The sequence below is a fragment of the Amblyraja radiata genome, chromosome 17 (genome assembly GCF_010909765.2).
Source record: "Amblyraja radiata isolate CabotCenter1 chromosome 17, sAmbRad1.1.pri, whole genome shotgun sequence".
NCBI lineage: Eukaryota > Metazoa > Chordata > Chondrichthyes > Rajiformes > Rajidae > Amblyraja > Amblyraja radiata.
Genome location: NC_045972.1, coordinates 9,981,102 through 10,190,071, shown reverse-complemented (window position 1 = coordinate 10,190,071; position 208,970 = coordinate 9,981,102). Strand labels below are relative to the sequence as shown.

The window sequence follows — 208,970 nt, the reverse complement described above, 5'->3', positions numbered from 1 at the left end:
GTACTGACAGCACCCGTAGTCGGGATCGAACCCGGGTCTCCGGCACTGCATTCGCCATAAGGCAGCAATTCTACTGCTGCGCCACCAGGTACTATAACAACATTTAAAAAACATTTGGACAGACACTTAGATAGAAATATATGGATATGGATTGGGGCATCTTCACAAGTTATAGGAGTAGAATTAGGCCATTTGGCCCATCAAAACCACTCCGCCATTCAATCTCTGCCTCCTAATCCCATTTTCCCACCTTCTCCCCATAACCCTTGACACCCATTCTAATCAAGAATTTGTCTATCTCTGCCTTAAAAAATATCCACTGACTTGGCCTCCACAGCCCTCTGTGGCAATGAGTTCCCCAGATTAACTGCCCTCTGACTAAAGAAGTTCCTCCTCACCTCCTTTCTAAAAGAGCATCCTTTAATTCAGAGGCTATGACCTTTGGTCCTAGACTCTCCCACCAGTGGAAACATCCTTTCCACATCCACTCTATCGATGCCTTTCATTATTCTGAAAGTTTCAGTGAGGTCCCCCCTCAACTATCTAAACTCCAGCGAGTAGAGGCCCAGTGCTTTCAAGCGCTCATCATATGCTAACCTACTCATTCCTGGAATCAATCTTGCAAACCTCCTCTGGACCCTCTCCAGAGCCAGCACATCCTTCCTCAGATAAGGGGCCCAAATTTTAGTTGACATGGACAAGTTTACCGAAGGGTCTCTCTCTATGCTGGATGATACAATGACAATGACTCCAAGTGTTCGGCGAATTAATTAGCTGGGTGGTGAATACCATGAGGATAAATATAAAAGTGTACTTTTATTCAAATGGGAAATAAATCACATTCATTTACAGAATTAAAGAAGTGCCAGACACTATCGGAACAGCATTTGCCACATACGGGTGAATTAATTTGAAAAATATTTATCCTTATGGGTTACATGAAACAATGTTTGCAAATCGTTTGTGGGTTTCATTTTTAAACAGCCCAGAACCTATTTTATGATTCTACTTCCTTCTTCACCAAAATATTATTATTCCCTTGCATCTACTTTATCAAATCATGAATAACCACAAAATACTGGAGTGACTCAGCGAGACAATTTATGCTATCATTCAAAAAAAGTCAATTAGATTACCTCTTCGGCATTTAAAGTCACACATGAGTGTTGTGGAATCTCTTTATATAATTCAATCATTTTAAGTACTAGTTTCACGTGGACTTAATAAACATAATTTAAAAAAAATTCTCTGGGTGCAATCAACAGCTGCCTGTTTATGTCAATTATAGCCGATGAAAGATTTGTCTATGTATTAATACCATTTTGAGCTTGTGCATTAACTTGTAATTGACTGGACATTTTTAGTTCACTGGTTTTTTTAATCCTAATCTATCATCGGCAAGAAAATAATTCTGTTCTTGCCATTGCGTCAGATCAAGGCTGATGAGTGGTAAGCCTCCAGGTACCATGTTTTACCAACCCCAATGTACATTTGACAAGTCACTCCTGAAAAGCTGCATTGATCTAATGTACCCAGCCACTTTTAGTAGCAGGAGACTTAATTTGGGGCTTAATATTTTCATGAAATTGAATAAGTACAGTATTTGAACTGTGCACCAAATGAGGCTGAAGTAAATCACACCCATCAAGGTTGTTCAGCATAATTTGTGAAAGGGAAATCATATTTAACTAAATGAGCTGAAGGTTTTGAGGATCAATATTTGTATATAAAGTAAAGCCAACAAATAAGATATAAATTGATTTGCAATTCCAAGACTGTCAATTTTTGCCACCGTAACACATCCATTCCTCAACTCACTTGCTGCCAAATTGTCCACTCTTTTGTTACCATGGAACATGGCTATTCTGATACTCTCCTAGCCTGCCTTCTACTCTGCACTTTAGCTCAACCAAAATACCACTGCCCAAATTCTAATTCACATCTTTCACCTTCTCTGGTTTAACGCGCAACAAAAGCTTTTCACTGTCCCTCGTACATGTGACAATAACCAATAAACTAAAAGCTCTGTGCTCTTCCAATTCTGGCTTCCTGCACATTCATGTATCTCTCTGTCCTCCAGTGATCGCAATATCCTGATGTGACTGAGCCCTCCAAACTTCCACCCCTCCCTAAACCTCTCAATGAAACCCACCACTTAACTTTGGCATGTGTTAATATCCACCCAAGTGGCTTCTGACACGTTATTTGATAATGCTCCTAAATGAACTGATGATGTAAATCCTAGATGCTGCTGGGACAAGATTAATTCCACCGTGAAGTGGTACATGTGGTACAGTCTCTTATTCAGACCAATAGATAGCTCTGGCCTCTTCAGACCTCATCAGTAACACTTAACAGCTGTTAAAGTGTTGAGAAGCATCATCAGCCTTCAATATTTGATGGAAAGAGAGAATCTACAATAAATCAATGTGCAGTGTTAATTGGTTCTAATAATTAGATACATGGCATCATTTGTACTTCTATGGAGAAATTTGATTTCCAGAACCTGACAAAAGAATTAAGAATGATGCTGATTCCTCACTTTAAAGAATTCATACTTTAAATTGTGTTGACTTTACCGTGTGAAGATCAGGCAGGTCCCATGGTTATCTGCCCCACCAATGGCCAAGTCTAAAATACACCCTTAAAATGGCAGAATATTAGCCTCCTCGGAAGATCAGCAGAAGAGACCACATGTTGGGAATATTGTTGTAAATCACTAGTTGAACATTTTTTCAAGCGGAAGAAGCAATTGTGGATTATTAAAGAGGCAGAAGAATGAGCTCCTGCAACTCTTGGGATATAATCCATGAAATAACAATCTAAACCTTCACTTCCTAATTGCATAACTCAGCAGTTATTTTCTTAAATAAAGCCAATCTTTGTTTTGGCACATTGGCCTTCAACAGTCAGGGAACTGAGTAAAGAAATTCCCTGACAAGGTCACACTTGTGGTATTGTTTTCAATTTTGGTCACTCTGCCGTAGCAAAGGTTGGCTAATCTGTCCATTATGCTGGACAGAGTGCAGGGAATATTTACAAGGATGCTGCCAGGACTCAAAGCCTGAACTGCAGGAAAAGGTTGGGCAGGCTAGGATTTTATTCCTTGCAAGGCAGAAGGCTGAAGAGTGATCTTACAGGTGTGTAACATCATGCAGAGTCTTTCTCCAGGGCTGGGAAATCAAGAACTAGTGGACAAGGGTTAAGGTGAGAGAGGAAAAAATTAATAGGAATCTAAGGGACAACTTTTAAACTGAGAGGATGGTGGGTGTATGGAATTAGTTGCCAGAGGAAATAGTTGAGGCAGGTACAATAACAAAGTTTAAAAACATTTAGAGAGGAATTTCCACTTGGACAGCAATGGTTAGAGGGATATCGGCCAAATGCTGGCAAATGGGGCTGGGATTGCTTGGCACGGGTGATTTGGGTGAAAGGACTTGTCTCCTTGCTGTATGACTCCACAACTCCATTCATGGGATTAGATAAAGATAGAATGCAAACCGATTGTAACAAATCATTATTTTATCCAATGTGTAATGCTAGTGATATGCCGAGAATAAGAGTCCTAAAAAAACTGCAGACATTGGAAATCTGAAATAAAAACAGAGAATGCTGGAAAAACTAGTCCAATCAAATAACCACTGTGGTAAGAGAAGCAGTTAACATTTTTGGTCTGATATCCTTCACAAGAATGGAGAGAACCAAATTAGTGTAGGTAGCCAAAAAGGTCGGAGAGGGAAATTGGAGAAAGTGAGCGTATTTAGAAACATAGAAATTAGGTGCAGGAGTAGGCCACTCGGCCCTTCGAGCCTGCACCGCCATTCAATATGATCATGGCTGATCATCCAACTCAGTATCCCGTACCTGCCTTCTCTCCATACCCTCTGATCCCCTTAGCCACAAGGGCCACATCTAACTCCCTCTTAAATATAGCCAACGAACTGGCCTCGACTACCCTCTGTGGCAGGGAGTTCCAGAGATTCACCACTCTCTGTGTGAAAAAAGTTCTTCTCATCTCGGTTTTAAAGGATTTCCCCCTTATCCTTAAGCTGTGACCCCTTGTCCTGGACTTCCCCAACATCGGGAGCAATCTTCCTGCATCTAGCCTGTCCAACCCCTTAAGAATTTTGTAAGTTTCTATAAGATCCCCTCTCAATCTCCTAAATTCTAGAGAGTATAAACCAAGTCTATCCAGTCTTTCTTCATAAGATAGTCCTGACATCCCAGGAATCAGTCTGGTGAACCTTCTCTGCACTCCCTCTATGGCAATAATGTCCTTCCTCAGATTTGGAGACCAAAACTGTACGCAATACTCCAGGTGTGGTCTCACCAAGACCCTGTACAACTGCAGTAGAACGTCCCTGCTCCTATACTCAAATCCTTTTGCTATGAAAGCTAACATACCATTCGCTTTCTTCACTGCCTGCTGCACCTGCATGCCCACTTTCAATGACTGGTGTACCATGACACCCAGGTCTCGCTGCATCTCCCCTTTTCCTAGTCGGCCACCATTTAGATAATAGTTTGCTTTCCTGTTTTTGCCACCAAAATGGAGAACCTCACATTTATCCACATTATACTGCATCTGCCAAACATTTGCCCACTCACCCAGCCTATCCAAGACACCTTGCAGTCTCCTAGCATCCTCCTCACAGCTAACACTGCCCCCCAGCTTAGTGTCATCCGCAAACGGAGATATTGCCTTCAATTCCCTCATCCAGATCATTAATATATATTGTAAATAGCTGGGGTCCCAGCAGTGAGCCTTGCGGTACCCCACTAGTCACTGCCTGCCATTGTGAAAAGGACCCGTTTACTCCTACTCTTTGCTTCCTGTTTGCCAGCCAGTTCTCTATCCACATCAATACTGAACCCCCAATGCCGTGTGCTTTAAGTTTGTAAACTAATCTCTTATGTGGGACCTTGTCGAAAGCCTTCTGGAAGTCCAGATACACCACATCCACTGGTTCTCCCCTATCCACGCTACTAGTTACATCCTCGAAAAATTCTATAAGATTCGTCAGACATGATTTACCTTTTGTAAATCCATGCTGACTTTGTCCAATGATTTCACCACTTTCCAAATGTGCTGCTATCCCATCTTTAATAACTGACTCTAGCAGTTTCCCCACTACCGATGTTAGACTAACTGGTCTGTAATTCCCCGTTTTCTCTCTCCCTCCCTTCTTAAAAAGTGGGGTTACGTTTGCTACCCGCCAATCCTCAGGAACTACTCCAGAATCTAAAGAGTTTTGAAAGATTATTACTAATGCATCCACTATTTCTGGAGCTACTTCCTTAAGTACTCTGGGATGCAGCCTATCTGGCCCTGGGGATTTATCGGCCTTTAATCCATTTAATTTACCCAACACCACTTCCCGGCTAACCTGGATTTCACTCAATTCCTCCAACTCCTTTGACCCGCGATCCCCTGCTATTTCCGGCAGATTATTTATGTCTTCCTTAGTGAAGACGGAACCAAAGTAGTTATTCAATTGGTCCGCCATATCCTTGTACCCCATGATCAACTCACCTGTTTCTGACTGCAAGGGACCTACATTTGTTTTAACTAATCTCTTTCTTTTCACATATCTATAAAAACTTTTGCAGTCAGTTTTTATGTTCCCTGCCAGTTTTCTTTCATAATCTATTTTTCCTTTCCTAATTAAGCCCTTTGTCCTCCTCTGCTGGTCTCTGAATTTCTCCCAGTCCTCCGGCATGCTGCTTTTTCTGGCTAATTTGTACGCATCATCCTTCGCTTTGATACTATCCCTGATTTCCCTTGTTATCCACGGATGCACTACCTTCCCTGATTTATCCTTTTGCCAAACTGGGATGAACAATTTTTGTAGTTCATCCATGCAGTCTTTAAATGTCTTCCATTGCATATCCACCGTCAACCCTTTTAGAATTAATTGCCAGTCAATCTTGGCCAATTCACGTCTCATACCCTCAGTTACCTTTCTTTAAGTTCAGAACCATTGTTTCTGAATTAACAATGTCACTCTCCATCCTAATGAAGAACTCAACCATATTATGGTCACTCTTGCCCGTACAAGGGGGCACGTACAACAAGACTGCTAACTAACCCTTCCTCATTACTCAATACCCAGTCTAAAATAGCCTGCTCTCTCGTTGGTTCCTCTACATGTTGATTTAGATAACTATCCCGCATACATTCCAAAAAAATCCTCTTCCTCAGCACCCCTGCCAATTTGATTCACCCAATCTATATGTAGATTGAAGTCACCCATTATAACGGTTTTGCCTTTGTCGCACGCATTTCTAATTTCCTGTTTGATACCATCTCCAACTTCACTACTACTGTTAGGTGGCCTGTACACAACACCCACCAGCGTTTTCTGCCCCTTAGTGTTTCGCAGCTCTACCCATACCGATTCCACATCCTGCAAACTAATGTCCTTCCTTTACCATTGCGTTAATCTCCTCTCTAATCAGCAACGCTACCCCACCTCCTTTTCCTTTCTCTCTATCCCTCCTGAATATTGAATATCCCTGGATGTTCAGCTCCCAGCCTTGGTCACCCTGGAGCCATGTCTCCATGATCCCAACTATATCATAGTCATTAATAGCTATCTGCACATTCAACTCATCCACCTTATTACGAATGCTCCTTGCATTGAGACACAAAGCCTTCAGGCTTGTTTTTACAACACTCTTACCCCTTATACAATTTTGTTGAAAAGTGGCCCTTTTTGATTTTTGCCCTGGATTTTCCGGCCTGCCACTTTTACTTTTCACCTTGCTACCTATTGCTTCTACCCTCATTTTACACCCCCTACAAAATTTCTTTGGTAGGGTGAAGTAATGAGGCCCCTGAGGATCAGATAGGCTCATTTGTCTGTATAAAGTGTTGCTAATGTTGCAAAGTGTGGAGTGCTGGTCCGGTCTGGTCTGGTCAGAGTACACATTGAAAGAAAGATTGCGAAGGCAGGCAAAAGTAACTGGTCTTAACAGAAAGAGCAAGTTATCTCAAACTGGAGAATTTGTTACAAAGTGAACAGACAAATGAGAATACAGAAACAAGGAACTGCTGATGCTGGTTTACAAAAAAAGACAAAGTGCTGGAGAATGTCAGCGGGTCAGGCAACAACCCTGTGGAACATGGCTAGGTGACGTTTTGGTTCGGGATCCTTCTTCAGATTAATTGTAGGGGGACGGACAGGGCTGGATTTAGATCAAGAGAGCCCCTAGGCTATTCCACTTGTGAGGCCCCTCCCAATCCCCCACCCCCACGACGAGAGGAAGATGGAAGAGTCCACCAGATTGACACCGATGTGCAGCCGGGCGTGGCTAATGAGATAAGGGCTGGAAAGCTGCACTTTTTATTTATTGCCAGTGCTAATGTTAAGTTATCGGCTTAAAACACTATTATTCGGAAATTGAGGGCAAGGAAAAAAATTACTGAAGTGTTGTTTAGAGACTACAGTGCGTTGTGACAGCATATGTGGGGCCAAGGAAAGAGCGTTCACGTCGCGGCCCTGTTTCAACCAATCTTTCCACCACCACGCACAAGAAGCACAAGAAGCGCAAGACAGACACCATTGTGCAGATGCCGAGAAGTGTGTTCAGCTCTGGCTGAACAACTTCTAATCTTGTGTGTGGACTCGATAAGAAGAAGAAGACAGCATATGTAAGAAAGGCCTATGACAGTGTCAAAAATATTATACACCCCATACGAAGCTTTTCAAAAAGGGGGGTGGCATGGTAGAATTACAAAAATGTTATGTGAAATAAGTGCACGCAGTGCATATCACAAGCGCGAGGCTCATAGACCCTTGCGGTCGGGGTCCAGGGCCCGCATAAACGCCCTGGAAGCTCTGGGGTTTTAGATGCTCTCTGGTGCATTCTGAGCCTTATTTTGGAGCATTTTTGCACCAAATTTATGACCAATACTTCAGAAATAATTTTGTTTGAGTCAAGAGTAATGTGTGGTTGGAATGGGATGATTTGGGTCATTGTTGTACACATTATTTTTAATCAAGAATTGAAGCTGCCCTTGTTTTAATAATCAAGTTGTACTGTAAAATGTTATGTAAAATGTTATAAAGGAGTTTGCAAACACTACAAATAAAATACTGTAAGTTTTTGTAATAAATAAAACCTTTTTTTAGAAAATGTTTTGTGTGTTGATTTGATTGCCTGTTACTGTTCGACTGTGTTAGTGTGCACATTAAAAATATGATGCAAAATGAAAGTCGCAAACTATAGAATACATATTTTTCAGTATTGTTATCAAGAAAAAGAAAGCAGTTCAAATTGTTTGATATTATTCATATGGAGGAGAAAATATAATTGCTCTAAAACCTACCTTAATTTTGCAATCTCACTAAAGATAATCCCCCTTTCCCTCTTCCCCTCCACCTTCCCCCTCCCTCCCTCCCCATCTCTCTCTTCCCCCCTTCCCCTCTATCTCTCCCCCCTCTGTCTCATCCCCCCCTCTCTCTCCCTCCCTCCTTCTCTCCCTCCCACGCAGACACAGCAGCCGCCCCCGCCCCCGCCTCCCCCCCGGCCCAGAGAACCGGGCGCTCCTGCAACGCAATATTCCACTACTTACCTGGAGTAGACACCTAGGATCTTTGGTAGACACAAGGCATCGAGGTGATTGTGTGGAGTGCAAATGGAGATCTGAACCCGCCCGGGCCCACTGCGCACACGCGGAGAGACAGTTTAGTTTGCGTCACTACCATGTCACCGGCTTCCCCCAACTGCGCAGGTGCAGATGGTCGCAATTTTTTTCCCCAAAACATCCAGCGGGTCGGAACCAGAATTTCGGGTAATTTCCGTCAAAGTGGATACGCTGATAGAGCTCCAATTTTTTTTTTCTCGTGATTTTTTTTACTCTGGGGAAAAAAACACCTTGGCCGAAAGCCCCCTTGATTTTGAGGCCGTAGGCTTCGGCCTATGAAGCCTATAGGTAAATCCGGTCCTGCCGAGGCCCCCCTAGATCTCGAGGCCCTAAGCTGAAGCTTGTGTTGCTTATACGTAAATCCGGCCCTGGGGACTGGGTAAAGAAAGCTGGAAGAGAGGCAGGGCAGGATAAAGCATGGCAGGTGGTTGGACAAAGGCCAGAGATGGGAAAACAGAAGGTGTGAGACAAAAGTGTGAGATATATGGTTTGTGCTCACAATCACTACTCAGAGACTAAATCATGGAAACAAGAAATGCTTTATTTGCGAGTCTGCAGAATCGGGTGCCTCTCCAAGTTGAGACACACCGAGCAAAGGAAAAACGTTTATTTTTATACAATTCAGTATAGTCTTTATTGATCGGACGCCTCCCCTTCTGACCCCTTCCAATCAGGGTACCGAGGTTCACAATCTTCCAACCCTCCCCTCCGTGCGTCATCAATCATTCCCTCTCCTCCCACATCATACATCGCATGTACATTTAAATTAGGTTCTTTGTCATGAGGGGCGTAAAGTTAATATTCATTTATTTTATTAAGCATGCTCAGTAGCTGTTGCCCTAACCTACTTAATTGCCTTTGACCTAAAGAATAGCTTCTGTGTTGTCAGCTACATTCCTTACCTCATCTTGTTATTCTACAATGTTATCAACAGCTCTGATGGTCTGACTGTTTGTTCGAATCACAAGGTTGGTGATTCCAACTCTCGGCCCATCACAAGGTCGGTGACTACAATCACTCGGCCCCTCACAATGACTACAATCACTCGGCCCCTCACAATGATGGTGGTTTAATCATCTTATCCCTCACAAAAGGATTGAAGAGTTGTGGATTGTGCAGCCAGGGGAAGGAATGTAGAGGGGGGGAAGGGAGAAATAGGAGGGGGTCCAGTTGGGCCTTAGGGGACGGGTGGGGGAGAAAAGGGAGGAGGGTTGTTAGAGATTACCTAAAATTGGTAAATTCAATGACCATACTGTTGGGTATCTTCAATTTAAACCAGCATCTGCAGTTCCTTTCTACACACTATTGGGTGGTAAACTACCCAAGTGGAATATGAGATGCTGATCCCCCAGTTTGTGTGTTGCCTCACTCTGGTAATGTAGGAGTGCCAGGATAGAATGGTCAGTATGGGAATGGAAAGGGAGATTAAATGGTTAGCAAGCGAGAGATTCAGTTAACCTTACTCCACCCATGTGCAAATCAAACCCCCCTCGCCTATATCCACCCATCACTTGTGTAGGAAGGAACTGCAGATGCTGGTTTAAAGCATGCATCCCCACCTCTTCTCCAGCTTTCTGCCTCTACTACAATAATAACAATAATAATAATAATAAATACTTTATTGATCCCCTCAGGGAAATTCAGATGTCCAGAAGCCCCCAACCAACAAACCCACAGATTCAAAACGAACGAAGACAAAAAATACATAGAATACAATGTGGACACTACCTGAGAGCAATAAATACTTAAAAAGACCAATAATTAACAATTAAAAATAAAAAATTGCAAAATGCATCCCCCTACAGCCTAGCGGTCCGAATTATAAAATCTAATGGCTGCAGGGGTGAAGGATCTCCTGAACCGCTCCGTTCTACAGGGCAGGGAGAGGAGCCGGTTGTTGTTCCGAGTGCTCTTTTGACTCTCCAGAATTACATGGAGGGGATGCCCGGGGTTTTTCAGGATGACCTGCACCTTGTGCCTCATACGCCTCTCAAGCACATCCATCCCAGAGTCTACTCTCCCCTCCAGCACTGAGCTAGCTCGTTTAACCAGTTTGACCAGCTTCTTGTTGTTTTTTGCACTAATGCTGTTGCCCCAGCAGACAACAGCGTAGAAAATAACACTTGCAACCACAGTGTTGTAAAACATGTGCAGCATCTCATTACACACATTGAAGGATTTGAGCCTTCTGAGGAAAAAGAGTCTGCTCTGGCCTTTTTTGTAGAGGGAGTCAGAGTTGACAGACCAGTCCAGTTTGTTATCGAGGTGCACTCCAAGGTATTTATATGTCTGCACCACCTCAATGTCAGCCCCTGCAGCGTTGACCGGTTGAAGGGGGAGCTTGGACCTGCCAAAGTTAACCACCATCTCTTTAGTCTTAGTTGTGTTCAGGATGAGACAGTTCTCTTCACTCCAGGCACAAAAGGAACTGGTCAAGTTCCTGTATTCCTCCTCCTGCCCGTTCCTTACACATGCCACAATCGATACATATGATACAAAATATTTAGTGAATGAGTCAATACCTACTGTTTAATTGAAATAATATTCCATAAATATTTACACTTGCAAGTCTAACGAGATTAGAAAAAAATAACCCAAATTAAAGAACAAACTAAAAGAATGACTGATATTTGAAGTTCAAAACTGTACCTTTTAAGGATTTTAATTGTAACATTGAAAATGAATCAGATTTCAAAAAATAGGAAAACTTACTATTGAGATATTTGATTTACTAATTTTTAATTTTGAAACCCTACCCATAGAGGAATTTGGTGATCAGAATGAATCAGATTAGTTGCACGAAAGATATTTCTCTCCATTACCTCATGGTTCACTTGCCACCTTATAATTTCCTACACCCTGGTTCAATCTCGGTTGGTAACTATGTGGAACTGCATCACCATTACTCAATGATTGATGGAACATGACATGTTCTTGCAACTGAGAACACACCCTAGGGTGTGATTCTCAAGCCACAATACAGAAGCCTTCTGTTCTTTCTGCAGCACAGCTACCAGCCAACCAAAATAGAAGCATTTTGAACTCCAGGGTAGAAAAGCTGATTTAAAAAATATATGAACGAGTTAGTCAAAATAAGCCAACCACGAAAAATGTGAGATATTCAAAACTGTGGACATGTGAGTTGTCAGTAAGATTATCTTATTTATGTTTTACTTGGGAGGACCAGCACAGCATACCCCAGGAATGTGATAGAAAGGAACACGCTTACAACTGGCTTACAGTATATGTGGGACCACATGAAATTATGCAATGTATAAAGTAAAGAAACCAAGGTGGCTGCAGAGAAACCCCTTCCATGTTATTGCTGAATTTCTTCTTCTACTGGAATTAATGGAATAATGAGTCCATTGAAAGGAATGACAGAAACAAAGATCTAAAATTAAGAGCATTAATTGTTCGGTAATGAAAATGGCAGCGATTCTAAATGCCGAGATGTAATGGTTTCTTGTTGACTCCCACAGATATTTAAACTTGAAAGAACTAAAAATAGGTGGCAGATAAAATTAAAAGCGTGTCAAAATCATTGGGGTCTCAGTCCCACTTCCGAATCCTCATCCATCCCACTTTACCTCATTCAATCAACATATTCCTTTCTTCCCTCAAGCCTTCATGTAGTATCCTTCAAATTCCATCTGGTCAATTTGCCTTGATACGCCATGTGGCACGATGTACAGTAAGTAGCACATTCTGTTTGGTTAATGATATTCCTCCAGAGTTATTTGCTGATTTTATTAGTTTTCCTATTTATATAATCTTTGGCTTTAGACTTCCCAACATGGGAATATCTTCTCCATGTCTACTTTGGCAAACCCCTTCACAGTTTTTGTCTTAAGAAGTACCCATTGTGTTACCCAGAGGTTAATTACATTAAAAAAACAGCTCTTCGCTTCTTTCTGATAACCTCTTGGCTCTGGTATATTTCAAATATGTTTTGCACCATCCAAAGATGTAATAGCATGCTTATAATAGAGACCAGATTTGCGCATAGTATTCCAAGTGTGGCGAAACAATGTTTTATAAACGTTAACTTTTATAAACATCTCTTCCTTCCATCTCTGTTTTTCTAATAATTAATCCAGTTTAAACTGCATTGCTACTTCCAATAATATGCGGCACGGCGGCATTGCAGTCGAGTTGTTGCCTTGCAGCGCCAGAGACCTGGGTTCGATCCTGATTATAGGTGTTATCTGTATGTAGATTGTACGTTCTCCCCGTGGCCTGCTTGGGTGTTACCCGGGAGCTTCAGTTTGCTCCCACACTCCAAAGACGTTCAGGTTTGTAGATTAATTGGTTTGCTAAAATTGCACACTGTCTCAAGTGTGTGTAAGATAGTGCTAATGAGGAGGAATCGCTGGTGGGCCGAAGGGCCTGATTCCGTGCCGTATCTCTAAACTAATAGTGAATTTGTAATCCATGGTCCCTTTGTCCCTCAACCTCATTCCCTAGATTCTACATTACTTAAAATCTTATTGCAAGTCTGTTCTGCAGTGTTGGATGGAAGGCATTTTGAAAGTCCAATAATGTTAGACCCTCTTTACTCCTCATTGGGTTTGCTACTTATCAAAGAGCGGTACAGTAGCGCAGTGGCAGAGACGCTGCCTTACGGCGCCAGAGACCCCGGTTCGATCTTGACCACCAGTGCTGTCTACGTTCTCCCTGTGATCACATGGGTTTGTTCCAGGAGTTCTGGTTTCCTCCCACATTCCAAAGACATGCAGGTTTGTAGGTTAACTGACTTCTGTAAATTGTCTCTAGTACATAGGATAAAACTAGTGTATGGGTTATAGCTGGTTGGCACAGACTCGATGGGCCGAAGGGGCTGTTTCCACATTATATCTCTAAACTAAAGGATTTAATACAGTAAGTCAAGCTACACCACTGCTTAAAACCAGTGCCCCATCTTTATGTAAGAAAGAACTGCAGATATTGGTATGAACCAAAGATAGACACAAAAAGCTGGAGTAACTCAGCGCGACAGGCAGCATATCTGGTGAGAAGGAATGTTTGACGTTTCAGGTCGAGAACCTTTTTCAGACTGGTTAGGGATAAGGGAAAAGAGAGATATAGACGGTAATGTGGAGAGATAAAGAACAATGAATGAAAGATATGCAAAAAAAAGGAATGATGATAAAGGAAACAGGCCATTGTAAGTCGTTTGTAAGGTGAAAATGAGAAGCTAGTGCGACTTGGGTGGGTGAGTGAGGGATAGAGAGAGAGGGAATGCTGGGGCTACGTGAAGTGAGAGAAATCAATATTCATACCACCGGGCTGAAAGCTACCCAAGCGAAATGTAAGATGCAGTACCTCCAATTTGCATTTAGCCTCACTGGACAATGGAGGAGATCGAGGACAGAAAGGTCTGTGTTGGAATGGGAAGGAGAATTAAATTAAAAACCGGTAGATCAGATTGGTTCACACGGGATGAGCGAAGGTGTTCCGCGAAACGATCGCCCAGTCTGCGTTTGGTCTCGCCATTGTACAAGAGTCCACATCTTGAACAACGGATACAGTAGATGAGGATGGAGGAGGTGCCATCTTTATGTTTTCCGTATGAGATACTTTCCTTCATCTTTGATTAAAAATATAATTCCCTTTCCTAAATTACGCTGAACCCTGAACTTGTTCAATCTACTTTGAAAGATAGGTATCACAAAGTTCCCCACCATACCACAGGAACTGTATCCTATATTGCTTCTTTTGTAAATGATTGCATAGTTACAGAAAATACAGCATACAAATGTAAGGACAAGATAGTGACATGAAAAATGTCATTGTTCTATAGCAGTTGAGGTTCAAGGATGACTTGCTTCATCTTTGGCTTTGTGGGTTCTGAGGTGCTCAAGAGGCCAATGTGGAACCCACTCTTCCACAGGTTGGGCAGGAGATGCCTGATGACGTGGACAGGTGAGTAGTTTGTGAAATATTGTGGCTCTTTCACCAGTACCATTTGTCCTCAAAGCATAGACCCAGGTTTCTCAATAGTATCCTGAATGCTTCTTCTCCAGAGATTTTCAGGAGTACATGGGGATTATCCATTGCTTTGAAGAGGCTTTGAATATATCCTTGAATCTTTACCTTCATCTGCCTGGTAATATCTTGACGGGAATTGGAATAGAGTTCCAGCTTCAGCAGTATGGAGTCAGGTGTGTGAGCAACAAGTGTAGTATAGGGGCTCGTTCCTCATTGTGTTTGTCTAGAAGGGAAGACTGATTTTAGTTTCCATATCCTTCCAATGCATTTGGAAAACTTTGTGTTACACAGAATTGGTAGTATCTTTCCAGTGCCTTATCTAAAGTAACATTGAAAACTAGCTAATTTTAATCGAGTCTGAAACTGGGAAAGATGAATGAGAAAAAAATGATTACAGAATGAGAACAGCAGTGAGAATTATAAGATTTATATTAACCAGAATGTAAACCATTTTATTATACTGAGCGAGGTGACGCGGAGTCATTGACACTTTGCATGGATACCATAAAATAAAATAAAACATATTTTCTGGATGCAATGTTAAAATCTTCATTTTTATTACACTAAACTGCAATTCATCCTCTAAAATTTATTTTACTTTTATTTATCTTCCAAATCAACAATTATTTATATTTTTAAAAAGCTTGAATTATTTATCAATGATCAATTCATTTTGACTCAAAAATAATCAGCGGTATTACATTTGGTTTAAAATTTCAAACATAATTCACAACAGAAATTCACAAGCTTAGAATATTGTGTGAACCTTTTATCAGAAATCATTGCCTCCTGAAAGTCAGAAATTAACTAATGTACAGTGTCAGCATAGCAACGCTTGCACCACACTTTGCATAGCTACAAAAGCACAAAACATTCATCACATATTTGGAACATACATCAACAATTACATTTATTTAAAACTTCCATAAAACTTATGATCTTTGCTATTATTCCAGGAAAACAAATATACACATTTTACACAATAGTTTCTCTATTTTGAAAAAAATAGTCGTTTACAAGAGATTTTGTTCTGCATTCTTTGATTATACAATAGATTTAATTAAAATACTGAATATTTCTTTACTACAGAGTGCAAAGTTAACAACCTAGCAGAGCTGAGCCAAAAGGTAAAACTAAGCCAGTCATTTATTGGCTAATTTTTTTAAAATATATTCATAAAACACAGTAAGTTTGCAGAAATCAGGAATAAAGTTTACTCAGAGTTACCTTTTGATGTTGCAGCCATCACTCGACATACAATTAGAAATGAAGACTAAACAGCAAGGGCTTTAATAAAATATGATTTGTCTTAAATTGATCTCAGTAATTTTGTTTTGCCACTGTATTTACTATTTCCAATAAAGTACAATTTTGAAAAGCCACTAATTCAAAATTTGATTGCCTGATAATGTTATGATGAGGTTTATTAAATTAATCGTCACCTCTAACAAAAGGATCACAACACATTACTGAAAATAAAAGTGATAAAGCATTTGAATCAATTAGTTGAATGTTAAGAGAAAATGTCTATTGAGTTCTACATGCTACTGCTACAATAAAATTTGAAATATATATATTTATATTTTAAAAGGCAACAATGTTGGATATTGTTAGTATGCTTAGTATGCTTTAGTATGCCTTAGTATGCTTTAGTATTGTTAGCATACTTTAGTATGTCATAAAACAACATTTCTAAGCACTGTGTCAGAAATATAATATTTGCTGCTGGTTTCCATGATTCATCTTTTAACATCAAAGCAAACTGCAAACCTGTAATTTATTTTGAGTATTGTCTCAGTTAAACATACGTTAACAAAATATTTACAACATGACTAAAACCTTTAGAAAAATCACAATTGCAATTATTATCTCTTCTCAAGAAATGCTTTACATTCATTTTGAGGTAAATTATATTTCTGTATATCCTGGTTAGTTTCAAATTCCTTTTTATAATGTGGACATTATCCAATTGGTCTCTATGGACTCGTTCTTGCTTAGAATGAAAACATAATTACAATATTATTGCAACAATATATATTATACCAACTAAAAGAGATAAAAAGTCATTTCTCGTGCCTGTGCCTTGCTATGGCAGGTCAGCTTGTGTATCCAACAAGAAACCATCTATAAAGTAACAATGCTCTAACAGTGGCAAACAGCATACATTAACAAATACACTCTTCTGCAATAAACAAGGCCATCTTGTGAGAATGCATTCTTAAAAATGGGAACGCTCCAGATAAAGATAATGACAGAATTGTTCAAAATAAATCCTGAGTAAGCATGATCTATACTGATCTCTCTATTTAAACATCAGTCTGGAAAAGGGAAAAGGTACCAGATAAGTGGAACAATGGGATTAAAGTGAAGATACTCAAAGAAAGAAGAATTTAATATTGGCATCAACTGACATGATCTTACACTTCCATCTGTGCCAAGCAAGTAATGTGCAAGATCCCAGTCCAGCACATCAGAAGCAGCTGGTCGCATTCCCAGAAAAGCATCTTTGGAAAGAGATGGCAGCACAGCCCAGATCTTTATGTACAAGATGTAATAGAACAATGCAGAGAATGGGACCAGCCTCTCTACATACATTTCACAGACATTGGGAAAACCTCTAACATCATTCATAGGATTAGACCATGGAATACTCTGCGAGAATAAGGAATCCTTCGTTGTACAATCAATATCAAATGTATCTAAGCCAACTTTACACGAATCGTTGATCTGCTTTGAAGACAAAACTACAGCATATCAAGGGAATGACGTCTGCAATTCTCTTCAATTTTGCTTGTGGGAAACATGGTGTACGACAGAAGATACCCCAAGAGACAGATAGACACCCTACAAAATCATCTCACACACCCATTAACACATGAAAGAACAAAGCAATTACTCAATATTCATCCAACAAATCACACCAAAAATTAACTGAGTAACAGATATTATAACCTTTCATCTTGATTCACCATCATCAGTATTGACATAAAATCAAGTTACCTCTAATGCTGAAACATTCACACACTTGAACAGTGCCATCAGTCAGGATGGCGGAACAGGCCAAGACATCAAGAACAAAATCAAGTCAAGAATACCTTCAGGAGCTTACATGTAGTCGGAAGAACATCAAACTATAACACCCAGACAGAACCTGAGATCTATCGACACTTCTCTACCAGAACGCTGAGGAATAGCAGAACTTCACATGCCCAGACTTCACTTTATACAGCCTGCCTCTGTATCTCTTGGCCCAAAACAATCCCAAACTGAGACCAGATTCTACTGTGCAGTCAAGACGAAATAAGCACCATAAACATCAAGAGCACTGGAAATGGATGAGCCATGTGCTTCAGGTGGAAGGTGATTCCACACGAGAACAGCTAAAGATGGATACCTGAAGTGAAAATGAAGGACAGCATTGTGCGGGATTGTGGAAATTCTCTGAAATACATGAAACAAAGCTTGGGAAACCTTGAATGGTTTGCCAGAACCAGAGATGAGTGGAAGAGAAAAAAAAGACACAGTGCTCAGGAGTAACTCAGGCAGATCAGGCAGAATCTCTAAAGAATATGGCAAGGTGACATTTCAGATCGTGACTCTTCATCAGATTGATGTTTCGGGTCAGGACTCTTCTTCAGATTGACATTTCGGGTCAGGGTACCTTCTTCTCTTTGTATCTTTTCTTGTAAACCAGCAACTGGTTTCCCATTTCTACATGGGTGGAAGAACCTGAACGCTACAGGAGATTCTTCTTCCCTGTGGCTATCAAACTTTACAACTCCTCCCCCTTCTGTCGTGGGGTAGACTGAGACTGACTCCCCTCCCCCTAGCACCTCCTCAATCTTTGCACATCCTAAAAGCCTTTTCACTTCTCACTTTAATTTCATGTTTCATGTATTTTGTGTTTTCTATGACTGTTGGCAAATTAATTTCTCTCCTGGGATAAATAAAGTTTTATCGTATCGAGCTTTGTCGCTAAGTGACACTAAGTGTCGAAAGTGTAATGGGTAATAAGTCAGTAGCAGTTCATTTAAAATAAACCTATGACGGATTCAGAGAAAGGAACATGTATCTCAGTCATGAAAATAATGTTATATTATTATTAATTAACCAGTTAAATCCTAAAAACAAACAGAATATATTATACAGAGATGAATTAAAGGGACATATGGAAGCAAACTTAAGCTAGAAGTTCTTCATAGTAGCCACTGTCTTCTGAATGTTTAATAAGGTTTCCTTATTCGATGTTTCTTCCCTGCAGCTGAATGAACCTATTATTCTTGACCAAAGCCTTCTGTTTCTTCAATGGCAAACATTAACTTCTCCTTTAGTTGCTCATAACTTTTGTAAGGGGGGAGGTCCAGGCGATTGAAGCTGCAAAAAATATCACAACAACAATCACTTATTTCAATCATACTTTATATCTTAATTATTTTAAAATAATTGTAATTATTTGTAAGTAATTAATGTCCTATTTCAAACTGCAATTCCCTATTTCAAACAAGATGGAGACACAAGAGACTGCAGAAGCTGAAATTTGGAGCAACAACCTGCTAAAGTAACTAATCGGATTGATCAGCACCTGTGGGGAGGAAAGGAATTGTCCATGTTCCGACAGAATGGGGAAGGAAGATAACCAAGGAGAGGTGGAAGAGTAAGTTAAGGGCAGGAGCTGATATGTGGACTGAGGAGGGATGAAGGATGCTGGACAAATGGTCGGGTAGGGGAGCAGGAGTGGTAGAATTGGAAGAGAGGTAAATGGAGAGATATCATAGATGCAGGCAAAATAAAAGGTGAGGGGTGGGGGGAGGAGAGGGGTGTGGGGGGAGGGTGCGGGAGAGAGGGTGAAGGTGAAGACAGATGGATCCTGAAGATCCATTGAATGGATGTACAGGAGATGCTGCCTCAAAATGGCAGCCAATATCATGAAAGACCCACACCAGCCTGGCCACACTCTCATCTCGCCACGACCATTGGGAAGAAAGTGCAGGAGCCGGAAAACCAGGAACTGCAGGTTCAAGAACAGCTTCTTCCCAACAAGCTTCATAGTCTCAAACACTGCACAGCACTAACAACAACCCTATCTCAGCAATTATGATCTACTTTGTTTTTTGCCTTTGTTTGCACTACATACTTTGTTTTCTTTGCTCTATCATGATCTGGTTACCTAGTATAACTGCTTATCAATTTATTGTATTATGGATTATTGTACATTCATTGTATTCTATTGCATTAATGGGCCTGTAAAGCTGCAGTAAGTAAGAAATTGTTCGGTTGCGGGTACTTTGACAATTAACCACTTTCATGATCTTGTGAGCTAGGAGGGTGATAAGCTACCAATATGAAGGGAGATGGAACCAGAACCAGATGGGGAAGAGGTGGGGCGAGAATGATGGGTAAAATGTGTGGATAGTAGGTGGATAGAATTAGAGGGGGAGGAGGACAGTAATGGGTGATGGAGGGCTGGAGTGAGAAGAAGGGGTTATGGAAAAGGGGACAACACATAGCAGATAAGCATTACCTGAAATTGGAAAATTTAATGTTCGTACCATTAGGTTGTAGATTACTCAGGCGGAATATGTTATTCTTCTATTTTTAATTGGGCCATTAAATCAAATATTTTTCAATTCCATTACTGAGATAGCAAGAATAAAGGATAAAGAATAAAGTTGGGTCATTTGACTCAACTTGTCCATGCCGGACATTAGCTCAGTGGCTTGGAGTACTGAACCACAGACATGAATTGAAGTCCCAGCACAGCAACTGAGTAATTTAAATTCAGTTAAATGAATAAATCTGTAATAAAAACTAGTGCTAGGAAGTGTGAAACCACCTAGGTGTTGCAAAATAAGGCATCAGGGACGGAAATCTGGCACATATACATCTTTAGACTGACATTTCTGTTTGTCGTAAACCATCATATGACCATTCAGTTTAAGAGCAATTATGGATGTGGGGGCAATAAGCTGTCAGGCTTGCCATTTATACCCACCACACAAACAAATAAAACATAAGGATAGGGAAGAAAAGATGACCTGGACTTTCTAGGATTTGGTCCTAGATGATTGCCTGGAGATGATTTTAACAATTGGGTATTTTTGGCCATTCAAAGTTCTGAGACAGACTGTAATTGAAGCAATTTTATATTCTGGACATTAAGTTATGTCTTTGAAGCCAGCACTTATCCTGTCTAAACAGATTTTGACAGCTGTTTTCAGATACAAGTTGGCAAAAGCCAGAAGAAAAGGGGGGGAAAAAATGCAATTGGTAGCTATTCAATTATTTTCAGAAATTGGAAGAATAATAGTTAAAAATAAAGAGGGACTCAAGATTATGAGATGAATAGCAGGTGTTTATTTGTTAACTTTAAAAAATGTGTGAAGTGTTGGAGGGTGTTAACTTGAAATAAATAAAACTGCTTCTGACAGTTCACAGTTTTATTACATTAACATTAGTAGTTCTTTTGGCAATATGGTGAATAAATTGAAAGCTTGCAACTATCTTTCCAACGGGGGACATAAAAACTACTTTAGAGGTGAAGCCAGTAAAAACACTGAGGGAAATTTGGAGGGCGGTGAACAATCACAGCACCAAAGATTCCAGCTTTTATTCTTTCAAAACATTGTAATACCTAAAGTTAAAATCACCAATTATAACTCTCTTTGATCAAACATAGGATTCACTACCCTGACTTTGGATTTTAAAATTGTGTTAGTGATCAGATCACTGTAAAGGATTCCCATCCCTTGTGTTGGTTTATCTCTGATGGCAGTGGTATGGTATACAAACATACAAGTGACAAGCAAGAAAAGGCCACTCAGCCCTTCAAACCACATCTGGCTAATCTGACTGCAACTTCAAATCAGCATTCCTCTCTACTTGCAATAACCTTTCAGCCAGTAGACACAAAATGCTGCAGTAACTCAGTGGGACAGGCAGCATCTCTGGAGAGAAGAAATGGGTGACGTTTTCGGGTTGAGACCCGTCTTCAGACTTCAGACCTTTGATTTAAACCAGCATCTGCAGTTCTTTCCTACACATAACCTTTCAGCCCATTGCTTATCAAGTATCCACCAACATCTGCCTTGAAAATATTCTACGGACCAGCTTCCATCGCCCTTTAACGAACCGCTGTACAGCAAGACAGAACAAATGCATGCAAGGGTGTGTTACACAAAAATAGATTCATCTGAAATAATCAAACCTATATTCTAATGCAATCATCCAAATATATTCCAAAACATTGGAACTCTCTGACAGCTCCTTTTTTATTGACTGAAATGTTTGTTTTTAGTCTGTGCTCTGCTTTGAATGCTCATAACTAGGCTAGAAGCCAAAGTGCAAAAATTACCCTTGAGATTTCCTGAGATACAGAGTGGAAATAATCATTCCCACTCAGACTGTTTGCAACTTTATTGTGCTAAACTTATGGTTTCCATTCCGGTTTTTTTCCATCAAAAGAACTATCGACTTCCTTCTGTTAGTATTGGCTAACTCCTACTGAAACCCATCTTGCATCACTTGCCTCCACACAAGACTGGATCAATGCTCAACAGTTAGTTTTCCATACTCAACTCTCCATAGATTTCAGCTCATCCAAAACTCTGCCACTCATAACATAACTTGTATCAAATTCCTCTTAGTCTCTCAGCTTGCTGAACTACATTGGGTCATGTTCCCTCAATTCCTTTCCACCTGCTAAAACATTGGTGAACCTGTTGCAATCCATCAGTCGAAGTTACTTCCGCAATCCTGTTGGATAGGGAAGTCCAGGATTTAAACCCAGCAACGTTGAGAAAAGAAAATTGAAATTTTAATGGGGAACATGCAGATTGTGGTGTTCACATGCACCTAAACCCTTTGTTGCTCTTGGAGCTGGAGGTGACGGGTTTGGGAGTGTTGTTGGAATTGACTAGGTGAATAACTAGGCTTCATCTTATATACGGTACAAATTGCATTCACTGTGAGCTGGAGGTTGAGGGAATGAATGTTTAAAGGGGGTGCTAATCAAGCCTAATGATTTATCCTGGTTGAGCTGCTCGAGTGTTCTTGGAGCTACACAAAATCTTGTAAGTCGGTGTGTTGCATTACACTATAGTTTATGCCTAGTAGATGGTGGAACGGCTTCGCAATATTAGACGGTAATTCAAACGCTGACGGAGCTACAACATGTGGATGGTCAAGTTGAGTTTCCGGTCAATAGTGGCTCAAAAGAATGTTGCCAGTGGGGAACTCAACAATGGATTTATAATTGAGTAAGAAGCGGAGGTGGTTAGACTCTCTCACATTGGAGATGACCATTGATTGGAACTTTTGTGGGATCAATGCTATTTGCCACTTATTATCTAACACCAGAAAGTTGACTAGGTCTTGCTCATGCAGACAAATACTTTTTCATTTGTGGAGGAATTGTGAATGGAAATGAACATCTCCACTTCTGACCTTATTATTCAAAGATCATTGATGAAGCAGGTCAAGATAATTGGATTTTGAATCTTAGACATTGCCCCGAAGAACTCGTGCAACAATGTCGTGGGACTGGGAGATTGAGCTCCAACAGTGAAGAAAATTAGTTTGCTTCCTATCCAGACAAATCATACTAGACATGAGTACAATCAAGCCACACATAAAAATAACAAGTGCGAAAAGAAAAGTACCAGATTGCAGAATACATGCAGAATGGTTTTGCCGACCATTTCGCTGAACATTTGCATTCTGTCCGCCAAGGCTCGGGGAAACTCCCAATTGCTAACCATTTTAACTCCCCTTCTCATTCTCATACTGACCTTTCTGGCCTGGGCCTCCTACTTTGCATCTGTGTTCACCTATGGTCTCCCATGCTTTGCCTTGCCCCTCCACACTTCGAGCTTTCTTTCCTCACACTCCTGCCATCAGCCTGAAGAAGGGCCCCGACCCAAAACTTTACCCATCCGTGTTCTCCAGGGTTGCTGCCCAGCTTAGATCTCCACGGATGCTGCCCGGCTCCAGCATTTTGTGTCTTTCTTTGGTAAACCAGCATCTGCAGTTTCTTGTTTCTAGATCTAAGTCTCTATTATTTAACATGACTGCAGTATCATACAAAATAATGGGAATGTCCTCAGTTTTCTTTCCACAGAGACTGTGTGGCAGTTACTTCTACCACTCCAATCATGGCAAACTCGCCGCCTGACACAGACCTATTCTAGTTGCTCTGTCAGGACTCTACCAATTCAGTCGATGGAGGTAATTCCAAGGCAGTCACAGTGACAGATATTAACGTCGCCATCCACAGTTCACTCATGGATTTAATTGACAGAATATTACAGATGACCAAAAAAAAACCTGCAAATGTTTCAGAATGTACATCATTAAAGATTCTTTTCATGCATACAATTATGTTTCAATAACTTTTCAATGTTACTTACCAAGTGTGACTTCTTGGAAGCCAACTATCTTTTCCAACCTTATCGATGCAGAATTTTTGTGGCCCATTGCTCCCTGAAGTAAAATTTGTATTTTATGAATGTCATATAAATGATCTCAATTTATTTCAACATCAAATTATTAGGATTCCATTCTCTCCGTTTGACTCCCTAACTAAATATTACGGCATTAAATTCCAATCATTCAAATTTGAACATCTGAAGCCACATGAAATCTGAACAATAGACAATAGGTGCAGGAGTAGGCCATTCGGCCCTTCGAACCATTCAATGTGATCATGGCTGATCAAGCCAAATCAGTACCCCGTTCCTGCCTTCTCCCCATATCCCCTGACTCCGTTATCTTTAAGAGATCTGAACTAAAGGTAAATTCCTGAAATTCTTAAATTGTATTTGAATATTCAATGGAAAACAATTTCACAAATATTAAATAAATACAAATCTTATTGCAATTTAAAAAAATATTAAGGGCAGTACCGGGAATCATCTGCATGCAGAATGTTGGTATGAACTGTTGCCTCTTTAATTTCCATGCTGTCAGGTTCTTGTCCTCACCCTCATCATTGTGCATGAGGCAGAGTCCAGTTAATTTCCAGAGTAAGGGGTGTTTGTATGGAGATGACCTACAGGGAGACCTCTAAACAGGCTGTGCTTCATTTAGCAGCTACTTTTAAGGTGAAGTTGACTGGTCTAAGTTGATGTTTCAGCTTGCCTTTCAATTTGGAAAATGACCATTCAGCCCATTAAGTGAATGTCGACTCTAGATCAAACTCGTTTTCTACTTATTTCTCTGTCACCTATACCGTCTCACATGCCCATTCACTAACATCCCATAACCTCTGCCAATTCTCCTACTATCCACACCTCACCTAATTTTCAGTGGCCAATTATCTCATCAACTGGCACAGTTGTATAGGGCTCTGGTAAGATCACATCTGGCATAGTATGTACAGTTTTGGTCTCCTAATTTGAGGAAGGACATCTTTGTGATTGAGGCAGTGCAGCGTAGGTTCACGAGATTGATCCCTGGGATGGCGGGACTGTCATATGAGGAAAGATTGAAAAGACTAGGCTTGTATTCACTGGAGTTTAGAAGGATGAGGGGATACTTACAGAAACATATAAAATTATAAAAGGACTGGACAAGCTAGATGCAGGAAAAATTTTCCCAATGTTGAGCGGGTCCAGGACCAGGGGCCACAGTCTTAGAATAAAGGGGAGACTGAGTTGAGAAAAAACATTTTAACCCAGAGAGTTGTGAATTTGTGGAATTCCCTGCCACAGAGGATCACTGGATGGATTGAAGAGAGAGTTAGATAGAGCTCTAAGGGCTAGTGGAATCAAGGGATATGGGGAGAAGGCAGGCACGGGTTATTGATTGGGGACGATCAGCCATGATCACAATGAATGGCGGCGCTGGCTCGAAGGGCCGAATGGCCTCCTCCTGCACCTATTTTCTATGTTTCTATCCATAAGATGTGGGAGCAAACCAGGTCAACTGGGGGAATCCACATTGTCAAAGGGAGGGCATATTAACACCACTCAGACATCACCAGAGGCCAGAATCAAACCCGGGTCATTGGAGGATCAGGTATCAAATGAAATGAGAGGATTAAAAGTATTAATTAAAAAATAATTGCGATAACAAATCTGAAGATTATAATCTTAATTGGGGCTTAATTGAGAACAATGGTATGTGCAATTAAAAAATGTAGTCATATCGTAAAACTAAAAACTTTGAAATAAAAGCTCTCTGATGTAATTTCTTACCTATTAACTCTACAAAGCCCCCAACGGGCAGGCGACATGTGCCAGTGACAAACTGCAATAATCTGATCCGTTTCTCATTGTCCATTTCTTTTACAACCTGAAAACAGAGTTAAACAAAGGATGCTGGTAACCACACATATTCAATGAAGGCTTAGACAATAGACTATAGGTGCAGGAGTATGCCATTCGGCCCAGCACCGCCATTCAATGTGATCATGGCTCATCATCCCCAATCAGTACCCCGTTCCAGCCTTCTCCCCATATCCATTGGCTATCTTTAAGAGCTCTGTCTAGCTCTCTCTTGAAAGTATCCAGAGAAACGGCCTCCACCGCCCTCTGAGGCAGAGAATTCCACAGACTCACAACTCTCTGTGTGAAAAGTTTTTCCTCATCTCCATTGTAAATGGGTTACCCCTTATTCTTAAACTGTGACCCCTGGTTCTGGACTCCCCCAACATCGGGAACACGTTTCCTGCCTCTAGCGTGTCCAAACCCTTAATAATCCTATATGTTTCAATAAGATGCCCTCTCATCCTTCTAAATTCCAGAGTATACAAGCCCAGCCGCTCCAATCTATCAACATCTGACAGTCCCGCCATCCCGGGAATTAACCTGATGAATCTATGCTGCACTCCCTCAATAGCAAGAATGTCCTTCCTCAAATTGGGAGACAAAAACTGCACACAATACCCCAGGTGTGGTCTCACTAGGGCCCTGTACAACTGCAGAAGGACCTCTTTGCTCCTATGCTCAACTCCCCTTTGATATGACGGCCAATGTGTCATTTGCTTTCTTCACTGCCTGATGTACCTACATGCTTACTTTCATTGACTGATGAACAAGGACCCCCAGATCCTGTTGTACTTCCCCTTTTCCCAACTTGACACCTTTTAGATAATAATCTGCCTTCCTGTTTTTGCTACCAAAGTGGATAACCTCACATTTATCCACATTAAACTGCATCTGCCCACTCACCCTGCATTCTCATAGCATCCTCTTCACAGTTCACACTGCCACCCTGCCTTCTTATACATAGCAAGTATTATTATCATCACAAGTTAGGTGACCAGAATGAATGAAAGATCTGTTATCTTTACCAGATGATGGGGTCAGTTGAAGCCCCACTTGCTGATGTTTTAACTTGTGTGTCATTATAATGATGTTATTTAAATCAAAACCAATTACAAACAAAATTAGAAAATGCTGAAAAAAAACGTAGGTCAGGCAGCATCTGCGGAAAAACAACGTTAACATCAGAATTGTTTATTTTTCAACCAAGGTTGTCTAACCTGCTGAGCTTTTCCAGCATATTCTCCTTTCATTTCAGATTTCCAGCAGTTTAATTTATTTTCAAGCTTAATTATAAATCTGAGTTTATGTAGCTGAATGTTAATATCTGATTTAGGATAGTAAAATTAGGGTCAGTCTTAAGTCAGGATATGGTATTCAGTAGTAATTCCCTTTAACTAAACAGCAATAGAAAAATAAGTTCACAATCCTCTGAAGAAGGGTTTCGGCCCGAAACGTCGCCTATTTCCTTCGTTCTATAGATGCTGCTGCACCCGCTGAGTTTCCCCAGCAATTTTGTGTACCTTCACAATTCCTAAATGTTGATTTTCATTTTAATTTAGTTGTACCAAAGTGGATTAAAAATCTGTTCTAGTCAGAATTATGTTCCCAACCTTACGAATAACGCAGTAACACTTACATTACTGCATTCCAAAGGTAGTTCTTTGGTAGGAAGTGTTGAAATATCCTGGGGTTATGAAAATACCCAGGTAAATTTACAGAGCTATGAGACAAAGTTCGAAAGAAAAATAAAGAAATATTGCTATAAAAGAGTAATATCATTTTGTTCTGCTTTACAGAGATGCGGGTTCAATCCTGACTACGGGTGCTGTCTGTACGGAGTTTGTACGTTCTCCCCGTGAGTTTTCTCCAAGTTTCTTCCCACACTCCAAAGATGTACAGGTTTGTAGGTTAATTGGCTCGGTATAAATGTAAATTGTCCCTAGTGTGTTTAGGATAGTGTTAATGTGCAGACTCGGTGGGTCAAAGGGCCTGTTACGGCTCTGTATCTCTAAAACTAAAACTAAACCCTCAGGAAAAAAAAGATTTCTGTAGTGATTCCGTTTTTAGTATATACGGGGGTCAAATGGCAAAGCAAATCAATAACAGAATGGGAAAGGACTAAACTCAAATTCCACTAGACGATGTTGTGCATGGTAATTAAACAACAATTTTGACCTCCACCTGACAAATCCACACTGGCATCTTTAATTTGCTTAAATACAGTTTTCATAGTGCTTAATCTGTTAGTAATACTGATATGGTGACTGAGTGTAGTTTAAAAATAAAGCATGACATCCATTTATCTTTCTTTCTGGATAGTGCTTAGTTTGGCTGCACATTAGAAAACACTAAACAAACTGTTCAACATTACTCCTGTGACCTGGGAAATTGTGCAATCGCCAGTTTATGTACGAAGCAACCACTCTGTGCAAGGGCTTAAAAAAATGTAAGCTTCATTTATGTTTGCAGCCTGGGAAAATTAGTAAAATAGTTGAACAATTTAATTTTCCAATTTTCCCAATAACAAGAGATACAGACACATATTAATGGCATGGTAAGCTTGCTCTGGTGACCTTTAAATACAGATCACCAGCAGATGCTCTAACACTGACGTATCACATAACAAAATGAATTGTCAGTCCTTTTTACTGCTGCATAGGTTGGGATACACACCTGCCAGAACCACTGGATCGGCTTGCTGTTCTTCGTGTAATGGCGATAGATGGTATTCTTCTGCCAATCAGTCAGGTCAATTTCTTGCATTCCACATAGCATTAACTGTAAATGCAAAATCAATTGCCATCTCTGATTAAACGTGTTTGTAGAATAATTGACCATTGTTGTGGCACATGAGATTCTATGCATTTTATTGCTTTGAACGTTTTCTGTAGATTTTTTTTATTACAAAATGACAACGTTTTAGTATTATTTGTGCATAACTACATATAGAACTATTAAGTTTGCTGCAATTTATACATCAATCATTATCTATTTAGTTGAAAAGTGACATGGAAGGGATTTCATGACTAGTAGTGTTGGCTATTGAAATGAGACATGTTGATCTGGTGACATGGAACTTAAAAGCACAAGCAGAGGAAATACTGGGAAAATCCTCATTGATTAGCAATTAATCTTGAATGGTTAAAGATGAAAGAACAGGATTTCAAAGAACAAAAACATATTAAGATAGTTCAACCAGTGAAAAAATAGCAATATATTATTAGGAACTGATCTGCTGAGGGGTATTGACAATACATTAAAATACTTGCCGTTGGTTTGGAACAGAACATGAAAGTAAATAAAAATAATTACTTAGGTGTAAGTGGGAGAGGTAGAAGTGATGGGAAGTGGACCTACTTTATAAAAGCAATGTTTAATAATGTAGAACAAATGACGAGGGAATACCACTACTTTTACATTTTTACATTTACTTGTAAAAATCATTTTATGCAAATACATTAGTGAAAGAAACAGATGGATAAGGCCTATTTGTGCCATTAAAAGTGAAAAGAAGCACGGATGTTCACTGCTACTGAGGGTGGTGGGCTGAAATTCCCTGTGCATTTGCACATAGATATACATCATAATGGGAAAGCTGGACACATATCAATATTAAGTACTTCAAATTTCCACTTCAAATGGAAATTATGCATGCATTCAATGATTTTTTTAACGTACTATTTGTTTATGCTAATTATTCTGGTTTGCCGCTCTGCAGAAGATTCCAGCCTTGTTTATTCATTCTTAGGTACAATAATGTTGCACTGAAATGTTTTAAAATTGTACCATGTCTGTAAATTTTTTTACACTTTAGAAATGAAGCATTTAGAAATGAAACATCAATTTTAATCAGATTTACGTTTTTTTAAATGGTTGAAAATCTAATAGTGACAAGTTAATAACACATACCTAAATAACTGGTATATTAAATCATGTTATATAGTCATGCCTGTATCTTTCATTTTAATCAAAGCACTCCAATCTTTTTCTATGCAAAAGTTTGCCGTAGAGAGAAAAACAAAAATTACCAAAATGGAAAGATCCTTTATCTGTGGAATGCTGTTATTTCTTGGGTGTATATTTAAAATCGTGGATTTTTATTATTTACAAATTAAGATATCAATTATGCTTCATGTATTTATAGTGCAAGAATGCTACGCTGAATTCCAAAGAATTAGCAATTATTCCAAGCAAAGAGTCCCAGCTGAACTGAATTCAAGATCTGATGATACAACACAAATGCAGATCTAAATTGAAAGGTCATTGGGTAGTTTGTACTGTTGGTGAGTGAAAAACCAAGGAGGCAAAGGAAGCTAATCGTGTGATATATTTTAAACTAACCAGTATTACATTAAGACTTTCTAAAAGTTATAGTAGCTGTTGTCAACTTTCAATGCCCAACAAGTAGAAAGGTCTGATCTAATATGCAAAATGAAAAGCAAGAACAGGTCATCAAATAGTAATAAACAACACAAATTCATTGATTAGTGAAACCACCTTCACCAATAATAATTCCAGGTGGATGTAAATGACCCATGGGAGAATACTTCGTACTCCATCCAATATTCAAAGAGAATTAAACAGATTTCAAGAGAAGAAAATTGGCGATAGTATATCAGAGACTATCTTCACCCCTTTTCACCGGCCACCAAGAGCACTGTATATACAAACTGATAGTGTTGGTCCATTAGGCAGATGCCAAGGGCTACATATCACTTATTCTTTGGTGCAAGATGTTTTTCACTATCACTATTCATGTTTAATGATATTAATATACACAATTTTCTGACTCTCTTCTTGAACGTTTAACCACAGAAAATGATGAATAAGATATGTGTAAGATGGAACTGCAGATGCTGGTTTAAACCGAAGATAGACACGCTGTCCTGCTGAGTTACTCCAGCTTTTTGTGTCTATGAATAAGATATGGTTTGACACAAAATACTGGAGTAACTCAGCATGTGGTTGTTTTCTTCAGAATTGAAGAGATTGAGGGGAATCTTAATTAAGGAGTTTGAGGAGGCTGGATATCCACTTAACAAAATATCTTCTGCCTTTATTTCTAATAACTTACTCTGTGCTCATATTCCATATCAATGTTCATACCAATTGTTCTCTCCACTCAACAGTATAATAAAAAATAACAAATGTGGAAACACACAGCAGGTCAGACAACATCAGTGCAAAGAGAAATGGAGTTAACTTTCCAGCCTCAAAGATCCTTTGTCCGAACTGGGAAAGTGAAAACAATCATGTGCTAGGTTGCAGGGAACTTGTAAAGGGATGGATAGGATAAACGGAATATTTGTGATCGGATAAGGATAGGATTGTCATGGGTGATCCGCTCAATTGATTAATGGGGCAGTTAGAGAAGAAACATAAAAGGTAAAGGAGCAATTTACAAATGAAGGAACATAAATGTTGCAAAATGCAGGGCCGCAGAACATACCCAGCAAATCCATCACTTTTTCTCTATCTTTCCCTTTCAGCATTTTGCAGGGACCATTTCTGTCGTGTAGTCAGCTCTTCTGTCTCCACCACCTCCGCTTCTGATGGCATTTTCCCCATGTCTTTGCAGAAGAGATGCCACACCTCTCCACAACCAGGGCCCAAGCAATCCTTCCAGCTGAAGTAGGGATTCTCCTGCACCTGTTCCAAACAACGGTAGTGGATCTGGTATTCACATCTGGTCTCCACTGCAGAAACTACATTTCATGGGGTTCCTTTGTTTAGTCTGAAAGGGTATCCCTGACCTTCCTGTTGCCCCGCCCTTTGATTCTCCATCACACTCCCATGTTGGCCTGTCTGTGATCACCTGCACTGTTATAATGAGAGCCAACAGTATTTCATTTCTCACCTGTCTGGCCAAGTTGTGGCCTTTCTAGAATCTGCAGTATTTTTTTTAGTTTCAATAAATATTTTCCTTATATGAAAGGGACGGTTAATAATAAAAATTAAAGCAAAATAATAAAAATCTTAAATTTCATTTGCATTCCAATCGATAGATCTGAAATCACCAATGAAATCAATTACGTTTCAGATCTTGTATTCTAACTATGATGAGTCTTTGTCGGCACTGGGCCGGTATTTGCTGGAATTTAGAAGAATGAGGGGGGGGGGGGGGATTTAATTGAAACATACAGAATAGTGAAAGGCTTGGATAGAGTGGATGTGGAGAGGTTGTTTCCACTGACGGCCTCCACAGCCTTCTGTGGAGGCCAAGTCAGTGGATATTTTTAAGGCAGAGATCGACATATTCTTGATCAGTACAGGTATCAGAGGTTATGGGGAGAAGGCAGGAGAATGGGGTTAGGAGGGAGAGATAGATCAGGAGGGAGAGATGATTGAATGAGGGAGTAGACTTGATGGGCCGAATGTCCCAATTCTACTCCTCCTATTCCTATGTACGTCAAATTAGTTCCTGAAAATGCATTCATAAGAAATAAGTGCATTAGTCTTATTGGGTGCTTTCTTTAAAGCCTGTTTGCTATGGAAGCTATTAAAACAAATATTTGCGTTTGAGATGCGATCACTTGGTTTCCATTGCATTAACCTTACATTAGATGAGATAGGCAATGCTGTGGACTTTTACCTCAAGCTCTTTTTCATCAAAATACCGTAGCCATTCTAAAGGTACCACCTCGTTGAAACCATCTAAGAAAGCTTTGGTTTGTTCCTCAACTCCACGGGTGAATCTCCAGTCTGTCAGCAACCTAAGGAGCAAGAAAACATGAATTAATATTTATTTTTGTGAACATCTGATAGTGACTGAACCAAATGGCATTTGTATATTTTAAACTCTGACAACTAATGGGTCCTGGCGGCAATGGATTGAAAAAAATACTTCAATTCAACAAATTTTCCATTTTATAGTAATTTTTTATTAATGCATTTTAGGTGGGAATACAGGACAAGATTGACATGCAAAGACATTATAAATCATATAACCATATAACAATTACAGCACGGAAACAGGCCATCTCGACCCTTCTAGTCAGTGCCGAACACGTATTCTCCCCTAGTCCCATATACCTGCGCTCAGACCATAACCCTCCATTCCTTTCCCGTCCATATAACTATCCAATTTATTTTTAAATGATAAAAACGAACCTGCCTCCACCACCTTCACTGGAAGCTCATTCCACACAGCCACCACTCTCTGAGTAAAGAAGTTCCCCCTCATGTTACCCCTAAACTTCTGTCCCTTAATTCTCAAGTCATGTCCCCTTGTTTGAATCTTCCCTACTCTCAGTGGGAAAAGCTTATCCACGTCAACTCTGTCTATCCCTCTCATCATTTTAAAGACCTCTATCAAGTCCCCCATTAACCTTCTGCGCTCCAAAGAATAAAGCCCTAACTTGTTCAACCTTTCTCTGTAACTTAGTTGCTGAAACCCAGGCAACATTCTAGTAAATCTCCTCTGTACTCTCTCTATTTTGTTGACATCCTTCCTATAATTAGGCGACCAAAATTGTACACCATACTCCAGAATTGGCCTCACCAATGCCTTGTATAATTTTAACATTAACTTCTATACTCAATGTGGGTTTCGGCCCGAAACGTCACCTATTTCCTTCGCTCCACAGATGCTGCTGCACCCGCTGAGTTTCTCCAGCATTTTTGTGTACCTTCTATACTCAATGCTCTGATTTATAAAGGCCAGCACACCAAAAGCTTTCTTTACCACCCTATCTACATGAGATTCCACTTTCAGGGAACTGTGCACAGTTATTCCTAGATCCCTCTGTTCACCTGCATTCTTCAATTCCCTACCATTTACCATGTACATTCTATTTTGATTTGTCCTGCCAAGATGTAGCACCTCACACTTATCAGCATTAAACTCCATCTGCCATCTTTCAGCCCACTCTTCCAACTGGCATAAATCTCTCTGTAGACTTTGAAAATCTACTTCATTATCCACAACCCCACCTATCTTAGTATCATCTGCATACTTACTAATTCAATTTACCACACCATCATCCAGATCATTGAAGTACATGACAAACAACAGTGGACCCAACACAGATCCCTGTAGCACCCCACTAGTCACTGGCCTCCAACCTGACAAACAACCATCCACCATTACTCTCTGGCATCTCCCATTCAGCCACTGTTGAATCCATCTTGCTACTCCACCATTAATACCCAACAATTGAACCTTCTTAACCAACCTTCCGTGAGGAACCTTGTCAAAGGCCTTACTGAAGTCCATATATACAACATCCACTGCTTTACCCTCATCAATTTCCCGAGTAACCTCTTCAAAAAATTCAAGAAGATTAGTCAAACATGACCTTCCAGGCACAAATCCATGTTGACTGTTCCTAATCAGACCCTGTTTATCCAGATGCTTATATATATTATCTCTAAGTATCCTTTCCATTAATTTGCCCACCACTGACGTCAAACTAACAGGTCTATAATTGCTAGTTTACTCTTAGTTTACTCTTAGACCTCTTTTTAAACAATGGAACAACATGCGCAGTACGCCAATCCTCCGGCACTATTCCCGTTTCTAATGACATTTGAAATATTTCTGTCATAGCCCTGGCTATTTCTACACTAACTTCCCTCAATGTCCTAGGGAATATCCTGTCCGGACCTGGAGACTGATCCACTTTTATATTTCTCAAAAGTGTCAGTACTTCCTCTTCTTTGAATCTCATAGTTTTCATAGCTACTCTACTTGTTTCCCTTACCTCACATAATTCAATATCCTTCTCCTTGGTGAATACCGAAGAAAAGAAATTGTTCAATATCTCCCCCATCTCTTTTGGCTCTGCAGATAGCTGTCCACTCTGACTCTCTAATGGACCAATTTTATCCCTCGTTATCCTTTTGCTATTAATATAGCTGTAGAAACCCTTTGGATTTACTTTCACCTTACTTGCCAAAGCAATCTCATATCTTCTTTTAGCTTTTCTAATTTCTTTCTTAAGATTCTTTTTACATTCTTTATACTCCTCAAGCACCTCATTTACTCCATGCTGCCTATAATTATTGTAGATCTCTCTCTTTTTCCGAACCAAGTGTCCAATTTCCCTTGAAAACCATGATCGCAATGTTTTATTCTAATCTGTCAGAGGTAGGTATAGTAACCATGTTTATGAGAATGCAGGAGACGTAGGTGGTGGGTAGATGTCGGGACAGCATAACAGAAGAAACAACCACCAGGATGGACATGGCAGCCTGTGAGCAGTGCCGGATTTAGATGAAGAGAAGCCCTAGGCTATTCCACGTGAGGCCCCTCCCAAATCCCCCCCCCCCCCACAACTAGATGAAGATGGAAGAGTGTTTTAAGTAATTTGCGTAGTTCAAAACAACTTCCTAGTTCAAATATCTTTGCAGTTTCCAACTTACCCCTGAGTTTTGACTTTAGAAGCCTGCAAGTATCCAAAGATGTTCCCTGCACCTGCCATCGCTGCTTACTGGAGCACGTGTGAAAGATTGACGGACCCCGGTGCCACCAGATTGACACCGATGTGCAGCCGAGCGTGGCCAATGAGATAAGGGGCTGGAAAGCTGCACTTTTAAAAAATGTATTTATTGCCAGTGCTAGTGTCGAGTTATCGGCTTAAAACAGTATTATTCTGAAATGCAGGGCAAGGAAAATTACTGAAGGGTTGTTTAGAGACCACTATGCGTTGTGACAGCATATGTAAGAAAGGCCTATGACAGTCAAAAATATCATACACCTTGACCGGAGGCCCCCTAGATTTTGTGGCCCTAGGCTTGTGAACTGATCTGTGATGAGCGTGTGAGGCCAGCATCATCCATGAAAACCCTGCTAATTTACTATTTACATTATAATTTGGCAATTTGCGGGTGGTATAATTTTTAGCTCTTCCTAGCATCTCGTATTATTATTATAATGAATATATTTTTCTTTCAACATTTAATGAATAACTGATGGTTAACTAGAAAAGGTAACAGGTAATAAAGTTGTACATGGCATGGAGAAACTGATAAAAGTCTGATTTTGTGACTTTGGTATATAATATATATATATATATATATATATTTAAAAAAATTAAATTTTCCCTCAGTGCGCTAGAGAAATGTAAAATGCATAATTTCCAAACTAAAATTACAAAACATTAAAAAGACAGTTAACCTCATATATTCCTCCTTATTCTCTTCAATGACCAAAATATCTTCTCCATCTTTCTTCAGCTCATGGGTTGTTACTTTCCCCAATATTTCCATATCCTGTGCAAAATAGAGTTCCAAGCCACATTCTTCTATATTGTTCTCCCTGAAAGAGAATAATAATAAAAATAATGGAAAGCAAGTAGCATGATGATTTATCTACTGTCTTCCTCAATACTGTGATGTTCTTGCTTCCTGAAACAATTACAAATTTATGTATCACCGTAAAATTATCTCCAAATACTTTTTCTCCGTAACAGCAAAATACAGACAGAAACACAAAATTATAACAATTTCAGTAATTTTAATGCTAGATTAATCAATTTATAAATAATTTTACAATCAACGAGACTGTTTGTTCAAATAATAGTTTTGAATGAACAAATAATTACTTGATCCACAGCAGTGAATTGTAGAATTCTGGGTCAATGGATTCCAAGTCTTTCATTGTGGGATTTTTATTCAACATTCGTTTATAAAATGGCAGTGTGAATCCTGTATCAATAAATTTACCATGGTAAAGTGCCTAAGACAAAACAAAACAAAAACTTTCAAAATGTTTCATAATACTGCTCATAGAAAGTTCTGAAAAGACCTAAAGTGGTGTCCACAGGACCGATAAAGAATAACTGCAAAGAAGATCCCAAGTGTTTTAATAATCCTTGAAATTCCCTCATGCAACAATCAAAGCACACTATCTTAACCCTTATTATCCAAGGTAAACAGATCATCAGAAACTTGTGATGGAATATCATATCCAACAACTTCAGTTTAATACTCTGAAGATGTGGAATTGCAAAATGCATTTGATGAGGATCCTCGTAAGAAATAACAAAAATTAAGGAGCACGGAATACTGACAATGTAGAGACAGTGGTGTGATCGAAATGGCAATAGTTAGATAGAGTTGAATGTCAGCTAGTGATTACTGATGAAATAATTGAATGGAGGAGACCAAAGAGATGTTATTAAAATACACCAGAGGTAACTGTAGAGTCAGTAATAAAAGTAATTGTAGGTCGTTGTCTGAATAAAATTAAATAGATAAGGAATTGAGATCTCCGTAAAAATTATCTTTGTATATGTATTGCCAAGAGCAGTCTTATACGATCACAATGATCATAAATGCTACATTAATAACATACACATGACATATACTTTAATTTATATTTCAAAATACATGGTATGGGAGATTAAATGAGTACATGAGTTAGGTATGTTGCAAAGCCTACCTGAAGCGTCGCTGAAAATCTGTCGCTGCGGGTGTGCACGATTTTGGCGCCGTTTAGAGGGGGGCGGGTTTAAAACGCGATTTTCTCTAGGCTGTTCCAATCGAAGATGTTCAGCCTAGATAATTATTAACGAAAAATCGCTGGAAGACCCCGTCGCAAAAGCTATTATTAGTTTTAAAGGCCTTGTATAATAGTTATAATAGTTTAAAAATCAATCTCTAAACCCGCGACCACCGGCAGCTGTCAGGGTCTCATAGAGCAAACAACTGAAGGTAGGCTGCTTATTTTTACATTAAAAAGGGCTTCTTAAGATCCCTTTATACAAAGTTTAATATTGCGAGTAGCTCATTTTGGGGCCCATTATATCCCGCAGTATTTTTCTGGGCATTTGGGGGCACAAATCTACCGCAATGTGAACGTTCTAAACCAGCGCGTTCACAGGAACCCACTAGAAAGCTGATTTAAAATGGACTTTAATTTGCAGTAATTGAACACTAAATTCCTTCCATTTGGCCTATAAATTAATGTAAATGAGATTTTAAAATCATGTTTTATTGTGAATTATTTATGAATATTATTTGGACACTTAGGCTATTTAAAAATGTTAATCATTTATTAAGAAATGGATAGATGTTTAGATCTAGTAATTGAAGTTTGAAATTAGCTACACTTGGGTAACTAACTAATTATATGCTTTAATTTCAGGTCATCCAAATAAGATTATTTTATATTTGTTTCAGAATGGTTCAATCTACGATAACTGAAAATTTATTTCAGTTCTCTTAATTTCTAAGAAGGTTATGGGCTTTTGACTGCACACGATCACAGCTTTTTTGTTATGTCCATAGAAAATCAATAGGGAACAAGATGCTAATTTCCGAGTATGAAAATGGCCATAACTTTTTAAATACTTGAGATATGAAAGTGAATTAGGTGTCAAATTAAACTCCTTTTTATGCTTTATCTGATGGGATAAATTACAGACTTGATTTTTTAAATCTCAAAATTTTGTACATTGCTACATGAGTAAGTGAGATCAACCATAATAATAAATAGTCAGATGTATATGTGGGAAGGAACTGCAGATGCTGGCTTACACTGAAATGCTGAAGTAACTCAGCAGGTCAGGCAGCATCTCAGTCACAAGTCAAAGTCACATCATAGTCACAGATCGATGAGGGTTGGCAAAATAAATATCCAGTCCTCTTTCAGTGCAATTATAGTGAGCATGCTGCACGTTACTTTTGCGTAAGTGATGGCTCAATAGTATTATCTCACCTTATGTCAAAGGGTGTGGGTTCAAACCACGCTCAAGATCTTGATAAATAATCTATTCTGGCTCTTCAATGCAATAAGGTGTGAATGTAATTTTGCTAACTCACTTTGTGAACCAAAATAATTCATGGCTTTATCTGAAGAAGAGCCAAAGGATAATCGCATGGTCCTATGTTAAGTCATTCAAACTATTTAATTACTAACAAAATCAATATTACTGTAGCACTTTGCAGAGCAAAAAATCATTTCCAAACATTACAACAGTGCTGCAAAAGTCTGATTGATTGCAAAATACCATGGGGTGTTTCTTAAGTCATAAAAGGCACTACATAGGGTCTTCATTCCTGGAGTGTCTAAGAGGTCCATTTTATAGTAAAGCAACCTTTCTGTTACAAATCTATCAAAATGTGCAAGTTGTACTTTAAAAAAAGAAATTCCATACACAGTGTTTAAAGTATAGACATGTATGAGCACCAGATATTAGATACTTAATTCACTCGACTTACCATTGCTATGAACCTTCCAATAAAACGGAAATAGGTCAAGTGATCCGGATTGATTGATGAAGCAGGGTTTATCTGCAAACAGTAGTTGTTCTTTCCAGCGTATTCAAACAAGCAGTACATTGGATTGAGAACCTCATGGGATAGCAGGAAAAACCACTCCCTACGGAACAATGATAAACTCCAAAAATGAATGTTCAACCAACCAAAAACGTGTTAAAATAGAACACACTTTAATATTTAAAATTTACAATTCATAATTTGCATTAATAGATTTTTTACCACCCCAATTATTCATTCTACATGCAAGAAATAACAGCTCTCTATTATTTTGTATACATACAGTTGGAGGCAAAGCTTCATTTCACCTTGTCTGACTCTTTACTCAGAACTAATGACTTGTTGATATGGCAGCAATTCTAATACATTTCTCCAGTAATTGCTGCAACTCAGGTGTAATTACACAATATAGTAAAGACATTTTGAAAACAATGTTAATTTTTCCAATACAACTAAATTATTCACATAAACTATTTTCTGTAATAATTAAAAATAAAAGCTCATAACATCTTTCCATGCTCCCATAAGTAAAACCAATTTCACACCTGCCAGTGAATAGCAAGCTCCAAAGATTACCAAATCAGGCGCAAATATTTAAATGCTCGGCAAAATTTCTCGTCTGCATTAAGCCCAGATCTGTCTTTAGCATAGAAGAATACTCATATTCAACTCATGGAGTCAGAGAGAGATGCAGCATGCAATCATTCCTTCAACCCACCAAGCCTGTACCATCAATCACCCATGTACACTAATTCTTCATAACCACCTTCTCTTTATATTGTACCAAATCCCAATATGAAACTTTGGGGCATCCTTCAGTTAAATATGATTTAATAAATAAGATACGATGAGTTTGTGCTATGGCTCCACACTCAAAGGGATCGGGTGTTTTAAGTAATCCTATGTAGAACCAACAAACCGATTCTCATGGGAACAGTGTGGCCTGGTAGTCACTTTAGAACTCAGAATCTTCTACTTGCTTGTGAATTAATTACCATTGCATATATTTTATTTAAATCGATGCATGTTTAAAATAGATGATTAACTTAATTGCTATGCCTAAATATCTGTTTATTTGTGTGGGAATCTCTAACAATTGCCCAAAATGGTCACATTCCCAATCTCAAACAAATTATTGGATGGAATGTGCCCCTTTCTCCAAGGAAAAGAAAGAACAGAGATTAGACTGAAGATAGACACAAAATGCTGGAGTAACTCAGCGGGACAGGCAGTATCACTGGAGAGAAGGAATGGATAATGTTTTGGATCGAAACCCTTCTTCAGACTGTCAGGGGAGGGGGAGGTGGAGATACAGAGATAAGACAGTTTAAGATGTGAGAAGGAGACAACAAAGCGGTGGAGATCAAGGAAAATGTAGAATAGATCATTGTTAGCAAGGAGAAGGTAACAACAAAGCAAACAGATAAAATGTAATCAGGGATAGTCAGACTGGTCGGAGAACTGGGAAGAGGGCAGGGATGGAGTGAGAGGGAGGGCAAGATTAGACTGCTCTGTAGATGCTGTAAGAATGTCAATATCGTGGCACAAACTGAGATATAGAAGTCGTCACCTTACAGGCTGTGATAGGCAAATAATCTGATTAAGGCAAAATGCAAAGCTACAAGGGGAGAACATGATTACTTTCCATTTTCCAGGGGATTAGCAAATGAATAGAAACTGGTTTGTTTGTAACAATAATTGTTTTTACTCGTTAATTTGATATTATTGTTAAATATTAAATGTTCCATCCTGATGATTTCCTGTAAGGATCAATACTTCACATTACTGTCAATAAAACACAGTCACAACTAATATGTGGAGTACAGTTACTTCAAAGGAACAATGAAACAACAGCAAAAATACAAGTGAGTTCCACGGATGAGGGAAGATTCTCAGCAACCTGTCCGTGGTTCTACCCTGTGGTAGAACAGCATGACGTAACCTACCATAGGGTAAAACCACTGGTAGGTCACAGAGAAAAGAGGCTTCAAGAAGAGATGACGGAGGCTCAAAATAGTACAGGCACCAAGAAAATTAGCAACTTTGAAAATCAAATTAAATAAAAAAGCAATCCCAGAAATGTGCCCAACAGTTCACATTAGAAGCTGCACATGTTATAGAAAACATATATAGAAAACAATATTTATTCAAAATATTAAATTCACCACAACAATTCGCTTTTGATGGCTACTTCATTTCAGTCAAAAATATTTATTTTTAATTATTAACTGCAGCTTCTAATTAAGATTTAATTAGTGTTTCATGCAACAAACCACCATATATTCAGTGTGCACTGTTGTATTTTAAAACTAATACAATGTTTATATATAGTGTTCACAAATTAAAAATGAGATCAAATCAATCAACAGATTGAAATTTGGAGGTCAAAACTAATATAATGTTTTACTGTATATATAGCATTCAAAAATAAAAAATGAGGTCAAATCAATTAATATATATTGAAATTTGGAAACTTTTTTCCCATCAATTAGTATTTTGTATGTTTTTCAAAAAATCCTTGAAAATTAAGTGTTCTTTCATCAAATTGAAATATCTTATCAGGCCCAAATGTTCCAAATTTTCTTGCATCATATTTGGACCTGGTGTTCATCAGGCTTTCAGAGAGAAAAATAATTCCAAACAACTGCTTTTACTCTTTCAATGATTAGTCCGGTAGAGTTATGCATTGATAAGAAAATGTAATGGAAAACTGCCCAACACTGAATGCACAGGGGAAAACAAATAGAAAATAAATCCAGGTGAAGAAAAATGATGCAACATTCATAATGGAATAACAAAGTATTTAATTAGAATCAAGGAGCCAATATACTCACAAAATAATCATATATAAATGATATATTCTTAAAATAAGGACTGTGGTTTTATTTTCAGAAATCTTAAAATATTTATATGAATATGAATACACAATATGTAAACATTACACATCTCATTTTTTTTTCTAATTTCATTTACAATAAAGTAGAAATTAAATTATTTGTCCATTGGCATGCAATTCATAATCTAAAATTAATTCAGATGGTAAAGTGCATGAACTCACTTGCTTACCTTCTTGGTTCAAGCTATACCTACTTGGGTTACCCTTGCTGGTAAAGAGAGGAATTTACAGACGAACAATATAATGTTTAAAACACATCTATGTTCAATATTAAGGACACTTCCAGCAGAACAGAAGAAAGTGGCACACTTCTTTTAAGCTAATCTTCTTTAAGTAGGGATTTGTGACCTGCACTATTTTGGCCAGTCTTTTTAAATCGGAGGCACATCAACAGTTGCCAACACAATGAAAAAAATTCTAAAACTGAACTGCAATATGAATCACTAGTTTACAACTGTGGCATTTTTAGTTGACCAGAATATTGCTTTAATTTGTTTTAATGTTCAATACCATTTGCCAATGGATGATCACAATGTTTAACTGGATATCATTTGTTTGCTAATGTACAAGAGCATTTAACCTTAGTTTCATGCACCAGAAGACTTCCGAATTGACCGAATAGTGTGGATTTTATTGAGGATTATGTGCTACCTCCACTGGACACTGACTAGTGAAATGTCTGCACTGTCAAAGGCATAGCCAGAAAGAAGAACTTTCTGAATTAAAGTTTCCTTCACTTAAACAGTGACACCAGAGCTTGATGCAAACTAATTAGATTGCATTGATGGGTCAAGAGCCCTATAATGAAAAAAAAAGAGTTTTTTTTCATTGATAACACAATCATCTGTCATTTTTACGATGCTTCTGAATGTCCACAACGTTGTTGTTCTTTCTCATTTCTAAACACAAAAATGCTCTAACCTGTTGTGACTCAAAAGGGAAAGTGATGCCACTGAACTCAGTGAGGCATAAAATATGTTACCAAACTAATTGTCTGAGTTACTCACCTTGCTATACCTCCATAATCCAAACCCTCCTCTCCACGCATTATTATGTACAATCGACGGCGCAAGTCATATGGCTTCATATTCATTATCTGTATTGTATATGATAGAAAATATTTTATAGAAAAGTTGCGAAGAAAAAAAATTCAGGACCCTTTTACAGTTACTTTACAAACAAAGAATATGCAAAAATTAGTGGCAGTTTCATTTCGAATTTTTCTTTAATCTACATCAAAGAATTCAATTTTCCAATCAGGACCTAACGATACATTTACAATTTTGTATGTCCATACATTACAAAATGTCCATACATTTACAAGATTGTGGTATAAGGAATTATAATAATGAATCATATTATTTTGATTCCACTGATCCACACAATAATGGTGAAATGCCTTATATTAAGAAAACGTCATGCTCAGTTATGCAGCTAATGAACACACTTTCCAATTAAACAATGTATGCATTACAGAGAAAGATGGGCTAAATACAAAAAGGGAATGAAGGCCAAAGTTAGTGGTGGAATGTCTCCCATTCTATGGCTGTTTTTAGTATTGTTATACTGTTATCAAAACAGCTCAGTTAAGAAAATGTGCACAGATTGAGCCTCAAGAGATGTAGTCAAAGTCATAAACAGACAGTGTAGGGAATCAACTTGTACCTTTCACATAATAAAATTGAGGGAAAATAGCACTTCTGCTCGAGAAAAGCAGAAGCAGCAGCTAATAAAATGTTCAATAAAGGCATCGAAAAATATCTGAGACACAAGAGACTGCAAATGTTGGAATCTGGAGCATTGTTGGAGTAAAATGCTGATAGCAAAAAATGTGATGAGAGGCATGAAACAGGTTAAGAACTGCTATGGCATAAACGTACAACTTAAAATGTGGATTATAAACGGAAAATTAATTAGTTTGGCAAGAAGTACTAAAATTTTCAGGCAATTTTCACTAGTTGAGAAGCCATGGCCTGAAGCGGAAAGAGATTTCCGATAAGACAACTTGAACCAGATGTGAGGAAAAGAAAACAGTACAAGTTATTTCTCTCAAAGTAAACTGTTAGAGGAACAAGTTTGGGACATTTTACCTTAAAATGCAAATGCAATTCCTATCAGTGCTTGATTGACTCCTCGAGTACATGTGCAATCTGCTTAGTTCCAAGGGTGAGCAAGACAATATTTTGTTGCAATCTCATAATAGTAGTGCTCACCAGATTAGGAGGAGATGAAGTAAGATGAGGCTGGTTAAAACTCATTTCCTATTCTACTCAAAAGTGTACCTTTGTACCTTCAAATGCGCAACACAAAAAACTGTTAATTTCAACGTGCTTGTAAAGAAAAAGCATAGATTGAGTTCATATTTGATTTTGTGTGCCGCCTTTATTATTAACATGACACCTAAAATATTTTGTTACCTGTTGAAAGGAATCCTCAAATAACGTCTGTCTGGAGACACTGATTTTGACATGACTCGGTAATGCATTAGACTGAAATAACAAATAATAGCAATTAAATATTAGAAAATATTCGTTAAATCAGAAAAAATTCGATGCTGATAAAGCACAACATACTATTCAAAACAAGCACATATCAAATGTAATCAAACTATTAAAAATGTTTTTAAGTTTAAAAAAACTAAAGGAAATTTTAGGAAATACAGAAACAATTATTGAAGACTTCAGATGTCAGATATCTAAAATGAAAACTAAAATTGCAGATCAGGCAGTATCTCTGGAGGGTGAAACAAAGTTAACGTTTCAGATTAATGATCACTCAGCAAAACTGAAGAAGAGTCATTCACTCGAAACAAAAACATGTGCATATAAATAAATTACTCAAACAATTTTAACAAATGTCTTGAAACTTCCTATTTCTTTACATCATTCTTCTTCATCGAAATAACTGGACTTGCTGAATTTGCAACAGGTCTAACATAGTACAGATTCAGCCTGCAGATTTCCCAAAACAGTTATGGAAAGTTGACGGTCTGCCAGTGGCTCCAGAAAGTATCCAACGTCAAAGTGCAGTAAAATTGACAGCAGTATGGATTGCTAGGAAGCCTGGGATTTGTATATTTGCATGAGTGATCCTTCATTGTTCCAGAGTATCAATATAACACTCCCGCACCGGATAATGCTGAAATCTTTGACAGCTGAATATTTCTATCTCCGGGTTGAATTGACATGGTACAACGTAACTCTAAACATTTTCTTTAGGAGAAATGCACTTTAAAAAAATAGGTGCTGGATTGCCAGCTTTAACATGGTAAAAGCTCTTGTTCAGCCATTTTACAAATGTTTCATTCTCCTCATAAAGAGATGGAAAACGTAACTATTGCATGGAAACTTTATTTAAACATTTTGGATATGTTTAAAACACCATGTAAACCTAATATGACATATTTTCAAATTACACTAATATATTTATTTGTGGTTTCAGTCCCAAAGGTAATCATTTAAGTTCATGCGTCGCAGCTGGAAATTAGTTCTTGGCTAAACTACTTAATGAAGCAAGCTCATCCCATTACTTAAAAACAAACATTTATTTACAAAGTTAAAAGGAACTGCGTATTAAAACCTCAAATTCCCTTTGCATCCAAGTTAAATAATTTGATCTTATAGTTGTGTATAAAATAATGAGGGTTGAATGCACATCTTTTTGTACCCAGGGGTAGAGAATTAAAAAACCAGAGGACAGAGGTTTAAGGTGAGAGGGGCAAGATTTAATACGAAACCAAGGGGCAACTCTTTCACACAGAGGGTGGTGGGTATATGGAACAAGCTGCCTGAGGAGATAGTTGAGGAAGGTACTATAACAGTATTTAAAGAAACTCAGACAGGTACATGGATAGGAAAGGTTTAGAGGTTTGCGGGACTAGCTTAGATGGGTATCTTGGTCGGCATGGGTGAGTTGGGCTGAAGGGTCTGTTTCTGTGCTGTATGACTCTATATGCTGTTACTATAGCTCCTAGCTCAAATAATGCATTAGAAGAGGTTGGTATCATCAGAGGCTAAGGGGCAATCTGATTAAAGTTCATAAAATTATGAGGGGCGTGTGGTCCCTTTAGATGAAGGGATTCAAAGTAACATTAACAAATTTGCAGATGACACAAAGTTGGGTGGCAGTGTGAACTGTGAGGAGGATGCTATGAGAATGCAGGGTGACTTGGACAGGTTGGGTGAGTGGGCAGATGCAGTTTAATGTGGATAAATGTGAGGTTATCCACTTTGGTAGCAAAAACAGGAAGGCAGATTATTATCTAAATGGTATCAAGTTAAGAAAAGGGGAAGAACAACAGGATCTGCGGGTCCTTATTCATCAGCCAATGAAAGTAAGCATGCAGGTACAGCAGGCAGTGAAGAAAGCGAATGGCATGTTAGCCTTCATAACAAGAGGAGTTGAGTATAGGAGCAAAGAGGTCCTTCTGCAGTTGTACAGGACCCGAGTGAGACCACACCTGGAGTATTGTGTGCAGTTTTGGTCCCCTAATTTGAGGAAGGACATTCTTGCTATTGAGGGAGTGCAGCGTAGGTTTATAAGGTTAATTCCCGGGATGGCGGGACTGTCAAATGCTGAGAGAATGGAGCAGCTGGGATTGTATACTCTGGAATTTAGGAGGATGAAAGGGTATCTTATTGAAACATATAAGATTATAAAGGGTTTGGCCACACCAGAGGCAGGAAACATGTTCCCGATGTTGGGGGACTCCAGAACCAGGGGCCACAGTTTAAGAATAAGGGTTAAGCGATTTAGAACAGAGATGAGGAAAAACCTTTTCACACAGAGTTGTGAGTCTGTGGAATTCTCTGTCTCAGAGGGCGGTGGAGGCCGGTTCTCTGAATACTTTCAAGAGAGAGCTAGATAAGGCTCTTAAAGATAGCGGAATCAGGGGATGATCAGCCATGATGGCAGTGCTAGCTCAAAGGGCTGAATGGCCTACTCCTGCACCTATTGTCTATTGATCTATGTTCTATGTTCATACTCTGTAATTCACTGTAAGAAAAAAGTGGTGCGCACTGACTTGGGTGCAAAGACCTCAAAGGCTGTTTAACCTTTGTACACATTTACACCAATAGATTAAGAGAAATAGAAATAAAATTTAGGATTATTTTAAAAGTCAAAGCCCATTCTCAATCACCAAATTCTAGAGCTGATAGCCCTGTATATTTTCTCATAGTAACATTATTTTGACATTATTTACCCTTGCCAACATCTTTGTTTGTAGACTCACTGTTCTTTAACACAATCCTATCATTCTTTTACTTAGTTTGAGCTCAATGACCTGGTAAGGGTATAGCTACAGCACCTGTCTGCAGAAAAACTAAGAGCAGTGTGAGGTCTAAAATTGTATTACTAACTATATACTTGCAATAATCTACTTTACATTAACTTGTATGTCACATTTTAATCTCTATTTAACCAAAATTTAAATTTGTTTATCATCTCTCATTATAAAATTATACTCACATGGCAGAGGAAACGGAATTGGTGATATTTCCATCGAAAGCTTCGATCATACGCTGCTGGAGACCCATTTCTTGCACTGTAAAGTCATTAAAATGATTATGTTTGTGTTGAGATCAACTTAATCTAGCCATCTGCCGCATCTTGCATGTGGTCTCAGTGGACTATTTCTGGACACTTTGCTAATCGGGAATTGTGCATATGGTTTGGCAATACTTTACTGAACTTTACTTTTAAGAATAAGGAGTAAGCCATTTAGAACGGAGACGAGGAAACACTTTTTCTCACAGAGAGTGGTGAGTCTGTGGAATTCTCTGCCTCAGAGGGCGGCGGAGGCAGGTTCTCTGGATGCTTTCAAGAGAGAGCTAGATAGGGCTCTTAAAAATAGCGGAGTCGGGGGATATGGGGAGAAGGCAGGAACGGGGTACTGATTGGGGATGATCAGCCATGATCACATTGAATGGCGGTGCTGGCTCGAAGGGCCGAATGGCCTACTCCTGCACCTATTGTCTATTGTCTATTGAACTGTATGTAAAAAAAGTATTTCACGGTGCGTTTGCACATGTGACAATAAAGGCACCATTGGCCATAACAAAACTGGATGACAAGCTGACTTGTAAACAACAATGCATTCATTATCCAGAGATTTATTTAACAGTATAATATCTAATTTCTAACTATTTCCAGTGATGAGAAACACATGATCCGTTTAGGTAAATACATTCTTTATGAAGTAATGGAAGTATGAAATGTTAAAAATAAGTGATGAATTTGTTTAGAATGAAAGCAAATTGGGTGTTTATTTCGTCTTTTTGCCTTGATGATCAGTTTTCGAGCAACAGGAACTTGAATAATGGAGTGCAACAGTTTGCAACTTTATTAATGAGTTTAGAGTTATAAATACAAATCATTCCTGCTTCTGTTTTCCATCTTGTCAAAAACCAATTGGTAACACCACATTAGAGGATTCATTCAGGATTAGAGGATGGTATCCTTGTTACTCAACAGCTGAGAGCCTCAATTACAGATACTTTATTACTGAACTTGAATCACCTTCAGTAGACTCACTGGATAATTGTATACAACTTCTAAAATGCATTATCCCATCATGATTAAAAATATATACTTTTGGAGGCCAGTCTCCAAGACTGTAATGCTAACACTAGTAAATGTGCATGTATTGTGTTTGACAATGCACATGAGGGAACTTAATGAAGAATTAAGGACTATCCATTGCAGAAGAGGCAGAAAATGTGCAATTGCTATTGCAATTTTATTCCGGATATGTGATAACAATAAAGTAGACAAAAAATGCTGCAGAAACTCAGCGGGTGAGGCAGCATCTATGGAGAAAAAGAGCAGGCAACGTTTCGGGTCGAGACCCTTCTTCAGACAATAAAGGGTCACTTTCAGATATTTTTAAAGCAAAAATATTACAATGGTATGCAATTTGTGGGTAGTATTTTAATATTTTTCTCTCAAAATTAAAACAATTGTTAGAATTGCACAATGCACATTTAGGCATCAGAATCATTAGTTAGTAAAATATAAAATGGTGGATTTTGTGAGTTTAGCATGTTTTAGAGTTTATTCTCTGACATAACTTTGATACATAAGATGAAGATTACAAAAAGCTATGTTTTTCATTTTAATTCAATAAAAGGTGGACCATATAGCTATTCCAAAATCGAACTGCTGGAGGAACTCAGTGTACAAGGCAGCATTTGTGGAACCAAAAGGACAATCAGCATAAAAGATAAGACACAAAATGCTGGAGTAACTCAGCGGAACAGGCAGCATCTCTGGAGAGAAGGAATGGGTGACGTTTCGGGTTGAGAACTTTCTTCAGACTAATCAGCAAAATCAGGATAATCAGCATATTGGATCGAAATATATATATCAGCAATTCCTCCAACAGATTGTTTTTTGTTCTAGATCACAGCTTCTGCAATCTCTTATATAAACGATATATCTCAATGCTTTCAAATTTGGTGATCTTTTTAATTCAGCAAGGAAAATTCATAAAATCTGAAGGTGCAGCCGGGGCATAGAACATGAGTAAATAATCTGATGATCAGGATACATTTTTCATTAAAGGAGCTATTCTCTAAAATTGAATATTCTTCACACAATATGACAGTAGATACCCATCACAATATTATTAGCTTTTTGCTGCTTTAAACACAATTATGTTGATACAATCAAACCTCAATCACGTCCCACGTACTGATTTTAATATTATTTGATGATTATCATCAGTTCGTCAATTGAAATAAACAAACACAAATAGTAATAATAAAACATTAGAATTGGTGCTACGCAAATATGTGGAAAATAACTTGCCACAACTTGGGCAAAATGTAAAATAATGAAAAACTCCTAAAGAGAAAACATATTTACCTAGAGGTGGAATCAAATCCAGTGCGAGGATCTTTAAAGGTGGTGGAACGAGAGTTATGGTCCACAAAATATCGAACACCTTCATTTGTGTATTTCATCTCCCAGCCAGGAGGCAGTGGGGATTCTTGAATCATCCTATGAAAACCCAATTTTAGCTCATGTTACAGGAATACCTCATATGATAGATAGATGGACAAAATAGTCACAGTGAATATCAATTAGCTTCATATTTTACGAATATGCACTGCAGTACTACAAGCTGCTTTTTTCTTGAATGGCTCAATAACGCCATTTTTTTCTCAGCAAGAACTATTGTCCACTATACCAAGTTTTAAAAGTAATTGAGTTTTCAGAAGATGCAGATTCAGAAATGCTGTAAGTACTCCACATTTTTAACTTACAGCACTTTGTATCAAAATGTGAGGAAAATAATTTGAAATGTTAATATTCTGGAAGCAAACAACTCATAAAAGAAAAAAATATTATAGGGTGATTGGGATAATGTTAGGATAATGAGAAGAGAAGATAAGAAACTTCTAAACTGTGCAGGGGTCTGCATGCTTTTGCCCCAGGGAGGAGGGGAATATTACTAGTTCCAGTTCTAGGTTATGAAATGGGCCAAGTGGACCAAATGTCAGTGCAGAACACCAGGGAAAAACTGGACATTATATTTTAAGGTTCAGATTTTTAATGGAAAAAAGGCTGAGAGAGCGCTAACTTCAAGAAGAGAATGTCTGAGAATATAAAAATCAAAGATCAGAAACTAAAACTGCTGCACTGCTATGTTTTAAGGAGGAAATCCAAAAGCAAAATATTAATGGTACACAAAAATGCTGGAGAAACTCAGTGGGTGCAGCAGCATCTATGGAGCGAAGGAAATTTCCTTCTTAAACAAAATATTAATGGTGCTATGTTTGTAAAAAAGCCCAAAATGTGCTGAAAATATTCACTAGGTCAGAAGAGTGAAACGACAAAACATTTCAAGATAATGATTTTTCATCACAAAAGTTAGAAATAGCAACTTTGAAGTTGCAGTGAAAGCAGAAATGGACACAAGAACAAAAGGGGATATCTGTGGTAGAATGGAGCATGAGCGATTAAATGGCAAAACTGGCAGGATCAATGGTTAGAAAGAGGATAACAAAGGTAACTAAACATGTCCAGGGTAGGTGCAAACAGGAGGAAGTAAATAAGATCTAAAATTATCAGGATAAAATAAATTAAAAACATAATCCTGGAAATGTACAAGGCTGGAATGGCTGAATTTGGAAAATTGCTTCATTCATAATTGATTAAAAAAAGTTTCACGTGTAATCGTACACTCAATTTATTCAACCCATAATTAATTAAACGTACAAAATTCTTTAGGGTCTTAATAGGGTAACCGCGGAACTAGTGTCTCCAGTCTCAAGAACCACGGCAATCTCTATTGAGATTGTCCTGTAACAGGGCATTCAGGACTAAGGTGAGAAATAATGAATTTATTCTGAAAGACTGTCACCTTATTTTGAGGGTGAAATTCTTCACCCAATCCACTCAAAATGCCGGTTAATTAATATGTTGGATAGCACGCAACTAAAGCTTTTCACTGTACCTCTGTACACATAACAACAAACTAAACTGAGTCTAATATATATAATTTTTTTAAGGTTTTGTTAGTTATTTACCTAAACAGTAACATTTTTTTAATCTACAAATGCTGCCTGAGCTACTGGGTATTCCTAGCATGTAAAAATATATTTCAGGTACAGGCTTGTATATTCTCATAATGAATACTTTGCTTCAGTGTTTCCGAAGGAAACATTCTGCCAAAATCACAGCAGGAAGGCGATAGTCTTAAGGCCATGGTAAAAATTGATTTGGTGGTACGTTACAGGCTGGTACCGAAGGTAAATAAGTTTCTCGGTCGGCATTTTTTAGGTTTCTGAGGGAAGAGGGGAAGAATTTACAAAATGGCTTTCCATCATTTTCTTATATCCCTGCTCGGAGAGGAAGTGCCAGAAAATGGAAACCGGCACAAATGACACTCTTGTTCAAAACTTAGTGCTGGGGTATGCCAGAAAACTACAGACTAGCCAGTTTAAATATGGCGTGGAAAATCTTTTACAAACAATAATCATGGAAAATTAGACATGGAAAAGTTGAAGGGACCAAGACCTAAAAACATTAACCGTTTCAAGACCAACACAAAGTGCTGGAGGAATTCAGCAGGTCAGGCAGCTTCTATGGAGGGAAATGGACAATGATGTTGGGTCAGGACCTTTCTTCAGACTCCATCACAGGGAACGTCAGTAAAAAGAAGGATCCCAGGCCAAAATAATTTCTTCATTTCCCTCCAAAGATGCTGCCTGAATTGCTGAGTTCTTCCAGCTCTTTCTTGCTCAAGATTCCAGCATCTGGACTCGAGTCTACATTAACTATTTCTCTTTTCACAGACAGTGCCTGACTGGCTAACAGGCTTCTTGCTGTTTTTATTTTTATTGCTGAAGTTAGACATTTGAAGAAGTCTGAGTTATTTGAGAAAACCCAGCACAGATTTGTGAAACTCTAATTACATTGGACAACCTTGATTATTTTTTGATGAGGAAACAATGAAGGGTGCTGAAGGAAAGGCATCAGATGTCATAAATGTGTAATTCCAGAAGGTATTTGGCCGGTAAGCAGAAGTGAGGCCCATGGAATAAAGGGTGTGTTGCATGGATAAGGAACTGGCCCATTAACAAAAAAACAAACCCATGGTAAAAGAACATGTTTTTTTTAGATGATTGGCCCTGAGGGAAACTGACTAGCAGTTAGCATATATGTATCGACGGTCTAGACAAGGGTGCACAGAGTCCACAGATCTGCAATGGCACCAATCTTGGAGATGACAAATATAGTGATAAAATGCAAAAAAACACAGATAAGCTGACAGAATGAGTGTCTGCAGCAGATGACATTAAATATAGAGAAATGTGAAGTACAGTTTTTGTATAGAACAAGTAAGTTTGCCTAAATAGCACAGTGATAAAGGGTGTGTAGCAACATAGATACTGTGTGCATGTGTGTATAAACCTAGTAAGTCATTTTGAGAGCAGTTAAAAGATTAATACTAGACTGTGTAAATAATTTTTAGAGGCATTGAATAATAAAGCATGGAGATAATCTGAAAACCGAATTTAAAAAAACTTGGCCACAATTGGGATATTGCATCCAATTACAGTCACTATGCATAATGGAAAAATGGAGACTGTACAGAAACGATTTACTAGAAATTGCTCCAGGGATGAGGCTTTTCAGTTACAAAGAAGATGTAGTTGTTATTCATGAAACATTGGGTATACAGAGAGAAGGTATTTCCCGTAGCATGCGCTTCATGGATCAGGAGACAAGAGATTTATTGTGAATGGCAGAAGATACTTTAGTGGTAGGGGACGGCTGGGATACAAGGAACATTTTTTTTTGTGCATAAAGTAGTTCTGATATAGAATTCACTGCCTGTATGGATCGTGTAACTGGGGTGAACCCCAGCATTTTAGAGAATGTCATTTGCAGTTACTGGGAAACAGTTAAGGAACAGTAACTGAATTGTGTCACAAATGATCTACATGGTCTCAATGAGCAGATAACCTCTTACCTAGATTTAACAATTCCATGATTTAATGCATGAAATAGGATGCGTGTTGTAAAGGATTAGAAAGCCAAAGAGTTACTTTTTGTGGAACCATATTATATACAATTAAAATAATACAGTCTATAATATTAATAGTTACTATATTTGCAAAATATAAATTGTAAGTTAAAAGAAAATTTTGCATCCTGTATTTACGTCCATAGGTTCCTAAAACTAGATGCATCTTTTTTCAATTTTACGGAAGTTATTTCCATATTTTTACTGAATCCTTTTGCAAATAGCATAATTGAATTCAGTCGTGTTTTGACAGTCTATGCGTTAATGTATTTATTAACTCTCACCATTTTGATGGTTGCCTTTTTTTCCACATGTTCTGGATTACACTTTAGTGAGATATTGCCTACTATTGCTTTCTAAATACTAATTTGTAACCCATGAGGGCTCAAGAAAGACAAAATAAACAAGTGGAAGTATGAATACACAGAACTAATCATTCTCATTGAATGTATACATTGAAATCAGCAAGACAAGAAAATTGAAATTTTCATTTGTATCAACACTTTTGTGACTTCAGGGTGTTCCAAGGCATTTTACAGCCAATATAGTACTTTCAAAATATAATCATTAATGTAGGGTGGAAATCTTGTCACCAATGTCCAACAACAAGCTCACACAAGCAGGACAGTGATATGGATCAGATATCTATTTTTGATTAATGCGAAATATGGAAAAATATTTGTTAGAAAACCTAGATAACTCCCTATACTTCCTCAAAATTGCAAAATGACATCTTCCATATTCACCTGAAAGAGTAGACAGGGTGCGGATAAACATCTCAAAGACAGGTCCTTCAACACTGCAGCACTACCTAAGTATACTCAATCCCTTCAGAACTTTGTACTGAATGCAAAATCATATAAGGTGATAAAATAGTGACAGAAACATTAAAAGTAAAGACGGGGTAAGGCTGAAAGCTGAATATTTCCATGACAGTGAAACAAATCTGTAAGTGATATTTGGAAAATCCTGATAAGAGACATTGCTTCTCAGGAACATTGTGAAGCACAATTGAATAACCGGAGACTTACTCTATCAAATGAAAAAATATATAATAGGGTGTGCAACAGTGGTTAGAGGGAATATATCCAATTCTTTTTCTTGAAATCAGCACCAAATTAAACACCAGGCTGATTAAAACTCATTTGTTTGCCAATTTTATTTTGTTTGAGAATATTGATTTATAATGTTAATTATTCTCAAAGCCAAATTAATTTATTTTGGAAAAAGAACTCCATTCAGCAGCATTTTCTATGGACTAATAAATCACCCACGGTTCGGAATGACTCAGGATGACTTCATTGCAAAGCTTCTCAGCCAATCATTACTTTTTGACTCCTTCCGTTATAATACTCAATGGATGATTTGCACAATGAAGCACCTGCATGTCAAATAGCTAATGGACTGCACAGGGTTCTTGACTCGAGCCAATTTCATATTTACCCATATTCACTATCTTGTCGGGGATCTGTAGTTAAATTATCACTCTAACATCAAAATGATCAAGAGGCAATTATTTGGTTCATAACCATTTTGAAGGTGTGTACTCTGATCAGAAGTTTCAGTTTGACACAAGATCATTAATCATTTTTTTTTCTAGATTTATAATGCCCACGTAAGAAAAAAACTTCAGGAGACGCAAATGTCATTCTTGATTTTGTTAGCCCAAAGTATTATTGTTTGGCCAATTGTAAATGAGTGGCAATGGCTATGAAATACTTCTGCCATGCTGTCATAACTGCTGTTTCTGATCATGCTGATCCCTGACAGGCAAATTAAGATAACCATGTATTTTTTGTTCATAATTACAGCAAATGGCTGGCTGTCAAATTCAAGGCTTAAACTGACCGACTCGCATAAAGACCGTACAGTTAGTTAACCAAGACACTGATCCCATTTATACAACTATTTGCTCTGATTGGTTCAGCTTGTCACTAAAATAATTAAAACTAAGGAGTATCTGACAATATATTTTTTAAATTTCATTTCTCAATAAGCGTTTTGTCTTCCTCCTGAGAAAGATTGACATCACCCACAGCAAACAAGAGTGCCATTTTCTATCCACGCAGAATTGCTTTAGTTTTTCTCCTCTTTCACCGTCATGTTACCTCACAACTAATAACCAGAGGAAATGCCTGAAGAATGTACTTATTCAACTTCGCCAAATTCACCAGGATTCAAACCCTAGTTAGATATTCAATTGCAACGCAACAAATGTTAGTTTTGTACTCCTATTTCCAATTTCCTTCACCCATTAAAGGCACTGAATCAAACTGGGGAACAGACGCAAAGGTGATGTTACAACTGAAGCTCCACATTCCTGTGTCCATTTGCATCAATCAATATTATAAATGTTCATACGCCACCGAATATATGGAACATTAAGGCAGGGCTGAATCCTAATTTCTTCTGTGACAAACATTTCATGATTTTTTCTTCAAGAAAATGATCAAATACATATCTCAGAAGAAATCAAGAATAGGACAGCACAATGCAAAAATAACTTTCAGAACTAACCCAATGACTGAATAAATTAAGTAAATTTTGCAACTTAAACGAATATTTTCAAAGCTGTCCAGGTGTAATTAGAGTACAAAAGGAATTGTAAAAACTGTGAAATGGGGGTCAGATTTGTGAGCAGAGAACAGAAATGGTGAAAAAACTCAATCAGAAGGTTTGGAGCTCCCATGCTTACGGCAATGTTCTGGTGCTTGGACTTTGCCACCAGTTTCCAGTCTGCACGCTGATATGCAACTCCACATGGTGCCCAGCAGAGAGCATACCCCAAGTGCGCTCTTCAACATTTACGTCACTTTTATCTATATCTGGCACAGGAACAACAGCTCTTTCATTTAATAAAAACAGAAAACGCCAGAAACACTCGACAAGTCAGGCAGTGTCTGCAGAGAGAGAAGCCGAGTCAATGGGAAAGAAGGAAAAGTTAGAAATAAAGCATGTTTTCAGTTGCAGAAAAAAGGAAGGGGTTTGAAAATCAACGGTTGTTTGTCCTCTGGGGTGCAGATCAAACATTAGTGAATAACACTCAGTGGTGGTGATGGCTGAGACAGAGAGTGATCAAAGCTCCTTATCCATACCAGATCTGTGTACAGAAGGAGATGAATGAGAATCAATGAGAGATAAGCAGCAAATCACTGAATCTTTTTTTTTTAACATCAGTGTACTACATTTGGTGTTCGCAATATGATCATCTCTACATTGGAGAAACTAAAACCAAATATACCATAACCACAATGGAGCACACCACCAATTTTTCTCTTTCTATGGTTTCTGTCTGAAATGCTGAGTGTTTCTAGCATTCATTTTTATTTTATATTCCCAGCAACTGCAATGTTTTATATCTCACAATTCCAGCATTGTTCGCTTTTCTCTCTTCTCTGTTATAATTTACCTCCTTCAATTTGTATCTCGTCCAGGTTGTTCAGCAATGATTAATAACCCTTCACCACCTTCTCTCTGCCAGCACCAACACATGTGTCATTCAATCTCGCTCAATCTCTGTTACATATATTCACATTTTTTCTCCACACCTTTGTTTAATTTCTAACTTTTTGTAGTTCTGATGAAAGATCATCAACGTGAAACGTAACTCTATTTCTCTTCCACTCTAACCAGATGCTGCCTGACCTGCAGGGTAATTCCAGCATTTTTTGTTGTTATGTTAAATTTTAGAAATATTATTTTTCTTTTTGCATTTTGCAAACCAAATCATTGGAATGGACAGGTACAGCTGTGAAAGGGGGGGGGGGGGGGGGTACTTTAAACTGTTTTTAATTAATTGAGTTTGCTTTAATGTTATTAATTATGCTTTAAGTGGCATTTAAAAAAAAGAAATGTACCTATTAATAATTGTTAAAATGTTCAAAGTTCTTTTTTCTCATTTGTTATTAAATGCTATTGAACAGGGTCCTTTAAAATCAATATGTCTTTGACAGCAAGCAACGCTAGGTGTGCAGCTTTGCTGGCTCTCAGTTATTCCACCGTCACAAGAGTATTGCTGGATTTGACTGACCCACATGATGTGATTACATTGCTAAGGCCCAAAATTAGGATCCAGACAAGCAAACTGATATTTGGAGAAAATGCAAAGTTTTTTATTAATAAGAAATGATCAAAAGCAGTCAACATCAGCAACAGATTTTAGTCGACTGCATTTTGCTCTAATAGTGTTTGGTGCAGATAATTAGAAGGCTTAACTTAAGAGTAAATTAAATGCATCTTGTATGATTTTCAAGTGTCATGAACGTGAGGAATGAAAATGCTGGAACATTGTCAAAATCATGGACAAATTCAGATTAACAGTAAAAAGGCAAAATATGAGCATGATTTAAATATCTGCGTGAAATTGGAAACTCCATTTTACTGTACTTTCCTTATGAATTCATTGTTGATTCTCAAAAAAACTTAAGTGAACATGGCTAATTAGCAAAGGCCCTATCAATCTACCATCTTGCTCGCTAAGATTAGGCTACAGATCAAAGTCTGCACACTTTTATTTACTCTGGTTTAGTCTCACAAGTGCACTCACTCCCTGTGGTTGTTAAGGATGGAACTTGTAACCAGTCACCTCCAATGCTGTTTGAGGCCATGTGCCAGGAGGTGCTCAGGAACAGTCTGGTGGAGACTATCCATTTGATTTTTCCCTGCCAGAAGGTATTTGGCTTAATCATAGTAGCTCTCTGTGCACAAGTCACTAAAGTTACCAAATCAGTAAAGCGAATGAATGGTTATGATTCTGAATTAAATTAAGTTAGTAAAAAATGCAACAACCTGAATCATTATTGCTGCTCGTTTACATTTCTTCTTGGTTTGCTCCAATGCTCCACTCCAAGATCAAGTGTTAACCAGGAAAGCCCAACCAAAACTAAAATACCTAATTGTTCCTAAATCAGAGGAATGGGAAGAGCTACTGAAAAGTCTAGACTTATAGAAACAAAATCTCCCAAATACGCATGTAAAAAGTATTGATGTTAAGTTTGGTGGGTTACCCGAGTATTTTTACAACTGTACAATAAGAAATAATGCGAAAAGTCTTGATGAACAACACCAGTTTAAAATGTATTTTAAACAGGGGGGAGTGCCTGTTTGATCCAATGAGAAATCATCAGATTTTCCCAAAATATACCTCTCCAGTTGTTATTTATTAAGATTAGCTGCACTTACCCTTGAGTTCTTGGATCCTCCCACTGGGTCGTACGTGTATTGTGGTTAACAAAATAGACTCGTCCATTATCCTGGCGCTTCTCTGAGGAGAGTAGAAGAATGTTTTTTCAGACATTTATATTGACCCAAAATCACATTTCAAATTTCACTTTTTAAAAATCTGTTCTTTGTAGATTATAAATTTGTCAATTAGACATTGTGACGTTTTCCGTATATTAAAAATGAAAGGGACATACTGTAGTCATCTAAATGTCAAATCAGGCAAGTAAATAGATCATTTTCACCATAACGGAGATTTGTAGAAATATACTATTAGTGTTAGGAATTCACATTCAATACATGTCCCTTACTGTATGATCCTGTGTCACAAATGAACTGCAAGTTTGTATGCATCACCTTGATAAACATCTGTCTGTCTCAGTCCATGAGAAACCAAAGGTTTTCCAGCTGCGTTGCTGAACACTAAAGGCCTTTAAATTCACTAAGGGTTCATAGCTGTGTTATTTGTGGCCCCTTTCAACATCATCACCTCAAAAACCTTACAAAAGGTGCATTTGTTCTGTTAACGTCGTTTTGCTCAGCTAACAATTAAATAAATTGTGTTGATAGAATTTCAACGAGGCAAACATACTCTTGATCAATGTGAGGAAACAAACATTTTAGCAGGTTAAAAAAAAACCTTTCTTTTCGGAAAATAATTGAAACATCATTAAAATAAAACAACAGCTCTTTATAATCCCAAGGCAATGAATGGATTATTGTATGTGCAAAAAATCTGCTTCTTGCCACCCACTCTGTGGTTTGTCAGCCTCATGGAACAGGTATGTTATTTGTCACTATGAAAACACTATAGAACTAAATAAATAACACAGCCTTAGTTACTAGTTTAAAAATGACATATTTTAACATGCTGTGCAGTGTGAATGTACATATATATATATTATATATATATATATACACACACACATATAATATATATATATATATATATATACACATACATATATACACACAGACACACACACACACATATACACACACACACACACATATATATATATATATTTATATAAAAGTTTTACATTCTAGCTTCTATATTTTTAATTAAAACAAATCAACTCCAGATGAAAACTAGTACAATTATTAGTAGTGCATTCCCTTCAATTGACAGCAAACGTTTTTTAATAACTGTAGTTATGAAGAAAGCCAGCTTTAAAAAAAATATATAAACATAAAGACTTTTCAATAAGTCATGACTTGTGAAATCCTGTTAACTAGCTTGGATTTGGTTAAGTAGATTAGTCCCAGCTTTCAACAGAATTGCTGCATGAGGCAGTTAAGGCACCATTGATTTAAGGAAGAGTTGAGGGGACACATGCCCTGCCATGCCATGTCATCCCCCCCCTCCCGTACAAAACTCCTGCTGCTGATTCACAAATTGACAGACGGTGATCACCCATCTGACCCACAGAACAGCTGTAGCTGTGGATTAAGGTTAAATAATTAACTTCCTTTGAAAACTAAACAATGCTTTCTGATTCATTGACAAAAAGTCGTGTATAAAATTTACATAACAATTCAACTTTTTTTACTTTAAAAAAAAGCTTTTTTTTTAAAAGTGTGATGAGAGACCCAATTTACACATTGGGGGGAAATTAAATGTTTGTTAATATGGCAGCATCGAGAAATTAGGATGATTGGGAGATACACTCTAAGGATAAATAATCGCTCCATTATATCAGAATAATAATTGCAAGTTGCCAACAACTGTAGATCACTTCATCAAGATAAGCCTTCATGTACAAAAATTCCTGTGTCATGATATTAGATAGATGCACACTCATGATTCCCACACACAAAGATCACTTGCTTATCACTGGTTTAAAAAAAAACTTTCGACTTGAAACTAGGTTCTTCACCAAAGGTTGGAAATATTTGAACGCAAACCTTCCCAAAATGCTGCATCTTTTGAAATTTCAAAGCTAAACAATTAGTGGATGGAAGCTCAGATTTAAAAACTACCAATCAGGCACTGAAGGCTTTCGATCTGCTTCAATCTCTCATGCCATTATCTCTGGATCAAAGATACAAGCTTTACACTGGACATTCAAATTCACCTATTGTCCTATAATACAAAATTATGAAGGAAAAAAAACTATAATGGGTAAACAGTGTTGAAACATTAATTCTTCTTTTGGAAAATATTGATCTCCACCATATTATGAGCAACAATTTCCAACAAAAGTTCAAGCTCTGTGGTGCCTGACAATTACAATGGTCCTGCTTCATCTTCTCCCCACACCACCCATCCCCATTAGTACACAAGGTAAAGTGGCATTGATGGTTATAAAAATAAATGCAATCTTTTTTTTCGCTGGGGTACATTTAACATTTTTTTTCGAATGTTATTATTCTACTGGTAAAACATATTTAACCCATCTTTAATACTACATTTCAAACTTTGCCAAGCTATTTCAATTTATCCTCAAAATCTCATATAGAACAAGAAAGCAAAGACGTAGCAGTAAAATTCATTAAATAAACCACATTCACTTGTCTTACTTACACTAAATTAGAATTAGAATTAGATCCTTTATTTGTCATTCAGACCTCACAGTCTGAACGAAATACCTACGGTATTGAAAATCATTGCACTTTACCGACAATTTAATGATAAGAAAATTATTCTTGCTTACGACTTGCTCACGGCATGAATTGTACTTAGGATTGAGAATCTTCTCAAATTATTAAATAATAAATTTCTTCTTACCCCAGCCAGCAAGCAAAGGACCGAGGGCATCATTGTCAGTCGAGATTCCAGATGGCTAAAGCAAAACAAAAAATAGTAATCAAGCACATTGTTACTTGAGAGAATGTTTAAGATACGTAAGATAACTATATCGCAACCTACTATAGTATTTTGTAGATCTCCCAACTGGTTTCTTCCTTCTCGGTTAATACAGCAAACTTATCAGCATCAGAAATCTGCATCTTTCAAATATACGTTATGAAAGTTGAGTTTTTCTCAAGCAATTATGCCACAGCAAGCAGTACAGGCTCCGCAGCCAGAGAATTTAAAACTTTTTCACAGATCAATTATAAAACACTAACTGTACCAATGCTAGACTGACACTGTTGGCTCAGGCAGCTGAAATTGCACCAGTGCTGCTGTGCGTCCCTCTCTCTCTCTCCAAGTTCTACACACAGAAATCACAGGCTGTTCTAATGAAATCATTACCGCATGGTGTGTACGCCCAAGCTTCCTGCCTGCAGTGTGTGTTCAACCTTTCTCAATGTGGTGTTAATGTAAGCAGTATTCTGCTATGTAAATTAAAACTGAGGGGACATTCATGTTATTTCCAGACAGACGCCCTTCCCTACTATGAATGTTTTATTCATACTCACAAAAGCACCTTTATTCTGAATGTAAATGAATGGCAATGAAGTGGCTGCTCTGCCCCAACCAAGCTCTGCAGCTCAGAGTAAAGGAAACTGATCATGACTAATGTTTGGGTATTTACATTACTTGCACAGTGTTGTGCCAAAAGAACTTGGCATATTGTCTGGGATGAGCCATTTTGCACTGCTTTTACAAAATCTTTGTAGAAATTGTGAATTCTCCTCCATTAATTAGCTATTAATTCCATTGCATAAGATTAAAGTTTTTAATAATATATTAAACTACCAATTTTATCACTGCTTTTTGCTTATGACCTTAAAGAATGAATCAATGGCACAGATTTTATTAATCAAATGTTTGAATGCTTGCCTGCCATCCAAATTTCCAATTTTGATTTCAAGGAAAGGACAGACGTACTTATGAAGCACATTTTGTGTTTCTTTCAGGATATTCCAAAGAACGTTATGGCCAAATAACTAATACTGAGACAAAATCTCCATTGTAATGTAGGAAAGGGAAGATATTTAACTTTTTTTCACCTTCCATCACAGTGAGGAATGTGGAGGAGTCACTGTGATGGATGTTTATGTTAAAATGTGTTTTGTGTGTTCAGTTGCTTTTTATTTGTATGACTGACTTGGCAAATGAAATTCCACGTATGTTGAACAACATATTTGGCTGATAAAGTATTATTGTGAGTGTAATTGATTGAGAAAGGTGGCAGCCAATTTTCAAACAACAACAATGTGATGATGTCCAGAATAACTTTTAGTGAGGCTAGTTAAATATTGGCCAAAATACATGGGATAATTTCCTTTGCTCTACTTTGAAATTGTGCCCTTTACAACAACCTATGGGGGGGGGGGGGGGGGAACAACTCATTTAAAAGACGACACTTCCAGACTTGCATGGAAGTGTCAGCCTGTTTTTGTACTCAAACCTCTGCAGTGGTACTTGAACCCACCACATTAGAGGCTATCCCAGTGGTGTTGCATTCGTAGAACATGGTCTATATTGAGATTTTCTATAGTGTGTAGCCACGTCATCTGAGCTTGTATTCAGAAATGCAGCAAAAGGATTGTTTATTAATTTCCCGCTGAGTTACTCCCAGCATTTTGTGTCTACCCGATTTGAACCAGCATCTACAGTTCTTTCCTACACATATACAATTAGTCAGAGATGACTGAACAATAAGTGGGATCCACCTGATATCTATATTCAATCAAGTTTGTACATTCATACATAGAGGGAAATGCAGTGCCAATCCAAGTGGTAGAAATAATTCCTAACTCAACCCCTAGTATTCAGCTAAATTATGCTTTTGTAAATTAAAGGGTTTTACAAACAGATATTTATTCTTTCATCACATCTTTTATCTAGAATTTTATGGCAATCCCACAACTAAGCATGACTAAAGGGTTGGACATTTTTTTTACATAGTTTTATATATTTAGAGGAAAGCTGCTGAATTAATGAGATGAATGAAAAGATTAAAATGTCAACATTCATGAAACTTGATCATGGACAGATAAGATCTTGGTCTATAAATTCAAATAAAAAACCATTGCAATGGTTATGCCAATGCTATTATGATGTTTGCGTTAAACACAAATTGCTGGAGGAACTCAGCAGGTCAGGCAGCATCTATGGAGGTAATGGACAGGCGACGTTTTGGGTCGGGACCGTTCTTCAGACTATTTGTGTTGTTTTGTCTTAAAGGAACTTCCAAAGTACTGGAACATACTCTGCCTGTAAATGCGTCTCATGGAATATTTAATTTCTGAGTCAGTGTTTAGTTTAGAGAAACAGGCCTGTCGGTTCACCGAGTCCACACCAACCCGCAATCACCTGTACATTAGCATTTTTTAATGGAAGCTAATTAACCTACAAGCCTGCACTTCCTTGGAATGTGAGAAAAAACCACAGCACCCAGAGAAAACCCATGCAGTCACAGGAAGAAAGCGCAAACTCCGTAAAGACAGCAACTCTACCGCTGCGCCACGATGTGCCAGTGTTTTTTTTAAACAAATATTACGTTAACTAATATGCCCTTCAATATCAAGCATCAATAAAATTGAATTTGCTGTTTTAAATTAAAATTCTAACTATAATACCATCATATGTTAAGAAAAAGATGTTTTGCATTAATTGAATCACAATTTTGTTATCCTGGAAGTTCATCACTTTAAATGCTGATAATTTGGAAAGATTATTCAGGGTAATATCACATTCGCTCTTGCTTTTTATTACTTCTGAAGCCATGTTAGCACTTTAGATATTCAGACAAAGAATCACTTTTTTTAGATTTAACACAGGTGTTGTTTCTTCAGTGAAGATATTACAGTCCTCTGCAGCCTTTTGTAACAGAATCGAGTTGCCTGTTGTACAAAGAAGTAATACTTTGTCAGAAGCTCTGAGAGTCACCAAGACGTTAACACTTTTTGACAATAGTTTCTTGGAATCATTATCCACACACCACAGTCCATCATTCACACCGGCAGAGAGCAATCACTAAGCAGCTGTTTGTAAGGTTGATATCAGCACAACATATTTTCGAATGACTTCAACATAGAGCTGGAAAATGATTGGAGACTTCTCGTTTAAGAAGGAACTGCAGATGCTGGAAAAATCGAAGGTAGATAAAAATGCTGGAGAAACTCAGCAGTTGAGGCAGCATCTATGGAGCAAAGGAATAGGCGACGTTTCGGATCGAGATCCTTCTTCAGACTGATTTCGGAGGGGGGGGAAGAAAGGAAGAGGCAGAGACAGTAGGTTTGTGGGAGAGCTCGGAAGGGGAGGGGAAGGAGGGAGAAAGGAAGGACTACCTGAAATTGGAGAAGTCAATGTTCCTAGCCCTGGGATGTAAATTACCCAAGCAAAATATGAAGTGCTGCTCCTCCAATTTGTCCTGGGCCTCACTCTGGCCATGGAGGAGGCCCAGGACAGAAAGGTCGGATTCGGAATAGGAGGGGGTGTTGAAGTGCTGAGCCACTGGGAGATCAGGTTGGTTATTGTGAACTGAGCGGAGGTGTTGAGCGAAGCGATTGCCAAGCCTGTGCTTGGTCTCACCGATGTAGAGCAGTTGACACCTGGAGCAGCGGATGCAGTAGATGGGGTTGGAGGAGATGCAGGTGAACCTCTGCCTCACCTGGAAAGATTGCTTGGGTCCTTGGATGGAATCGAGGGGGGAGGTAAAGCGACAAGTGTAGCATTTCTTGCCGTTGCAAGGGAAAGTACCGGGGAGGGGGTGGTTTGGGTGGGAAGGGACGAATTGACCAGGGAGTTACGGAGGGAGCGGTCTCTGCGGGAAGCAGAAAGGAGAGGAGATGGGAAGATGTGGCCAGTAGTGGGATCCCGTTGGAGGTGGCGAAAATGTCGGAGGATTATATGTTGTTTGTGACGGCTGGTAGGGTGGAAGGTGAGGACAAGGAGGACTTGTCCTTGTTACGAGTGGGGGGATGGGGTATGAGAGCGGAGCTACGGGACATAGAGGAGACCCTGGTGAGAGCCTCATCTATAATAGAAGAGGGGAACCCCCGTTCCCTAAAGAATGAGGACATCTCCGATGCCCTGGTCTAGAACACCGCATTCTGGGTGCAGATGCAGCGTAGACAGAGGAATTGGCTGTAGGGGATATAGCCCTTACAGGAAGCAGGGTGGGAGGAAGTGTAATCCAGATAGCCATGGGAGTCAGTGGGTTTGTAGTAGATGTCGGTCAGTAGTCTGTTACCTGCGATGGAGACGGTGAGGTCTAGAAACGGTAGGGAGATGTCAGAAATGATCCAGGTGAATTTGAGTGCCGTTTGGAAGTTAGTGGTGAAATGGATGAAGTCAGTGAGTTCTACATGGGTGCAGGGGTGCATTAACTTTACCACTAACTTCCACCTTGGCCTCAAATTCACTTTGATTATCTCTGACACTTCCCTCCCCTTTCTGATCTCTCTGTCTCCATGGCAGGGGACAGACTATCAACTGGCAACTATGACAAACCCACCAACTCCCTGAGTTATTGGACTGCACTACTTCCCACTCTGCCTCTTGCAAAGATGCAACCTCCTACTCTCAATTTCTCCATCTCCAACGCATCTGTTCATAAGATGCCCCCAGAGATGATGCCTGACACTGAGTTACTCAAGCAATGGTGACCTTTTTTGTAAAGCAGCATCTGCAGTTCCTCGAGTACAGAAATTAACAATAGAATAGGGTATTGTTCCAATTTATAAAAGATGGTCATCAATCATCCTGCATGTCTGCATGAGATTCCTCAGGAGAAGATAACATTAATTTATCCTGCAGCCTTCAAACCAAAACAAAATATTCCACTCTTGGGGGAAAAATGGGATGGTAATTGCTGGGACAAACAGATATTGTTTCCTTCTTGGCATGTTGCCCATAAAAATTATTCAGTGTAACTGACTGCTCTGAATTCTTACTGACATAAATGAGCTGGACACAAGAGGTCCCCTTGAACTTACATCTGACAACAACTGAAATGCATGTGAAATCCATGTCAAAGAAACAGCTTTCTTCTTTGGGGTTTGTCAGTTCATTGTTTCACGGCTGACTGAAAAATCCGAGCAAATATACAGACAAAGTAAGATAACTAATAATTACTGAATGCACAACAGAATGAAACAGTTTCCTACATACATCATGACTGGGTGCTGTATAATGTACAATATTGCAAAACTAAAGAGAGTGATGACCACCCATAGGCATCCCTTCACATTGCACAACTTATCCTCAGAGTTAAAAATGGAGATAAAAAATTTTAAAGCTAAAATTTAACAAAAATCTGGATTTAATTTTTGTTTTAATATGTAAGTTTTAAACGTTTCAGTTGTAACTTTATAGACTTTTGAAAATTTCACATTTCTTAGAAATGGTATTGGACACAGACAATTATTTTTAGACATTTCTTTCCAGAAATGTAAATATAAATGTACAGCTGAACAAATGGGCTGAATCCTGAGCTCCCGCACTGGAAGGTTTTTCGACAATTGCCTGCTGTCAAAGGTCTTTGAACTGCTTGGGAATATCTCAGATAATCAGAGAAGTGTTGGCAATATAAAGATAAAAATATTGATTATTTAAAATAAAGATTTTTTTAAAGTATTTGCATCAGATATAAATTAAAAACAGTGAATAAGTAAAAAGTGGTATACTAAAAAATACATCTTTGGCGATCCTGCATGTTGTTATCTGACCTCAAACATATTCCTGACAACTACGATGGATGTACAGGCATGGAAAACATGGACTTGATGAATCCATTCAGTGCAGTGTCTGGATTCTCTGCAAAAATGGCACAAATTGAATTGGTTTAATTCAAGCTTCATTAACGATGTTTTCCCAAAATCCCATAATTTCGTTTGAAGAATTAAGGCATCAAATATGGAGGAAACAACAAAAAAATAATCTATTTTGTATTTTACCAGTTTTTTTTAATTGTTGATAAGTGAGGTGAAATTAAGAGCAGATTTTAAATTAAAATTTAATGATACTGCGCCATCACACCTCACATTCTTGAAAATTTTTACATGAATTGGATGGGAAAGGCAAGTGTTACGGTTAAATTTAAAATGTATATAATTTTCATAAGTAGAAAAATCCAAAACATTTTATCCAGCTATCTGTTACAAAATGTCTGACTAATAAGACAGCAATTGAACTTGGGTACTAAAGTATGAGAAAAGAATTTCCCATTTCCTTTTGCATGTACCATAAGTGGAACATGTCCCACGAGTCTTGTACTTAGGAGTGTTTACTAATAATCAGCGATAATTTTCTGCAAAATACCAAACTCAAAAAGAAAATGTGATTGTAAGGAAATTAGTTGTTTAGAAACTTACATTTCAAAGAACAATTTTCAAGTTGATAACCACAGATGTTAACTTTTAAACTATCCACTTCAAGTATTCTGGAATTCCTCATCCAATTCTCTGAGGTATTATTTTTTTTATTTTTAGACACCACATCGTTCATTCTTGACCACAAAGCATTGTTACCAAGATGATTTTTCCCCCCATTGAAAATTAGAGAGTATAGAAATGTCAATTCAGGAGCCAGAGAAAAAAAGTGAAAAACTAGCCTGAATCTTCCATTAGGAAACTGGGCATATTCTGGATAGACTATATCTCTTCAGAGTTGCTGCCTGTCGGCTGAGTTACTCCAGCATTTTGTGTCTATCTTCGGTGTAAACCAGCATCTGTTTTTCCTTCCTACACACTCCTGGGCATATATTGGGTTTAGTTGCCCTTTTCTTCATGGCAAATGTTCTACAGGGTTAGTAAATGGCAAAGCAAATTGCTAGTGTTGGAAAAGAAAGCCTTGCTTTAATAATTCAAATTTCCCTGTGCAGATTATCACTGGGAGCACGAAGGAAAGGGATTTGAAAGAGAAACAAAAAAGTTGCAACTCAAATTATCCGAGCCAGGGAAAAACATATCCATTTCAGTACAATTCAATATGCACTCCAACAATACTGAAATCATTTAGCATAAAATCTTCCTCGTAGAAAAGCCTAAAATAAGATAATTCATGAATGCATAACTGAGAAGTTTTGATGTTATCCATACAACACAAAGTCTTACTGTGTCTGTGCTAACTGGCCAGTGATTTTCCACCTCAAAAACCAATGGTTAGTAAATTGTGATCTAGTAAGCACGAAAAAAAATCTAACCAATGTATTTCAGATCCTACATTCATTTTGCTGCCTTATTCATAAATAGATCACAATATGGGGCATTAAAATCATGATTACAGTGGCACACCCATTACACCAAACCACCTTTCCTCAATAGTCCACACTTTTAAACAAGACTCAATGTGTCTTTTGTTCATTGATGCAGCCTGCACAACCAATACATTCCACAGTCTACCATATCACCCACAAAATCTGGTTCATAATAAAGCTTCTGTAACAGAAAACAAAACTTCAATGTTGTTTACCCTGACAAATATAGGTAAAAAAACGACGTGGCGGAATTCAATTGCTTAATATCAAGCTGGAAAAAAGCCTTGGAAAAATCAGCCTTAAGAGCTCAATTTTTTTTCTGTTAGATTGAAATTGAAAAACATGGTCTTCAATTTTAACACATGCTTTCAAAATGGAAATCCACCACCAATCTGCATATCACTTACATCTAAATTATAAAATACAATCTGTAAAATGCAATTATAAAGTTGAAATACAGTAAAAATTCCAAGGGAGTAAAATTAAAACTGTAATCGTCCTTATTTTAACTTAAGTTTATAATCAATATGTACATTCCTGTTAAAACTGCAAATTGTACTTTTCCTTTTTTTCCCCTGATGCTTCAATGGATGCTATATGGACTCTGAAGAAATGTAATACCACAAAATACTACCACCATGAACTAATCGGAACGTGGAAAGTAATGAATACAGGTATTTTATTTATTTTAAAACAGGAAAATGGTTGATAAAATTACTTGAATTTTTCAAAAATAACGGAAGTACTGTAAATAGTGTTCAGCAAAATTCTTATGGACATCTGTACTCTATATATTTACATAAGATGAACAGTGACCCCATATTAACAATTTACAGACTGAACGTTTAAATTAAAACATTGGGTACCAAATACAAACTAAATGATATGGATCTGCTGAATACAAACCTCTCACCTAACAGGCTGAACCGTCAGCCAACCAATTCTTCTCACATTCATTCACATATAATTCGCTCTGAGGGGGTTCTTTGCCTCAAATTACTTCAACACAACAATACACTCATTGCAGTCTGTATCTACAATGCTATTATTTATTAATCTCTCTCTCTCGAAATCGCTAACAATTATCATTTTATATCCAAAACTGGAAGTCATTATGTGGAGCAAATATTCAGATTAATTGGAACACATTGAAAAATTAAACATTTTAGGTGTACATTGGTCAGCATTTAACTAAAATTATTTTGAAAATTTAAAGAAATAAAAATGCTTTGAAAATCCACTTGTATTGACATGTAATTATAAAGTTCTATGCTATATGATACCAGAAGTTGCCCAGAGAGAAACAAAAAACAGAATTTATGAGTGTGCCCATAAAACGACGAAATTAAAATATTTTTCAAAAGGCTGACAATAAAAACAGTAAAGATGAAGTGCAAACAATCATGTAGAAAATGAATTAAAATATTGATGAAGTGACAAAAATGAGTGAGAAATCAAATATCAGTTAAGGCAGGAAGGAAAAGAAAATCGGGAAAATTGATCAAAATAAAGTTTTTCAAAATACAGGGACTCGTATTCCGAAACATGGCAAAGCAATCTTTCTTTTCAGCAATAGGACCTGCTTAGGATTGTCAGGTTGAGTGAGTTGTATACTTTAGATGTCTTTCTAATTGTAACTACAAACCCTACCATTGATGCTTTTATTGGCTGACCATGATAATGAGGAGAAGTGCATTATTATTTGAATGGCTTAATTTCTCTACTGTTAATGTCCAAATTATTTTAACCAAAGAATGAATTTCTCTTTAAACAGTTGTATGCAATCTGTCACAGGAAAAGTCGTGACCTGTGCCCTCCAGAAATGCCTCCTCCAAGTGGCCAAAGGGTTACTCCCAGTTGTCACAATCTGGATTCTGTCCATCAAGAGAAGCAGTGGGCATGATCTTCACTCTTCAAAGAGTTCCCTTTTCAAAGAAAATACAGACAGAGAGCCTTGAACCCTATTCATCATGGGGCATTGTGGAGAATCCTTCTCATACTTGGCAGTCCTCAAAATATTCTCCATTCTATGCCTGTTACATGAAGGTTGCCGGAGGAAATAGTACAACAACAACATTTAAAAGACATTTGGACGGGTGTATGGACTGGAAAGGTTTAGAGGGTATAGGCCTATCGCAGATAAATCGGACAAACTCAGCTGAGCCGTCTTGGTCTGCATGATCAAGGTGGGCTGAAGGGCCTGTTTCCATGCCAAATGACTCGATGACCATCTATCATAGAACTATTTATAGTGCAGTCTGGGGTCAAGCAATTTTTCATGACACTATAATGGTCTTCTCAATCTTTCTCACTGCGATGTTGCACCTCATTAGAACAAGCTTCCTATTGGAGTACAGACAATGAACAGGATGTATAAGAAGCTGCTCAACCCATGCTATCTCCCCACTGGAATCATGGCCGCTCCAACTTCTGGCATCAAGTTGCAATATACAGATAATGCTTGCACATGGATGATTAAATGCACCACAACATCCAATACATGAGCACAGACACTGGATATCCTCAAACTAAGCACAAAGTTCATGCTCCACTAGACAGCAGTGCACCCCCCCCCCCCCCCGGTATGACCAAGTTTTGGATTTACAGCAGGCTACTTAAAACATTTGAGAGATGCCACCAATGCTGTCTTCATACAAACCACTGAAGACATTGGCAGCATAAATGAACTCATTAGCATCTCGCTGACCAACATCCCCCAGCATCAAGATTCTAATTTTACTCTGCCAGCTCCAACAGATGAGCCACACTGCATTCACGTTTGGCACCAAACCCCTGAAACAAGAATTTTACTCCTAACTCCTTCAAGTAAGCAAGGAAACACTCCAAGCATATTTCCAAAGCCTTGAATCCCTAGCTTAGTGGAGAAGAAACATCCAGATATGCATTGAGAACTTCATGTCTCCTTTTTCAGATCACACATAAACCCACCAAAAAAAACAAAATGTGGCACCCAATTACCTAATCTATTAAGCACCTTCTATCCCACATATGCATTCCACATAGACCTCATGGGCCATCTCAGAACCCAGAGATTGGATACAAGTAGGCGACCCTTGATTGCAAAGGACTGCTTATGGTAGTGAAATCGTGAAAGTGCTTGATCATTACTTGCTAATATCCTGCAATATATTTGTGAATAGATATTGGCGATATTGTAATATCGCTGAAATGACAGTACTCAGGAGCAAAATTGAGGATACTATAGATAAAAATACAACAGTTCTGATAAGGAGTCTCAGACCTTCAATATTAACTGTTTCTCTTTCCACAGATGCTGCATAGCTTGGCGAGTGATATTGTTTCTATTTCAGATTTCCAGAATCTGCACTTTTTTGATATTCATAGACAAAAAGACAGTCTCCAGGTTAAAAAAATGGAATCATAAAAAGCACATACCCAGACCTACAGAAGTTGTCTATTTAAAACTAGAGTAGTATATATTGAGGAAAGGTAACAAATAAAGGAAGATGAGGAGGGTGGATAAACCATAACATATTCTTGTATATTTCAATGAGTTTTTAAATGGTGCAGTCACTATTCTTTCATATAAAACACAATTTGCTTTCCTCTACAAATAGCAATTGGACATCTAGATGAATACAATATGGTGGTGCTGATCATCAGATGTTACTTAGAGATCAATATTGGGGATTGTTAAGAAATCTGCTCAAGGCAAATAAAAGCCAGAAGAGTTATGTCACCTTTAACAGAATATTATGATTTCCCTGTCTAGAGATGAATTTAGATTGCTTGAATTGCTTTATTTATCATTAATTCTCTTATGAGGAGATAATGTTTACAATATTGTCCTGCCAATAGAAATATTAGAGAATGATATGCCTCAGACTTTTCACAATCACCATTTAAGGTCATGGACCAATATTGGTATGGTCTGGTAGCAGGAACCTCTCATGTACTAAATGGTGTGCACTGCAGGGGCCCAAAGGGTTCTATAAACAGTAACAACAATTTTATAGAACACAATACTATGAAAATAACTATGTTATTGAATCAACTGAGCTTTCATTTGTTTAGATGCACAATGAAGAACCATTCCAGTAGTTCTGTACATATTTCCAATTGCATGTTAGAAAGTTCAATATTCATTTGCATAGAGATCAAAAATGAAAATGATGTATTTCTTTTAAAACCATTGAGAAGAGAGTTTAGAAACAAATGAACATAGCTTACTTGGTATAAAAACCTTTGGTTGAAATGTTGCATAGCTCCTTGCAATTGATTTCTTTGGGACTGCCATTGCTCAAAGTTTCGAACAGATTCAGCTGTCGGACGCTGCCACGTGGTTGTCCTCGTGTTATGGTCCACATAGTAAAATCTGCCACGTTGATCTACTCGCTTTTCCCAACTTTAAAAAAAATATCAAGAATGAGAACAAAATTGCAATTTTAAATGTTTGCTTTTAGTTAAATACCTCAATATTTTGCTTCACAAACTTGGGCTCCCTTCCCCACCTGAAATTGCTAAATTGGCGAATCATGGTAAAATACCAAGCAGATCTATTGCAAAAAAAAAGCCAATGCAATGGATCTTGTGAACCTTGGCCAGCGGTACCTTTAATTTGCTGCTGCTTTTTGAAGCAGCCAACATTTGCAGTGATTGCCTGGGGAACTATAGATAGACACATTAATGTTTGTAACATTAGCAGATCTTATCAGAAGAATGGAACAAAAAATAATCCTGGATACCTGTAACCAGCTGGGCTCCATAGCCTGCTGCAGGGGTAAAGACTACAAAAGGAGAGCTCATTATCACCATTAACTGAAATGGCAAGAAAGATTACAACGAGAACTAATTGGAGTATAGTATTGAAAAAGATTACTGCCCCTCCAATTCTTGAGAATCACTGAATTTAATTGCTCCCTCACTGATGGCTGTACCTTCAGCTGCCAAAGATTTCACATCAGTTACTGCTAATCCATTTTTCTCCTTCGCTCTTCCTCTAATGTTGTGTATAATGTTGTGGGAATTACAGAGACATGGGTGCAAGAGGGCTAGGGCTGAGAACTGAATATTCAAGGGTATACCTCCTATCGAAATGACAGACAGGTGGGCAGAGGAGGTGGGGTAGCTCTGTTGGTGAGGAATGAAATTCAGTCCCTTGCAAGGGGTGACATTGAAACAGGAGATGTGTAGTCAGTATGGATAGAACTAAGGAATTGTAAGGGGGAAAAGACCCTAATGGGACTTATCTACAGGTCCCCAAACAGTAGCCTGGACATAGGGTGCAAGTTGAATCAGGAGTTAAAATTGGCATGTAGCAAAGGTAATGTTGTGGTTGTTATGGGCGATTTCAACATGCAGGTAGACTGGAAAAATCAGGTTTGTATTGGACCCCAGAAAGGGACTTTGTAGAGTGCCTTCGTGATGGATTCTTAGAGCAGCTTGTATTGGAGCCTACCAGGGAGAAGGCAATTTTGGATTTAGTGTTATGTAATGAACCGGACTTGATAAAGGAACTTGAGGTTAATGAGCCATTAGGAGGTAGTGACCATAATATGGTCAGGTTTAATCTATAATTGGAGAGGGAGAAGGGTAGATTGGAGGTGTGTTACAGTTGAATAAAGGGGACTATGGGGCCATGATGGAGGAGTTGGCCAAAGTTGACTGGAAAGATACCCTAGCAGGGATGACAGTGGAACAACAATGGCAGGTATTTCTAGGAATAATACAGAAGGTGCAGGATCAGTTCATTCCTAGGAGGAAGAAAGATTCCAATGGGAGTAAGGGGCGACCGCGGCTGACAAGGGACGTCAGGGACAGTATAATAAAAGAGAAGAAGTACAATGTAGCAAATATGAGCGGGAAGCAAGAGGATTGGGTAATGTTTAAAGAGCAACAGAAGATAACTAAAAAGACAATACGAGGAGAAAAGATGAGGTACGAATGTAAGCTATAATGTAAGGAAGAATGTAAAGGAGGATAGTAAAAGATTCTTTAGGTATGTGAAGAGGAAAAAATTAGTTAAGATCAAAGTTGGACCTTAAAGACCGAAAAAGGTGAATTTATTATGGGGAACAAGGAAATGGCAGATGAGTTGAACAGATACTTTGGATCCGTCTTCACTAAGAAGGACACAAACAATCTTCCTGATATAGTAGTGGCCAGAGGATCTGGGGTGACGGAGGAACTTAAGGAAATCGACATTAGGCAGGAAATGGTGTTGGGTAGACTGATGGGACTGAAGGCTGATAAATCCCCAGGGCCTGATGGTCTGCATCCCAGGGTACTTAAGGAAGTGGCTCTAGAAATCGTTGATGCGTTGGTGATAATTTTCCAATGTTCTATAGATCCAGGATCAGTTCCTGTGGATTGGAGGGTAGCTAATGTTATCCCACTTTTTAAGAAAGGCGGGAGAAACAGGGAATTATAGACCAGTTAGCCTGACATCGGTGGTGGGGAAGATGCTGCAGACAATTATAAAAGGCGATGAAATAGCCGCACATTTGGATAGCAGTAACAGGATCGGTCCGAGTCAGCATGGATTTACGAAGGGGAAATCATGCTTGATTAATCTTCTGGAATTTTTTGAGGATGTGACTAGGAAAATGGACAAAGGAGAGCCAGTGGAAGTAGTGTACCTGGACTTTCAGAAAGCATTTGATAAGGTCCCACATAGGAGATTAGTGGGCAAAATTAGGGCACATGGTATTGGGGTAGAGTGCTGACATGGATAGAAAATTGGTTGGCAGACAGGAAACAAAGAGTAGGGATTAACGGGTCCCTTTCAGAATGGCAGGCAGTGACTAGTGGGGTACCGCAAGGCTCGGTGCTGGGACCGCAGTTATTTACAATATACAACAATGATTTGGATGAAGGGATTCAAAGTAACATTAGCAAATTTACAGATGACACAAAGCTGGGTGGCAGTGTGAACTGTGAGGAGGATGCTATGAGAATGCAGGGTGATTTGGACAGGTTGGGGGAGTAGGCAGATGAAGTTTAATGTGGATAAATGTGAGGTTATCCACTTTGGTATCAAAAACAGGAAGGTAGATTACTATTTAAATGGCGTCAAGTTGGGAAAAGTGGAAGTACAGCGGGATCTGGTGGTCCTTGTTCATCAGTCTATGAAGGTAAGCATGCAGGTACAGCAGGCAGTTAAGAAAGCAAATGGCATGTTGGCCTTTATAACAAGAGGAGTCGAGTATAGGAGCAAAGAGGTCCTTCTGCAGTTGTACAGGGCCTTAGTGAGACCACACCTGGAGTATTGTGTGCAGTTTTGGTCCCCTAATTTGAGGAAGGACATTCTTGCTATTGAAGGAGTGCAGAGTAGGTTTACAAGGTTAATTCCGGGGATGGCGGGACTGTCATATGCTGAGAGAATGGAGCGGCTGGACTTGTACACTCTGGAGTTTAGAAGGATGAGAGGATATCTTATTGAAACATATAAGATTGTTAAGGGTTTGGACACGCTAGAGGCAGGAAACATGTTCCCGATGTTGGGGAAGTTCAGAACCAGGAGTCACAGGGATAAGCCATTTTGAACAGAGACGATGAAACACTTTTTCTCACAGAGAGTTGTGAGTCTGTGGAATTCTCTGCCTCAGAGGGCGGTGGAGGCCGGTTCTCTGGGTACTTTCAAGGGAGAGCTAGATAGGGCTCTTAAAGATAGTGGAGTCAGGGCATATGGGGAGAAGGCAAGAACGGGGTACTGATTGGGGATGATCAGCCATGATCACATTGAATGGCGGTGCTGGCTTGAAGGGCCGAATGGCCTACTCCTGTACCTATTGTCTATTGTCTATTACTGCTTTCGGTGCTCCTTGACATCTGTGAGACCAAGCGTAGACTAGCCCACCGTTTCACGAATCCTTGTGTTCTGTCCGGCAATGCCTGCTGGAGCTCCAAGTTGCTGATTATTTTAACTTCCCTTCCCCATGCTGACCTTTATGTCCTTGGCCTCCTCCGTTGCCAGAGTGATGCCACACTCAAATTGGGGGAACAGCACCTCATAATCCATTAGTGTAGCTTACAACCCAATCATATGAACATTGAATTTTTCAATTTCAAGTAAACCCCCCCTCCCCTTTCCCCACCCCCACCCTGATGCATACACATTCTCTCACTATCTCCCAACATCCTAGCCACCCTCCTCCTTTCCTCACCTCTGTATGCTCATCCCCCATCCCCTGAGCTCCACATTTTCCTTCTATAACCCCTTTTTCCTTCCCCTTCCTCTTCCACCCATCCTTACCTCTGGTTCTACACTTCATTTGTCTTCATCTTTCCATATTTGACACCATTTTGTCTCCTTTTCCACTCTACCCGTTATCACTTACTCCACTCGTTAGCCAATCATTCCCCCGCCCCTTACTTGTTTCTACATATCGCTTGCCATGTATTGCCCCAACCAATCTTTCATTTTCAGCTTCCCACCCCCCCCCCCACCCCATCAGTCTGAAGAAGGCCCCAACACAAAATGTCGTTTGTCCATTCCCTCCACCAATGGCACCTGATCTGCTAAGTTCCTCCAGCACTTTATTTTTTGCTCAAGATTCCAGCATCTGCATTTTCTTGCGTCTCACACTCCTTAATATCTCCAAATGTGGCCCAGTTTTGGCTTAGGTGATAACGCACATTAAGTGCCTCGGGATATTGTGTTACATTAACTTTATTGTAAATATGCAAGTTGATATTTGTGTTTCTTTTGACATAAAAATAGGCAAATTGGTAAAAATGTAAAGGTGATGCCGGAAAGAGATCGGACCTGATAATTAGAAACTGCAGATGGAAATCTACAAAAATAGAAAATGTTGGAAACACTCTGGAAAACAGACAGCTTCTGCGGTTAAAGAAATAGAAAAGGATCCCAACCTGAAATGTTAAATGTTTCTCCAACCAAAATACCAAATATGTAATAACACATTTTAAACTTAATTAGTATATTGTAATTAAAGAACAGGGTTTTTATTTTTGTTTTTTTACGACATCAGATTATCAGGATGCACAGGTGCTGGTAACTCGAGATACCAGTAAAATCTATTTTACTTTATGCTAAAAAGGTATTAGGATGAAAGAACAGAATTCCTTGTAATTCCAGATATAATTATAATTTGCTTTAAAATTCTGTGTATTTCAATGCTTTATTTTACCCAAAATGTTATTTTCAAAGCCACTGCAGTGGTTTTAATAGTCAAGTCCATGTTCGCTTCTTGTTCGAGCTTTATCAATGGGCATGGTTAGCAAATTACTGCATGCAGTGAAAGCAAAATTATTGCGCTCGAATCACACTCAATCTCAATCATCATTGAGAAAATGTGCAGGTAATTGGAGCCCAGCTGGTAACAGCTATCCAGAATTATTTTCTGTTCATTCCGCGGATAAGATCAGCTAATATCATAAAACCCAATGTCCCAATTCAAAGCACCCCAAGCAAAGCTTGGCAGCTGAAAAAAAAGTAGCAAATGTTTCTAATACCAAACACAGCATGGGGTGGCAAACCAAGTCGTCCTGTAACTTTGAAATGATGATAAAAAGATAATGCAGTAATAAGTTTATGTTGCATTCATCATGTGATCCATTTAAACAAAATGCTAGCATCTAAACAAGGACTTATTCAGTTTAGGTTTTTAAAAATTCAGCATGGCCTGTGGCGGAAACTGAAAACAATTTAATTGGAAGCCAAGCAAGCTGGTTTTAGTATTCCTCATTGTGGCTGTTTTCTCCATCGTTGTAAAAGGGGATATGGGGAGAACAGGATGGGAAGAACTCTTAGTTCTGGCATGTAGAGTGAATATGTGGTGCATTAGCCATACTTCCAGTACAGCGTGTGACTGTGAACGGACAAAGAAAGCACCAACACATTCATGTTTTGGACCAAAGATCAGCAATGTAGTTCAAGGTGGGAAGGGTGCAGGGAGATCCTCAATTTTCCTTTTAATGTGATAATTGTTTTATAAAACATGGATATGTTGAGGGACTCATGATCCCACTTTAATTCATGGGATGATTTTGAAGCAGGATTTCAGTGGTAAGACAATTTCAAAAGTGTGCACTACTTTAAACAAAAGATATGTTGAAATTAAACTCCTTTTGGCTAGATGACCAGAACATACCCCGGAGGCAGAGGTCTCTCCCATGTGGTCGTTTTGGTGTTGTGGTCCACATAGTATACTCTTCCAGAAGGAAGCACTCGCTGTTCCCATCTGTAAAAAGAGCCAGAGGTTACAAATATTGCAATATTAAATGGTCTTCAATATTTCTGATAACTAATCTGCATTGTTGCGACACAAGGTAGACACAACATGCTGGAGTAACTCAGCTGCACAAGGCAGGTTAATGGCTCATTGTCCTAGATTACAGGAGTAAGGTGTTGAAGCATAATATTTCACTGCTGGTGAAAAAACTGGCATTAAATGCATCATGAATATTAAAAAAAGATCTGTCAAATTTAAATCAATCACTCGTCCCTTTTTTCCCCTCAAGGAATGGTGTTTTGAAGATTTTTTTTAAATGTATCCTTTCCAGGCTAATGATATTTGCAATTTGATAATCTTGTACATTATTAACTAAACAAATAAAATTATCATTCATTTTGATTTACAAAGATGTTCTGATACATGTCTTTTACGAGGTCCGCCCTGTTTCGATGGATGCAATCAACCCGGCTTGCACAATCAAATAAGATCAAATAGAACAAGTTGTCCAACAACTTTAGGCTGTGCACGCCATACGCAAGAAGAAGAAGATACATGTCTTCTGTAAAACCTAGTAGCTAATTAAATCCAGTTCTGAAAAAAAGACAAGGTAAATATTGGAATGATAGAATCATATAGGTTGAAATCAGGTTATTCAGCCCAACTTATCCATGCTGAGCGGAGGGCAATCTTCTGCATTAATCACATTACCCAGCACTTAGTCCTTTGCACTCACCACCTAAGAAATGCAAGTGCTTGGCTGGGTAGTTCTTAAATGGGTCATCAGTACTATAAATATTGATGACCTATCATCATTCACTCGTTTAGGCATTGCATTCTAGGTACTGACTGCGATCTGGCTGAAGAAAATCCCCGAGCCCAAACAATCTCTTCCTCCTTACCCTGAACCTAGGTCCTCTCGACTCGATAACCTCTGAAGTTAGGACATTTTTCTTGAAATCTTAATTTAACTCCCTCCAAACACCACCACAAGATCAATATTTACTGTCCTAAGTTCTCTATCTATCTCTTTTAAAATAATGAATGAACTTCACTTCAACATTGGTTTATAGAAAATATTTTCAGTTATCTTTTGGGAATCTTTTCTTTCTCTAGCATCCACGTCAATTCCATTTCAATATGTTTGAAACCATGCCAATGAAACTACAGGGAGCACCATCGACTGCCTTATATGGTCTTTTCTGACCTAGCAAGAGCCTTCAATTCTGTCGGCTTAAAGGAAAAGGGGAGAATTTGGATGTACTCAGAAAATCATCTCCTTTGAACATTTGTTAAATGATGGCATACAAACTCTAACTAATGATTCACCAATCCCAGTGCCGAGTGGGCTAAGCAAGACTATGTCATCACCACAACCCTTTTCACCACAACACATACCACTCAAATCCTACAACTTCCTGTTGGATACGAGTTAATCCTCAAGATGAATGGAGTCTGTTCAATCCCTATTCCCTCCTTTGCAGAACAAAGATCATTCAAGTCTCATCCAACAAGTTGCACAACATCAACATGACAAGAGATCATCAGGAAGACGGAGGAAATGTTTCAATTGTGTTCTCAAAGTCACATGATGGGAATTTCAGCCCCTTGCCCTTCAAAATAAATAAGTATCTAAGACCGCACTGAGAACCTCAGATTGACACAAAATGCTGGAGTAACTCAATGGGTTGAGGTAGCATCTTTGGAGAAAAGGAATAAGTAACGTTTTGGGCCGAGACCCTTTTTCAGAGAACTTTGGAACCTTAAGCCTCTTTTCTGCTCTCTTGTACATTCATTAAAGATCACAAGGTAGACAAAAATGCTGGAGATACTCAGCGGGTGAGGCAGCATCTATGGAGCAGAGGAATAGGTGACGTTTCGGGTCGAGACCCTTCTTCGTCTGAAGAAGGGTCTCGACCCGAAACGTCGCCTATTCCTTCGCTCCATAGATGCTGCTCACCCGCTGAGTTTCTCCAGCATTTTTGTCTACCTTCGATTTTTCCAGCATCTGCAGTTCTTTCTTAAACATTAAAGATCACACGGTGATTTTGTTTTTAGAACAACCATGGAGTTATGTCTGGTGTCTGTTTTTTGTGGCAGTTTGTTTTTCCCTAAATGGCTGCCACAATTCATCAATGCAATACAGACTACAATTCAAAAAATACTTCATTAGCAATATAGCATTTGGAACGGTGAAAGGCATAATAAAAATGCAGGTTCTATTTTTGTCTTATTGCATCCGAGTTTTCACTCTCCTGTTACTGCCCCATTGAAAATTCAATGAAAACAAACACAATGTGTCTTAACATAACTCTTCATAATGCTATCACTGAATTGCTGAATAGATTAACTGACTTGTTTTTAAAGCATTAATAATATGAACCACATGTTGATTCACTTTAAGATTGACCACATTTGAGGTCAAAATATATTCCAGACTGAAAATCCTTCACTGAAAAGCTTCTTGCTTGAGGACCAATTTTTCTAACACTAACAGTTTGTAAATGGTACCAAGCATGGAACTGAAAACTTCCTTGTCTGGGTGCATAAAAGGACTACTGTACATCATTCCAAATTTTAAACTTTCCAAACATTGCTTTCTTATATACATTTTTTCTGAATTTATAATCATCATTCTAAAAGGTTTAAGGCATGCAAATTAATACATTTGCACATGATAAATTGAACTTATTTAAGTTTTCAAAAACATTATGTGTCAAATTACAAATAATTACAAAATGTGCTACGTTTACTGAAATACAGGCAAAAAAAGTGCTGGAAATATTCAGCAGGCGAGGCAGCAACTGTGGCAAGAGAAACAAAGAATTATTCTGTCTTTTTTGCCTGAAATGTTTACTTTATTTCTTCCTTTACTGATGCTGCCTGAACTACCGAGTATTCCATCTCGAATAAAAGCTGAATCAGTTTTTATTTCAGATTTGAACATCTGTAGTATTTTGCTTTGCTTTGCTGACTATATTGGTTTGTGAAAGCTTCTAAAATAGGTTATATTTTCTGAAACATTGTTGCTGAAAAGTTTGCAGCTTCGGACTAAGTTACTAGTCTAGGTAATTTGCTCATAAATGAGGATGAGAGCAGTGCTTCATTTCTATATATTCATTCATTCATCTCTATAATACTAAAACTATTCCTACTGTTTGTGTTTGTGCCGACGATGTGTCAATCTGCTTTTCCTATCTTCTTCCAAACGCTAGGCCACAACCTTCCCATTTTCACATATCCTACTCAAATTTTTCCCGTCATGGCGATAAACATCTTCCCGTCGCATTCCCACCTACATTTCCGATGATATTAACCTTTTAAATTTTAAAAACAGTCCCAAAAACACCCATTTCAGAAAAAAAAAACCCAAGTGACAAACACAATGCACTCACAAGGCAGGACGGGACACTCCGGGAGGGAGGGGCACTCCAGCGCTCGCAGTGAACGAGGAGTGACGGCGGCTGCCAGCGCCCGATGCCCGACACCTGGTGGGGAGGGTGATGCCAAGGGCTGAGCCCGGGGCCTGGGCTGGAGCCGAGCCTGGTGCTCGAGCTGGAGGGAATGGGAGTGAGCACGGAATGGGAGTGAGGGGAGGAAGATGAGGGAAATGAGGAGGAGGGAGATGGTGTACGGAGTGGGGTGGTAGAGGGAGATGGGAGGGGTGGAGGAGGGAGATCCCCCTCCCTATCTACCCTCACTCCCACCCTCTCTACCCCCTCCCTCTCTACGCTCGCTCCCCCCCATTCTACCCCCCTCCCTCTATCCCCCTCCCTCTCTCTCTCTCCCCCTCCCTCTCTGCTCCTCTCCCTCTATCCCCCACCCTCTACCCTTCCTCTCTACCCCCACCCTTCCCCCCTCCCTCTCCCCCACTGCCCCCTCCCACTCTGCCCCCCCCCCTCCCACTCTGCCCCCCCCTTCCTCTCTACCCCCCCTCCCTCTCTAGGGATTGAAGAGGGAGGGTGAAGAGGAAGAGGGAGTGCTGGAGGATGAGGATAAATGAGCCACGCCTGCGCAGTTGGGGGCTATGCATGAGTGGTGTAATATTGCATTGGGGGAATGGCATGCGTAGGGGGAACTGGTGAGCGTTGGGGGAGCAGACCCAACGGGTGTGCACTTGGTCTAGTATTCATTTAAAGCCCACATTGAACTGCATTTTAATTTGTTAACACAACTCTTAAAAACATCCTTCTGATTAATTGCATTGGCAGTTCTAAGGTCACCACAGAAACCTTTAAGACAAACAACACATCTTAATCTGGTAATGGAATAATCTATTTAACTATCCAGTATTACTGATGGGACTGTAGAAATTAATTAAGTCACACTGAAAATAATGGAATGTGGTATCCAAAGGCTGAAAAGGGGATTTGGTTGCATATGGTGCTGCAATGTCAGGATAAAATGGAATAAATCTAATCCACATTTGCTTTTGGTCATAATCAACAGCAAATGCGTAAACCAGTCATGACTATGAAGGAAACAAATATTTGGGCAAAGGGCAGTCAGAATGACTAATCCATCCGTCCATTCGTTCTGCGTCACATTAGCTCAGTAAATACACTGGTAAACTGATGAAAAATCTAGACTGGTCCAGGAACCAAGCTGGCTGGTTATCTTCGATGCTGCCGCCCAGAGCTAGAAATACAGCAAAATAAGGATGCAAATGCACAGGATTACTTTAGGGTAGCAAAAAAGGATTCAAATATTTCTGCTGAAATTCAGGGGAACTATTTTTTCAAACTTTTAAGTATAAATATAAAGTTATTCTACTAATATCAAAATATCATTTGAAATTTCTTCGTGGTGTCAAATTTTCCTCATTAAAGTCTCCAATACCCCCAATTTTTTAATAAAATTATAGACATAATATCAGAGTTTAATTACCAAAATGTGATAATAGGGGGGGACTTTAACTGTGTTTTAGATTCATATCTAGACAAATCAGCAAAACAAAAGAAGAGTAATTTAAAATCTAAGACTAGCGAACTTCTTAATACATATATAAAAAATACTAATATAATAGATGTATGGAGATCTGCTAATCCAGTTGGAAGGGAATACTCGTTTTACTCTTCGGTACATAAAACTTATTCAAGAATTGATTATTTTTTAGTGGATATGAAATTAATGCCATATACAAACAACCCAACATACCACATTAGTAGTATCTCAGATCACTCTCCGTTGACATTTTCAGTAAAATTTGAGGGAATGCCGGGTAAAAAAATTTTTGGGAGGTTTAATACCTTTTGCAAGGCTATCAATATTTAAAACAACAAATGAAACTTTTTTTCGATACAAATGATATACCAGGTACTTTGACGTCTTTATTATGGGAAACTTTTAAGGCATTTATGAGAGGAATTATAATTTCATATCAAAGTTTTCAAAATAAAAAGAATAAGACAGAACAAATGTTGTTAGAACAAGAAATCAGGGCGTTAGAGTTAGATAATGCCAAAGATTCCACGACAGATAAACACAATAAGATAATATTACTGAAATTTAAACTTAATCGAATTTTATCGGCAAGAGTAATAAGACTATTCCAAATTACAAAACAGGAACATTTTGAGTTTGGTGACAAACCACATAAGCTTTTAGCTCGCCAATTGAAAAAACAAGAAAAGGAAAATACTATAACCAAAATTAAATCAGAGAAAGGTGATTTACTAATACTACCTAAAGATATTAATAATAGATTTGCTCAATTTTACCAAAACTTATATACATCTAAAATTAAAATAGAAGATAGTAAAATAAAAAAATTTCTAGATAACTGTAATCTTCCAATACTGGACCTTTTGGAACAAGAGGAACTAGGAGCTCAAATTACAATCAAAGAAATAGGTGAAACAATAAAATCGCTGAAAAATGGTAAGACACCGCCAGATGGTTTTAATAATGAATTTTATAAAGAAATTCATGAGATAACGACCCCTTATTTATTTAATTTATACTCCCATGCTTTTAAAGAAAACAAACTACCTGAAACACTAACAGAATCAACTATTACGCTTATTCCAAAAAAAGATAAAGATTTAGAAGATCCGGGCTCATACAGAGCTATATCACTTTTAAATACAGATCAGAAAATGTTAGCAAAGATTTTAGCAAGAAAATTAAGCAAATATATTAGTAAATTGATAAACCCTGATCAAACGGGGTTTATACCCAAAAGATACTCATTTAATAATCTGAGACGCCTGTTTAATATAATGTACTCGCATAAAGTAGAGGAAGAAGATATATCAATTATTTCTTTGGATGCAGAGAAAGCATTTGATCAGGTAGAGTGGCAATACTTATATAAAGTAATGCAGAAATTTAATATGGGAGAGAATTTTATAACATGGGTAAAATTATTATATGATAAACCGATGGCAAGAATTTTAACTAATAACATGTTATCTCAAAAATTTCAACTATCAAGGGGTAATAGGCAGGGATGTGCATTATCACCCCTGCTATTTGCCCTTATGATAGAACCCCTGGCTGAAAGTATAAGAATTCATCTTAATATTCAGGGCTATAATACCAGGGACTCAAAGAATAAAATCTCATTATATGCAGACGATATACTTTTATATATTACAAAGTCACAAACGAGCATACCAAATTTATTAAACTTAATAGAGGAATTTGGGTCTTTTTCTGGATATAGAATAAACTGGAATAAAAGTGAAATCATGACATTAAAACCTCAAGAACCTACACACTTATTGAAGTTCCCCTTTAAAATCGCAACAGAAAAATTTAAATATTTGGGTATTCAGATTACTAGAAAATATAAAGCATTATTCAACGCTAATTTCATACCTTTATTAAATAAACTTAATACGCTGATTAAATTTTGGAAAACACTTCCTTTATCATTATTAGGTAGAATAAATGCAATAAAAATGATCTTCCTACCACAATTACTATACCTATTTCAGTCTATACCAGTATATATACCAAAATATTTTTTTTTTAAATTAGACTCTAATATTACTAATTATATTTGGGACTATAGATCACATAGAATCACAAAAAAACACTTATGTAAACCAAAAGAGGTCGGGGGACTTTCACTTCCGAATTTTATGTATTATTACTGGGCAGTGCATATTAAGAATATGATTTATTGGTTGGATAGTTCTACCCAACAGACAGAATGGATAAAAATGGAGAAGGAGGATTGCCATCCGTGTAATATAGGAACGATCCTCCTCTCCCCAAAAAAACTGAATAACACAATATATAAGAAGAACCCAATTATATATGGTACAATAAGAATTTGGAAACAAATAAAATTATCTTTAAAATTAAGAAATCTATCATTGTTAATGCCAATAGCGAATAACCCTTTATTTAAACCATCTCTTATTGATAAGACATATAACCAATGGGAAAGTCTCGGAATTAGAAGGATCGGGGATATGTACGAAATGGGAAACCTACTATCATTCCAACAATTACAATTAAAATTTAAATTGAAAAACAACCAATATTTTAAATATCTTCAGATTTGCGATTTCATGAAAAAATATATACAAGGATATCAAAAAATAACCTCTGAAGTATTGGAAGAAGCAATGAATATTGAAGCTGACTCACAAAAATTAATATCATATTTATATAATAGTATTCTAAATATAGACCTACCATCGACAGAGGTACTTGGAGAAGAGTGGGAACGGGAACTAATGATAAAAATCACGAAGGTTACATGGGAAAAATACTTGATATATATTCACAAATGTTCAATTAATGTAAGACATAATCTAATTCAATTTAAAATTGTACATAGATTATATTATTCAAAAACAAGATTGAACAAATTTTATCCAAATATATCCGACACTTGTGATAAATGTCTAGCCCAAAATGCAACTATAACACACTCCTTAGTTTCCTGCATAAAACTTTATAGATTTTGGAATGATATTTTTGAAATATTTACAAAATTATTCAAGACAAGAATGGAACCTAATACTGAAATGATTATATTTGGCACAATGGAAGATGGGAATAAATTGAACACATCTCAAAATCTATTCTTTAACTATGGTTTAATAATAGCAAAAAAATTTAATATTTAAATTTTGGAAGGGTACATCAATACCAACGCTTAAAATGTGGATTGCAAGTATGTTGGACACCGCTCATCTTGAGGAAATGCGATTCCTCCTAATGGATAAATCAGACCAATTCATAACGAGTTGGTCTCCATTCGTCGTTTGTTTGGAATCATATGGTGCAACACAATTGTAAAAGAACTGTTTCAGGACTGGACGAGGGTTGGTCAAGATTATAAATAATGATCTCCTTTTTTTCTTTAATTTTATTTTATTTTTTCTATTTTCTCTTTCTCAACTTTCTTCATTTACTCGTTTTCTTTCTTCACACACTATATATTTCACATCTTTCTATCCTTTACTATCTAACTTCTTTTTCTTATTCTAATCTTTTTTCAATGTAAAAAAAAAAAAAAGAAGTTGTACATAAAATGTATTATGAAAATATATATTAGGCACTTTGGTGCCATATGACTGTACTTACTTCTAATTTAAAAAAAAAAGTCTCCAAATCAAATTATCTTTATAGGAATGTTATGGAATCCATCAAAATGTTCAAGTGACTCTCTTGGACATACAAGCTCTTTGTTACTTCTATTAATTTCCACAATCTTACGTAAACATACCTTGTTTGTAGTTAAAACTACCCATATGATAGTTAACAAAACCAGTGCACAATAGACGTATAAGTCTCTGGTGTGAATGCTTTTAATAAAGCATAATTCTAAATTCAGTATTTTAAACTAAGACATTAAAAAAGCTGATTTCACCGGTGTTACGGTTGGTTATTATTGTCACCTTTACTGAGATACATTGAAAAACTGTTTGCATGCTATCCAGTCAAATCATACCATACGTGTGCACTATCAAGCCATATATTAGTACAATAGGTAGTGTAAAGAGAAAAGTGCAGAAGATAGTGTTACAGCTTTACAGTGAAAGTGCAGATAAAATAAAAAGTGCACCGGTTGCAATGGAGTAGGCTGGGGGGTCGGGGCTACACCCTTAGCTTTTGAGAGGAGAGTTTAGTATACTAACATCAGGGAAAAAGTTGTTCCTGAATCTGGTGGTACATGCTTTCATACTTTCGTATCTTCTGCCTGACAGGAGATGGGAGAACGAAGAATAATCGGGATGTAAATGGTCCTTGATTATGTTGTCCGCTTTCCTGAGGCTGCATGACTATAGATGGAGTTTATGGGGAGGGGAAGGTGGTTGTCTGTGTGATGGACTGGGTTATATCCACAACTTTTCACAATTTCACGTTTCACAATGTTGCCAAACCAAGCACCCTATCGGCTGCATGTTGCATGTGTTTTCACTCTCCTGTTAAGGAAGGAGAGGTGTTGGTGCGTTTTCTTGGATGCAGCTTCATTGGGGTTGGTGATATACCCCCAGGAACTTGAGGCGCTTAAACGTTTCGGCATTCCGTCACCATTGATGCTGACTGGGACGTTTACATCATCTAATTTCCTGAAGTCAATAACTAGCTCCTACATAGAGGGAGAGGTTGCCTTGACAGCTTATTGATAAGCTCTCTGTCTTCTTCCCGTACTCGTGTCTCGTCATTGTTAGAGATTCGGCCCACTCCAGTGGTATCATGTGCAAACTTGTAAATGGGCTTAGAGCAGAATTTGGCTGCACAATTTTGACTATTTTGGGATGTATTGTAAGCGGTTGAGAAAGCATCCTTGTGGAGCTCTGGTATTGATAATTATTGTGAAGGATGTTTTGTCGCCTATCCTTATTGATTGGGTCTATGGATCAGAATGTCAGGAATGCAGTTGCATAGGGAAGTGCTGATTCCTAGGTTCAGGACCTTGGGCATTCATCTTTTTATCCTTGTAGCTTACTTTGATGCAACACATGACTCAAGGACCAGGCATTAAATAAGAAAACAAAAAGTTAAGTAATTTATATAGCATCTTTCAGAACCTCAGCAATATCCAACGTGCAAAATTGCATGACAGCCAATCAAAAATGTCAATAATTGTTCCCATTAATTTAAATATGCTTCAGATACAACGAGATTTTATTTTCAATGCAATCAGATTAATTCATCATTGGAGGAACAGTATGATGACCTTTGAGAAATGCAAGAGCCATACCACTCGTACGGATGTGTTGGAAAGAGAGGTCTTTATATAACACCTTTCAATACATCAGAAATGTGATCAACTGTCAACCAATATTTTGAGTTAATATCGCTGGATTGTGTCCAGAACCTTTAGTCTTCTAACTAGGAGACAAGAGTGCTACCATTGATCCATGAACGTACTTGGTAGGATTCTCTTTCTTGTCTGTGTAAACTTGTCTTGTCTGCATTTATTTCCATTATGATATTAATTTTAGTGGTTTGGTGTTACTCAGATCTTCAGAGGTATAGAATTTATTTATATCTGCCAATAAATTTCACAGCACAAGAACAGGAAATAAAAGATGGCAAATGCACATGTTGGTTCGGAAATAATATTTCTGTGCCAAAAAGCATTGAAAAGGCACAGGAAGAAGTTCAATTTCTAATTATTGTTTAGATGATTTTAGTGCCTCTGAAGACAGAGACCTACCTATCAAGGTTTAGTTGCTGCTCGTGATCTTGATGCTACTATTAATCCCAAATACTGGTGCAAAATCACTGCTGACAGATTAATTGCCAATGATCTATTATCTAAATTTAAACAGCAAAGACTTTCTGCAGTATCTTTTGCCGAATGAAAAATGCTTCACATAAATCACCATCGAGCCAAAGTATTCAACAATAAGAAAAATAACCAAAACATCTTGCATAAGAAGACCAGCACTCAGCTGCATGTGAGGGGTTGAACTGCAGGGAGTTTGTGGAAGGAATTCCAGAGATTATGACCAAAACAACTGTAGCTGGGCTCACCAATGATGGGTTGAATGAAGTGTAATGACATAGAGACATGTTGGAATTAGGGAGGTTACAAAGAAGTGAGGGAGAGAAAAGTGCCTAGGATGATTTAAACACAATATGAATGGAAGGTGGATCAATGTGGGATTTGGTCAGCTGGTGCAAAGGTCATAGTCACAGAGTGATACAGCGTGGAAACAGGCCCTTCGGCTCAACTTGCCGACACTGACCAACAATGTCCCAGCTACACTAGTCCCACTTGCCTGTGCTTGGTCCATATCCCTCCAAACCTATTCTATCCATGTAAAGGTGATAGATGAACACATTTTGTCTGAGTTATGATAAAGCAGCAAAATTTTGTTATTAAAACTAGTGTATAATTGTGAATAAATATCATTTCAGTCTGAGACATTTGAAACAAGGCAACTTGGATTTTGCATGAACTGCAGAAACCAAAAGGGTTGAGGCAGAAGGGTTGAAGTTAAAACATAAAACATCAAGGATTACTTGTAGAACTAAAACGTGACTGAATGATGAAGTGTTCATAAGAAAATGCACAAATTAAAACCACCAGGACAAAACAAGCTGGGAATCAGAAATAAAAACCTATGCATTCAGAATACTGGAGGTGGATTAGAGAGAAAGATGCTTTGGTTTTGGCATTATTCTTAAATAAGGCACAGAATAATTCACTGAATGTTAAGGTTGGTGGAACAGGAACTTGGGATAAAGAGAATCTTATCCTGGTTCTCCAGTGGTGATAAGTGGCAAGAGCAACAAAAGGGGGAGTGGAACGTTTGAGGGCACTGTTAATTGTGGCACAGGCCAATAAACAGTTGAGGAAAATAGCGAATATACTGGAAGCACTGATACGGAAGGTGGTATCCTCAGAATATGCCTGATAGTGATGTATGACCCTGAAATAGAGATAGAAAAATCGAGGAAGGGAAGACATTGGGAGCAAAGGTGGTAAATTTTGTGTCAGGGTTTCTAATGGTAAAGGGAGCATCAGTGCTTCAGGTAACCAACTAAGGATCCTTCTAATACTAATTGCAGAAATTGAGGTTTGCAGTATCAGACAGGAAGTCGACAACTAGAGAAACAGTAACTCTCACATACATGCATCACATAAAGGAACACTGATTTTTAAACAGCAGTAATGTGTATAAGCTCTGCTCTGGCTTTAGAGTATTGGTTTCATAATAAAATAAACAGCTCAGTGTTATAATAATTTAGAATTTCCTGACAGACAGAAACTACAAGCTACCTTTTGAACTCCACATAACGCGAGCAATACAGTGAATTACTTAAAACCCTTCATTGACACAAATTTCATTTTTAACTCTGTACACAGCAATAGTTGTGCTTTCCTTTTCAAAAAATCTCATTTATTTCCTTTGCAAAAAGAGTTAAAAAAAAACTTTTAGAATTAAAACCAACCATAAGAATTATGGCTACAACTCTAGTCCACTCTAATAGGTGTGTTGGATCAGTCTGGTAATGTCATTATTGCCAGTATTGGCCCATCAGTGCCTCTACTTTCTTAGAAGATTGCGAAGTTTTGGTATGCCGACGAATACTCTCTTGAAAATCTACAGGTCCAGTAGAGAGCATACTGACTGGTTGCAACATGACTTGGTTCGGTAACTCGAACGCCCAGGAACGAAGAAGATTACAAAAAGTGGTGATAACTGCCCAGTCCATCACTGTAATGTCCAGGTTCAGCAGCAGCTTATTCCCAACAACCATCACCCTATTGAATACTACCAACTCCAATTAAGTTCTAAACAACATGGGAGGCATTGATTTTATTGTTTTTGCCTTTGTTATTGCTTGTTTGTTTTTTTATATACTGAATTATTTTGTTGTTTATTCTGGTGTATAGAGAGTACTTTGATTACATATATGTTGTGCTGCTGCAAGTAATGCCCCTGTCCCACTTAGGAAATCTGAACGGAAACCTCTGGAGACTTTGTGCCCCACCCAAGGTTTCCGTCGAAACCCTTCTTCAGATCTGAGAATTACTGGGGTCTTTCGATGCTACACTCGGTCAAATGTTGCTTTGATGTCACACTTCACCGCTGGACATGAGATTTTTGGTCCATGTTTGGACTAAGGCTCTTTGTTATAAGAATAAAGGAGTCATAGAGCATAGAAACAGGTCCTTCATCCCACATGTTCATGCCAACCAACATGTAACCATCTATACTGATTTCATTTACCTGCTCTTGATCGGTAGCCTGCTATGCCTTGGCAATTCAAGTGTCTGTCAAGCTATATTTTAAACATTGTGAGACTGTACATTTTAAGGTATGATTCTTTGAGTATAACAACATCAGGTTGTTTCTTAACTTATTCATGGGACAGCGCTCTTAATTTAGATACTAATCCATAATCCATAATATGAGGAATTTCACTGGCCAGGTCAGTCATACAATTAAAAGCAACAAACTCAAAAAACACATTTTAACATGAACATCCACCACAGTGACTCCTACACATTCCTCGCTGTGATGGAAGGCGAAATAAAGTTCAAGTTCTTCCTTTTGTTCTTCCTCGGTCAGGGGCCTCGAGCCTCCGTTGACGGGATGATCTTGACTCCCATAGCCGGCGGCCTTCGGGCCCTCCGCGTCAAGGCGTTCAGCTCCCGCATCGGGGGTTGTCAGCTCCCTCCGCGGCGGGCGATCGAACCTCGCGTCGGGGCTGGTGAACCTTCCGCGACGTTAGAGGTCCCGACTAGCCTGTCCCGAGATTGCGAGCCCTTGATGGTAAGTCCGCAGGCCACGGTGGGACTAAGGCTCTTTGTTATAAGAATCATGGAGTCATAGAGCATAGAAACAGGTCCTTCATCCCACATGTTCATGCCAACCATCATGTAACCATCTATACTGAAGTCCGCAGGCCGCGGTGGGACCGATCCCAGGCAAGCGATCCGCTCCGATGTTATGTCCGCACCACGTGGTGGGGCTCACGACAGTCCGAGGCGGCTTCCAGCTCCAGCGATGGTAGGCTGCAGAACCCGGAGAATGTGATCCGAAAAATTGATCACCTCTCTACGGGAAGGTAGGAACTTGAAAAAAAGTTCCCCCCAATCCCCTCCCCCCTCCCCCCACATAACACAAACCAAAGTACATTAAAACAAAAACTTTTAACAAACGCTAAAAATAACAAAAAGATTTTAAAATAACAAAAAGATGAAAAAACAAACAGACTGCCGGCAGGGCTGCCATCTCCCCGGCTCCCCTGATGGTACAACAATAGAAAAATATTCTACAATTTCAATGCAATGACTGAAATAATATTCAATGCAAGAACTGTATATAAAATCAAACAATTAAAGTAGAGACAATGAGAAGTGTGGAGAAAGGAACTGCAGATGCTGGCTTTCAAAAACCCCCCACAAAGTGCTGGAGTAACTCAGTGGGTTAGGCAGCATCCTGAAATGTCACCTATCCATGTTCTCCAGAGATGCTGCCTGACATGCTATATTATGCTAACACTTTGTCTTTTATTAAATTAAAAATATTCTCCATTTCCATAATTACATGCACAATCATTATATCAACTTAAAATTGTCATTTGTAGGCATTACAATACAATTACTAAAATACAATACAACTACTTAATATTTGATATTAGGTCATAAGATTAAAATTTCACGAGAAATTCAACATATTGCTGAAGCAGAAGACTATATATTTAGAATTTTGCTTTAATGTTTAATTGGATAGTCTCATTGTAGTACACTAATGTAAATATAAATAAAAAACTATTGGTTTTGTGACAATGTTGTTGCAGTACAATAATTTGATGAATAATCATACTGCAAAATGGCAGGTAAAGCCCACTCTTGATTGCATGATAATCATATTCTCATACTTTCAAATTAAAAAAAATTGTAAGTAGTTTTCATTAAAAAACCTTTGATTAAACCTATATGGAAGTTCAATCCTCTTCATATTCAAAGTTAATCAAACAATTTCCTGCTAAATCACACAAAGGGTGGTGGGTGTATGGAACAAGCAGCCAGAAGAGGTTATTGAGGCAGGGACTATCCCAACATTTAAGAAACAGTTAGACTGGTATATGGATCGGACAGGTTTGGAGGGATATGGACCAAACTCGGGCAGGTGGGATTAGTGTAGCTGGGATGTGTTGGCCAGTGTGGGCAAGTTGTGCCGAAGGGCCTGCTTCCACACTGTATCACTCTATGGCTTTAAATCGTGCAGAATTATAAAAACAGATCATACCAGACCAAGGTGGATAGGAAAACATGCAAAAATCAGTGGAACGAAGTGGTGACTTCCTATGGTTGCTAAGCATTGATTCTTAGAATGAAAAATGATGCTGCATGAAGGAAGCCATTTTGATCCAGGTAAGCAATGTTGGCTTGTTGATTAAACTATCCAATTAACTTCTTACCCACTACTTTTCTTATGTCCTGCAAATCTATTCTTTCTGATATTCTGTAAATGATTTTTATCCCTTGATACTGTTTTAGAAAATCTCCTCTGCATCCCCACTAAGACTGTAACAACTGTCCATAAAAATTGAGAATAATTACAATCATTTTGATCCCCAAGTTCCTACATATAAGCAAAAGATTTGTGTAGATTTCTCAAGAAATCTCCTTTCCTGCACCCCATATAAAATTGCACCATGTTCTATCCACATTCTTCCTATCAAAAAGTATCAGTTCACGATTCCCTGCAATATTTTTACTATGTCATTCCAGTAGCTTCATTAAACTCTCCAGAAATGTATTTGTGAATCATGTACAATACTAATGTGGTTTATTCTACACCATTCACTGAAGCAGCCCTCAAATCAATCATTTACACCAGACTCCAACACAGGAGCAGTCTAAGAAGATCAGTGCCGGCTGCTTGGAAAAACTAGATGTACGCTATAAATCTCAGCCTTGCCAGCAAAGGTTCACACCATAAGAATCAATTTTGTGTTAGAAGAAAACCAAGTACTTCATCAATAAATATCTCAGCACACTGTTGAATTCAAAATGTAAAATTAGGAGAAGTATTGTTCTGTGGCATACAATGGAGTATTCACGGTTTAACGGGCTAAAATTCCTCATATCCTTGGAGTAATACTTTTATCACCCAGTGGCTGGGTAGAACATGACTGCTTACAATTTTCCATTCAGTAACCAAACCTATTAATAGACAAGCTGTTTATTTCCCAGTGAATGGTAGTCTGCAAATGTTTGCTTAATGAAAAAAAACTTTCCAGTTTCCTTACCCAGGAGGTAGCGCTTCCAAGTTTTGGGCTAGTGCCTGAGACAGTTCTGTCAGGGCAGAACCTTCTTCTGACGTCTGTTCCACAGCAGACGAGCTAGTGGTGCCAGTGGTTGAAGAACTGGTGGCTGGGGCCGGGGAAGGTGCTGCAGCAGGTGAACGTGTAATGGCTGGTGGAGCTGCATGACTTGGTGCAGCGTTACAGTTATCATTGTCACTTTCATTTGAAGTAATCTCACCATTCACTGAAATTATAATAAAATAAATTTACACTGGATGAATGGATAATTGCTCAAGAAACATTAATTAACACTACCTTAAACAATCAGGTTTATAGTAAATTTGCAAAAGTCAAATGAATTAAAAAGTCAAATGAAACTGTTGAAATTAATTATTGAAAGTAAGTTACTTGCAACATTTAGAGCTATGTTAAATGCAGTTAACATTTATGAATTACTCCTTCTGAGCACCATTGATATCATACAATAGGCAATTATTACACAAAAGCCAAATCTTAAAATTTTGCGAAATGGCCATGAGCCACATTATACTTTGTTTTTAACGATGTATTTTTGCTGACATTGTGAAACAAAATCAAATTGCAATGAACAAACTTTCCAGAAAAAAAATTGTATACTAATTATATAAATAATTGTATAATAATTCTATACAATGCACAGGAATCCTGTGCAACCACTTGCCCCCAAAGCAGAATTGTTTACTAAGTGAAACTTCTGAATCATTGCTATTTTATTTCCTTGCTTGGCTTTTGTGCTTAAAAAAAAAAATTTGAAAAAGGAGCATGAATTGGAAACATTCACCACAATGAATTTACAACTAACAAGTTTGAGGGGTGATCGAGGAAATTTTTCTCAAAGTCAAATGGAATTGGAATTTTCTTTTTGGGGAATTGGTTAAATTAAGTTCATTTTTCAGGTCAGGGGAAAATCCCTCAGTATAACAAAATTCATAAAAATGAACAAATATATTTTGTAAAGACTTAAATTAAGTTACAAATAATTGGCATTAAACATTTGTCCATTGGAAAAATATAACCATTTATCTACAAGTAAACTGTTTGATTATCCAGAAAGAACAACGTTGGGGAGGCAATCATTAATCAGTCTTTATTTAATAACAAAAAATATTTAATGCTATTACAAGCAACTGGGGGATTTATCAGCACAGCCTACATAAGACTAGAAAAGGCTTTGAACCAACAATACTCGCCTATTCGGTTTTGAGTTGTAGCATGTGAAGGTATCCTGGATACATGATTTTGTTTACTATCAGCATTATTATCTGCCCCATTCACTGTGTTCTCCACAATTACCACAGTCCCTTGAACAGCACCAGTGTTCTGTCTGCAAGCCCTAAAAGGAGAAAGAAAACAGATCAAAATATCATAAGTGCTTCAAAATTACCAGTCTTAGGTACTTCAAAAGTCGTACTTTTAAATTTCCTCAGACCTGTGCTGCTGAGCCCAGAGACAAGATTCCAAAACAGAATATTCCTTTCCTTTCCAAGTAACAAAGGATTTTACCCTGAAGTCAAAGTTTCTCCATGTGGTAGCATTGGTCTAAACAGCTGAAAGTGAAGGGATGGAAGAAGGAAGGGCTAATTGTGTCAAACCATATTCATCCAGGACATGAAAGAGGCTGTAAGGGACCAAAAATGCTGGAGTAACTCAGGACAGGCAGCATCTCTGGATACAAGGAATGGGTGACGTTTTGGGTCGAGGCCCTTCTGAAGACGGGTCTTGACCTGAAACATCACCCATTCCTTCTATCCAGAGATGCTGCCTGTCCCGCTGAGTTCCTCCAGCATTTTGTGTCTATCTTCGGTGTAAACCAGCATCTACAGTTTCTTCCTACACATCAGTAAGGGACAGTATGCTTAGGACATTCTCACTGAAATCTGCCACCTGAGACTGTCACAAATGCAGATCAGGAGGCTGAGGACAACATTGCCGATGCTACAAAGATGTCTGCGCCTATTAACCCTTCAGGGCTAGAATTACAGATCTCCCTTAACTTGCCACAGGATGATAAGAAAGGTCACTAATGGTCTGTTTGGAGAGAGCTGATTACATTTCATTCTCTCCAAGTAAAAAAAACAGCATGAAGAAGCAAAGGCCTTTGCTAGGAGTGCATGCTTCACCCTTGAACAGAGTGCTACCGACTGCATACAAGAAGCCTCATAAGCATAGCATCCAAAAGTATCCTTCAATGGCCAGGCACTAGGTATCCACTGGTAATGAAATATTCCGCACAACACCCAGTTCCTGGAAAGCGTAATGATGCCTACCACGTGGACAAGTTGCTCCTATCCATTATCCAAAAACTAATGCCCCAAGTTCTGCAATAATCCAACACTGGGAAACTTCCTCTCTGAATTTATACAGCGCAGCCCCCTCATCGGGTGAGGGGATTGAAGAAATGCTATCGTACTGTCTGCCGAATGGTATTTCTTTGCATTCCCCTCACCTGATGAGACGAGGAATTAAGGAAAACACAATGTGTAGCATTAGGCATGAAAATACTCATCCACGTTTACTAGCCACATTGCTGACCAGAACCTCAATAATTGCTGCCCTATCATCACCCTCTTCATGGGGTAAGACATGCTGCATGTTTTGAATTAATATTTTTTATGAATTATCTATGAGATAAATTTATTTAACAAAAATTTCTGATGAAAATTATCCCACTTCTTTCCTTTGAAATACAGCAGGCTTAAGTGGAAAGAAATGAATAAAATCCTCATATCTTTTGATGTCTCATTTTCACACCTTACCCTTCCTTAGCTCTGTGGCTCCCTCTGCCCTGACTCTCAGTCTGAAGAAGGGTCTCGGCCTGAAACGTCGCACATTCCTTCTATCCAGAAATGCTGCCTGTCCCGCTGAGTTACTCCAACATTTAATGTCTATCTTCGGTGTAAACCAGCATCTGCAGTTCTTTTCTACACAACCATTCTTTCCCGTTACGAGAGTTCATCATGGAATACCATGCAGAATGACTTCATATTCAGTTTAAATTAAGATATTTCACAATTCAGATAATTATATAAGAATTATGTTGGCTATATTCCATTCAGTAATGTGCAACTCCATGGTAAAAATGATTTTGTATTGCAGTATTCTGAAATATTCTATTCTGAAATATTCATGTTCATAATTGTAATTTCACTGTTCCAATTCAAAAAATATAGAAATTAGCATTGAAGAATTGCTCAATTCATTGCATGCTTTCTCTCAAAACGAACTGGGATAATGGGCTCCTTCTGCACAGTGTCAATCTGATTTTGTTTTATTCCTTGATTTTACCTAATCCTTTTATTTCATCCCTCAGTAGATATTCTCACGTCCATGCTTTAAAGAGTTACTTAGTGTTATGTCCTTAGCCTTCTGCCACCAGATGGAGTATCAATAACAATGCACTCAGGGTTTAATTTTAAGATCAGCCTACAATTTAAATTTATTCAAACAATAAAGCAACCGTTATTCCACCTTGCTGTGGTGTAATTATTTTGGTAAATAGGCACTTTGCATCATGCTGATAATTGATGGTTCCCTTTGTACTGACAGATGCAGTTCAACCAGATTTCTCCCAGTCAAGAAAGGTTATTTTTGATGCTTTATTTTCTGAACAACTCCATCCTACCAAAGAGACCCATTTTATACCTAGATATTCTGTTCAGCTGTGATTGTCTGTGTATATTTGAAAATGGTTAAAAAATACCACATGAAATAATATAATTGATAGTCTATAAATAGTGTGAGGAGTGGTACAGTGCATAATAATTTTGTTCTATGTTAGTGGCAACGACATTGATTTGAACCAATCAATGATTTCCTAACTAACTAACTAACTAACACACACACTCACACACACACACACAGCAAAGGCGGGGGAGCGCTGTCTTAAATTGACACCATGCAATACCCGCGATGAACAGGAAGGTAAAAGATGGCTGGCACAGTGTACAGTAAGTCCTTTAAAAGAGCGGGGAGGAGGGGGGGGGGGAGAATGTGAGAAGTGGAGAGGGAGAAGGAGTGGAGCCACTTTTAAGAAGCCAGACAACTTTTAATAAAGTTTAGCAGGCATTTAACATTACCGGTGAGTTTTCCTTGGTTCTGAAAACTCGTGCTTACTCGTTTTTTTTCCCCAATGAGCCAATTAAAATGCCCGGTCAGCAAAGGAGATTGCCTAGGGCTATCTCAACTACCTATAACTACATGGCGACCCCACTACCATTGCACTACGAGTTCAAAAGAACCATGACAACCAATTTTTACCTGCGGAAAATATTTCAGCATGTTGAAAAAAATTTCCTCAACCAAACTGAGGCCGCGAGTATACGGGAACTTCCCTCGTGCATGAACGAGAGTTACAGTGACCTCCTAGGACCACGTGTCGACCATGCTAAACTTGCAAATTAGGTTGCCATAGTGGGACAGGCCTTTTACTTTGTTTCAAGAAGGGTAGCAAGCCTGTAAATACTTTAAAGCAAAGTAATTACAAGCCTTTTGTCTAACATCAGTGGTCAATACATTTTAGGAAAAATTCAAAGGAACAGAATTAATCTACATTTGGAAAAGTAGGGATGAGTCAAAGATAGTCAGTATAGTTTTGTTAAGAATATATTCTATCAGACCGATTTGATTGCACCCTTTAGAAGAAGTGACAAAATGTATATACGAGGGAAGTGCATTTGATCGAGTCTACAAGGCCTTTGACAAGGTCCTACATGGGGAAACTGGCCTTTCAGTTGGAACCAAAGTAGTCAGCTGTAGATCGATCAATAATCTACAACAAAATAAATATGCAACAACTATTCAAAGAGGGGACCTAACATTTTGTGTTAAATAATCTTGTCTGTGATTAATTGTTGATAGCAGGAAGAGTTAGTGCATCTTACTTAAACTTGATTTTACATTTTTAAACTATTGCGCTGTAATCCATCACAAATAACTACATAATTAAAAAATACTTAATCCATACCCAACCAGAACTACTGAAAATCAAAAGTGCCATATCAAAAAAAAAAAATAATTTCACGAGAAAATCATCACAAAATATATTAGCCATATGTTGATTAACAAACAAAAACTCTACAAGTGTTACCAATTATTGTAATTGTGAGAGAGTACGATTATCACTTCAGAAAACAGTAAAATGTAGGCTTCAGCATTCAGGCAACTACTTCCAAGAGGTTGAGTGGAATTACTACGCAATAGAATTGCCTCCTATAGTAATCTTCTTCACTAACTTTGCAATTATCTGTAGTATAGTTATCAAACACTTTTAACACAAGCAATTAAGTTTAAACAGTTAAGTTTAAGTTAATGTTAAAAAATGTGACGATGTTCCACATTGTAATTTGATAAGTCAATACAATATGACTCAACATCATATATTCAGTACTATTTGTTTAAATAAAGTAAGTCTTTAGAATGTAATATGACATTATTGACATGATTATGATCTTTTCAAAGACTCTGGCAAGCAAGTTTTCCCTGGTCTGATTATTCAGCTGGTAAACAGGAAAAAAGTATTTAAAAGACGCAAGGGCACTCTAACATGCTGTTGCGTGGATTAGACAGAAAGCAATATTATTGGTATGCAGGGCCATGCCACCCTGCAGCCTGATGGCTAGACAGTGAATCGGTGGAGAACCACTAAGTGGTGAATGTGGGCAGGGTAGTGTGCATTGCTGACTTCCTCGCAGTTAGACCATGCAGTCAGTAAGATCACTCCACTTTTTACTAAACTCAAAAGGGTACAGCCCAATCTATTCAACCTTGCTTCTATAGGCAATCCTTTCATAACTTGGATCATCCTAATGAATCTTCTCTGACCTACTTTGTCCTCAAAGGGGACCAAGACTGCACAGAGTATCTAAGATATGGTGTCACTGATGCCTTACACAGTTGTCAAGTCAAGAGAGTTTATTGTCATGTGTCCCAGATGGTTGTAATAAGACTTCCCCACTTTTATACTTCAACCCCCTTCAATGAAAAACATAACATTAGGAGCCCACTGGTCTATCTGGTATTCTGCTCCACCACAGAGTACAGGGGCAGATCTCAGTCATGCAGAATTTAAGGGCCAGATGCAATTTGTGCTAACTCTGCCTGGCATTCATATAACACCCCATTTATTTGAGCGGTTTCAATAACCTGGTATAAAAAGGTGAGAATGAAGAAATAAGTTTAATTAATTTCTAAAAATGGGCAAATTTTGAATGAGTTTTGCCATTCTGGTATCCAAGTACATAATAATTAATGATTATCTGGAATGCGTACCTGACACACTAATGGGCCTGTCCCACTTAGGCAACTTTTCAGGCGACTACAGGACTACTGTGCTTTCACCGTCTTAATTACAGCGCCAACCTTCCTGTTCATCGTGGTGTGTGTCTGTATCACATTGGCTTTGCACCGTGTGAATTTCACTCAGACAGTGCTCCCCCCGCTTGCCCTGTTCCCCGCCTGCATAACTGGCTGGTGAAGGAAGCGATGTGTGTTCCACTCCGACAGTCGCCGTTCCAGTCGCCAGTTTTTCGGCGACCTGCTACGACTTGACAGTCATTGGCAGTCGCTTGAAAAATCGCCTAAGTGGGACAGGCCCATTAAGATTCAACAGATTCAATTTATCTCCATCTGTATCTATATATCTCCATCCACAGAATAGACTTAAGGTGCTGAACAGTCTACTCTTATCCCTATTTCGATATCAATAAATAAATATGCAACAACTATTCAAAGAAGGAACCTAAAATTTTGCGTTAAATAATCTTGTTAAATGTGAGGAATATAAATAGAGAACATGGTAAAAAAAGTCCTTGTATATTTGGCAGCTAGAAGACAGCTATGAACTGATGTCTGAATTTTCAAGTCAACTAAGGACAAATATTGCATGTTTAAAAGGGAGGCCAGAACATTTCAGGTTAAATGGGAAATAACGTCCAATTCAATGACACAAACCTTGAAAGAAAAGCCTGTATACAGACAACCTGTCCAAGTTTAAGATAAATAGAAACCAGCCGGAGGTTGTTAAATTCCACACCACATGGAGCAAAAAGGGTCTTTGTTGAACATGTTTTTCTATTTTACAGATATATTTTCAGCACCTTCATTTATAAGCCTTAGTCTTCAATCTTTCCATGCAACACAAGTGACACTATATTAGTTCCAAGGATTTTGCAGCTCCACACATATTCATGCTCAAACTTTAGTTTGTACTTGAAATGAAAAGTCATTAATGATAAGTCAAAGGCTTTGCCTGTCCAATAGATGCCTGTTTTAATAAATGAAAATAAGTTTGCATAATCTTATACCAAGTTTCAAACTTAAAAGATCAATATAAAATTTGTATTTGATTATTTTACACATCATATTTACATTTAAATTATAAATTATTGATGTGAAAGGCAAAATGTAGCGATCAAATTTTATGAAGCATTTCGAGAGAAAGAGATTCATCAATGTAAGTAGTAGCTCATTTTAAAATGAGTTTAAACATAATTTCACCATCATAATTCAATTTTCGAAGCCAGCTATCATAATTCCATTTCCTAAGACAGCTACTGAAAATATATTTATTTTTTGTTTTGCCAAACTGATCCTTGATCCTCCTCTCTTTAAAGCATTAGTTCTTTGCGAGTATGCAATCCATGATGGCAAACATCTTTGCTACCTACTGTTGGCATAAAAACAGACAAAATAATAGGAGTATTTTATATGAGCCCTCTATTATTAAACAGGATCATATTTGGTCTTCTATTTTAAAATCCTCTGCTACTCTGTTTCCACATTTCATGAATTTCATGATAAAATATTTACTAACTTGCACATATTAAACATCTGTGCAATTACAGCCCTCGAGGCTGGACAATTTCAAAGATTCGCAATCCTCTGAATGAAAGAATTCCCAAAGTGGTCAACCATCATTATTCCCACAGTTCTACTTAAGAAATGGGGACACCATTGCCTACTCCAAGTAATCTGTCACCTCACTACTACATTCTTGCACTAATCCAATATCCCAAGTTATCCACAATTAACAAAAGGTCCATTAATCTTCAATATACTCAACAACTGAGTCTCCACCATTCCTTTGAGTAATAAGCTTTAAAGGTTTACCATACTCTGGATGAAAAATTACTCCTCCTGAATAATAATTGTCCTGAATAATCTAACTTTAATTTGGAGGACGCAATCCCTGTCAGGATACTGCAGCCAAATGAAATATCAATGCCATGTGTAACTCTAATAAGCCATGCAAGAATATTGTACATTTAAATAAAATCACGCTCATTCTTTTAAACTCAAGACAGTGCTGGCCTAGTTTATTTAATTTTAGATTTTTTTAAATAGAAAACCCGAATCTGGTGGATATACTCAGCAGGTCGGCCCGTATATTTGGAGACTGAAACAGAATTGACATTCCAAGTCGGCAGCCGATTATCAAAACTGACCTGAAAAGATAGATGTGTTTCTCTACTTTGAGACTGCTTGCCCTGGTGAATATTTCCATTTTCTATGTTCTTTATGTCAGATTTACCGCACCCGTAGCAATTTCCTATTGTTTTCCCTGTAACTTCTGACTTATCCAAATGGACTTATTCCAAATTACTACTTTTGAAGTCCTTAAGAGAGTGGTAGTCCGCCGTTCTAATGGAACAAATATCGTGTCTGACCTCACACCTGATCTCACTCGCCAGATAATGAAGTATGGCTGATTATTTTTTTACTCTTTCGAAATGTATGTTAATTTACAGTACTGAAATAGACTATTTTGCCCAATGCTAGCACATATGCCCAACAAGCCTTTTTCCATTCTTTTTCATTGAAATAGAATAAACAGAGCTAAGAGATCTCAGAACCAGTGGATCAGATCTCTGCAAATGTGCCACATCTGTGGGGATCAACTAACATCCCTATCCTCAATGGCAGTAATGTCAAGCATGTGAATGCTAATGAAAATGTTGAAACCAACCAAATTGATCTCCAAATTCTTGGACCTGGGAGACAGCACCCCTATCTGACACTGGACCCTTGATTTTCTGTCCACAAAATCACAATCAGTGAGGAAAGAAGACAAAACAATCTCCATGGAACTCAGAGTCTACCCTGGTAGTGATAACAACCAGAACACTCCTTTTTAAATATCTCTGGTTTTCACAGACATGTAAAAACTATTTAAATGATTGTAATTTTAGAAAATCAATAAGTTAATTTAAAAATCACCTCAACACAAAACATTACAAATATTAAACTAAAGCAAAAACTATTTACGATAACTTAACTTCCCCATTCCAAGATCCCTCATGGAGATGGCAAGGATATTCAATCCTTTGTCTCAGCTGATCTGTGCTAGAATTGGAAAGGCATAATGCTGGAGAATCCCAGCTATATCATGCTCTGATGCTCGTTCCTTGGGAAGTCAAGCAGAGTGAGAGATGCAACTCTATCACACAGTAGTTGTGGGCAGCTCTGGCATCTACTTTAGTTTGAATGGCTGAAGACCGGCCGTTCCTTTCAGAAGTGTTGGCCACAGTCATAAATGTTTATTGCGATCTTTAGAGATAATATTCAGGCTGAATTTACAGTCTTGTCTGAACAACTCATTTGAACCGCAAAACACCATAGGACAATTTTCAAAGATATTTGACACAAAAGTTTCCATTTGTAGAAACATTGATATTTCTGAAATTATGAAGTAAACTTATTTTCTTGGTTATTTTAACGTTCTATTATTGTTAATTATAGTCTGCATAAAACACCCTCAAACCAGATACAGTCACCTGGAGAGCAAACTTCAAGATTAAAGAGCAATCTTCTTCACATAATCCTACATTTTAGTAATTGGTTTTTACTCTCTTGTGCTCTTTAAATTGATTATAACTTTTATTACAAATTTGAAACAAAATTGTAGGTTAGAGTTAAAGAAGGGTTTCGGCCCGAAACATTGCCTATCTCCTTCGCTCCGTAGATGCTGCTGCACCCGCTGAGTTTCTCCAGCTTTTTTGTGTACCTTGTAGGTTAGAGAGTTTTATTTATTCGATCTGTTATTCAAATTATTATCTGTTCTCCATAAATTGGAATGTAAATCCCAAAATTTAAGATAATCATAAAGTATGTTTATATTTAAAACTTGAAAATGGACTTTTCTCCAAATTTGTTTTGAGGACACGTATTTTTCAGAGCTCAATACTGTAGCTTTCAAACACAATTGGCCATGTCAGTAATTCAAACCACATTACACGAATGTGTTAAAGTCAAAGCTTTCACTTATTACATGGCTGAGAAATTTCATACTCGACACCAAGAATTTGCTCTCTTCAGAAAAATGCCACAGAGTGGATTCAATACACAGACAGCTTTGAACAGCATTGGCAACGAAAGGGTAACGAGGTTGCATCTTCAGGTGAACAAATACAGACTGTTGTTTGAATTGAAAGAAACCATTATCATGTTCCAAAAAATATCTCAATTATGCCTCGAGATTGGCCAAGTCAAGGATATATTTTCTGAACCAGCACAGTGCAGTCCATAATTAGTCACAAATAAGAACATTTACAACACATAATGAGGCAATTCATCTCATCCTTTCTGTGCAGGTTGAAATAGAACTATCCATCAATCTACGATACGATACGATAGAACTTTATTTATCCCAGGAGCGAAATTGATTTGCCAACAGTCATAAAAAACACAAAATACATGAAACATGAAATTAAAGTGATGAGTGGAAAAGCTTGGGGGATGTGCAAAGATTGGGGAGGGGGCAGGGGGGAAGGGGAGTCAGTCTCAGTCTCAGTCTACCCCACGACAGAAGGAGGAGGAGTTGTAAAGTTTGATAGCCACAGAGAAGAAGGATCACCTGTGGAGTTCTGTCTTTCCAGGACCTGAACCATAATCTTCTGAACAGAACTCACCCTACCATCCCCACTGGGAGAAAAAATATTTCTTCCTCTCAAATCCCTTTTCCAAATACTTTAAATATGTGCCGTCTGTATTTTGACTCCTCTGCTATTGGAAATAAGTTCTGGTTCTTACCCTTATCTATTAAGTTTCCATTCAAGATCCTCTGTAACAAAGAAAACAATTTGAACCTTTACAAGCTTTTCCCTCAGCTACAATTTTCCACTCCTTGCAATATCTTCATAAATCTTCATTTTATCATCTCCAAGACAATCACATCTTCCTTGTAATGTGGTGTCCAGAATTGTCTGCAGTACTCAATATATAGCCTAACCACTGTTATGTGCCATTCTTTCACAACATCCTAGGCCTCAGCTAACAAAGAAAACCCACCCTCGTGCCTTTTTAACCTTAAACATCAGTAGACATACATACAAAGGACCCTCTCTGTTTCTCCACACCATGCATTTATTGACCACTAGACCAAGTGGGACCCGTTTGGCCCCGTTCCCCACAATATTCCACCACTCACCCATAACCCCCAACTGTGCCGGCACAGCTGAGGGGTTCCCGTCGTGACACCAGAGATCCCCGTTGTGACGTGAGCCAGGGCAACCCTCCCCAACTGCGTCTTGCCATCCCTCTTCCTACCCCTATCCTCCTCCATTCCCCTTCATCCTCCAGCACTCCCTCCCCCTCCTCTTCACCCTCCCTCTTCTTTCCCCTCTCCTCCTCCCCTCCCCATTCCCTCCCTCACCTCTCACTCTCTCTCCTTTCCCCTGCCCTCAGTCACTCACTCCCTCCCTCCATAACCCCTCTCCCCTCCCTACCCCCCTCCATCTCCCTGCTCCCCCACTCCCTACCTCCCCCACTACCATCTCCTCTATTTCTATTCCTGCTCATCCCCCACTCTCCCTCCACCCCTCCCGCACTTTCCCCTCCGTCTCCCCTCCCTACCCTCCTCCTCTCCCTCTGCCCCCCTGCTCTCCCACTCCTCACCTCCCCCCTATCCCACCCTCCACAATGAAAATTGTGATGTATTTTTTTTTAATGAAATCTCCCCCCCTATCCCACCCTTCCCCCCCCCCTCCCCCCAACAATGAAAATCGTGATTTTTCTTTAAAATAACCAAAACACAATGTTAGCTGTAAATGAAAATGGAAGGATTAATATTTTTTTTTTAAATCATTATTTTTCATGTAAAAGAGATTCAGGATCCCATTGTGATGTCATTGTGACGTCGAACATTGATGATGGGCAGCGCAAGTGGAAAAGTGGTTTGAAAAGTGAGTTAAAAATGTCAATAACTTGTAAAATATAACATCAATCCAAACTAAACTTGCTTCATTTACATCCCGGGACAATGGTGAATAAGGTGGGCCAAAAATTGTTGCGCTATCGTGTACAATTTTGGCGGGGTTTTGGGATCTCACGTACACGCAAGCATAAAAAAAAACAACAAACAAGATGAGAGTTTTAGTAACATATACATATATAGATTTCCCTCCCTTGTTGCCCTTTGAATCATCACCTCACACTGCTCTTGCTTAAGCTTCAAATGACATTTTTGTGAATAACAAGTTCATTTTTCTTCTTCACAAGAACAAGGAGAAATTTCATGTCATCTGTTTATTTCATTATTCATGACCTCTAGATTTAGATCTCAATCATGAATGTATATTGGGAGAGGGAAGGGGCTGAGTACTGAGGCTAGTAGAAGCACATTGCCAACAGCCCTCCAGTTACAAGCATATCCATCACCCATTACCCTTTGTGTATGAAGGAACTGCAGTAACTTTTTCACGCAAAGGCTGGCAGGTATATGGAACAAGCTGCCAGAGGTGGTGTTTGGACAGGTACTATTGCAACGTTTAATAAACATTTAGACAGGTACATGGATGGGACATGTAGGCCGGTGTGGGCCAAAGTTTTCACGCTGTAGGACTCTATAACTCTGCTGGTTTACACCCAGGATAGACACAAAATGCTGGAGTAACTCAGCAGGTCAGGCAGTATCTGTGGAGTGATTACCCATTACCCTTTGTTTCTTGTCACTGAGCCAATCTTGCATCCAATTTACAACTCTCTTTTGGATCACCCAGTCTTTCTTTTTTATTAAAAATAATATGCCACCTGGGAACTTGTCAAAAGCCTTACTTAAATCCACGTAAGCTATGGCAAATCCACTGCCACCAGTGATCCTCCCTGTTACCATTTCAAAGAATTCCAACATATAGCCCACCACTGAAGTCAATCTAGTGGTATTTATTACAATGATACAATGTTAGCACTCCTCGCAGCCAGGATGTATTTAAGACAAACCTGGTGATTTATCAAGGCCTTCTCTTTTGCCGCACTTATCCCATCTAATGCTTCACATTTCTTTGACTTATCCAAATCATTGGCATCATCTCTCTTTGATCCCATTTCAATTACAGGCCGTCCCGGTTACAAACATCCGACTTAAAAACACTTGTACATACAAATAAGCTCCAGTAAAATCATTAAATTGACATGTCTGACGTTCCTACGATAGGCAGAACTAGTTTCCCTCCTCTTTCCACTTTTAATCATTATTCTTTCTTCTCAGTCTTATGTGCTTTTGATGCAGTTCATTACAATACTGTAGAGAAAAACCACAGAGTGCTGGAGGAACTCAGCAGATCGGGCAGCATCTGAAGAGGGAATGGATAGACAATGGTCTGGGCTGGCACCCTTCTTCAGAGGTACACTATGACGATAAGATTATCACGTCGTGATTTTTGTATATTTTCTGACATCAACAAAATCAACTTATGGACCTCAAAAAAATCAGAATGTTCATAACACAGGGATGGCCAGTATATGAACAATTATGAAGATAAGAAGTAAATTATATACTGGAATTCCATATCATGAACGTCATTATGTAACGGGCGTATACATACGTCCGCTTTTGTTATTTTGACTCACATCTACTTATATTTTTCACTTGCCCAGGTCACTCATCTCCTGCTGCTCCACACATGATCACTCTGCTTTCTGATGGGCACTATTTCCTCTTTAGTGCACAAAAAATCTCTTTGGATTCTCCTTAATTTTGTCTGCCAGAGCTATTTCCTCCCCTCTTTTTGCCCTCCTGATTTTCCTCTCACTTATGTTCCTCGGCCCCCTAAACTCCTCCAGCTGTCTATACCTGACCCATGCCTTCTTCCTTTTCCTGCTCAGAGATTCAATTTCACTCTTCATTTAGGCTTCCTTACGCCCCACTGCCTTGCCCTTCACTCCAACAGGAACATGCATGGCTTGAACTCTCTTCATCACTCTTTTAAACTTTCCGAACATCCCATGCCCGCAAACAACCTACTTCAATCAATTATTATCAAGTTCCTGTTTAATTCCATCATAGTTATCCTTGAAGACCCGTCTTGTCCTTATCTATAACCATTTTAAAGCTAATAGAACCGTGCTCACTGGTGTAAAAGGCTCGTCCAACGACACTTCAGTCACGGCCCTCCCCAATTTCCTAAGCTTTGCCCTCTCCCTTGTAGGGTCCTCTACACCATTATCTAAGAAAATACACTCTCAACTAGGTGATCATCCCCATTTCATACCTCCAAAAGTCAAAATTATACTGTCCTCGACAAATGAAATTTAATTCCAACATTTAGATTTGCCACCTCAGTCACTTCTTTCAAACCTTTGTCTTCAAATCCCTTTTGCCCTTTACAAAACTCTAATTCACCCAAAGCTCACGGTCAGGGAGTAAGTTCATAAGTAGCAATAGAGTAGGGTTGATGGCAAGAGCCAAAAGCAACTTCAACCTTCCCGAAATCCAGCTGACGGAAATGTTGACTCATTGCAGACATAATGTTAGTCAGGGAGTCTGACAACATAGAGGAAGTTATGGGAAGTGACAGAAATAGCTATATGAATTATCCATATGGAAAGTCTCTAAGAAGACATTGTAATACATATTTTCTCTCTGTGGTCATAGATCCCAGACAAAAGACATGTTCAGTGTTACGGTTCACTTCTCCAGGTCAATAATCTAAATTTCATGGACTTTAATGTTAAACGGATCTTTTTGAAATATTGATGGAAATTGCTATCTTTGGGATAATACCTTCCTTTCTCCGAAAACCTTTGTAACTAATTTGAAGGCCCAATAACATGAACATGAAGATTGAATAGCAATACTCTGCTTTGCTTCAAGTTTGACACACGTTATCAGTTTGAGCTGCTGCCTCGCAGACTCACAGTTGTGCAGTAAATAGTGCTGCTGCCTCAAAGCCCGAGATTTGAAATCAATGCGGATGCTGTCTGTGTACGTTCACACATTTTTATATGACTGTGTAAGTTTCCTCCTGGTGCTTTAGTTCCCTCCCACTTGCCAAAGATATCTTGATAGGTTACTTGTCTGGTATTAATTATACGGTGCAGGTTAATGACGAAAGGAATCAAAGGGGAGTCAAGAGGAAAAAAAGGAGCGGGTAATGGGACCAATGGGATTGCTGTCCTATTTACTTGCATTTGGCCTATATGTTTGGACACTTTGGTGGCAAAAACAGGAAAGTAGACTATTATCTGAATGGTGGCCGATTAGGAAAAAGGGAGATGCAACGAGACCTGGGTGTCATGGTACACCAGTCATTGAAAGTAGGCATGCAGGTGCAGCAGGCAGTGAAGAAAGCGAATGGTATGTTAGCATTCATAGCAAAAGGATTTGAGTATAGGAGCAGGGAGGTTCTACTGCAGTTGTACAGGGTATTGGTGAGAACCACACCTGGAGTATTGTGTACAGTTTTGGTCTCCTAATCTGAGGAAAGACATTCTTGCCATAGAGGGAGTACACAGAAGGTTCACCAGACTGATTCCTGGGATGTCAGGACTTTCATATGAAGAAAGATTGGATAGACTCGGATTGTACTCGCTAGAATTTAGAAGATTGAGGGGGGATCTTACAGTTTAAGGATAAGGGGGAAATCTTTTAGGACCGAGATGAGAAAAACATTTTCACACAGAGTGGTGAATCTCTGGAATTCTCTGCCACAGAAGGTAGTTGAGGCCAGTTCATTGGCTATATTTAAGAGGGAGTTAGATGTGGCCCTTGTAGCTAAAGGTATCATGGGGTATGGAGAGAAGGCAGGTACAGGATACCGAGTTGGATGATCAGCCATGATCATATTGAATGGCGGTGCAGGCTCGAAGGGCCGAATGGCCTACTCCTGCACCTATTTTCTATGTTTCTATCCCTCTAAACCTTTTCTATCAATGTACCTGTCTAAATATCTTTTCAACATTGTTATTACACCTGCCTCAATTATTTCCTCCAGCAGCTCATTCCATAAACACATGTTTGTGTGAAAATGTTGCTCCTCAGGTTCCTATTATATCTTGCCCCTCTCACCTTAAAATTATGCCCTCTATTTCTTGATTTCACCTACCCAGGGTAAAATACTCTGAGCATTCACCCTATCTATTCCCCTCATGATTTTGTGCACTACAAGATCTCCCCTCAGCCACGTCCACTCACATGACTAAAGTTCCAGCCTGTCCAAACCCATCCTATAGCTCAGGCCTTCAAGTCCTGGCAACATCCACGTAAATCTTCTCGGCACTCTTTCCCACTCATTGACATCTTTCCTATAGCAGGATGAACGGAACACAATATTCCAAATGCGTCCTCTCCAGAGTCCGGTACAACTGTAACATAACGTCTTAACCGTTACACTCAATTCCCTGATTGATGACGGCCAACGTGCCAAAAGCCTTCTACACCACTCCGTCCACCTGGAACGTCACTTGCAGTACACTTGTACTCCTTAATGCCTCTGCTCTATTACATTCCCAGGCTCCTTTCATTCACTGTGAAAGCCTAGCCCTAGTTTGAGTTCCCGAAATGTCGTACCTCTCACCTCTCTGAATCAAACTCCATTAGCCATTCATTGGCCCACTTTCCCAGCTGATCAAGATCCCAATGTAATTCTTTATAATTATCTTCACTGGTCATGCCAACCAAGATGCCTTTCTAAGCATATCCCTTTTGTCTGCGTTGGCCTATTTCTTCGTCCAAATGTTTTTAAACTTTGTAATTGCACCTATTTGTACCTTTCTTCATCACTTCCTCTGGCAGCTAGTTCCATATACCACCATCCTCTCTCAAGAAAAACTACCTTTCCCCTCTCGCCTTAAACCAATTAACTCTAATTTTACACCCATCTGCCCTGGGTAAAAGACGGTGACTATCTCTCTTGTTTGTGCGCTGATCCCGGTAATTTTACAAACATTCATAAGATCACCCCTCATCATCCTTCTTGCCAGAGAAAAAAAGGCTCATCCTATCCAATCTCACCGTATAACTGAAGCTCTCCAGCTCAGGCAACATTCTTGTGAGTCTTTTCTGCACCCTCTCTGGCTAATTCACATCCTTTCTGCAGCATGGCGACCAAAACAGTCGTCTAACCAATGCTTTGTAACATGATATCGCAGCTCTTGTATTCAATGCCACGGCCAATGAAGGCAAGCAAGGCATATGCCTTCTTCACCATCCTGTCTATCAGGGTTGCAATTTTCAGGAAACAATGTATTTGCACCCCAGAGACTCGCTGTTTAACAACTTTCCGCAAGGCCAGGCCATTCAATGTGTATCTCCTACCCTGGTTTAACTTCCCAAAATTCATCACTTTGTACTTACCAAAATTCTAACTACCATTCCTGCACCCACTTTCCTAGTTGATCAATAAATCAAATCAAATCAACCTTTATTGTCATCTTGCAAAGCAACAATTGTACAGTGCAAAATGAGAAGACGTTTCCCAGGGAATACCGGAGCATCGCACATAAAACTTAAACATTTCACACATAATAAGTAAAAACAATCCAGTCCCTGATGAAACAATATAAATAGTTAAAAGCAGGTAAAACAGCAACATTACAATACAGTAAAAACAGTCATTAAAATGTCCAGGGCAGCTGATTTGAGTGGCCAGTGCCAGAGTTATTAAAATGTTAGTGCAAAGCCGCAGAATCAGGTGGAGTGACTGTTTAGCAGCCTCACAGCCTGTGGCAGGAAGACTGTGCAATCTTACACAACCTTATTCCCTGGCCAATTTTGATGTCAACTACAAAAGTTTATAATGGAACATTATAAAGCAAAATGCTGTAATGAACATTTGTAAATAAAAACAGAAATACTCAGCAGATCTGGCAACTTCTACGGAGAATAAAATATTCCATGTTTTAGGTCGACGGCTTTGTGTTTTAACCATGAGATTAAAAAATATGCTCTCAAGTTTGTTACAGGAATGAAGAGCTGATGTATCAATACACTTTATATCATCACACTTAAAAAGTCAAATAAATAGATTCCAATACTTTATAAGATTCAGATTCAGATTCAAAACTTTGTCATTGTGCAGTGTACAAGTACAGAGACAATGAAATGCAGTTAGCATCTCACCCAGAAGTGCTAACAGTAAAAAAAAAAAAATATATGTATATACAGTAGCAGTAGTGCAATTTGGGGGGGGGGGGGTGACTGCTAATCACCAAGGTGCAGTGTTAACTAGGGTAACAGCCGCAGGAAGAAGCTGTTCCTGAACCTGCTGGTCCGGCAACGGAGAGACCTGTAGTGCCTCCCAGATGGGAGTTGGGTGAGAGCAGTCCTTGACGATGCTGCGCGCCCTTCACAGACATCGCTTGCTCTGGACAGACTCAATGGAGGGGAGTGAGGAACCGGTGATGCGTTATAAACAGATGCATGGCGTACAAAGTCTATAATGCAAACTACTTCAGCCCTGGCTGGAGGTTTGAAATCAGTTTTGGGGGATTTCAATTTGAACGAGACGAAGATTTTACAGGTATTACCAAATAAATTACTGGTTTACCAATTACCAAGTAAATTACCAAGTAAATTACAGTTACTTGGATATAGACTAATGAAGCTGGATTGATTCAACAATGCAAAAGCAGCTAACAGGTGTTGTGATAGATGTGTTTAAAACTACAAGGGGTTTAGGTAAGTTGAAACATCTCTCATGGCTAAAGAGTCAATAACTAGAGAAACAGATTTAAGGTGATAAGCGCAAGAACCAGATGTGACATAAGGAAGTATTATCTTTTAAATGCAAGATCAAATCTGCGCTGCATGATGAATTGATCGCATCAGATTCAATAGTAGCCTTCAAAAGGAAAGTGTTTAACACATAAAGAAGACAACTCTGAAGGGATATGAGGAATGAAATGGAGAAATTGAAAAATAATTTATTAAAATCTCATATTTAGTAGCCCAAATATCACCCCTTCGGTCACATTATTCTGTGATCCTATTGGGGGCTTGCAGATTATCTGACTTCTTGAGACCTGAACAATATTGTTGAAATTCTGTGTACTGAAGTCATTGTGCGAGAGAAATTAAGGCTTCTGTAAATCAGAGCTACTTTACAGAAAAGGACTTGATTGTGTAACATCAACAACTTCTTGCTGAAGCAGATCAAGTTAATTGAAAAATAAATTCCAAATTGTACACATCCTGTAACACCTTAATAATCCTGCCTCTCACTTAAATAAATGCTAATCTTGGAATCAGACTTCACGGCCAGTATTATCATCAATTTTCTCTTGTAAACTTAAACTGCTTTAAATAAAATGCTATAAGTACACAGCAGGTCATGCAGCAGCTGAAAGAGAAACAGTATAACATTTACAGGTCAATGACAATTCATCAACACCTTTCATCTGTTTTGATTGAAGTTCAACAATCTGAAATATTAATTCAATTTCTTTCTCTATAGATGCCATTCAATATGCTGAGTATTTCTTGTTTTCAGTTTTTAAATCAGACTTGCAGCATCTGCAGTATTTTGATATCAGAAAATTGTTTTCAAATTTGGCCAATTGTTGTACTCATTTTCTGTCCTATTCAACACAGAAAGATAAGAAGACGGGAGGAGTAGGCCATTCTGCCCTTCAAGCTCATTCAAAATCATCATGGCTGCTCAGACCTCATTTCCTGTCAATGGCCTCAATTCCTCGTTCTTTTTAAAATGTATCTACATCTTCGCTAAATGCCAACGGTGATCTGTTCTCCACACACTCCCATAGATTCATCACCCTTTGTGAAAAGAGGTTCTTATGCACCTCAATTTTAAATGTTCAGCCTCTAACCTTGTATGCTCCCTGCTTCGAAATTCTCCTGTTGGTGGAAACATCTTGACACCTGTCATGTTCTTTTTTATAAGTCTTAATAAGATCATCCTCATTCTTTTAAATTTCAAAAAATATTGGTTCAATTTCTAAAGTCACCTGATAGGAGAACCCTCTCATCCCAGGAATTAGCCAAGAGAATCTCTCTTTTGAACTGCCTTCCATGTCAATAGTTCTTCAATAAGGGGATTAAAAAATGGACAGTATCCAGAGTTTGGCCACCTCAGTACGCTGTACAATTGTAATACTTTCCTATTTCTAAACTCCAGTCTCGTGAAATAAAGGCCAATGTGCCAGTTAGTGCACAAGCCCACTAACCTTTTGAAATTCGTGCAGAATACCTGCAGAAAAAAAGCCCTTCTGGTCTTCACAATATTTATCCATTTAAATAATAGTCTGCCTTTAGATTCCTCTTACCAAAGTGCAGGACCTGCAGTTTCCCATGTTAAACTTAATTTGCCTACTCATTCAGCCTATTCCAGTCCAAATATCCTCATGACAGCATGTCTTCCCATCTATTTTTGTGACATCAGCAATTTGGATGCCTTACACGCAGTCCCTTCCTCTTGGTTATCAATATACAGGTGCACAACCTTTTATCCGAAGATCCAAATAACGAAAACCTCCGAATAGCGGACATTTTTTCGGTCCTTGAAGAAAGGTCCTTGAAAACGTTCACCGATGGCGGCCCGCAGAGGTGACAGCAGATCCTCCGGTCGGTCCTCGAAGAAAGGGGAACTAAATCACCATTCATAAAAGAGAAGGTGAGGGTATATTGCGCGGGAGGGTTAATAATTGACAATATGCTGCTGCCTGCCCGCTGAGTTAAAAAGTTCCCACGGTAGCACGATACACAGTGTATCGTGAGTCTTGCGTGGGAACTTTTTAACTCAGCGGGCAGGCAGCAGCAGCAGATTGTCGCTGCCTTCAGTTTCACCCCACCTACACCCCTCTGCTTCCCGGCCATGTGTGTGACCCCTTCCCTCCCCTCTCCAGCTCCCCGCCCATTGCACCGGCGCGGGGGCTTTGCACTGCCTTCATGTCAGCGATGCTAGCAGGTCAGTGCCAGTCACCGGAGACGTCAGGACCAACGGGACACCGACCCCCAGGCCCACTGCAAGCACGGAGATCCCAGAGACCCACAGCCAGCAGCAGCCCAGCCCCGTTCCAACTCCAGAGGAAAACTGCAAACTGGCCGGAGACATCAGGACCACCAGAAGCCGCTCCCCGATGGGCCGCTACGGCGACAAGTTGCAGTTCGCCCACAGCCCCCTCATTGGGACACCGACCCCCAGGCCCATTGCAAGCACGGAGATCCCAGATCAGCAACTCCAGCCCAGCCCCGCTCCAACTCCAGAGGAACACGCTCCCCGTATGGGCAAAAGCTGATGGTGTGCAAGGTACGTCTTGTTCTTGGGGTCGCGCAGCTCGGGCTGTGGGCGAACTGCCACTTGTCGCCGTAGCGGCCCATCGGGGAGCGGATTCCTCTGGAGTTGGAGGGGGAGGGGGGTATTGTGCTGTTTGATCGCCCCCTACTATCCCAGGGACAGGGAGACAGGACGTTCACCGAGGGCGGCCCGCAGAGGTGACAGCGGAACCTCCGGTCGGTCCTCGAAGAAAGGGGAACTAAATCACCATTCATAAAAGAGAAGGTGAGGATACATTGCGCGGGAGAGTAGGAATCCCAAGACAAAGTTGAGTGAGCGTTCACCGAGGGTGGCCCGCAGAGGTGACAGCGGAACCTCCGGTCGGTCCTGGAAGAAAGGGGAACTAAATCCCCTTCATAAAAGAGAAGTGGAGGGTATATTGCCCGGGAGGGTATATCGCCTATCTGGAAGAAACCGGACATTTTTTCCAGGATGTCGTCTGCACACCAAAGCTCGCCAAAGCTCACGTTTGGCGCCAAACGCACGTCGCCTCTGCTGCACACGGATATAAGAGTGTGAAAATGTCGCCTTAGGCCGCCTAAGGGCATGTAGCCCCGCTAGGGTGACATGAGTGCGAGAGGTGATTCAATGCTGCGGTCACATTTATAAATTCAGGAATTCATTCAACACACTGCATTTCATACACACATTTATTCTGCAAGAAAAAACTACATTGAAGACTCAAACTCGCGACCGAGGAACTGCCGGGATCAAGGCGCAAACTCGCGACCTTGCGGATATGAGCCGAGCACTCTACCACTGAGCCAGCCATTAAAATCTACGCTAAAAAATTTCCATTCCGAAGACCGACAAATTCCGAATTACGAAAAGTGTCTGGTCCCAAGGCTTTCGGATAAAAGGTTGTGCACCTGTATATCGTAAATTATTGAGGGCTAAGTAATGATCATTGGGGCATTCCAATAGTTACATCTTTTCAACATTAAAAAGGATCCATTCATTCCAAATAGCCAATCATGAATCCATGCCAAAACAATTCCCTAATACCATCACTCATCAGGTTCACTGGGGCCAAGGAAAGAGCTTTCACGTCGCGGCCCTGTTTCAACCAATCTTTCCACCACCACGCACAAGAAGCACAAGAAGCGCAAGACAGACACCATTGTGCAGATGCCGAGAAGTGTGTTCAGCTCTGGCTGAACAACTTCTAATCTTGTGTGTGGACTCGATAAGAAGAAGAAGAATCAGGTTCACTAGTCTTTTATGTGGCACCTTGATCCGGAAGTGGCGGCGCTGGGAATGGCTGCGGCTCGCCTGCAGTCCGTTTGTCTTTTACTTTTTTGTGTTGTTTTTTTCGTTTTGTCTAGTTACGTTTTTGGTTTTTAGGTCGTCTTTATGTGGGTGGGGGGGGGTGAAACGGGGCTTGCTGTCTCTCCCTTCGGGGGAATACGACCTTTTTGTCGTATCCCCCTTCTCTGCCTCCGTCTACGCTGAGGCCTAATGGCGGAGCTGGCGACCTCGGGACTCTGGAGGCAGCTGACAGGACTCGCCTTGAGCTTGCTCCCGTGAGGGTGGCCCAGCCCGGGGCTGGAACTGCGCTCTCGTGAGAGCGGCCTGGCGAGGGGCTGAGAGACTCTCCCGAGAGGGGCTGTGGCCCATCGGAGTGGCCCAGCCCGAGGGAGAACGGCACTCCCGTCGGAGTGGCCTAGCCCGAGGGAGAACGGCACTCCCGTCGGAGTGGCCCAGCCCGAGTGTGGAACGGCACTCCCGTCGGAGTGGCCCAGCCCGAGGGTGGAACGGCACTCCCGTCGGAGTGGCCCAGCCCGAGGGAGAACGGCACTCCCGTCGGAGTGGCCCAGCCCGAGGGAGGAGCGGCACTCCCGTCGGAGTGGCCCAGCCCGAGGGAGAACGGCACTCCCGTCGGAGTGGCCCAGCCCGAGGGAGAACGGTACTCACATGAGGGCGATCCGGCTCGGGGCTGGAACGGTGCTCCGGTGGCTGGGACGGCGTTCTGGCGGCGGTGACCTGAGTCCTGGGTTCAGCCGCGGGCCAGCGGCTGCGTGTGCTGGACTGGAGGGCGGCAGCTTCGAACACCCCCGGGCAGCGGTGTTTGAACCGGCCCGTTTGCGGGGTTCAGTGAGCCGCGGGACTGTTGTGCCATCGCCCGGTGGGGAATCGCCTCAGCGCAGAGGGAGAAGAGGAGGGAAGAGACAGTAACCCTAAGATTTTTTCCTCCACCACAGTGAGGAGGTGCTTGGAGGATACACTGTGGTGGTGTTAATTTGTGTTTATTGTTGTTTATTATTGTATGATTGTATGTATGACTGCAGGCACGAAATTTCGTTCAGACCGTAAGGTCTGAATGACAATAAAGGTATTCAATTCAATTCAATTCAATTCTCAAATGCCTTCTGAAAATCCAAATATAGTACCTCTATTCGTTCTCTTCCATAAACCCTGCTTGTTCCATCCTCAAAGAACTCTCGTAAATTTGTCAAACATTATTTATCTTTCATAAAACTGTTAACTTGGTTTGATTACATTAAGCTTCTCCAAATAACTGCCTATTCCTTTCATAATTATAACCTCCAGCATCTTGTCCAAAAGGCAAATAGGCCTATTGCTATTGTTTTTTGTCTTCCTTTTTTTTTTAAACAGTGGAGTCACATTTACAGTTTTGCTATTGCCTGGCACCTTCCCAAAACACAAAGCATTTTCAAAACATCAACCGACAGCTCCATTATCCTTGTAATTACTTCCTGTAAAACCACTGGGTACAGACCATTGGGACCTGGCAAATTGTCTGCCTTTAGAACTAATAATATTTCCAATACCTTGTTCTTTGTGACTGTGATTGTTACAAGCTCGTTAATACTGTTTGAAACAAGCCCATCAGATATCATTTGGATTTTTGCACTGATCTACACTATAAAGACTGATGCAATGTACTGTACTGGTTTAATTTCTCTGGCATTTCTTTGATTCTTTGAATCCCATTATTATTCTCAGCCTCAGTCTCTACATTTCCCATATTTACTCCAGCTACCCTCTTTTTTCATATCCATAGAACACCCCCCCCCCCCCCCCCCCCCCCCCCCGCCCCCCGCCCCCCGCTGTTTTTCTAGATATTCCTTGCCAGTATTTCTGCATAATCATTGTTTTCCCTCCTTATAGTTTTCCTTCCTTTTGGTTTCTTGCTTTGGTTCTTACAAAATTACCAGCACCTGGTCTACCCCTGGCCCTACCCACTTCGAATGCTCTTGTCATTGATTTAATATTTTCTCTGATTATTTTTGTTAATAAAGATTGGTTCATCTTTTTCTTGGGCAGAAGCATTTCATTATTTGCCACCACTCATCCACTGACCTCTCTCATCATCTAGAAATTCCTATGATAAGAAATGATCTTCTAGATGCTTAAACTTGCACACTGATTGAAACAATCTGAATAACTATTGTTTTCTGCATTCATGCTAGTTTACTTGATGATGTCCACCCTTTTTAAGTCATTGTGCAAACAGGCTGGCTAACCCATGTCAAATGCAAAAAGAAAACTGCTGGAGAACCATGTCGCCAGCATGTGAACCCCATCTCCAACTTTTGTTATCATCTTGAGTTGCATTTTTACTGGAGTTGCAGGATATTACGGTTTTAATTCCATCTACATTTCACGCTGCCTCGGCAAGGCCACCAGCATAATCAAGGATGAGTCTCAGCCCAGATAGTTTCTTCCCAGCTGTTATCAGGCAACTGAACCATCCTATCTTGCTATTGAAGGAGTGCAGCGTAGGTTCACCAGGTTAATTCCCGGGATGGTGGGACTGACATATGATGAAATAATGGGTCGACTGGGCTTGTATTCACTGGAATTTAGAAGGATGAGAGGAGATCTTATAGAAACATATAAAATTCTTAAGGGATTGCACAGGCTAGATGCAGGAAAAATGTTCCCCATGTTGGGGGTGTCCAGAACCAGGGGTCACAGCTTAAGAATAAGGGGTAGGCCATTTAGGACTGAGATGAGGAAAAAATTTTCACTCAGATAGTTGTGAATCTGTGGAATTCTGTCACAGAAGGCAGTGGAGGCCAATTCACTGGATGTTTTCAAGAGAGAGTTAGATTTAGCTCTAAGGGCTAAAGGAATCAAGGAATATCGGGAAAAAGCAGGAACGGGTTACTGATTTTAAATGATCAGCCATGATCATACTGAATGGCGGTGCTGGCTCGAAGGGCTGAATGGCCTACTCCTGCACCTATTGTATATGTTTCTATCTTCATCACCAACTAGAGTGCGGTCCTGTGCTACCATGTACCTCATTGGAGACCCTCAGACTATCTTTAATCAGACTTTACTGGACATTATCTTGCACTAAACGCTATTCCCTTTATTCTGTATCTTACACTGTGGATGGCTTCATTGTAATCATGTAAAATCTCTTCGCTGACTGGACAGCATGCAACAAAAAAGCTTTTCATTGTTCCTTGGTACACGTGGCTATAATAAACTAAACTAAACCAAACTGATCCATTTAATCCATTTGCTGAATTAATTGCAAATTTTCTCATTCATTGATATAGCGCATAAGGTGTTATTGCAGATTTAAATAGCAATTTGGATAAATAAACATACAATGCACATATTCAATACAATTAGTCTCCCAACATTTATCTCTAATAATTCATTGGCTAGTCATTGGTGAAAATGACCTTGGCACACATATGCAATTATTTGCATCAGTATACAATTGCATACCATTCTTCCATAATTTTAAATCTGCAAATTAAAGTTTGGAGTAGGGCAAAAAGGAGCATGATGAGATAAAAATGTTTTTTTTCAACTTTTCAGTTCATGTTGCTCAATGGATCTTCACCACAGTTACAATACCGCAAGCTCTCCAAAGCTGGTTTGAATCAATGTTTAACAACATAATCACTGTAGTCGTATATATTTGCTTTTCAGTAAAATTCATGAACTGTTGCAATGTAATTGCTACCCAAACAATGAGGTATTTGTTAATACTGGAGTGTGTAACAGTGTCTGAACAGTTACACAAACCCTTCAAAATTAACTGAGTGCATCATTAACAAAACATTTTATGCAAAGGATAAAGAAATATTAGATGCAAGATTAAAAGGCAACAGGTTTGCCACTAATATTTCAATAAATCTGCAATAATTAGTTGCCACCAACTCCCACTGATATATATTATGAGCTGAAGAAGCCACAGAACAAATACACAAATTTGCCAGCAGTCTATTCAAAATAATATATACGTCTATGCCATAACTGAGTGTGTCAAAAAGAATTAGCTCACCAGGGTTTAAAACATAGTTAATATTCGGCATGAGCAAGAAAAGACTTAACACTAACTTAAATTCTTATCTGCTAGTACATCGATATCCTACATTTCTAATAGGGGGTAAAAAAAGGAGAAAACACCTATCTCTGTATCACACTTCCCACCTTAATACCAAAATGTTTTTCAGCCAACTAAACAACAATTTTGATGTGGGGAAACACAGCAATCAATTTCTGCCCGACTAGGCCATATAAGTAGAAATGAAATGGATGACCAAATAATCGTTTTTATTGCTAGCTGAGAAATAAATGCTGATCAGGATATGAAATCTCCATCGTTCCTCTCTGAACATGGCAGAGAACTTTTTATAGAGAGTTAATATCGCCTGTCCAACCGCGATTTTTTCGGCGACTGCTGGCGTCATTGACTGACGTATCAGGGTCGCCGAAAGATTTTGAACATTTCAAAATCCAGCGGCGACAAAAAAAATTGTTGCGACACTTGAGGAAACACCACGCGTCAATACGCCTTCATGCCGCGTCACGCTGCAACTTTTACGGTGACCTGATATTTCAGTCAATGATGCTGACAGTCGCCAAAAAAAATAGCCAAGTGGGACAGGCCCTTTAATCCAAAATCAATCATTTGTACTCACAACAAACCGGGGGGGAAAGGACACAAGGTATATGGATCCACATAAATCCCTTTTTAAATGGTTGGGTTCAGATGTTTTGAGGTCAACAAGGGAAGGAGAAGAGCAAGAGAACCAGTCAACTAAAAGATTTAATTTTGCATATTTCACTTAATATTACAATTTCCAATCAAAACTAAGTTTTATGCAAGAAGATTATTTTGCAATACACATGGCAAACATAACAACTCTTGCAATGCAGCACTAAAATTACTGGACCACCAGCCAATATCCTGGAACATTGTTCCAGAGACACGTTTGAACCCCACCATGACATCTGGAGAAATTAAATTCAAATAATTAAAGAAAAAACAATTATGGCAACTACAGGATTGTTCTTAAATAAATGGTTCAGTAAAGCTCTTCAGGGAAGGAAATCTGCCCTCCTTATCAATATGGCCTTTGAGACTCCAAATCCACCAATATAATGAACTTTTTATTGCCTCAGCTTCGGGGCAATTGAGGATGAGCATCAAATGCTGGCATTGTCAGCAACATCTACTTCCCAAGAGAAAATGTAAAACATTTTTTGTAAAGATATAAAACTTATTGTTATACCCCAAATTAATAACTAATTGATATACATGTTTCTCTTGACAGAATCAATTACACAAGAAAATACAACGCAAGCCGTTTCAGCAAAATCAGCAAAGTTTTGTGGTGATTTTAACAGTTCTCCCTGGGAACCTTGGCCTTTTGTCTCATATCACCATGCTGATGAAGATTACAGCTCTCTGTCTGGACCTGGAATACAGAGTTTCCTCATTTTCCTTTTTGAAAACATTACAGAAACTAACAAATATTCAGACAGAACACGTCATGGTCTCTTAAAAATCAGCTTTTCTTGGCTAGTGAGCACTCTTGCAACCGTTTACTAAATTGAAGAGTTACAACATCTCATAAAAACCATACTGATCAAACTTTATAACAAATTAAGAGTAAATAAAGACACCAGAATTTAATCCAAATTCTATAATGCTGTATCCATTTTTATTCTGATCTAGTGAATAACTGCACTTTTCTCCTTTATTGTAGGTTGAATCATTCACAAGCACATCAGATTTGCTGATTCACAGCTACTTGTTACAATGAAGATTTTCCACACCTCCATACCATTGCAATAAGTTAATGTAATTGAGTTCCAGTTATATTTTACAGCTTTGTCTGATTGTTCCCTTGCCCGAGTCAGAAGGTTCAGGGCTCGTCCTACTTCAGTGACTTTTGCATAAAAACATAGCTGACACTCCATGTATAGTGCTAAGAGAGCCACCTCTCACCTAATATGGACATGATCACCCACAGTGTGCCAATACAGCATTCGGCTAGCTGACAAAAAGCATGCGTGCAAATCAAGAACACAAATTAGACACATAACACATGGTCTACTGTGCAGCAGAGATCCATGTCCTCTGAAATACTTCTGAGAATTGATCTATTTCTAGCAAGCATCTCAAGGCATTGGGGAGATACTACCACCACAAAATACTCCAGAGCCACCAGCAGGATAAGCAAACCAACATTAGAATCCTCTCCCAGAACAACCCCCAAGCATTGATGCTCTAATTACTGTCAGTCAGCTCCAATGGTCAGGCCATGTCCGATCTATATCCAATACCAGACTCCCAAAATAGCCATACTATCACGAGCACTGTTATGGGAAGAACTAACCAAGTGCACAGCGGAAAAAAAAGAATTATAATCTTGAAAAATAGCGCTTACATCCAAGGTGGCTTTGTAAATCTCGATAAAACATTATGGTCTAATAGCAAGTGACATGAAAAATCATAGGCCAAAGCTTACTGACCCGAGCCTGGTACTCATGGTTTCCCAACACATTCAATTACTGTCTGAAGAAGACCCGAAACGTCACCCCGAGATGTTGCCTGCCCCACTGAGTTACACTGAGTTACTCCAACGTTGTGTGTCTATCTTCGGTTTAAACCAGCATTTGCAGTTCCTTTCTACACACTCAATTAATTGGTATCAATGCAAAGGGCTTAACTCAAAATCACTCCAATATCATGGGCTGACTGCCATAAGACCTCCAAGTAAAGGGCCTGTCTCACTTACGTGTCCTTGGCACGCATATTACGCGACCTCATGGTCGCTTTGAGCTGCGACGGTCGCGCGCGATTTCATGCGTACACACAACCGTCTGGAGCGCGTGACGTCATTTGAAGATGGACACAAAGCTGAAGTAACTCAGTGGGTCCGGCAGCATCTCTGGAGAGAAGCAATGGATGATGTTTCGTGTCGAGACTCTTCTTCAGTCTGAAAAGGGTCTTGACCAGAAACGTCACCCAATGCTTCCCTTCATAGATGCTGCCGGTCCCGCTGAGTTACTCCTGCATTTTGTGTCTATCTTCAATTTTCTTGGCCCCGCTCTGGGAGTAGAAGTGGGGGCGGATCCAGACCGCAACGGCCGTGAGCCCCAGGCCGAGTTATGCGATCGTTTGCCTGCTTCTGCTGCTGTTGGAGCTGAGACGTTGCGTCGCGCCAGGGTCTTGGGCCTGTCCCACTTTGGCCGTCAGTTACGCGACAGGCTGTTGGCGCGCGAAGATTTTGTTCGCTACAAAAATTTCAGAGCCCCGCACGATATCGCGCACAACTACATACCCCTCCGCGCTTCTCAGTGGGACCGGCCCCGCGCGGCCAGACAATGCCCGTGCGCCTCAACGAGACACGGGGTCATGTAATTTGCGAGCCAAGGACACGTAAGTGGGACAGGCCCTTAAGAAATTAGGAAAATCCACATCCGAAACACCATTGAAAGCTTTGACAGCTGGCAAACACCATGCCCAGCTTTGCCAGTTTTAAAAGCTGAGGAATTTTTTATATCTTTCATATGTCTTTGGCATTCAGAAAAACTTAAAAACTAAAGTAATTGATTTTAAAAATATGAAAATTACTTAAAAATAACGAGAACCAAAGACCAGACACAACTCCATCAAAATGTTTAAATTTGCAGATTATAAGGGGAAGCAAGAGATCCATGAACCATTCTTCATCGATGCAACAGTGCTGGAATGAGTGATGCAATCACAAAGAAATCTCATTAACCATCACTACTTACTTAGAAGATTGTGGAGATTCCATATGTCGATGAATACTCTTATGAATGTCTACAGGTCTATGGTCGAAACAATATTAACCAGTTGCATCATGACCTGGTTCGGCAACTCTACCACACAGAACGAAGGAGATTTCAGAGAGTGATAATGCCCGGTCCATCACATGTACTGACCTCCCCACCATCGAAGGAATCTACAGGTGGTCTTGCCTCAAAAAGACAGATATCATCAAAGACATACATCACCCAGGCTACGCTCTCATTTCTCCACTACCAACAAGAAGATACAGTAGCCCAAAAACCATGAGCATCAGGTTCAAGAACAACTTGTCAGCAGCCTTCAGGCTCCAGAAAACTACACAAACTAACCTCACAAACTATGGTCTTATATGGACTGTGTTTGTTGGCATGACAAACTTTAGTTTTTGCACTAGTTATGTTTACCATAATATTAATTGACTGTACTTTTTAATATTGGATATTATTTGTGTGTTGTAGCATTTATAGGCCTGTTAAGCTGCTACTGGTAAGAATTTCAATGTTCTGTTGTTAGTGCATATGATAATTCAACACTCTTGACTTTCTTGATTCTTGAGATGGAACTCCCATTAGCTCAGTTTCTGCTTTTGATTGTTCTGCTTTGCTTCAATTCAAATGGTTAAATACCGACAGTTCCATTCAGAATTATTAGTGTTTACTAAACCAAAGTCTGACCTATAAAATTGTGCCTCTCCATCGGTTATTTTCTGTAATGAATGCACCGAGAACGTGTTTGTTTAGTTAAGAATTGAATGTGTTCTAAGTTTATGTGTCTATTTAGTTGTTAGAGATGTGTCTTCATACACCTCTCAACAATTTATCCCCTTCCCTCCCTTAAATGCATTACTTTCATTAAACATCCAGTAACATATAGTCTCTCAAACGTATACCAGATTGATTCCTGGAACAATGGGTTTGCCATAAAGGAGAGATTAACACATTAGACAAGTACTCTCCAGTTTAGATGAACAAGAGATACAAAATTCTTAAGGGGCTTAGTAGGTAGATGCAAAGTTGATGCATTCTGGCTTGGGTGCCTAGAACCAAGGGACAGGCATTCAGGACAGAGATGACAGAACAGTTTAACCCAGAATTACTCAAGAGGGCCTAGTTACTGAGAACACTCAAGACAGAGATCGAGAAATTTTACATATTGGAAGAATCCAAGGATGTGAATCAGCACAGGAACATGTAACTGAGGTAAAAAAAAAACTGAATAGCAGACCAGGCACAAAGGGCAGAATGGCATATTTCTATTTCTTATATTCTAGTACAGGTGCACAACCTTTTATCCGAAAGCCTTGGGACCAGACACTTTTCGTAATTCGGAATTTGTCGGCCTTCGGAATGGAAATTTTTTAGCGTAGATTTTAATGGCTGGCTCAGTGGTAGAGTGCTCGGCTCATATCCGCAAGGTCGCGAGTTTGCGCCTCAATCCCGGCAGTTCCTCGGTCGCGAGTTTGAGTCTTCAATGTAGTTTTTTCTTGCAGAATAAATGTCTGTATGAAATGCAGTATGTTGAATGAATTCCTGAATTTGTAAATGTGACTGCAGCATTGAATCACCTCTCGCACTCATGTCACCCTAGCGGGACTAAGGCGACATTTTCACACTCTTATATCCGTGTGCAGCAGAAGCGACGTGCGTTTGGCGCCAAACGTGAGCTTTGGCGTGCCATGTTTAGCGCCAAACGTGAGCTTTGGTGAGCTTTGGTGTGCAGACGACATCCTGGAAAAAATGTCCGGTTTCTTCCAGGTAGGCGATATACCCTCCCGGGCAATATACCCTCCACTTCTCTTTTATGAAGGGGATTTAGTTCCCCTTTCTTCCAGGACCGACTGGAGGTTCCGCTGTCACCTCTGCAGGCCGCCCTCGGTGAACGTCCTGTCTCCCTGTCCCTGGGATAGTAGGGGGCGATCAAACAGCACAATACCCCCCTCCCCCTCCAACTCCAGAGGAATCCGCTCCCCGATGGGCCGCTACGGCGACAAGTGGCAGTTCGCCCACAGCCCGAGCTGCGCGACCCCAAGAACAAGACGTCCCTTGCACACCATCAGCTTCTGCCCATACGGGGAGCGTGATCCTCTGGAGCTGGAGCGGGGCTGGGCTGGAGTTGCTGATCTGGGATCTCCGTGCTTGCAGTGGGCCTGGGGGTCGGTGTCCCGATGAGGGGGCACAGCTCGGGCTGTGGGCGAACTGCCACTTGTCGCCGTAGCGGCCCATCGGGGAGCGGCTTCTGGTGGTCCTGACGTCTCCGGCCAGTTTGCAGTTTTCCTCTGGAGTTGGAACGGGGCTGGGCTGCTGCTGGCTGTGGGTCTCTGGGATCTCCGTGCTTGCAGTGGGCCTGGGGGTCGGTGTCCCGTTGGTCCTGACGTCTCCGGTGACTGGCACTGACCTGCTGGCATCGCCGACATGAAGACAGTGCAAAGCCCCCGCGCCGGTGCAATGGGCGGGGAGCTGGAGAGGGGAGGGAAGGGGTCACACACATGGCCGGGAAGCAGAGGGGTGTAGGTGGGGTGAAACTGAAGGGAGCGACAATCTGCTGCTGCCTGCCCGCTGAGTTAAAAAGTTCCCACGCAAGATTCACGATGCACTGTGTATCGTGAGTCTACCGTGGGAACTTTTTAACTCAGCGGGCAGGCAGCAGCATATTGTCAATTATTAACCCTCCCGCGCAATATACCCTCACCTTCTCTTTTATGAATGGGGATTTAGTTCCCCTTTCTTCGAGGACCGACCGGAGGTTCCGCTGTCACCTCTGTGGGCCGCCCTCGGTGAACGTTTTCAAGGACCTTTCTCAAGGACCGAAAAAATGTCCGCTATTCGGAGGTTTTCGTTATTTGGATCTTCGGATAAAAGGTTGTGCACCTGTATTCACAGAGCAATTAATTATATATGACACACACATCAAATACTACTGGAGGAGTACCACAGCTAAATCTGTCTCTGCAACCAATGCTTTTATCTGCAACAATTAAATTGCTACCAAAAGCAGTAGTTCAGTTTAGCCTTCCAAGTACCAAAAACCAGAGCCAAATGGAGAACCAGCCCTGTTATCAAACACAAGGGGTTTCCATTTACTGCTAATTAGCACGTCATTTGAAATATAACTGCAGTTTGTCAGTAAATCCGATGCAGCAAAGGCCAATGATAGAACTTAAAACTTTGCTGAAACTTGTAGTTTAGACAATTTTTGAATTCAGATTATTGTTTGCTTTTCAACACATTTGATCATATTTTACTTTATAATCATCTTCCCACAGATGTGAATTTTACAGCTAAAATGTCAGATTAATTGAGCAAGTGACTGCTATAAACCATAGTTCAATGACACGAATACAGTCACAAATGCCTTATGAAACAATTGTCTCGTGCACAATCTTAAACCAACTGATATCAGTTGCTTTTACAAAGTTAACTCTCATAAAAAATGTATAATTATTTTTGCAGATGGCAAATTACATAAATTTTAGCCTCACACATTTATTAGAGGCGAATCAGATTATAAAATATTATAGATAAGTAAATATACTTTAGAAAAAATATTGCTTCATTTTCATTTTCCTAAACAACCTGAAAAAAATAATATCAAACCAATCAAAAAGAAGATGGAAAATAGAAGTGAAAATTTACATTGAAATTCCATTACAAATTTTTTTTTCAAAATCTGGAATAAACAACACAGCTCATCTAGCATATTATGTTATGCGTAGGTTTTTGGTATTGTCTGTCAAAGCAGAACTATATCCTCTATCTGTAATTTATACCTGCAATTCCTAAATAGCTGCATACATGGATCCTGTAAAATCCCCCTTAAACAAATACTTATTCCATTCTATTTGAATTACCAACTCTGTGTACATATTTGATCAACCAGACACAACATATATGCTAAAATATTAAATTTTAATAGGTTATCAGCTAGAGAAGCTCTGCGAAGAGGGAAAAAAGCATAACTTTTAACTTGCTTACCGCACTCTACCGGGAGAATCACTGGTACATGACGGCAAAGACTTTGAATCATCGTCTTCACTTGTGCTCTGATGAATTCTACCATTTTGCTGGAATTCTGCAGAATAAATATCAATAAATTAAAATATCAAGCAGACACAATAGGCAGTTGATCATAATGTTGGCAAAGAGTATGTCTTCTCAGTACAAAGCCACACCTTGGAATAAAGTAAAACCTCCAACTGGCTTAGGACTGATTCAGATGAATATAGTTCAATTCATGCAAACGTTTTCAACTTTTTAAACCATTAAAACCTGCCTGGATGCAAACAAAAATCAGACTCTTTTGCCTCAGTGCAAACTGTACCCAAGACCACACTAACTTATACTCTCGGGGGGACTGCATAAAAACATACCAGTTCAGTGTAAAGTTTACTCATAATCTACTGAACAAGCATACACACCAGGTTTACTACATCAAACATCATTGATGGAGCCCTTAAATATAACTACTGTTTAATTTGTTATGGGGTTGACAAATTTCACAAGTCACCACAGGCAAAGCAAGGAGTTAAATGTAATTAAAGACATTTTCCGTTGGAAAAGTTTCTCATGCTACGTTGGTGTCCTAATGGTATATTTAAAAAATTCACATTTATTTTTCAATTCATAAAGTATTAATCTAAATAAACTAATGCTACTACCAACTATTTCAATACTTTACGAATTATACAACTCAAGAACACAGTGCAATAAAGACATGAAAATTTAAAATAACTTTGTTTCATATAAAATATTCATGGCAATATTTTTTACTTGTGAACAATTAGAAAAAAATAAATCCCACCCCCGACTTGAATTATTTTTGAAGTACAACTTAATTGCTGAGTACACATACTTTCAATAATAACTAATAACATATTACTTTAAAAAAAATCCATGATTTGCCTTTTGTGAGAATATATTTTCTTAATATCCGCACCTAATGGAGAGGTTCCAGTTACCAATACATTCACAGTTCTGAGTACATAATGACTTAGATAAAATAATATAAATACTTGCGATGCCAGTATTTTGGCTAATCTTGGAAATCAACTTCAAACTATATTCATTAAATGGCTCTAGGTTCCCATCAGTGAAAAACATGTTTATGCTCCACCACAGGAGAGCAAGCTGAGAATGACAGAATGAAGTCACCTTAATTCCAGTTTTTCACTTATTTCTTCCAAAATAAAACTAAAATATACTAGGATGTAAATCTTGGCAAATAAATTCTTTATATTTCTTCACAAAATAGGCTGCTACTGCCAACAGTTTTGGAAACAAGGATTGCATGATTGTGCTTTATAAGAAACCTGGAGGCAGTTTTCTCTGGTTCCGTCACTGTCTCTCAACACAAGAAAATTCTCCCAACAAAGGAGTACTGCTCTTCCTCTACAATACAAGTTCGTTCGGAGAGACAATTATTTTTTTAGAAGAATCCAAAATTTATTTTCTCTAGATATTGGAAATGTTCTTCAAAGGAACTGCAGAAACATAACAATTCATTTGCTGGAAGTCTGAAATAAAAGTGGAAAATGCTGAAAATGCTTGATATACAGTATCAGTGAAGAAAGAAAAAGATTATCTTTTAGATCAATAACCTATCATAGGGTTTTGATGCTCACTCTATGATTTTTGGAAGCTTCAAACAAATATTATGTACTATGTATTCAGCATAAGCATGTAGAAACTGCTTATTTCTGTGTTTTTAATCTCTGAACCCCTAATGAATGAAAACACAGCATTGTTTAATCACAACTAACATTTATGTACTGTATATCTTTCCAAATTTTAACTCATTTTCCTGCCTGTGGTTTTTGATATAATTTTACTAAATAAAAATTGACTATCATGAGCTCAGACAAATCTGAAAAACTTAATTTTATTTTAATTTAGTTTAGAGATACAGCGCGGACCAGAGAACCCTGCACATTAACACGATCCAACACACACTAGGGACAATTAACACTTACACCAAGCCAATTAACCTACATACCTGTACATCATAATTTGGGGTCCAATGTTTTTCTCAGACTTCATGTTAGAATCTTACTGTGTCACTAAACTGTGACGAAAAGAAATAAACTAAAACTGACAAAAATTTATCAACTTCAAAATGTTGCCTTTTTTATGATAATTGTCAATAAACATTAAAAAAAAATAGAACTTTCACATCTTACCAAACATATATGCTCTCATATGGCTTAACATTTGCACGTCTGGAAGTTTATAAGTTCTAGGAGCAGAATTAGGCTATTCGGCCCATCAAATCTACTGTCATTTAATTGTGGCAGATCTATCTTTCCCTCTCAACCCTATTCTCCTTCCTTCACCCCATAACCCCTGACACCCTATCTAATCAAGAATCTGCAATTTCCGACTTTAAAATGTCCATTTACTTGACCTCCATAATCGTATATGGCAATGAATTCCACAGATTCTCCAACCTCTGACTAAAAAAAATCCTCCTTATCTTTCTAAAGGTACGTCGTTTTTTTCTGGGGCTATGACCTCTACTTCTAGACTCTGCCACTAATGGAAATATCCTCTCCACATTCACTCTATCCAGGCCCTTCACTCTTTGGTAAGTTCCAAGGGGTCACCCCTCATCCTTCTACTCCAGCGATTACAGATCCAGTGCCTTCAAACGCTCATCATATGTTAACCCAAATATTCCAGGGATCATTCTCGTAAACCTCCTCTGGACCCTCTCCCATGCCAGCACATCCTTTCTCAGATATGGGGCCCAAAGCTGCCCACAATACTCCAAATGCGGTCGGACCAGATCCTTATAAAGTCTCAGCATCACATCCCTGAGTTTGTATTGTAGCCCTCTCGAAATAAATGCGAGCATTGCATTCACCTTCCATACTACCACTTCTTACTACTAACTTGCAAATTAACTTCTTGGGAATCCTGCACCAGCACTCCGAAGTCCCTTTGCACCTCTGATTTCTGAATTCTCTCCCCATTTAGAAAATAGTCTACGGCTGTATTCCTACTACCAAAATGCATGATTCCACACTTTGCAACGCTGTATTTCATCTGCCATTTCTCAGCCCACTCTCCCAACCTGTCCAAATCCTTCTGCAGAGCCCCTGCTTTCCCTACACTCCACCTATCTTTGTATCATCTGCAAACTTGGCCACAAAGTCTTCAATTCCCTTATCCAAATAATTGATATACAACATGAAGAGTAGTGGCCCCAGCACCGACCCATGCTGAACATCGCTAGTCACTGACAGCCAACCAGAAAAAGCCCCCTTTATTGACACTCTTTGCCTTCCGCCATCCAGTCAACCTGCTTGTATCTTTCCTCTGATGCAATAGGCTCGCATCTTCTTTAGCAGCCTCACATATGGCATCTTATCAAAGGACTTTTACAAATCCAGGTAAACCACATCCACTGACTCTCCTTTGCCTATCCTGCTATTTACTTCCTCAAAGAATTCTAACAGGTTCGTCAGGCAAGATCTCCCTTTCACAAACCCATGCTGATTTCAGCCTATTTTATCGTTTGCTTCTGAGTGCTCGGAAACCTCGTCTTTTATCATGGACTCTAAAATCATACCAACCTCTGAAGTCAGCTTAACCGGCCTATAGTTTCCACTCTTCTGTCTCTCTCCTTTCTTGCACAGCTGAGTAATATTCCAATCATCTGGAACTACCTCTGACTCTAGTGATTCTGGAAAGATCACAATTAATGCCTCCACAATCTCTTTCAGAACCCTGGAGTGTAGTCCATCTGGTCCAGGTGATTTATCCACCGTCAGACATTTCAGTTTCCCAAGCACCTTCTCTTTGGTGATAGTCACTCCACTAACTTCCACTCCATAACTCTCTTGAATTTCACCTCATACTCCTGTTAGCATCTTTCTTCCTTTTTGGAAATAAAAGATCATGCATCTTCCGAATTGATCGCAGAAATTCCTGCCATTGCTGTTCCACCCTCATTCCTGTTGGGGCCCCTTTCCAATCTACTTTAGCAAGCTCCTCCCTCATGCCTCTGTAGTCACCTTTGCTCAACAGACATTTCCAATTTAATTTTCTCCCTCTCAAATTGCAGGTTGAATTTTATCATATTATGGTCACTACCTTCTAGTGGTTCCTTTACCTTTAGCTCTGTAATCAAATCCGTTCATTACACAATAGGGGAGAAGGTTATCAGACCTTGGTACACTTTTCAAATCAACGTGACAATGAATTTGATGATGGCCACCTGCAGATCTTTAAACTCCTTTAAGAACACATATTCCCTATTTTGTTGCCATACTCATCAAAATGTGTTGGACATGGTGTTGGAAAGATCAATCATGATTGGGATTCAAACTGCAAATTCATGTTGACGAGCCTCTGCTCCAACTTTATTGTTTAGTAACCTATAATTTATATTCATCATCTAAGTTAATCATTCATATAGCCACATAGATTCAAAAGTACAGCATACATTATATGATGTATGCTTTCCAAATGAAATCAGTTTTTGTGTAGTCAAGTAATTGCTTACTGATCATACTTCGGTGCATTCTCCATGATGAGCTGTAATGTCTAGATGAAGGATATTTATGGCATTTTTCCACTTATTATCTTTGATCTCAGAGGACAGTAAAACTACCATCTTTCCAGAGCTATATATTGCGAAAAACATCCATAACAAAAAGTGACAATTTTGGTCTCAGCCCTAATCAGGCTCCCGAGTGCAGTAAAACTATGTGTGCCAGACCACTTCCAGCACATCACCTTTAGTGCCATGGAATCTGGGATGTAAGTTACCTAATATTCAGAGAACACCAAAGATAGAGTAAAGAAAACACAAAGTGCTGGGTAAAGAGCCTGTCCCACTTTCACGACCTAATTCACGACCTTTTTTACTCGTGGACATTTTTCATCATGCTAGAAAAACGCCCCGACCTACTTGATGCCACGAGTACCTACGACTAGCATCACGGCCTGCTACGACCTACCTACGACATCGTGATGACCATGCTGCGAGTATGAGTCAAGGGCAAACTCGGCAGAGGTCGTGAATTAGGTCGTGGAAGTGGGACAGGCCCTTAAGACAGCATCTGTGAGGAAATGTATAAATGACATTCTGGTTCAGCATCCTTCTTCAGTGATTGTGGTGGGGGGGTAGAAAGCTGAAAAAGAGTAAGTGACCAAACAGCCTTGCTTTTCAAGCACAGGTCAGTACAACAGTTATCTTGGAATGGTATTATTATAACGTCAGAGACAGATCCACCCTTTAGCTCGATGCCGACCATCGAGCCTCCATTTTATTATTTTATTTTATTTTTAATTTATAGTGGTCAATTCACCTACTAGTCTGTGTGTTTGGAATAAGGGAGGAAACCAGAGCATCTAGGGGATACCCATGTGGTCACTTCACACACAGTGCTTCGGAGTTCAGGATAAAGCCCCAGCTCTCTGAAGCTGTGTGGCTGCAGTTCTGCTGGTTGTGCCACCAAGCTACACTTGCTGTTCTGTTTACAATGTTCTGGGTGGATGCCTTCAGGGAATACATAAAAAATCAAAATATGTAGAAAAATGGACATTACATCTCACTTAATAAAGGTAAAAGAGCTACACTTGATATTGTGGGCTGACATTTCTTATGAATGGAGTGTTGAGACTTTCCCAAAGAAAGGAATAGCTACATGAATGAAATAATATACAGTTATCAAGGGTAACTCATCTTGGTTTTGTTGGGTGGCAATACAGACCACTCAAACATTCTGCTTGCCAAAATTCCAGTACTTTACAGCCATATCCGAGACTGTGGCTGAAGAACCAGATGTATGCTAATTTCCCAAACTTAGTAAGGCTTTTGACAAGGTCCTACATGGCAGGTTGGTCCGGAAGGGATCCAAGGTTTGCTGGCAATCGGTATGCAATATTAGCTTGATGATAGGAGGATGTTTTTCTGGCTTGAAATCTTTAATAAATGGTGCACTGAAGGGAATATATTTGGTCCCATGAGTAAGTGTGAAAACAATATGAAAATCGGTAGAATCGTAGATGGCAAATAAGGCTGCTTAAGGTTACGATGGACATAAATCAGTTGGAAAGTTAAATTCCTACTCTCATTCTTTCCCTCCAGAGATGCTGCCTGTCCCACTGAGTTACTCCAGCATTTTGTATCTACCTTAGAAAGTTAGATGGATCAGTGGTAGATGGAAATTAATCCAGACAGGCGTGAAGTCATGCACTTTGAGAAGTCAAATTCTGGCCGGAGTATTGACATACAATGGGTCCTTTGGATGAAAGTGCACAACATGCTGAAAGTGGCGACACAGGAAGGTAGGGTATTAAAAAAATCATTTTTTATGCTTGCCTCCAGTGGTCGACACATTGAGTATAAGAGTTGGGATATCATGTTTCAGTTGGACTAAATGTTGGTTGGAGCATATTTGGAGTCTTGCGTATAATTCTGGTTACCAGTCTGGTTTCAGGAAGGGTATGGTGGCAATAGAGAGAGTGTGGTAGAGATTCACCAGTATATTGAGTGGATTGGAGGGCTGTAATAATAAGAGATTGGACAGGCTTGGTTTATTCTCACTGGAATGGAGGAAGCTGAATGGTGAGTTTCAGAGGTTTATAAATTTAAGATGAGTAGAGATAGGGTCAAGAGTCAGAGTCTTCTGCCCAAGGCAGGGGAATCTAAAACTAGAGGGCACAGATGGGGGGAAATTTAAAGGAGATCTTAAAATATATGGTAAAAGACAGGACAGGTTCACGTTAAAGTTCTAAATTTGAGCAAGGATAGTTTTGATGACATGAGCATTTTTAGAGTAAAAGGGTAACTAGGGGGAGAATAGATTAATGATGTCCTCTATGTGTGGAGCCACAGTAGATGGACAACGTCTTAACTGAGCATGTCTTGTCTAAAATATCATGTCTTGTGTCATGGAAGCTAAGGAATTCAGGGCGGAAATAGTGATGTCCTGAAACGTATCTACATCACAAAAGAGGAGGTGCTGGCAGTCATAAAACGTGTAAAGGAGGATAAATCACTGGAGGCTGACAAGTGTATCCTCAGACGTTGTGGGATCCTAGGGAAGAAATTACTGGGGGCTTGACAGATATATATTTGTACTATTGTTAGCCATGGGTGAAATAGCTAATGGACTGGGGGTAGCTAATGTTGTCGACAAACCAAGGTCGATGAGCGTAGCCACAGTGGTGAGAAAGTTACTGGATGACATTCTGAGAGACAGGATCTACCTGCAGTTGTAAAGATAAGGACTTATCAGGGATCGTCGGCATGGCTTTGTGTGTGGAAATCGTGTTACACCAATTTGATTTTTTTTCCCGACCTAATCAATAAGCTTGATGAGGGCTGGACAGTAGACCTTGTGCACACGGATTTCAGTAAGGCCTTTGACAAGGTCTTGCATGATAAGCTGCAGCTGAATTTTAGATCACATGGGATCCACGATGAATTGGATAAATAAGTTGGCTTGGTGATAGGTGGCAGAGGATAGAACTGTATAGTAGGGAGTAGTGCTAGGTCCATTGTGTTCTTGGTTCTTGGTTCTTGGGTCCTCCAAAATATTCCAACTGGAATTTAAACTGGTGGTGGTGAAGGGAGGGATTAAGCCAGAAAGGGTATAAAGAACACACACTATAGAATTTAACATAAAACATCCCCACACAGCAGAATCAAAGTTTCCCACTGTGTGGGAAGGCACCAAAGTCAGTCTCTTCCTCCACTGTTCCTCGTGGTCAGGGCCTCCCCAAGCCCTCCGCAGTTGCAGCCACGGGCGGCCCGATGTCCAGGACCGCTCGCCGGGGTGATACAAGTCCGACGTCGGGGCTGCGGGACGTCCTCAGCGGCGTGGACACCAGAGTCGGCCCCCTCCTACCGGAGTCGGCGGCTTCCAAAGTCCGCAGGCCGCGCCGGGTGGAGACTGCTGCTGTAGACCCTCTGCAAGGCGCCCCAGGACTCCACGATGTTGTTCAGCGCTGCCCGCGTTGGAAGCTCTCCGCACCAGAGCTCCACGATGTTGGAGCAGCGGCCCAACACTCCGGAGCTCCAAACGGCGACCCAGGTAGGCATCGCCCGCTCCGCGGTGACTCCAGCGCTGCGCCGTCGCTGTAGCAGCCCTCGTCCGGTTCCCGGTCCCAGGCAGGAAAGGCCGCTCCGATCCAGCTGGTAGGCCGCGAGGTGGGGGGGCGAGGACGCGACTCGGAGAAATAGTCGCGTCCCCGCCAGGAAGAGACTGGGAAACGTTTTCCCCCTTGCCCTGCCCCCCTCCCCCACATAGAAAAGTTAAAGTTTCCCCCAACACAAAACTTTAGACTAACTAAAAAAAAATTTAAAGATTGAAATAACAGACAGGCTGTAGGTAGAGGCTGCTGCAGTGCAGCGCCCCCATGTTCATCACCTATATCAATGAGATGGATAAAAATATAGGTGGCATGATTAGTAAGTTGGTGAATTACACCAAAATTGGTGGAACAGTGGACAGTGAAGAAGGTTATTTAAGATTACAACTGGATCTAGAGCAACAGAGAAAGTGGGCCAAAGAATGGCAGATGGAATTTAACTTGGACAAGTGAGAAGCATTGCATCTTGGTAAGCTAAACCAGTGTAGGACTTAAACAGTAAATGGCGGGGCCTTGGTGAGTGTTGTTGAACAGAGACACCTATGGGTACAAGTATGTAGTTCCCTGAAGATGGCAAAGGATCTTGGTGGGCATGATGGTGACAAAGTGGTTGATGCACTTGCCGTTGCTGGTCAGGACATTGATTCCAAGAGTTGGGATGCTATGTTACAACGTACAGCGGATTGGTTAGACCATGTTTGTGGTATTGTATGCAATTCTGGATGACGAGCTATAGAAAAGATGTCATTAAGCTGGAAAGGATTTAGAAAAAGATTCACAAGCCTGTTGATAGAACTGGAGGGTTTGAGTTCTATGAAGACTGCAAAGGTTGGGATAATCCTTCAGTGTTGGAGGAGGCCTCCTTGGGGAGGCCCTGAGTGGTGACCTTATATAGCTATATAAAATCATGAGGGGCAAAGATATGGTCCCAGTCTTTTCCACAGGGTAAGGAAGTCTAAAATTAAAGGGCAAAACTTGAAGTTGAAGGAAAACAATTCAATAGGGACCTGAGGGCCAACTTTTTCACACACTGGGTACTGGATATGTACCAGGTGGAACAACCTGCCAGATGTAGTAGTGGAAGCAGGTAGATATACAAAGTTTAAAAAGCATTTACATGTACATGGATAGGAAAAAAAGTTCCAAAATAGGTTTGAGGCAAGTAAAAGCATGGCCTCAAAAAGTATGGTGAAAGATTGTGGAGGATAGTGCACGTTCTAATATATTATTCAGTTTAGGAGGATATTCATAACTGGAAGTATGTTGGAGAATGATATAACAAATGTATTTAAATATCAAGATGAGAAATTGTCATTAAACTATAAGGCTAGGACAGGAACCAATACATGCTTGCAAGGTCAAATATTATGAGTGGGAATAACTTGCTATGGTAATGGGAATCAGACAGCTCAGTTAAAATAAAGTGTAGGTTTCAGAGGATTGATGAACAACTGAGGGCCTCCAGTACTGGAGAGCATGTTAATGTTGCAAAACTTCTATTTAATGGAGAGCATGTTAATGTTGCGAAGCTTCTATTTGTGATGAAGAGGATACCAAGTTAAAAGCTCATGCTTGGCAGTGAATTGTATATAAACCAAATGATTTAGTCCAAAGCAGCAGCTAAGAAACTTGCCACAAACGTTATCAGCTTCACAATGGAAAGCAAAATAATAGTTGTGGTCTCCTAATGTGTTGAGAAAAGTATGTCTCATCCATTGCAAAGAAACAAAGTGATTTGCCAATCTGTATATATTCAAAATTCTAAAAATCAAAATAAGGAGTAAAGAGTGAATGGAATGTGGGCTATCACCTCAAAAGGATTAAAATCCCAATGTGAGAAAACTTTGCTTAAGTTGTATAGAGAACTAATCAGACCGTACAAAGAAAACTGCATTCAGTGCTAGCCAATAAACATCAGTAGAAATTACTTTGGAAGGGATACCGTGTATGTGTGAGTTTGGCCACTTCGGATTGAAATTGCTTTTTCCACCCAGAGGGTTATGTAAATATGAAACATGTTCTTTGGAAAAGTTAATGTGATTGGAATTTTTTAAATAAAGTTAGTTGGCTTTTTGTTAGCAGAAGTTAGCAAAGTTATCAAATGCAAGTAAATGGAGTTATGATCTAAATGAATAATAATAATAATAATAATAATGGATGGGATTTATATAGCGCCTTTCTAATACTCAAGGCGCTTTACATCGCATTATTAATTCACTCCTCAGTCACACTCGGTGGTGGTAAGCTACTTCTGTAGCCACAGCTGCCCTGGGGCAGACTGACGGAAGCGTGGCTGCCAATCTGCGCCTACGGCCCCTCCGACCACCACCAGTCACTCACACACATTCACACACATTCACACACAGGCAAACGTGGGTGAAGTGTCTTGCCCAAGGACACAACGACAGTATGCACTCCAAGCGGGATTCGAACCGGCTACCTTCCGGTTGCCAGCCGAACACTTAGCCCATTGTGCCATCTGTCGTCCCAATGATAGAAGCCCAGCAATCTGAATGGCCTATGCTAATTGAAATATCAGTTCTCCTTAAATGATTATAACTACAGAATTAAATAAATTATGCAGACTTTATAATGTTTCCTTTCAAGCATCCTTTTCTTTCGCTGTGAAATATATACTATACCCGCAACTTCCTGTTATAGAAACATAGAATATAAGATTATGTTGATTCATGATTTTTATTAAATCAACTACACAACCTGGCTTGAAACATTTATGCAAAAAAACCTACAGCAATCCTCCAAGCTTCAATTAAATGCTGGGCATAGGGATTTTTCATAATGTTCAAAACCTACTTAAGGTTTTCAATAATCGGACTTTTATTTAGAAAGCACTATCAATATAATTAAAGTCAGGATTTTGATACATGTTGACAAAATAACTAAACATAGACACAAAGCAATTCACAAAACCACCACCTCACTATCGTTTGTTGGTCATTTGAAGAAATGGGCCTTGAGCTCAGGCTCTCATTGAAACTTTTTCACAAAAAGTAAACATTTGGCACTTTCAACTTTATTAGTGTTTTTATCTGATAATGAAGTTAACTGAGGGAACAAAACATAAATTCTAGTTTTCTCCATTATTTATAATATGTACTTACTTTGATTTCAATAATTTTCTAATTTATAACTACCGCAATGTCCTCTTAATTCAACATCAACAACTTAGTAACTGTTGTTAAATACATTTATATTCCCAACTCAATGATATTGCTATTTTTGCTTTTTTTTTAGAGGAGGAAACATAGAATAACTCGCTATTCTAGCATTAATTGATGAAATATTGGTTGGAATCAAATTTGAGGAGCAATACATCAACAGCTTATTAATATAATGAAAACATTTCACATGGTCTGACTAATCACCATTCAAAGATATGTAATCATTGATATGTTATCAATAAAATTAAACTAACTGCATTTTGGAAAGCCTGGGGATAATCAAATGATATAACTTTTCATTTTGGTAAATATCTTGTGTGTATGATCCAAAGACAGCCTTCAATAATTTTTCTTCCAATTAATTAAAGCTGACTGCTAATAAATACTGTTGAAAAATTGATTGCAAATGGCAAATATTAAATCTTAATGTCATTAATAACTCCAGTTCTGCTTAGAGTCCAACAGATTAAAAGTTTTTGTTAACACATTTGAAAATAGGGAATATACTATAAAATATTAAAACTAAGATATTGATTTTCCAAATCTATTTGCTTTCAGTAAAGGTTATCAGCAAGTAAACTTTTTGTCAAAGTAGAGCCTCAAGTAGATTCAGTAAGTTTAATTTCATAACCATAGGAGGAAAAACGTACCAGTTTTAATACTACCTTTATAAAAAAACACATGTTCTCATTGAAGAGTTGCAAATCAATTAAGGCATTAAGTAATTTCTGATGTATGACCCATCACCCTCAATCCGAAAATCAAAATGAACCATGTGTGTGCGCAGTACTTACTTTCTGACATGATGGTGCCATTAGGCAAATTTCCCAAGTCAACATTAAGGCCATCCAGGCAAACAGTCAATTCACCGCTGCATACAACACTACTTTTGTTCCCCATTTGAAGGTTCAAATTCAGCTGAATATTCTCCACTGTGAGCAAGAAAAAAAGATTAATTGATTGAGTTTGGTGTTTCTCTAACATTTGTGAAGACAGAAACTACTGTTGCAGCTTCATGTCACCAAGTTTCAATACTCAAAGTCCATTTGCTGAAGTGCATCTGAATGCTAAGTGTTTTAAAGTTGGATATATAAAGACAGATTTTCCTAATGTTGAACACCATGATAAGAAATAATAGTAGAATTACTTTATTATTTATCCACACGATAACTTCATGACAAGCATTAACTCCAAGGATGGGCAGATGAACTTTAGAGTTGGCTGTGGTGTGGGCCAGTCACATCTAAAATCCCTCTCAGGAAGCATCTCGCTTTGCTTTATCTAATTCAGAGTTCCCCAGCCTTAAACAGTGACAATGTATTTATCTGACAGTGGCACCACAACTGAATACAACTCTGACCTTAGTATACAGTTGCACCAGGATGGGTTAGGATGGGACCCAACCAATATTTCCCACATCAGAAAAGCATTCTCATCTTCTCACCCAGCCAACTGAACTTTAGCCAATCAGATATTATTACAGTGAGAACACTGTTGCATTAAAAAACATGATTCATTTAATCAAAGGTAAAGTAAGATAAGTTGCTGTGTGATGCCCTACTGATTGCTGTCTAAGATTGCTACTGCAAAGCAATGACAGACTAGTGATGGGTGTTGATTCAAACTCAATTATTGTGTCCCCTTCATAACACACCCAGCCAACATAGTATCTTGATTTTGAAAAATGAAACTTTGTTGATGGCTCTAACTCAGTGTAAAGGACTGACAACTTTGACCTTGTGCAAATCACCACCAGAAAGTGAAGTGCAAAACATATGAGAAAAGTGGAGGATAGAGAGGGGTTAAAAAAGGGATTTTGCAAGTTATATGCACTGACGAAAGGAAATACTTCTCAACTATATATTTTTTCTTAGAATGCCAAATGCAATTTTTTTTCTAATTTCAACAGATTGTTCAATTAAACTATTAGAAAAGAAACACGCATCAAATTACATATTTAATACTATAATAGGCCATTTGGTCCAAAAGATCCATGCAAATATTGGCAGAAAATACGAAAAAAGAAAAGAAGGAATTTCATGAATTATCTACCTCACCTCCACCTTCACACAACATCCAAATATGAATTGATTAATTTAGTATACAGATACCTATCTTAACTAACTGAACATCCACAACACTTTATCAAAGAGCATACTGAATATTAATAACTCAGAAGATAAGATGTAATGTCGGGAGTTTGTCAAGGTCGTGGTAAGGTGCCAAAAAAATTGTTAACTTAGTTACAATGGACACTCCACTGACACTCAATGGAATGGCGCTACAGAATCCAACATTTCAAGTGTTTAGGGTTAGGTGTATTATTGTCATGTCTATCGAGATACAGTGAACTACTTTCATTTGTGTGCGATCTAATCAAATCAGCTAACACTGTACATGAGAATAATCAAGCCAAACAAAAGTACAAAAGGTACAATGAAGAAAGAGATTCCGAGTGCAGAATATAGTTTCTCAGCACCATTGCATAATAGTTCCAGAGGAAAAAGTCCCATGTCCACATTGAGGTCAGTTGGAAAATCGGAACTACACCCTATCCTATGGAATGACCATTTAAATGTCTGATAACTGAGGGGTAGAAACTATTGAAGGTATACACAAAATGCTGGCATAACTCAGCGGAACAAGCAGCATCTCTGGAGAGAAGGAATGGGTGATGTTTCAGGTCGAGGCCCTTCTTCAGACTGAACAAACTATTCCCAAGTCTGGTGGTAAGCGCTTTCAAGCTTCTGTATCTTCGCCTGATGGGAGCATGGGAGAAGGAGGACTGATCGGGATGGAAAAGAACCTTGATTATTTTGGCTACTTGGCTGAAGGCGTGTGAAGTGTAGATGGAGTTAACAGTGCGAAGTCTGGTCTGTGTGATAGACTCTGCAATTTCTTACAGTCTTGGGCAGAGCTGTTCCCAAACCAAGATGTGATGCAACCCGACAGCATGCTTTCCACTGTGCATCTATAGAAGTTTATAACAGTCCTTAGGGACATGCAAAATTCCCTTGGTCTCCTGCGGAAGTAGAGGCGTTGGTGTGGTTGATTGGCTGTAGCTTCAATGTGATTGGTGCACGACAGATTGTTGGTAATATTTATGCTTAGGAACTTGAAGTTCTCAATCATTACCGCTTCCGCACCATTCATACTGATTGGGGCATATACTCCACCACACCTCCTGAATATGATAGCTGGATTCTTTGTCTTACTGACATTGAAGGAGAAGTCGTTGTCCTGACACTACTGTTACTAAACTCTTTATCCCCTTATTGTATTCCATCTCAGCTAATCATAAGACTCCCATCATTTAGAAAAATATAAATATTTATAATATATTTGATTTTAATTCGATTTGGACTCTCTGATAATTAATATCTGAACTGGCGACCTAAGTGGAGAAAAGCAGAAGAATCTTGAATCTACAAGATTAACCGTTTTTCCTTCCACGGAACCTGCCTGACTTGTTGAGTGTTTTCACTTTTTCGCCTATGCTTCACATTTCCAGCATCTATATTTGTTTGCTTTTCATTCGTTACAGGAACCATTCAGATGGTTGAGGCAGTTTCACATTGTGATTAAGGTACATTATGATTTGGGTGCAGATTTGCAAGTCTGGCAAGAAATGGGAACATCTCCATAATTCATAAAAAAACATGCTTAATTCCCTCGGGGAAAGAAGCCAGCAATCTACCTTACCACTGGCATTGCTAATAAATCTTACAAAGCTGTCTAAATTTGGCTTTATGCAGCTTTTGCTTAAAGGTGAGTAATTCTAACGTGTAAGTTAGCAATATTTTATATTTGCGTATCATTGGTATTGGCGAGGCCAGTAATTATTGTCCAAACTTAATTCCATTTGAGAAGCTGGTGGCAGGCCATCTTCTCGAATTACTGCCACACTTTTCTCCTGGTATTTCCACAATCCTGTCAGGTAGGAAACCTGGGACCTTTTCTCGGCAACCATGAAGCAATGGCGGTAGAATTCCAAGTAATGATGTGTAGCTTTGCAAGAAAAGCGCAGGAAGTTACTTTTCCATGCAGTTAACAGCCAGTAACGCACTTTTTTTTTTTAGTTCAAGTTCAAGTTCACATTTATTGTCACATGCACCAATTAAGGTACAGTGATATTTGAGGTGCCATGCAGCCATACAAGTAAAAAAGAACACAATACACAATAAATTTAACATAAACATCCACAACAGTGGAATCAACATCCCTCACTGTAATGGAAGGTAATAGAGTTCAGTCATCTTCCTCCTTTGTTCACCCTTGGTGGTCGGGGCTTTTGAACCCTCAGCACTGCCTCTGCCGATGGCCCACTGTTCAAGTCTCACGTCGGGATGATGGAAACTCCAGCGTGGGGATGGATCTCCAGGGTCGGCCTCTTCTTACCGGAGACCGCGGCTTCATGGTGTTAAAGTCCACAGGCCCCGCGGTCAGAGCACTTCCACAGCGATCCTCGGCAAAGGATCGCAGCTCCCTGATGGTAACTCCGCGCCGCACTTGCGGCTGAAGCTCCGGGCCGGCCTCCAGGAAAGACCGCACCAATCCAAGTTGTTAGGCCGCAGGGGTGGGATGGAGAAAGATCACATCCCCGTCGAGGTAAGTGACTGAAAAAGGTTTCCCCCTATTCCCCCCCCCCCCCCACCACATAAAACATACCGAGAAACATTAAAACGTACATTTTGGACACACTAAAAATAACAAAAAGTCGAAATGACACACAGGCTGCTGGCGAGGCTGCCACCCGGTGTAACTGCACTCTGCTTCACGAAGTACACTACTCACCGTGGCAGAGGGAATGAATGGTAGATGGAGTGTTAATTGAATGCATGGTTTGTTCTAGATTTCATCAAACTTCCTTGTTGTTAAACTGTTTTCATCTATGCACATGAAGAGTACTCCATCACATTCATGATTTGTACAATGTATATGATGGGAAAGTTTGGGATGTCAGGAATCGTCTTCAAATACCCAGCTTCTAAACTGGACGTGTCGCCACACTATTTACCTATCTCCTTTAATGATCAATGATAACCACTCATCAGCCTTTTCTGCAATTTTACATTATTATTTAATATTCTGGTCATTGACATTTTGGTAAGTAAAACCCTATCCCTTTTGGAGTAGTAGTGGTCTGGATTATATTATTTTTTTAAATATTACGTATAAAAACAAATTGAATGAATTGGAAATTCAACTTGAAGGGAAGATAACTGATGACCCTATAACATTTCTAAGACATGTTTGAAGGATGCAAGACAGTCAGAACTGGAACAAAATAATAACATGCTATAAAGTATAATGACAATAATAAACCAATTGCAATACAAATATCAATATATTTTTAATATTCATTTTAGAGATCAAATCATCACCATCCCTAAATGCCGTTAAAAAAGTGAGGGTGCATCATTTTCTTGAATTTTCTGGTGAAGGTATGCTCTTGGTACTGTTGGGTGACAAATTCTAGGATTTTGACACAACAATGATAGACCAGTGATACATTTCCAAATCAGTGATACAACAATGCTTCTTGTAAACAGTAAAGATCTACATTTCGGAAATATAAATAGGTGTCATATGAATCTATGACTTTGATTCATTGCTATCTATAAAATAGAAACATAGACAAATAAACTCATTTGTGTAAACTCAAGATTTATTCCTAGTTCATCTTCAACTTGCTTCCACAACTTCAAATAGAAGCAGCCGTGTTACTTCTTGAGAAAGCCAATTTCTGTCCACCAGTCAGAAATTCAACCCTCACTTACTCCAATCTGCTTGCCACATGTGTTAAGACCTTCACCGAAGAAAAGATGGCTCTGATTCAGTTAGTTTAGATAAGAGAATACATTTCCTTGCCTCCCATTTCCTTTATGAAACCGAATGCAGCAGTAAAATTATGATGAGACCACAATTTACTTCACCGACAAAAAGGCAAAAGTAGGCTGTGAAAAACTAAATTATTTTCTTGAACTGAATTATTGTAAACAATTTTAAAAGTTGTGAGTTAAAATAGCTTTCTACTCCAATTCTTATACAGCAACATGCAGAAGTCAAATTACAAATAGAAATGCTTCAAAACCAGAATTTCTATCATAAATTACTTTAGCATATGGACAACTGTTAAAGTAATCTCTGAAAAATAAAGTCAGGTAGTAAATTAGTGAAATGATATTTCAGAAAAGAAAGGATTTAATAACATAGTTTAAAATTGCATCAGTTTATGCAAAAGCACTATCCAATTATGTTTCTCCCCCCACTGATGCTTCATGATTTGTTGAATGCTTCCAATAGAAGTTTTTAGTCATGCAAGTTCAAAGAACAACTCAACATCCACTTGGTTATGTTGCACCCCTCCGGAATTAATGTTGGGTTATAAAATTTCACATTTGGAATCCTGCGACCGAATCAAGCCTTTCCAAATCAGGTGTAACACAGGGTTAATGTCATGTCAGTACAATATTAATGAGCTTCTTAGATAGAACATCTACCTAAGAAGCAGGTCACATATTTTTTTGATCTGAAAAATGTCCTGCATGTTAAGAAAAAAATGGTTTTAAAAAAGTACAGTAATAAAAACCAAGTTGAAAAGCCAAAAATCCTTCCATTTTGACAAATGGCAGTAATTGTGATCAGTTTGCTGATTCTGTGTTCTAACATGAACCTACTACCTCTGATGGAGTATCAGGGGTTAAAATACTTTTTAAGCAATATCCAATTTAAAAAAAACGTTCAAATGCACTAAATGTTTTTAACTAATTTCAAAGGATTATATTTGATGCTATGTAAGGCCATGCAATTGTGAACTGTAACATGTACATCTGTGCCTATTGCACCACTGCCAAAATGTGACTCCCATTTGAAGGCAAACTCTTCTGGATTTCTTTTCCATAAAGTCCTGCTGTTACAACACAAAACTTCACTGAAACCAAAGACATTGTTCTGAATGTCGTTATCTCAGAACTGAGCCATGGTTAACCAGAAGCTAATGTAAAACAGAAAGCATATATGGATTGCCAGCAAGATCAGGGAAGGCAAAAAGCCATCAAAAATAGACTTCTTGGTCATTCAAAGCAAAATCAAGACTGTTTAATTGTCATATGTACCAGCGATGGAAGAATGAAAAAAAATCTTACTGCAGCTTTACTGTGTCCTTAGAAAAATAGGTGCAGGAGTAGGCCATTTGGCCCTTCGAGCCTGCACCGCCATTCAATATGATCATGGCTGAAATGGTTGCTCTCAATTGTGCGAAACATAAAGTGTCGGAGGAACCAGCAGGTCAGGCAGCATCTGTGGAGGGATTGGGTGGATGACATTTTGAGTTAATTGTATGTTGTGCAAAACTTTCAAACGACTTTCTTGGGACAGTAAAGTTCACTCCCAGATCCTTCTCATAGTAAAAATTGTGAATATATTAAATATTATAATATTAGCGGCAAGGTGGCGCAGCGGTAGATAGTAGATAGTGCTTGAAGATAGTCCTCCAAAAAAGAGGGCATGACAAAGGTTTATGCTCTACGTCATTAGGGATGGTACCGGGTTCTGCAGTAATCACAGTAACACTCGCGGTGGGATGAACTCACGTGATGTGTTTTATTTGCATCGGCAAGAAAGTCCAGGGCCACATGGGGGCGCTCTCCCTTGTCGTCGGGGAACATGCACGGTGGCAATCTTGGATTTAACCAGGCAGCTCAGTTCTGCTTTCTAAAAGGAGGAGGCGTGGCGATCTCAGGTTTCTCCCTGAAGTCCACACTTGCCTCAAGAAGAGGCACTGCCGATCTCAGGCTTAATCTGGCGGCCCAGTCTTTGAGACCATTAATAACAGATTAGTAGGCCTCCAGTCATCACCCATGACTGACCATAGGTGATGCATCCTGGTCGGATGCAAGCCTGGGCGATGTCATATGGAGGACAGGCTGTTGCCCATGCAGCACGTCCTCCCTCTCCACGTCGCTGATCGATCCAAAGGAACAGCAGGGCCGTTAGAGTTTGGCACCAGCGCCGTCGCAGGAGCTGCCAGAGCGAGGTTGTAGACAACGACGAACTGCCTTAGGGGGCTCCGACTCCGGATTTTCTTGAGGTTTACTCCTGGCGCCTTTTCCATGACTGGATATGGCCACAAGGCAGTGGGGGTTTTAAATCAGAGTTTTCCCTCTCCTAGATGGACCACCTTCCCAGGCTGACGAGCCCCATCTGCCCGAGACTCGTGGGGGCGGCAGCGTCTACCTTCCCGTGCAGGTCCATAGCACCTGCCCACCGCCACAGATTAATGGTCACAGTATCTAAAAGTGGGCAAGCTAAAGAATCTTTCTTGATTAAAAAATACTCCAAAATAAATTCGGTACAGTGGTGTAGCAGTCGAATCGATGCCTCACAGCGTCTGAGATCCGGGTTCGATATTGACTATGGGTGCTGTCCCTCATTCCAAAGGCGTACGGGTTTGTGGGTTAATTGGTTTCTGTAAATTCCACCTAGTGTGTAAGACATAGAACTAGCGAATGGGTGATCAGTGGTCAGCGTGGACTCGTGTGGGCCGAAGGCCCTGCTTCAATATTGAACCTCTGAACTAAACAAGAACGTAAAATGGCTTTTCAGGATCAAGCCATTCAGTTCCTTCTGCTTGCACCCCCATTCAATAAGACTTTGGCTGATCTTCTACGTCACTGTCACTGTTCTCTAACAATCACATTTCCCTCAATACCATTAGTACCTAAAAATCTTATCAGTCTCCAAATATATACAGTGACTGAACTGCCATCTCCTGTTGAACTGCTAACTTAGTTAGAAAAGAGTCATCACCTACTGAGAAAATTTCTTGTCACCTCGGCCCTGAGTGGCCAACCCCTTATTCTGAGACTGTAACTCTGGGATCTCGGATCCCTGCATCTCCCCTGCCAATCCTCCCAAAAATTATTTATGTTTCCATGAGATCACTTCCCAGGGACTTAAACACTCCATTTCTTCCTCGACCGCAGAGCCAGCCAATTTCCGTCTACCAATACTCTCCTCCGCCTGGCAGAGCTGGTCCTTACCCTCAACACCTTCTCCTTCGACTCGTCACACTTCCTCCAAATCAAAGGCGTAGCTATGGACACTCGCATGGGCCTCAGCTATGCCTGCCTCTGTGTAGGGTATGTCAAACAATCACTGTTCCAGGCGTACACTGGCCCTATCCCCGAACTCTACCACCGCTACATTGATGACTGCATCGGTGCTACCTCCTGCATCCATGCAGAACACTGACTTCATCAACTTCACCACTAATTTCTATCCTGCACTCAAATTTACTTGGACCATCTCCGACACCTCCCTACCATTTCTAAATCCCACCGTCTCCATCACAGGAAACAGACTATTGACCGACATCTACTAAAACCAACTGATACCCATCGCTATCTTGACAACACTTCTTCCCACCCTGCTTCCTGCAAAGACTCTATCCCCTACTACCAATTCCTCCATCTATGCCACATCTGCGCCCTGGATGAGGTGTTCCATACCAGGGCATCGGAGATGTCCCCATTCTTTACGAAATGGGGATTCCCCTCTTTCATTATAGATGAGGCCCTCTAGCTTTCCGCAGTGACTGTTCCCTCCAAAACACCAAGGTCAACTCGTCCCTTCTCAACCAAACCACCCCCTCCCCAGGTACTTTCCCCTGCAACCACAGGAGATGCAACACCTGTCCTTTTACCTCCGCCCTCGACTCCATCTAAGGACCCAAACAGTCTTTCCAAGTGAGGCAGAGATTCACTTGCACCTCCTCAAACCTCATCTACTGTATCCGCTGTTCCAGGTGTCAACTTCTCTACATCGGCGAGACCAAACACAGGCTCAGCGCTCATTTCGCTGAACACCTCCGCTCAGGCAGTCTTAACCTACCTGATCTCCCGGTGGCTCAGCATTTCAACTTCCCCTCCCATTCCCAATCTGACCTTTCTGACCAGGGCCTCCTCCATTGTCAGAGTGCGGCTCAGCGCAAATTGGAGGAACAGCACCTCATATTTTGTTTGGGTAGTTTACACCCCAGCGGTATGAACATTGACTTCTCTAACTTCAGATAGCCCTTACTTTCTCTCTCTCTCTCTCCATCCCCTCCCCCCTCCCAGTTCTCCCACTCGTCTGTCTCCGACTACATTCTATCTTTGTCCCGCCCCTGACCCGCTGAGTTACTCCAGCATTTTGTGTCTACCTTCGATTTAAACCAGCATCTGCAGTTTTTTCTTACACATCAGCTCCCAGTCCTCTAAACGGAAAAGAACAAGCAGTCTGATCAAGGTCTCTCATAGAACAAGCCCGTTATCCCAGGAATCAATCTGTCCGTTAACAGTACAGCCTTATACATTTCTAATTTCTTTCCAAAGAGCTAAATTGTAAAGAAGGAAGACCTGTCAATGCTTCATAAAAAAACATGTTGAATCCTGTATCATGTTGTCACAAGACATCAGGCACATTATTTCAGCTGCCAACACAAATATCATTAATGTTCAGATTTCCTCTTCAAGTAACAATCTTATCAAGTAAGTATCAGCAGGTCCTGCACTGTAATTGGGCCTTTGAGGCCTATATAGTCAATGCCAAACTATAGAGCAAACTACATTATTTCAATTTTTCCAGATATTCAGAAAACAAAATAAATTCCTAGTTTTCTTCACTGGTTAGTGTAAATAGTAATAAAGTGCTATGGTCATTCATACCTTTTGTTGAGTGTTTTTTTTCCTAAACTCAATAATGAGATCTGGGCAATGTTGGCAGCATTTATTGCCCATTCCTTAAATGTCCTCAAAATGTTAACAAACTGCTCACACAATGGTTACATAAATGTAATCACCTTTGTACTCAACAAAAATGTACACAAAGAAAAACTCACACTTTCCATTGTTCTTCTTTAAAATGTCACTGACATCGATCGAAACATTGCCAAATAGTTCATTATTTAAGGTATGACTATTCCACACTTTCAGCTCCAATTGGCTTTGTGGTGTTACATTCCTGGAATAAAACAAATGTGATTTTGAAAATCTGAAGAATTCTAAGCAGATGTGAAAATATAAAAAAACAACAGGAAATTCCAAAATAAGATTTAAAAACCTAATTATATCTTTTAAATTTACTTTCTACCTAGTTTACGATGCAAATTAATGCAAATTACCGAGGGACTACTCCAGAATAGATCTCAGCCCCATAATCCAGCTTTTTTAATTTGCCATGTAAACATAGGCATTGTGGTAGAGGGTATTTCCTTCTCCAAAAGTAGGGGAAAAAACACGAGGTCCCGTGAATTCATCTTGATCTATTTCTTGCTCTCATATTGCTAAAGGCTCAAACTGAAATATCAACATTTCTTTTCCTCTTTAAAAAATGCTGGATGAACTACTGTGAATTTTCAGCAAATTTTGTCTCAAATTTCCAACATTTGGATTTTATTTTAAATCATCCCACATGACAGCATCCACATCGTCACCCGAATCCAGCTACCACTTATCCACCTTAGAGAATTCCATTTCTTGATCTCTTCCATTGGCAAAAAATACTTGACTATTTGTAGCGTAGGTTGTTGTCATTCAACTCTAAAACAATACTCAAGCTCATGCTCTTTCCCCATTATGCTGTCGCAATTCTTGCTTCAAATATTTTGACACGTTTGTTAATACTTTTGGTTGTTTGGATTCAGAATTGGCTTACTCATAGAAGACAGGGTTATGGTGGTAGGGTGATATTCTGCCTGGAGATCTGTGACCAGTGGAGTTTCACAGTTGGCATCTCTGTTGGGACTGCTGTTGTCTGTGATGTGTATATAAATGACTTGGACACAAGTGTAGATGGGTTGGTTTAGTAAGTTTGCAAACAACACCAAATTGATGGAGATATGAACAGCGAGGATGGTTGTCAAAGGATGCAGTGGGACATAGATCAGCGACAGAATTGGTAGAGAAAAGGCAGATGGAGTTTAATCCAAGCAGGTGTTAGGTGTTGCACGTCAGGAAGTCAAATGCAAGGGGAAATAATTCAGTTTACAGCTAGACTTTTAACAATATTGACGTACAGAGGAATCTTGGGGTCCATGTCCGTAGCTTTGTGAAAGTGGCAACACAAAGAGTGGTAAAGGAAGCATATTATATGTTTGAATTCACAGGCTCGGGCATTAAGTTTTAGGATGTCATGTGGCAGCTTTATAGGACTTTGGTTAGGCTGCATTTGGAGTATTGGAGTATGAAGTTCTGGATCACAGGACGGATGCAGAGAGTTTGAAGAAGACGCAGAAGAGGTGTACCAGAATGCTGTCTGGCTTAGAGGATATTTGCTACATGAAGAGGACAAACTTGGATTGTTTTTTTCTGGAACATTGGAGGCTGAGGGGAGACCTGACTATAAAATTATGAGAGGGCAGACACTTAGAACCTTGATCCTACATGGAAATGTATTTTTATGGAAAGTATTGGATGCTTGGAACATGCTGCCAGAGGTGGTTATTAAGGCAGATATGATTGGTATTTTAGAGGCTTTCCGATAGGCATATGGATATGCAGGGAATGGAGAAAAATTGATCACACACAGGCAGAGGAGATTAGTATAACATGACATAATGTACAGCAAAGACATTGTGGGTCGAAGATCCTGTTCCTGTATCGTACTTTTCTACATTAAAATTGAATCCCTTTAAATTCCTTGCTCCAACAGCACAGCAACTAATGTTATACAAAAAAATTCCTTTCATAATAGTGCTCCAAATAGCCATGCCTATACTAAACTTAATGGATGTATGTATAACTTTATGGATGGCTTCCAAATCCCTTTGTCACGTGGCAAGGTCAGCCACAGAATGCCTGTGGCTATCTGGAGACAAGGATTGGGGAGGAATCCCACCTTATGTAAAAATCTGTGAGGCTTGGCAAGTTTTAAAAACAGAGACATTTGAAAGCTACCAAAATTGATTTTTGTATTTTTTTTTAATGAAAAATTAGTGAAGCACATATTGAAATACCAATGAACGATTAAAAACGCTGAATCAAATAAATAACAGATTTTATATTTTTCTTCCTAATCTTCAGAGTGGATATATCCATCCATATCAATTGAGAATCCCAATCGAGAAGGATTTGGTAATATCACCACAATTTTATTGGTTAATCTGTTGGGCAATTCCTACACCTTGGTCCTATGTTTTGCAGCTTTTACAAGTCCCTTTGATTATTTCCCCCTCACTATATCACCTATCTATCAACTTCTAGAATGGCTCATCACTGTGGCAAACCTGGACATAACCCGTCAGAAATATTTCTGTGAGTTATCCACTCCTCCCTACCCTCTCTGCAACTTAAAATACTTGTTTTCTCATTTCTCCAATCCTGATATAGGATCTTCGACCTGAAATGTTTTTCCTTCCACAGATGCTATCTGCCCTGCTGAATGTTTCTAGCATTTTGTTTTATTTCAAATTTCTGGCACCTACTTTCTAATTCTTTGCTAGGTCTGGCTCGAGTTGGATCACAGATCTCTAATGTGACACGATCGTGCTCCACAAATGTCCAAAGTGGCATGATCATGCTCCACCAACGGATGTAATGTGGTAGAGATGACAGATGTGCCAGCATTCTTCACTCAGCTCATCCCAGACTAATGCCGACTGTGCAAATCCAGGACGTATTTACTTGCAAATGGCTGATCACCAAAGCTTTACTTTCAGACTGCCAACCCTCCAGTCAGCACAATTTGACCATCTATTTCTAATCTCGCTCAGATATAAAAACCTAACATATTAAACACTTTAAATGTTTTTTAATGTTCTGAAGAAGGGTCTCGACCCAAAACGTCACCCATTCCTTCGCTCCATAGATGCTGCCTCTCCCGCTGAGTTTCTCCAGCTTTTTGTCTACCTTCGATTTTTCCAGCATCTGCAGTTTTTTCTTAAATATTAAACACTTTAAATGAACACAGATGAATAAAAACGGGAATTTTCTTACAAGGTCAGTGTCTCGTTCCACTGTGGATGGAGGTTTCCATTCCGCTTTCCAGTTTTCTTGGTTTCATCAGGGAGAGCATCCACTGTCACTTCAATGTAGCAACTAATCCTTGTTGGTTTTGGGACTTTCAATTTGGCTTTTAAAACTGAAACAAAGTTTTTTTTAATGTAAAAAAACATTCAAAATAATTTGAATGAAGAGCAGCCAGACATTTAAACAGCTTGTATCACCTGCATTCACTTTTGCAACGTTTTCAAAATTATAAACGAAGTATTCAAATTAAAAAATGAAAACCCAGATTCATTACGCATTAGGGCATCTTTACAGATAAAATGTTGTACCAGAATGAGTCATAAAAATAAGTAAATGATTCCAAAGTTGTCAGAAAACATTGGAGATTGCCAGTCTTTGTCAAGCAGGACAAGGCCAGACAAACTAAAGAATTACAATGTTGCACGGCATATTAGCGTAATACGCTATAGTCATGGGATATTAGTTCTCAGTCAGAATTCACACAGTGCATTATGATCTCATTCAGGCAATTATAAACTTCAGTTTTAATTTAGCTCTTAATATACGGTGCATATTTAATCTTGTAGATTATTTTCTGAACTAGAAAGAGCGCATATTTTCAAGAAACCTGAGTTTTTTTTAATTGTACCACCGCGGTGATGCACTCAGCAGCGGCCGACAGCCGATTTCCTGTAACAGTGAGTTGGCAGAGGAAGGAGCATAATCTGAGAATTATTGTCCATCTAGCAGCCAACAACTATGTTCAGAGTGACACTGCTGGATGTCTCCCCGCAATATGTCTTCTGTCTTAGCTATAGGTAGGTAGTGCAAAGAAAAATGGCTAGAAGAACAAATTAACAATTGTTCCAATAAACTGAAAAATCCTATATCATTACTGCAGAAAGCAAGACTAAATGTAAAAGAAACAAAAAAAGGAACGGGACAATGGTGCACAGACATTACACAAACAAAGTTAGCCGTTCAACATGAGATCACCATTTTAAAATATATTCTGAGTACAATCCATTCCTCTAGTAACAATTTCACTGTCTGGGGTTTAACAACTTTGAGCTCAGTGGATGCCAAATAAAACAAAAGCTGTCGAAAAACAGAGAAAGGGCGAAAATCTTTTATCAGGAGGAACGTTCATTTTTTTAAAGGGTTGATATCAATTAAATGTTCAAATTCTGTTAAAGCAACCAGTTTCAATCTATTCATTGTCAGATCTTCTTAAGAAACTATGAATCTTTTGCAATGGAAATAATTACTTGCTAATTTTCAAGTCTGATATAGATCTTCCTTCATTTTTTATTGCAATAGCGACATCTGGTGTTGCATTGGAAAAAAAAGATTCCACTGCTAAAAACCAGTGGAACGAAATACAATGCCTGCTGAACTACATTAAAGTCTTTGGTGGTGTATTTTCAGATGTTTCAGATTTGAAATAAGCTATGCTGCTAATTTCATGTGTTTATAGAATTAATAGCAGATGTATAAAGACTTCTCCTTCTCCTTCATTCTTACTTCTACACTTGCTCAAAGAGCTGTACAGGACCCTTCCTATTTCTCTTCTATTTGCAGACCCTTGACAACGTCAAAAACAAACACCAAGTTTCATGCGAATGCTACATTTGCCAACTCCACCACACCACCTCTTCTGTAAACACCTTCACATCTGATTTGTTATGCAACTTCATCCTGTACTAAGTAAAGAGAAGATTCTCAGTTAAATATTAAGAGAAACAAAGCAATTGCCACGGTTATCCTGGATTGATTTTGTCCCAGAGCCACAAACTCCTCAATTTTTTCCCATTGTAGGAAGACAGACACAATTTTAATGACACATTTAATTCTAAGTTGAACTGCACCTTAACTGTTACTAAATCCCATCTTGTCTGTGTTCGCTGATCAAGTCGTGCAAAAATCACTGCATCCAACATATAATTCTCCGACATTCTGCTTGATCCCACCACCAGTCGCATCTTCCCATCCCCACCTCTTTCCATTTTTCTTAGAGACACTCTCTCTGCTTCTGCTTACTTTGCTCATCCTTCCCCAGGTACTTTACCCTGCAACTGCGGGAGATGTGTACCTGTCCTTACACCTCCCCCTTCAAATCCATCATGGGACCTCAGCAGCCCTTCCAGGTGTGACAGAGGTTCACATCCACATTAGGTGCTCCCGATGTGGTCCCCTTTACAACAGCGAGACCAAGTGTAGACTATGCAACCGTTTCGCTGGACACTTGTACTTGGTCTGGAAAAGCCTGCTGGATCTCCTGGTTACTAACCATTTTGCTCCTTTTCCCATTCCCATACCGACCTTTATGTCATGCGCCTTCTCCATTGCCACTCTGAGGCCACACGCAAACTGGAGGAACAGCAGCATATAATCTGCATAAGTAGTTTACAACCCAACAATATGAACATGGAATCCTCCAGTTTTAGTTAACAACCCACTCCCCCAGCCGCCCCTTTTCCCTCCTCTCTTCCCTGTGCCACACCAGTATGCACACCCATTTCTCCCACTATCCTGACCCCATTTCTCCTTCCCTCCCCATCTCCTTCAATCTGTATCCCTTCCTCTTTCCCTTCCACTCCTTTTATATCCTTATCTTACACCCTTGGTCTTATGTTCATCTCCGGCCTTTGTCCACCCTTCTGCCAATAAAATCCCCTCTCGCCTGCATTAACCCATCAGTTAATTAACCAGTTGCCAGGCTTTGTCCCACCCCCACTTCTTTTCTCAGTTTTCTCCCCCCTCAATTCCCTTTGTCTGAAGAAGGGTCCCGACCCAAAACATTGCCTATCCATATCTTCCAGAGATGCCGCTTGACCTGCTGGGGTACTCCAATATTTTGCATCTTTCTTTAATAAACCAGCATCTGCCGTTCCTCGTGTCTGCTAATGGAAGCAAGCTACATTGCAAACATGCCCTGTGAGAAGGGGTGACAGTGGAGCAGATTGTACAATTAATACAATCCAAAAAACATCAAAAAAAATCTATCTCAAGAACCGCCATAATTCTGATTTCAGATTACAATTAACATTCAACCCAACCTAAGGCAAAGGTCCACCCAGACCCCTCCGGCTGCCTGCCTGACTTGTGGTTGCCAGCCTTTGATTCGTTGCTACGCCGAAACCAGACGCAGAACCGCCGAGATTTTTTCCATTTCGGTAGAGGTTTCACTTTTCTTTCTAAGTATCCACTTCTGATTACATTTCGTCGTGTTTATGTACACATTTTTAATCAAATCCTTCTCCTCCCCCCCCCCTCCCCCCATATTAAAAAAAAAACTGGCTTCTCACCCATAGAACCAGCCCCAGCCCCTGGTGAACGTTCCATCGTGTGATGTCACAATGCCCAATGTTCACATATGTCCAATCGGAATGGATCCATATACATATGCCTTTGCAGCAGCCCCAGCCCCAGCCCCGCAGCCTGTGTCATCACTTGTGTGGGAATAGAGAAAGAGGATTGGGGGTGAAAGGGAATGGGGAACAGATGGACTGTCCCACCCCCTCCCCCTTCCACTATCCCTCCCCACTATTTCCCCTCTCTCCCCCCCACCCCTCTCCCCCTCCCTCCCCTGCCCCATCTCCCTCCGCCCCCCTCCCCACGCCTCTCCCCCTCCCCATCCCCCTCGTCCAATCCGCTCTCCCCCTCCCCCATCCCTCTCTCCTCCCCTTCTCAATCTCCCTCTACCTCTCCTCCCCCCACCCCCATCCCACCCCATCCCTCTCTCCCCCACACCCTTCCCTCTATCCCCCACCCCCTTCCCCCTCCGCACTCCTCCCCCTCCATCCACTATTCCCCCCTACCCATACCCCATCTCCTCCCCTCTCCCCTACAACCTCTCTCCCCTCCCCCACGCCCTCTCTCCCCCCTCCCCCGCGTCCATCTCCCTCTCCTCACCCCTCCCCTCTCCTCCCACCACCCCCTCCCTCCCCCACCGACTAGCCGCTCTAACGCACCCCCGTCCGTCTCTCACCCACCCCTTCCCCCTACCCCTCAGTCCCTCTTCCACCACTCCCCCTACCCCTCCCTCCCCACCTCCACTTCTCTCCCCCTTACCCCACCCCTCTCCCTCTCCCTCTCCGTCCCTCACCCCTCTCTCCCCTTCCATCCTCTCTCTCCCCTTCCATCCCATCTCCCCCCCACCCTACCCCTACCCCTCTGTCCCTCTTCCACCACCCCTCCTACACCTCTCCGCCTCCCTCCCCACTCTTCCACTTCTCTCCCCCCCCCCCACTCTTTCCCCTCTCTCCCCCCACACCCTCCCTCCACAATCTTCCCCCTCCCTCCCCTACCCCATCTCCCTCCTCCCCTCCCTCCCTCCCCCATCCCCCACACCTCTCTCCCCCTCCCCCATCGCTCTCTCCTCCCCTCCCCCTCTCCATCTCACTCTCCTCAGCCCTCTCCCTCTCCTCCTCCTCCTACCCCCATCCCTCTCTCCCCCACCCCATTTCTCCCTCCCCACTCTTCCCCCTCCCTCCACACTCTTCCCACTATCTCCCCGACCCCATCTCCCTCCTCCCCTCCCTCCCCCTTCCCCCTCCCCTCTCTCTTCCCCTCCCCCATCCCTCTCTCCTCCCCCCTCTCCATCTCCCTTGCCAAATACATTCTTGCCATAGAGGGAGTACAGAGAAGGTTAACCAGACTGATTCCTGGGATGTCAGGACTTTCATATGAAGAAAGATTGGATAGACTCGGCTTGTACTCGCTAGAATTTAGAAGATTGAGGGGGGATCTTATAGAAACTAACAACATTTTTAAGGGGTTGGACAGGCTAGATGCAGGGAGATTGTTCCCGATGTTGGGGAAGTCCAGAACAAGGGGTCACAGTTTAAGGATAAGGGGGAAATCTTTTAGGACCGAGATGAGAAAAACATTTTTCACACAGAGAGTGGTGAATCTCTGGAATTCTCTGCCACAGAAGGTAGTTGAGGCCAGTTCATTGGCTATATTTAAGAGGGAGTTAGATGTGGCACTTGTGGCTAAAGGGATCAGGGGGTATGGAGAGAAGGCAGGTACAGGATACTGAGTTGGATGATCAGCCATGATCATATTGAATTACGGTGCAGGCTCGAAGGGCCAAATGGCCTACTCCTGCACCTAATTTCTATGTTTCTGTGTTTCCCTCTCCTCACCCCTCTCCCTCTCCCACCCATCCCTCTCTCCCCCACCCCCTTCACTCTTTACCCCACCCCCTTCCCTCTCTCCCCCCGCCCCCTTCCCCCTACCCCTCTGTCCCTCTTCCACCACTCCCCCTACCCCTCCCTCCCCACTCTTCCACTTCTCTCCCTCACCCCACCCCTCTCCCTCCCCCTCTCTCCCCTCTCTCCCCCACCCCTTCCCCTACCCCTCTGACCCTCCCCAATCTTCCACCTCTCCCCCCTCCCACTATCCCTCCCCCCACCCCTCTCCCCCTCCCTCCTCCTCTCCCTCCCCATCCCCCCCCATCTCTCTCCCCTCCCCATCTCTCTCTCCTCCCCCTCTCCCTCTCTTCACCCCTCTCCCTCTCCTCCCCCTCCCATCCCTCTTTCTCCCACTCACCTTCCCTCTCCCTCACCCCTCTACCTCATCTCCCTCCTCCCCTCCCTCCTCCCCTCCCTCCGCCCCTCCCCCACACCTCCCTCCCACATCCCTCTCTCCTCCCCCTCCCCCACCCCTCTCTGCTCTCCCTCTCCTCACCCCTCTCTGCTCTCACTCTCCTCCCCCCCCTCGAAACGCCGTTGGAGAAACAGACCCAACGGGTCTGCACTTGGTCTAGTTATATATTAAAAGTCTGTGGCTGCCGCCTGCCGTCCGCCGTCCGCCTTTCTGCCTTTTGATTCGTTCCATCGTGTGATGTCACAATGCCCAATGCCCAAAGACATTCTTGCCATAGAGAGCTGCCTTTCTGCCTTTTGATTCGTTCCATCATGTGACGTCACAATTCCCAATGCTCGCATATGTCCAATTGGAATGGATCCATTTACATATGCCTTTGCACCAGCCCCAGCCCCTGGTGAACGTTCCCTCGTGTGATGTCACAATGCCCAATGCCCAAAGACATTCTTGCCATAGAGGGAGTACAGAGAAGGTTAACCAGACTGATTCCTGGGATGTCAGGACTTTCATATGAAGAAAGACTGGATAGACTCGGTTTGTACTCGCTAGAATTTAGAAGATTGAGGGGGGGGTCTCTTATAGCATTCTTAGTTTCTATGTTTCCTATTCCTCACCATTCCCTCTCCACCGACCCAACCCCGAGCGCAACAACAACACACGGCAACGAGACCAAAAAACCACAATCCCCTCAAACAACACCCACCGCGCCACCCGTACAAGCCATCTACAGACACATCCCACTCCCTCCCCCACAACCATCACCATACGCCCTCCCCATCCCACTCCAACATCTCTCTCCCCAATCACCATCTAGCTACCCCCTTACCCCGCTGTCTCCTTCCCTCCCAAATCTGTCCCGTTTCCTCCTCCTCCTCTCCCATCCCCTCCCCTCTTCTCACCCCCCCTCCCCCCACCTGTGTGTTTGGGGGGTGGTTAATGTGAGTGTGATGCCTCAGCCCCCCCCCCCCCCCCCCGCAAACGCCGTTGGGGAAACAGACCCAACGGGTCTGCACTTGGTCTAGTATAATTATAAAAGTTAAATAGAATACAGCTATGTCAAAAGACAAAACAAAATATCGGTCATTATAAACTACAGCCCAGAAAATGTCAGATTGCTGAATTATCTAACCTCAACTAAGCCTGAATTTTCACCAAAATATAACCACTGCTTACAATTTGACTTTAATTTTCCACTTTTCTCTAAAATCAGCCTATTAATTCCAAAAGCACTGAAGACTCTCACAACGTCATTTGCTGACTGTCGTTATAATTTTGGACAAGTAGATTGAATGTGGACCACGGGGTCAGTAAAGAAGATTGATCCTGCCTCCATGACAAACATCTGCATAATCTCAGCTGAGATCACTAAACAGCAATTGGAAAATAGCCAATTCCATTTTTCTAATGGTAGAATGGCAAATCCCCACCACTTGTTAGGGTAACATGAATCATGTTTCACTTTTGGACACTATATATGGGTTTATTATTTGCTGACTTGATGACGTTCACAGGGAGAAAGGGTTTTGAATCTTTAAATCCCAATGCGTACAGAATCTGAAATTAGGCTACATTTATTAACTTTTAAAATAATAATTTCATAGTATTTTTTGGAAACAACTACTTATACTCTATTATAAGTTTTGGTGTTAAGACGTGGAAATTGTTTCCTCCATTGACCACATTGTAGCATAACAGGATTCCATGGTTTGATCTATAATTGCACCACATATTGCAAAGAAAACCAACGTGCCATATTTCCAGCTAGAATTAAATCAATATTTGATACTAATGCAGGCAGAGATAATGTAAGACTTTTTTGGATTTTAAAAAATAATAATTTCCTTTAAGATTAAAGACTGGCAAGAATCAGGAACACCATGTTTCTAAAAATTGTTCACAGTCATAGTTTTAATAATAGTGCAGCCTGGAGAATAACAGCCTGGAGAATTTTTGGACATCTTCAACTGCTCATTACTGAGCTCTGAGGTTCCCACCTGCATTAAAAGGGCATTAATAATACCAGTGTCCAAGAAGAGTAAGTGATGTGCCTTAATGACTACTGACCGGTGGTACTAACGTCCATGGTGATTAAGTGCTTTGAGAGGTTGGTTATGGCACATATTAACTCCTACATCAACGAGAACATGGACCCACTACAATTTGCCTACCACCATGGAGGATGCAATCTCACTGGCTTTCCACTTCTGCACTGGACCACTTGGGCAATAAAAATACATATATCAGGCTGTTCATAGACTTCGTAGCTCAGCATTCAACACCATCATCCCCTCCAAAGATAGACACAAAATGCTGGAGTAAATCAGCGGGACAGGCATCTCTGGATAAAAGGAATGGGTGACGTTTCGGGTCAAGACCCTTCGACCCGAAACATCACTCATTCCTTCTATTCAGAGATGCTGCCTGGCCCGCTGAATTACTCCAGCATTTTGTGTCTATCTTCGGTGTAAACCAGGATCTACAGTTCCTTCCTACACACATTATCCCCTTTAAATGGGCTACCAAGCTCACAGAACTTGGTCTCTGCGCATTCCTCTGCAACTGGATCCTCGACTTCCTCATCGACAGACCACAATCTGCAGCAACACTACTTCCTTGATAACCATCAGCAGAGAAGCACTTAAGGCTGGTTCTCAGCACCCTGTTCTACTCACTCTATACTCACGACTGTGCAGCCAGACACAGTGCGAGCTTTATCTTCAAATTTGCCAACAACGCCACTGTTCTGGATGAATTATAGATAAAAATGAGTCAAAAGTTTGGAGGGAGATCGACTGACTAACCACATATCTCTGAAAATCTGTCCTGGACGCAGCACATTGATGCAATCATAAATCAAAAAGAAAGCCCATCTACTTCCTTAGAAGACTGAGGAGATTTGGTATGTCAATGAATATATTCTCTTAAACTTCTACGTGTACAGAAGAGAGCATATTGACTGGTTGCATCACGACCTCTGCATTAGCGAGTAGACTACTTTGCTGAGTGCAACTGTTTCCTTGCCTCTAATGACTATCCCACAATTTGATTAATCATGTTTGTTGTGACTGTCTACATAATAAATTATTAGCACCTGCTTGATCTACACTATGAGTGTCAATGTGTAACACTGTTTTATTCACGGATAAACAAAATGCAGAGAATTATAATTTACTTTTAAATTCCTAATGTTTTTTTCTGCCTTGACCGTGATAAGGAAAGTTTCATTTTAAACATTGTTTTCAATGGATGAGTAGCAACCAATTCACATAACCATTTTCAAACACTATTTTAGAATTAGCACAGTATAACACAGTTGGTCTTTTGCCCAGAGTAGGAGAATCGAGAGCCAGAGAACATAGTTTTAAGGTGAAGGGTGGAAAAGATTTAATAGGAACCCGAGGGATAACTTTTTTTTTACACAAATGGTGGTGGGTGTGTGGAACGAGCTGCTGAAGGAGGTAGTTGAGGCAGGTACTATCGCAACTTTTAAGAAACATTTAGACTGTTACATGGATAGGATAGGTTAAGAGGGATATGGGCCAAACACAGCAGGTGGGACTAGTGGAAATGGGGCATGTTAGTCAAATGGGTAAATTGAGCCGAAGGGCCTGTTTCCACGCTGTATGACTCTCATTTGAAGATCCTTACCAACAGGGCCGGCGTTAAGCCGATTTGACCGATTGCTCCCAATTGGGCCCCGCGCCTAAGCGGGGCCCCGCACTAATGTTCAGTATTTCGTACGGAAATACGAATTCTCTTTGTTAAATAAAGATTTTTTTAAATTCGCCATCCGGATTTTTTTAAACGAACATGTATAACAACCGCTGCACGGCCATCATACACAAACGATTTGTTAACTAGTGCTGTTAGCACATCTTAACGGTAAGTACTTAACACCTTGTTATGCAATGTCATGAATCTGCATCTATCCGCATTCCTCAGTAAATGTTATAGTGTTTTGAACAAGTATTAATTACGCCGTGTTCCTTTGAATAAAATTCACGCGGCGTCATTAATACTTGTTTAAAACACAATTACATTTACTGAGGAATGTAGATCGGTGACACGTTGAGAATTTCATTTAACTCACCATCATGAGTGAGGGCCCCGGGCCGCGAGAAGGGGCTTCTTCCTGGTGTGCAGGTTTGTCATTCACCTACCGACCCACGTTGTGTCCAAAGATCTTATAGCGGATCTTTGGTTGTGTCTCTCTGTCTTTTGCTCACTCCCTCCCACCCTCCCTCTTTCTCTCGCGCTCTCTCTCCCGCTCCCCATATTGTCTCTCTCTAGCTCTCCCACTCCCTCTCTATCACCCTGTCCCCTCAGCATTCCTGGAATGACGTTTTGCAGTAGACAAAAATGCTGGAGAAACCCTGCGGGTGAGGCAGCCGCCTGGCCCGCTGAGTTCCTCCAGCACTCTGTGTTTTTTGTTTGGCTCTGAAGTTGAAGTTGGCTCAGCGGGACGGGCAGCGGCTCTGGGGAGAGGGTTGTGTTTCTGGTCGAGACCCTTCTTCAGACAATCACAAGTACTCTCATCGACGCGAGTTCAGTTCGGTCTGAAGAAGGGTCTTCTCTCCAGAGTCGCTGCGCTGCCTGTCTGCTGAGTTACTCCAGCTTTATGTCTATCTTCAATTTCAGAGAATTATAATTTCTCACGGGGGGGCTAATAACGTCTCTAAACCCCTCTGGGACCCTCTGAACACCTCTAAACCCCCTCTAGCCCCCCTATTTCCCTCTATTCCCCTCTAAACAATTGTAAACACACCTGCACCCATCTGAAGTCCTCTAAACATCTCTAAACCGTTTAAATCCCTCTAAACTAGGGGGCTGCAAGGTGACTTGGATAGGCTGGGTGAGTGGGCAAATGCATGGGAGATGCAGTATAAAGTGGATAAATGTGAGGTTATTCACTTTGGTGGCAAAAACAGGAAAGTAGACTATTATCTGAATTGTGGCCGATTAGGAAAAGGGGAGATGCAACGAGATGCAACGAAAAATGCTCACGGCAGACCAAACGTGTTAAACAGAAATTGGTCAGATATTGAGCTTTACACAGTGAGAAATCATGTGAAATAATCACTGAATTTAATTTTAAATGAATGTACCTGCATGTTATACTGTTTAGTTTGGAGATACCACCAGATAGTCTGGTTGATACAACCAGATTAGTTTGGAGATACAACCAGATTAGTTTGGAGATACAACCAGATTAGTTTGGAGATACAACCAGATAGTCCACTGAGTTCGCACCGACCAGCGATTTTTGTTACAGATTTGACAAATTTATTTGGCGGCCAATCAAACGCTGTCTCTAAGGGGGGTGCATCCAATCACCAACCAGCTTGCCTTAAAATTCCCGAAACTACACGAAATATAAGCATACATAAATTTTTACTTTTCTAGAGTAGGGGCCCCGCCATCAGTTTTCTAATTGGGCCCCGCAATTCCTAGCACCGGCCCTGCTTACCAAACACACCTACCAAACATATTATGGTATCAATAGATGAGATTTGGCAGTATTTTTCATGGTCAGCAACCCCAAGTCAAGAATTTACAATGAATTTTGCATCACTTACACAAAATTGTTTAGCACCAAACTGCAACATTTGGAGAAAGGTAGTACAGTTGTAAAGAGTATTGATGAAAATAAAGGTGCATGAGATTTGCAGGCAAACTCAACACAAAACTGGCACAGTAGCAGAAACCAGAGGGTATTGATTGATAGTGATGAATGAATGCTATGAATCAAGTGCTGGAAGGTCACGAACTAACCCACCTGGCATTCCCATTAGCTACCATCTACCCCATCTGCAAAAGCGCCTGCAGATTCTAAACTGGCCATATTACCCAACTCAGAACCTACAACACCCAAATTGAAGTATGTCATCCTCAAACTATCTAAGAAAAAGGTGGGAGGTAGGATTAGGCAGTATGGGCTGAATGTCTTCCAATGTTGTAGGTTTTCTGGAATCCAGTATTCTGGAGATAAAAGTATTCACAAATATCCACACCCAGGTGGTACAAGAGCATGAATGAAGAGAATGTGCTGAAAATAACTTAATAATCAAAGTTACATTCATAAAACTTTACAGCTATATCAAAATCAGAACATTTCATAATTTATATAGTCAATTCTCTAACAGCATGAATAACAAACATACAAAAAAGTCGACCCTCATACCATCTTCAGAATAGGACTACTCCAAAATAACTGGCAGCTAATATTCCCCTGTGTCTTACAGAATGTTAAATTAAACAGTTGGGACCACAATAAAACTCTCTTCGTTTCTGCTGGCATCACGAGTGCATTCCACCAAACAACCTCATTAAATTAAATTTTACCACAATATCATTTTTTTTCCTGTGCATATCTCACTCATCTAACCTCTTAACCACGATTGAAGGTTTGAAGTTAATTATACCCTCTAGCAGGAACATGACAAAAAAACATGGGCAACAGATGGAAAAGGGAATGACAATTTTAATAGAATTATCAGAGATAATTATCAGAGAAATAAAATTGAGTTTCATCAGAAGCCACAAGAAATTTGATTGTTATCTCAATTTATGAATCTAATGTCAAATAAAAGTGTTACAAGCATAAAATGACAATGTTAACTTTAAATATACAAGATTTCTTCTTGAGACAATGGGATCTGGTTGAATATATCCAGGCACTTTGTCTATGTGTATGAAGGAAATGCAGATGCTGGTTTACACTGAAGACAGACACAAAAAGCTGGAGTAACTCAGCAGGTCAGACAGCATGTGTAGGAAAGAACTGCAGATGCTGGTTTAAATCGATGGTGGACACAAAATGCTGGAGGAACTCAGCAGGACAGACAGCATCTCTGGAGAAAAGGAACAGGTAGCGTTTCGGGTCAAGACCCTGCTTCAGACTTTGTCAATGTAACACGTTAACCATTTACATCACTAATTCAGGAATTGGAAATCAATGGATATAAATATAACCCTGCTGTAAATGACCTTGCCACTTCTTTAGCAAAAATAACAGCTGGAGAAACTCAGTGGGTCAGGCAGCATCTGTGGAGGAAATGAACAAATGATTCAGGTCAGGACCCTGCCTTATACTGATGGGAGTAGAGAGAGATAGCTGGGAGGAGGCAACTAGAGGAAGGGGCAGGCAAGAACTTAACCAGTAAGGAGGGTGTAAATGGCAGATGAGTCAAAGGGTGAAGGGTGGAGATAGCAACTAAGGCTTGAGGTGATGTGATGAAGGCAATAAGGCACAAATGGTGGAGTCTGAGAAGATGGGTGGTGAAATAGACTACAGAGCCAGAGAGAGGAATGATGGGTGATGGTTGTTATCTCCGGTTTGCTTCCAGTTCCTCGTGCTGGCGAGAGCAGGAACAGGGAGATACGGGACCTGAACGTGTGGCTGAGGAACTGGTGCACGGGGCAGGGATTTAGATTCTTAGATCACTGGGATCTGTTTTGGGGTAAGGGGGAACTGTACAAAAGGGACGGATTGCATCTTAACAGGTGTGGGACCAGCATTCTGGCAGGCAGGTTTGCCACTGCTACACGGGTGGTTTTAAACTGAATAAGGGGGGTGGGGTGTCGAATGGGATAGTGGAGGATGGAGTTAAAGGGAAAGGGTTTCTTAAATGTGTGAGCGTAGAGACAGAGGGGTGTAAAATGAGGGTAGAAGCAATAGGTAGCAAGGTGAAAAGTAAAAGTGGCAGGCAGACAAAACCAGGGCAAAAATCAAAAAGGGCCACTTTTCAACATAATTGTATAAGGGGTAAGAGTGTTGTAAAAACAAGCCTGAAGGCTTTGTGTCTCAATACAAGGAGCATTCGTAATAAGGTGGATGAGTTGAATGTGCAGATAGCTATTAATGACTATGATATAGTTGGGATCACGTAGACATGGCTCCAGGGTGACCAAGGCTGGGAGCTGAACATCCAGGGATATTCAATATTCAGGAGGGATAGAGAGAAAGGAAAAGGAGGTGGGGTAGCGTTGCTGATTAGAGAGGAGATTAACGCAATGGAAAGGAAGGACATTAGTTTGGAGGATGTGGAATCGGTATGGGTAGAGCTGCGAAACACTAAGGGGCAGAAAACGTTGGTGGGTGTTGTGTACAGGCCACCTAACAGTAGTAGTGAAGTTGGAGATGGTATCAAACAGGAAATTAGAAATGCGTGCGACAAAGGCAAAACAGTTATAATGGGTGACTTCAATCTACATATAGATTGGGTGAATCAAATTGGCAGGGGTGCTGAGGAAGAGGATTTCTTTGAATGTATGCGGGATAGTTATCTAAATCAACATGTAGAGGAACCAACGAGAGAGCAGGCTATTTTAGACTGGGTATTGAGTAATGAGGAAGGGTTAGTTAGCAGTCTTGTTGTACGTGCCCCCTTGGGCAAGAATGACCATAATATGGTTGAGTTCTTCATTAGGATGGAGAGTGACATTGTTAATTCAGAAACAATGGTTCTGAACTTAAAGAAAGGTAACTTTGAGGGTATGAGACGTGAATTGGCCAAGATTGACTGGCAATTAATTCTAAAAGGGTTGACGGTGGATATGCAATGGAAGACATTTAAAGACTGCATGGATGAACTACAAAAATTGTTCATCCCGGTTTGGCAAAAGAATAAATCAGGGAAGGTAGTGCATCCGTGGATAACAAGGGAAATCAGGGATAGTATCAAAGCGAAGGATGATGCGTACAAATTAGCCAGAAAAAGCAGCATACCGGAGGACTGGGAGAAATTCAGAGACCAGCAGAGGAGGACAAAGGGCTTAATTAGGAAAGGAAAAATAGATTATGAAAGAAAACTGTCAGGGAGCATAAAAACTGACTGCAAAAGTTTTTATAGATATGTGAAAAGAAAGAGATTAGTTAAAACAAATGTAGGTCCCTTGCAGTCAGAAACAGGTGAGTTGATCATGGGGAACAAGGATATGGCGGATCAATTGAATAACTACTTTGGTTCCGTCTTCACTAAGGAAGACATAAATAATCTGCTGGAAATAGCAGGGGACCGCGGGTCAATGGAGTTGGAGGAATTGAGTGAAATCCAGGTTAGCCGGGAAGTGGTGTTGGGTAAATTGAATGGATTAAAGGCCGATAAATCCCCAGGGCCAGATAGGCTGCATCCCAGAGTACTTAAGGAAGCAGCTCCAGAAATAGTGGATGCATTAGTAATAATCTTTCAAAACTCTTTAGATTCTGGAGTAGTTCCTGAGGATTGGCGGGTAGCAAACGTAACCCCACTTTTTAAGAAGGGAGGGAGAGAGAAAACGGGGAATTACAGACCAGTTAGTCTAACATCGGTAGTGGGGAAACTGCTAGAGTCAGTTATTAAAGATGGGATAGCAGCACATTTGGAAAGTGGTGAAATCATTGGACAAAGTCAGCATGGATTTACAAAAGGTAAATCATGTCTGACGAATCTTATAGAATTTTTCGAGGATGTAACTAGTAGCGTGGATAGGGGAGAACCAGTGGATGTGGTGTATCTGGACTTCCAGAAGGCTTTCGACAAGGTCCCACATAAGAGATTAGTATACAAACTTAAAGCACACGGCATTGGGGGTTCAGTATTGATGTGGATAGAGAACTGGCTGGCAAACAGGAAGCAAAGAGTAGGAGTAAATGGGTCCTTTTCACAATGGCAGGCAGTGACTAGTGGGGTACCGCAAGGCTCAGTGCTGGGACCCCAGCAATTTACAATATATATTAATGATCTGGATGAGGGAATTGAAGGCAATATCTCCAAGTTTGCAGATGACACTAAGCTGGGGGGCAGTGTTAGCTGTGAGGAGGATGCTAGGAGACTGCAAGGTGACTTGGATAGGCTGGGTGAGTGGGCAAATGTTTGGCAGATGCAGTATAATGTGGATAAATGTGAGGTTATCCATTTTGGTGGCAAAAACAGGAAAGCAGACTATTATCTAAATGGTGGCCGACTAGGAAAAGGGGAGATGCAGCGAGACCTGGGTGTCATGGTACACCAGTCATTGAAAGTGGGCATGCAGGTGCAGCAGGCAGTGAAGAAAGCGAATGGTATGTTAGCTTTCATAGCAAAAGGATTTGAGTATAGGAGCAGGGAGGTTCTACTGCAGTTGTACAGGGTCTTGGTGAGACCACACCTGGAGTATTGCGTACAGTTTTGGTCTCCAAATCTGAGGAAGGACATTATTGCCATAGAGAGTGCAGAGAAGGTTCACCAGACTGATTCCTGGGATGTCAGGACTGTCTTATGATGAAAGGCTGGATAGACTTGGTTTATACTCTTTAGAATTTAGGAGATTGAGAGGGGATCTTATAGAAACTTACAAAATTCTTAAGGGGTTGGACAGGCTAGATGCAGGAAGATTGCTCCCGATGTTGGGGAATTCCAGGACAAGGGGTCACAGCTTAAGGATAAGGGGGAAATCCTTTAAAACCGAGATGAGAATAACTTTTTTCACACAGAGAGTGGTGAATCTCTGGAACTCTCTGCCACAGAGGGTAGTCGAGGCCAGTTCATTGGCTATATTTAAGAGGGAGTTAGATGTGGCCCTTGTGGCTAAGGGGATCAGAGGGTATGGAGAGAAGGCAGGTACGGGATACGGAGTTGGATGATCAGCCATGATCATATTGAATGGCGGTGCAGGCTCGAAGGGCCGAATGGCCTACTCCTGCACCTAATTTCTATGTTTCTATGGAAGAAAAAGGGTGTGGGTGATGAGCACCCCAGGTAGAGAAAGCAAAGGGAACATAGTCACATGCATGGGGAGATTGGAAAGAAAGGTGTTCACGGGGACATTGAGGTTACCTGAAATGGGAAAATTCAATGTACATGTCATTGGGCTGGAGGCTACCCACGCGGCATACAAGGTGTTGTTCTTTCGATTTCCGTGTGGCCTCGTTCTAGCAGTGGAGGAGGCCAAGGACAGAAAGATTGGTTTGGGAATGTAAAGGAGAATTAAAAAGACTGACAACCAAGAGCTCCAGGTGGCCCTGACGGACAAAGCTCAAGTGGTCAGCAGAGCAATTCTTAGTCTACACAGTCTCACCGATGTAAAGAGACCACATCGAGTGCCAAATCGAATAGTTGAGGTTGGAGAAGATGCATGTAAACTATCTCACATGAAAGAGCTATTGGGATGTCTGTATGGAGCTGAAGGGATGGGGGAGGGGGCAGATGTAGAGACAAGTGTTGCACCTGCGCTTGTCGGGGAATTTTCCTAAGAAGGGGCTGGGGGGGGGGGGGGGGGTGTTAAGAAAGGTTTCGCAAACCAAGGATTCAGAGAGGAACATATTACTTATTTTGACACAGAATAAGGCCCTTTAGTAAATTTCAGACCTCCACAAACCTCTGAATGAATAACTATTTCCTCAACCTAATCCTTCTAACAATACTTTAAATGAATGCCCACAAGTTTTGATCACTCAGCCAAATGAAATGGGACCTTTCCATTTAATCCACCGCAGCTCCTCCTAGATTTAAGTACAATTTAATTTTTCCACCCATCACTTTTGTTCGAAAGGAAACATCCTAGATGATCCAATGTTTCCTCATAGCTACAATTTTCAGGTCCTAACAATTTCTTCGTTCATCAACTTTGCACCCTCTCTGGTGTGATCACATCATTCCCGTAAAGTATGACATACAGTACTCATGCTGTGATCCAACTGTCTGGCACAATCTCATTGTTCTTATATTCTTTGCTCAGTAAATTAAGAAAAAACAACTCCTATGTTTTTTTCTCCTTATCCTGTCACCTTTAATGTTTATCATATTATCCTATACTCAGATGCATTGTCACATACTATTCTAAATTAAACTCCACCTGTAATTTGTCCTTCCAACTGACTGAACCATCCAACTCATTGTCAACCCCATAACCAATTCCTGTATCAATTGCTGACTTCTTCATCATATCGCTCCTGGTAATATAGATTTTCAGGTTTTTGACTATTCTGCCACGTTGTCCTTAATCAAAGGACTTGTTAAATTCTACACAATTACATTGAACATATTGTTCTCATCAATGTTTGTTGTTAGCTCATCAAACATATAATAAGGTTAATGTCCCTTGACCCTTAACAGATCTATGCTCTTGATCTTAATTAATCAGCGCTTGTCTAAATGAAGGTTTAAAGATCACTCAGAAATGATTCCAATAATATGCTCAACACTCATGTTAATTGGCATTTAAACACGGGTTATTTCTTCCTCCCTTTGTTCAACATTAAAGTCTTCCAAATCTCTAGCAGGTAGCTTAAAATGTTGTAATCAGTCTCCACAACATCTTCCTTCTTGTAACAGCCTGGGATCTGATGCTTTTGTAACAGCCCTGATGCTTTATCCTGTTTCAAAGAAGCTGAATCCCCTTTCTTCTCTTGCTGTTTATCCCACCCAATATTTCATTTTTGTTCTCCTCAACCTGAAAAACAGATTATTCCCTTTTTTTTAAAGACACCTGCAAAATATACATTCAGTATTTCACCCTCATCTTCATCCTCTGCATAGATTACACTCATAAACCCTGGTTTTAGTTATCTCAGTGTTCTTTGTGTTCTTAGAACACATAATTGGATGTCTGTTTTACTTGGCAATATTTTTTTCCACACTTTCTAGGTCTGCTGCTGAGGTAAACTCTGTGCCTTACATAGTTTCCCCATCCTTCCCACCCCTACCCCCGTTATCTTTCACTCTATGCACAAGTGCGTCAATATCCAACCTTTTCTCTGTGTGGGAATTGATTTATCCTGAATTTCATTGATTTACCTTCAGGTAGCTGTTTCCAGGGCACTTTTGTCAAATTACTTTGCAGTCTAGCAAAATTGGCCTGAGCCCAACTTAGAACCTTTACTTATTTCCTTCTGACCTTTTTTTCATATCGAATTAAATTAATGTAATGACAGCAGAAATTGCCCCCCCCCCCCCCCCCCCCCCCCCCTCCCGGGACACTCCTTCGACCTCCCCAGTTCCATTCCCTTAAACAATTGAATTCCAGAAAATATTATGGTAATTGAAATCCTTACAATTACGATCCCAGTCCTTTTGCAATATTTTGCCATCCTCAACAAATGGTATGGAGATCTAAAGTAACCTTGGCCCATTCTTTGGAAAGTGAACCAAAATGTCACACACGTGACCAGATGGCATCACATAAAGTAATATATTAAGAAATTATTGTAAGAGATTAATATTATTCATTGTTATTTTCCTACCTACAGAACTATAATGCATGTCTGCTAAAGATAGGATCATTCTGGCTTTTTAAAATTCACAGAGTTTGTAAGATAAAACTGAGTTATGAAAAAAATGCTTCCGTGTGAGGTCACACACGTGACCAGTCATATTTCACCTCTGACCCTAAACAAACATTGTCAGCATAATATAAAAATTTCATTTGATAAACTTAAAAAAAAAATATGGATCATATATACAGTACAAAACAATATACCTGTAATGCTTTCAGAATTAGAAGAGATGTATTCCACAATTTTACATATTTTTTGGTCACACACGTGACTACGAATGGGGACAGGGGGGACCCTTGAAAAAGTATGATTGGTCTTTATTTTCCCTTTAGTACATCCACGTAGCTTCATTTCAAATACTCATCCCTTCACACAGCATGTAATTTCTTGACAAATGCATCATGAATCTAAAGTTCATTTTTCTTGCATCATTGTTCCCTTTTTATCTACTCTGGTGTATGGTACCAAGAGCAATTCAGAGATTTAGTCATTTCTTTGCTTCTTAAAACTTGCCTGAAATATTTCAGCCTTTTTTCTGCCTCTAAGGGAAGTTATGTGAGACACTAAATGGACAATATGGACCACCATCTGTGGCTGTGCACTCTCAATGACCATAAAGTTCCTCGGACTTTAGATTAATACCTTCAGTCAAAAGGTACATCAGCACATGATCAGCGCATCAGTGTTTCACTAATCAGGGGGAACATTCTGAGGGTACGTCGACTCAGGCATTACAGGTTGAACTCAAGGAAGGAGCAATTACTCCAATGGGATTATATTATAGGTCACCCAATTGCCAGAGGGAGATAGAGGATCAGATATGTAGACAGATTACAGAAGGATGCAAGGAGCACAGGGTTGATGTAGTGGGTAACTTTAACAGGGCAGAATTTGTTCGGTGTATCTAAGGTATCCTTAAACAATATGTGGATAGTCCAACTTGAGGAAGGACCATACAAGACCTTGTATTGGAAAAATGAGCCTGGCCAGGTGACTGATATAACAGTGGAAGAGTATATTGGAGATAGTGATCACAACTCCATAATTTTAAAGATTGTTTTGAATAGGGATACGTGGAAGCTGCTGAAAGGCCAGCTGATCAAAGTGCAGGATCAGCATGTTCCAGTAAGGAGGAGGGATAAGCATGGCAAGGTCAGGGAACTGTGGATGGTCAAGGAGGTTGTAAACTTGATCAGGAAGAAAAAGTAAGTGTTTGTCAGCTTTAAAAATGTGGCATCGGGGGCTTATAAGGATTGTAAAGCGTGTAGTAAAGAACTCACACGGTTGATTAGAAGGGCAAAAAGCAGCCATGAAATGTCATTAGCGAGACGGCTTAAGGGAAATCCCACACCTTTTTGTACGTACGTTAAAAATAAGTGGATAACCAGAGTGAAAGTAGATCCACTCAAAGATAAAGGAGGAATCTGTACTTGGAATAGGAGGATGTAGGCAAGGTACTAAATGAGTACTTTACATCTAGAAGACCTGGGGAACAGCAAGATTAGTGTGGGGAATATAAATATGCTAGGGCAGTTTGAGATCAAGAAGGAGGTGATGTTGAGGCTCTTGAATAATATTAAGATGGACAGGTCCCCGGGGCCTAATGGGTTATAGAGGAAGGGAGGAGATTGCTGGGGGCTTGATGAGGATCTTTGTTTCTTCTATAGACATAGGCAATATCCTGGAGGACTGGAGAGTGGCCAATGTTGTTCCTTTGTTTAAGATGATGTCGAGATAACAACCTTTCTCTCAGTGTCAGCAAGACAAAGGAGATGGTGATGGACTTCAGGAAGCGAAGCGGTACAAATATCCCAGTTTGCATTGACTGCGTCGAAGTAGAGATGGTTGAAAACTTCAAATTCCTAGGAATAAATATCACCAACAACTTCGTAGGAAAGAACTGCAGATGCTGGTTTAAATCGACGTAGACACAAAATGCTGGAGTAACTCAGCAGGTCAGGCAGCATCTCTGGAGAGAAGGAATGGGTGACGTTTCGGGTCGAGACCCTTCTTCAGACTCGGAAGGGTCTCGACCCGAAATGTCACCCATTCCTTCTCTCCAGAGATGCTGCCTGACCCGCTGAGTTACCCCAGCATTTTGTGTCTATCACCAGCAACTTCACCTGTACTACCCATATTGAAGCAATGACCACGAAAGCACACCAATGCCTCTACTTCCTTAGAAGGCTTAGGAAGTTCGGTATGTCCCCAACAATTCCGACCAACTACTACAGATGCACCGTAGAAAGCATTTTATCGGGATGCATCACAGCTTAGTTTGGGAACAGCTCCATCCAAGACCGCAGGAAATTGCAACGGATTGTGGACGTAGCCCAGACCATCACACAAACCAACCTCCCTTCCATTTACTACATTTTATACCTCACGCTGCCTCGGCAAGGCCAGCAGCATAATAAAAGCCGAGTCACACCCTGGCCACTCCCTCTTCTCACTCTCCCATCAGGCAAAAGGTATAAGTGTGAAAACGCACATCTCCAGATTCAGGGACAGTTTCTTCCCAACTGTTATCAGGCAAGTGAATCATCCTACCACACAGAGAGCAGTGATGAATTACTATCTACCTCTTTGGTGACCCTTGGACTATCTTTGATCGGACTTTACTGACTTTATATTGCACTAAATGTAATTCACATCATGTATCTGTACACTGTGAATGGCTCGATTGTAGTCATGTATTGTCTTTCCGCTGACTGGTTAGCACGCAGCAAAAGCCTTTGAGATAGGGTAGTAACAAAGGTGTATCATATGCTTGCCTTCATTGCTAGAGGCATTGAATATAAGAGTAAGGAAGTTATGATGCAGCTCAATAGGGCTTTGGTTAAACTGCATTTGGAGTATTGTGTGTAGTTCTGCTTGCCCATTACAGGAATGGTTTTGGAGAGGGTGCAGAAGAGGTTTAGCATAATGCTGCCTGGATCAGAGGGTGTCAGCTACAGGGAGAGGTTAGATAGAATTAGATTGTTTTCTCTGGACATCGGAGGTTGAGGTGAGACTTGATAGTAGTATACAATCCAAGATGGAAACATCCAACACTAGAATACATGGCTAAAAGGTGAGAGGCAGAAAAGTTTGATGGAAATGTGCAGGTCGTTGTTTTTTATACAGAGAGTGGTGGGAGCCAGGGGAGGTGGTGGAGGCAGATACAATAGTGGATAGGTACAATAAGTAATAGAGGGATATGGATCATGTAAATGCAGATAAGATCAATTTTACTCGGCATCGCTTTCACCACAACCATTGTGGGCCAAAGGGCCTGTTCCTGTGCTCTACTGTTCTATGTTTTATGATTAAATTCTTTTTCACTGTGAATAATTACTGACTAGAATTTAATGGGCTATCCTGTAGCATTTCATTACTGTCTTAAGTTTAGTTCTGTTTTCCAGGGGCGAAAAAAACTACAAGGAGCAATGGAATAAATAATTGGTTAACCTAAGCTACTCACAAAAAGCTGAAATAACTCAGCAGGACAGGCAGCATCTCTCGAGAGAAGGAATGGGTGATGTTTCGGGTTGAGACCCTACTTCAGACCCTTCTTCAAGGATAATGGCTGCTGAATGGCTGTTGAACAATAATTGCTAACCAGGATAAAATTCCCTTTTTTTTTCCCCCAAAGGAAAAGCACAATGAAAGAATTAGGATCCTGGATTCTACAAGTACACAAGTACAAATATCAGTTGAGCTGGAACCTTGAACCTCAGAGATATTTTTGTGGGTTTTTTTAGATTAGATTTAGATTCAAATACAGATTCAAAATATTCGGACTATGAAGATTTGAATATTTCAGACAGCAGTGAAAGGAAGATGCTTGGCATTAAAGTCGAAAAGAGGTGTCCCCAAAAATTTAGCACACTTTCAATATTCCTTTATGGCAGCAGTACTTTGAATGTAGCGCCATCTATGGAGTTCGATGGTGTAGGACAAGTGCAGAATTTTCACAGGCAGCAATGTAAAAAAAAGATTTAGACATGTAGATAGGATTCAAAGGAAAAGGCAAAAATATTAATTCTCCATGACATTTTGAAATTAAATTTGATTTAAAATATTATTCTGCAGAAGAGCCCCAATGCATGTAAAATTAGTTTCTCGGGACCGGCCATTGTTCAGTGATAATTGTCACGAGGCTTACCTTATTTTACTGTCCATTTTTCTTGCCACTTATTAACCTAAGTTTGAAAAGAGTCATAGTCTTTCCACATGCTGATAAATGTAGGTTTATTATCTGAGAGACCACAAATGAAACTGCATGTACAATCAGTGAACAATGCAGCTTTCACAGCTCGGATGGGAGTAGCTGAAGTTAATTGGCTGATTTTGGAATTAAATCCAACCGTCAACTGAACATATCAACTGTTACACTACAGGCAATCTGTTAGTTTGAAAAATAAAGTGCTTAAGGATAAACATTATCTTGAAAGAAGTGAGCAGCAACAATCTAGAATGCTTGCTGGAGGGAACAGGTAAAGCAGATTCAATCAAAGAAGCTCGACGGGGAACTGGCTTCCGACTTGATAGAAAAAATATTGCAAGGCTGTAGAAAAGGGTGGAGAATGAAAAACAGCCAGATTGGTTTTGCATGGAGCCAACTCAATGGGCTGAAGTGCTTCATTCTATGATTTAACTTTTCTGCGAAAGGGATCAAAATATAAACAACCAATTTCCCCGAAATGATTCTCCTAAACTGGAAAACCTAGGGGATAAATGGTTTAGATCCAATTGGCAATCTTCATCCATAAAATATGGCAGATAAGATGCTGCTGCCCACAGAACTGAACACCTAAAATGCTGAAGCTCAGTTATCCGCACTAACCTCAAGCAAAAATGTAAACCAAAATGGCACATATCTATTTAAGATTAGAAAGACAGTTAGTCCGGATGGGAAGAGTCAACTTAAGATGGCATTCAGCAGAGTAGTAATATTTATAAAGATGCAAAATGATTAAGATTTTTCTTTCAAGTACTTGTATCTTTTTTTTATTTTTTATTTATTTATTAGAAGTAGACATATTATAAAATGTAGTTACATATTATAGTAAAAAAAAAACTTTTCATATACATCAGTCATACATTATTAAAATTTTCCATTATCAATTACTTCTGCTTCTAGTATTTTTATTTTTTATAGAAAGCGAGAAAAAGTTACAAATAAAAAAGAAAGCAAAAAAAAAACAAAAAAAAACACAACAGAAAAACAAGGGAGGTGGAATGGGTTACCTGTAATACATCAATGGAGATAGGTTTGTAGGTTATAAAGTATAGCTTTTCATCTGTTCCTGAGTTCAAGTTTCAGCTGGGTCCTCGTGCTGTGCCAATCTATCCCTTCAGATAGTTAATGAATGGAGCCCAAATTTTATGGAAAAGATCTTGTTTGTCCATTAAGACAAGTCTAATTCTTTCTAAGTATAGGGTCTCCGACATTTCCGTAATCCACATTTTAATTGTGGGGGTTGTAGGGCCTTTCCAAAATTTGAATATTAATTTTTTTCCGGTTATTATACTGTAATTGAGGAAGTTTCTTTGGTTTGTTGTGAGTGTTAAGCTTTGTTCTGATATTCCAAGTATTATTAATTTTGTGTCTGTGTCCAGTTTTGTATTAATAACTTCTGAAGTTATTTCGTATGTGTTAAATTAGCCTCTAAATGTAGACATTTATCACAAATAGGAGAGATTTGTGGGAAGATTCTATGTACTTGTATCTTTGTGATTAAGATTTTAAATTTTGCTGTTGTGGCAAAATCCCCCAAAATACAATTGTCTTTACGACTAAATCAGCTACCATTTCAATAACTATTTTCTATCAATAACACAATTTTGAGGCCACAATAATTTTGACAAAATACAAAAATCTGCACACTGATCTGGTTATAGTAGTCAATATTTGAGCCGTTCCAGATAAATCTACTTCTTGTATCACAGTATCAGGACTAGTTATTTGACAAAGTTAGGGGGGAAAGATTTGGAGAGGTTAGCCAAAAGTGTTATGGTTCATCAATTATGTACCACAATGTTTGTATCACTAAATGATGAATATCAACCAACTCAGGACTTACTTTTTAAATTCAGTTGTGATTTTTCCAAGGCTTGGTCACGTCCAGCAATATTAGAACTGGCAGTTGCCATGACATCACACCACTCTGGAAATAAATAAACATGTATCAAACATATTAAATTACATGTGTAGGAAGGAAATACAGAAGCTGGTTTATACGGAAGATACGCATAAAGTGCTGGAGTAACTCAGCAGTTCAGGCAGCATTTCGGTAGAAAAAGGATGGGTGACGTGTCGGGTTGGAACCCCTCTTCAGGCTCAAGAAGGGTTCCGACCCGAAACATCACCCATCCTTTATCTCCAGAGTTGCTGCCTGACCCGCTAAGTTACTCCAGCACTTTGTGTCTATCTACCCTGAAATACATATTATTGTAGCTAACATATTGATCTGTTTTGTTAAAGAAATTGTGTTACATTACTCTAAAATTTCATCCAGATATACAATTCATACCACAGTCAATTCATTCATTCATTCCCATATAATTATTTTCACTTGCTGCAAAATGAAGGTTATGTAACATATTGCAAAGAATATGAAAGGTGTTACACAAATACAAGCATTTCTCAAAACTGACAATATTCTGTCAGTTCCCATGCCATTTCTAAAGACAAAATATTCAACCTTTTCTATCAACTTCAAATGAGCAAATTTGTTTCCCGTCCCATTGTTATATTACAGGTATACGCAGTATTCTCATAATTCTTAAAGATTACTATAGACTGAATGATAACCTAGTGCAAGTACCCCTGACCATTCTACACACAACAAAGATGCAGCAACGCGATAAATTGGATACAAAATTGACTTGGCTATCGAAGATAGAGGATGGTGGCGGAGGGCTGTTTCTCTGACTGGAGGTCTGTGACCAGCGGAGATCAGTAATCAGAGATATTCCGCAGAGATCAGTGCCCTTCAGTTATTTGCGATGTATATAAATGACTTGAAAAAAAATGTAAATGGGCTGATTAGTAAGTTTGCAGATGACACATAAATTGATGAAGCTGTGGATAGCGAAGAAGGTTGTCAAAGGATAAAGATTTGTTTTAGATGTGAGTGGAGAAATAACATATGGAGTTTAATTCAGGTAAGTGTTAAGTGTTGCACTTTTGGAGTCATGTTAAAGTGGCAGGACCCTTACGAGTAATGATGTACAGTGGGATTTCAGGGTGCAAGTCCATAACTCCTTCCAAGTAGCAACACAAGTAGATAAAGGATGACATACTTGCCTTCAATGGTCAAGGCATTGAGTACAACAGTCAAGAAGTCATGATGCAGCCAAAACTAGTTACGCCGCATTTGGACTATCGTGTGCTGATCCAGTTGCCCGAATACAGGAAAGCTGTGCAGGCTGTGAAGAGATTCACCAGGATGTTGCCTGGATTAGGGAATGAACTACAAGGAAGATAATTTGGACAAACATGGATTGCTTTCTCTGGAACATGAGAGGCTGAGGAAGGACCAGGTACAAGTTTATAAAATTATGAAAAACACAGATAAGGTAGATAGCCTTTTACCCCAGTATAGAAATGTCAAATACCAGAGGGCATAGCTTTAAGATGAGAAGACTAAAGGATGAAAGTTTAAAGGAGATGCGCGGGGCAAGTTTTTTTCTTTACATAGGAGGTAGGCGCAGGGGAGGGGGTGGAAACAGAAACAATTGTGGTGTTTAAGGTGCATTTAGACAGGCACTTGAACATGTAGGGAGTGAAAGGATATGGATCAGGAACAGGCAAATAAGATAGGTATAATTTGGCATGATGGTCAGCAGAGACATCATGGGCTGAAGGGCCTGTCGGGTGCTTTACTGTTGGATGTTCTAACAAGTAAAGGGCCTCAAACAAATCCAGAAATGAATTATTGACTTCAAAATACTCTTCACCACATCTAATTCTTTTTACTCTACATAACCCATTTCACAAGTCACATTTATGCAGGTTGTTATGACCTATAAAACAGGTGTAACTTAGGCAATCAAGCAAAATGCTTTATTCTCTTGCCAGCTTGCCTAACATAATAATAATGGAGCAATTCCAGACGAGTGCAATGATCAATCATAGTATCAAACAAAGCAGATATCAATTATTGATCAGTCGAACAGTAATACATTGTGATTGTTATTGACAAACTTAATTATCAAATAAACTGAATAAATGAACACATGTACAAACATTTATTTAACCCTTCTGATTGTTTTCTTCTAAATACAGAATGATAGATTTATACAAAGAGCGACAGGTGAAGCGAGGTGACAGGATGGGAAATGACAGGCATGTAACAGTGTGGTTGGATGGGTTAAAGAAAATCATTGAAAAATTTGTTAATCTGAACTATTTAAAACAAGTGCACAATAGTTAAGTAGCTTTTCACCCTCTTAATTCTGTAGTATATTAATTTCTCTCAAAATTAGATCTTACAATACGCATTATGACATAATTGGCAGCGTAACTTTCGAGTTTACACAGATGAACATTCACTATGTCATGGCACCAGCTAAGAGTTTTAATTATCCAAACAGTCAGAAATCCGGTAAAATTTGCGTGTTATGGTATTTTTAATTGACTTGAATAAGTTTGTGCACAAAAAACAGCAGCAATTTATCACCAATCGGAATTGGAAGCATCACCTGGTTCATAACTTTGGGCCCCACTGGAGAGGTCTACGAAAATGATCCCAAGAATAAGTGGGTGGACATATGATGAGCGCTTGACAGCACTTGGCCTGTACTCGCTGGAGTTTAGAAAGATGAGTGGGAACCTGATTGAAAATTACCGAATAGTGAAAAGCCTGGATAGAGTGGATGTGGAGAGGATATTTCCACGTGGGAGAGTCTAGGATCAGAGGTCATAGCCACAGAATAAAAGGACGTTCCTTTAGGAAGGAGATGAGGAAATTATTTTGTCAGAGGGTGGTGAATCTGTGGAAATCATTGCCACAGAAGACTTTGAAGGTGGTTAATGGATATTTTTAAGGCAGATGGATAGATTCTTGATTAGTACGGGTGTCAAGGGTTATGGGGACACAATAAAATGGGGTTAAGAGGGAAAGATGGATCAGCCATGATTGAATGGCGAAGTAGACTTGATTCTGCTCCTATCACTTATGAACTTAAGAAAAAATACCTTGTCAAATAATGTTATTAACTTCAAGCTGCATAAAACCTGCTTCACGAGGTTGTAATGGCATTCCAGGTGGCCTGCACTAATATCTCTATGTGGAAAAAGACATAAAGTGATGGAGCAACTCAGCGGGTCAGGCAGTGTGGTTGGAGGACATGGATAGGTGATGTTTCGGGTCGGGATCATTCTTCAGACTGATTGTAGTAGGTGGGGAGAATGCTGGAATATAGGTGGGAGCAGGACAAACCCAGAGGCGGAGGTAGCGGCAGAGAGGATAAAAAAGGGAGGGTTTGTGGGGGATGAGGGTTGTTGGTTAGTTATGTAAAATTGGAGAATTCAATGTTCGTACAATGTTAGCTTGTGAGCTACCCCCAGCAGAATACGAGGTCCTGTTATTCCAGTTCACATGCATCACTACAGCAATGGAGGATGCAACCGGGAGATCCAGCAGGAGAAAAGGTCAACTCATCTACAATTGGTCTAGGTGATATAAGGGAGGCTAAATCAGGAGCACCGAATGCAGTAGATGAAGTTAGAAGAGGTGCATGTGAACCTCTGTCTCACCTTGAAGGGCTGCTGGGGTTTCTCTATGGACATGTAGGAGGAGAAGTGGGCATAGGTCTTCTGTGGTTGCGGGACAAAGTACCTAGTGAGGGAGTTGTGGAGAGAGTGGTCTCTGTGGAAAGTGGTGGGAATAGAAAGATATGGCTGGTGTGCAGGAAGGAACTGTAGATGCTGGTTGAAACCGAAGACAGACACAAAAACCTGGAGTAACTCAGCGGGTCGGACAGCATCTCTGGAAAAAAGGAATAGGTGACGATTCGGGTCGAGAGTGTGAAGAAGGGTCTCGACCCAAAACCTGTTCTTTTTCTCCAGAGAAGATGTGACTGGTGGTAGGATCACTTTGAAGGACAGAAAGTTTGGAGAAGGATGCGTTGAATAGTGGGTGAACTCATTTTGGGGGGGGGAAAAGGGGAGCGAGAACAGAATTACTGGTCACGGAAGAGATGCAGACGAGGGATCTATTCACAATGGCGGGGGAAACCATCTTTACAAAAGAAAGAGGACCTTGGATGCACTAGACTGGAAAGCCTCATTTTGGGTGCAGATGCGGTGGAGAAGGAGAGTAGGGGATGGTATCTTTGCAAGATTAGCAGTGTGGGAGTAGTCCAGATAACTGGAGTCAGTGTGTTTATAGTAGACGTCATTCGATAGTCTGTCCCCTGTAATGGAGACAGAGAGAGCAAGAAAGGGGAGAGAGATGTCAGAGATAGTCCGAGAATATGAGGGTGGGGAAAAGATTAGTGAAGTTGATGAAATCAATGAGTTTTGCACGGGTGAAAGAGACAAGAATACTTTTGCAACTGTAAACGTAATTTTTTTAATTGGTGTTGATAAACGAATTGCTTCTCAAAATAGATATCTGTAAGTAGACATTGTGGCATTATTAGCAGAGAACATTTTGAGATTGTACAGATGAACATTCATAACTTCATGGCACCAACTAAGGCAGTAGTGCTTTTAAATTTTCCAAATATGATCAGAAATATAGTGGAAATTGAGGCTTGTGGTATTTTTTGTGTCTTGATTATGTTAGTAGACCAGGAAACAGTCACAATTTGCCATCAACAGAATTGGATGTGACACCTGGTCCAAGATAAATGGCATTTCAGCATTCTAAATTCACCCCGAATTGGTGTTAAACATCAATGTTAAGTGCTTTCAGTTGATGATTCAACGCTACGTTAATTGAGCACTGATAACCTTGAATAAAAAATTGAGTGGCAAGGAAGAAATTGGACACCCTAAACACAATTTGTTTAAACTTCTCAATTAAGTAGAGGTTATCCACTGCAAGCCAACCAACTGATGCTTCAGTACTCTTATCATGGGATTAATAATAGAATAAAAATACTGCAAAGAGTTCATTTGATTTAAAATTGGCAAAATGTTTCCAATGTTGTCCCAAAGCAAAACTAGTTTAATCAGATTACAGACGATGCAGTGTTAGAATAACTTAATTTTTACCTGTTTTTTTACTGGTGCTGGGATTAGTTGTGTATTTTTACTGTTTCTTGTTTTGTGATATTTTCCTTTTCTTTCCCTTACAATTATGTTTGAAGTTGTGATTTAATTTTAAAGCACTTACTTAGTTCATTTGGCTCACCACTCACCACTATAAAACAGTCTGTTCAAATCTTTTTGGGGTATATTATCGGAGTCTTATGTTGCCGCATTACAGAGAATCATGTGTGCAACCACTTGGATTGTACATTATACGAGTTATTTTCTGTTAATGCAGCTGAAAAAAACAGATCCCACAGCACCTTTTGAAGAAAAGCAGTAAGTTCACCTGGTATTTTCTTCTTGCTTCAATCAAGAAAATCAGAAAGGCCAATTAAGTAATTATTGCACATCAAAAGCAAATGCGCATAAAATCTCCTATGAGCATTTTACCTTACATGAAGGTAAATGCTCATCACAGGAAGTGATTTATTTACTTTGATAGTAAACAGAAAAATCAAACAAAATAAAATGAGTTTAACAAAAAACACTGAAGTGCTAAAAGACTATTAAAAACATTAAACATTAACCATTTTTCATGGGATTGGTGACTCCATAAACACAATTCTTACGTCAGCCAGTTCTGGTAAAATGCGGAAAGACCAGGTGCAAAGTCCATCTCTCTTCTTAGCACATCAAAGCTCTGAGACTGGACAATGGTTAATCTGGTTGCAGTGGGAAATCACATGTACCAACAGCTGAGCTCCAGAATTGGCTGGGCATACACCTTATAGCCTGCAAAACAGTGAACCGTGGATAACCAGCATTCCTCTGCGGAATTGGCAAAGGAAGGTAAGCTTAATCCGGGCAGCTGAATCTTTCAGCTCATCGTTTGATCTTCCAAGGCACAAGTAACCAGTTAATTTCTGTATCGTAACTGCTTCATGAAAATTAATTCAGATATCCTACTAATGATGCAAGGTACATTACACTAAACTAATTTTGTTAAAATATAAAAACTGAATAGCACATTCAGATGAATTCATGTTTAGCTGAATCCATGCTGAACAAGTGCCATATGTCGTGTTCTAGTTTACGCTAATAACTACACAAATAAAAAATGGACTGCGGAAAGCTTCTCCCTCAGGAAGAAATTAATGAAGTTATTTGAGGTGAAATTCCAGAAAGTAATTTCTCTTTACTAACAACTAGAAAAGCATTTCACGGAGAAAATATGGTGAATATTTTGTGGGAAAGATATATAGTGTTTGTAACACTTTCATCTTTGACTTCAAACATTGCATCTAATGTAAAGCCAACCCTCAGGGAAAAACTCCAGGATTAAACGTACTTCAGGTACCAAAGTTGCCAAGTATATTAGGCACCACAATAAAAATCTATGCAGAATTTGCCTTACTGTATGGAGGCGTATTTTACTGGAAGACTGGTAAATAATGCAAGGCATTTAGTTATTTTGCAAAGGGTTCACATTATTATCCTTTAATATCCAAAGGTTATCCAATTTCTACTTCAACCAAAATTAAAAAGACAGCCAGTGGTCATTACATCACTTTATGATGCACTATGCTAATTTTCTATGAAAAATTGAAAGCTCAGTTCTTATCCAAGGATGCAGTTCTATTTCGGAAATCATGTTGTAGCTGCATAAAACTTCAGTGAGGCCACATTTGGAAATATTGTGTGCAGTTCTGGTCACACGTTATAGGAAGGATGTGAAAGTTTTGGAGAGGGTGCAGAAGATGTTCATCAGGATGCTGCCTGGATTTGAGAGTAATAGTTATAAGGAGAGGTCAGACAAACTTGGATAGTTTTCCCTGGAGCGTGGAGGCTGAGGAGACAACTTGATAGAAGTATATAAAATTATGAGAGACATAGACAGGATAGATCATCAGTCTTTTTCTCAGAGTGGAAATGTTAAATTCTAGAGAGCACAGCTTTAAGATGGTGAAAGTTTAAAGGACATATACAAGGCACGTTTTTTTAACACTGAGAATGGTAGGTGCTTGGAATAAGCTGCTGAGGTGGTTGTGAAAGCAGATACAATAGTCATTTTTAAAGAGGCATTTTGACAGACATATGAACAGGCAGGGAATGGAGGATATCGACCATGAGCAGGCAGGTGTGCAATTTAACTTGGCGTCTTGGTAGGCACAGACATTATGGGCTGAAGAGCTGTTCCTGTTCTACATTCTGTTTTATGAATTTAAATAATAATAATCATTAAAATATTCAGATAATTAAAAATATTCAAATAAAGAGTTGAACGCTCCCCCCACCCCAAAGGATTCATTACCCTATTTTATCTAATGGTGCGATCACTCCTATGCACATTATTCCTGATGTAAAGCTATGAGTCCTATGCATCTGAGCTTTTTTTCAATATGTCACCACTCCCCTATTGGGAGCCAGGTGATCAATACCGTTCCAAAATCTATTTCCTAATAATTATTTTGTTCTGGTTATTTCATAGTCTAGATAAAAATGAACTAAAAAAATATATCAATTGATTCATGGCAAATCAAATTCCATTTCCAAGTATCTTGAACCACTTAACACAATAATTTGAAACATGATCTATTTTTCACTACCAAGTTACTCCTGCACAATTTCATGTGGCACATTTTGGGAAGAATGACAATTCATGCTATTTTTCAGGCTTCTGCTATTAAGCAGACATTTACATTCTATCCAAAATATTTATAGGGCAGCTATAAAAACACAAGCTGTGTTTTATTTTCTCAGAACACAATGCTGCCTGCATCCCCAAACTACATTCTTTGCACTGTAATGCAACAGACAATTAATCCGCAGTAACTCACAAAACATCGTTTGAAACTGCTGAAGTTAATCACTTGATGTTCCAGCATACAACACATAATGCTCTGCTTGTTCCTGAGTTTTTACAATTATGTCCGTTGGCATATCTCATCCCTTCTGGCAGACCCACTCAACAAAGTTTAAAAAATACCTTGTCTTTCTTTATTCTCATGATTTGAACTACAGTCAGCCTACAATAGCAAAAAGATTTTAAAAAATGAATGCAACTTTTATCGTGGTATTTTATCAATTTCTCAAAATTACAAGTGTGCATTATTTAATGGACAATTTACAAGCAGAATACCAAGTCAAAAGAGCAAAAATAATGCCATGTGTATCAAATACATTGCAGAAAAATTTCAGGCCAATACCGTGGCTTCACGGAATATATTACTCCTTAACCAAGAGATCCTTCCATTTCCAAAAATGAAGTTCTCAAATTTATCATTTTAGCATTTTTAAAAATTGGTATTCTTTCTTTTCTTTTCTGGAGCTTACAGATATTAAACAATTTTAAACAAAATAAGGTCCGAAGGATTCTTCTGACAATAGCAGCTTCTTGTTTTGGATTGCCAAACAGCCTATGAAGATTCCTTTAAAAATTCTCCCAAATCTGCCAAAGTTTGCAGGGGATCCACGCTTAGCTTGAAAAGCTGATCAAATTATATTACTGGTAGACAAAAATGCTGGAGAAACTCAGTGGGTGAGGCAGCATCTATGCAGCGAAGGAATAGGTGACGTTTCAGGTCGAGACCCTTCTTCTTCAGACATCACCTATATTCTTCCATAGATGCTGCCTCACCTGCTGAGTTTCTCCAGCATTTTTGTCGACCTTCGATTTTTCCATCATCTGCAGTTCTTTCTTAGACAAATTATATTACTTATTCCAGCTGTCACCAGGGATTCCTAGCTCCTCATGTATGCTTAGAGTCATTGAATGATACAGCATGAACACAGGCCCTTCAGCCCAACATGCCCATATCGCCAACGTGTCCCAGCTGCACTAATCCTACCTGCCCGCGTTTGGCCTGTATCCCTCCAAACATGTCCTATCCATGTACCTGTCTAACTGTTTCTTAAATGTTGGGATAGTCCCTGCCTCAACTACCTTCTCTGGCAGCTTGTTCCATACCCTCACCACCCTTTGTGTGAAAAGGTTACCACTCAGATTCCTATTAAATCTTTGTCTCTTCACCTTAAAACTATGTCCTCTTCTCCTCAATTCGCCTACTCCGGGGAAAGAGACTCTGTGCATTGACCCAATCTACTCCTCTCAAGAATTTATATACCTCTATAAGGTCACCCCTCATCCTACTGCACTCCAAGGAATAGAGTCCCAGCCTACTCAACCTCTTCCTATGGCTTAGACCCTTCAGTCCTGGCAACATACTCGTAAATCTTCAAAAATATTTATCATATATTCAAAAATAATAGATTCACAAAAACTTGAGAAAAGTTCATCAAAGAGAAAATGGACGAATTTTACAATAGTACAAAGGATATAATGACAACTGAAGTTTAGTGTTGGTATCAAGTATTTCTGCTTTGAATGAACATTGAATACACCTGATCAGAATTGAGACCCTAAACCTTGCCCTTCCCTGCACACTTTTTCATTGCACATTCATACTCACGGTGCAATTCATTAGAAAATGTTACAATAAGCATAAGCAATAAAGGAGCAAAATAAACTACTAACTCAAACCATTCATTTCTCTTAATCGGGAAAATTAAGGTTTTAACATTTCAATGCCTTTATGTACATTAGATAATTTGTTCAAGTTTTCTGAAGTTGCAATTTGCAGAAAAGATCAGGGAAACTGATGGGTGTGTTCTAATTGGATTTTCAGAAGGTTTTTAAATAAGGTGCCATTCAAGAGATTATTAAACAACATTTGAGAACATAAAACCCATGGGAGCAGGTAAAAACTAAAGATTATGGTCCATTCAATCTTGGGCTCGACACCATTTCCAAATTGTTACTGGTATCCTGACTTTAGACAAGTTGGGTAAGTGGGAAAAAGAATGGAAGGAATGGTTCCAAAAAAAAGAGGCAGATTGCTATCCAAATGGTGAAAGATTAGGAAAAGAGGAGACATTCTGTATTACTTGCTCATGAGTCACTGATAGTAAACATTCTGATGCAACAAGCAGATAGGAAGACAAATGAGACATTGGCCTTCAATGGAAGAGAATTTCAGCACAGAAGCAAACATGACCTGCTGCACCTGTACAGGGCCAAAGTGAGACCCCATTTGGTGCTATCTGTGCAACTTTGGCTCCATGTTCGAAGATGGATGCTCTTATGGAGGGACTGCAATGAACATTTACTGAAGCTGTGGAATTCTCCATCACATTAGTAGGACAAAGTCATAGAATCATAAAGTGATGCAGCATGGAAGCAGGCCCTTTGGCCCAACTTGCCCACACGGACCAACATGTCCCAACTACACTCGTCTCACCTGCCCGCGTTTGGTCCATATCCCTCCAAACATGTCCTATCCATGTCTAACTGTTTCTTGAACGTTGGGATGGTCCAAGCCTCAACTACCTCCTCTGGCAGCTTGTTCCATACACCCACCACTGTGTGAAAAAGTTACCCTTCAGATTCCTATTAAATCTTTTCCCTTTACCTTAAGCCTATGTCCTCTGGTCTTCCATTCACCCATTCTGGGCAAAAGACTCTGTGCATCTACCCAATCTATTCCTCTCGTGATTTTATATACCTCTATACGATAACCCATCATCCTCCTGTGCTCCAAGGAATGGAGTCCTAGCATACCCAACTTCTCCCTATAGCTCAGATCCTCTAGTCCTGGCAACATCCTCGTAAATCTTCTCGGTGCCCTTTCCAGCTTGACATCTTTCCTATAACATGATACCCAGAACAGAACACAATACTCTAAATGCGGCCTCACCAACATCTTATACAACTGCCACATGACCTCCCAACTTCTGTACTCAATACTGACTGATGAAGGCCAATGTGCCAAGAGCCTTTTTGACCACCCGATCAACCAGCGATTCCACCTTCAAGGAACCATGCACCTGCACTCCTAGATTGCTCTGCTCTACAATACTCCCCAGAGCCCTACCATTCACTGTGTAGGTCCTGCCTATCTTTGACTTCCCAAAATGCAACACCTCACATTTCTCTGTATTCCATCAACTATTCCTCAACCTACCTGGCCAATCGATTAAGGTCCTGCTCCAATTTTTCACAACCATCTTCACAATCTGCACAACCACCCACTTTTGTATCATCTACATACGTGCTAATCTTGCCATGTATGTTCGTATCCAAATCATTGATATAGATGACAAACAGTAACGGGCCCAGCACTGAACCCTGAGGCACACCACTTGTCACAGGCCTCCAGTCCAAGAACAACCTTCCACCATCAATTTTCTATCCACTCAGCTATCTCTGCATGGATCCCATACGATCCAACCTTCCAGAGCAGCCTACCATGCGGAACCTTGTCAAATGCTTTACTAAAGTCCATATATACATCTACAGTTCTGCCCTCATCGACCTTTTTGGTCATGTCTTAAAAAACACAATCAGATTTGTGAGACACTGCCTCCCACGTACAAATCCATACTAACTATCCCTAATCGCCCGTTGTCGATCTAAATGCCTGTATATCCTATCCCTCAGAATACTCTCTAGTCAGTAAATATATTCACAATGATGGTTTTCTTAATGCTAAAAGGGATCAATGAATTTGAGGAAAGAATTGGAACAGGGTACTGAATAAATGATCACCTGTGATCATACTGAATGGTGGACCAGGACTGGATAGCCAACTCCTGCCCCTATTATGTTTTTTATTGTTTCTTCCTTATAGTTTAAATACCTGTCAATTTATGTCCTGCATATATTCAATGACTATGTTCCATATTTCTCTGGTGCACAGAATTTCAAAGGTTCTCAATCTTCTGAGAGATTAAATTCCTCCTCCTCTCAGTCTTAAAAGGGTGATCTCTTCTTGTGAAATTATACCCCATAGTTCATCTTGTCTGAAACGTAATTCCTTCTCTCCCTTTGCAGGTTCTGACAAAGTTGCATCAAATGCTTCCTACTTTTCTACTCACTTCACCTTGGAATAGAGGTCAACATCCTCTTGGCTTTCCTATTTACTTACTGGACCTCCATGCTTTTTTGTTGTGTTTCACAAACAAGACCTCCATAATCATTTGTACTACAAGATTTGTAATCCCATTCTAGATAATAATCTGCTTCATAATAATCTGCTAGATAATAATCTGCTTCGTCATTCTTTCTCAAGTAAATAACTTCACTTGTTCTCCTATTAGTCTCTTTCAACATTTTGTCCACTCACTGAGCCTATCTATGCAGGTTCTTTATATCGTCCTCAGAACATGCTAACCTAGAAATTTTGCATCAACAGAAAATTTAGAAATAGTACCCTCACCACGCACCCTTTTCCAATTCTACATCAATCTAATCAAAGCCCCAGCACTGATCACTGTAGCACCTCACTTGTTGCTGATTGCCCATCCAAAAATAGTTTTACTTTATCCATCCTGGCTCCCCTTCATCCAAAGTGAACCCGAACAAATTTGTTGAACATGATTTCCATTTCATAAAACAGTTGACTAAACTTCATTTTTTTACAAACTTCTAAATCACGAGCAACTATCTCCTTAATAATGCATTTCTTCAGCTTAGTTTATTGTCACGTGTACCGAGGAACAGTGAAAAGCTTTTGTAGCGTGCTAACCAGTCAGCAGAAAGACAATACATGATTACAATCGATCCATTTACAGTGTATAGATACATGATAAGGAAATTACATTTAGTGCAAGGTAAAGCTAGCAAAGTCCGATCAAGGATAATCCGAGGGTCATCAAAGAGGTAGATAGTAGTTCAGCACTTCTCCCTGGTTGTAGTAGGCAAGCTTGACATCTGCAGGGGAGGGTTAGGATAGGTGGCTCCTAGTTTTCTGCTTCCTATCTCTTTCTCTTCTTGAATTGATGAGCTACATTTATAATTTTCCAATTCTCCAAGATGTCTGGGGAATTTTAGTATATTACAATCACTGCATCCACTTCCTTTAAGACCATTGGAAGCAAACCATTATGTCCAGGGTGCTTGACAGGCATTAGTCCCATTAACTTACCTCATATTATTTTTCTAGTAACAGAAACTAACTTAAATTGTTTGTTCCCTATATCCCTTGATTATCTTTTATCAGTGGATAGTTCTTATATTCATCTTGTGGGTGGAATGAGGTGGGGGGTTTTCCAAGTCAAGAGTGTTTTATTGTCACAGGTAGAACAATTAAATTCTTACTTTCTGCAGAACAACAGAATATGCAAACATAGTATGATATGACAAACGAGAGAGAAAAGAAAAGCTCATTGTGTATATATACACATGCTCACAACATACCTGTGTGTATACATATATATACACACACACACACACACATACACACTCAAATAACAAACAAAACAACGCAACAATAATAATAATAGGATTGTCGTTCAGAGCCTATATGAGGTTGTAGTGTTTAATAGCCTGATGGCTGTAGGGAAGAAGCTGTTTCTGAACATGGATGCTATAAAGTATAAAGTATGAATATAAAGTAAAGAGTAAGAATAAATTGTCATTTTCAAATAAAGAGGGTGAAATTAATATGGTGCTAAACGGTCCACATTCTCCATCAGTAATTTGAAAAAGAGAACACAATTTGTTATGTTCACAGATGATCAGATAGTCACATCAGAGTAAAATTCCTCAGGAAAATACAGAGAGGCTTCTTAGGAATATAGAAAGACTAAGGAAATTAGTGGGAACATGGAAGATGGAACATAATGAGTAAAATGTCAAGTCGTCACTCTAGCCGAAAAAAAGTAGAGAAAATTCGGGTGGTTTGGTGCACCCAGATATACTGCACAGCACCTCCAAGAAAGGACAAGAAAATCATGTGAAACTTTAAAAGTGCCATTGCAAGCTTTAGGGCAAGAAATGTAAGTGGGCAAAAATCCAAGAGATTTGGATTTAATGTATCTGTACATGACTCACTTCCAGGCAATATATTTAGCCTTATAATTAGGTAAATCCAAGTTACACGCATCTCGAGACATTTGGGACATTTAAGACACCAAGCAAGGATTAATTGGATCTTCAGATATGAACAGCGTCTAAGCGAGAAAGTTCAAGCTTCAGAAGATCACGTCAAGTCTAGATTTTGTATACCGGCTAAATAAACAGTTGTACTAATATATTCAGATCTTTTAAGCTGAAGGACGCAAAATCGCTCAGAATATTCTTTATAAAATAATTAAAAGGATTCCACTAGGTGTCGCTTTGGAATTTCAAGGCACAGGGGGCATTTAATGAAAGGTGAATTAGGCGAATTGACCAGGAAGCAAAGTATGAAAGCAACCAGGATTCCTGAATTTACCTTGTTGAGCATGCGAATTAAAAGTTCCGGGGTGTACATAGATCAAATGATTAAAAGGTTGATTAACTGACTAACTGCTGTCCTCTCTCTTCCCTCACCCTCACAGATGCAGACACAAGGGACTGCAGATGGTGGCGTCTTGAGCAATAAAAGTGTTGCAGGAACTCAACGGGGCAGGTAGATTCTGTAGAAGGAAGAAGGGTCCGGACCCGAAACGTCGCCTGTCCATTCCCCTCCACAGACGCTGCCTGACCCACTCAGTTCCTGCAGCGGTTTGTTTTCTGTGCCCAAAAGAAACGCGATTGTTATTGTTCTGTCGCCCATCACTGCCGGCTCCCTCACTCACACAGACAGACACACGCGTGCTCAAACCTACCCCCTACCTAAAACCACAAGCCTTATATAACAGAAATGAACTGGATCTAAGTGCCAAGGCTCAAACTGCCAGCAGCGTCAATTAATGTTTCACCTCAGTTACTCAGGCCTCCGACATTACCCCAGCTGCCGCTTCCACTTCCGCTCCTTCGAACCGGCGGCGCTGTCAGCTGACCGGAAGTACCGGCGCGGCATGGCAACGACAACACCTCGCGCATCCTGCCTGGGCCGCGCTCTCCCACTCACTCGCCACGAGCGAACACCGAGCCACGGCTAACAATGTCCTACTTCCTTTATCATCGTTCTTTTTTTAATTTTTCATTCATTTGTTCTTTATCTCTCTACTTCAACGTCTATATCTCTCGTTTCCCTTTCCCCGACTCAGTCTGAAGAAGGGTCTCGACCCGAAGCGTCACCCATTCCTTCTCCCCAGAGACTCTGCCTGTCCCGCTGAGTCACTCCAGCTTTTTGTGTCTATCTTCGGTTTAAACCAGCACCTGCAGTTCCTTCTTAAGGGCCTGTCCCACCAGCATGCGATTGCATGCGTCTAGCGCGACCAAACGGAAGTGAAGTTCGCGCAAGTTCGGGCTGAGTTCGCGGTAAGTACGCGCAAAGTTCACGCGTGATGTGATTTACGTCAAACTCACCAATCAGCTGGGCAGGAGGCGGGCCGACTGAATTTGGACGTCGCATGGCGTCGGGCGGTGAAGTCATCGCGCAACGGCACGCTGGGCGGTGATGTCATCGCACAACGCCACGCGCTAGGCGTACGCCGTCAATACGCTGCATACGACATCAAGGAGCTGCGTACGACGTCGAGCTGCGTACGGAGTCGAGATGCTGCGTACGCCCGTCGAGAAGTTGCGTACGGCCTCAATGCGGCTGCGGGCCGACAGGCCTTTGACGCGCGGGATTTTCGAACAGTGCAAGATTTTTAGAGCCCCGCGCAATGTCGGGACCAGCCCTGCACAACTCCATACGCCTCCGCCAATCGAAGTGGGACTGGCCCCGCGAGGCCGTACGCCTCAAGCAACCACGTTTGGTTGCGCTAGACGCATGCAATCACATGCTGGTGGGACAGGCCCTTTACACATTTTCAGTTCCTTCCTACACTTTATCTCCCCCTCTCATTCCCACACCGACCTCTGCCCTGGGCCTCCTCCATTATCCGAGTGAACAGCACCTCATATATCGCTTGGGCAGCTTATAACATAGAAACATAGAAATTAGGTGCAGGAGTAGGCCATTCGGCCCTTCGAGCCTGCACCGCCATTCAATATGATCATGGCTGATCATCCAACTCAGTATCCCGTACCTGCCTTCTCTCCATACCCTCTGATCCCCTTAGCCACAAGGGCCACATCTAACTCCCTCTTAAATATAGCCAATGAACTGGCCTCGACTACCTTCTGTGGCAGAGAGTTCCAGAGATTCACCACTCTCTGTGTGAAAAAAGTTCTTCTCATCTCGGTTTTAAAGGATTTCCCCCTTATCCTTAAGCTGTGACCCCTTGTCCTGGACTTCCCCAACATCGGGAGCAATCTTCCTGCATCTAGCCTGTCCAACCCCTTAAGAATTTTGTAAGTTTCTATAAGATCCCCTCTCAATCTCCTAAATTCTAGAGAGTATAAACCAAGTCTATCCAGTCTTTCTTCATAAGACAGTCCTGGCATCCCAGGAATCAGTCTGGTGAACCTTCTCTGCACTCCCTCTATGGCAATAATGTCCTTCCTCAGATTTGGAGACCAAAACTGTACGCAATACTCCAGGTGTGGTCTCACCAAGACCCTGTACAACTGCAGTAGAACCTCCCTGCTCCTATACTCAAATCCTTTTGCTATGAAAGCTAACATACCATTCGCTTTCTTCACTGCCTGCTGCACCTGCATGCCCACTTTCAATGACTGGTGTACCATGACACCCAGGTCTCGCTGCATCTCCCCTTTTCCTAGTCGGCCACCATTTAGATAATAGTCTGCTTTCCTGTTTTTGCCACCAAAATGGATAACCTCACATTTATCCACATTATACTGCATCTGCCAAACATTTGCCCACTCACCCAGCCTATCCAAGTCACCTTGCAGTCTCCTAGCATCCTCCTCACAGCTAACACTGCCCCCCAGCTTAGTGTCATCCGCAAACCCAGTGGTCTGAATTATGATTTCTCTAACTTTAAGTAATCCTTGCTTCCCTCTCTCTCTGTTCCTTCCCCCATCCTAGTTCTCCGACTAGTTTCACTGTCCTGATTAATTTTACTGTTTGCATGCTTCGTTGTCACCTTCCCCACAGCTAACAATGAAACATTCTACACTTCCTTTCAGCAGTGCCTGCGTTGATCTGTCATTTTCACACCTTACTCTTCCATATATCTAGTCTCCCTCTCCCCCGACTCGCAGTCTGAAGAAGGATCTTGACCCGAAAAGTCACCCATTCTTTCTCTCCAGGGATGCTGCCTGGGTTACTCCAGTCTATGGTGTAAACCAGCATCTACATTTACTGCTGTTTTTTTGTTTTGCTGGTTTTTTCCCTTTTTCCTTCCGCCCACAATATTTAATATGTAAAAGAATATGTGATTCTGTTCCATTCTGTTTGTATGTTTGGTTGTTTGTTTGTTTGTCTTTTTGAACAAAGTCCACGAGCATTGCCACTTTTCATTTCACTGCACATCTTGTATGTGTAAGTGACGAATAAACTTGACTTGACTTGACTTCCTTCCTACACATGGCAACAAAAGGCCTGAACTTGTTTACAGTTTATCGACTGAGGAGGAGAAGTGTAACTATGTCGCTATATTTATTTACGGAATGTCAAGGTTGCCTTGTTTAGAACCAGGCTTTCATTTCTGTTTATTTAAAGATGTAATGAATATTTTTGTGTTGTATTCTTGAAACATGAAATAAATGATTTCAAACCGTTTTACAAAGCTCCTTGGGTTGGGTTAAAGCGTTTCATAATTGACCTACTTTTTTGACGGGCAGGCGTTGTTGTAACATCGACAAAGCATCCACAAATGCTCACACCTGTGAGCAAGAGATTGAATGCTATTGGTGAATCTGCCCAGAAGTCTTTTATTGTGAGTTCTGGAGCTCTGAAATAACTGCAAACAGTAAAAAGACATGATGTCAAAGATTGTATTCATTGTGACTCTCAAAACAGAAAACTCTTCGTAGTATTGACGGTGAGAAGAATGTTTATCTAGATATTTAGAAGAACGATGATTTTATCAATGGAACTCATTCACATAGTTAACGACATGTGTTTAGGAAGAAACTGCAGATGCTGGTTTATACCAACGATAGACACAAAGTGCTGGAGTAACTCAACAGATCAGTCAGCATCTCTGGGGGAAAATCTCGTAACGTTTCGGGTCAGAACCCTTCAGACCTGTGCTTTTATTTTTCTGTAAAGATGCTGCCTGACCTGCTGAGTTACTCCAGCACTTTGTGTCTAATGAGATTTGTTGTTTGTAGTGTGGTGATAAATGTGGTAGTATAATATTTATTTGTGAACATTGTTCAGTACTCAAAATCTGTAGACTACGTAAAATTAGGAAATTAGATTTCCCACGTATTTGAATAAATATTATTTGCCCGTTATAAATCATAATCTCACTTTCAAGAGGGAAAGTACAGGATTAAGGGAATGTGAAAGTGCTGGAAATTTAATTTAAAAGAAAATACATTTCCATTTATGTTCCAGAAGATCAAATTGTCAGATTTTTTTTTACATTGTATATCTTTTCATTTATTTAAACAATTAGTTAACAATAAATGTACAAATGAGTTTAATAAAAGCTTTGCTCAGTAAAAAAGTGAATATAGAAGATAGCATTTTTTTAATGGACATACGTTTAAGATGAGAGGTGAAAGATTTAATAGGAAGCTAAGTGACAATGTTTTCACACAGCAGGTGGTGGGTAGATGGGATAAGCTAGGGATTAATTGAGGTTGATATGCCAGAGGGATTCGTTGAGGTAGATTCTATATAACAAGATTTAATAGACATTGGGCAGGTACATGGATAGGAAAGGTTCAGAGGGATTATGGACCAAACACGGGCAGGTGGGACTATCATAGATGGGGCAATTTGTGCAGCAAGTTGGGCCGATGAGCCTGTTTCCATGCTTTATGACTAGTGAAATGTTAATATATCGTTCACAGTATGCTAAATCTTTTGTCTCAGCATATGCCGTTTGCTAAGATCTGGGTATGTTCTTCAAAGGGTCATTTGTTGGAAAGTACTGTTTGAGAAATTAAATAAATCAGTCCTTTATTTTGTGCTGTTTGACAAACATTCTGATTATTGAGGGCCGCCTAGTAATCCTTCTTCATGTCTATGGTGACACTAAATACTGTTGTCAGCAGTCCAGTCATTTGACATTTCAATCTTCATTCATTTGAATACACTCTCAAATATCAATTAAGGAATTTACAGTAGAAATACAGATAATATTTGTGCATTAATGCATTTTTTATATCAGCAAATAAAAGTTTCTCCAATGAATTAAAAAATGTGGTAAGATGTGTCAGCCACAATGGCCAGACTCGGAATTAACACTTCTGCGTATTAAATGAAAAATGCTTCAGTAATTATCCAAGGTTTTTTACAAAAGACCCAGGTTACTGTGTAAGCTGCCATGCAATTTAAAATGGATATTTTTTGACAATGTGCTTTTAATATGCAGGATTCTGCACATGTTGCAGACAAATTACACTGAAAATCTTTGTTCATTTTGGTGATGAGTTATTTATTTGGCTGATTGGGCTGCTGAGCAAGAGTCATTTTTTGCTTAGCCTTAGAATTTTTTCCCATTTCAAAAATAGACACGAAGTACTGCAGTGACTCAGCAGGTCAAGCAGCATTTTCTGGAGAACATGGATAGGTGAAATTTCAGGTCTCTTTATTCCCCCACAATTGTCCAGTACAAAATCTAGCTTTACTGGCCTACACTTACTCTGCATTATCCATTTATAAAAATATCAGATCAGCAATGGAACCAGTCCTTTGGCCCTATGCTTGTAGTCAAAGATGAATGGAATATGACATAAAAAGCTTGTAATATTTCTTAATTTACTTCCAAGACCCTGACTTTTTTGAAGAGGTAACCAAGAAAGGTAATGAGGGCAAGGCCATTGATATTGGACTTCAGCAAGGTCATTGATAAGGTTCCGCATGGTAGGCTGCTCTTGAAGGTTAGATTGCATGGGATCCAGTGAGAGCTAGCTAACTGGATGCAGAATTAGCTTCATGGAATAGTGGAAGGTTTACTCTTCAGCAAAACACAAAGTGCTGGAGGAACTCAGTAGGTCAGGAAGCATCTGTGGAGAGAATGGACAGGTGATATTTCAGCTCAGGACCTTTCTTCAAACTGATGGCAGATGGGTGGAGAAATATAGAAAATTGAGGTAGGGGATGGGACAAAGCCTCGCAAGTGGATATAGATGAGGGGGGTTGGATTGGTTGGATGGGTGGGATAAGTGACAAAGGCTAAAAGTGAAAAGGAAACAACTGTCAGATAAGGACAGAAAAGGAGGAGTGAAGTGTAAAGTTGGAGGGAGGAAAATGAGTGGAAAGATGGAAAAGAAGGGAAATAAACAGATGGGGGATGGGTGTATGAATGAGGGGAAAGGAGTACAGTGACGAGGGAGGATTGGGAGATGGTGGGAGAAACGTGCGCATTGGGGTTTGGGCAGAGGAAGGCATTTCTTGAAATTGCAAAACTCAATGTTCATACCGTAAGATTGTAAGCTCCCAAATGGAATATGAGCTGCTGTTCCACCAGTTTCCGTGTGGCCTCACACCGGCAATGGAGGAAGTCAAGAACATAAAGGTTGGTATGGGTATGGGAAAGGAAATAAAAATGGTTGGCAATTGGGATATCGAACACAGGTCTTGGTGAACACAGGGCAAGTGTTCAGTGAAACAGTCGCCTAGTCTGTGTTTGGTCTTGATGATGTAAAGGAGGCCGCATCGAGGACACTGCATTCAGTAGATGAAGTATGAAGAAATGAATGTGAACTCGTGAACCTCTGCCTCACCTGATGGTGGGGGGGGGGGGGGGGGGCAGCTGGAATGGAAGCGAGTGAAGTGATGTAAGGACATCTATGGTCATCCATGTGTGGAACAGGAGATAGACTAGGTCCTCAACAAGTATTTATCCTCTGTTTTTACTTTGGAGAAAGACATAATAATAATGATGGATGGGATTTATATAGCGCCTTTCTAATACTCAAGGCGCTTTACATCGCATTATTCATTCACTCCTCAGTCACACTCGGTGGTGGTAAGCTACTTCTGTAGCCACAGCTGCCCTGGGGCAGACTGACGGAAGCGTGGCTGCCAATCTGCGCCTACGGCCCCTCCGACCACCACCAATCACTCACACACAGGCAAAGGTGGGTGAAGTGTCTTGCCCAAGGACACAACGACAGTATGCACTCCAAGTCGCCAGCCGAACACTTAGCCCATTGTGCCATCTGTCGTCCCATGAAGGCAAGGGAACTTGAGACAATCAATGAAAATCTCTCAGGGACAGTCTATATAACGGATGAGGAGGGGCTTGATGTCCAAAGGTGTATGAAGGTAGATAAATATCCCATCTACTCAATTGGTGGGGACTTAGAAAGAATATATGTCTTGATAAGAAGGTCTGGTCGCAAGAGTACATTGTCACCCCGTCTGCCCTTCCGTTTCTACCAGTGCCCAATAACATGAAAGCAGCCGTTTTTCAAAAGAGGTGTAACGTGTGGAAGCACAACAAAGTTCTATTATTAAATGGAAATGCTGTAAGAACTGCCAAAGATGTGGATGGTGTTTCCAAATTACATGAGCAAGTTGCTGATGGGGGGGGGCTCCATGGCTCAGCAACAACATGTATGGTTCACGGATGGCTCTGTCCTATTGGAAAATGGACAGCGATGCTGGAAGGTAGCAGCTTTTAACCTTGCTTAGGCAAACATTTAGTTTGCTTAGGCAAATATTTGGGTACACCACCCAAATAACCTTCCGCAAATGACGGAAATTCTCGCAGATGGGCAAGGTAATACATTTTAGGTATTACTACAGAGACAGTCAGTGCCGATTCATTTAGATTCGGGAAAATTTACACAGTGCGAGTAAGATATTTTACTGGAAATAAGAGCAGGTATTACTTTGTCTTTCGGTTTACAGAGATATCAAGTTTTGGCGACTGTTTTGTTCTGGCAACTGTACCAGATGATTGAACCAAGAGATTATGATGAATATGCACAGAGAAGATCAGCACCTGGAGGATATCAATCTTTTGATGATTTGATGATAAATGAACATGATTTTTACTGAAATTGAGACTATTTTTACTTGTACTAGTATACTCAGTAACATCCAGTTAGATGGGTGCTAATGTGGCCTAACAACTCCAAGGGATGGAATATAATGTAAGGGGGGGTTAAACAGACCATGTCAGACCAATCAGTCTGAAGGGTCTCGACCCAAAATGTCGCCTATTCCTTCACTCCATAGATGCTGCCTCACCCGCTGAGTTTCTCCAGCATTTTTGTCAACCTTCGATTTTTCCAGCATCTGCAGTTCTTTCTTAAACATGTCCGCTAAAATTGAGTTTTTAGTTTTAGAGATACAGCATGGAAACAGGCCCTTCGACCCACCAAATCCTGCTGACCAACGATTCCCGTACACTAACACTATCTAACATACTAGGGACAATTTACAATTTTTACCAAAGCTAATTAACCTACAAACCTGTACGTTTTTGGAGTGTTTGAGGAAACCAGGGTATACAAACACCATACAGACAGTACCCGTAGTCAGGATCAAACCTAGGTCTCTGGCATTGTAAGGCAGCAACTCTACCGCTGCACCACCATGCTGTCCCAGAGTTGTCAGCTAAATTAGCAGCAAGACATTTCAAACCCCGCTTAACAAACAAGTAGTGTCAGATGTGTATTTCGGTAGTGTCTTAAGGTATCTGGGGTTATGGGGAGAAGGCAGGAGAATGGGGTTAGGAGGGAGATATAGATCAACTATGATTGAATGGCGGAGTAGACTCCTATCACATATGACCTTAAGTAGATGGTTTTGAAGAATGCTTAGGCTAACTTGAAGGGACTGTAGCGCCGTCACGCCCACGTTGGATTTGCATACAGCTTGTCATTGCTGGCGACTCACCAGCAACCTCACGAGAGGGTCCAGCCACAAGAGCTCAATAACATCTCCAAGATCAGACGCACCAATTGGCCTTATCTGCACACAGGTTATGATTGGTGAGAATGTAGGTAAAAGGGTCTTCTGGAATAAACGTGACACAAGATGTCTGGATCAGCTAAGTGTCGTTTGTTCTTTGCTTTCTGTCATGGGATTCAGTAGATCCTACAGGACCAGTAAATCATGAGGCCACCTGTGAGATCACTAAGATAAACTGTGCCTGCCTGGAGACATCCATGACTACATCCGAACCACCCGCTGGGAGTACCCTGGTGAGCGGGGGCCAAGCCCACCAGTAGGCCCGGCTCACTCGCCACGGTCTGAGGCCTTGCTCACTGAGGATGGACCTGCCCGGTAAGCCCAGATCGCCCACCACGGACTCTGACCTTAACCCCAAACCACCTGTGCCGCCAAGATCCAGGAAGAAGGAGGGACTCGCGAGCAATCGCCATGAGCAAGGGGGTCCGCCGAGAGTGGGGGAGACCGTCGAGATTGTAGAGGGACCGTCGAGAGCGAGTAGACCATCGAGAGCGTAGGGGGACCTGTGCAGCCACGAGCTACCCAGCAAGTGGGCTGCCGAGAACAATGTGGGACGTGGTGGGGGGGCTCGTGCGGTGGCAGGCAGAAGATAAGGCTCTTCGGTGAACATTTGCAACTTTGATGGCCCCAGTGACATAGCGACTCTTGTGCACTGCCAAGGAGAGGTCTGCTGTATGGTTTTACCGAGTTGTATGCAAAACAAACCATTTCACTGTATCTAGGTACGTGACAATAAAGTATCATTGAATTGAATCATTTGATAGGACACATAATACACCATTATGCTACAAAGGAGGCCAGCTCTTCTAATAATTAACAAATGTTATCCAACTTCTATTATGTCTCAAGCTATACTTTTACTTCTGCTGCCCTCTTCCATCTCAATTTTTCTCCTACTCTTCATACTATTACAGACTTCTCCTTTTGTTCTCTCTGCTCCCCTTCTCTGTAATTTAAAACTTGTTTTTTTTCCATTTCTGACAATAGATCTGCCCTGAAATTCTAATTCTGTTTTTCTTTCAACAACCCTCCCCTTTCCAGCATTTTCCGTTTTGTTTCAGAATTCTAGCATCCAGAATATTTTGCTTTTATCATCTCCACAAGCTTCCTGCAAGAGATTGCCTTTCATGAGCTTTCATCAAATAGTGCATAGAACTAAAATTAGAAAGAATAAACAGTATTGGAAGGATCATGATCCCAACAACCATTTGTCTATCACTAACCAATTTATTCCGAATTTGTTTCAACCATTCTATTGAGCACAATATTAACTCCAATAACAATGAGAAAAGAGTAACCAGCTATAAGTTCATTTAGTGAATATACGATATGTAATATATCATGAATAAATGTCAGAAACCAGTCAATTAATATTTTAAAGATTTTTAAAAATCTAAAAAAAAAATGAGACAAATTTTAATTTGAAAGAGAAAAAGGAAATGAAAACCATGAAAAGCAAAAAAATAAAATCATAATTTTCTTTGTCATGCTGTGTCCTTCCAGATTTGGTGAAGTGTAATGTCTGGAAAATAAATCATTTCTAAAGTTTGAATGTAATAATAAAATGAGCAGATATGGTTATCTATGAGCTTACAGGTTTCAGACAGATGTATTTGGCCTTTTTATGTATTCTGGAGAATCAACTTTTGTTCTGTTTTGAAACTAAAATAGTTACAATCAAGGCTTCAATGAATTGGTTAATAATATTTGAGATCTGTATAAAAACAAATACTAGATCCAAAGATAATGTTTGTAAGAAATGTCATAGTTCCGTCAATTTGGTACAATTACATTTCTTAAATGAAACTGTGTCTAGCACCTAGGCTTATCATTTGCAGTGGTGGCTTTCACAACAAACAACTGGTTGAGAAAATAAAGCTGCACAACAGCAGATAAGACAATGATTACGCTCTGGGAAAATGACCACCAGAACACATAATTATTGAGTGCCAGCGCGACAAAGTAATCAGCTCCTTTATGCATCCTTGCAAAATTATAGTATTTCCACATATGGAAGACGTAGTTTTGCAATTTCATAGCTGTTTCCTGCAGGGAGATAATGGTGAAAAAGAGATTTTAAATTTGGCACAAGATATATTAGTTTAAAATGATAATTCATGTAACAAATCAAAACACCAATGCGGAATTCATAGAATGCATTAAATAACAAATTGAACATACATGGACATGCGTGTGCATACACACACTTACAATAATAGATAAGAATCTATGTCCTGTTAAAAATCATTGTTTTGATATCTAGACAATGCTGTGTTAATGGTCTCAGGCAAGAAGCAGTTGAAGCATTTCATCAGTGTCCCTGTGATGAGGAAAGAGAATACCTAAACAGTATATTGTAGCGGCAACTAGTGGTGAAGCTGTGTATTCAGAACCCTCGTCTTTGGTCGGGACTGTCACGTGATCGGGGGTTCGTTCACGGGTTTTTTGGTATGTTCAGTAGCTAGTGTTCCTCACGACAACAGGAGCTTAGATCGTTTATTCCTGACCAAGTACACATGTAGTTTGAGTGTTGTTTCACTAATAAAGAACATTTTGCTCTACCTGCCTGGTCTCACTACAATATCTAAATGTTGTATAAATACAGGCTCTGCCTTACCAGGCAAATTCTGAGGCCTGGACTCACAGCAGTTAAAAAAAAACAATGTATGGTAAGAGTCAACAAAAGATGTGTTGATGGGTTTCTCTATAATTGCATTAATTGTCTGTGTCCAGAACAGATCTGCAAAGATATGCACACTCAGGCACTTTTCTATTATTTTCTTAACTTTCATAACTTTTTTAAATGTATTTGTGAGTTGTGTTTTCCATTGGAAAATTAATACACATTACAATGTGAACTTTTAAGATCTGTTTTCTAAACCTCCCAAAATAGTGGGTGGTGCTGAGGAGTTACTGCCGCTCGTGTTGCAGATGGTACACACTGCTCCTAAAGTGCACTAATGCTGCATAAAGTTAATGTCCAAGATAGTAGATTGAATACCAAATGGAGTTCAGCTCTTTAGTCCACATTGACCAACACAATAATGAGTCAAATAGTCCTGGTGGAACCAAAACAGAGTAACAGTAAGCAGGCTATTGATGAGTGAGACCATTCGATACCACTGTTGAAGAATCCTTTAATTTTGTTGTTATTGATTCATATGCTGCTAATTGATGGGATTGCATTTATTACCACTTATTGTGGACAGGATATTTAACTATAGTCATAGAGCACAGAAACATGCCCTTCAGACCAACTCATCTATGTCGACCAGGTGTCCCATCTAAGCTAGTTCCATTTATCTCCATTTGTCCCAATATCCCTCTATATTTCATATTATGGTTCTGGTGGATTCTGAATTAATTCATGCCACGAATCAAACAGAAGTCAAAAGTTCTTATAATGTACTTGCATGCTTCATTCCTTGCACCAACATTACCTGAATATATGAATCAATTTGATACTTATTTATGAGATCTTGTTCCATGCCAATCATCTGCCACATTTGCCTATTTCTCAGTCAGAGTAATTTAACAAAAATAGTGCTATTGATATTTCCATTTTGTTGAAAGTTATTTAAAGCAAGTTTTTGTAGTAGCAGCAGCTCTAGAGGAGTGTTTCAGAATAAAAAAGGCTTTAAACATGTGAATATTTTGGTTTAGGCACACCTGTGTTCTTATTTTCAAACTACTTACATAGAGTATACGGTTAGTAACAGGATTCGGTGTGCTTACCACGTTCTGAAGTTACTTGGCATTTTAGTATTGGTGACTATCAACTGTGTAGTCAGTATGAACTGAGAAAGAGGATGGGGTCAGATATGGAAAGTCTGCTTCCATTGAAGTTGTTTTCAGTGAAATATTAATGGTTATAATTTTACACATAGTGAAAAAGAATTTGATTCACTTTTTATGTTACTCATGGGCGTATGATGACTCTTTGAGAGTCTGTCATTGAAGATTTCCTCCAATCCAGTGGCAGCACAGAAGCGCAGCGCTAGAATTGCTGCTTTACAGCGCCAGAGAGCCGGGTTCAATCCTGACTACGGGTACTGTCTGTTCGGAGTTTGTTTCTCCCCGTGACCTGCATGGGTTTTCTCCGAGATCTTCGGTTACCTCCCATATTCCAAAGATTAACAGATTTTTAGGTTAATTGGCTTGGTATAAAACATGTAATTTGTCCCTAGTGTGTGTAGGATAGTATTAATGTGTGGGAATCGCTGGTCGGTGCAGACTCAGTGGACCGAAGGGCCTGTTTCCGCGTTGTATCTCTAAACTAAACTAAACAGTAGGTCGCTGATTTATTACAAACGTAAGGGAAAAAACAACTGAAAGGCTCTGCAATCAGTTGAAAAAACTTGATCTTGAAATGTAGAGTCCAAATCAGGATGTATGAAACAGGAAGTATAAAATAGATTAAAATGGTATCGAATGAGCAAAATAAAGATCGGAAATACAGATGTTGTGAAGAGAGCATGATCAAAGAAGCAGATAGAAAAACTAAATAAATTGCTTTAATTTATTTAGTTTGTGGGGGAAGTAAAATCGCTGGCGAAATGGGAAAAATGTCGGCGTTTTTGGAGGAGAGCCGGGCAGCAGCAGCCGTTATGGTCGCAGGAGGCGAAAAAATGAGTGGGGGGGGGGGGGGGGGGGGAGAATTTATTAAAAATGTGTACTGAAAAAATACTAAAATTTAATGAGGAATGGATGAGCGAATGTAAAAGTGAAATGGCTAGCGAAATGGTAAAAATCTCAGTGTTTTTGCATGTGGTATTGGCGGAGTAACGAATCAAAGGGCACGAATATGACATACACCCACACACACAGTTTTAATAGTATATAGATAGATAGATTGATATGAAAATAAAAATGTATGATTCTATTACAAAATGTCAATTCCCCTACCCCTCCCATCAGGGAATTATCCTGCATTCTTTTACTTTACTTTAGAGATACAGCATGGAAACAGGCCCTTCGGCCCACGGTCCGCACCGATCAGCGATCACCCCATACACTAATACTATCATGTACACTTGGGACAATTTACAATTCTTACCAAAGCCAATTAACCTACAAATCTGTACATCTTTGGAGTGTGGGAGGAAACTGGAGCACCCGGAGAAAACCCACACTGTCATAGGGAGAACGTACAAACTCTGTACAGACCGCACCCGTAGTCAGGATCAAACACAGGTCTCTGGTGCTGTAATGCAGCAACTCTACCGCTGCACCACTATGCCACTCTAATTCATTGACTTGTATATGTTTTTTTCCCAATCCAAGTTGTGCATAGAGTCAAAAAGTTCAAGTTCCAAGAACCATGTAAGTGTTTTTGCACGAGAATCATTCTTCAGAGCAAATTTCATCCCAACGTATGCAAGTTTTACAATTGATGTGTATAACTAAAGATATTGGAGGTTAAGTGTGCATTTTTAACTAACAGTTTGCCTAAAGAGACTCAATGCAACCAATACATTTACATTTTACATATTTGCTCAAATATCAATATTAAATGATGAATATTCCAAAGCTCTTTTTTGCCATAAAATTGCTGAGGTGTCCATTCATAATGAATATCCTTTTGCCGTTGTTTGTCAATGTTAACCTGCTATATTTTTACTAGTGAGCACTACTTTGCAGCACGAGTCAATTGCACAACTCAAGAATTATACATTCTCAACTGAACAGGGTAGAAAAATATGCTGGCCAAACCACCGACATAAGACACAAAGTGTTAGAGTAACTCAGCAGTTCAGGGAGCATCTTTGGAGAACATGGATAGATGATGTTATGATGTTTCAGGTTGGGAACCCTCTTCAGACTAACTGTTGTGAGATGGGGGGGGACTGGAAGAGAAGTGTGGGCAGGATAAAACTTGGTGAGTGATGGGTGGATACAAGTCCAGGGGGGGGGGGGGGGGTGGGAGGGGGGAGGGAGG

General features: G+C 39.9%; 2 protein-coding genes across 8 annotated transcripts in view; both read right to left on the bottom strand.

The window, feature by feature from the left end:
* Nucleotides 1-18,543: 18,543 nt before the first annotated feature.
* On the bottom strand, nt 18,544-194,966 carry wwp2 (WW domain containing E3 ubiquitin protein ligase 2). Of its 7 annotated transcripts, XM_033035733.1 has the most exons (24): nt 194,889-194,962; nt 180,025-180,108; nt 155,098-155,242; nt 152,004-152,125; nt 141,916-142,053; nt 129,813-129,909; nt 96,471-96,613; nt 95,245-95,485; nt 78,973-79,062; nt 73,088-73,262; nt 61,510-61,564; nt 58,740-58,821; nt 49,889-50,023; nt 47,492-47,567; nt 44,440-44,511; nt 43,030-43,118; nt 39,070-39,229; nt 36,450-36,583; nt 36,023-36,163; nt 32,498-32,618; nt 28,579-28,683; nt 25,834-25,930; nt 24,046-24,118; nt 18,544-19,015 (listed from the first exon to the last, which is right to left on the bottom strand). In XM_033035733.1, exons 2-24 carry the CDS (start codon nt 180,092-180,094, stop codon nt 18,916-18,918), a joined length of 2,661 nt encoding a protein of 886 aa, XP_032891624.1. In that variant the 5' UTR covers nt 180,095-180,108; nt 194,889-194,962; the 3' UTR covers nt 18,544-18,915. The 7 variants fall into 7 exon arrangements, with proteins under 7 accessions (XP_032891624.1, XP_032891625.1, XP_032891626.1 ...); XM_033035734.1 differs by lacking the exon at nt 49,889-50,023 and having other exon boundaries at nt 194,889-194,966; XM_033035735.1 differs by lacking the exons at nt 180,025-180,108; nt 194,889-194,962 and adding an exon at nt 172,694-172,698 and having other exon boundaries at nt 18,916-19,015.
* A 9,878-nt stretch (nt 194,967-204,844) lies between these two features.
* The window catches only part of tmed6 (transmembrane p24 trafficking protein 6), a 19,388-nt gene continuing 15,262 nt past the window's right edge, over nt 204,845-208,970 (bottom strand). The window contains exon 6 of the mRNA XM_033036507.1: nt 204,845-205,078. Coding sequence (XP_032892398.1) covers nt 204,845-205,078 — 234 coding nt within the window. The remainder of the gene's footprint in view (nt 205,079-208,970) is intronic.

Bases quoted from the DNA above. Each gene is read 5' to 3' on its own strand.
- wwp2 (XM_033035733.1), bottom strand. From the start codon at position 180,094: ATGGCAACTGCCAGTTCTAATATTGCTGGACGTGACCAAGCCTTGGAA. The intron at 36,584-39,069 runs GTAAGTCGAGTG...GTTTTGTCTTAG, and splicing joins TTGGAAGGTTCATAGCAATG to GCACTTTACCATGGTAAATT. The intron at 36,164-36,449 runs GTAATTATTTGT...ATTCTCTTTCAG, and splicing joins AATTCACTGCTGTGGATCAA to GGAGAACAATATAGAAGAAT.